At 48.8% G+C, this 283,571-nt stretch overlaps 7 protein-coding genes and 2 long non-coding RNA genes across 16 annotated transcripts; 5 read left to right on the forward strand and 4 right to left on the reverse strand.

Moving 5' to 3' along the window:
* Nucleotides 1–1,387: 1,387 nt before the first annotated feature.
* On the reverse strand, nucleotides 1,388–16,908 carry MDH2 (malate dehydrogenase 2). Its single transcript, XM_060649229.3, has 9 exons — nucleotides 16,728–16,908; nucleotides 11,940–12,108; nucleotides 10,072–10,155; nucleotides 9,456–9,565; nucleotides 7,821–7,946; nucleotides 5,090–5,167; nucleotides 3,884–3,983; nucleotides 3,375–3,526; nucleotides 1,388–1,703 (listed from the first exon to the last, which is right to left on the reverse strand). The coding sequence occupies exons 1-9, from the start codon at nucleotides 16,791–16,793 to the stop codon at nucleotides 1,572–1,574; spliced, it is 1,017 nt and encodes a 338-aa protein (XP_060505212.1). The 5' UTR covers nucleotides 16,794–16,908; the 3' UTR covers nucleotides 1,388–1,571.
* Nucleotides 16,909–16,976: 68 nt separating this feature from the next.
* STYXL1 (serine/threonine/tyrosine interacting like 1) lies at nucleotides 16,977–89,082 on the forward strand. 6 transcript variants are annotated; one of them, XM_081791696.1, is made up of 10 exons: nucleotides 16,977–17,167; nucleotides 28,569–28,675; nucleotides 45,117–45,178; nucleotides 48,662–48,797; nucleotides 53,935–54,080; nucleotides 62,922–63,067; nucleotides 70,246–70,320; nucleotides 71,396–71,493; nucleotides 73,175–73,302; nucleotides 88,831–89,082. In XM_081791696.1, the coding sequence occupies exons 2-10, from the start codon at nucleotides 28,573–28,575 to the stop codon at nucleotides 88,960–88,962; spliced, it is 1,026 nt and encodes a 341-aa protein (XP_081647822.1). In that variant the 5' UTR covers nucleotides 16,977–17,167; nucleotides 28,569–28,572; the 3' UTR covers nucleotides 88,963–89,082. The 6 variants fall into 6 exon arrangements, with proteins under 6 accessions (XP_081647822.1, XP_081647821.1, XP_078296572.1 ...); XM_081791695.1 differs by having other exon boundaries at nucleotides 16,978–17,167; nucleotides 28,572–28,675; XM_081791697.1 differs by having other exon boundaries at nucleotides 16,981–17,167; nucleotides 28,572–28,675; nucleotides 73,175–73,287.
* Nucleotides 89,083–90,482: 1,400 nt separating this feature from the next.
* Nucleotides 90,483–96,438, forward strand: TMEM120A (transmembrane protein 120A). Its single transcript, XM_060649228.3, has 12 exons — nucleotides 90,483–90,687; nucleotides 92,360–92,478; nucleotides 92,712–92,828; nucleotides 94,459–94,518; nucleotides 94,759–94,854; nucleotides 94,928–95,017; nucleotides 95,203–95,268; nucleotides 95,380–95,441; nucleotides 95,543–95,635; nucleotides 95,757–95,821; nucleotides 95,928–95,996; nucleotides 96,081–96,438. Exons 1-12 carry the CDS (start codon nucleotides 90,607–90,609, stop codon nucleotides 96,192–96,194), a joined length of 1,032 nt encoding a protein of 343 aa, XP_060505211.1. The 5' UTR covers nucleotides 90,483–90,606; the 3' UTR covers nucleotides 96,195–96,438.
* A 148-nt stretch (nucleotides 96,439–96,586) lies between these two features.
* POR (cytochrome p450 oxidoreductase) lies at nucleotides 96,587–160,627 on the reverse strand. 2 transcript variants are annotated; one of them, XM_060649225.3, is made up of 16 exons: nucleotides 160,503–160,627; nucleotides 126,060–126,250; nucleotides 107,906–107,954; nucleotides 102,924–103,052; nucleotides 101,438–101,587; nucleotides 100,796–100,920; nucleotides 100,412–100,501; nucleotides 100,044–100,142; nucleotides 98,989–99,105; nucleotides 98,767–98,885; nucleotides 98,366–98,547; nucleotides 98,104–98,253; nucleotides 97,569–97,839; nucleotides 97,344–97,489; nucleotides 97,169–97,254; nucleotides 96,587–97,072 (listed from the first exon to the last, which is right to left on the reverse strand). In XM_060649225.3, the coding sequence occupies exons 2-16, from the start codon at nucleotides 126,236–126,238 to the stop codon at nucleotides 96,928–96,930; spliced, it is 2,037 nt and encodes a 678-aa protein (XP_060505208.1). In that variant the 5' UTR covers nucleotides 126,239–126,250; nucleotides 160,503–160,627; the 3' UTR covers nucleotides 96,587–96,927. The 2 variants fall into 2 exon arrangements, with proteins under 2 accessions (XP_060505208.1, XP_060505207.1); XM_060649224.3 differs by lacking the exon at nucleotides 160,503–160,627 and adding an exon at nucleotides 130,837–130,992.
* Nucleotides 160,628–167,094: 6,467 nt separating this feature from the next.
* LOC132689463 (uncharacterized) lies at nucleotides 167,095–174,167 on the forward strand. Its single transcript, XR_014136335.1, has 2 exons — nucleotides 167,095–168,399; nucleotides 173,345–174,167. It is a non-coding gene; the product is annotated as an uncharacterized LOC132689463 (long non-coding RNA).
* Nucleotides 174,168–185,487: 11,320 nt separating this feature from the next.
* RHBDD2 (rhomboid domain containing 2) lies at nucleotides 185,488–196,744 on the reverse strand. Its single transcript, XM_060649227.3, has 4 exons — nucleotides 196,482–196,744; nucleotides 194,054–194,461; nucleotides 189,233–189,383; nucleotides 185,488–186,481 (listed from the first exon to the last, which is right to left on the reverse strand). Exons 1-4 carry the CDS (start codon nucleotides 196,666–196,668, stop codon nucleotides 186,124–186,126), a joined length of 1,104 nt encoding a protein of 367 aa, XP_060505210.2. The 5' UTR covers nucleotides 196,669–196,744; the 3' UTR covers nucleotides 185,488–186,123.
* Nucleotides 196,745–205,664: 8,920 nt separating this feature from the next.
* On the reverse strand, nucleotides 205,665–207,675 carry LOC132689802 (uncharacterized). 2 transcript variants are annotated; one of them, XR_009615152.3, is made up of 3 exons: nucleotides 207,039–207,675; nucleotides 206,646–206,817; nucleotides 205,665–206,561 (listed from the first exon to the last, which is right to left on the reverse strand). It is a non-coding gene; the product is annotated as an uncharacterized LOC132689802 (long non-coding RNA). The 2 variants fall into 2 exon arrangements; XR_009615151.3 differs by having other exon boundaries at nucleotides 207,025–207,675.
* A 41,578-nt stretch (nucleotides 207,676–249,253) lies between these two features.
* Nucleotides 249,254–251,565, forward strand: CCL24 (C-C motif chemokine ligand 24). Its single transcript, XM_060649223.3, has 3 exons — nucleotides 249,254–249,435; nucleotides 249,636–249,753; nucleotides 250,570–251,565. Exons 1-3 carry the CDS (start codon nucleotides 249,363–249,365, stop codon nucleotides 250,736–250,738), a joined length of 360 nt encoding a protein of 119 aa, XP_060505206.2. The 5' UTR covers nucleotides 249,254–249,362; the 3' UTR covers nucleotides 250,739–251,565.
* A 10,269-nt stretch (nucleotides 251,566–261,834) lies between these two features.
* CCL26 (C-C motif chemokine ligand 26) lies at nucleotides 261,835–264,686 on the forward strand. The gene is made up of 3 exons (XM_060649756.2): nucleotides 261,835–262,057; nucleotides 262,146–262,260; nucleotides 264,482–264,686. The coding sequence occupies exons 1-3, from the start codon at nucleotides 261,985–261,987 to the stop codon at nucleotides 264,576–264,578; spliced, it is 285 nt and encodes a 94-aa protein (XP_060505739.1). The 5' UTR covers nucleotides 261,835–261,984; the 3' UTR covers nucleotides 264,579–264,686.
* Nucleotides 264,687–283,571: the final 18,885 nt, after the last annotated feature.

Here is a 283,571-nt window from a genome sequence, read left to right on the forward strand (position 1 = left end):
AGTCACGTGTGGTCGCTCATCTAAGTGGGCCCCTGAAGAGCCAGGCCCGCCTGCCCTGCCCTGCCCAGTCCGCTCCCACCACACGCTGGGGCCTGCCGGGGGACCTGCTTTAAGCACGAGGATGTGGCAGAAGTGATGCCGGGCCGGTTCTGAGCCCATCCTGATGCCTGGCAGTTTCTGCTTTTGCCCTTTTGGGAACCCTGAGCTGTCAAGGAAGAAGTCTGCCCACTCTGCACAGAGGCCCCGTGGAGAGTGACAAGCCTGGCTGCCCCAGGGTCCCCCCAACACCAGCCATGGCGAGCTATAGTCTCCAGTGGGCCAGACTGGCCAGTTCCTGCACCTGGTGGGGTGGGGACCACCCAGCAGAACCTTGTCCACATGCAGAAAGGGGGGGAGGTGCATAAAGTGGCTCTCGAGCAACTAGACTGGGGGGGGGCGGTTGTTTTACAGTAAGAGAACCGGAAGCGTGGGCTGCATGCAAACTGGCACACGAAGTGTTAACTTAACGAAATAAGCAAGAGGACAGATTCCATTACCAGCGATTATTTTCCTGCTTTATTTTTTGGCTGCTGTTTTAGGTTTTAAGCAGCAGACACATATTGAGGACTCGTAACAAAACAACGATGTCACAATGATAACGTCCGTCCGTTTTAAAGAGAAGCTGCTGTAGACACATGGGTGTTGGGCGCTGGGCTCAGCTCCGCCCCCACCTGCCCTTTTGCCCTTCACTTAAGTTCATCCAGTTGCCGCCACCATGTTCCTTCTCAGGCACGGACAATGGGAATAGGTCCCCCCCCCGTTTACGCTAAGGCCAGAGAATACAACCAAGTTCCTTTTTAGGCCTCTGATGAAGACACGGAGCCAGCCTTCTTGTGTCCCCAGCGCAGCCACGGCAGCTGGCGTTTTGGTTTTTTCTGCTCCTGCCCCGACTTTCCTCACAACTCTGCCTGGGGCAGTCCCCGTCTCTGAACACCCGGGCCTGGTGAGGGGAGGATGGGGTTGAGAGAGAGACGGAAGTCAGCCAAGGCAGCTCCAGCGTAGACGATGGAGCGGTCTGCTTAGGCAGAAACCACCATGTGGGAAGAACTGGGGATGGAAAAGGGCAGCTGGGCAAGTGCCACCAGCTGTCACCCCGCCACAGCTGCGTTCCAAGGACTCAGGAATCGGAGCCGAGCCCTCCTCAGTTTGCACAGCTAAGGGACACACTGTTGCAGGGCAGGGTTGGGGGGGGAGGGGGGGGGGACAGCCACTGATAAAGATTCTAGATGTTCTCGAAGCTACTGATGAAACCATCATGCGTCAGTCTAATATGTAAATAACATCTTCCGATTCGTGATGCCAGGCCCTTTGAAGCAGGGGGAAGAAAGCACGTTTACGGAGACCTTGATAAAGAAATTCAGAGCCTGCTTTTATTGAGGCACCCACAGACAGACCCACGATTTGGAAGGGGCGGCAACGTTAACACAACACTCGTGGGTAACGCGACTGCAACACGAAGGGGTGTGAGACGGCTTTACAGGGACATGATGCCTTCATAAGTTAGGGACGCGGACCGCTCACCAACTGCCCTCTCATTTCATGTTCTTCACGAACTCTTCTCCTTTCTTGATGGAGGCCTTCAGCTCAGGGAGGGCTTCGGCGATCATCTTCTCTTCGAAAGGAGAGATCTTGCCGATGCCTAGGTTCTTCTCGATGCCCTTTTTCTGGAGGAGAGAGGAGGTGGTAAAAACGGACAATTCTGAAATTAACAACAACCGCTAAAAATACTGTAAATTTTACAGCCGGTTTCTGTGGACGAGGCTGTTGAGCAAAACCCGCCATGTAACTTCACGGCTCTGCCCCGAGCCCGGGCTTCAGGCAGACGATCCTCGGCTGGGATCTGGACTCGGTCACTCACACCATGTGCACTTTGGCCAAGGCGGTTTCCTCATCTAGAAAACGGGCATACTCTCCACCTCAAAGGAGGCGGTGAGAACACACGCGGGCGACTTGGCACCCAGGGTGCTTGGTCATTAGCAGCGCCGAATGTTTTTCTTACCAACACAGAGCATACTTTTGGGTTCTAGTCTTTTCCCCGAGTTGGTAATAGCCACCCGGGTCCGATGTGACATCAGGAAAACAACAGGTGTCTGTCACCGTGTCACCTCCACGGTTGAGCTGGTGTCTGTGTGAGCAGGGGAGGCTTCCAGGCCATCTCCCTGGAGAGCCCTCCCTGACTCCAGGGCCTGCAGGGCCTGCCCCACCACACTGGTCACGGCATTAGTCTGTTTAGTGGGTCTCTCCACCACACGGAGTCCCCGAGGCCCGGGGCCATTGTCTCCGGGATCTTTGGACACCAAGGCATCTGTGGGAAGGGCCCCTGGGTGGCTTGGCATGTCACCACACAGTTCCTTTCTGGGGAGAAGATGAAGGCAACCACACATCTGCCTGACGTCAGCAGCCACCCGCACGTCAGAAACAGAGTGAGACTTAGGGGTTTCTGCTCCCTGAAGGCTTGGGGAGGGTCATCAGACCGGACAGCTGCCTCCAAAACAGCCTGACTGAAGCCAAGCACTGGGGCCAGAGGGGCTCTATCCCAGACACCACGGTTCCAAGGGGGTCTGCAACACATTCCAGGAAGAAAACCGGTAGGGGCGAGAGCAAGGGAGCAGGGGCACCTGAGCTGGAAAATATCACAGCTCTGCCAGCTCTCCAGGCCTCCCCGGAAGAGGGACGGGGCTCGGCGCGCCCCGAGGTCAGAGCAAGAACGAACAAGCATGAGCCACGGGGCGACGTCACACAGGACGGGAAAGGGAAGCCTTTTCCTCCAGAAGTGCCCACGGCCACCTGGAGACAGAACACGTGTCTCATCAAGAAACACAGCGAGGGGCGCCTGGGTGGCTCAGTCAGTTGAGCGTCCGACTTCAGCTCAGGTCATGATCTCAAAGCTTGTGGGTTCGAGCCCCGCATTGGGCTATGTACTGACAGCTCAGAGCCTGGAGCCTGCTTCGGATTCTGTGTCTCATTCTCGCTCTGCCCCTCCCCAGCTCGTGCTCTGTCTCTGTTCTTCTCAAGAAGAAACATTAAAAAAAAATTAAAACAAAAAAGAAAGAAACACACTGAGACAGCTGCGCTGACCAGCCGGCAGAGCCACAGGGAAGGGATTCACGTGCCAGCGGGTTCCTACGCAGCCCCCCTCAGCCTGAGGTTTCTCCCTGCTCTTAATTCTACGATGTGCGTCCACCCTCCAAACCCCAGCGCAGGCCAGGCACCGGGATACAGTTACCGCACAACGGGAAACCAAATTACGGAGCAAACAGCCAGGGCTCCCGACCTTAAGCATAGACAATGAGCCTCCTTCCGCGAGCCCAAGACACAGCCTCCAGGATACGTACCCCCAGCAGTAAAGGTGTGGAGAAATAGGGACAGTCTGTTTCTTGGGATTTAACGAAGGAACATTCGACAACTCCTTCCTTTCCGTTGATGGCATCCACGAGGGAGAAGACAAACCGGGCTCCGGCGTATGCCATAGACAGGGTGGCAGAGCCTAGGAGGGCACGGGCAGGTTAGCCAAGCCAGCACCGGGACGGTAAAGCCCAGGAGAGGCCGCCCTGTCAGCTAAGTAACATCTTCCACATCTTCCCCTTTAGCGGTGAAGAATTCAGTCAGCGTCTCTTCATTTTACAAACTCACGAATGGCACACAACCGGCTTCGCCAAGCTCAGACACCCTTCCATGCCACACAGCCGAGCTGCCCTCTGCTGCGGGACGGGCCCACCCAGTGAACACGTCTGAAGCTAAGAGAAGGGTTCGCTGCCTGCCCGGGCCCTTCCGGTCTTCAGCCGTGAGCTGGAGGGCCTCTGGCATCAGCACCCCACACGGGGGTCGTCCCCCAAGAATCTACCTGCTCCAGCTTTGGCCTTCACCACCTCCGTGCCGGCCTCCTGGATCCGCCCAGTGACGGCTGTCAGCTGGTCCTGGGGTAGGTCCACCTTGGGAGCACACTGCAGGCCAAAGTCACAGGGAGCACGTGAGCAGGGGCTGCTGCCACTCCCAGACCCCGTGTTCCCTCCCCCTGTCATGGCAGGACCCCCCCGCCGCCACTGCACGGGATACCAAGACCACCTTTGCTTTAAAGTACGTCACCTTTTTGGGAGGTGTAGTGCGGTCCCTACTCATTTTTTTTTTTTTAAGTGGGTTCCACACCCAACCTGGGGCTTGAACTCACGACCCCGAGATTAAGAGTCATAGGCTCCAGCGACTGAGCCAGCCAGGCGCTCCCGGTTCCTACTCATTTTTAAAGAACTTTTAGTATTTTGGACTAATTTTAGATTTAGCGAAGAGTCGTAAAAACGGCACAAAGATTTCCCTCACCCAGCCTACCCTAACGTTAGCATCTCACGTAACCATGGGGCAATTCTAAGGAACAGAAAATCTTCATCGATATGTTGACTACGGGCCCCACCCAGAGGTCACCCACTTCCCCACTGCTGTCCCTTTCCTGATCCAGGACCCCAGCGGATGGTTATCCCAGCTCAGTCTACTCCTTAGTGGTCCCGTCTTCCGGGACACTTGTCAAGAGCACCGACTGCTCATTTTGTAGAATGTCTCTCAATTTAGATTTACGGGAGATTTCCCTCATGCTTTTCTTACAACGTTATGCACTTCTGGTGAGGACACCACAAATATTTTGAGTCCTTCCGTGTGCATTAAACTCGGGGATCAGGACACTGGTTTCATTTTCCTCATTCGCGGTGGCGTTCACCTGGTCTCTACTCGTTTTTAAACACAACAGCTTTGCCTGCTCTGACCTACCCGGGAATTCAGCGGTCCCCACGGCAGTCTCGCCGTGTTGGGAGCAGGCCGCCGCGAGCACCTTCTGACCGCGCTCACTCCCGCAGGTGTGGACCCCGAGTTGCCGGAGCCCAACCGCAGCCCCACAGGCCACTCGAGAGCCCCCCAGACAATGGGCGGGCCGTAACCACAGCAGGAATCCTCTCGAAATACAAAGATGCTGAGTTCTTTGTCAGTCTGTCTTTAGTGCCTCAAAGCGGAACCCCTGAAAGGCGTTCGTGATCCTAAGGCTTCCTGGCAAAGGTGACGCACTTACCTGAGAGATAAGGGGGATGATGGTCTTCCCAGCATGGCCACCAATGACAGGAACATTGACTCGAGCTGGATCCAAACCCTGGCCACCAGAGTATGAAGCTTTGTTAATTTTTAAAGCTCTTTGAGTATAAAATGTCATATCCACCTAAAGCACCGATCCTGGAAAAACCCACGGAACTCAGAACAAAGAAACCACAAAAGACTGAGTCCAGCTGTATTTAGAGTCCCTCCCCCGGCCCCACCACATGGTGGAGCAGCAGTGTGAACAGGGCAGCGCGGAGTGACGCGTCATCTGGGAAGGTCACTACGAGGGTCTTCCTTTACAGTGAGCAGAAAACGGCCTCCATGTAGGGTCCCCCCCGGTGATCCTCGTCAGTCTGGTATCTTCTCAGAACCTGAGGATGACCGTCGTCTTCCCCAGAGCTAATGTCATTCTCCTAGCACAAGCCCAGACTCATGTCCCTACACTGTGTCAGAGACAACAAGTCAAATTCCCTTGCCTTCATTCTAGAGCAAAATTCAAAAACAATTCTAGGAAACCCGGGGGTGAGAACTCTGTCAGCTCAATCTGTGATCAGGACAGAATAAAACTGAGTTGTAAGGGGTCAAAACCCCATGGTTCTTTGTGGGGGCCTGCCAGAAGAGGCTGATTCGTTTGTTAAACCGGAGGCACAACGCCCCCACAAATCTGTGGACCAGGTATTTCTTAAGACGGTCAAAAAAAGGAATCTGGTGGGAGTTATGGGAGGGAAGTGAGCAGTCCCCAAATGATGCCACTTTTCTCAAATGCCGTGGCTGTTAAAGAGAGCAGCCCTCAGTTAGGAACCAGCCTTGCCCGGGAAGGGGGACACAGCCGGATCAAGTTCACGGAGCAGGGGGCTCACGTGGAGGTACCTCTGTGCCAAGGCAGTGTGCTGGTCACCAGGGACACAGGCGTGGACAGACAGAGCCCCGTTTTTGAGACACTCACTGTTGATTATAAGACAGACACAAATGACGTCCCACTGTCATGTGCTAAGACAGCCGCATGGGGCGGCCTCGGAAGGGTAGCACTTCCTTAGCCTGGGAGAGCCTTCTTGGGAGAGACTTAACTTCATCTGGGAAGCAGCAGGAGGACTTTGCCAAAGGAAGCGTTTTCTAGGCTAAATGAGCAGAGGCCTAGGGTACAAGAAATACCTACAACATCAGCAGAAATGCAAAGAGAAGGTGGCAAAGGGGGCAAGAGATGGCCGAGGGACTGAGGAGGGTCCAGACGCTGGAGGTTTAAGGGCCAACATTCATTCCTGATACAATTCAGGGTTTTCTCAGAACGCCAGAGACCTGAGGTAAAGGGCAATTCACTGAACTGAAGCCTGACAAGCATTAGAGTCTCTGCCAGGGGCCAAGACCCCCCCCCCCCCCCCCACCTTCCTCCACCTCAAACAGAACTTCTCTGGCTACGATAGCACCGTCCAGAACTTTCTGTGAGAACACAGAAGCCACATCTGAAATGTGGCCAGTGCAACGAGGACACGGATTTCTAGTTTTATGTAATTCTAAGTAACCAAACCAGCCCCATGTAGCCGGTGTGTTGCCGCAGGTCTGGGGCCTGGGGGAGATGGTGTGCTTCGGCCAAGAGCTGGTAGCACCACGAGAGCCCAAAGGGAATGAGCACTGTGGCTTCCATGAAACTGGGCTGGGAGCCTCAGGAAGCCCGAACCCCACCCTCTCGGCCCGTTCTCGGTCAGACTCAGCTGAGCACAAGCTCACCCAGAAAGCTGGTCCTGACTCAGACAACTGCCCTACACGCCCGCGCCGAACCGGTTACTCGATAATATTGTCTCTTGAATCCCAAGGGCTCCCCTATCTTCTGGATCTCTGGGACACCCGCGCCTAGCGCAGAAGCTGGGGACGCACCGCAGCACGAGCTGAAGCAGGGTGTCACGCCTCAGAGGCAAACCTGCCAGGCGCACAGGGAGCAGGGGGTACAACGAAGGTCAACGGTGTCGTGTGTGCCCTCCTTGCTTGGCCGTGCGCATGACCCCTGTTCCTACTTTAGAGTCCCCCTCATCTGCAAAGTCAGAAAAAAACGGCCTGAAGCTCAGGAAGGGCACTTCTTTAGGTCAGAGGAAGTGGTTCTGCTGGATCCACACCCCAAGACTCGGAAGCGACCAACGAGAGGCACCGAGGACGCCAGAGCTGGTGCCCGTGTCGAACCCACCCCAGAACGGGCCTGGCAGCTCAGTCGGCAGCCCAAGGAGCCGCAGGCAACTGGCCAGATGCGAACTCGCTGAGGCAACCCAAGAAGGGAGCCAGAACTATCGATCAGCAACGAAAGTCCTGACACCTCAGGCCTTCCGGAACCTTCCTTAGTTCTTTGTGTTTGCCAACTTTACCATTTGTCTAACAATCAGGTAAATCCTGTTAGTTCTAATTTTCAGAGGCAATGAACTTGGAGAGTACAACCCAGCTGAGCCAGCGAGAAACCCAGGAAAAGCCTGGACCCATAAGGCACCAGGGAGGACAGACAGAATCGAGTCAAGACTGAAGCTGGCCATGGTTCAAACCTGCATGGGCCTGTGTGGATTGCCCAAGAAAGCGTGAGGGCAACTCTCCCCAACAGGGGCAAGCCCCAAGAACACTGATGACTCTGGAGTCCCAAGTGATGTGTTAAGTGCCTGGTCTCCTATGCCCATAGGTCAGCCAAGGACAGCCAGGAACATAACTTGAAAAATATCCGGCGCAGCTCTTACCTTCAGTTCTGCAATAAAAGTGTTGGCTCTGACAATGTCCAGGGTTGTCACCCCGAAGATTTTATTGGGGTTGTATACGCCATGCTTCTTGAAAACTTCCGCCGTGATCGGGATGGTGGAGTTAACCTAGTAGATCGAGAGTGGCGTAACTTGCCCTGCATTCTGAGAGAAGAGGCATGCGACCGAAGGACAAGTCTCTTCCCCAGACCATTAATAAGTCCTAAGGTGCCAAACCGCTCCGCTGTTTACAAGCAAGTCATCCTCAAGACAGAACAGGTCACCGTGGGCCAACTTCCTCTTTTCCCCCTGACGTGAACAAAGAGCCCTTCGTCTTGGCAGGTGCTGTTTACCCCTAGTGGCTTCTGGGCCCACAGCTCCAATGGGCACGTGCCTTGCCAGCTATCGACCTAAATGGTGAGGACGGCTCCACCGGACACCGTCCTCCCCAGCTGGGGCTGACACCTGAACGGCCATTCCTAAAACAGGACGGCATCGCACACGGCCAGAGACCGAGGGCTCGGGGTCAAGTCCCAGCTCTGCTGCGCTGCGAGGCAACCCTGGGCAAGCTTCCTCAACTCCTAGGACTTGGTTCCTCACCGTAACACAGAGGAGACAACTACCCCACGAGGCTGTGAGGGTTACAGGACTTAATATACAGCAAGTGCGGACACGTTGCCGGGTGCATAGAAAACATGTAATAAAAACGAAAGAAAACGGCAGGACTTCTATCAGGCACCAGGTTAGCTTCCCAGCAGCAGCTGCTTTCCATGGCTGACTGGATGCCCCGAGGAGGGCGAGCCAGGTGGAGATCTGCTTCTCAGAGGCACCGGGCACAGCCTCTCGTGGGGCACAATCTCGTGGATTGGCAGGCACATCCCCAGTCAACACCACTGTGGCTGCACTTCTATCCAGAACCCGATCCTCAGAGACCAGATTCACCCAGGAGGGAGGCACGGAGAGGGCTGTGGTTAAATGCAACCTGGGCTGCTGGGGAGGCTTGGGGGCCACGCCGTCTTCTCGGGGAGGAGACAGCACGTGTGCTTTCAGGTTTGGAGGATAAGCTCCCTACAAAAACCCACGAGCAGGGCCTGGGGTGGCTGTGCAAGCGTGACAGGGAACCAGGAAGGGCAAACCCCGAGTAGAATACAGTAAAAGAAGTCAACAGGCCACAACCACCAGGGTTGAATGGAGCCTAAAGAATGGACTTTTCCAGGGCGCCTGGGTGGCTCGGTCGGTTGAGCATCCAACTCTTGATTTCAGCTCAGGTCATGATCTCAGGGTTGTGGGATCGAGCCCCGCATCTGTGTGGACAGCGGAGCCTGTCTGGGATTCTCTCTCTCTCTGTCCCTCTCCCTCTTGCACACGTGCACGTGCTCTCTCAAAATAAATAAATAAACATTAAAACAACAATGACGGACTTTTCAGGTGGAGAAACTAAGACAAAGAGAGGGGAAGTGATTTGCCCAAAGGCACACAAATGGTGGAAAACCCAGGCTGAAATTCCCAGTTACTTCATCCAATCTGTCCCCTGCAGCACCTTAACTGGATATTTATCCCTGTAAGCATATCTGCACACTTTTGCTAATTTTGAGCTTTCGGCACAGTATTCACGGCCTACCTGCCAGAGGCACTTACCGGGTTTGAAATGATGCAGATCATGGCCTCGGGGCAATGCTGGGCGCAGGCAGCGGTCAGGGTGGCCACGATGGAGGCATTGGTGTTGAACAGATCATCCCGTGTCATGCCTGAGAACGACCCAATTCAACATGCTCACAGAGCACGGAAGGACTTGCCAAAGGTGTAACAAGTGCTCTGTTACGGTTGTTAGATACCCTGGGTGAGACAGGGTCCCCCTTCCAAGGAAATCTATCTTGTAGGAGAAACAACCTAGTGTGACACGTGCCCAAACAGAGGCTGGTGGAGGGGGTGGAGTGTGGGGAGGAACCAGGGAGGGAGGGATCTGAGGAGGATCATCCAGGATCAGTGAGAATTCCCGAGGGGCGGGTGAAGGAAAGGGCACTCCACGCGGACAGCGGGCACAGAAGCACCAGACTGAGCAGGGGACAGACACAGCAGACGTGTGTAAGTCTTTTGCCAGGCCAAGGAGGAGATTTCCCTCTATCCCGCAGGTACTGGGGAGCCTTTGGAATTTTTCTCTGCCATGGAAACAATGACTTGATCCAGTTTAAAGGAAAACCACTTCCTCACCTGACCCGCAGGGAGACACTAGGCAGGGCTTTCAAACACACACCTGGTTTTCTTGGGACTCCTGCGGGAATAACCACCACATCACAACCTTTCAGGCAGTCTGGCAGCTGCTCAGGTCCGAGGTAGCCTAGAAAATACCATCCACCCAGGAAAGAGCAAGTTCACCGTTTCTGATCTGGGCAGGCGAGCACATCTTTGGGGACAGAGCTGGGGAAGATGGCCAGCCCCACCCGGGTCCGACGCCAACTGAAGGCCTCAGGTGCAAGGCCCACCTGTGAAGTGCTTCCTGGCCACTAATGCCCATGAGTTTGACAATCCCGGCACTCTCTCATGCTACTTTCCTCCAGCCGCCAACTGCCCAGCCCCCGACCCATTCAGAATGGACCAACCCTAGAGGTTTTCCCCAAACCAAACCAAGTCCGCTGTTTGCCTTCACCTGACCCGCTAGCTCCTGAAAGGCCTTCTCAGCCCCCAGGTCAAAGAGCTGCTTATCTCCCTCCTCAATCATCCTGACGAAAGCTCCATCTCGGGGTCAGATCAGAAGGCACACTGAGCGCCATGAAAGAAAGTCACAGAGCTGACAAAGCAGGACTCTAAGCGTTTGAATCTAGTTTGCTTGCTCGTAGGGGAAAAGGTCCATTTTCAAAGATTTCAAGGGAAATTTGCTCCAGTGACCAAAATCTGGTTTGATTTGAACTTTTTCCTTATTGCAGGACCTTCCAGAAGACCTGAAAGAGGACGAGCAAACCAACTGAGGCTATGGAAGGCACAAAAACGTAAGTTCTGACAGTTGACCTCTTGAGCTGTTTGCACCAGCGGAGGATGCGTGTAAACACCACCACACAGGGCACTTCCATACACCGTCAGCAGAGACGGATCACTGCCACCGCGATGCACCGCCACTTGGTGTATAATACGGTATAATCTTTGACATAGTCACACCTCCTGATTCCACTTTTGGAATCCTAAGAAACAAGATGTGAAGGTGAAGATGTTCATCACAGCTTGTGTTTGTGTCTCCAGTGGAGAAACACAGGAAATAGCCCAAAGGCCAACAGGACAGGCATAATAAATCAGTGACCAACTACAGAACTGCCTTAAAAATGATTTAACCAAGGGGCGCCTGGGTGGCTCAGTCGATTGAGGATCCGACTCTTGATTTCGGCTCAGGTCATGACTTCAGGGTTGTGGGATTGAGCCCCATGTTGGGTTCTGCACGGAGTGTGGAGGCTGCTTGGGAGTCTCTCTCTGCCCATCCCCCACTCGTGCATGTGTATGCGTGTGTGTGTGTGTGTGTGTGTGTGTGTGTGTGTACACATATTCTCGCTCTAAGAATAAACTTAAAAAAAAAATGGTTTAACCAATTTGGTAACACGGATAAATACTGCTACAAAGTAAAGGTAAGGGGCGCCTGGGTGGCTCAGTCAGTTGAACTTCTGACTTCGGCTCAGGCCATGATCTCATGGTTTTCTGAGTTCAAGCCCCATATCGGGCTCTCTGCTGTCAGCACAGAGCCTGCTTTGGATCCTCTGTCCCGCTGTCTCTCTGCCTCTGCCCCGCTCGCATGCTCTCTCTCTCTTAAAAGTAAACTTTAAAAAAAAAAAAAAGTTAAAATAACCAGGATATATAAGTCCCCCCAAATTCCCCTTCCTGATCCTATTGTCTTTTCAAATTAGAAAAAATTAAAAATGGGAAGATTAGACCACCTTTGTTTTCTTCTGAAAGATATTGCTATATAATTTTTACAGGCTCAAGTCCAGAAAGACATTAATTACTTGTGAAATTCAGTTCTACGATGAACATGGAAACCCTGGCTCTGATGTAGTTTCGTCGAAGAATTCTATTCTACGGCTTGGATCCCGGTCTACCGGGGAGAAGAGAAGCAGAGTCTAGGGTCAGCGTGCCCAGTACCTTTCACAGCTGCTCTGGTCTCGATGTGGCTCAGATCTGCAGCCACTCCGGGTGTGTGAGCAATGTCGTAGAGGGTCAGGCGGCTCACCAAGGGGCTGTTCTTGAGGAGAAGCGAAAGGGGCTGCCCAATTCCTCCAGAAGCCCCTAACACGGCTACTTTAGCATTGTTCTGTAAAGGGGCACAGAGAAAGGACTCTTAATATAGAATCGGCATTAAAAGTATTCACATGACAGCCTGTAAAATACCACACTGGGCCTCCTTTATGGCCATGGTGCCAAAGAAGACACAATTGTATTTCGACCAGTCCAAAGGTCCAGTTTTCTTTTGAAACACAGAAGCTTATCTCAGGAAAATGAGGAACTTAGGTCTACAGATGTTGTCACGGTCCGGGTCGTACTGCACACACCCTCCGCAAGGGGAACAAGCCTCACTCAGGCTGCCTTCCCTGCAGCCTGTAGTTTTAAAAACTATACACACACGCATGCAAGCACCTACCAGCAGGCTGTCACGGTACTTGGGGATGTGGACTTCCTACCTGCCACACGCTAGAATGACTTGCAAACTACAACAAGGCCTGCGAGCTGAAAGACGTGCAGACGGGGTAAGGGGCATCTAGTGTGACAAGCGCCACACAGGTAGATGCCGGGAAAGGCAGCGGTACAAAGAGAACGAGCTGTTTGGGGGGGATTTTGAAGGATGAGTAGGAGTTTACCAGATGGATGCCAGGGAGAGGAGTATGGAATATGGCCTACTGAAGGGAAACAGTCCTCTATGGCTCGAGCATTGCTGGACACACGTGGAGGAAGGAAGAAGGTAGGGCCAAAGCTAAGGGCCTAGCAGAGTGCATCGAGTTCTTTTGGGCAAAGGAGGACCACTGAAAGGCCTTAAAAGCTGGGAAAAGCATGTCCAGAACTGTGTTTTACAAAGTTATGAGGCAGAATGGAAGACAGACTGTAGATCTTCAAGAATGGAGGCAGGGAGACTACTGCAATAGTCCAAGCATGATTCAAGGGTGGGATAAAGGCAAGCATGAAGGATGGGTGAGCTACAAGTGATTCAGTTACTCCCTCCCCTCTCCCTCTATCCAGATGGTGAGCAGAGGGACAAATCTGGGATGACAGCTTCCTGGCTTAAGTAGACAACGTTGCCTTTAAGCTTGGTCTGGAGGTCCTATCCATCTGCACTGGGATTAATGGTAGCCACGGACAAGGCACAAAAGAGAACACAGAGTGACAGGAGCACTAGAGACAGAGCCCCATGAATACCAGCATAAAGGAGGAAGAGGAGTCTGTGAAGGATGATGACCAGGTGAGACTTAAATTAAGGCCACCCTCACCCCAGCCATCCTGAATAACTAATTCAATGACTGCCTCCTGGTAACCTTTCCTATGAAAGGAATTGATGAAGTGGGATACAAGCCAAACACAGGCAATTTGATTCTTCAATTTGGGAAGGAAGGAAAGAAAGAAAGAGAGAGAAAGAAAAGAAGAAAAACTAAGTCTTAGAAGAACAGATCTATTCTAAGCAGTGCTCTGAAGCTCGCTCTTATTATACACAAGGTACCCTTCCCCATAAGGCTCACTCAAGGCCTAACCAAAATTCCTCGGTGAGCTGGTTTCTGCTGTAACCCAACAAATGAGAAGGGGGATTATTCCTGGCAGGCAGGCAGGCAGGCAGGCAGGCAGCCGCCAGGGAAGGAGACAAACTGAGAAAACAGAGACAAAAATCCAAAGCACTGCATGTGGCCATCTAGGGTCCTTATACTATCAACACAGATCTCTACGGCAACGGATGCTGGTAATTATGGACTTTGGTTATCAAAACCTGAAATTAAACCCCAAACCAAGCCCAACCAACCGCCCATCATGTGCCATCTGCTTAAGAAACGTAAACCCTAAAAGCATACACAACTAAAATTCAAACTCAGTTTTGTTTTGTTTTTTAAATTGGTACTGTAAAGGGGGACCCCTGACTTCCCAGAAGACTTCAGTAGCCACATCAACCAGAACCCAAGGCCTGGCAATGTCATCCACTTCCAGACCTTCAGTTATCACTCTCACGTCTTGTCTCTAATCCTGGGAACTCTCAAATTCCAACTCCCACATTCCCAGCTCTGTCAGACATTCCAACTGTCTAAATAAGTTTATGCTATCTCTCCTACCCTGTTCCCAAATAGTACCTGTGTTCTCCCAAATCCAAACCCTTAGAAGCATTTCCTGCCTCTTCTCTTATCCTGCCTTCCCTTCCGCCAGTTAAGACAGGAAGGACTTGGCATCTCAAACACCTTCCCAACCTGTCCCTGACTTCTGTTCCTGTTCCATTGTCTATCTTTGGCCCCTCACCACCACCTTCAACCATTCTTCAGAAAATTAAACTTTTGAGGGGTACCTGGGTGGCTTAGTCAGTAAAGCATCTGACTTCGGCTCAGGTCATGATCTCACGGCTTGTGGGTTCGAGCCCTGCATGGGGCTCTGTGCTGACAGCTGGGAGTCTGGAGCCTGTTTTGGATTGTCTCCCTCTCTCTCTCTGCCCCTCCCCCGCTCACACTCTGTCTCTGTCTCTCTCTCAAAATAAACATAATAAAAAATTTCATTAAAAAAAAGAAAATTAAACTTTTGGGCATTTCACTTCTTTGCTCAAAAATCTCCTTGAAGTTCCTCATGCCCAGATTGCTCAGCCCGGCTTCCAAGGCTGACCAGGGCAGTGGATCCACCATGGAGCCCCATGGAGATTACTCAAAAATAAAATAAAAAAGAAACAGACTGACCTGATGCCCTCACCAGGGTCCTTAAGTGAATCGGTCCCTTATGATACATAAGATAATCTCCTCCCTTATGATACATAAGATGACCTCCTCGCTCTTTCTTTTACTTTCAATGTTGAGGTGATGTCATTGTTTGTCTATTACAAGGTTTCGTTAATTTAGTTAACATGTATAAAAACACAGTCCTTCAGTGGCGGAATCTTTACAATGTGATGAGAATCTGTGGTACTGCAGAGATTAACTGGTGATCTCTTCCTAAAAGACCAGTCTCCAAACTTGCTGACCTTTTCTGCGCTGAGGAGTGGTGGTCAACAGCACACTGCTCAGTGTGCTTTATGATATAAGTTTACTATAGTTTCTTTTTAAAGTTCTATTTTCTTGTGTTGTAACACATATATGAGTACACACATGGAGAAATAAATATATTGAGGCTGTGCACTTGATTCACTTTTACTGTTAAGGACAGAGGATCCAAAGTCTCTAGACCAATGTTACCTACTTTGCTCAAGCTCATCTTTCTGACTTACTCTAATGCCTTCATCAATACTGCCACTTCTATGTCCATATGCATTTTATTTTAATTTTTTAGAGAGAAAGAGTGCAAGTGGGGGAGGAGGCAGAGGGAGAGACATGTTCAGCACGGAGCCTGATGCGGGGCTCAATCCCATGACTCTGGGACCATGACCTGGGCCAAAATCAAGAGTCGATGCTCAACCAGCTGAGCTACCCAGGTGCCCCTCCAATACGCATTTTAAACTCAACACTTCAAACTGAGCTCCTGATAGCCTCCCCCTGTCCAAATCCACTCTCTGCCAGCAGTCTTTCCCATCTCAGCAATCAGCAATGTCAAAGCCTGAAGTCTTGGTGTCCTCCGTCTGGAACCCTTTATCAGACCATCTGTCGGCAAATCCCACGGTGTTACCTGTGATCAGTTCCCTTCCCCCCACTCCTCAGCATCAATCTTCAGCATCTGTCCTAAGTTTACTCCTTTTGAGCCTATCTCAAGTGCCACTTCTTAGACATCTTATCTCCTGCAGCACCCAGCACAGATCTTGGCAAGCATGGATACTCAATGCTATTATTGTGTACTTATTTTCAAATGAACTGAATACACAAGAAACTGACCTGAAGGACAGAAGCTAAAGCAGAAATTTGGAATCTCCTTTACTAATCACCTCCCTTTTGGATGCAGTGCTTAAGAGCCAATGTGGGCATCTCCTGGGTTCTCAAACTTTGGTTATATTGGAATCACCTGGGACACCTGATAAACATACAAAGGTGTAGGCACTACCCTCCCTTCAATGAACCTGGGTCTGGTCTGCATTAGCTTTCAGGTGATTCTGACACACACCAGTTTGAGAACCACCATCCTAGAAGATGCCTAAAAATAGCTTAGGTTAAGTACTCCCAGGCCAAGTGTTGCACGGTCACCACACCTGGGGTCAGGCCCAGTCCGCCCACAGCAGGAAGGATCCTTCAAAAGAGTCCTTAAGAGGAAGCAGCGTGTTTAGGTTCTCAAAAGGAAGCTTGGTAGTTCAAAAGCCACTGACGGTGAGCGGAAGAGCTGCTTTTAATCCTCTGGCTAAATGACTGTGTAACAACCTTGGACCAGTTCCCTACCCTCGGTATCTCATTTTGTACTATGGAGTTAATAATTACACGTTATGTGTACGGATGCTACAGAAAGAACAAGGTTAGTACTATAGAAAGTTGCATACAAGCATAAATTACTTGCGGCCCTGCAGCCCGGGCTTCTCAACCCTGAAGGAATGCAGGGCAAGAACAGGTCCTCTTGGGGTCCGGAGGACGAGCTGGGGGACTCCCCCCACCACTTTCTCCCGGGCTTTCTTTTGGCACTTCCCGCACAGTAACCGGGCCGGCCCAGGGCGCCACAGCCGCGGGTCGGTACCGGGCCGCCCTGCGATCTAGGGCGGCCCCGGGGATCAGGGCTGCTCGCGAGCCCAGAACCCACGTGGCCCAGGCAGGGGACCCCCGCCTGCAGGCAGCCCCTCATCGGGCCTACCTGGGCTGAGGTGCTGAAGCTGCGGCGGAGAGCGGCGCCGGCAGGGCGGGCGAGGGCGGACAGCATGGCTGTTGCAGGAGGGGCGCGGACCGGCAGGCAAAGGAACTGGCGGAGGCAAGTGACACCAACGACCTCCACGGTGTACAGGCCCTGCCGGCTCCGCTCCGCCCGGCCTCGCGAGAATGGCCCGGCTTCCGGCCCCGCCCTCCGCCCCCCAAATCTCGCGGTGTCACGTCCATCTCTGGGTTGTGGTGGAGAAGGACTGCGGGGGCTCGATTTCTGCGCGCAGGAAGCGCGGTCGGGGCAGGGTCGTAGCGCGTGAAGCGTTCCTTGCGGCCGGTGGTGGAGCCGCGGTCGCGAGTGGGAGGGAGAGTTCTCACCAGAGCGGTGGAAGAGATCGAGATTTAGACTGGAAGAGCCTTAGAGGAGCCATTTTACAGGTGGGGCTCCAGACAAAGGCCCTGACAGGGAGACAGGTCGAGGTCGCGCTGCAGGCCCGGCGGAGGGGGTGCGGTCCGGGCCCTAGACCTCAGCCCAGACCACCCAGCCTGCTCCGGGAGGCCTCAGGGCCTCCGAGCTCTGGAAAGCTCTGGAAGAGAAAAGGGGAGAGGAGGTTGAGCCCTGGGGGTGGGGTGGGAGAATGGGGTCCCCTCTCATCAGTCACTTCGATGCACCCCTCCTTCCCCCGGGTCACGTACACGTACCGCCCACCCACCAGTACCCTAGTCCTTGGAGGTGCACAGGACCCTCTGTTAGGGTTCAGAGAGCTTTACAAACACCACCACTGAGAATGGCGGACACAGCACTGCTGGGCGAGGCACCGTTACAGTTTCAGGAAAGCAGCCCCGTGTTGCAGAGGAGGAAACTGGTATCTAGGTGGTAACTTGCATGGTCACCCGATCCCTACTCCTCAGGTCTACCCAGCCATGCTGTGAACACGGCCACATTGTTTCTGCTTTAGGTACAGAGAAACTGTCGCTTGACACCCAGCTATAAGGGGATTTGTTTGGAGTTTATCCAGACAGGAAGTAAAGCTGTGGTTCTTGCTCACAAGGAACTTATCACTTACATTTATAAGCTGAATTATAGAAGCATCCTTTCCCCCCAACTGTTTCCTGGGTACACAGAGAGTTCCTTGCCCTCAGCCAAGGGGTGGGGGTGGGGGGCAGATAGAGGTGCAGCAGGTTGTTGGTTTAACAAGATCCGCCCATTTTCTTGCGTTCAGGGAGCTGAGTCTAGCGGGAGAGAGGGGCAAATTGCAGGCAGCATGATATGGGCCACACTAGGAGAGTTACGAGGTGCGATGAGAACAGGAGGTGCATCCAACCCTGCAACAAGCTGAGACATTCCGGAGGGAGTTACTCAGTGGGACCATTCGACTCCAGAGAAGAGAGAGAGCCCTGCCTGGCTGTGGGGGTGCAAGTGTTTGAGTTGAGGAGGAAGAGTCCAAAGTAAAACCTGGAGCTAGGAAAGCCCAAGTCTACAGATGGTGAATAGATCCTCTCTGTTGGAGTGGGGACCTGCAGACGAGCAGTGTATCTTACCACCAACTGTTCTCTGGTTAATTATTTACCCCTCTATTTTACCACTAGAACCGAGACTACCTTGTGGTCAGGTACATCTCTCATCCCTGAGCCTTTACTGTCCAGCAGACTGAGCATAGATCTCTGAATTTTGGAAGAGTTGAATAGCTTTAGATAAGGCTGAGAAAAGCGGGTTGCAAAACAAATGAACAAACATTGTGCAGGAGCAACGAATGTTAGCTGAGAAGTTTATATTTTATTCCTTAGGCAGCAAGTGTTTATGATGATGCCACTGGCACTATGGGGGAAGATTGGACTGACCTTAACATGCCAAGGATTCGGATGGCAAGATCTGGAGGGCAGGGAAATTGTTTGGGAGGCTATCCTAGGAGATGTTAAAGATCTGAGTTACGGTGGCCATAGACATGGAGGGAGTGGGGCCAATGAGGGAGAAGTCTCCAGGGAAAAATTGATTAGTTTGCGGGTTTAAGAAATGAAAGATGGGGGCACCTGGGTGGTTCAGTCAGTTAAGCATCCAACTCTTCACTTGATCTTAGCCAAAAGGCCGAGAAGCGATAAGCATCCAACTCTTGATTTTTGGCTCAGGCCATGATCTCATGGTTCGTGGGATCGAGCCCCACTTCGGGCTCTGCACTGATAGCATGGAGCCCCTTTGGGATTCTCTCTGCCCCTCCCAGTGCATGTGCACCTTCTCGCTCCCTCTCTCCCTTTATATATATATACATATATATATATGTATATATGTATATATATAATTATATATACATATACATTTATATATATATAATATATATAATTTTTTTTAAAAAAGGAATGAAAGAAATGTGGAAGATCAGACTGAGAAGTATATAAGTACAGAAATGGGATTTGGGGGTTATGTGGAAGGAGAGCTGGCTAGAGAGGCAAAAAATAGCTCCATTTTAGTTGGGTTGAATTAGAAGTGATGGTGATTTGTCCACATAGAAATATCGGTGGACAGGTTGGGAGTTACTCCAACATGAAATGTGGGATTGAAACCCATGAGCGAGGCCAGGGCCAAAGGCATCCCTGTAGAGGGGAGAGAGAGGTGAGGCCCTGAGAAAAATGTGAATCATGGAGTCTCACACTCCTACAACTGGGCTACACCCTCCCTCTCCTTGCCAAGTTGTCTACTCGGGCCATCCCAAGCAACTTGACTGTTAGAAAAGCCAGCCTCGCATTCAGTTCATAGCTGCTTCCCTTCAAATCCCAAGATTGCTCATAACAGCATTAACAGCTGCTGTATTAAACGGCGTGTCTCTGCTGTCCTTTGCATGTGTGACTGTTACACTGAACATGCAGGGCCTCGTCCAGAAAGCCTACTGCAGTCCTGAAACAGCTTTGTTGTCGTCCCCATGCTTGCTTTATTTCTTTGCTTGCTCTCGGATCACCCCAGTCATCGAAACAGACTTCGCGCAATAGCCATAATGTCCCGTTTACATTAGTAGTCAAATCAAGCGAATTCAGTGTCCAAGCCTCTCCTCTTCCTCTCTTAAGCTTGCTTTAGGCTCCCACCCTTGGAGGGGAGAGTGCTTGACTTCTCCCATTTCTCCCATCTTGCTTCCTCACACCCCCACCTCCCCTGAAAGACTGTGGCTTCAGACTGCAGTTGTAGGAGTAGAGGTAGGGGCAGGAAAGGTCCCTGTGTCATCTGGTATTAGTATTCTCTGAGCTTGACAGGAGTTTGTAGCTGATTATCTTCCATGTGGTGCTTGTGTGGGCCTCTAGCTGCAGTTCCTTTGACCTAAGTGGTTATGCCTCAGTCTTGCTTTCAGTTGTTCTTCAGCCCCTGGTTTCTGGAATTCCCTACTACCTGCAGTTGGCCCATTGTGCCTCCAAGTGGTCATCTTGGTCAAAGTCCCTTTATGATGGCTTCTAGCTGGCCTTCTCTCTTGCCCACATTTTATCTATAGGAAACACACATCCTTTGCCCCAAAAAATCCTGGAGTGGAAGTTGGGTGAGCTCAAGGCATTTCAAATGCATCTGACTCTCCTTGCTTTGCTAACAGCTAGCCAACCTCAGACTTTTCCGGGCTGGGGCCCGGCACCTGCCTCTCTGCCTGCACTAGCTTCAAAGGGCATAGGCCAAGCTATTCTAGGGATTTTCTTTCTGGCTTTATGAATTGTTTCAAGAAAGCTCAGGCTTGTGAATTTTGGAATTCAGAAAGATGCTAATGGAGGAGGGGGGAGAACTCTGAGATCCTGAAAGGAGAGAAAGATTAAGTGGGAGAGGATAAAGTCAGAGGATTCCAGGAGAAAGCATGTAGCTTCCCCCCCCCCCCCCCTGCCCCCAACGGAGATTGGCGGGGGGGGGGGGTGCAGCTGGCTGAGAAGGGCTGTTCACACCTAGTAGCCTTAACTTTCCCAGGCAAGAAATAGGAAATGAGAGAATATGCTCCATGGGGACCCCAGGAGGGTTGAGGAGGTTTGGATAACAGTTATAGCAACTGGGAAAATTCTGGGCAAATGAATAGTGAGAAAGGGATTAGTTGACAGCTGTGGAGGCCAAGCTGAATTCTGCAGTGTGTACTTCTGTGTGTCCAAGTCCACATGGTTTCCACAGCCCAGACCCTAGACCAAGGTTACCAATGTACAAGTGGGGCTGCATACACTCCTATCCACACATACACACCTGCGTATTCATATCTTTGAACACACAAACATGAATCTACAAGGGGGATTTATTTTTATTGTTGTATGGTTTGTATATGATACAGATCTTAAGTGTTCAGTTGACTGTTTTTTACTATTTACACCCTTAATCGCCACCCCCAACACAATCTATAAAACATTTTCACTATTCCAGAAAGTTCCTTCATGCTCCTTTACATCAGTCCCCCCAAGACTGTTGCTTCTGTCACCATGGTTTCATTTTGTTTGTTTTTCATTGTATGTTTTTATATATGATATGCGAATATATTCACCCCCCCCCCCCGCCCTACCCCTCACGTACACAAGCCATCCACATCCACATATACTGACCGTTTTGTGCCTTACAATAGGCTTAGACCATGGTCATGGGCTATCCTGTCTCTGCTATTAGCTGCTATATATGCTAACCTATATATATGTTGGATACATATCCCATATGAATATATATATGTGCAGTATATGTGCTAACCTATCTTCAACCCTAAAATCATACCTCAAGTGAAGTATTTTTTTTTCAAAAATTTTTAAGTTTATTTATTTATTTATTTTGAGAGAGTGAGCAGGGGAGGGGCGGAGAGAGAGAATCTCAAGCAGACTCTGCACCACCAGCACAGAGCCATATGCAGGGCTAGAACTCCTGAACCGTGAGATCATGACCTGAGCAGAAACCAAGAGTCGGACGCTTAACCCACTGAGCCACCCAGGCTCCCCTCAAGAGAAGTATTTTCAATCTCTCCTTTCAGATTCTTGGAGCTAAAAGAAAAAGTTAGAAAGGTGGTAATCATTCCACCTTGCATGGGAGTTTATTTTTCTCTAGGTGCTCTTGGATGTTTTAAAACAGAACTGTATCGGGATAAATAGCTTTAACTTAGCTGTGGCTCACGTCTGCCAGAAGTCAAAGGACTTGGCTTCCAAGACCTGTTCCGGCCGAACACGTAGGAGGTGGTGGGCCAGCAGCACGGCAGCAAGAAGCACCGGCAAGGAGCTCCCAAGAGCTGAGTCGCCAACGGTGGCCGATCTGAGTCAGGAGCAGAGCCTTCCATCTCCCAGGTCAGCCAGAGGTCAGGGAAGTAGGAGCAGTGCCCAGTCCAGAGCCTGGTCAGGGCCGAGGACCCGTGCCAGAGGAGCAGAAAGGGAGGCCTAAGCCTGATCAAGGAGCAGAGGAGAGGCAAGTGCTGGTGGCCGAGTGGGAGGAGAAGAGACCAGATGTCATGGTCACGGCCTTTGGGACCTGACCCAAACTGGTTGCAGTTCACCAGCCCCTACCTCTGACGGGTGAATTGCCTGCAAGACCTGTCACTCTCAGGACTAGTAGGGTACCTCTCAGGTGTGTAGTGTACCTAGGTGTGGGGACATGGGAGTGAAGGCAAGGTTGAAGGCAAGGGATGGGGATGTGTGCGGCTGGGTCTAGGCCCCTGGCCCATACCTGTTGCTTCCAAAATACAGAGATTCTGGCCATCGCTAACAGTAGGACCTGGTGTGCCTCTGATTTCGAGACCACTCGGGTAGCCTCCACAACCCCGTGGTGCTACAGCCTGGTGCTATGTGCTCTAGTTTTGTCAAGGGGCAGGCTGTGATTGAGGAAAGGCTATACCAGATCCTTGGGGATATTGACTCTACAGCAACACCGAAGGCTCCCTCTACTTACAAACTTGGCTAGCTCCTGCTTCACTCCTTGGCCCGAGATTCTCTGAATGGTGCTCTGTGTCTACTGGATTTGGAGCTGTCAGAGGCTCCTAGGTGAAATTGAAAGGAGAGAGAGGGTAGGAGTGAAGGAACTTCTGTTTCCTAAGCTCCTGCTCCACACCAGGGCCAGTGCTGGGCAATTTATGTCTGTCGTTTCAACGTCACATTCCTATAGCCTTTCCAGTGTAATCCTGTGTAAACTGCTTCAGTTTATAGGTGATAGTTATAGTGTTAAAGCCTGTTCCTGTATTTAAGCCTTGGTCATCCTGGCACAGCCTCTGCTTCACACAGAGAACCAGAGCATAGTGGGGTTAGCTGTGGACCCTGAGTCCTATCTGTGCAGTCCTCTGGTTCCTGCTTAGCCCGAGCCAGGAACCCACAGTAAAGCTTATGGGCTGGCTTCTCCAGGAGCATGGAGCATTGCCTCTTCTCCACTGGAAGCCCATCAGTTGTGTCCACCCAGACTGTGTGAGGCCAAGAGTTGACCAAACTCTGTCCTGAAGGTCCTTTGAGAAGCCTGACGTGAGGCCCAGCCTCTGTCTGCGATGCCATCAGCCAGAATGGAAGTCCTTGTGTACCCAAAGGATCTGGTACGGCCTTTCCTCAAGCACAGGGAGGCAAGAAGGGCTGGGTCTGGCTAGTTTCCAGCTTCATCTCAGGCTGTGTCAACCCCTAATGAAACATCCCTTCCTAACTGGCAGTTTTCCCCGAATATAGACCTTGTGTCCTCACTGGAGTGGAGTTTACCAGCCCAATTGCGTCCAGACAGCTCTGGGCCGACAGAGCTGCACACACGCCTGGTTCGGAGAGAGGCCAGGCCTTTACAGTGAAGGGTGAAGAACTTCCCTACTGGTGGGTGTGTAATGTGCAAGTGTTTTGGGGTGGCTCTGCTTGCCACCCACAAAGCCATGTGGGTTTCCCAAACTGGTCAATTCACAGGAAGATTGGTCTCTCTGACCCCCTGAAGCCAGCTTCCTCTGGCCACTCTTCCCATCTGCCTGCCCCATTCCCCTGCAAAACCCATCACACTGACCCCCACCCCCAAAGTCTCAAAAGGAGCCTATCTCTATCTCTGCTGAAAGAGTCCACAGGGGGATGTCCTAAACTTGCCATTTTGGCACTAGTGTTTTGAACAGGCCATTAGGAAAAGGATGCTTGATAGAAATAATCATAGTCAATGCTGCTAGGATAAACATCTGACTGAGGGATCAAACCCTTATTGTAAAAATCACACAGAAAAAAAAGGCTTGATCTTGGGGAAACTAATTTTGGCTAAACAAAATTGCAAAAAATCAGAATTAGTTAACGATGAAATGAAATCAAGGAATTCAGTCCGCTTTAGTGGAACTCACAAAGGAAAATACTTTTGGCAAAAACTTGCCAACATTAGTTTAACGGTCTGTGTAAAAGCTCAAAATGTCAAAATATTCTCAGGGCCCAACAGCCGAGCCAAGAGCATTGTCAACCTTGTAGAGGTGGGAGCAGCACTAAAAGAAGTGGAAAGCCTTCCACCTGCCCGGGCTAGCAGTGCCCGTGATCTTAGCTCACAGGGCTGCATCCTCTTTCAGAACTGTGCCGTTTAGGGGCAGGGGTGATAGTGGCAGTTGGTTAAGCGTTCGACTTCAGCTCAGGTCACAATCTCCTGGTTCGTGAGTTTGAGTTCTACATCTGGCTCTCTGCTGTCAGCACAGAGCCCTCTTTGGACCCTCTCTCCCCCCTGTCTCTCTCTGCCCCTCCTCTGCTCATGCTCTCCTCTCTCAAAAATAAACATTAAAAAACCCCACAAAACTGTGCTGTTAGGTTCAGGAGCTGTTCTTATCCCTCTCATACTTTATCAGCAGATGAGGGCAGTTCTCGCTTGACCAGGGAGAGTTCTCCCTTGGGGAAGGAGAGAACTCTGGAGGAGTTGATCCCTGGGGCTGGGTTTTCACCTGGATGCCACTAGTGAACCCGGGCTTTCAGAGGCAGAGGATCTGGGATGTGACTGGGGGTGGGAGTGGGGAGGTCCTTAGGCGCGTCTGTGTGGCCTCAAGTCAAGATGGCCCCATTGACGAAGGCAGGAATGGTGACTATTCATCCAACGTGTGCTTATTGAGCACCATTCACCAAAAATCGTGGGCACTGGGTGAGGATACAGTGAACAAAAGGGCAAGGTCCCTGCCCTTTGTTGTATGTATGCCCCACACATTCCCAGAGGATAAGATTGGTGGTAAAGCAAGCAAACCGATGAGTGCGTTGTGTCGAATGGTGGCAGTGAGGTGAAGACGAAGACACCCATAGTTTGAAAAGATCGCCCTGAGTGCCATGTAAAGATGAGATCATAGGGAGAAAGCAAGAAGCCAGAAGCTCAGTTGGGAAGTATGGCATCACCAGGAGAGAGATGATAGTGTAGAAGGTTAGCTCTGGAGCTGGAGCAAAGTGGATGGGTTTGAAGTATGTTTAGTACTAGAGCTGATAGATTGGATGTGAGGGGCCGGGGGAAAGAGGGATTCAGGGTATGGACTTGAATAGCTAGGTGGATAATGGTGCTGTCTTTTCAGGCTGAGGAAACTAAAAGAGAGGTATTGGAGGTAGGGGCACGTGTGAATTAAAAGTTGTTTTGAAAAAAAAAAAAAAAAAAAAAAAAAAGTTGTTTTGGCCATGTTATGTTTGAGAGGCCCAATGAGGCATCCAGGTAGGTCGAGCTCAATGGAGAGGTCAAGCAGGACTACGATTTGGGACTCATTGGTTTATAAATGGTATTCACATCACTTAGACTCTAGATCTTTTTTTTTTCTTTAGTTGCTTTTTTAACATTTATTTTATTTATTTATTTATTTTTTTAAATTTTTTTTAATGTTTATTTATTTTTTTGAGACAGAGAGAGACAGAGCATGAACAGGGGAGGGTCAGAGAGAGGGAGACACAGAATCTGAAACAGGCTCCAGGCTCTGAGCGGTCAGCACAGAGCCCGACGCGGGGCTCGAACTCACGGACCGCGAGATCATGACCTGAGCCGAAGTCGGCCGCTTAACCGACTGAGCCACCCAGGCGCCCCTTAACATTTATTTTAAAGAGACAGAGAGAGACAGCATGAGTGGGGGAGGGGCAGAGAGAGGGAGACACATAATCCAAAACAGGCTCCAGGCTCTGAGCTGTCAACACAGAGCCCGACATGGGACTCAAACCCATGGACCTTGACATCATGACCTGAGCCAATGTCAGACACTTAACCGACTGAACCCCCAGGCACCCCTAGGCTCTAGATCTTCTAGTAGTGGTTCTCAAGTAGCAGTGACTTGCCCTCTTCTTTCAGGGGACATTTGGCAACATCCAGAAACAGTTTGGGTTGTTTACAACTGGGTGGGGAGGGCTTTGCTACTGACATCTACGGGGTGGAGGCCAGGGATGCTGCTAAACATCCTGCAATGCACAGGTCAGCCCCCCACAGCACAGAATTATCTGGCCTCGAATGTCAATGTCAATGTCAATGGTGCTGAGGTTGAGAGCCCTGTCCTACAGAGAGAGTGTAGACAGAGAAGGAAAGAGATGACTGCCTAAGGACTTTTTTTTTTAAAATATATCTTAAAAAAAATTTTTTTTAATGTTTTGAGAGAGAGAGACAGAGCGTGAGCCAGGGAGGTCAGAGAAGGAGGGAGACACAGAATCCAAAGCAGGCTCCAGGATATAAGCTGTCAGCACAGAGCCTGACACAGGGCTCCAGCTTGTGAACTGTGAGATCATGACCGGATGTATCTAAATATCTTTTTATTTTCATTTTGTTTCTCCCCTACTTGTGCTCTCTCTCTTAAAATAAACAGAGAGAGAGGGAGAGAGAGAGAGAGAGAGAGAGAATCCCAAGCAGGCTCCTCAGTGTCAAGTGCAGAGCCCAATGAGGGGTTCCAGCTCCTGAAGTGTGAGATCATGGTGACCTGAGCGGAAACCAGGAGTTGAAAACTTAACTGACTGAGCCACCCAGGAGCCCCGTGGACTTTCTTAACATGAGGAGGTAGAGCCTCCCACCCAGAAGACCAAGTAGCAACAAACAGTGGGAGAAGAGAAGCCTGGGGAGTGGAGTGTTCTGAGAGTAGAGAGTATTGGGAGGGAGGGATGCTGAACTGGGTTAAGTGCTAAGAGGCTCCATCCTTTGAGCCCAGGGAGAAGTGATTAATGGCTGAGGCAAGGTGGACATTGTTGATGGCCTTGATAAGAACAATTCCTACGGTTCGATGGGCTCCAGGGGAGAAGATTGCATTTCTTCCCTGTTCAGAATGTCTCACGTGTAATTTCATTAATCCACACACAATAGGGAGGTGCTATTATCTTGGTTTTTACAGAAGTGGCAATATTACTAATAGCCCTGTTTTATAGAGGTAGAAACTGAGGCGCAGAGAGACTAATTACTCCCCCCTGATCAGGCAGCCGACAGTAAGCGGCACAGCCAGGATTTGGACCTAGAGAGTCTGGAAGCGAGGAAGTGGAGGGAGTGAGACGTCTCTCTGTAGAGAACAGAGATGGGTACCGAGGATGTTTGCCTGCTGATAGGAATGATCCATGTGGAGGCTGAAATTGGTGATGTTGGAGGGGAGGCTGAGGACCAAAGTCTGACTTAGTGGGAAGGATCCAGGGCCCATGGTGAGGGGGGTGGCCTTTCCCAAGAGCATTCTACTGGTTACTCTGAAGTGGGTCCTAACTGTCCTGAGCAAGATTATCCCTAGACTCAACTTCTCTCCCACATGCCCCCTGCTGGCCGCCAGAGGCCTGCTGGCTAACTCTTTGTAGCCCCACCCCTGCTAAAAGGTAGCCTCCCTGTACAAGTGGCTGCACAGGCCCAACCTTTCCCCCTCCATGTTCTTGGGGCAAAAGAGCCCAGCCCAGCCCGGGCGGGCAGTTCTGTCAGTACACATCAGCGATTCTCCACCCAACTTTGGCCTCCGTGATCTTTGTCCTAAGCCTACAAGGCCCCTCCGCAGGGTCGTGGCTTATCTCTCTCTACCTGCTGTCACACCAGCCTCCTTTGGACTCTGTCAAGTACTGAATGTTCTTCCCTTCCTCACCCTCTCTCCCTTCTCTGCCTGGCTAAGTCTTGCATAGCCACCTGGTTCAGCCTAGCAGTCACATCTCAGCCCTTTCTGTCTGCTCCAGCCAGATGAGGCCCTCCTGTTAGCTTGTCCTCCAACACTGGATGCTGACTCTTGTAATGCTTTTCCTGTTTATAATGTGGTTTTTGGCTCAATGTCTGTATTCCATGCTAGGCTGTAACCTTCATTAGGGTAGTCTGTTTCACCAGTTATTTCCAGTGCCTGGTATACAGTAGGTGCTCAGTAGTGAAATGAAAGAAGAAAGGAATCGGTGACTGTATTACAGCCTACTGTGTATTTCTCTGGCTCAGATACGCTGTGTACAATACTTGATTTTCTGTGATGCACGTTACTACAAATTTTTGAAGCTTTCCGGATCACCTTCATGATTATTTTCATCTTTGTTTGAAGGTGTGTTAAAGAGTTTAATCCAGTATCTTTGGGCATTCATTTAAAATAGAAAGAAGGGGGCGCCTGGGTGGCGCAGTCGGTTAAGCGTCAGGCTTTGGCTCAGGTCATGATCTCGCAGTTCGTGAGTTCGAGCCCCACCTTGGGCTCTGTGCTGACAGCTCAGAGCCTGGAGCCTGCTTTCGTTTCTGTGTCTCCCTCTCTCTGCCCCTCCCCAGCTTGCACTCTCTCTCTTAAAAATAAACATTAAAAATTAAAATATTTATATAAAAAATAAAATGGAAAGAGGCACTAGTCCACTAGGCTCCATGCTGAGCACTGATCCTGCTTAAGGTTCTGTCTTCCCCTCCCTCCCCCCCTCTTTCTCCCTCCCTCTCCCTCTCTCCCCCGCTCGCTCTTGCGCTTTTTCTCACTCTAAAGTAAATAAATAAAATAAAGAGGTACTAAGCTTATACATTATTGATTCTTCCCAGTAGGATGGCTGGTTTGGTTTTGTGTGAACCAACAGAGCTTTACAACATCTTGAATCAGGTCACAAAACTGTCGCGACTGACTGAACCCAACTATCTCTGCCTATTGGGTAAGTGCTTTAAAAATATGATTTTTGGTGAATCAACAAATCTATGGGGATGAGGGAATAAATGACTTTAGAAAACCTTTAGATTCCTTCGACATAGCTTAAAATGATGCTACTAATTGTCACATGACTTGGAAATCATTCCAGCTTAGGTCTAGAAGTTCTTGGAAGACCTGTGTTCTTGTCAAGTGAAACATTTCAAACATCCAGCAAATACGTAGTGATGCTGACAAATGCCCATGTACCCACCACTCAGATTCAGCGTACATAACGTTAACATAGATGTACCCCTCTATCGTACCCCATCCTGATCCCATTGCTTCTCCTCCCCAAAGATGATCGGTTCTGTATTTTTACATTTTTACTATATATGCAGACATCCTGAAATAGTGTGTGGCTTGATCATTTATACAAACTGTACCGTAATGTACAGTCATTCTGCAGCTTGCTTTTTCTTAGAATTTTTGAGATCTGCCCCCCTCCACCCCTGCCCCATGTCTAAATGTGAAGATCTGTTTTAACTGTCAGGGTAGCACCCATTGCTAATCAGTCGTGATGTGTTGCTTGCGTTGTTTCTATTGATGAACAGTGCCTTGTGCAACTCTTATTCACGGGCAAGAATTTCTTCAGGGTATCTAACTAGAAATGGTATTGACAAGTTGCAGATTCCGCTTTCACTACATTATTGTCAAATTGCCTCCAAAAAGATGATCATTTTGCATTCCCATCATCAGTGTAAGACCCATACCTACCGACACCCGGTTTTGTCAGCCTGGAAAATTTTTGCATTCTGATTGGTGTGAACTTGTGATTTTTTTTTTCTCCCCCAATTAAAAAAATCACAATAAAATACACATAACATAAAATGCACTGTTTTGGCCACTTTTAATTGTACAGTTCAGTGTATCAAATACGTTCATAATGTTGCACTGTATTATGCACACCACCATCCATCTCCATAACTCCTCATCCTGTAAACTCTAAAACTTATACCCATTGAACACTAACTCCCCATCCCTCCCATCCCTAATCCCCTGGAAATCCCCATTCTCCTTTCTGCCTCTGTGATTTTTAAAAAAATTTTTTTTAACGTTTTATTTATTTTTGAGACAGGGAGAGACAGAGCATGAATGGGGGAGGGTCAGAGAGAGAGGGAGACACAGAATCTGAAACAGGCTCCAGGCTCTGAGCAGTCAGCACAGAGCCCGACGCAGGGCTCGAACTCACGGACAGTGAGATCGTGACCTGAGCCGAAGTCGGACGCTTAACCAACTGAGCCACCCAGGCGCCCCTCTGTGATTTTTAAAAAAATTTTTGAATGTTTTTTTAAATTTATTTTTGAAGGAGAGAGAGAGACAGAGCATGAGTAGGGGAAGAACAGAGAGAGAGGGAGACACAGAATCCGAAGCCAGGCTCCAGGCTCTGAGCTGTCAGCACAGAGCCCAATGCAGGGCTTGAACCCACAAACTGTGAGATCATGACCTGAGCCGAAGTCAGATGCTTAACCGACTGAGCCACCCAGGCGCCCCATCTGCCTCTATGATTTTTGACCATTGCAGGTCATGTAAGTGGAACCATACAGTATTTGTGTTTTGCAACCGGCTTATTTCACTGAGCATCATCACATCATCCAGGTTCTTCATGTTGTAGCATATTGCAGAATTTTCCTAAGGCTGAATAATATTCCGTTGTATGTATATACCACATTTTGCTTATCCATTTATTTGTCAACAGACATTTGGGTTGCCTGCATGTTTTAGCTATCGTGAATGATGATGATCATGGGTGTACAAATATTTCTGAGCCCCTGCTTTTATTTCTTTTGGGTATATAAGCCAGAAATGGAATTGTTGCATCATGTGGTGATTCTATTTTTAATTTTTTGAGAAATTGCCCCATTGTTTTCCACAGCAGCTGTGCCATTTTACATGAACACAAGGGTTTACAAATCTTTAATTCCTCCACGTTATTGTCAACACTTGTTATTTTCTGGTTTTTTTTGGGGGGGGTAGTAATCATTCTAAGAGGAGGGAGGTAGTATCTCCATATAATTCTGATTTGCATTTCCCTAATGATTAGTGATGTTGAGCATCTTTTCCATGTACTTATTGGCTATTTGTATATCTTCTTTGGAGAAATATGGGATCGAGTCCTTTGCCCATTTTTGAATCAGTTTTTTTTTTTTTTTTTTTACTTTTGAGTTTTATCAGTTATATACATATTCTGGATATTAATACCTTATCAAATTTAACAGTCATGAAGTTCAGTTTGCCTATTTCTTTTTCATTTGTTGCCCATGCCTTTGGTGTCCTATCCAGGAAATCATTGCCAAATCCAATGTCATGAAGATTTGCCCTATGTTTTCTTCTTCAAGTTTATACTTTTAGGTCTTACATTTAGGTCTTTGATCCATTTTGAGTTAATTTGTGTATGTAGTGTTAGATAAAGGTCCAACTTCATTCTTTTGCATGAGGATATCCAATTTTCCCAGCACCATTTGTTGAAAAGACTGTCCCATTCTTAATCTCTTGAGATTCTGTATGAATTTTAGGATGTGTCTTCCTTCCTTCTTTCCTTCCTTCCTTCCTTCCTTCCTTCCTTCCTTCCTTCCATGTTTGTTTATTTTGGGGGGGGCGGGTAGGGGGTGGGGAAGATATAGTGCAGAGCCCGATGTGGGGCTTGATCTCATGAATCCTGAGACCATGACCTGAGCCAAAATCAGTCACCCACTTAACTAACTGAGCCACGCAGGCACCCTGGGTTTTTCTCTTTCTATAAAAAAAATCATTGGGAGTTTGATAGATAGTGAATTGAATCTATAGATTGTTTTGTATAGTATTGACATCTTAACAACATTGTTTCCCAGTTTATGAACATGGAGTGTTTTTCCACTAATTTGTCCTTTAATTTCTTTCAGCAACATTTTGTAGTTTTCCACGTACAAGTCTTTTGCCTCTTTGGTTAAATTAGTTCTTAAGTATTTTATTCCTTTTGACATAATTGAAAATGGAATTATTAATTTCTTTGTCAGGTCGTTTATTGTGAGTGTATAGAAATACGACTGATTTTAGTGTGTTAACTTTATATCCTGAAGCTGTGATGAATTCATTTGTTGGTTCTAACAGGGTTTTTTTTGTTTGTTTGTTTTGTTTTTTTTGGTCAGATCTTCAGGGTTTTTCAAATCTCATTGACTTTACGGTACAAAGAATATATTTTAATGTATGGAATTTTTAGAAGTTTATTTTTTTAGTAATTTCCGCAGTCACCACGGGTCTCAAATTGATGAACCCCAGATCAAGAGTCACTTCCTCCTCCAACTGAGTCAGAGAGGGAGACACAGAATCCGAAGCCAGGCTCCAGGCTCCAGGCTCCAGGTGCCCTTTAGGGTTTTTTTTGTTTTGTTTTGCTTTTTTTTTTTTTTTTTTTGGTTTACACATATGAGATGATCTCATCTGCAAACTGAGTTGATTTTGCTTCTTCCTTTACAATTTAGATGCCCTCTATTTCCTTTTATTGCCTAATTGCTCTGGCTAGGGCTTCTAGTACTTTGTTGAATAAAAGTGGTGAAAGTCCACATCCTTGTGTTTTTCCTGACCTAGAGGAAATGTCTGTAGTCTTTCACCATCGAATATGACATTTGCTCCATTTTTTTTTTTTTTTAACATGTGGTTTTAGTATGTCGAGGTAGTTTCTTTTTATTCCTGGTTTGTTGCATGTCTTTCTTATGAGAGTGTACCACATTTTGTCAAATGCTTTTTCTCATCGGTTGGAATGATCATGTGGTTTCTTTCTTTCATTCTGTAGATGTGGTATATTACATTGACATTTTGGTATGTTGAACCATCCTTACATTCCAGAAATAAATCTCACTTGTTTACGGTATGTAATCCTTTTAATATGCGGCTAATATTTTTTTGGAGAATTTTTGCATCAGTGTTCATACTGGCCTGTAGGTTTTTTGTTTCTCTGTTTTTCTTGTAGTTTCTTTTGCTTTGGTATCAGGGTAACGTTGGCTTCATAGAATGACTTAGGAAGTGTTCTTTCCTCTTCAATTTTTTTGAAAAGTGAGAAGTATTGGGATTAGTTCTTCTTTACATATTCACCAGTGAATGCATCAGGTCCAGGGCTGATTTTTCTTTATTAAATAAATTATATTAAAAAATTTTTTTTTAGTTTATTTATTTTTCAGAGAGAGAGAGAGAGAGAGCATGCAAGCACAGGTGAGGGAGGGACAGAGAGAAGAGAAGGAGAGACAGAATCTCAAGCAGGCTCCATGCCATCAACACAGAGCCCAATGTGAGGCTCGTACTCACAAACCATGAGACCATGACCTGAGCTGAAACCAAGAGTTGGACGCTCAACTATCTACACCACCCGGGCACTCTAAATCAATATTTTAATAAACACATGAAATTCTTCTCTATGGGGATGAATAGATCTCTAGGTCAGGGATTTCAAAAGGTTTATCATCATCTTTTGAGACAATACACTGAATTCTGAAGTGTTAGATTGGTGAGAAGCGATGGATGAGATCTTTTCTGGGATCTGCTTTTGGTCAGAAATGGGAAAGACCCTTCAGAGTAGTGGACTTGGGGAGAGTACAGACCAGGGAAAAGCCTCAGTGCATGTACTGTACCTGGCTTATAATTCTGCTTTGGGTCAACTCTACCAGTATAAGAATATACATGTGGAATATAATAATATTGAATATAGTTTAAACTCTCCTCTATGAATATATGTCCTGTATAGATCCAGCCTGATAATTAGAGTGGTTGAGTGGTCTATGCAACGCTTCTTCTTCTTCTTTTTTTTTTTTTTTTTTGGTCAGGAGAGTTTTAAATTTTTTTTTAGAGAGCACAAGCAGGGAATAAGGAAAGGGGGAAATGGAGCCTAAACTGAGCATGGAACCTGTTGCCAGACTTGATCCCACGACCCTGGCATCATGACCTGAGCGGAAATCAAGAGTCTGATGCTTGAGTGCCTGGGTTGGTCAAGCATCCAACTTTGGCTCAGGTCATGATCTCATGGTTTGTGAGTTTGAGACCCACATTGGGCTCTCTGTTGTCAGCACAGAGACCGCTTTGATCCTCTGTCTCCCCCCACCCCCCCATCCCTCCCCCTCTGGTTTTCTGTCTCTCTCCCCCACCCCGATCCCTCCCCCTCTGATTTTTTGTCTCTCTCAAAAAGACCCTTCCCCCCCACCCCCATCAAAATAAATAAACTTAAAAACAAAAAAAAAGAGAGAGAGAGATGCTCAACCGAATGAGCCACCCAGGAGATTTTTGATCATTGATTCAATCTCCTTACTGGTTATAGGTCTACTCAGATTTTTTCCTTCTTTGTGATTTGGTCTTGGTAGGTTTGTGTTTCTAGGCATCTGTCAATTTCATTTAGGTTTTTTAATTTTTTGGCATATAATTGTTGATAGTACTCTTTTACAGTCTTCTTTATTTCTGTGGAATTGGTAGTAATGTCTCTACCTTGATTTTTGACTTTAGTAATTTGGATCTTCTCTCTTTTTCTTCTTCTTAGTCCATCTAGCTAAAGGTTTGTTGATTTTATTTTTCAAAGAGCCAACTCTTGGCTTCATGGATTTTTTTTTTTTAAGTCAGTGTCATCTGGGGCACATGTGATGAGGTCTATGCTGATTTAAATTTGTATCTGCACATATATGCACAATAGTTCCCAAAGCTAAAGACCACATGATTGTAGAAATTAAAAAAAATAAAATGGCCCTTCTTGGAAGATTAGAGCAACACATCCAATCCTCTTGTTTGTTTGTTCATTTTTAATTTTTTAAATGTTTGTTTATTTGGGGGGGGGGGAAACAGAACGAGTAGGGGAGGGCAGAGAGAGAGGAGAGAGAGAATCCCAGGCAGGTTCCATGCTGTCAGCACAGAGCCCGATGTGGGGCTCGAACTCACGAAACCATGAGATCATGACCTGAGCTGAGATCAAGATCTGCTTAACCAACTGAGCCCCCCAGGTGTCTCCCAGTCCTCTTGTTAAGAAGCTATAACTGAACCCAGTTTGTCTGCCCGCCATGGCACAGCAAAGCCAATCCTACAGCAAGGAGAGGGTTTGAGAACAGCCAAATGACAGGAGGGCGAGCCTCAAATCTGCCTTCCTGAAGGGGAAGAGAACAAGTGTTTGATAATCCTAGGGGTTGGGATTTCATATGTATTGATGAAAAGGATGGGGAAACTTAAGACTGTTTATGAGGAAAGGTGGAGCATTCATATCACACAAATGTATGTTAACATATATCTCATGTTCACTTTACAGTGGACACAGCATTAAAATGAGGCAAAATTCAGGAGGTCGTCTTAGGGCAAAGAGAAGGGGCTCTGTGCATGCTCTGAGAGCGGGATGGGGTTTGGGGCTCTTATTTCCAGTCAGGAATGCAGGGCTTTGTATGTTCATCGGCTGGAACCCTATCAGTGACCTTGAGTCTAGGCTTCTGCAGAGACAGTAGTGGATTTGTTAGTGAGATCTGGAAAAAAAAGCCATAGCTGATTAGGGAGAAACGGGTCTCTGAAAAACAAGCTTTAAATTTCCTGTTAGTTTCAGGGTGCCTGGGTGGCTCAATTGGTTAAGCGACCAACTTTGGCTCAGGTCAGGATCTCACAGTTCGTGGGTCCAAGCCCCGCATCGGGCTCTGCGCTGACAGCTTGGAGCCTGAAGCCTACTTCCTTTCTCTCTGCCCTTCCCTCTGCTTGCAGTCTGCCTCTCTCTCTCAAAAATTGATAAACATTAAAAAAAATTTTTTTTTTTAATTTCCTGTTTCAACCTCATTAACCCTATGGAGCATGGTTTCTTATCAAAAAACTGTAGCTTTGGGGTGCCTAACTGGTTCAGTTGGAACAGCATGCAGCTCTTGATCTCGGGGTCCTGAGTTCAAGCCCCACATAGGGTGTAGAGAACACATAAATGAATAAATGAATAAATACTTTAAATGTCTTTCTTTTTTTCCCCGAGAGAATGTGTGAGCAGAGGAGAGGGACAGAGGGGGAGAGAGAGAATCTTAAACAGGCTCCGTGCTCAGTGCAGAGCCCAATGCAGGGTTCAATCCCAAGAACCTGAGATCATAATCTGAGTTGATATCAAGAGCCAGATGTTCACTTGACTGAGCCACCCAGGTACCCCACAAATATTTTTTTTCAGAGCTACTTTTTCCTTTGTTTAAGATTATTTACTTTATTTTTTATTTTTTATTTTATTTTATTTTTAATTTTTTTAAATGTTTTATTTATTTTTGAGACAGGGAGAGACAGAGCATGAACAGGGGAGGGTCAGAGAGAGGGAGACACAGAATCCGAAACAGGCTCCAGGGTCTGAGCTGTCAGCACAGAGCCCGACGCGGGGCTCGAACTCACAGACCGCGAGATCATGACCTGAGCCGAAGTCGGACGCTCAACCGACTGAGCCACCCAGGCGCCCCAAGATTATTTACTTTTTGAGAGAGTCAGCATGTGAGTGGGGGAGGGTCAGAGAGCAAGGTTGAGAGAGAAACCCAAGCAGGCTTTGCATTATCAGCGCAGAGTCCAACACAGGGCTCGAACCCATGAACTGTGAGATCATGACCGGAGCCAAAATGAAGATTTGGACACCTAACTGACTGAGCTACCCAGGAGCACCTCTTTTTTTTTTTTTTTTTTTTTTAGGTGTGGTTCACAAGAAGCTACATTTTTTTTTTTTTTTTAAGTTTTTTTATTTGGGTGCTTGGATGGCTCAGTCGAGCATCTGATTCTTGATTTCAGCTTGGGTCATGATCCCAGGGTCGTGGGATCGAGCCCCCATGGCACTAAGTGTGGAGCCTGCTTAACATTCTCTCTTCCTCTGCCCCTCTCCCCCACTAGTGCACTTGCTCTCTGTTTCTCTTTCTCTCTCTAAAATTGAAAAAAATTACATGTTAAAACATCTTGAGCGGTGCTTGGGTGGTTCAGTAGGTTAGGCTTCCAACTTCGGCTCAGGTTATGATCTCATGGTTCATGGGTTCCAGCCCCGCATCGGGCTCTGTGCTGACAGCTCAGAGCCTGGAGCCTGCTTCAGATTCTGTGTCTCCCTCTATCTCTGCTCCTCCCCAGTTCGTGCTCTGTCTCTCTCTCTAAAAAATGACTAAACATTTAAAAAAAATTAAAAAATAATCTTGAAACTGTCTTTTGAATTTATATTTACATTAGTTAAAAGAGATCCATTCATAAGACTACCTAGAATTAGGCTTATAATATATTCTAGTATTTCAAGTTTATGACTAGTTACTAAACATCAGTTTACAAATAACGTGTTCAGTTTTTCAAATCTTTTTTTCCCCACTTTTCTTGAGAAATAATCAACATATATCACTGTGGGAGTTTAAGGCATACAGCATGATGGTTTGATTTGCATATATTGTGAAATTGTGATAGGTTTAGTTAACATCCATCATCTCTTATAAATACAATAAAAAGAATAGAGCATTTCTCCTTACAATGGGAACTCTTAGGATTCACTCTTAAGAACTTTCCCACAGGGGTGTCTGGCCAGTTCAGATGGGAGATCACATGACTCTTGATTTTGGGGTCGTGAATTTGAGCCCCATGTTGGGTGTAGAGATTACTTTAAAAAAATTCTTAAAAGAAAATAAAAGTTTCCCACATATCCTACAGTAGTGTTAGCTACAGTCCTCATGTTGTACATCATAACATGTTCATTTTTTTGTGTTCCTTTTATCGAAAGGGAAAATTCTAGCTTCAGTCCTATCCAGTCAGGGAAAAACTGAGAAAATAAAAGATCCCAGCAGTTCCACATAAATATTACATTTGTCAAATGGGAGAACTCCCAACTGAACCAGATGTTCATATTATTAAGATACTTTCATTGACATAATTTTTTTAAATGTTTATTTTTGAGAGCGAGCGCAAGTGGGGGAGGGGCAGAGAGAGAGGGAGGGAGACAGAGGATCCGATTCTGGCTCCGTGCTGACAGCAGTGAGCCCAACGTAGGACTTGAACTCATGAACCATGAGATCATGACCTAAGCTGAACTCAGATGCTCAACTGACTGAGCCACCTAGGCGCCCCTTGTCCTTAAAAAAAAAAAAAAATTTTTTTTTTAAATCTGTATTTATTTATTTATTTATTTATTTTATTATTATTTTTTTTATCTTTATGTTTAACTTTCCTTTAATTTTTTTTTTTTAATATATGAAATTTACTGTCAAATTGGTTTCCATACAACACCCAGTGCTCATCCCAAAAGGTGCCCTCCTCAATACCCATCACCCACCCTGCCCTCCCTCCCACCCTGCCCTCCCTCCCACCCCCCATCAACCCTCAGTTTGTTCTCAGTTTTTAACAGTCTCTTATGCTTTGGCTCTCTCCCACTCTAACCTCTTTTTTTTTTTTTTTTTTTTTTTTTCCTTCCCCTCCCCCATGGGTTTCTGTTATGTTTCTCAGGATCCACATAAGAGTGAAACCATATGGTATCTGTCTTTCTCTGTATGGCTTATTTCACTTAGCATCACACTCTCCAGTTCCATCCATGTTGCTACAAAAGGCCATATTTCATTTTTTCTCATTGCCACGTAGTATTCCATTGTGTATATAAACCACAATTTCTTTATCCATTCATCAGTTGATGGACATTTAGGCTCTTTCCATAATAATCTGTATTTATTTTTGAGAGGGAGAGAGAGAGAGAGAGATAGAGTGCAAGTGGGGGAGGAACACAGAGAGAGGGAGACACAGAATCCGAAGCAGGCTCCAGGCTCCGAGCTGTCAGCACAGAGCCTGACGTGGGGCTCGAACCCATGAACTGTGAGATCATGATCTGAGCCGAAGTCGGATGCTTAACTGACTGAGCCACCCAGGCGCCCCTCCCCTTGTCTTTTAAAAAAAAATGTTTATTTTTGAGAGTGAGTGAGCACATGTGCATGAATGGGGGAGGGGCAGAGAGAGGGAGAGAAAGAGAATCCCAAGCAGGCTCCATGCTCAGTGAGGAGCCTGACGTGGGGTTTGATCCCATGACCCCGAGATCATGACCTGGGCCAAAATCAAGAGTCTGACACTTAACCCTCTGAGCCACCAAGGCGCCCTTCCTTTTGCCCTTTTTGATCTTTTTTAACCATGGGCATGATTTTTTTTGTTTCCTGAAAAGATCCCTCCAAAGGAATAATCAAATCATGTTTCTAGTAGAGAAAAATTTATCTAACTTTTCACAGTGATGGCATCTAGGACTTCTCCATGCCCTCTAGAAATGTCATATGTTTAAGGGGAAGAAAAACCTGGAAAGAAGAGAAGACCTGTTTCCCACTTGTGGGAATAGCTGCTTGTGTTCCCAGCATGCATCTGTTGTTTGGGTTTGCAGGACGAGAGCCTGACGTTTGGCCTCTGCAGAGAGCAGACCGTCTCCCTTCCTCACTGCTCCTGGTGACCACGATTGTAGATGCAAACACAGGCAGAAAGCCTCTTGGATCTCCAAGTGCGGGGATCTTAATTGCCTCATGGGCCCCGACGCTTTGCTTCAAATGCAGTGCTGCATTCTTCCCAAGGGCACACTTCCCACATTGGCTGTTTTGAAAGGGAGACAGACAGACAGTGTGAGTGGGGGAGGGGCAGAGAGAGAGGGAGACAGAATATGAAGGCTCAGGCTCTAGGCTCTGAGCTGTCAGCACAGAGCCCATCGCGGGAGATCATGACCTGAGCCGAAGGCAGACGTTTAACCGACTGAGCCCCCCAGGCGCCCCTGCACATCCGTTTCTTTAGTCTCTGTTACTGATTTGTGAGTTCTGGTAGACCCTTGGATCATTAGGTATTTCCACAAGTCTTTTCTCTTTTGAAATGTTATCCACCACCACCCCGACCCCGGCTTTTACAGCCCATTGTTTTATATATATGCATGTGTGCGTCTATGTCGTATCTAGCAATCTTGATGTGCTATCCTGTTAATCCTAATTATTTGCGGTTCTGTTAGATTTTCTTTCTTTTTAAGTTTATTTTGAGAGAGCGAGAAAGAGGAGGGGCAGAGAGGGAGAGAGAGAGAATCCTAAGCAGGCTCCACGCTGTCAGTGCAGAACCTGACATGGGGCTTGAACTTAAATTCCAAGACCGTGACCTGAGCCGAAACCAAGAGTCAGAGGCTTAGCCGACTGAGCCACCCAGGCGCCCCTGTGTTGGATTTTCTATGTAGACCACCATATTTATCTATGTATAATGGCAGTTTGATTTCTTCCTTTTAAGTTCTTATACATTTTACTTTTTTTTTCCCCCCTTATCTCACTGCATTGCTGTGCCCTTGGCTCTCCCGTTTGGTGTTACAATGGACCGTGACTGAGCGTTTTGTCTTTTTTCTGCCTTTACCAATTTGCTATGATATTTGCTGTAGCTATTTAGTAATTTTCCCCAACAGGTTAAAGAAGTTCTTACTACAGACTTTTTTCATGACATGAATTGAAACTTTTGTTGCCAAAGGTTCCAAACAGCCAAAGCAAAACCAGTGAATCACTGAAGTAATAACGAGTAAACATTTATTGTATACACACAGAAAAGACAGTTTGCAAACTGGAAACATTGAAACCAGACTGTGGGATAAGGCTCAGGGGTATGTTTGTTATAAAGCTGCATAGTGGGAAAATAGCATTTATTTTTCCACAGTGATTGGTCACAATATTACAATATTTTTTCAATTAAAATATTAAAACAATATTTATTTATTTTTGAGAGAGAGAGAGAGAGAGAGAGACAGAGTGTGAGCAGCCAAGGGGCAGAGAGAGAGAGGGAGACACAGAATCTGAAGCAGGCTCTAGGCTCTGAGCTGTCAGCACAGAGCCCAACGCGGGGCTGGGACCCACGAACCGCGAGATCATGACCCGAGCTAAAGTCAGACGCTTCACTGACTGAACCACCCAGGCGCCCCTTTAATACCTTAATGTGATTTTCTAGTATTACATAGTTCCTACTCCATCATCACATAGTGTGTGCACACTGTTAGATTTGGCTTATTATGATTTCTGATTTTCACATCTATATTAATGAGTGAAATGAGCTTACAGTTTACTCTGCTTAGTTTTGCTTGTTTTTAAACCATACAGACTGTGTATCTGACTTCTTTTGCTCAAGTTTCTATTGTTAAGATTCACTCCTGGGACGCCTGTGTGGCTCAGTCTTTTGAGTGTCCAACTCTTGATTTGGGCTCAGGTCGTGATCTCACAGTCTTGGGATCAAGCCCCGCGGTGGGCTCCGCACTGGATGTGGAGCCTGCTTAAGATTTTCTCTTTCCCTCTGCTCCTCTTTCCCGCTCGCGTGCATTCTCTCTAAAAAAAAACAAAACACAAAATTCCCTAGTGATGTTACATTAGCTACATGTACTTGATTCATTTTTGTTGCTTGCACAGCACCACAGGTAAACAAAGCCAGACCCTAGTTAAAGAGGCAAGGGCAGATTTTAATCAATAATATACTGTTGCAATAGGAAGGAGTCCAGTGTGAACTGAACTCTGCTTTGGATTGCACAGAGGTCGCTGGGTGATTTAAGGGAGTGAGGGAGGCGGGTGGAGAGGGAGAGGGAATGTGGGGCTCAGGGGACTGGGGAAAGTGAAAAATTACAAGAAGCGGAGGGGGTGTGATCCCTGTGAAATCCATCTGGGTTTGCTGACTGGAGCTTATCAAAGTTAGATTCCTACCCTTCCGCAGAGGCTGGGAGACAGGGGCCCTACCTTCAGGTGTTGGCTGGGCAAACAGCAAGTTCTTTTGGTAACTTTGAGTTTTCTCAGGAAGGTGCTTTAAGGGAGGCTAGGGTCAGCCTAGGGATGTGGCCTTTTTTAAAAATAAAGATATGGTCACATGTCTGAGATGTTTTGTCTTATGGACTCCCAAGCTCTTTATAAACTCTGGCTACAAGTCTTTTGTTATTTGTATCACAGATCTTTTTTCTCACTCTGTGGCTTGCCCTTTCACCTTCTTAATGTTGTATTTTGATGAAAAAAGATAGAGGTTCTTAATTTTAATACAATTAGGTTTACCTGTATTTTTTGGTTTGTGCTTTCTTACGTCCTTTTTTTTTTTTTTTAATTTTAGAGCGGGCGCGCACAAGGTGGGGAGAGGGGCAGAGGGAGAGCCAGAGAATCCCAAGCAGGCTCCAGGCTCGGCTCAGCTCGGAGCCCAACACGGGGCTCGAACCCACAACCCTGGGATCGTGACTGGAGACAAAATCCAAGAGTCAGACGCTCAACCGACTGAGTCATCCAGAAACCTCCCCCTCTGATGTCTTTTTAAAGAAATACTTTTAGAGTAATTTTAAGTTCATAGCAAAATTGGGCAGAAAGTAGAGATTTCTTGGGGCGCCTGTGGGGCTCAGTCAGTTAAGCGTCCAACTCCTGACCGCAGCTCAGGTGCTGATCTCACAGTTTGTGGGATCGCACCCAGTAGGGCTGTGCGCTGGCAGGGCGGAGCCTGCTTCAGATTCTTTCTCTCCCTCTCTCTTTGCCTCTCATGTGCATGTGCTCTCTCGAACATTTTATTTTATTTTTAAGGTCTTGCAAACCTTTTTATATATATATATATTTATATATATATAAATGTATATATATATATTTAATCTTTATTTTTGAGAGAGAGAGAGACAGAGCATGAGCAGGGGAGGGGCAGAGAGAGAGGCAGACACAGAATCTGAAGCAGGCTCCAGGCTCTGAGCTGTCAGCACAGAGCCCGACGCGGGGCTTGAACTGATGAGCCATTAGATCTAGACCTGAGCTGAAGTCAGACTCCCAATCGACTGAGCCACCCAGGCGCGCCTCAAGTAAACATTTTAAAAAGTAGAGATTTCCTAAATTCCCCGTCCCCCACCTAAACACAGCCTCTCCAACTGTCCTCATCCCCCACCAGAGTGGTGTGTGTGTTATTACTGATGAACCTACATTGATATTCTGTTATCACCTAAAGCCCAGAGTTTACATTTAGTGTCGTACATTCTCTGGGTTTTGGCAAATGTAGGACATATGTGCATCATTACAGGGTCCTGGATTTCACTGCCCTAGAAATCCTGAGTGCTCTGTGTATTCATCCCTCCCTCCCCACTGACCCCTGGCAACCACCAATCTTTTTATGGTCTACACAGTTGTGTGTTTTCAGGGATGTCCTATACTTGGAACCATACAATATATAGCCTTTTCGGACTGGCTTCTTTCACCTCTGCATGCATTTAACTTTCCTCCATGTCTCTTCCAGATTTGATAGCTCTCTCTCTGTGTGTGTGTGTGTGTGTGTGTGTGTGTGTGTGTGTACATACATGCAGGCACGCATGCTCAATAGTGTTCCATTGTCTGGATATACCCCTATATCCATTCACCTATTTAAGGAAATATTTGCTTTCAACTTCTGGCAGTTATGAAAAAGCTGCTATAAACATTTGTGGTTATAAACTTTTAACTAATTTGGGTAAATACCAAGGAGCACCATTAGCTGGTGAGAGTATGTTTAGTTTTGTTAGAAACTGCAAACTGTCTTCCAAAGTGAAGGACTGTTCTGGTTTCCACCAGCATTTGGTGCTGTCTGTGTTTTGGATTTTTTTTTAATGTTTATTTTTGAGAGAGAGAGAGAGAGAGAGAGAGAGAAAGAAACAGAGAGAAACAGAGCACAAGTTGGGGAGGGGCAGAGAGAGAGGGAGACACAGAATCTGAAGCAGGCTCCAGGCTCTGAGCTGTCAGCACAGAGCCCAACACGGGGCTTGAACTCACAAGCCGTGAGATTATGACCTGAGCCAAAGTCGGACGCTTAATCAGCTGAACCACCCAGGCGCCCCAGGTTTTTGACATTCAAATAGACAAATAGGCGTGTAAGGGTATCTCACTGTTTCAATTTGCATTCCTTTGACATGATGTGGAGCATCTTTTTCTATGTTTATTTGCCACCTGCACATCTTCTTTGGTGTGCTGTGTCTGTTCATATCTTTTGCCCATTTTTAAATTGGGTTGTTTGTTGCTGAATTTAAGAATCATGTTTTGGGGGTTCCTGGCTGTCTCAGTCAGTAGAGCAAACGACTCATGATCTTGGGTTTGTGAGTTTGAGCCCCACGTTGGATGTAGAGATTACTTAAAGGATATTTTAGGGGCACCTGGGTGGCTCAGTCGGTTAGGCAGCTGACTCTTGATTTTGGCTCAGGTCATGATCTTACGTCATGAGTTTGAGCCCTGTGTCAGGCTCTGCACTGACAGTGCAGAGCCTGCTTAGATTCTCTTTCTGTCTCTGTCTCTCTCTGTCTCTCTCCCCCTCTCCTGCTCATGTGTGTTCTCTCTCTCAAAATACATAAACTTAAAAAAATAATATCTTAAAAAATGATGTTTTGGATAACAGTCCTTCTTAGAATTTATACATAAGACTTCGTTCCTGTTCCACATTCCTCCCAACTTTGAGGGCATCAGTGTCATACCTTCTGCAGGGACATTTAGAACCTCAGTTCGTAGGTTTTAGAGTCTGAATTTGGGTCTCAAATTCCATGGAGCATTTGGGATGAGCTCACTCTGGCTTTGATTTTCCCCCTTCCCACTTTTTTGGACCTCAGAGAAAACTTCCCCTAAATCAAAGATACCAAGGCTCATTGCTTAAGGGGCTATGTGGTTGTGGGTCTGATGGGGCAGGAGAGGCATGCAGGCAGCCTGGAATAAAGGAACTACAATTCCTGTCACCTCACTGTCCAAACAAACACACGTTGCAGATGGTGCAAGTACTCTAAGTAGTTTGGTCATATGCAAATACAGTTATTAAAAAACACTTTTCCTGGGGCCCCTTGGTGGTTCGGTCGGTTAAGCGTCCGACTTCGGCTCAGATCATGATCTCACTGCTTGTGTTCGAGCCCCGCGTTGGGCTCTGTGCTGACACACAGCTCCACAGCGTAGAGCCTGCTTTGGATTCTGTCTTTGTCTCTCTGCCCCTCCCCGGCTCAAGCTCTGTCTGTCTGTCTCTCTCAAATATAAATAAACATTTAAAGAGAATACTTTTCATGGGGTGCCTGGGTGGCTTAGTCGGTTGAACATCTGACCCTTGATTTTGGCTCAGGTCATGATCTCATGATTTGTGAGTTCGTGTCTGGCATCACGCTCTGCACTGACAGTGTAGAGACTGCTTAAGATTCTCTCTCTCTCTCTCTCTCTCTCTCTCTCTCTCTCTGCTCCTCCCCTGCTTGTGCATGCACACTGTCTCTCTCAAAAATAAATAAATGTTTAAAAAAAAAAAAAAAATTTTTTCCCCTCCGGGCACCTGGGTGGCTCAGTTGGTTAAGTGTCCGACTTCAGCTCAGGTCATGATCTCACGCTTTGTGGGTGTGAGCCCGGCATCGGGCTCCCTGCCGACAGTGTAGAGCCTGCTTCAGATCCTCTGTCCCCCTCTCCCTCTGCCACTCTCCTTCCCCTGCACGTGTGTGCTCTCTCTCAAAAACAAACTTTAAAAAAAAAAATACTTTTCCTTTCCAGATGTGCGTTCCAAATGGGAGTATGACGAGAGCCATGTGATTACAGCCCGTCGAGTGGAGAAGGTATAACCGGCAGAGTCAGAATGTGGGGCGGGCCTTCACTCAGGATCCGTCTCTGTCCTCCGTCATCCCGACCACATCCTCCACCCTTGACTTCCAAGTTCGTTCCTTCTTTCCCTGGTGTCTCCTCTGTCTGCCTGGTTCAGTTTCATTTTCGCCAGCTGCTGTGTGAAGACAACCCCTGGTTTGTCCTGGGTCTGCTTCAGATCTGTCCGTCTACCTTCTCGTTCAGAGATCTCACCCAGGCTTCCAGTTTCGACTACCCATCCGCGATTACCTGGGCTGTCAGTTTTACCTGTAAAATTTTGTCTGGAGAAACTGTCCCCTCCCCTTCCCACTGCCGCCCTGCGGGTGTATACTCCGTCTCTGGCCCTGTGCCCTGTACCTTGCCAGAGTGGGCTCTGCCTCGGGCATTTTTCCGGGTTAAGCTCACTGCTTGGGAGTGTAGCTCAGCAGTAGAGTATTTGACTGCAGGGTAAGCTTGCGACCTAACACCCTCCTCTCCCCACCCCTACCCATCAGTATCTGCTTTTTTTTTTCCTCCTGGGGTTGTCACTTCTCTGGCTCCATACTCTAGCTCTTAGTCCCCATTTCAGAATATTCTCTGCCTTCTGCAGCCTGTCCAGAGCTCCTTCGGGATGATGTATGGCTCCACTCTCAGATTTGCATATTCTTTTGATTCTGGCAGCTCCCTGGGTCTGAAAGAGACCTCCTCTGGGCCTCAGCCAGGCTGACGCCTCTCGGCTCCCCTCCCCAACTTTCTAACCAGCAGCCCCAGCAGGACACACGGCCCCCAATTCGATGCTCATGGCCTCCCCCTCCAGCCCCCTCGCTGGGCACACAGGCTTCTACTCTCACCCGGTCTCCCAATGACCTTGCCCTCCCGCGTTTCCTTGGTTCTCAGACGCACATAAGTCCCCCATATTTTAACACTGCCGAAATTGGAACGTGTCCTACAGTGGATTTCCACTTTAATGTGGCAGTATCTTTTCCCCCGAAAAGTGGATGTGGTGGATATCTGTTCCTTTTCTGTTGCAGCACCCCCACCCTTTTTTGAGGGGAACTCTTCCTGCCCAAATCACGGGTGTCTGGTGATAGGCCCTAAACTAGTATTCAGATCCAGGCCTCAGTGATTGGCCATGGGCCTAGGATGAAAAGAGCAAAACGGAGTTGTGATCGGAGAAGCAGGCTCCTCCTCTATTGAGCAGTTGAGTTTTGGGGGGTGGGCGTCTGGGCGTCACTGGTGGCTGTGTCACAGGCCTCAGGAGCACGTTGTCTGAGAAGGTGTGGTCTGTGTGCAGGGGGAGTGGAGAGGAGCACCTGAGGGGGAGGTCTGGGCTTCAGAGCCCTGGTTCAGGTTTTCCTGGGGATCAGTTGCTCCCCACCCCTGCTGGATGTGTTAGATGCCAGTAAATCCTTCCTTGGATGTTCACTCCTGACGGCAATGGTGATCAAATTAGTGGTGTTGACAACCAACAGTGTCTTTTTTTAAAATTTTTATTATTTAAAAATTTTTAAAAAAGTTTTTTTCATTAAAAAAATATTTTTAACATTTATTCATTTTTAAGAGCTGGAGAGAGACAGAGCATGAGTTGGGGAGGGGCAGAGAGATACACAGAATTGGAAGCAGGCTCCAGGCTCCGAGCTGTCAGCACAGAGTCCGACGTGGGGCTCGAACTCACAAACCGTGAGATTGTGACCTGAGCTGAAGTCAGATGCTTAACCAACTGAGCCATCCAGGCACCCCAGAAACTTTTTTTTTTAATGCTTATTTATTTTTGAGAGAGAGACAGAGACAGAGTGTGAGTGAGGGAGGAGCAGAGAGAGAGGGAGACACAGAATCTGAAGCAGGCTCCAGGCTCTGAGTGGTCACCACAGAGTCTGACGTGGGGTTCGAACTGACAAGCCGTGAGATCATGACCTGAGCCGAAGAGGGACACTTAACGGACTGAGCCACCAGGTGCCCATAACCAACAGTCTCTTAATCTAGGAAATCCAGTTCTCATGGCCCCCTGAGCACACTGCTTCCAGAACTTTTGCTGGGAGCACAGGGATGTATGTGCCAGCTTTGCTAATCACTGTGTCCCAGATGCTCAGCCTGGTCCCTGGCATCTGGGATGAACTCAACACTTGTTTGTTGACTAAAATGAACACCTGGAAGTGTGCCTTCTGCCTGGAACATCCCCCCCCACCCTTGTCCATCTGGCAAATTTCCCCTCGCCCTTGCGGTCCCATCGCCAAACCTCCCTGCCCTCCACGGCCTTTCTGAGTCTTTCAGGCTGGCACGGCTGTTTCCCTTTGCCTTTTTGAACCTCTGTATTCCAGAACCTCACACCGGGTACGTGCAGAGTGCATCCTCAGTGAATACTTAAGTGAAAGGGCACATGAACGTGCAGCCACATCTCTCCTGCTCTCCCGCCTGCTCCAGCCTCCGTGGGCTCTCCTCTCCTTCCTCTTTACTCGTGTCTTCTCCATCTCCGGAAACCCCCTCCCCTCATTAGCTGTCCAAACCCTGCTGGTCCCCTGAGCACTCGCTCGCTCTCCTGGTGCCTCCAGACAAATGTGATTCCTCCCCTCTCAGTCCCAGACAACTTCCTGGTCTGTCCCTCCACGGGCCTTGCCTGACTGCCTTCAGGTAGAGTCGACGTACACTCGCCCTGTTCCACCGGCAGGTCCTCGTCTGGCCATCTTTGTCAGTCAGACCAGGTCCCAAGGGACAGAGGCAGGCTCGGGATCCCTTAAGCAGTGGGGGCCTTGGGGGAGCACTACGAACGAGTGAAGACTAACTTCTCAGCCGGTGCCCAGCCAGGCCTCCTCGAGCTCTGGAACACCCTTTGGCATCCTGGGCATTGTTCCTGTGTCCGTTGTCCACCACCCTGGCGACTCAGCGGCCCCCGACTACTCATGACATCCTGGTTCCTGTTTGCCCTTTCCTCTCTCTGACTGGATTTATAGCCACAGGCCGGGCACTCTTCTAGAGTCAGGGTACATCTGCAACCACAAAAAGGCAGAAGTTCCCACTCTCAGAGAGCCTACACTCGAGCATACAGTTGGCCCCGTTATAGCACTTGCTCTTGACCTGCTTATCCAAGCTCTCTGCTTACTGCCCTTTCTATGGCAGATTTTGGATTTGGCCACCACTGCCAGTGACCGTCCCCCATAGAGGGTGTCATCAGCCTGGCCAGGGTCGCTTCGATGGCAAGCGTGCCAGGCCGCCTAGCGGGCTGCGGGGCCGGTCAGTGGACCAGCACTTCTCCGGTCGGGCGCTGTCTCTGGTCCGCTCAGCTGTGGTCAGCTATTCACAGCAGCGCACGTGGATGCGGAAGGCGCTTGGAGCTCTGCAAACTCTCCGGTCCCTTCTCGGTGCTTCCGTGCCTGTGGGTGTAGTCAGGGGAACGGCACGGTCTGACCTCCGGTGCTGGTGTGCAGGGGGCGTTTGCTCAACTGAACCCACCTGCCCACACACCTGTCTTGTGGTTTCTGTAGAAGGCGAGCAAGTATCTTCTCCCGGAGTCTGTGGATCTGGAGTGCGTGAGATACTGTGTGGTGTATGACCACAACACCAGCACCCTGGAGATCGTCTTAAAAGAGGAGGAAGGTGACAACGGTGACGACGGGCCGGGTAGGTCTTGACAGGGAAGAACTTCTGCCGCGTACTGGGAACCATACCAAAGGCTCTCCCCGGGTCGACGCCTGCAATCCGCAGAACATCCCTGTGAGAAATGGGCACGTCAAGAACGGGGGTGGGTCTGGCTCAGGTTTTCCCTTCCTCACAAGACGATAGGCGAGGCTGCCACAGTGTCACAGATGCTGGCAGAAGACCCGAGGCTCCTGAGTCCGAGTCGACGGACTTCATGACTCAGAGCAGTGAAAGTGACCAGAATGTCCCCATTCTCTACGCTGGTGCCCAAGCCCCGACTCTCACAGGGTGGCAGGAAGGAGGGCCGGGTAATAGCCACCTACACGGTGGCTTGTGTTCCAGGAGAACTCTGAGCTCAGGGGCCTGAATCTTTGATAATGGGCAGAAAGCCTGCCCGCCCCTGACTCTGGAGGGAGAAGCCATCTGTCTTCCAAAGCCGTTTGATATACGGATGTTCTTGAAAAGCCAGTACCTTTGCTCAAAGGACACGTAGAAACGTGAGAAGCTACAGAGAATGGTTTCCTAATAGGTAACATCCCCCATTTTATAGAAGGGGAAATTGAGGCCCAGAAAGTTACGTGCAGTAACTCACTCAGGGTCCCACACATGTTGAGTTATTTATTCCCACATAACGAGTTAGCCCCCAATTTGGTAGCTTAATGCAGCAAAGGTTAATTAATTAACCAGTACCAGGTTCCGGCACAGGTCTCTCCCGAGATCGCAGTCGAGATGCTGGCCAGGGTCGCTGTCATCTGAAGGTGTCACTGGGCCAGGACGATGTGCATCTGAGGTGTCTCACACAGGTAGGGCCAGGAGGCCTTCGTTCTGCGCCACCTAGACCTCTCCATAGGACCGCTTGCGTGGCCTTGCGACATGGCAGCTGGTTTCCCCCAGAGTGGGCCATCCAAGAAGGAGAGAGAGCAAAGGAAAGGCACATGCCTTTTATAACTGACTCCTGAGACTTCCAAGGTCACTTCTGCCACATTCTGTTCATTAGAAGGAAGTCACTAAGTGCAGCTTACTCTGAAGGGATGGAGAATCAGACTCAACCTTTATTTTTTTTAAATTTATTTTAAAGTTCATTTTTTATTTATTTTGAGAGAGAGATAGAGAGCAAGCAGGGGAGGGGCAGAGGGAGAGAGAATCCCAAGCAGGCTCTGTGCTGCCAGTGCAGAGCCCTATGCGGGGCTTGAACTCACAAACCGTGAGATCATGGCCTGACCGAAATCAAGAGTCAGATGCTCAACAGACTGAGCCACCCAGGTGCCCCTCAACCTTTATTTTTTTTTAATGTTTATTTATTTTGAGAGAGAGAGAGAGAGCACGTGTGAGCAGGGAAGGGCAGAGAGTGAGGGATGGGGCACAGAGGCTCTGTTTCTTCTGGCTCAGCTGCGAATAGGTGTGGGTGTTTCCATGGCCCCGGGGCATTCACACCACAGTGGTCACTAGGTGGCGCCAGGCTTCCACCTTTAATAAAACCAGTCTTCTGGAGGTCCTTAGTCAGGAAATTGTGCCCTGTTCCCCCAAGCTTATCTTGTTGGGTTCCAGTCTGCAATCCTAAGATTGCGGGCTGGACCCTAAAGCCATAGGAAATGGTTGTCAATAAAGATAACCCCCTCTACGTTGTATAGCTGACCTCACCTTGCCACGGGACCCCCATTCTCATTCCTTAGGAAACCACAACCACAAAACAACACAGCAAGACCTCAAACCACACACACACACGTATATCTACACCTTGCCCAGTCAAGGCTCTTTTCTCCTTTAAAATGGCATCTTTCAGGTAAACGCAGTCTTTGGGGTAAAAGACCATTTTGAGGTTTCTCTCAAGATCCCTTTCCCCTTCCTACTGTTAAGCACGCACCTCCCCACCCCCTCCAAGGAAATCTGTTTGTGGGTGGAGCCTCCATCACACATCCTAGAAGCAGGGGTCCATCTCTCCTGCCCTCCTGGTGAGGTGTAGCTCACCTGTGTGGCCTGTGGCCACGGGCCTCTGTCCTTGCTGTGTCTGTGGCTGACATGTCCCCATCTAGTGTGAGTCATGAGCAGTTCCCTACCCCCAGCTCTGTGCCCTCCTTCTCAGGCTTTCCATGAGTGCTGCTGGTCCCTGGGCTGTTGCTACTTTTCTCCTATCCAGCGTTAGGTTAACCACCCTCCTGTCCTGCTGTAGCAGAAATGGGGCACAGGTGGTTTTTAGGACCCCCCAGTTCCTGCAGATGAGGTGTTTTCACTTTCTCAGCTGGATCTCTTCTTAGGAACCGAGAGTACCTTTCCTTGTCTTGGCCTCTGCGGTGGGTTCGTTCTTTCTTTCTTTCTTTCTTTCTTTCTTTCTTTCTTAATATTTGTTTTTATTTTGAGAGAAAGTGAGTGGGGAGAGAGGCAGAGAGAGAGAGAGAGAGAGAGAGAGACAGAAAGAATCCCAAGCAGGCTCCACACTCAGCATGAAACCCGACATGGAGCTCAATCTCACGAACCATGAGATCATGACCTGAGTCGAAATCAAGAGTTGGGTGTTGAACCCACGGAGCCACCCATGTTGCCCTGGGGCTCTTTCTCTAAACTCCTTTTACCAGGCCAAGGGCAGCCCCCTTCTTGTAGGAGAGACATTTCCCTTATGTTAAACCATCCTTCCTTCCTTGTAACATGTGGATTACAGACACTCCCCACCCTTGCCCAAATTGGGCTCTTGATATGTGTGGGTAGAGTTCCCTGGGCTGGGGCATTCACAACAACCATGGGGGGAAGCTTTGGGAATTTTTTTTTTTCTTCCTCTCTCAACACAGCCTGACTTTCAAGCCAATTGTCCTCGTGCTGAGGACCAAAAATAATTGAACTTAAAGCTCCCTGCTGAATGGAAAGCCCCTTAGCCTGGAAGTCGTCCCAGCGTTTTGAAGCAGTGGGTGCCCAGTTCAACATGTATGAAGCCTCGTGTCCATGGAGAACTGAAGGTTAATGGGATTAAAAATGAATTTAAGGTTTTAAAAATATTAACCCCATGGTATCCATGGCTGGGTAGCCTGGGCCCCTGGCTATTCTCATGGCTCTCCCCTGGAATCTCTAATTATTCTCCTGGAAACTGGCCTTCTTCCATTGACCCCATGGCACCCCAATGGATAGGCCTCCAGCCAGTCATGTGACATTGGCGGGGGAGCAGCTGTCTGGTTTAAAGGCAACAGCAGTGTGTCTGGGGACTCCCCTCTCCTAGGCCCTCTGACCCTTTAGCCATTATTCAGCCTCTCGCTCAAGAGGGAGATGGTGTTGAGACACCCAGCATTCTGGTTTCCAAGCCCAGCCTTCTAGGATAGGGTTTGGCCCCTGTCTTGCCAGCTACAGGTTCTTTAGATACAGTCTCTCCCGACAGGTCTGGAGGCCATTGTTGGGCTCAGCAGCCCCTGCTGGAATTGGCTTTCTCTCTTTGGACAAAGGTTTGATATAGAAGCCCGAGTCTGTGCCCTTCCCTTTCTCCTTTAGCTGGCTCTCCAGAGTCTGCTGCATGGTATTTCTCTTTAAGGCTCAGATCCTGGCCTTGGGATATCTTGGCTCAGCCTTAATTATGTAAACTTCCTGCCATACCTATATCTATATCTATATCTATATCTATATCTATATCTATATCTATATCTATAGCTATAGCTATATCTATAGCTATATCTATAGCTATATCTATATCCATGCATATGGTCTCCTGGTGATTCTGTGGATCAGCGAGGGCATTTAAGATGAACACATTGTCAAAACCACAGTGAGCTATCACTTCACACCCACTAGAATGGCCACGATCCAAAAGACGGATGCTAAGGAGCATCAGTGAGGGTGTGGAAAAATTGGAGCACTCCTGCTTCGCTGGTCTGAGTGTAAGGTGGTGCAGGTGCTGTGAAACAGTTTGGTATTTCCTTCCAAAAGTTCATTGTAGGGGCGTCTGGGTGGCTCAGTCAGTTAAGCGTCTGACTTTGGCTCAGGTCACGATCTCATGATTCATGAGTTTGAGATTCATGATTCATTGAACCCCGCATCGGGCTCTGTGCAGACAGAGCCTGGAGCCTGCTTTGGATTCTGTATCTCCCTCTCCCTCTGCCCTCTCCAGTTCATGCTCTGTCTCTCTCTCTCAAAAATAAACATTAAAAAAATTTTTTTTAAAGTTCAATGTAGAGTTACTGTATGGTTCAGTTCTGCTTCTCGGTACGTACGTGAAAACGTGCCCACAGAATCTTGCGTGCCAGTGTTCACAGCAGCACCATCCGCAATAGCCAAGATGTGGACATGGCCCTATGTGCATTGGCAGATGAATGGATAAACCAAAAGGCGGTAGAGTCACATGATGAAATAGCATTCAGCCCTAAAAAAGAACAGAGTACTGGCCCACGCTACAACATGGATGAAATTTGAAGATCTTATGCGGGGCGAAAGAAGCCAGACCCAAAGCACCATTTGCATGATTCCCTTTACACAAAACGTCCAGAATGGGCAAATCTGTAGAGAGAAATTAGATCAGTGGTTGCCTCGTGCTGGGTGTTTGAAGGGAAATAAGGAGCAAAACCTAACTGGTGCAGGAGTGCCTTTTGGGGGGTGATGGTTGCACAACTCTGTGAATACCCTAAGAACCATTACCTTATACACTTTAACTAGGTGAATTGTCTGGTATACGATATGTGTTGTGTGTATATATTAGAGAGATTTCTCTGTTAAATCATCTTTCCTTGCAATAACGTGGGGATCTATACAATTTAAGAGTTTACAGAAAAGAAGCATCAACTTAATTAGTAGCAAGTGGCTTTTTAAATTTTATTTTTTAATGTTTGTTTTTGTGAGAGAGCGAGTGAGCAGGGACAGAGAGAAAGAGAGAGACAGAATCCGAAGCAGGCTCCAGGCTGTCAGCACAGAGCCCGACGCAGGGCTCAAACGCACTAACCACAAGATCATGACCTGAGCCGAAGTTGGACACCCAACCGACTGAGCCACCCAGGCGGGCCCCTTAAATTTTAGTTATTAACACTCCTCTCCATTTATATTTGCTCAGTTTCCTAGACCGCTGCTTTTCCAGACAGGTGACCATCTACTGGAGCTCAGGGTGAATGGTGCGCACACAGGGGACATTCACCTCTTTGGTCTCCGCTCTTAGGACTGGTGCCTGGCGCTGCCGTCGAGTGTGGCAGAGCCCTGGCCAACCTCACCCGCCACCCCATCTGCATCCTGAGAGGAGGCTATCAGGGCTTCTCGGCCATATACCACTTCTTCCGGACGCAGAAGATCATCTGGATGCCACAGGTAAGGCAGGGTATCCAGCACAGGCAGGCTCAGGTGGGAGCCCGGTCTTCCCCAGGGGACGGAGGGGTAGGGAGCTGGGGTAGAGGAAAGAGGAGGCCGGTGACAGGGAGACGTAGAAGGGATGTAGGAGCCTGTGCTTGGGAAATGAACTTGGGGCAGCAGGAGGTCCAGGCCCCTGTGATGGGGCAGCAGGAGGTCCAGGCCACTGTGACGAATTTATCATTGCCAGGTTCAAGCCAGAGTTAGCGTGGTGTGTAAGAGGTGGGGCCCGTCCAGAGTGGAGGGATTCCTGAGGGGAGGGGGCTCCAGGTGGTGGGCCATCACCAAAGACCAGCAGGGGCACCATGATTTGAGGCTGCCTCTCCATTGGCAGCTGTCTGGACCCACAAGGCCTGACTGGTCCAGAGGACCCAAGAAAGGGTGAGCTAGCATCCCTACCTATGAGGAGTTCTTGGCTAGCGGGGGAGACCAGGGGCACCCTAGGTATCTGGAGCCTCCAGAGGCACCTCCTAGAGCCAAACCGGAAGGAGGAGGAGCTGGTGAGCGGGAGAAGTGGATGCAGGGGTGGCCTTGACCTGCAGGCCGGGGGAGGGGGGGGGCTGGTCCCTGGAGGGCAGTGTCAAGCTTATTGGAGGGTCTGAAGACAGTGGAATGTAAACATTCCGGGGGGTGGTTTCCTTCTTTCCGATAATTGCCTTTAGCTTTTTGCCCTTAGTGTCTTAGGCTGATTCATAAATTCTGGCCACTTCCAATCTAATCCTAAAATGAGTGGGGAAGTGTGCATGTAAACTGGATTTTTTTAGAGATACATGGTGAAATATTTATGGGTAAAACAATATAACGTCTGGAACTTCCTTCAGAATAATCCAGGGTGGGTTGGGAAGTTGGTGAGGGAATAGAGAAAACAAAATTGGCCACTAGTTGGTCATGTTTGCAAATGAGTGATCTTCACAGGGGTTTATGATGTGCGTCTCTGCTCTTGTATATTTTTGAAATAATTTTTAAAAGTTTAATGTTTATTTTTGAGAGAAAGACCGTGGGGGAGGGGCAGAGAGACAGGGAGACAAAGAATCCAAAGCAGGCTCCAGGCTCTGAGCTGTTAGCACAGAGCCCGATGCAGGGCTGGAACCCACGAACCATGAGATCATGACTTGAGCCGAAATCAAGAGTCGGACACTCAACCGACTGAGCCACCTAAGGACCCCTCAAATAATTAAAAAAAAAATTTTTTTTAATGTTTTATTTTGTTTTTTGAGACAGAGAGAGACAGAACGTGAGCAGCCGTCGAGGAGGGCAGAGACAGAGAGGGACACACAGAATTGGAAGCAGGCTCCAGGCTCTGAGCTATCAGCACAGAGCCAACATGGGTCTCGAACTCACAAGCCTTCGAGCTGTGAGATCATGACCTGAGCTGAAGTCAGCTGCTCAACTGACTGAGCCACCCAGGCGCCCGTGAAATAATTTTTTTGAAGGAGAGTAAAAAGATTCAGTCCAGTGCAAGCTAGGCTCGTGTACCATTCCAATCTCAGATCTGGATCAAATCTCAGTTCTTCCATCCCACAGAGCTGGAAGACAGTCTTCGGTTTGTGGGGGTGGGAGTCGCAAGGGGGGTGGGTTAGCTATAGGGACCTCTGTTCTCTGCCCGGCTCCTGGGCCTGTGACTGTGGTGCTGGGGGTCCAGAGTGGGACCCGTCTTGTCGGACTGGCTGCCCTCAGTGGTGGGGAAATGCCTCCTCACTCTGGCCCAGCCTTGTTCTGTCCGTTGCCGGTGGCCTTAGCTGCTGGTTTTCCTGGGACCTGGTTCAGGGGGCCCATTTATTACTAAGGATCTTTCAGAGAAACCCCGCTGAGACCTCCTGCCAGAAGCACCCCCAATTCCTTGTTTTTCTCTGGCAGTCCGTGACCCCTGACCATGTCCACACTCCTTCACCTGAATCCCTGAAGGAGCCACAAGGGAGTGATGGTAAGGAAAGAGACCCAGGCCGACCTTGCTGCAGCTGCTCCTTATCTGGACTCAGCTGCCCCAGCCAGCCTGGGCACAAAGGCAGAGACTCCTGTCTGAGGTTGTATGTGTTCCCATATCCAGGCTATTCATGTCTACCTGCCCTCCTTCGTCTGACGTAACCATGGTTTGATTTTCAGCTTACCAGGTGTATAGCCGTCTCCCCATCCTGCCAGACACTCCTTGCTCCGAGAGGAGCCCCCCATTACTGGCCTTTTAGTGTGTGAAATAAGCATTTCTCTGCAAACATCACACTGCTGATAACTTACCCCCTGCCTTTTTTAAAAAAAAGCTTTAGTAAAGTATAACGGACATAGGATGAACTGCACATATTTAAATGTACATTTGGGGGGCGCCTGGGTGGCTCAGTCGGTTGAGCGTCCGACTTCAGCTCAGGTCACGATCTTGCGGTCCGTGAGTTCGAGCCCCACATCAGGCTCCAGGCCGATGGCCCAGAGCCTGGAGCCTGCTTCCGATTCTGTGTCTCCCTCTCTCTCTGCCCCTCCCCCGTTCATGCTCTGTCTCTCTCTGTCTCAAAAATAAATAAACGTTAAAAAAAAAATTAAAAAAAAAATGTACATTTGGGTCAGCGTTGACATGTGTATACACCTGTGACTTGCCCTTGGCCCCAGTCTTAGCATAGATTGGGAAAAGGGGTGGCTGGTGGTGGTAGCTAGCAGTGCCTGCAGGGGTGAGTTCTGCCCCGGGATCTGTGGCCCTCTATAGAATGTAGGCACCTAGTATTTGTCCCTGTTTGGGACCTTCGTTAGTAATTCCTGGGCGAGGATGAAAGCCCCACTCACCTCCTGCTTTGTGCTTTGATGTGCTATAAAGCAGGGGTGTCCCTGCTGCTCCCCAAGGAACTCCCAGGAGGGGTGATGGGGGCACTGAACCCCACTTCAGATGCAGCCACTGGCAACTTCCTCTATTTTACACGTGGCCTCCCTTAAATAAAGTTTTCGCTCAGAGCAAAAGCTTCTGGGACTAAAATGTGAAGACCACACTAGAGAGAGATGGTGGTGAGCCCGGGGGGGCTGGTGCCGTCAGATCGCACTTGAGAAAGATGGTGATTGCGGTGCAGAAAGCAGACCCGTGGGGGGCAGGTGGGTCTGGGAATGGCGAGGAGAGGGCAGCTTTAAGAAGCACTTAGGGGGCGCCTGGGTGGCTTGGTTGGTTAAGCAGCCGACTTCGGCTCAGGTCACGATTTCGCGGTCCGTGTGTTCGAGCCCCGTGTCGGGCTCTGTGCTGACAGCTCAGAGCCTGGAGCCTGTTTCAGATTCTGTGTCTCCCTCTCTCTGACCCTCCCCCGTTCATGCTCTGTCTCTCTCTGTCTCAAAAATAAATAAACGTTAAAAAAAAAAAAAAAAAAAGAAGCACTTAGGCAGTGGCACTGATTAGACTTGGGGAGGGAGGAGGCGGGGGCAGGACATGGTGGGGGAGGGAGGAGCCTGGAATAGTGCCCTGGTTCCCGGTATAGGTGACAGGTGGGGGGACACGGGAGGAGGCGGCAGCGTGGGGCAAGGGCAGTGGGCTTCATTTGGACATCTTTGTCGACATAGGTATCAAAACCATGTCCTCTAGAATTAACATGCCCTTGCCCTTTACAGCACAGCGTGTTTTCTCCCTGCCACACGGCCACAGGAAAGGAAGCTGGTTTGAAAGCAGCGGGAATAGCAGACAGATCTGTGTCGGGTGTTCAATGAGATTTTCCGGATGAAACTAGGAGGGTTTCCTTTGGCTCCAGCAAGCTGAGCATCCTGGGTGGTGTCAGCCCGGGCTCTGGGGAAGCCTTGGGTCAGTAGCAGGCCTGCCTGCAGGTGGAAGGGTCACTCGTCCCTTTCACATGCTTGAGAATTGGCTCGGCTTGGTGTCTGCTCTTGGAGAAAGGTTTTTTGAGGCTGACAGCTTGGGAAGAATGTGGGTTTGCAGTGGGCTCACTGGGAGAGCCCATGTGCTGAGGCCAGAAGGCTCTGAAGCCTCTGAAGTGAACAGCCAAATAGCCTGCGGGACTTAATGATAAACTTTTTGGGTGATGGTGGGGTTCGGAGCTGACGGCCAAGAAAGAATTCTTGAAGGCGTCTTTGGTGCAAAAAGGTGATTTTATGAAAGCACAGGGACAGAACCCGTGGGCAGGAAGAGCTGCACTGGGGCTGTGCAGAGTGACTGCCTGTATCCTGTGGAGGTGGGGGAGGTAAAGTCCAGAGGAAGTGTCTTAAAGGGATTTCCATATGCCAAAGAGGATTTACAGATTACTGGAGCCCTAGCTATTGTCCAGCTAAGGTTGTTTTTCCCTCTAGGAAAGCATTATCATTAAGATAGCAGGGAGTTCTTGGGGATTAGGCGATTCATGAGATATTTGTAAACTGATGGAGATGCTATCAGTTTAACCATTTGTTTCCTGTCCTTTCTTTTGTCCTTGGGCAGCCGGGAGTGCCTCAGGAATGTCACACATATCCCACCTGGAGGGTGGGGAGGTTGTGCTAGCTCAAGCTTGGTGCTTGGTCGGCGGCTTGCCTTATGGTCCCTCATCACTTAATGTTATTTCTTTCTCTTTTTAAAAAACGTTTGTTTATTTATTTTGAGAGAGAGAGTGAGCATGCCTGCAAATGGGGGAGGGCCAGAGAGAGAGGGAGAGAGAATCTCAAGCAGGCTCCATGCTATCAGGTCAGAGCCCGACATGGGGCTCGATCTCAATGAACCATGAGATTAAGACCTGAGCCGAAATCAAGACTCTTAACTGACTGAGCCACCCAGGCACCCCAGATGTTATTTCTGAGTCCATCTCGGGGCCAGAGGCATTTTAGAGCTAGGTTTGACCTTTGAAATTACATAGATCAGCATTTCCCGTGAAACACTCATGGAAAAAAGGGACCTCTAAACAGATCATATTGGAAACAATAGTGTATACAATGTTAGTGGGTTTTGTTTGTTTGTTTTCTTGACATTATGCCTGGGTTTTATTTTACTAAATATCACAAGTAGATTTTCAAACCATACCAACAATAAATATGTAGCTACTGTATTATTACAAGCATCTGAGCTACAAAAACTCAGCCCAGGGAACCACTGGGAAGATTTTCAACAGTTCCCTGGAGGCACATTTTGAGAGCAGTCTTAGACTGGCATGCTTTATTGGCTGTTTTCCAACTAGTTTATAAATTAGCATTTGATGACAATTTTTTTTCTAACCACTTTCTAACACTCTCGTCCTCTTTCCTTGAAACAGATTTTGTAATTTTTTTTCAGTCAGTTTTATTGTGATATAATGGACACAGAGACTGTGTCAAGTTTAAAGGGTACAGGGTGTTAATTCGACACACGTGTATATTGTGAAGTGGTCACCAAGTGGGGTTAATCATTACCTCAAAAGTAATTACCATTTTTTGATGTGGTGGTGAGAACACTTAAGATCTACTCTCCCAGCAACTTTCAAGTACGATACAGTATTGTTTTTTTTTAAAATTATTTTTTAATGTTTATTTTTGAGAGACAGAGAGACAGAGCCCAAGTAGGGGAGGGACAGAGAGAGAGAGAGAGGGAGGGAGACACAGAATCCTAAGCAGGCTCCAGGCTCTAAGAAGTTAGCACAGAGCCCGGTGCGGGACTTGAACCCACAAACCATGAGATCATGACCTGAGCCAAAGTGGGACACTTAACCGACTGCGCCACCCAGGTGCCCCTGTATTACAGTATTGTTAACTAAAGTTCCCATGTTGTACATTAGATCCGCAGAATTTGTGCCTCTTATATCTGGAAGTTTGTACCCTTTTGACCAACATCTCCCATTTCCCTACCCCCCAGCCCCCTGCAACCACCATTCCACTCTCTGTTTCTATGAATTTGGCCATTTTAGATTCCTCCTCATATAAGTGAGATCAGGCAGTATTGGTCTTTCTCTATCTGACTTACATGCATACCTTGGAAATACTGTGGATTTGGTTCCAGACCACTACAATAAAGCAAATAGTGCAATAAAGCCAATCAGATGACTTTTTTTTGGTGTATATAAAAGTTCTGTTTAGACGATACTGTAGTCTATTAAATGCATGATAGCATTACATCTAAAAAAAAAAAAAACCAATGAATGTACCTTAATTAAAAATACTTTATTACTGGGGAGCCTGGGTGGCTCAGTTGGTTGAACATCTGACTTTGGCTTAGGTCATTCATGGTTCATGGGTTCAAGCCCTGAATCGGGCTGTCTGCTCTCAGCACAGAGCCTGCCTTGGATCCTCTGTACCCCTAGCTCTCTGCCCCTCCCCCACTTGTGTGCTCTTTCTTTCTCTCAAAAATAAACATCAAAAAAATTTTTTTGAAGTACTTTATTACTTAGCAATGCTAGCCATCATCTGAGCTTTCAGTGAGTCATAATCACTGATCAGAGATCACCATAATACATAGAATAATAATGAAAAGGTTAGAAATTTTGTGAGAGTTACCAAAATGTGATCGAGAGAAGTGATCAGATGCTGTTGGAAAAATGCCACTGATAGACTTGCCCGATGCAGCGTTGCCACAAATGTTGTTTGTAAAAAAAAGAAAAAGAAAAAGGCAGTATCTTTGAAGTAAAATAAAGTGAAGCATAATAAAAGGAGGTATTCCTGTGTTTCACTTAGCATAATGCCCTCAGGGTCCACCCATGTTGTCACAAATGGCAAGATGTCCTTCTTTCTCGTAACTGAGTAATACTCCGTTCTGTATACATACCACGTTTCTTTACCCATTCATCTGTCGATGGACACGTAGGTTGTTTCTGTGTCTTGGCTACTATGGGTAATGTTGCAAGGAACATGGGAGATATTCCTTTCTCAAAACAGTGATTTCATTTCTTTTGGGTATATACCAAGAAGTGGGATGGCTGGATCATATGGTAGTTCTATTTTTAAGTTTTTTAAAAAAACTCCATACTGTTTTCTATAGTGACTGTAATGAGCGGATTTTTTTTTTTTTTTAATCACAGGACTTTCTTGAACCTTTACTTGTTAATGTACACTGTCGATTTCTTTTTTTTTTTTAATTTTTATCTTTAACATCTATTTATTATTGAGAGACAGAGCATGAGCATGGGAGGGGCAGAGAGAGGAGGAGACACAGACTATGAAGCAGGCTCCAGGCTCTGAGCTGTCAGCACAGACCTGACACGGGCTCAAACTCACAAACCGCGAGATCATGACCCGAGTCGAAGTCGGACACTTAACCGACTGAGCCTCTCCCTCTTTTTTGTTTTCTTTTTCTTTTTTCTTTTTTTTTTAGCGTTTATTCATTTTTTGAGAGAGAGAGAGGGAGAGGGGGAGAGAGAGAGAAAAAGAGAGGTGGGGGGAGGGGCAGAGAAAGAGGGAGACAGAATTTGAAGCAGGCTCCAGGCTTCCAGCTGTCAGCACAGAGCCCGACAAAAGACTCGAACTCATAAACCATGAGATCATGACCTGGCCAAAGTCGGATGCTTAACCGACTAAGCCACCTAGGCACCCCTGTACATTGTCAATTTCTGAGATGGGGATGTCAGGTACAGCTTCCCATATGTACTTGATTCTCTGAAGCTTTTTTCATAGTGCATTGCGAAGGGACCACTGTTTCCTAGAACGTGCTTTGGGAAATGTAGGATCTTTGTTTTTCAAAGAAACCCCAATTTTTCATATCATAACTTTGGACCTGGAATGCAGTGAGTCTCCATTTAAGTGGTGTCCTGTTCTCCCTACCTGTCTACATCAGAACTCCTCAGAATTTACTTCCTGATGACAAATAGGCTCCGTGTGGGTAGTTTCATTCTTTTTTTAAAGAAGGTATTAAAAGTTTGGTGGCCTCCAAAAATAATAGGATATAATTATAATATACAGTTATATAATTAAAAGGCTATCCTTTCAGTAATTATATAATTATGATATATCATAATATAAGGCTGTCCCCTCTCCCTATCCTACTGGGCACACCCTGGATTTCCACAGTTCTGCATCAAGGGGGATTAGACACCAATTTTCGTGCACCCAGAAAAGTGCACACAGGTGCTGTGGGGGTAAGTGGGATGTTGGTGTTCAGATGCAGTGTGCCGTACAACGATTCAGTGGCTCCGCCCGTCTCTTACTACCAGCCTTCTAACTTCTTATTCAAGTTCTTACTTGTCAGTCTCTCTGAATGCCCACATGTCTGTCTCATTCACTGTTCTGGATTATCTTTTTTTTTTAAGTTTATTTAATTTTTTTTAATTTTTTTTAACGTTTATTTATTTTTGAGACAGAGAGAGACAGAGCATGAATGGGGGAGGGTCAGAGAGAGGGAGACACAGAATCTGAAACAGGCTCCAGGCTCTGAGCTGTCAGCACAGAGCCCGACGCGGGGCTCGAACTCACGGACAGCGAGATCATGACCTGGCCGAAGTCGGCCACTTAACCGACTGAGCCACCCAGGTGCCCCTTTTTTTAAGTTTATTTACTTTGAGAGAGAGAGATAGTGAGCAAGCTGGGGAGGGGCAGAGAGAGAGAGAGAGAGAGAGAGAGGGAGGGGGGGAGGGAGAGAGAGAGAGAGAGAGAGAGAGAGAGAGAGAGAATCCCAAGCAGGCTCCACGCTGCCAGCACAGAGCCCAGTGTGGGGCTCAAACCCACAAACCATGAGATCATGACCCAAGCTGAAATCTAGAGTTGGACACCTAACTGACTGAGTCACCCAGACGCCCCTCTGGAGTATCTTTTTAAGTTTGTTTGCTAAGCCACATTTTGAGAGACAAAAAACAAAAACAAAAAAACAAAAAAAATAAAAAAAATTTTCTTCCCTAGGGAAAGAAAATACTACTATATTATTATATACCATACATATTCTCTATAGTACTTTCTCCTTCCTTTCAGGAACTGGATGCATTTCAGCCCTACCCTGTTGAAATAATTCCAGGTAGAATCTACCTGGGCAATTTCAGGCAAGCCTGCGACCCGAAAATTCAGAAAGATTTGAAAATCAAAGCACATGTCAACGTCTCCATGGAGGCAGGGCCATTGTAAGTAGAAATACTATTGATTTTTAAAAATTAAGTATGTATGTAAGATCCCTGGTGCTGTGCATTTATAGAGCTGAAGGCTCTGTACTTACTTACCATCATCTGTTCCTGGTTTAGAGTCTATTTCCTGGCTTGGCCATGGCACCCTCTGCCTCTAACTGAGACTCAGTACTTGCCCTTTAAATCTCACCACAGTCAGGGGCACCTGGGTGGCTCAGTCAGTTAAGCGTCTGACTTTGGCTCAGGTCGTGATCTCACAGTTCATGGGTTCAAGCCCTGCATCAGGCTCTGTGCTGACAGCTCAGAGCCTGGAGCCTGCTTTGGACTCTGTCTCCTTCTCTCTCTGCCCCTCCCTCACACGTACTCTGTCTCTCTCTCAAAAATAGACCATAAAAAAAAATTAAAATGAGGGGCGCCTGGGTGGCGCAGTCGGTTAAGCGTCCGACTTCAGCCAGGTCACGATCTCGCGGTCCATGAGTTCGAGCCCCGCGTCAGGCTCTGGGCTGATGGCTCAGAGCCTGGAGCCTGTTTCTGATTCTGTCTGTGTCTCCCTCTCTCTCTGCCCCTCCCCCGTTCATGCTCTGTCTCTCTCTGTCCCAAAAATAAATAAAAAACGTTGAAAAAAAAAAAAAATTAAAATGAATGTACTCATAAAAAAAAAAACAAAAACTCACCACAATTAATGCTTTCCTGGCATTTAGCATTATGGAGCAAAGTATCCTGTGTTGCCCTGCTTTGCTTATCTCAGGCCCTCTGAGAAATGACCCCCGTCTTAGTCCTTTGGGACTGCTATGGCAGAATACCATAGACTGATGGTTCTGGTGATTCATAAAACAAATTTACTTTCTCACCGTGTGGAGGCTGGGGAAATTCAAGATCCAGTCGATTTCATTCCTGGAGACAGCCTGCTTCCTGACTCATAGATACCCCTATTTTTACTGTGTTCTCACATGGTGGAAGGGGCAAGGGGGTGATCTGGGGCCTTTTGTACAAGGGTGTTAATCCCATCCATGAGGGCTCCACCTTCATGACTGATTTATAGTCTCACTTTTGTTTTAAATTTTATTTTTTTAATTAACATACAAATTAGCGTATAATGTAACAATGATTTCAGGAGTAGATTCCTTAATGACCCTTACCCATTTAGCTCATGCCCCCTCCCATACCCCCTCCAGTAAGCCTCTGTTTGTCATCCATATTTAGGAGTCTCTTATGCTTTGTCTCCTTTCCTGTTTTTATATTATTTTGTTTCCCTTCCCTTATGTTCATCTATTTTATCTCTTAAATTCCTCATAGGAGTGAAGTCATATGATAGTTGTCTTTCTCTAATTTCACTTAGCATTAATACCTTCTAGTTCCATCCACATAGTTGCAAATGGCAAGATTTCATTCTTTTTGATAGCCGAGTAATACTCCATTGTATATATAGACCACATCTTCTTTATCCATTCATCCATCGATGGACATTTGGGCTCTTTCCATCCTTTGGCTATTGTTGATAGTGCTGCTATAAACATTGGGGTTCATGTGCCCCTTCGAAACAGCACACATGTATCCCTTGGATAAATACCTAGTAGTGCAATTGCTGGGTCGTAAGGTAGTTCTATTTTTAGTTTTTTGAGGAACCTCCATACTCTTTTCCAGAGTGGCTGCACCAGTTTGCATTCCCATTTACAGTCTCACTTTAAACAACCCCCAAATCCCAGACAAAACGTGAAAGTGAGGGCTTTCAGACAATGGCCAGCAGACAGCACAGGAGATTGATTCCTCAGACAAGGGGGGAAAAAAAAAAAACCCTGATGAGCCCCTCAGTTGATCCAGTGTATTGGTAGGAGACTGTTCGCAAGTCACAGTACAGGAAGGGGGCCAAGACAGATTGCGTCATTCTTTCTGAGTTGAGGGTATGAAGTTGAGAATTCAGAGAGGTCAAGCTGGCTAGAATTTGCGGGAGAGAACTGCATGGAGAATAGAGAGCTGAATATAAAGAAAAGGTCTTGGGGCAGCTGGGTGGCTCACTCGGTTAAGTGTCTGAGTCTTGATTTCAGCTTAGGTCATGATCTCATGGTTCCTGAGTTCAAGCCCCACATCGGGCTCTGCACTGACAGTGTGGAGCCTGCTTGGGATTCTCTCTTTCTGCCCCTCCTGTGCATGCACTCCCTGTCTCTCTCAAAATAAATAAGATAAACTGAAAAGAAAAAACTCTTGAATTCCCCCGAGTTTTTAGCTGGATACTGCTAAACACGTGAATGTGAGGAAAACTACTCAAGGCTGGGAGAAAAACCAATAGAAATGAGCTAACAGTACAGTCTCCAGTACTGATCTCCAGGCCAGAGTAGTATGCGTTTCCAATCAGAGGAGACAAAACTGACAATATATTGGGCATCAAATAGAGCACTCAGGGAAGTATTGCCTCGGGGCGCCTGGCTAGCTCAGTTGGTAGAGCATGCAACTCTTGATCTCAGGGTTGTGAGTTCAAGCCCCACGTTGGGTGTGGAAATTACTTAAAAATAAATGGTTGTTAAAAAGAAAAAAGTATTGCCTCAGTTGTGAGGCCTAGATTAGAGATGAAAAAGAAAATGTCTGAGATGAAAAATACACTGACTGGAATTAATGGCAGATAAGACACTGCAGAAGAAAATATTGGTGAATTGGAAGACATACTAGTAGAAAGTGTCCAAAATAAAACCTAGAGAAGAAAAAGCAAAAAAGAAAAACTAGAACAGAACTTCAGTGAGATTAAGAAAATTCAAGAGGCCAAACATATGTGTAAATTGGAATCTACAAAGGAGAGGAAAATGAGGAGACAGAACACATATTTAAAGAAATAATGGCCAAAATTTTTTCAAATTTGATAAACCATAAATAAAATTTACCACTAGAAATAATAATTATGTGGATACATATAAAATACTTTACCCATCACTTTTAAATCTCTTCAAAACATAATTGACCACAGAAAAAATAGTAACAATGTATTTTGGGATTATAACATATGTAGAGGTAATATGGCCCACAGTTTACTAAAGCAGGAAGAGGAAAAATAGAAGTATACACCTGGAAGATTCTTACCCTATTTACATGAAGTGGTACAATGTAATAAAAAGTTGAAGATGTGTTCTAGAAACTCTAAAGCAGTGACCAAAAGATAGAACAAAAAATAAAGAATTATAATGAATAAGACAAAGATACAAAGGAATCATAAAAAAATCAATCCAGGGGCACCTGGATGGCTCAGTTGGTTAAGCGTCCAACTTCCGCTCAGGTCATGATTTCACAGTTTGTGAGTTCGAGCCCCACGTCAGGCTCTGTGCTGACAGCTCGGAGCCTGGAGCCTGCTTCGGATTCTATGTCTCCCTCTCTCTCTGCTCCTTCCCTGCTCACATACTGTCTCTCTCTCAAAAATAAATAAAGATTTAAAAAAATTAAAAAAACATCAATCCAAAGAAGGCAGGATGAGGGGAACAGAGAAGAGATGAGACCAATAGAAAACAAATAGCAAGATGATCATGTCAATAATGACACTAAATGCACATGGTCTAAATACCCCAATTATAAGGCAGAGGTTGTAGGCTGCTTGTAAGAAACGTACTCTTTTTGTAAAGTTTAAGTAACTTCTACACCCAACATGGGGCTCGAACCCATGACCCCAAGATCAAGAGTTGCATGCTCTTCTGACAGAGCCAGCCAGGTGCCCCAGAAACATACTTTAAATACAAAACAAAGAGAGGTTAAAAATAAAAGTATGGGAAAAGACAATTTAGGCTAAGATTAATTAAAAAAAAAAACACACACAACTTTTGGAGTGACTCCATTATTAGATAAATTGACCTTCACAACAAAGAATACTACCACATAAAAATTCCCCTCATTTCATTAAGGGAAGGTAGTCAGTTAATCTAGGTGCTAGATTCTAGAGAATCTACAATTATTTTTTAAAATTTTTAATGTTTATTTATTTTTGAGAGAGTGAGAGAGACAGAGCGTGAGCAGGGGAGGGATAGAGAGAGAGAGACACAGAATCCGAAGCAGGCTCCAGGCTCTGAGCTGTCAGCACAGAGTCTGACATGGGGCTCAAACTCACAAACTGCGAGATCATGACCTGAGATGAAGTTGGATGCTCAACCGACTTGAGTCACCCAGGTGCCCCAGGAATCCACAATTATTATCAGAGACTTCAACATCTCTCTTGACAGACAGACAATAGGTTATAATTTTAAAGATTAGAAATGCACTACCATCCACATTTACCTAGTTGACAATTATAAGGCACTCTACCCAATAAAAGTAGTGTTCTTCTGGTCTTTGAATGTGTTCTATAGTACACATTCTTTTCAAGGGAACATGGAACATTTTTGCCAAGATAGAATATTCTGGGCATTAAAACAAGTGTCAAAAGACAAATAATTTGTTATAAAAATTATGTTTTTATGTTCTGACTACAGTGGAATTAAGTCAGAAACCAATAACAAGATATCTCGGAAAAATTCCAAATGTTTGGAAACTAAGTTACACACTTCTAAGTAGCCTATGGGTCAAAAAGAAACCAAAAGGGAAGTTAGAAAGTATTTTGAACGGAATGAAAATAAAAACACCACATGTCAAAATTTGTGGATGCAGCTACAGCAGTGCATAGAGGGAAATTTATAGCCTAAATGCCTATATTCGAAGAGTTTCAAATCAAGGACCTAAACTTCCACTTAAAAAAAAAAAATTAGAAAAAGTAAGCAGGAGGAAGGAAATGATTAAGAGCAGAAATAAGTGAAATAGAAAACAAAATTCCAGAAACTCAGTGAAACCAAAAGCTGGCTCTCTGAAAAGAGCGATAATATTGCCAAACCCATCCCACACTGATCAAAAAAGAAGAGAGAGAAGACAAAAATCATCAATCTTAGGTACAGAGGAAGGAAAATTTTCATTCTAGATGCTACAAATGTTAAAAAGCATTCTGTGGGCATTTATCCCACAGAGGTGAAAACTTATAATTACACAAACCTGTGTGTGAATGTCCACAGTGGCTATTTAGCGGATGAATGGTTGGACAGACTGTGGCGTACACATACCATGGAATCCTGCTCAGTAATAAACAGAATGAACTCCTGATATGTGCAACAACTTGGGTAAATATCCAGGGAATTAACACCAAGCTGATGATGATAATGATGATAATAATAATGATAATAATAAGGCAATCCCAAAAGGTTACCTGTTGTTCCATTTGTATAGCATTTTTGGTATCACAAAATTTTAGAAATAAAGGACAGATTAGTGGTTATCAGAAATTAGGGAAGTTTGAGTTTGGGGCACGGGGTGGGGCAGGTATGGTTACAAAAGGGCAAACGTGAGGAATCCTTAGTGTTAGAGCTGTTCAGTATTTTTGTTTTTTAAGTTTATTTTGAGGGAGAGAATGCATGTGCAAGCAGGGGAGGGGCAGAGAGAGAGGGAGACAGAAAATCCAAAGCAGGCTCCGTGCTGATAGCACAGGGATCAATCCCATAAGCCTGTGAGATCATGACCTGAGCTGAAATCAAGTCAGACGCTTAACCAACCGAGCCACTGAGGTGCCCGAGAACCGTTCAGTATTTTGGCTAGTATCTCCTGGATACGTAAATCCGCACAGGTGATAAATCTGTATAGAACTTATTACATGCATGTGCACATGCATGTGCACATGCACGCGCACACACACAATACAAGCAAAACTGGGGAAGTCTGAATACAGTTGGTAGATTGCATCAGCATCAATATCCTGGGCTATTATAATACAGTTTTGCAAAATGTTATCATTGGGGAAACTAGGCAAAGCATACGGTGAATCTCTCTGTGTTATTTCTTATAACTGCGGGTGAATCTAGAGTGACCTCAGTAAAAGTTTTAATTAAAAATTTAAAAATAATTAGGAAATATTACGAGTAATTTTATGCCAACACATTTGAAATTTCAATTAAATGAACCCGTTCCTTGAAAGACTCAAGCTATCTAATCACCTGGTAACAAATAGATCATCTCTGGGTGCCTGGGTGGCTCAGTTGGTTAAGCATCTGATTCTTCATTTCGGCTCAGGTTATTGATCTCATGGTTTATCTCTTCCGGGTGTGGGGCTTGATCCTACGACCCTGAGATCATGACCTGAGCCAAAATCAAGAGTCAGATGCTCAACCAACTGAATCACCCAGAAGTCCATGATCCACTTTGAAATAATTCTTGCATATGGTGCCAAATGTAGAACTAAGTTCATAGTTTTTGGGTTTTTTTGTTTTGTTTTGTTTTGCTTTTCAGTAGGGTCTGTGCCCAATATGGGGCTTGAACTCATGACCCCGAGATCAAGAGTCACATGTTCTACCAACTGAGCCAGCCAGGGGCCCCCATTATTTGTTGAAAGAAAAATGATCCTTCTCCTGTTGGACTGATTAGATACCTTTGTTGAAAATCCATTGACCATGTGTGTGTGGGATTATATCTGGATTCTTTTTTTTTTTTTTTCTGGATTCTTTATTCTTTTTCACTGGCCTGTATTTTTATACCAGTTCTGCACTCTTGACTATTGTAGCTTTTTCAAAGTTGTCTCCTTTGCATTTCCACATACATTTTAATTTTTTTTTAATGTTCACTCATTTTTGAGAGAGACAGACAGATAGACAGAGACAGAGCTCGAGCAAGGGAGGGGCAGAGAGAGAGGGATACACAGAATCCGAAGCACGCTCCAGGCTCTGAGCTGTCAGCACAGAGCCTGATGCAGGGCTTGAACTCACGAACTGCAAGATCATGACCTGAGTCCAAGTTGCACGCCCAACCAACTGAGCCACACAGGTGCTCCTCTGTATATATTTTAGAAGAGCTTGCCAGTTTCTACAAAAAGCCTGCTGGAATTTTGATTGGGTTTGAATTGTATCCATAGGTCAGTTTGGGGAGAATCTTACCAACATTGAGTCTCCTGATCCATGAGCATAGTCTATCTCTCCATTTACTTAGCTCTTTCATTTCTCTAAAAAATGTTTTATAATTTCCCAGTGTACATGTTTTACACACTTTGTGTCAGATTTCTTCCTAAGTATTTGATATTTTTGATGTGGTTATAAATGGTATTTTTAAAATGTCAATTTCTGATTGTTCATTGCTAGTATATAGAAATGCAGTTGATTTTTATAGTAAGCTTGTACCCTTCTACCTTCTCCATCTAGATGCCTCCTACACTGTGAAGCTTTCCCCAGCTCCCTCAACTTCTCTCTGCTCTTCTTCTCCAGTATCACGTGCAGGTCTTTATCCCCAAACCTAGCCAGTTGGATTGGGACCATTTGTTTCTGTGTCTGCCTCCCCCATCAGACCGGGAGCTCCTTGACGTTGGGAGAGGCCAGCTCCTATTTGGTTCATCTTGTGCCCACTAGGGTCCAGCCCACGGTCTGGCGCACAATAAATAGTCATTGAGTGCGTGTCTGAGGAAAGAATGAATAGATGGGTGTGGATGGATAGATGGAGGAGGGAGGGGGGAGGGAGGGATAGATGGAGGAGGAAAGGATGGATCGATGGATGGATGGATGGGAATTGTATTTGCTAAACCAGGCTATTTTTGTTTCTGAATCTGCTGCAACTTCCTGCGTGCCACAGTGGTCTGCATACTGCTGAATGTCACCAGTAGACCGCAGTCTTCATAAATAACATTGACCAAATACTTACGGCATGCTGGACATTCTGCAAGCTCCCTGCAGGCATCTTCTTGTTAAACGTGTCACACACCTCCTCTCCTCCTCTCTCTCCTGTGTTCATAAAGTTCTAGCCACTCTGATTTCTCTGTTGGTTCTCAAATCCATCAAACACACTCCATCTCTGCACCTTTGCCCTGTTCTCCTCTGCTCAGGGCCCTCTTTCCTCAGATGACTGCTTGGCTTGTTCCATCACCTCTTTTAAGCCTGTGCTCAAATGTTACCTCCTCAGTGAAGCTTTCCCTGACCGCTAAAACAGCCACCCTACCACTCTCCATCTCCTATCTGGGGCTTTCTCCGTTTAACATGACAGGTGCATTCTCCCAGCTCATTACCTATTCCTTCCCATCCTCATTTTACTTTCTGCACCATATTCTAGGAAAGTACCACGTTTGGTTAATAATAATAATGATGTCCTGTTTCTTGAGCGTTTATTCAAAAGTGTGCCAAGCAGACTGCCAAATGCTTTACATAGATGAACGGACTTCACCCACATGACACACCTATGGGGTAGGGGCTTTTTTTTTTTTTTCTGCGAGAGGTCCAGTTATTTGCCTGCTGCTGTGGATGAGGACCGCTCCAGCGAGCCTGTGTGTGAGGCTGCCTGATTGCCTGCTTTCCTTCTGTTTAGTTTTGTAGATGACGCTGACAGCCTCCTGCACATCAAGATAGAAGATTCCCCGGAAGCCGACCTTTCCCCCTTTTTAAGGCACCTCTGTCACTTTCTCGGTAAGGGGCAATCTCCAACCAGGAAGCCACTGGTCTGTGCCCAGGGGCCAGAAGGGCTGTGGTACCTTGTCCACGCTTCTGCTTCTGATTGTGACTGTCAGCACTGAGGAAAGAAAGGGTGGGGCCAAGCACAAGCCCGGCTAGGTGTGGCCAAGCCCCAGGACAAACTGTCCCTCAGGAGCCCTTGACAATGAGGGCAGCCACATGTTTACCTTGGGGGTAGTGGGGCCAGATAAGACCACCGGATTGCAGATTGAGCGCCCTGCATTCTGACCCTGGCTGGACCAGTAGGCCCTTTTGGGTCCACTTAACCCTTGGTCCCGGCCTCACTGCACCTGTTGGGAAATGAGAGTGTTGCCCGCCTCCCTCCCCCCACCACCTGCTGTGGGTGCATATGGTCAGAGCAGCCTGCTCTGGGCTCTGGGAACCCAGAGGTGAATCAAACTCCATCCCTGCCCGCCTGTCCTGTCAATGGGTGGAATGGATGGAAAATTCCAGAACCCTCCCAGCTCTGACTTCCAGGATCCCCAGTGTGTGTGTGCCCAGTGTCCCTTTGGTTCTCCCATCACACATGGCAGTGCCCACCAATCACTTACCTCATTGAGGGTGCAGTTTTCAGTCACCCCAGGGCTCACGATTGCCCAAGGAGAGCAAGATGGCTGGAGAGATTGAGGTTGAGTCCAGTCAGGGGCCCTACCCCAGGGCTGCCTGCTGGGTACCACTTTAGCCCCCAGCCCACATGGCCGCACCAGGGGCCAGAGAATGGCTTTTTGGCCCAAACATCCTTATTTGCCTGGGAGGTTGCAACATTCACTTGACCAGTATCTAGGCTGTGACTTGCCCTGTGTCCCACCTTGGGATGGCAGAGTCCTGTGCCATAGAGGCCCCCTCTCCAGCCCTACCTTGCTGGGTGGGACTTGCTGGGCCAGTCCTTAACTGCTCTGTCTCTGATTCCTTGTCCATATGATGAGGCACTTGGCCTTAACCATCTCCTCCAGTGCTGACAGTCTGCAATTTCGCATGTGGTATGTTTGTCTCCAGTTCTCAGAGGTTACCCGATCAGCCCAGGATGCCAGCTTAGATTTCCTCCCCACCCCTCACTGGGCGAGCCTCAGCCTCAGGGGCGTTATTAAGTGTGATCGTAGCTGACCTCTCCGTGTCAGGCATGGGGCTAAGCACAGGACAAAACCTTTTGAGGTAGGTAGTATACTGTAACCCCATTTTCTGGAGGATAAAACTGTGCCTTAGAGTAACATGCTCGGGCCATACAGCCAGTGAGTGGCCGAGCCAGGATTCATACCCAGGCCGTACTGCCTCTGTCAGCACCCCCATGTCCTGGGGGGACCATCTTCTCATCCCACTCAGGAGGCCAGCTGGTAACTGAGCTTCTTGGGCTAGAAACCTGGAGAGCCAAAAAAAAAAAAAAAAAAAAAAAGACCTTTGCATGATAATGCTGAACACCCAGTGTGATTCTCTTGAACTGCCAGTGAGGTCTGAGGACCTCCATGTGCCAGGTGATGAAACAGTGTCCCAGAGATGTTGCGTGACTAGCCTATGCCATGGTGTGCTGGGTCTGAACTCACTCTTAGACCATGGGCCCCTGAAGCCAGTCAGCTTACGGCAACTAAGGTCCACAGGGAACGAGGCCATGCAGGTCCCCCGCCTTTCCTTCCTCTTGCAGAACTTCACCTCCAGCTTGGCTCTGTCATCCTGGTCTTTTCCACCCTGGGCATCAGTCGCAGCTGTGCGGCCATCTTGGCCTTCCTCATGCACTGGAATGGGCAGACCTTGAAGGTACGCACTCCCCAGGCGAGGATCAGACTGCAGCTACCTCCAGCAGGCAGCGTCAGAGCTGGACCTGGGAGGAAGGGGGCCCAGGCACTACCTTGGGGCCCTAACTGGGGGGCGGGAGGGAGAGGGGTCAGGGAAGGGAGCTCCAAGTCTAGGGCTCTATCCAGCATACACACCCAGGGGCAAGGTCCCAGAGGTCTGGGCCAGAGGCTGAGGCTGTGACATTAGAGACCTGAGGCTTGGCGTGTGGGGCAAGCCCAGAGACTCAGGCTGGGCAAGGCCATGGCCAGCCACACCCTCATCATGTCCCTCCTCAATCTGACTACTGGCATTTGTTCAGGCTTCTCCCAGGGAGGTAAGTTTTGGCTATTGCTTGGAGCCAGAGACTTGCAGCGCCCCCAGGCGCTGGGCACCTACCCTGACAGTCTTTACCCAGATTGGAGAAGGGGGCAGAGACCTATCTCCACAAACCCTGTGGAACCAGGGCTCCTGGTGCCGAGGGCAGTGTGTTTTGAGTGCGCTGGGAAATGGCAGATCTGCCCTGAGGGGAGGAACAGCTTGTGCGTGATTTCCAAGGACTTGGGTAGGACCCACACAGCTCCCATATATGCCCGGGGCTGTGCTTGGAGGAAGGGGAGCATCGAAGAATGACCATGGTCAGGGCCTACTGCTGGTGGTTTTAGATATTGACCCCACGTGCTCTGTGGGGGTGAAATTGCAAGCTAGAAGGAGTCTTAGACGGCCAAGAATTCGACCTGTGGGTACGTACCTGGCAGAAGTGAAAGCAAAGACTCCGAAGTTTGTAGAACCATGTTCTTGGTTCTACACTTGGTTCAGCACTGACGGTAGCCGGGAGGGGGGAGTGACCCAAGTGTCCATCGACAGATGGGAAAATAAGTGGGTAGTGTATCCAAATAATGGAATACTACTCAGCCTTAAAAAGGGGAGACATTTTGACACCTGCTGCAACATGGATGAACCTGGAGGACATTGTGCGGAGTAGAATAAGCCAGTCACAAAAGGACAAATACCATATGATTTCGCTTATGAGGTACCCGGAGTCGTCAAAATCACAGACATTGGAGGTAGAATGGTGGGTGCCGAGGGCAGGGGGCAGCGGGAACGGGGAGCTGTTTAATGGACATGAAGCTTTGGTTTGGGAAGATGGAAAAGTTCTGGAGATGGATGGTGGTGCTGGTTGTGTGATGCGGCAAATGCACTTAATGCCACTGAACTGTACGTCCAAACCCGGTTACGGTGGTAAGTTTTCTGTATGCGTATTTTACCACAATTGACACCATTGAAAAAGAAAAGCATCTGGATGCAGAATCGCAGGCCTGGAGCGAGAGAACCAGACCCCTGTTCTCACCCCGTGCAAGGTGAATTGTCGGAGGTCATTGCCTGCTTGAGTGTTTTGGTGTGTGCTGCAGGGAAGGGTGTGACGTTGCTGATAAATCTGGGGAGGGAGGCCTGTGCCGTTGCTCCTGTAGAGATGCCTCTCCAGCCACCTCCCCAGGAATGGGCGCTGGCCTGCAAGGGGCCCCTTCTCTGCTGCCTTGTTGAGCTGGAATGTGGAGAAGACTGGAGCTGGCAGAAGGTGTGGAGAGCTCACTGCTTGCAGGGGGTGTTCCAGGATGGGAGCTCCCCAGGAGTTCGAATGGGGCCAATGGGAGCCCTGGCCTGCTGGGGTCCCTGATTTCCTTACGGCTCATGGTGAAGTTTGTGTACAAAAAGGTCGAGCGAGAGCCTTGTAGCTCTGATATTTAGTGATGTTTCCCAGCCCTGACAAGCACATCACAGTCCTCTCTCTGCTCCCAGGCTTCCAGAGCTGGCTGGGGTGAGTGCAAGAGGGAGGGTTCACCCACCTGGCTCCTCTGAGTTCTCTAGCAGTGAAGGCCAGGCCCCCTCGGCTATGTGGTGGCACCCATGGGCCCACCCACGGGTCCCCAAAGAACTCCAGCAGTGAATTCGAGGGCCATCTGGGTGTGGCTGTCCTGCTCAGTGGGAGGACAGGTGCTTGGGTCCTTGAAGGACCCAAGTCCTCCTCTCAGGAGGAACCTGGGATTAGTAATCTGTGTTGTGTGCAGGGATGTCCTGTTGCTGGGGGCTCTGCCCTGAGATGCCATCTAGATAACTTGACAAAAAATGCTATGCAACCAGAGCTGTGGACAGCAAGAACTGCCACTGTGACCTTGCTGGGTCTTTTCCAGACTGAGTTAGTCGTGTGTGGTGGTTAGGTTTTCCTAACCATTACCAAGCAATGCCCTGCATTACTGACAGAGGTTGACCTGGGCTCAGCTCTGCTGCTGCCTGGGGTCCAGAAAGACATTCCCTCCTCCTGTTGTCTGTGTGGTCCTGGGGTCCTCCTCTGTGCACTGGGGAAGCCATGTCCCTGGCTGTTGTCAGCTCAGTTGAGATGGTCAGAGCCCATGGGCTTGGCAAAAAAAAAAAAAAAAAAAAAAAAAAAGTGCGGGCCACACTGGGGCAATATACTGCTTCCTGGGCGTATGGTCCCAGCTGAGCTCACTGAGGCACCAAGACCAGAAGTGGGAAGTTAAGGGGTGAACCCTGAGCCACCCTGCTTGTCCTGGGCTTTCAAGGCTTTGGCACAAGGTTGTGTGGGATCCCAGAGCCAGCAAGTCCTTAAGAAATCTATTTCAGTTCCTTTAAACTGCTGACAGTAACTTTGTCCCTTAAAAGATCTTCAGAGAAAAACAAAACAAAACAAAATCCAACTCCTGAGGCACCATAATGGCTACTATTGGCAGAGTGCCAGGTCATTGTGAATACTTCTTGCATAATGAAACCACAAGGACCCCGCAGATTGTTATTATCCCTGTTTTGCAGGAGGCTTCTAGAGGCTGAGTAATTTGCCCAAGGCCCCATAGCTGTAAGTGGCAAAGCTGGAATCCAAAACCACCACACGGCACAGTTTGAGAATCTGGGCTTTACACAGAGCCCAAGGTGGTGGGAAGAGCATTGGCCTTGCACCCTGAAGAATGGGGCTGTGGGCTGGCTGCTGCCTCTTACCAAGAGTGACCTGGCCACATACCTTCATCCTTCGATCTCACTGGTGTTTTCTGTGAGTCCAAGCAGATGCTTTGTGGGCTGAAAGGGGTTGTGAGCAGTGAGTGTGGGGGACTGTGATTATAGTTTGTCCTCAGGGGCCCCATCTGACCTGATCAGGACTTAGTAAACTTTACAACTGCATAGCTCTGCCCCAGGTACCACTGTTGTTGTTATTGTTGTTTTAAATGGCAAAGTACAGATAACATGAAATTTACCATTCTGTCATTTGTAAGCATGCAGTTCAGCAGCATTAAGTACATTCACATTATTGTGCAGCCGATCTCCAGAACTCTTTTCATCTTGCAAAACTAAAGCTCTATACCCGTTAAGTAGCAATTCCACATTCTCCTCTCCGCCCAGCCTCTGGCAACCACCATTCTCCTTTCTGTGTCTATGAATTTGACTCCTTCAGGTACCTCATATAAGTGGAATCATACAGTATTTGTCCTTTTGTGAGTGGCTTATTTCACTTCACATAATATCCTTAAGGTTCATCTATGTTGTAGCATGTGCCAGAATTTCCTTGCTTTTTAAGGCTGAATGATATTCTGTTGTATGTAGTATTCACCAGTGAGCCCATCAGGGCCTGGTGCTTTCTGTTTTGGAAGATAAGTTTTTAATCCAATTTCTTTAATAGATAAAGGCCTATTCAGATTGTGTGATTTTGTGTGAGTCTTGGCAGATTGTGTCTTTCAAGGAATTGGTCTGTTTTATCTAGATGCTATGTGGACATGATGTTGTTCATAGTATTCCTTTAGTCTCCTTTTAATGTCCATGGGCTCTGTAGTGATGTCCCTTTTTCATTTCTGATATTAATGAATTGTATCTTCCCTCCTTTTCTTAGTCTTGCTAGAAGCTGATCAATTTTGCTGATTTTTTTCCCCCAAAGAACCAGCTTTTGATTTCATTGATTTTTTTTTTCTGTTGATTTTCTGTTTTCAATTTCATTGATTTTGGCTTTAATTTTTATTTTTTTCTACTTACTTTGGGTTTAATTTACTCTTCTTAGTTTCCTAAGAAGGAAAACTTAGAGGATTGATTTAGATGAACATTCATCTTGTGAATGTTCCATTTGATCTTGAGAAGAATGTATATGCTGTTGTTGGATGGAATATTCTATAGGTGTCAGTTATATCTAGTTAATTAATGGTGCTGTTGAGTTCAACTATGACCTTATTGATTTTCTGCCTGCCATATCTGTCCATTACTGATAGAAAAGTGAGGAAGTCTCTAGAACAGTGGATTCATCTATTTCTCCTTGCCTCACATATATTGATGTTGTTAGGTACATGCCGTTGTATGTATGTATATACGTATTTTGTTTATCCCTTCATCTGTTGATGGATCTTTGGGTTACTTCTACCTTTTGTTTATTTTTTGAATAATGCTACTGTGACTGTGGGTGTGTGAATATCTTTGAGATCCTGCTTTCAGTTCTTTTTTTCCTGTTTTATTCTTTGTTAAGATATAATTAATATATAACATCAGTTTCAGGTATATAACAATTGTTCAGTGTTATGTACATACTACAAAATGATCACAATAAGTCTTGTTAACATCCATCACCACATATAGGTACAAATTTTTTTCTTGTATGAGAACTTTTAAGATCTACTCTCTTAGTAACTGTAAATTATACAGTATAGCATTAACTATAGTTACCATACTGTGTATATCCCTATGACTTATTTTGTAACTGGAAGTTTGTACCTTTTGACCACTTTCCCCATTTTGCTCACCTCTGGCCCCTACCTCTGGCAACCCTCAGTCTATTCCCTGTGTCTGAGTTCAGCTTTTGTGTGTTTTTGTTTTGTTTTTTAGGTTCCATATAAGTGAGATCATATGGTATTTGTCTTTCTTTGTCTGACTTCACTTAGCATAATGCCTTCAAGGTCCATCCATGTTGTTGCAGATAGCTGGATTCCTTCCTTTTTAATGGTTGAATAATATTCCATTGTGTGTTCCATTCTGTTCCATGTTGTCTTTATCCATTCAGCCATCAGTGGCCACTATGGTTGTTTCATGTCTTGGCTATTGTAAATAATGCTGCAGTGAAGATGAGGTACAGATACCTTTTTGGGCTAGTGTTTGTATTTCCTTTTTTTTTTAATGTTTATTTTTATTCTTGAGAGAGTGCACATGTGCAAGCAGGGGAGAGGCAGAGAGAGAGGGGGACAGAGGATCCAAAGCGGGCTTCATGCTGACAGCAGAGAGCCCTATGTGGGGCTCAAACTCACAAACTGAGATCATGACCTGAGCTGAAGTCAGATGCTTAATTGACTGAGCCACCTAGGCGCGCTGTGTTTTTGTTTCCTTTCTATAAATACTCAGAAATGGAATTTCTGGATCATATGGTAATTCTTTTCATTTTATTGTTGTTTTTTTTATTTTAGAGAGAGAGAGTGCTTGTGAGTAGGGGAGACAGGCAGAGGGAGAGGGAGAGAGAGAATCTCAAGCAGGCTCCATTCCATGCTCAGTGTGGAGCCTAGGATTGTGACCAGAGCTGAAATCAAGAGTTGGATGCTCAATGGACTGAACCACCCAGGTGCCCCATATTCCTAATTTTTTATGAATCTCCATATTATTTCCATAGTGACTGTACCAATTTACAGTTCTATTAGTGCATCGAGGTTCCCTTTTCTCCACATCCTTGTTTGCACTTGTTATTTCTTACATTTTTTTGGTAATAGCCATATTGTGATTTGTTACCTCATTGTGATTTTGATTTGCACTTCCCTGATGATTAGTGATGTTGAGCATCTTCTCCTGTACCCATTGGCCATCTGTATGTCTTCTTGGGGAAAAGACATCCAGATCTTCTGCTCTTTTTAAAATCAGATTTTTTTCTATTACATTGCAAGAGTTATTTATATATTTTGGATATTAACCTCTTATTAGATATATGATTTACAGATCTCTTCTCCCATTCAGTAGGTTGCCTTTTCATTTGGTTGATGGTTTCCTTTGTTGTGCAAAAGCTTTTTAGTTTGATGCAGTTGTTTGTTTTTGTTTTTGTTGCCTTTGCTTTTGGTATCAAATCCAAAATATCATCACCAGGACTGATGTCAGGGAGCTTACCAGATATGTTTTCTTCTAGGATCATTATGATTTGGGGTCTTACATTCAAGCCTTTAATTTTTTTTGAGTTGATTTTTGTGTATGGAGGAAGACATGTTCCAGTTTCACTATTTTGCATGTGGCTGTCTAGCTTTCCAATGCCATTTATTGAAGATTGTCCTTTACCCATTGTATATTCTTGTCTCCTTTGTCATAAATTAATTGAAGATTTATACATGTCGGTTTATTTCTGGACTATTTTGTTCCATTGACTTATGTGTGTATTTTTATGTCCATGCCATACTGCCTTGACTATGATAGCTTTGTAATATAGTTTGAAATCAGGATGTCATGCCTCCTGCTTTGTTCTTCTTTCTTCAGATTGCTTTAGCTATCTGAGGGTCTGTTAATGATTCCATACAAATTTTAAGATTGTTTGTTCTATTTCTGTGAAAAATTCCATTGGAATTTTGTCAGGGATTGTGTTGAATCTGTAGATTGCTTTGGGTACTTGGGATGTTTTAACAATGTTAATTCTTCCAATCCATGAGCCTGGAATATCTATTTATTTGTATCCTCTTCAGTTTCTTTTATTCATGTCTTACAGTTTTCAGTGTATACGTTTTTAGCTCCTTGGTTAAATTTATCCCTAGGGATTTTATTCTTTTTGCTGTAATTATAAATGGGATTGTTCTCTTAATTTCTCTTTCTGATAGATAGTTCATTATTAGTGCACGTGATTTTTGTGTATTGATTTTGTATCCTGCAACTTTACCAAATTTATTATTCCTAATGTTTTTTTGATGGATACTTTAGGGCTTTCCAAATATAATACCATTTGTAAAGAGTTTTACTTCCTTTCCAATTTGGATGCCTTTTATTTCTTGCCTAATTGCTCCTGCTTGCAATACTATGTTGAATAAATGTGGCAAGAGTGGGCATCCTTCTCTTATTCCTGATCTTAAAGGAGAAGCTATTCAGCTTTTCACCATTGAGTATGATGATGGGCTTGTCATATATTGCTTTCATTACGTTGCAGTGTATTGTATTCCCTCTATACCCACGTTTTGGAGAATTTTTATAACTGGATGTTGATTTTTGCTAAATTCTTTTTCTGCCTCTGTTGAGATAATCATACAATTTTTATCCTTCATTTTGTTATGATGGTATATTACATTGACTGGTTTGCAAAGGTTAAACCATCCTTGCATCCGTGAAGTCAATCCCGCTTGATCCTGGTATATAATTCTTTTAATGTATTGATGAATTTGGCTTGCTAAGATCTTGTTCAGGATTTTTGCATCTATGCTAATCAGGGATATTGGCCTGTAATTTTCTTTTCTTGTTGTGTCTTTGTCTGGTTTGGCATCAGGGTAATGCTGGCCTTGTAGAATGAATTTGGGAGTGTTCCTCCTCTTCTGTTTTTGGGAAGTGTTTAATAAGGAAGTGTTTAATAATGTTCGGTCCAATTCATCAGTGAAGTTATCTGATCCTGTACTTTTGTTTCTTGGGGGGTTTTGATTATGGATTCAATCTCGTTACTAATAATTGGTCTGTTCAGATTTTCTATTTCTCCATAACTCAGTCTTGGTAGGTTGTAAATTCCAGGAATCTATCCATTTTTTCCATTTTGTTCAATATGTTGGTGTATAATTGTTCACAGTAATCTCTTATCCTTTGCATTTCTTTGGTATCAGTTGTAACATTTCCACTTTCATTTCTGATATTATTTGAGCCCTTTATTTTCTTGGTGAGTCTAGCTAAAAGCTTGTCTATTTTGTTTATCTTTAAAAAAAACCCATCTCTTAGTTTCATTGATCTTTTCTGTTGTCTTTTTAGTCTCTATTTCCACTTTGGTCTTGGTTATTTCCCACTTCCTAGTAATTTGGGGCTTAGTTTGTTGTTCTTCTAGTTTCATGAGGTGTTTTTGTTTCTTAATGTAGGCATTTATTGCTATGAACGTCCTTCTTAGAACTGCTTTCACTGCAGCCCATAAATGTTGATATGTTGTATTTTCATTTTCATTTGTTTCAAGACATTTTTTAAAGATTTTATTTTTAAGCAGTCTCTACACCCAATGTGGGGCTTGAACCCACAACCCTGAGATTGTCACATTCTCCACTGACTGAACCGGCCAGGTGCCCTCAGTATATTTTTGATATTTCTTTTGATTTCTTCATTGATCCATTGTTTGTTTAGTAACATGTTGCTTAATCTCCATGTATATGTGTACTTTCCAGTTTTCTTGTAATTGATTTCTAGTTTCATACCACTGTGGTCATAAAAGATGCTTGATAATATCTCAGTCTTCTTAAATTTATTATTTATTTTGTGGCATAACATGTGATCTGTCCTGGAGGATGTTTCATGTGCACTTGAGAAGAATGTGTTCACTTTGAGAGGGAATGTTCTGTAAATGTCTGTTAGGTCCATCTGGCTTAATGTGTACTTCAAGTCCAATGTTTTATTATTGATTTTATGTCTGGATGACCTGTTAATGCAAGTGGGGGTATTAAAGTCCCCTACTATTGTTATATTGCTGTCTATATCTCTCTTTAGGTCTGTTAATATTTGCTTTATATATTTAGGTTCTTCTATGTTGGGTGCATAAATATGGACAAATTTTACATCCTCTTGTTGGATTGAGCCTTTTATCATTATATAGTGACCTTTGTTTCTTATCATAGTCTTTGTCTTAAGGTCTATTTTGTCTGATATAGCAGCTTCAGCTTTCTTCTGGTTTCCATTTGCCTGGAGTATCTCTTGCCTCCCTTCACTTTGTGCGTGTGTGTGTGTGTGTGTGCGTGTGCGTGTGTGTGCGTGTGTGTGTGTGTGTGTGTGTGTGTCTCCTTAACATCTGAAGTGAGTGTCTTAGGCAGCATATAGATGAGTCTTCTCTTTTTTTTTAATCCATTTTGCCACTCTGTGTCTTTCGATGGGAGAAGTTAGTCTATTTACATTTAAGGTAATTATTGATAGGTTTGGAATTACTGCCATTTTAACTGTTTTTTTGGGGGGCTGTTTTATAATTCCTTTTTTCCTTTTCTTGCTCTCTTTGTGATTTATGATTTTCTGTAGTGGTTTGCTTATTCCTTTCTCTTTCTCTTTTGTGTATCTATTACAGATTTTTGCTTTGTGGTTACCATCAGACTTACATAAAACAACTTATAACAGCCTGTTTTCAGTTGATAACAACTTAAGTTTGAACGCAGTCTAAAACTCTACATTTTTACTACCCCTCCCAATGTTTCATGTTTTTGATATCCTAATTTACATATTTTTGTCTTAGTTATTTGTAGTATTTTTGTCTTTTAACCTTCACACCAGATTTATAAGTGAACCTACCACCTTTACATTAGATTATTTTGAATTTTACTCTACCAGTGATTCTTATACTTGCCTTTTTTCCTAACACTAATTAGTGCCATTTCATTTCAGCTTTAAGTCCCTGTAACACTTCTTGTAAAACTGGTCTGGAGGTGATGAACTCCTTCAACTCTTGATTGCCTGGAAAACTCTTTATTTCTCCTTCAATTCTAAAGGACAGCTATGCTGTGTAGAGTAGTCTTGGTTGGCAGTTTTTTCTTTCAGCTTTGAATATATCATGTCACTTCTTTCTGGCTTGCAACATTTCTGCTGGAAAACTGCTGAGAGTCTAATGGGGCTTCCTTGTGTGTACCAAGTTGTTTTTCCTTTGCTGCTTTTAAGATTCCCTCGTTGTCTTTAACTTTTGATTAATTAGTTGTGATATATCTTGGTGTGGATCTTTGGGTTCCTCTTTTTTAGAATTCTCTGGGCTCTGGGTATCTGTTTCCTTTTCCAGGTTAGAGAAGTTTTCGGTGTTATTTCCTCAAATAAGTTTTCTGTCCCTTTCTCTTTCTTCTCCTTCTGCGACTCCTGTACTGAGAACACTGATCTTCTTGATATTGCCCATAAGTCCCTTAAGGTATTCTTGTTTTTCTTTTCTTCTCCTCCTCCCCTTCCTTCTCCTCTTCCTCTTTCTCCTCCTCTTCCTTCCCCTCCTCCTCCTCCTCCTCCTCCTCCTCCTCCTCCTCCTCCTCCTCCTTCTCCTCCTCCTCCTCCTCCTCCTCTTCTGCCTTCTTCTTTTCTATCTCCTCCTTCTTCTCCTTCCCCTCCTCTTCCTCCTTCTCCTCTTCTTCCTCCTCCTCTTCTTCCTCCCCCTTCTCTTTCTCCTCCTCCTTCTTTTCCTTCTCCCCTCCTCCTCCTCCTCCTCCCCCTCCCCCACTTCTTCCTCCTCCTTGTCGTCCTCCTCCTCCTCCTTCTTCTCCTCCTCCTCCTCCTTCTTCTCCTCCTCCTCCTCCTTCTTCTCCTCCTCCTCCTCCTTCTTCTCCTCCTCCTCCTTCTTCTCCTCCTTCTTCTCCTCCTCCTTCTCCTTCTCCTCCTCCTTCTCCTTCTCCTCCTCCTCCTTCTCCTCCTCCTCCTCCTCCTCCTCCTTCTCCTTCTCCTCCTCCTCCTTCTCCTTCTCCTCCTCCTCCTCCTTCTCCTCTTCCTCCTCCTCCTCCTCCTCCTCCTCCTCCTTCTCCTCCTCCTCCTCCTTCTCCTCCTCCTTCTCCTCCTCCTCCTTCTCCTCCTCCTCCTTCTCCTCCTCCTCCTCCTCCTTCTCCTCCTTCTCCTCCTCCTCCTCCTCCTCCTCCTCCTCCTCCTCCTCCTCCTCCTTCTTCTTCTTCTTCTTCTCCTGTTGCTGCTTTGATTGGATGCACTCCACTGCACTGTCTTTGAGTCCACAGATCCTTTCTTCCACTTCATGTAGTCTGCAGTTGAATACTTTAGTTGTACTTTTTCAGTTTAGTTATTGTCTCCCGCAGCTCTGTGATTTCTGTTTGGTACTTTCTTATGTTTTCTGTCTCTTACCTGGAATTGCCACCAAGGGGGTTCAGGAGAACCTCGGTGAGCATCTTTATGACATCAACTCTTTATCAGGTAAATCACTTATCCCCATTTCATGAGGATGTTTTTGTGAGGTTTTATCTTGTTTTGTGAGATTTATCTTGTGAGCAAATATTTTCATGTGCTTATTGACAAATCATGTATCTTCTTTGGGAAAACGTCTGTTCAAGTTTTTTTGCTTATGTTTCAATTGGGGTGTTTGGTTTTTTTTGTTGATTTTTAGGGGCTCTTTCTATATTCTTCATATTAGCACCTGGATATCAGTCATTTGGAATGTATTCCTCTGTTTGTTTTTTTTTTTTCATTTTCCTTGACTCTGTTGGTTTCTATGCAGTGGGGAAAACAGCCACCTCTTCCAGTCTTGAAGGAATGGCCTGGTGTAGGAAATGAACCTTATTGTTCAACCCTTCCCTATTTCTTGGTTGTCTCTCACACCTTTTTGATTGTCAAAGCAGCTTGCTTTGTTCTTAGTGGCTCCCCATAGCTGAGGGTGTGCCAAGACCTGTCAGGGGTCCAGGGGAGGATCTAAGTCTGCATCTAGATTCGGGCTGATTGGAAGCCTGACCTTCAGGCAGCAGCTTAAACAGTATGCAAATATACCCGTTTCAGGGGAAGAGGGGAACATAGGCATTTCTGTCTGCTCCTTTTACACTGAGCCACTGGGATGATAGCCAGTTAAGAACTATTTCTTTGTTTGCTACTGTCCTGTTGAACCCATAAACACAAGCCCCACTGGCCACCTGCTTTTGGTTATTTTGGGTGTACACCCAGAGTGGAATGGCTGGATCGTATGGTAATTCTATTTTTACTTTCTTGAGTAATCACTGTACTGTTTTCCACAGCGGCTGCGCCATTTTACATTCCCACCGACGGTGTGCCAGGTTTCCAGATTCTCCACATCCTCACTAACACTTCTTATTTTCTGTTGTTGTTGTTGTTGTTGTTGTTTAAATAGTAGCCATCCTAATGGGTGTAAGGTGATATCTCGTTGCAGTTTTTTTTCTTTTTATTGTGTTAAAATACACATAATGTAACACTTATCATCTCAACCATTTATTTACTTATGTGCATCTTAACCATTTTGAAAAAGTATACAGTCCAGTGGTATTAAATACTTTCTAGGGGCATCTGGGTGGCTTTGTCAGTTGAGTGTCCAACTCTTGATTTTGGCTCAGGTCATGATCCCAGGGTCATGGGATTGAGCCCTGTGTTGGGCTCTGTGCTAAGGGTGGAGGCTACTTATGATGCTCTCTCCCTCTGCCCCTCTTCCCCACCTGGGCACGCTCTCTCTCTCTCTCTCTCTCTCTCAAATAAATTTTTTTTAAATCTTTAAATACTTTCTAGTGTTGTACAGCCATTACCATCATCCATCCCCCCCATAACTGTTTTTATCTTGTAAAGCTGAAACTCTTTTAAGCTCTATTAGACAGTAATTCCCCATTCTCCCCTCCCCCCAAGCCCGGCAACCATCATTCTATTTCCTGTCTCTATGATTTTAACTCTGCTAGTTACCTCATATCAGTAGATCACACAGTATTTTTTCTTTTGTTGACTGGCTTATTTTACTTCTCACGATGTCCTCAAGGTTCATCCATGTTGTAGCGTGTGTCAGAATTTCCTTCTTTAAAAACATTGTTTTTAAATGTTTATTTGTTTCGAGAGAGAGAGGCAGAGAATGAGCAGGGAAGGGACAGAGAGAGAAGGGGACACAGACACAGAATCTGAAGCAGGCTCCAGGCTCTGAGCTGTCAGCACAGAGCCTGACGCAGGGCTCAAACCCACAAACTGCGAGATCATGACCTGAGCCGAAGTCGGACGCCCAACCGACTGAGCCACCGAGGTGCCCCAAGAATTTCCTTCTTTTTAAAGATAGAATAACATTCCATTGTGTGTATATGCCACATTTTGTTTTTCCATTCATCCGTTGATGGACACTTGGGTTGCCTCCGTGTTTGAGGTATTGTGAATAATGATGCTACGAATATGGGTGTACAAATATCTCTTTCAAGACCCTGTTTTCAATTCTTTGGGGTGTATACCTGGATCATATGGTATCTCTGTTTTTAATTTTTTGAGGAATCTCCATACTGTTTTTCCACCATGGCTGTACCATTTTACATTCCCACCAACAGTACATGAGGATTCCCTTTTCTCCACATCCTCACCAATGCTTGTTGTTGTTTTTTGTTGTTTTTCTTTTAATATTATAACCATCTTAATAGGAGTGAGGCATTATCTTACTATAGTTTTGGTTTGCATTTCCCTAATGATTGGTGATGTCGAGCAAGTATTTTCGTGTACTTATTGACCATTCATGTATCTTCTTTGGAAGATGTCTATTCAAGTTTTTTGCTTACGTTTCAATTGGGCTGTTTGGTTTTTTGTTGAGTTTTAGGAGTTCTTTCTATATTCTTCATATTAGCACCTGGATATCAATCAGATATATCACTTGAAAATGTTCCCTCCCAAACTGTGGCTTGCCTTTTCACTCTGCTGATTGTGTCTTTTGATGCACGGAAGTTTGTTTTGTTTGTTTGTTTGTTTGTTTTTGATTTGTCCAATTTGTCCATTTTTAATCCCCTGTACTTTTGGTATCCTATCCAAGAAATCATTGCCAAATCCAGTGTTATGAAGTTTTTCTGTTTTCTTCTAAGATTTTTGTAGTTTAAGCTCTAACACTTAGGTCTTCAATCGTTTTTGAGTTAATTTTTGTATATGATGTAAGGTTAAGTGTTCAACTTGACTCTTTTGCATGCGGGTATCCAGTTTTCCCAGCACCACTTGGGCTTTCTCCATTGAATGGTTTTGGCACCCTCCTTGAAACCATTTGGCCACATATACAAGGGCTTATTTCTGGACTGTCTATCCTATTCCTTTGGCTTAAATGTCTATCTTTATCCCATTACTACACTGTTTTTGATTACTATAGTTTTGTAATAGCTTCAGAGATTTGAAATCAGGGAATATGAGAATTCCAGTGCTGTTCTCTTTTTTTCAAGACTGTTTTGGCTATGTGGGGGTCCCTTGAGATTCTATAAGAATTATAGGATGGGCTTTTCAATTTCTGCATGAAATGCTGTTGGGATTTGGTAGAGATTGTATTAAATCTATACATCACTTTGGGTAGTACTGACATCTTAACAGTATCAAGGCTTCCTGTCCATGTGAATGGGCTGTCTTTCCATTTATTTGTGTCTTTTTCATTTTTTTAAATGTTCATTTATTTTTTAGAGAGAGAGAGAGAGAGAGACTGACGCCGAGCATGAGCGGGGGAGGGGCAGAGAGCGAGGAGACAGAATTGGAAGCAGGCTCCAGGCTCTGAGCTGTCAGCACAGAGCCCGATGCAGGGCCTGAACCCACAAACTGCGAGATCATGACCTGAACCAAAGTCTGACGCCTAACCAACTGAGCCACCCAGGCGCTCCTATCTGTGTCTTTTAAAATACCTTAGAGCATGTTTTATTATTTTTAGGTTACAGGTCTTTCACCCCCTTGGTTAATTTTATTCCTAAGTATTTATTCCTTTTGATGCCACTGTAAATGGAATTTTGTTTTTAGTTTACTTTTGAGATCATTTGTTGTTAGTGCATAGATATACAACTAATTTTGAGTGTTGGTTTTGTAATTTTGCAACTTTGCTAAATTCATTTATTCTAACAGATTTTTTGGTGTAATCTTTAAGGTTTTCTACACATAAAATCATGTCACCTGCAAACAGAGGTAATTTTACTTCTTCCTTTCCAATTTGGGTGTCCCTTCCTTCCTTCTTTCCTCCCTCCCTCCCTTCCTGTCTCTGGTTAGGACCTCTAGTACAATGTGGAATAGAGGTGGTGCAAGCTGGCATCCTTGTCTTGTTCCTGATCTTAGAGGAAAAGCTTTCGGTCTTTCACCGTTGAGTATGGTATTACCCGTGGGCTTGTCCTATATGGCCTTTATTATGTTGAGGTATGTTTTTTCGGTTCCTAGTTTGCTGAGGCCCATTTTTCCTTTTTCCTCTGTCCTCAACCCAGATAGAGACCAGTTTGTCCTCTTCCTTCAGGTAATGACCCTTCCTTCATTTTAAGGTGGACACCTGAAGGAAAGCAGTTGCGAGTTCCCTTCTTCAGAGAATTTCCCCACAGTTCCCTTCCCCTTTCCATTCATTTAGCCGTTCACAATGCCCACCTTTGCTGGGGCTGCACTGTGTGCCGGGCATGGGCATGGTACTCTCCTGCCCACAGAAGCTTTCACCATGTTGTCTCAGCCTTCACAGGAGCCGTCTGAACTAAGAATGATCTCTGCCCCCATATCCAGCAGCAGATGCGCAGAGGTGCCTGCTCAAAGCAGAGCCAGCTCCTATGACTCCTTGCCCTGATGTATTAACTCCAGGCTGCTGCTGCTTCTGTGTCCAGCCATTAAGCTGTGTTGCTGGCCCACAGCAGGTGCCTCCTGTCCCTCCTGAGCTGGCTGTGATAGAGGTGGAAGGGCTCAGGTCCAGTCCCTGAGGTCTGCTGTCTCTCCTTGCATTGACAGAAGTCCTGGGCCTACGTCAAGAAGTGTAAAACCAACATGCGTCCAAACCGGGGCTTGGTGGCTCAGCTGTCAGAGTGGGAGAAGGTCGTCCTCGGAGACCGTGTCACAGACACCTTGGATCCACTCTACTGATCTTTTTGTGGCCCAGCTATGGGTCCCGAAGAACCTCGCTTGGGGGCTTCTTGTGGGTACTGGGCCAGGCTGTGTAACCAGGTTGGTGTGGAAAGAGAAGGCCTTTGCTGTCTGAAGTCATGTAGCAGCCTCCTGTAGTGGTTCTTCTCCGGCTCCTCGTTCATGCCACAGAGCAGGCAAGACTCAGCAGGAATCCCCCCATCCCTGGGTCATCCTGGACACCCTTCCTGCACTCCTGAGGCTGCCTCTGGAAAAGCATTTGGCTGTCTGAACAGCTATCCCACATGCCCCGGTGACTTGGACCCTTTGGAGGCTATCTGGGAGGAGTTCCAGGGGAACTGCCTTATGTTGGTCCACAGGGGTGTCACAGTGCCCACCTATGGGCAGAGATCCCCCCCCCCCCCCCCCCCCGCCCAGCTCCAGAGATGCCAGGCCCAGCCTTAGCCCAGGTGTCAGTCTCCACAGTTCTAACAGGTTTCTGGCACGGGGCACACCGTTGCCTCATCCCTGGTCCTATAACTCCCCAGCCAGTCCGATGGCTTCTTCAGAGTTCCTTTCCTTCTCCCCCACTCATTTCCTCCTGGCTGGCTTCCCCAAGAAGAGATTTCCACCCCTCCTATCTCCCACACCCATGCTTCTGGAAATTCCTCAGGTCTTAGGGGGATTTTCTTCGGAATGTGCTTCCAAGCTCTGGAAGCACCCACAGCACAAGTCAGGAGATGGCACAGACGATGGGACTGACAGGGAATTTGGGATGTCTGCCCCTGTTCAGTCACCAAACATTCTCTGCCACCCACGTGCGGCTGGGGAGGGACCTAGAGGTGAAGGCCATCTCACCTTCCAGGACTCTTTGCAGAAGGGTGAAATTGTCCTGCTCCCCAACGGAAGCCCAAGCCCTCAAGGAGTGGGGTTTTGCCCGACGGATAGGGCTTTCCAGCCAGCTCAGGCCTGAAATCCGTTGGGCTAGGAACAGGAACAGAGTTTGGGAAGGCTGCAAACAATGGCTCTGTGGGTTAGGGACCTCCTGGTAGGAAGGGCAGAGCCGCTGGCACGTTTTCTTTGGGGACCTGGTGGGGATTAGCCTTGTGTGTTAGGACGGGCAGTCTGGTGGCTCCTGCGAGGACAGTAGCGGTGAGTCTGGAGGCTGGGAGACCGTAAGGCTGCCGCTGTAAAAATCCAAGCCAGAAAAGAGGCTTGGAATCCTCTTCCTGCAGAGGTGCTGCTTTCCCAAGGACGAAAGTGTTTGAGGCAGGGGTCACCCCCGTGGGCTTCAGTTTACTGTCAGCGTGACCGGGCGGAGCTCTGCGGGGCGTAGCACGTGGCTGGCACGATCCCGTGGAGCCTGAGCTGGAGCCGGCGACCCCGGCGCGCGCCAGCCCCAGGATGGGCTGTGAGCTGCGAGCGGCGGGGAGAGCGCCCCAGCACACGTGGCCCCGCCCCCGCCCCGCCCAGGGCTCGGATTGGCTCAGGCAGGGGGCGGGGCTAGCGCTCTGGTAGCTTCAGGCCTTTTCCCATTGGTGGTCTTGGCGGCGCGAGCCCGGAAGCGGACGGGGGCGGCGGCGGAGGCGGCTGAGGCGCCTCGGGCGGGCCGGGGTTGCGGCGAGGTCCCAAGACTCGGCTTGTCCGGCGTGTGGCCCGGCAGCCATGCACCCCCCGGCCCCGGGCCCGTTAGGCGACTGCCTGCGGGACTGGGAGGAGCTGCAGCAGGACTTCCAGAGCCTCCAGGTGAGTGCCAGTGCGGGCGTCCATTGGCCCAGAGCCACGTCCCTCTGGCTCGAGGTCAAGGGTCGGGCAGCCCTGGGTCAGGCAGTGGGGGCTCAGGGCCAAGGGTCGAGGACGCTGGCGTGGCACCGGAGGGCGAGGAGGCCCTGGGTGCTGGTGGCCCTAGCTGGACCCTCCTCTCGGCCTCAAATGAGTGTCCGGCGGCAGCCCCCATCGCCGGCACTGCCGCTGCGACCCTGGTGGGGACCCGCTGCACCTAGCGGACCTGGGGCCTTGTGCGGGCGCCTCGGAAAGAGGTCCCTGCCCCGTCCTCTCCTAGGAGAGCGGCCTCCTGAGTCAAAGCCGGCCAGGCCCAGTCTTGGGTCGGTCACCTCGCAAACGTGCCGTGCCTCGGGCGCCGGGCGCCGGCACGGCTGGAGCCAGAGCAGCGCCAGCAGCGCGGTCCCCGCCCTAGGACAGCGCTGGGAGGTCTGGGCTCCCCCGGGAGGCAGGGTAGTGGTGTGTAGGTGAAGTGCCTGGATGGGGGCGGGGCCCATCCAGGGTGAAGGACAGCAGCCACGGAGGCAGGACTATGTGGCTACTGTAAAGAGAGTGAGGGGAGAAGTGGGTGGGCCAGACCCTGCAGGGACCTCATGGACGGGATTGGAATCTTTCTGATACCAGTAGGGAGCCATGGGAGGAAGTGTCTGGATCTGACTTGTATGCACCCTGTGCTGTTCTGTGGGGAGCCCCGAGGGGAGGGGTGAAGGCTGCTGGTCTCCTCTGGACAGGAGAAACTGGTTGGTAGGGGTGGCAGATGCAGCACATGTTGGGTTCTGAGGGGGGTGTGGTGGCCCCTTTGGGCCATGGGAAACAAAAGAAGACCTAGAAAGGGTAGAGTACCTAGGCCGGCTGGGTACTTGGTCATGGCTTTATCTCTCCTGAACTGGTTCCAGCTCCTTCCTGTCTGCACTGAAGCCTTGTAGCCCAGCCTGGGCCTGGCCAAGGCTACTGTCACTAGAGTTTCTCCTGGAGTCCTGGGCAGAGCAGACTTAGTCTCCCAGCCTGGCCACCCCTGCCTGACCTTCCTCACACTTCCTATGGTTGTCTCCAGGCTTCTCCTCTGGAAACTCACCCACCAGGGCAAAGTGCTCTGGGAAGCTTTGGGCCAAAGGTGCTGGGGGAGGGGTAGAAGGACTGATCTTACAGCTGGAGGTCTAAGGGCTGGAGCCTGATGATCTTTAACCTGGGAAGCAGATGCGGGGAGTGCCAGAGCAGCAGGCGTCTTGGACAACCTCAGCTCCCCTGTACTAGCAGGCCGGGTAGGCAGGAGGATCCGAGAGGACCAGGGTGGCTTCAGGCAGCCTGATTGGTCCAGAAGGTAGACCTTGGGCCTAGAATCCGAACTCGAGGTGGGAACAACTAGTAGGTGGGCTGAGACCAAGAAACTTTCAGAAACTAGTCTGTTTCTGGGACAAGGGGGTCGTGATGGCCTCTGGGCTTTGAGGAGGAGCCCCATCCCCTTGCCTGCCTTGGGGAGAGGGCAACCTCAGGGAGGTCCTTGGGCCGGCTGTCTCCTTTCTTTCTCAGACCCTCCAGAGGAGCCCCTGGGGCGTCTCTGCCCCACGCCCTGTCCAGCAGGCGCTGGCTCAGGGGCCTTCTAACCAGCCTGAGCCTTCCCCCGCCTGCTCCCCAGGAGACCCACCGGCTGTACCGCCTGAAGCTGGAGGAGCTGATCAAGCTGCAGAACAGTTGTACCAGCTCTATCACTCGGCAGAAGAAGCGGCTCCAGGAGCTGGCTCTTGTCCTGAAGAAGTTAGGACCCTCCCCCGCTGCTTCCACAGTCCCCCATGCCTCCCGTACCACCCTGGCCTAGGGCTGGGGAGTGGGCGTCGGATCTGGGTTGGGGGAGAGCTGGCACGGACTCCCGAGTGTCCCGGGCGTGGCGTCTCCCCTCGCTGGGTCCTGTTGACCCTCCCGCCCCACGGGTGTCGGCTGGGGATACCTGGGGGCCCCCTGCCCTGACTCTGGCTTCTGTCCACCTGCAGATGCAAACCCTCCCTTCAGTCGGAGGCTGAGGAGGCTGCACGGGAACTGGAGAACCAGATCAAGGAGCGCCAAGGCCTCTTCTTCGATATGGAGGCCTATTTGCCCAAGAAGAATGGGTGAGACCCCCCTCCCCCAAGCTCCGTTCAAGATGCTCCTGGGCGGCGGCCTGAAGAGCAGTTTCCTTTGGTTGCTTGGCTGGCAAATGTTCCCTCGACCTACTCTGGGCCGAACAGTCAGGCCCAGCCCTGTGTCCGGGAGATGGCACGAGTGACAGTGACAGTTCACGGAGATGGGTGCTTTGGGGAGGAAGGACAAGAACTAGAGGAGCACAGTGAGGGGTGCCTCACCCAACCTGAAGGTCAGGGAAAGCGTGGAGCACGAAGGAGTGAGCCTGGCGGGCATGGGAGGGTGGAAACCGCAGGTCTGGCCAGAGCTCAGGGAGGTGGTGGGCGACCAGAGGGGAAACCAGGCCTCGGAGTTTGCTTTGGCCCCGGTAGGCCGGGCAGAGGGACCTTTAGATCAGCCACCGTCACTGAGGAGAGTGGCAGGGGACAGTGTACAACCCTTCGCCGAGTAAAAGAGACCGCAGGCAGCAAGACAGCTGAGAAAGAGCATGTTCCAGAAGGAGGGGACAGCAGCCTCAGATCAGATGGCCCGGGGGGTCAGAGGCCATACGGAAGGGAAATGTTTCCTGGAAGTCAGGGCGGCCTTGGAGAGAACCACTCCACAGGATGGTGGAGGTGGAAGTTGGTAAGCGGGTGACCAAGAGCTGGGGGACGGGCACATTTAGGCAGCTCTTCCCAAGCTTGGCTTTGAGTGGAAGGGGAAACCAGCAACTGGAACTTGGCCTAGGGGTGGGGGTGGGGGAGTGCTTTTGCTGCGCCCTCGTTTGTGTGTGTGTGTGTGTGTGAGTGTGTTACTTTGTACCTGGGGAAGACCTGGGCACATGTACCTTCGGGGAGGTGGGACCCCCGGAGTGAGAGACCCAGTAAAGGGAAATCACTGGGGAGGTGGGAAGTGCTGGGCGTGGGCCCTTCTCATTTGTGAGGGGAGGGCGAGCAGAGAGGGTGAGGAGGGAGGCCCAGGAGAGGTCAGCCGCCTGGAGGGAGGGTTTGACGAGGCCACTGCAGGGATGGCGTAGGGAGCTGGGGGTTATGGGGTCGACAAAGTGGCTGACGTGCAAGGGGGGCTCGAAACCTCAGCTGGCTTGGGAAAGGAGCCTGGGGTTGGGGGGCCTGGAAGCCTCAGAGAGGGCCAGGGTCCACATGGGGCAACCCACCTGGGAGGCTCAGGGTCAGAGCACAGGCTGAATTTCGGAGGGAGCCCTTCTGGGCCGGGAGGGCCCTGGCGGGGCGGACTGGGGGCTGAAGGCTGTCAGGTAGTAGGAATGGGGGAGGTGATGGCGGGTGTGTGCGCTCACAGGCACCGAGCCCTGCCCCGGGCTCGCAGGGGCCATCTGAGATGTGGGCACGGCTGCCGGAGGGTGGGAGAGCCAGGCCGCCCTGGAGGCCCTGGGGAGAGACCAGGGAGGGGACGCTGCTGGTTTACCCTGGAGCGGGACTGGGGAGCAGGCAGAGAGGCTGGGCCTTGGCGTCTCCCTCCCCTCGAGTGGGGCCGCAGCACCCCCAAGGTCGGAACCCTAGGCCAAGGCCACGGGAAGTCCGGGTAGGGATGGCGGCCCCAGCTCTGCGCCTTTGGCTGCCCTCCCCGTCGGAGCCTCTCCTCACCTGGTGACCCCTCTCCTAGGTTGTACCTGAGCCTGGTTCTGGGCAATGTCAACGTGACACTCCTGAGCAAGCAGGCTAAGTAATTTGTTGTCGTGGGCTGGGTCCCCACCCTGCTCGCCACCCTCCCGGGTCCTTTCCATCCCGCCCCAGCTGCCCCGGCTAAGCCTCAGGGCGCAGCGGTCAGCGCCGGGGTCGCTGTCCCGGGCCAGCCCGTGCCTCCTGCGGAAGTGTGTCTGGAACAGGAGCCTCCCTTCCGGGTGGAGGCGAGGGTGGGCCCTGCCGGCACCCCGGCCTGTCCCACGAGTGTGTGCCCACCCAGGTTTGCCTACAAGGACGAGTACGAGAAGTTCAAGCTCTACCTCACCATCATCCTCATCGTCATCTCCTTCACCTGCCGCTTCCTCCTCAACTCCAGGTGGGTGCGCTGCTCAGGACTAGGCCCCCGCCCCCCTCCAGGCTCTGGCACCAACCCTGTGTCCCCTCCTCAGGGTGACAGACGCCGCCTTCAACTTCCTGCTGGTCTGGTATTACTGCACGCTGACCATCCGAGAGAGCATCCTCATCAACAACGGCTCCCGGTGGGCGAGGGGGCGAGGCGGGCGCTGGAGCTCCCCAGGGAGGGGGTGCGTGCCCCGGGCCCCCGAGAAGCAGGCACCGGACCGGGGTGCTGCTTTCTTCCCGCCTTGGCCTTGCTCCCTGTCCCTGAGCACCAGTCCTGGGGGTTGAGGGGACAGGAGTGACACTGGCTTCCCTATGTATGCAGGATCAAAGGCTGGTGGGTTTTCCATCATTACGTGTCCACCTTCCTGTCGGGAGTCATGCTGACGTGGTGAGTGGCAGGGCTTGGCTCCCGGGCCCTGGGGGGGTCGAGGGGGCGAGTGCGGGCCAGAAAGGTGGTGCCCCCCGAGCTCCTTACCCTTCCCACCGCTTTCTCCCTCAGGCCCGACGGCCTCATGTACCAGAAGTTCCGGAACCAATTCCTGTCTTTCTCCATGTACCAGAGTGAGTATCTCAGAGGGCCCCGCTCGGCTCAGGAATCCCCCACGGGGAGGGGCGGGCCGAGGACGTGGGGCCCCAGCCTGGTTCTGATGCCCCCGCCCCAGGCTTTGTGCAGTTCCTGCAGTATTACTACCAGAGCGGCTGCCTGTACCGCCTGCGGGCCCTGGGCGAGAGGCACACTATGGACCTCACTGTGGGTGAGTCGGGCGTGGCCGCCCTGCTTGGGAGCCCTGACAGGGGGGCCGGAAAGGGGAGTCCTCTCCTGTCCACGTGGGTCTGAGAGACCGTGCCCATCTCCGTCCTCTTTCCTCCCCGCAGAGGGCTTCCAGTCCTGGATGTGGCGGGGCCTCACCTTCCTGCTGCCCTTTCTTTTCTTTGGACACGTAAGTCGTCTCTGCCCCTGCGCGTCTGGCTGGGCATCCCCGTGTTCTGGCTTTGGGCCCGAGTGGGGACTGGGATCTGCTGCTTGAAACCTCCCATTCCTCCCAGTTCTGGCAGCTTTTTAACGCGCTGACGTTGTTCAACCTGGCCCGGGATCCTGAGTGCAAGGAGTGGCAGGTGAGCGGGGGCGGGGGGGCCCCCGGAGAGGCATGCCGGGAGGGCCGGCGCCCGGCCCCGTCCTGACCCCGCTTCCTCCCCCAGGTGCTCATGTGCGGCTTCCCCTTCCTCCTACTCTTCCTTGGCAACTTCTTCACCACCCTGCGGGTTGTGCACCAGAAATTCCACAGTCAGAGGCGTGGGAGCAAGAAAGAATGAGCCTGGGCCTTCCCCCGCCCGCCCGGCTCCCTACGACACCCCTGGCCTGGAAGCGGGTTCTGGCCCCTGTGTTGAGGGGGTAGGGGGCTCCCCTCAACCGGGAGGGTCTCTCCTGCTCTCCCTGGGGTGTTGTGGGCTCTGTGGGCCCCAAAGGCTGTGCTGGAGAGGAGGGGCCTGGGCCTATGGCCCAGGCCTGCGGGGAGCTGGGGGCCGGCAGCCTCAATAAAGGAAGAGCGGCACAGAGGTGGCTTGAGGCGTGTGCTCTCCGAAGGGTGAGGCAGGGCCTCCGCGCCACCACAACATGGGTTCTCGGGGCTCCTGAGCTGCTCTCTGGGGGTCTGAGTAGACCCAGGGGGGAGGCCCCGGATCTGCTCAAGCAATACCAGTCAAAATACAGAAAACAGAACTTTATTCCAAGGACCAGAGATTATTTAAAATTATTTACAGTCATTGAAAATAATGCGGAGGGGCTGGGCCCCAGCTCAGCTGAGAAGAGCCCCTTCTGTACAGCCACCAAGGGCCGGAGATGTTCACAAAACACAGGCCCTGGTCTCCCCTGACCACATGCCCTGGGGCCGGGGTGCGCCAGAGGGTGCATCTGGGGCCTGGACCGGTCCCTCGGCCCACCTCCCGCGGCAAGAAACCAGCCAGGAGACTGGCAGAAGGGAGCGAGGAAGGTGATTACAGGGAAAAAGCAAGTCTGTGGGGCTTGAGGGGCAGGGCCGGGCCGCCCCTAGCTCCACACGTCCAGGGAGTAGCGGCCCTTGGTCATCAGCTTCTTGATGTAGTCCACGGCCTGGGCGTGCTCCATGGCCCCCACCTCGGCCACGATGTCGTAGAAGGTGTTCTGCACATCCCTTGCCATGTTCCGAGCATCCCTGGGGCAGGATGGAGGTGGCACTGGGCAAGGGGCCCCCCCCAACCCCGGGCAGGCAAGCCCCACCCCGCCCCTCCCCTCCTCTGCCCCCACTCACCCGCAGACGTAGATGTGGGCACCCCCCTCGTGGATCAGCTTCCACAGGTGCTCCTTGTCCCTCTTCAGTAAGTGCTGCACGTAGACCTGGGGCGGGGGGGACAGAGGTGGCACAGTGACGAGGCGGGTCCCGCGGCCCTGAGGCCCAGCCCAGAGGGGCCCCCCCGAGGCCTCACCTTGTGGGGCTGCTCCCGAGAGAAGGCCACGTTGAGCTGGGTGAGGGAGCCGTCCTTGTGGAACTGAGTCAGCTCTTCGCGGTACAGATAGTCCTCGTCAGACCGGCGGCAGCCATAGTAGAGCAGCGTCTCCCCCACATCCTTGCCTGGGGCGGCGGGCAGGGGTGAGAAGGTACCCAGGCACACGGAGCCCCACAGAACCCCACCCCGTGCCCACACACTTACCCTGCTGCCGCAGCCAGGCCCGCTCCTGGATGAAGCCTATGAAGGGTGCCACCCCTGTGCCAGGGCCCACCATGATGACAGGGGTGGTGGCCTTGAAGGGCAGGCGGAACTGGGACTTGCGCACAAACATGGGCACCAGGGCCCGGCGGCCGTTCTCCCCTGCAGGCTCCTTGGCCCGTAGCCAGCTGGTGGCCACCCCCTTGTTGATGCGGCCAGACTTGGTCTCGTACTCCACCGCCACGGCACAGATGTGCACGGAGTTGGGGTGGACCTGGTGGGAGTGGGGCAGGGGTGAAGACACCTGAGGCCCTTCTCTCCTGCCCCCCCTGGCCCTGTCACCCCAGCCTCCTCAGCACGGGGGCTCTTCTCACCCTTCCTGGTGCCCAAACCTCAAAAGCCCCTTTCCAGCAGCTGTCCTGGCTGGCTCTCAACACCAGTAGAGAGCCGTTTGCAGTCAGGCGCTTGGGGCAGAGCTGGGGCCACAGCTCAGGGCACCCATCGGCTGTGTCCTCCCTACGTGGGCTGGTCCTCGCACCTTGGAGGATGAGGCGATGGAGTAGTAGCGGGCCTGGAGACGAGGCAGCAGCTCACACAGGTGGTCGATGGGGGGCCGCAGGGACGGGTAGTCCTGCAGGATGGCCAGGATGTGCCGCCGAGCCTCCACCACCCAGCTCAGGTACAGCTCCTGGGGAAGGCCAAATGCGGGGTGAGACCTGGAGGGGAGTGAGGGGAGGCGCCGTGGCCCAGGTGACAGGGCTGAGGTGGTGGCTCCCCGGGTGCGGTGGCAGCAGGCCTACCTTGCCCTCGCCCGAGGAGGACGCCATCTTGCGCAAGTGCTCCTGCTCAGAGGGCTCCGAGGCGTACTGTGCCAGCTCATAGAGCACATTGGTGCGTGGCGGGTTGGTGATGTCCAGGTAGTAGGTGAGGGCCGTGCGGTACGAGGTGGGGCAGGGGAAGGGGTGCTTCTTGTTGGACTCCTCTGCAGGGAGAGGGGAAAAGCATTTGGGGTTAGTGGCCGCTGCCCAGCTAATCTGTTCCAGAACGTGGAATCGTGGGGTCTTGTGTCTGAGGGCCACGAGGGCACCAGGGCTTTGGGCTTAAGCAGCTCAACCTATCTACGGCGTTGCCAGGGGCCCATTCCTGCCGGCTGCCTCGGGTCCCGGGCTGGAGGGCAGGCAGCCTCGATTCCAGGACTCACCGTCCAGATTGTTCAGGGACATGATGACGTCCAGGTCAGCACCCAAGATCTTGCCGAGCTGGCTGACCAGGGCAGAGTCATTGGCTGGGTAAACGGCCACATGGTCCCCAGATTCATACCTAGGGTTGGTGGGGGGGTGGATTCGAGGCTCAGGAGGGGGTGGAAGGCAGGGCCCGGAAGCTCTGAGAGGGGTGGGTTGGGGGAGGGGGTGGCTGCCAGCACCTGAGTTTGGAGTCTGAGATGTCTAATTCCAGGTGCATGAGGTGTCGCTCAGTTCCCTGGTTCAGCTTCCGGTTGGTGGTGACCTCAGCCAAGAACGGATTCTTGGCATCAAAGGGGCTGGGTGGGAAAGAGAGCAGCTCAGTGATTGGCCAGGCCCTCAATCTGAATCTTCCTGCCCCCAAGGGACCCTTCTGGTTTCACAGAACACAGGGAACCTTAGAGCCAGCCTCCCAGGGCCCCAGGAAACCTCTCCAATTATGTAAAAGGTTCTCCCAACCAGATTCAAGGCAGTGCCCCCAGTGACCCCCAGAAGCGGGCAGAGCTAGGTTATCAGTGTCTCCATTTACAGATAAGGAAACTGAAGCCGGTTCCTAAATGTGGGGGAGACCCTTCACCCACTACCTGTTTGTGGGCCGAGTGCATAGGAGGACCAGGCCCCTTGTAGGTGGCTCCCTATGACAGAAGGTGCCTGGGTCCTGCCTGCACAGTCACTGAAATGTTGGGTTTCCTGTTAAAGCAGGGCCACTGGTCTTAAATCCTCAGGGTGTTAGGGGGACTTTTTCCTGGGCGGCTCCAGGAATCTGGGCACCGCCCCGGGGTAAGGCAAGTCAGGGGCCCAAGAGAGGAATGCTGTTTTTGGATAAAAAGTCCAAATACTGAGGCAGGTTTTAAGAAAGTGAGTCCTTCCTGCCAGGGTTCAACCTGGACCCACAGCCATACTCCGGATGTCCTGCTCCAGGCACTGGTAGGGGCCTCCCCACCCCCGGATACTTAGAGCAAAATGTCACATTAAGTACAAACTGAGCAAGTGTCTGTCTCCTGGTGGCCGTGCCCTGGCCTGAGGGACCCCTGGGAAGAGCCAGGGGGCAGGGCCGAGGTGCGGGTCTGCCTCTGTTCCTCTGCTCCGGGCCTTACGCCCTCCCGTGTGGTGGAGGTGAAGTCATGGGTGCTCCCACCCACGCCCACTCGCGGGCAAGGGCCTGCAGGGACACACGGGACTGCCAGCCATCGGGGGCACCCACGGCCACGGGCCCCCAACCGTGCTCTCTACTCACGGTTTCTGGTTCTCGTAGCTCTTCAGTCGGCCCATCTCCCCCGTGTACACCTTGGCCACGTCTATGTCTGTGTGGACCACGAGCTCGTACTGGCGAATGCTGGCGAGGGGAGACAGGGTGAGGTGGGGAGGGTCCGGAGGATGGTGGGAGGGCTGGGGAGCCTGGGGTGCTGCAGGCTCCGAGGCGATTCTGGGAGAAGGTGAGGAAAGCCCCCCCAGTGCCCGTCCCTTCCAGGCAAAGCCCAAGTGCCTTAAGGTGGGGCCCAGGACCCCCTGGTCCAGTGACTGAGCATCTGCCAGCTTCTCCTGGCGTCCCCGCCAGAACCCAGCGGGCCAGGTGTCCCACCCCGTGTGCGGACGCACACTCACCTGGACTCCTCTCCGGTGGCTTCCACCCCAAAGTGTTCGCACACGGCCGGCCAGAACTGCTCTCGCCACGTGATGAAGTCCTCCTCCAGGCTGGCGGAAGGAGGGAATGAGGCCGGCCCCAGGGAGCCCCTCTCCCCGCCCGGCCCGAGGAGCCCCCTGGGATGGGGCCCGAGCCACCAGGTGGCGGTTGGGGCGTCTGTGCCAAGCAGGGGCGCTGGGAGCCCAGAGGACGTAGAAAAGTGAGGGGGGGGATGGCACCGGCCTTCCCTTGCCCTCGGTGACGCCTGTACACGTGGCTTTGCGCTCCCCTCACGTGCCAGGGTCGGCCCTGACCCTGTGGGTTCCCCAGACGTGCCGGCCGGGGTCGGGGCTCCGGGCACTCACTTCCCGTCGTCATCGCCCATCCCCAGCTCGAAGATCCGCTGGGCGCCGAGCTGCTCCAGCCGCTTGTCCACATACTTGCCCATGGCATTGAAGTGCTCATAGGTCTTGTTCCCGAGACCAAACACCTGTGTGGACCCAGGGACGGGCCTGAGGCCTGGTCAGCGGTCAGGGGTGGGTCCCCCCCGTGCCGCCCAAGGGTACGCCGCACCCGTGGGCCTCTACATCCTCCAGACAGCTTGCACTGTGAGGCGGGCCACCTCTGGCCCCCGGAAGTGGCTTTGTTTCAGTGGCATGCGGCCCCTAGGCCTCCCTCAACCCTGGGCGGCCAGCAGGGTCAATTCACCCTCCCCGCCCGGTGTTCCCGGCCCGGCCTACGGCGGTCAGCCTGCTTTGGTCTACCGCAAATAGTGCCCCCGGAGCAAAGCAGGGCTGGGGACCCGGGGGGAGCAGGGACTGTCAGCACTGGGGCCCAGGGCAGAAGAGAGGCCTGACCCGTGAGCAGCCCTTCCCGCCGGGTCCCCCGCTCTAAGCCTCTGTTCTGACACCTTGGCCTGCCCTGGCTCATCAGGACGAGGTGGGAACTGAGGGTCCAGAGGCACCGTAAGGTGCAGAAGCCATGGGAGAGAAGATGGGGAGGCTCACCGCATACTTGACTCCGGAGAGGTCCATATCCGTCTCCTGGAGCCAGTCGTAGAAGTCCTGTGCGTTGTCTGTGGGGTCCCCCTCGCCATAGGTGGCCATGCAGAACACCGCCAGGGAGTTCTCGATCTCCGGCAGGCTGCCCAGGTCGGCCTGGAGAGACGAGAGCAGGGCCCGGGCCCAGCGACCGTGACTGAGCCTGTGTCAGGGGTGTGCCTGATGGGATGCAGACAGGAGAGCCTAGGCCCTGCCCAGGGCGGCTGCTGTGGGATGGGAGGGAATGATTCCATTGGGAAGGGGCACGAGCAGTCGGAGAAGGCTGCATGGAGGGGGCTGACATTTGAACCAGTGCCTTTCCAAAGGAAAGGGAACAGCAGGCACAAAAGAACATGTGTAAGGGCCTGGGTGTTGACAGGCAGAAGCAGGCTGGGTTCTGGGCACAGAACCACAGAAGGTGGTTCTGTGCACCGGGCCCTGGGGGAGAACCTCATGGTCCCACCACGTCCTGGGACCACAGCAGGGCCCGGGCTCTCGCAAATTCCTAACCAGCTGCTGGCTAACTTAAAACCCAGGTCTGTGGACGGACGGGCGGCGGTGCCGGTCCCCAAGACCCAAGGGTGGGGGTAGAGCGGGTGGGGGACGGTTGGGTTTGGGAGACAGAAGAGCTCGTGTGGTGAACTCAGGAGAGACTGGTTTTGGGGGAAAGTACATCTGGCAGCAGCCCCATCAGGGGAGGAGAAAGATGGCAACTAGGACCTCTTGCCCGTCAGCCTCTTCCCTTACTGTCCACCGTGTCTATGTGGGGCTGGTGGCCTGGCTGTCATTAGCTCCCTGACCCAGAAAGAGGCAAGCAGACGGCTAGAAGTTTCTTGGGCTTTTGAGAGCTGCTTCCATGTTAGGGGAAGGGCAGAGAGCCGATCCCTTGAGGACAGTGAGCAAGGTGAGCCTGTCCCTCGGCGCCATGCTGGGGGCAGAGCACCTGGAAGGGACACTGAGTCCTTCAGACTGAGTCCAGTGGTAGCCCGAGGGAGCGACAGGTCCACGGCAAATGGGGGCCTCTACCCCCAAACCTCAGGCTCCCCGGGCCCCTCCCCAAGTGGCCAGACACACCAGTTAATGCAGCCTCATTTCAAAGCCCAGTGAAGGGCTCCCTGAGATGGCTGCAGGGGGGCGGAGGGAGAAGCGGAGGCCCCTCCTCCCCAGACTGCTGAGACCCCTTCATTAACAGGCCACGCCCCCCGCCCCCCCCTCTTGCATCCCCTCGCCCCGCCCCGCCCCGCCCAGAGCTGAGCTGGGAAGGCTGAGCGTGGGCGGTGCCAGGCGCCCATGCGCATGCATGGGGCCGGCTGGCTGCCTGGACAAACGACAGGAGAGGCCCGTCCGTCCCTGTGGCTGACTCGCCCTTTACACACGTCCACGATCCGGATGCCCTCCCTGGTCAGTGCTACTGAGGGAGCCAGGAGAAGGGTCGGGAGTGGGGACTACTCACCAAGTCATACTCCTCGGGGTCTGCAGCCATGCCCCGCATCCCGTAGCGGTGCGCGTCCTTGGACAAGCGGTTGGCAAACTCTTCCGCCGTCCCCGTCTGGGAGCCGTAGAACACGATGATGTTCCTGCCCTAGGGAAGGCCAGGCACGTGGGGTCAGTGAGGGACCAAGAGCCCAGAGGCTTCTCCAGAGACTCTAGGTGGCCATAGGGTGGGCTAGGCAGGTGAGGTCTGTCCAAGGCATCCTCTTCCTTCCTGCCCCAAGTCTTCCTAAGTCACTCCGGGGCTATCGTCCCACTGCCCCAGCTACTGTGGAGGACAGTGACAAAGGCCACCCAGACATGCAGCTGCTTAAGATCACACTTTGGACAGATTTTTAAAGGACACGTTAAAAAGCACAATGTAATGTTCGGTAAAAAAAAGATGACCATGGGGCGCCTGGGTGGCTCAGTCGGTTAAGCGTCCGACTTCAGCTCAGGTCACGATCTCGCGGTCTGTGAGTTCGAGCCCCGCGTCGGGCTCTGGGCTGATGGCTCAGAGCCCGGAGCCTGTTTCTGATTCTGTGTCTCCCTCTCTCTCTGCCCCTCCCCCGTTCATGCTCTGTCTCTCTCTGTCTCAAAAATAAACGTTAAAAAAAAAATTAAAAAAAAAAAAAAAAAAAAGATGACCAAACAGTATTCTAGCGCAATCCAATTTTGTTCTCTATGCACAATGGTGTCCATATATACATTTATACACACGCACGCACAAGGGAAAAAAAATCTAGCAAGAAGTATACCAAGAGTCTCCAAATGGAGAATCATGGGTAAGTTTTTCCGAATACCTATTCTTTATAAAAATCTAGACAAAAGGAAAGGTGCCCAATGGGCCGGCTCCCACATTCTTCATTCCACCCTCCTCCTCCTGTGGCCTCTACAGCTGGAACTCTGCTCCCCAGACTCTCAAGGTGGGGCAGCAAATTTGGCCCAGCCAATCAACGTGCTTGATGAGGTCTGGAAGGTGGAAGTGAGGTACTGGCCACCTTCTGGTCCCTTTATGTAGCCATGAGGTTTCTCAGCAGTAGGATTTCAGTGCCCTGACCCCTAGAGGGGTCTCTGGTTTTTGCATGGAGCCCTACATATAGGTACAAAGGAAGAAAAAAAAAAAAATGTATGGATTATAATTGCTTTAAAATGTCTGCATACCTTTTACATTTCCTGAATTTTCTACCAATCATTTAAAAAGGTATTTTACTTTATTAAAAAAATTTTTTTCTAATGTTTATTTTTGAGACAGAGCGTGAGCTGGGGAGGGGCAGAGAGAGAGGGAGACACAGAATCCAAAGCAGGCTCCAGGCTCTGAGCTGTCAGCACGGAGCCCGACGCCATGAACCGCAAGATCATGACCTGAGCCGAAGTCGGACACTTAATGGACTGAGCCACTCAGGCACCCCTAAAAAGTTATTTTAAAATAATAACTTACAAAAACTACTTTATAAAAAAGAAAGGCTTATAGAATATCAGGCTAAGGGGACAAAACAGGATATAAAATAGCAGCTAAATGTTTACAGCAGCATCAAAACATATGAAGAACTTCAAAATAAGCCTTAAAAGGAGCGCCGGGTAGTTCAGCCGGTTAAACGTCCGACTCTTGGTTTTGCCTCCAGTCACGATCTCAAGGTTTGTGGGTTCAAGTCCCATGCGGGCTCCACACCAGCAGTGCGGACGCTGCTTGTGATTTTCCTCTCGCACTCTCTCTCTGCCCCTCCCCTACTCTTTCTCTCTCAAGATAAACTTAAAAAAAAAATTAAGCCTTAGGAGGAACCTGCAAGAAGTTACGGATTAAGGGTTCAACCACAGGGAAAGGCCCTGGGTTTGCAGGGGAAGTCTCAACACAGAAGAGGTCCAGTTCTCCGTTATCGATCCAGAAATGCAACGCGAGCTGGCGAAAAATCTGAACAGCTCTTTTTACTTCCTCAAAGTGATATCAAAAAATAAATATAGGGGCGCCTGGGTGGCGCAGTCGGTTAAGCGTCCGACTTCAGCCAGGTCACGATCTCGCGGTCCGTGAGTTCGAGCCCCGCGTCAGGCTCTGGGCTGATGGCTTGGAGCCTGGAGCCTGTTTCCGATTCTGTGTCTCCCTCTCTCTCTGCCCCTCCCCCGTTCATGCTCTCTCTCTGTCCCAAAAATAAATAAAAAATGTTGAAAAAAAAAAAAAAAATAAATAAATATAAATTCATCCGCTGGAACAGGACTGAGCAGCGAAAAGGAACGAAGTGCTGATGTGCGACACAGACCGGACAACCCTTGAAGACGTGATACTAAGTGAATGATTCCACTTATACGGAATGTCCCAAACCGGCAACTCTATAAGGGATGCAGGCAATTAGTAAAGTGGACGAGCGGTTGCTCTGGGCTGTGGGTGGGGGTAGGAATTAGTGGGAAGTGGCTGCTAATGGCTATGGGGTGGCCATTTGGGGTGCTGAAGAGGTTCTAAAGCAGTGGTGATGGTTTGCATAAATCTGGGAAAACGTTAAAAAACACTGAAGGATATGCTTTTTTTTTTTTTTTTTTTTTTTATCTGAGAGAGCGAGTGCAGTGGAGAGGGGCAGAGGGAGACAGAGAATCCCACGCAGGCTTCTCGCTCAGCACAGAGCCCAACGTGGGGCTCGATCTCATGAACCACGAGACCATGACCTGAGCCGAAATCAAGAATCAGACGCTTGGGGCGCCTGGGTGGCGCAGTCGGTTAAGCGTCCGACTTCAGCCAGGTCACGATCTCGCGGTCCGTGAGTTCGAGCCCCGCGTCAGGCTCTGGGCTGATGGCTCGGAGCCTGGAGCCTGTTTCCGATTCTGTGTCTCCCTCTCTCTCTGCCCCTCCCCCGTTCATGCTCTGTCTCTCTCTCTGTCCCAAAAATAAATAAAAAAAACGTTGAAAAAAAAAAAAAAAAAAAAAAAAAGAATCAGACGCTTGACTGACTGAGCCCCCCAGGCGCCCTGAAGTGTATACTTACTTTAAAAGGGTGACCTGTGTGGAATGCACACTGTCTCATTAAAGCTGTTACCCCAAATGCATACATATGAAATAATGGCCAGGAAAAGGGGAAGAGTTGTGGGGCTGGGGCAGAGCCTAGCAGTAAGGATTATCAAAATAAGCTTTCTAAAACCTCAGTAACTGAAACTGTAGGATACTGAACACAGAAAGCCAGATCACAGCACTGGGACAGGAAAATCTAGAAAAAGGTCCAAATACATACGGGAATTATGTACTTGATAAAAGCAGTGGAGAAAAGGCGGATGCTGTTACACGGAACTGAGCGGTGTACAAAAAGGAGCCGGACCCATGCTGCGCGGCTGACGCCGGGATAAACTCCCGGCAGACCGAACGTTAATTATGAACAAGGAAAAAGTACTAGGAAGCACCAGAAGAAAACGTGCGAGAATTCTTTCATCTCCTTAGAGTCAATGACTCCAAGTCCAGGAGTCACAGGAAGAACAATAAAGTGCACTGTGTAACTTGTACACACACACACACACACACACACACACACACACACACACAATGCCAGGTGAAAACACAAACTACTAACTGGGGAAAATATCTTTAACTCGTGTCACAAACAAGGGGTTAATCTCCCTAATAATGTTAAGGAATTCCTCGAGAAGGCTCAATCCCAACAGAAAAGTGGGCAAAAGAGTTGACCAGAGAGGGGGCGCCTGGGTGGCTCAGTCAGTGAAGCATCTGACGCTTGGATATGGTCATGATCTCACGGTTTGTGAGATCGAACCCCAAGTTGGGCTCTGCGTTGACATTGTGGAGCCTGCTTGGGATTCTCTCGGCCCCTCCCCTGCTCTTGCTCTCTCTCTAAAATAAATAAACTTAAAACAAAAAAGATTTGAACAGAGAATCCATAAAGAAAGAAATGCCATCATCAGCTACAAAAATCTGCTGAAATGCATTCATAAGGAAAATGCAAATTAGAAGTGCACAGGGATACCTGCTTTTAACCTAGAAAACTGGCACTCCCCCCCCCCCCCCCGACTTACATACGCTCTACTGGCAAGGCTTTGGGGCAACGGGTTTTCTCACACACGGCTAACGAGAGTGCCCTGGTGTGAGCCGGGGTCGGGGGAGGGACAATCTGGCAGCTTCTATCACACTACAAATGCACACACCTCTGGGTCCAACGATTCTACTTCTGGGATTTTATCGTATTAGCAGATGTGGAAATTGGCCTAGAGTCAGAGCAGCATCGTTTGTAAGAGGTGAAAGTTAGGAACGGTCCGAGTGCCCACTGGCAGGGCAGTGTCCAAACAAATTCTAGGATTCACGGTCACATGATGAAATCACTACGCAGCTACAGTAAGGAACGAGGGCGGGGTCTCTGAATCGCTAGGGAAGAAACGCCAACATAGATCAGCCAAAAAAAAAAAAAAAAAAAAAAAAAAAAAAAAGAAAGCATGGTTTATAACCGTGTACGTAATAGGCCACGTTTTGTGTTTTAAAAAGATGTAAAATGAGAATCTGGGTTTTTCCCCCCTGCGTGTGCATCAAGAAGCTCTAGAAAGATCCATGAAATACTAACAACGATGATGAGTGGCAGGAGAGAGGCTTTCCCCTGAATAGTTTGGGATTCCGACCATGCGCGTGAGGTACTTTCTCGTAACATGTAACAAAACCGGATCAGGCTGTAGCTGTGCTCCGGCCACAGCTATGTGAGGTTTCCGTCTGCTCGTGGGCAGAGCCTGGACCGGGAGGGAGGACGAGGGACAGTCCCCAGAGTCAGAGTGAGGGGAGACCCTTACAGTCTGGTTTGTTCACCAGGTAAACATCGGAGGGTAAGGTGTCCCAGGAAAGCAGAGCACCTTTGACGCTTTGGTTAGATGAGAATGTTCTAGCCCGCTCCTCCCTCCGCTCCAGGGAAGCTGGCCTTCTGCTGGACCTCCCTCCCCCGGCTGCCAGGGCCGCGACCCCCCGCCAAGAGCACAGACACACAGAAAACTCACCGTCTTCTTCATCTTTTCCACAAAGCTGCTGTCTTTGACAGAGGGGGTCCTGAAAAACAGAAGTAGCCGATGGGCAGGGGGCACATGTGGCAGCACGGAGGGGAGCCCCAGCTCCGGCCCGAGCCGTGCCTCCAGCTGGGGGACAGGACCCTGGGCGGGGCCTCCCCGTGTCCTCTACGGCAGGCCCGAAGCCTCTGGAGACACCACCACCTTCAGAGCCAGGACCTGCGGCCCCAGACAGAGGAGAACGAGGGTGGAGGGCTTGACTCCCATCCCGCGCCATCCAGCCAACAGTTCCGATGGCCCGGTCACCCCTCTGATCCCCACAGGCTCCCAGGGCCACAGACCGGGGCAGGCAAGTCCCTTCAGAAGCTGTCCCAGCCTCGCCTGACATTCTGCTCTACACTCGGATGCACCGATTTATATGCCACTCCCTCGTGATGGCCCTCAGCATTCTGTCCCACCGCGGCCTCCAGCCACTTCCTCTGCTGACAGACCCCTGCTCCACCCCTGAACCCCCTTTCCGTCCCCCACACTGGGCCACATTACCTGTTCCCTCCTCTGTGACCACGGCACCTTCTAGAGCCCCGGACCTCGTCCTCTCCAGAGAGGAGCCCGTCTACTCTCCACTCCCTGCTGCTGGCCTCGTGCCCACTCCCTCCCATTTCCTATCCTGTCCCTTCTCTCTCCCTGCCCCAGGCCTGCAGGGCCAGGTAAAGATGCCCAGTGAGCCGTGCCAGGGACTCTCAGGCCTACACCAGCAAGGTGCAAAAACATACCTTTCTCTGAACGGCAAATCTTTAGATTGTGTGAAATACAGCCCGTCTAAAATATGGCTGTCTCCATTCAAAACAAAATGAGTAACGGGGCGCCTGGGTGGCTCAGTCGGTTAAGTGTCCGACTTTGGCTCAGGTCATGATCTCACAATCCGTGAGTTTGAGCCCCACGTCAGGCTCTGTGCTGATGGCTCAGAGCCCAGAGCCTGCTTTGGATTCTGTGTCTTCCTCTCTCTCTCTGCCCCTCCTCCGCTCTCTCTCTCTCAAATATGAACAAACACTAAAAAAATAAAAATGAAAAAAACCCACGACACGATTAAGGAAATGAAAGGCAAGCCACAGCATGGGACAAGATGTTTGCAACTTATGTCTATCTGACAAAGGACTTGAGCTGAGAATCTCAGGAATCCCTACACATCAATTAGGGAAAGATGAATAATCCAACGGAAAAACTGTGAAAAGACTTGAACAAGCACTTTCCTTTTTATTTATCTTTTTTAAGATTTTAAGTAATCTCTACACCCAGTGTGGGGCTCGAACCCACAACCCCGAGATTGAAAGTCATGTGTTATTCCAACTGAGCCAGCCAGGCGCCCCTTGAACAGGCGCTTTCTTAAAGACAGTCTCTAAATGGCCAAAGGACATATGGGAAGGTGCTGGACGTTAGTAGTAACCAGAGAAACGGAAAACAAAACCCCAGTGAGCTCTGCACACGCACCAGAATGGCTACCACGGGAGAGACTGAGCGCATCACACGCAGGCAGAGCTCTGGCGGGGAGCACAGCACGGCCCAGCTGCCCTGGAACACCGTTCGGCAGTATCTCCTTAAACCTACAACCTGGCAGTTCAGTCCCTGGTAGACAGCAGGCAGAGCACATTGGTGCCTGTGCACCAAAAGCTGTGCATAGAAGGTTCCAGCAGCGTTAGACACGCGGGTGCCAAACTGGAAACAACCCTAATGATGTCCATCCGCAGGAGGACAAACAAACAGTGGCACATTTACACAATGGAATATTCTCCACCGCAGCAGTGAAAACCCACAAACGATCGGTACACACACGGGGAGGAGGGAGCCTCAGGGCGTAATGCTGAGTTCGAGGAGCCGGATGCAAGAGAAGGCACCCGTACGACTTTGTTATGCAAAGTCCCCACGCAGGAACAGGAGGCAGGACCCCGGAGGGACAGCAGGGGCGCCCGGGGTGCTCGAACAATCTGTGCCTTGATCCGGGTGGTGGTTACCCACCCCCGCTCACGTGGCGAGGTCACCCTGTGTGTACCTTTCTGCAGATACTGTATCTCAAGAACACTCGCGCTTACACAATTTGCTCCCAAAATCCACTTTTTCCGGCAACCAAGACCCTCCGGGAGGCAGGGGTGGCAACGAGGTGGAGGGCCGAGCAGCGGCTCTGGAGCCGTGCGATTCCCAGCCTGCCACTTTGCAGCTGAGTGAACTTGAACCTCAGCCAGAACACGGGACCAACAAATACCGCTTCGGAGGCTTCTCCAAATGTCAAACGAAGAAAAAGCACAACGAGCACGCGGCACGCAGTCCGGCAAGCACGGGCTCTCGGCGGGACCCGCCGCCCACTTTACAGGAAGGCTGCCGGAGGCCTGACTCGCGGTCTGACTCCAAGGTCTTTGCTCTTTCCACTACATCCTGTGGCTTCCTGCGCGCGGGAAAGTGCAATAAAGCGAAAGCGGAGTCAGCACACACCCGCACGTGCGTGCTCACACACGTGTACACAACCTACAACCGCATAAACGTGGTATCTGCTGGGGCCAGAGGCCTGGAGTCTGTGGAAAGACCTCAGTGAAGGCTGCTTCTAAGGACGCCTCTGCCAAGCTGCTTAGACACGTGATTTTGCAGACATAAAGATAACAGACTTGCTTACTCCCCTGGGTTTCTCACTACATTGGCAGCTCCAGGACCAGAGCCACTTTTAGGGCCCCAGAGGGAAATAACATCACCTGTGGGGCCCCAGGGGCGGCAAGGCCTGGCGCCCGCCTTGGCCACTCCAGCTTCTTCCCTCCACCCCAGAGGTGCCCCGACAGGCAGCTGGGGGCCGGCTGCCCAGACCTCCCACCCGGAGATGGCCCAGCTGCCCAGCAACCCCGAGCAGGCCCTCCCTGACTCCCCGTTACCCCACCCAGCACCCCCTGGGGAAGGCCCACCCCTAATGGCGGCAGGGCCAGGGCAAGAGCAAGAATGGAGGCCCTCAGGCCGGGCCCCCCCACCCCCCACTCCGACCCATACTCCAGAAGAATCTGGTGTCTGTCTGGACATCTCGGATCGCGTGTCCGACTTCTGTCCCTGCCCTGCCACGAGCAGCCACGTCTTCCCTGCCCTTCCGGTTTACGCTCCGCCTAAACCAGAGCGCTTGCCACCTGTGCCCACCTGTGCCCACCTGTGCGCTCACACGCATGCTCTCCCAGGACCCCGTCAGGTGAATACAGCAAGGCACACAGGGTTGGGACTCCCACCGCGGCTCACCGTCTGAGTTCTGAGCTAGGAAAACAGACTGCCTGCATTTCAACATAAATCAAACTCAAATCCAAACTGATGCTTACGTATCAGCCAGCTAGGTGAGCGTTTTTGATTAGATACTCTAAGAAAAGAGCAGGCACAGAACCACATGCAATTTCCATTCATACTGTGCTGTGGGTGTTCAAGACCCACTGATCGTACGTTTTAAAAAATGGTCAGAAAGATGAAGTTTAAGAGGTGTGAATTTCTCCCCAACTGAAAAGTGGAACAAACTAAATGCATTTAGTTGACACCTAAAAAGCGCGAGGCTTGGGGGCGCCTGGGTGACTCAGTCCATTGAGCGTCCAACTTTGGCTCAGCTCACGATCTCACGGTTCACGGGTTCAAGCCCTGTGTCGGGCTCTCTGCTGACAACTCAGAGCCTGGAGCCTGCTTCGGATTCTGTGTCTCCCTCTCTGTCCCTACCCCACTGTGCTCTCTCTCTCTCGCTCTGTCTCAAATATAAACATTAAAAAAAATTTTTTAATACATTTTATAGTTATAAAACTGGGGGCAACTCCAATGTCTAAAAATCAGGGACAAGCTGAACAGGTTACGCAGCACAATATGACACTGTTCACTACTGAACAGGGAAGCGTGGCTTGCCTCTATGGGCGTGGAAGGATGTTCGTGATTCACTAAGTGGAAAAAAGCAGGTTATAGGATAATGCAGGCGACACGACCCCGTTTTGTTTAGAAGGGAAGGTACAGAAGCGCACATGTGATGGACGCCCGGGTGGCTCAGTCAGCTGAGCATCCGACTCTTGATTTCAGCTCAGGTCATGATCCCAGGGTGCTGGGATCGAGCCCTGGGTCAGGCTACGTGCTAAGTGTGGAGTCTGCTTTAGATTTTCTTTCTCCCTCTGCCCCTCTCACATGGTCTCTGAAATAAAATTAAATGCATAAACAGTTTTAATAAAAAAAGGGCACGCGTGAGCACGTTAAGGATTGTTCTCTCCCAGTGTTAAGCGCCCGGGAGTCTCTTTTGTTTCCTTCTACGGCTGATGTCTACTCCTAACCCCCTCACCCCTGTTCTTCCTACAGTGAACACGTAGTGCTTCTGTAATAAGAAAATAAGAATTACATTCTAGGTTTAGAAACGTGCGTGGATATGGACAGATTTGGGAGGTTCCGTCCGATAAGGACAATTGGAATGGCTAAGCCCCGAGTAGAGACGACATCAGAGATGCAGGGCTGAGGAACACAGAGGCCTCTGATGCAGAGCGCGTCTCCACCCTGCAGATCCCCTGGGCCTCACCGACCTCCTGCTCACCGTTGCCCTGGGTCGCCCTCCGTCTCTGCCCACAATGCCCTTTCTCTAACTTTGTCCCACGAGCTCCTATGTACCCCATCTCTGAAGACACAACATACACTTTCTTCTTCAGAGCACCCTGTTTGTCACCACCTTCAACAGGGCACAGGCCTCGGTTCAGGCCCTCGACTCCATGTTCGCGACTCATCGCTCCATCTGAGGCCTGGGGGGAGCTGTCGGGGCCTCGGCACTGGGCACCATGCCTGGCACGGGGCGCGGCCTCTGGGGCGTCAGGCCTGAGAGGCTGTTGGAGGGGTCAGGGTCTGCCATCAGCAGAAAAGCAAACTCTTGTCTCTTCTCAAGGACTGAGGTTTCCATAGAAGCCACATCTGAAGAAGGGGGGCTTGAAGACACGAGGGGTGCCCTGCCGCCCTGAGTGCCTGCGCCAGCCTCCGCCTTCCGACGGCCTCCCACCAGCTAGGGGAGAGACAGGCTCCGAGGGCCATCATGGAGGAGGGAAGGGCCCAGCCCTCCGAAGGGGAGGAGGCTCCGGTTTGAATCCTGGATCCGCCACCAACTGGGCCTGTGGTGGCATCGCAAGGCCTTGGACTTCTCTTACTGAAAACATTGAATCTTGGCTTCTGCAACGTCCCCTCCCTGTTCCTCGTACAGCATTGGGAGTGTGGTTAACTCTCAGGGATAAAGAGGGTGTTCCCTAGAAGAGAGCCACCTGGGTCACTCTGTAATTTCAAAAACGCCCAGTGGCACAAAGTGGCATGTGCTAAGACCAAAAGGGGGGACCAGACAGTCCACCCACAGGGCATCTGCCGAAACCGGGAAAGGCCTCCCAGAAGGGCTGGGCTCTATTCTCAGACAGAAAACAGATCCCAAGGGAAAGCCACGGAAACCGGGCAGCTGACAGGCTCTTGGATGAGGCCCGTGCAGCCAGTGGGGAGCTCAGCTCTGGCGGCCCAGGGGTGCGTGGCCTCTGACCCAGACGCATGGGGCCGGAATGCCAGGCTGGCGGCTCCGGGAGCCGGGGGACCCTCCAGGTCTGGCTGAGAATGTTCGAGGCGGGGAGAGATGGGCTAGCCCTCCTGCCCCTAGAGGAAGTTCTCCAAAGAAGCCTTAGCACCTCTGTGCTTCAGCCCCTGGGAAAGGAGGAATGCTCCCATCTTTTCCCCTTGGCTCCAGGGCTGGCTTCCAGAGATCGGGGGCAGATCGCACCCCATGGCGGGAAGGGAAAGCCGAGGACACTAAGGAAGACCCCTTGCCTCCAGTCATTGGCCCGACATGACACGGTACAGTTTCCTACTGGTCACACGTGGCCTCGAGGAACAGCAGAATCCACCCTTCCACCACCGCCCCCCCCCCCCCCTGCTTCCCACAAAGCCCTGATGCCAGGCTCAAGGTGGCAGAATTCACCTGCTTGGCCTGTGCAGGTCCACACCTGAGCGCCCTCAAAAGGTCTAACCCAACCTGACAGCTTCATCCTGGGATGTGCACGTGGAACCTGATCTTCCCCAGGTGGAAGACTCGGTGACCGGGGCCTTCCTGGTTTCCAGTCCAAATCCCTTCCTTTGGAAGTGGGGAAATGCAGCCTGCAAGCCAGGACCAAAGGGGCTGATGGTCCTATGCCCTGCTGAGCCCCCCAGGGGACTGCTCCAACTCTGCTGGTCAACTCCACAGGGCACCCTCCTCATGCATCTGGGGCGTCCCTGTCCAGGAAGGGGCCCCCTCCCGAGGGGCATCAGCGTGGTCTGCAGCAGAGACACGTCTGGAACTGACCTTCTCAAGGTTGGCTCGTCCCGCGGAGAGGAGTACGTGCACCCCATGGTTTCTCTCCCGACCCCGACTTAAGGGAAGAGGCAGCTTCTGGCTGTCTCCGGGAAACAGGCAGGGAGCCCGCGGCTAGGAAGTCGGGCTCTGTCCATCTCTCCGCAGTGCTGGCGGGGCCGGCAGACTGGCCCGGGACTCTAAAAGTTCTCCCCAGCCCTCTCGAAGTGTCTGCTGAGCCTCTGCCTACGTCTGTCCCCACGGGCACAGGCAGGACTTGGGACTCCAGCCTGAGACCTCCCGTGATGCCCTGCGTTTGGGCGTACACCCCTCCTCCTTCTGTATGGACCGAGGGAAGGAGAAAACCTTTCCAACCCCGACTCGGGTCTCCTTGGTAACTGTTTATATCGGAGTCCTTTCTCCCTACTTCCTCCCCCTTTCCCAATTAAAAAAAAAAAAAAAAAGGGAAGTCTTGAGGCTGAATAGAGCTCTTCTAGACACTAGAAGGCAGCTGTGCAGGTTGCTATGGCTGGGCTGTCTCTCCACAAAGGAAGCGGCATTGATCCCGCTGCCAGGGCGCCTCAGGATCATATTAAATTAGTTCTGGTTCCTGTCTTCCTCCCCACAAAAGAACTATGGGCAGCAGAGCCCAAGACGCGGGGCCCAGGTCACCTGGGAGCAGCATGTATGCAGAGGGCAGGCCTGCCCCCCACAAGGTGGACCCCACATTCGCTAAGGAGACATTTCCTCCCGGCGGCGGGGGGCAGCCCATCAGTGGCCCCCCAGGACAAAAAGCCAGCAGAGGAGATGGCAGCTGGGTCGGGCTTGGAGCCCAGAGACCACGCGGGTCCAATTAGAATTTTCTACTCCCAAATTGGGAGCAGGAGTCTCTCCATCCAAGCTTCAGAAGTCAACTGCGGGATGCACGAAAGGGAGGGCGGATGAAAGCACTGAGTCACTCGCATGAAGATGAACCAAGATGTCCCCGGGGTGATTCATTTCCTTTCCAGTCCCGGCAACACGCAGAGGAGTTTGGAAAACTCCGACTCGAGTGTCCTTTTCTACAGCACAGATCTCTCCTGAGACTCTCCCCTGCCCTTGGCGACACACGAGGCAGCCAGGCAGCCGCTGTGGGAAAGCTGCCTTCTGGGGCCGGTGTGGTGGCCGGTTCTCCACCCCCAGGGGCAAGGAGCCTGCCACCAGAGAGGGGTGAGCCGAGGCAGGCCAGCCAGGGCTGTGGCTGAAAGCAAACGGTGTGCAAGAGCCACCTTTTGTGAATACAAAGTGATTCCCCGGAGCTTAAATAAGAACCAGCAGGTGAACAAGGGCAGATCAGCAGGGGGCACCCCAGGAGGACACTGCCACCAGCAGTGGCTGCCCTCTGGCAGGTGGGAGGTCATGAGTCAAAGCCAAAGCAGGGAATGGGAAGTATAACTTATTGAGTGCCTACTGTATGACAGTTAGTATTCAAGGAACTCTATACTGTATTTCATTTAATCTTCCTCACCCTGCCAGATCGGCTCTTGGATTTCACAGCCAAGGGCAGCGAGGCTCCGGGGACAGTGGGAAGCCAACTCTGGGCCTGTGGAAGCCCAGAGCCACAGCAGTGCACGGCCGCGCCCATGAGCAGAGCAGACTGTGTGCCCCCATCCCACCCCGTGGGGCCAACCACCGCTGACAGGAGTCACCAGGCACACTCAGAGAGCACACTTCCCGGCCCCTCCCGGGGATCCTCGGCCCTTGTCATTTGGCATGTTCGGAGGCTCGAGGGGACTGCCGTTTCCTTCAGGCACATCCTACCATACAGCCTTCAACGCGTATCTACCAACACGCACATCAGGCCTCCACACCTGCCGTGTGTGGCCCAGGTGGCCTGCCTTCCCAACACCGCAGGGCAGAATGCTGGCCTCTCCCTTCCAGCCCTACAGACCCCCGGGGCGGTGCCTCTGGAAGACTGGGTGCGGGCAGGGTCAGCGCTCTTGTGCAGGAGAGCGAGAGAGATACTGAGGTCCACGGCCCTGCTCAGGGTTATTCGCCAGTGACAGTGACAGAGAGAAGTCATCCTCTGCTCAGATGCCTTGTCTCTTGTCTCCATCGGCTTTGCCATTTGCAAATGGAGATGAGAGCCCTGTTTTACAAAAGCCCCAGCCCAGAACCCTTTCTCCGCAGCGCTGACACCTTCTGCTCTGCGTGCGCTGTTCTCCTCGGAACCTCAGGCCCCTTGCCAGTGCCCGCCGGTCAATGCCAGTGCCACTGGGTGACCTTCCTCCAAGCCACTCCAGCTGCTCTCAGGACTCTGCCCCGGTTCAGTCCTTCCCTTGGGTCCCCTTTAGTGTCAGATAAAACCCACCCCGAGGAAGGCCCGAGGCCCTGTAACATTTACCCCCAGCCTTTTCTCTCCTGTCTCAGCTCCGTGACCCCTGACCCCCACTGTGACTCCCAACCCACTAGTAACCCTGATGCTCTCCATGACCCGACCCCCTCCATCAACCTTATTCCCCTCCACGAGCCCCAATGCCTCTGTGACCCCCAACTCCCTTGCTGACCCCCGACTCCTTCATGATTCCCAATTCCGTCAGCGACCCTCGACTCCCTTCATGACACCTAACTCCCTCGGGGACCTCTACCTGGGCTCTGGCAGACACACCATTGCCAGCGGAGCCCTGGCTTCTGCACACGTCTCTGCTCTGTGAGCCCTGCTCTGTCTGTGCCACGGACCCTCGCCGATGTCCGCCTGTCTATGCCAACGCCAGCTTTCTACTTAGCCTCCCAGACTCAGTTTGGGGGCACCTCAATCCTGACGTGCCCACCCACGGAGGGCTGACCCTCTTCTGCATTCCCACCGCCTCTGGCAACACTCCTCTCTCCCACATGCACGAGAGCCCCCAAGGACACTGCTTACCCCTGCGCCCTGGTGCCTGGCACAGAGAGGGAACCACGGGCAGTGAGCACCGGGTGCTACTCAGCGAGGTCGAGAGGTCCACGCCTTCCCGGACAGGCCACCTTTGGAGTTGTAGGCACAAGGCAGAATGGCAAAGCCACTCCGGTCTCATCAGGGGACAGGGAGGAAGGAAAGGCAGTGAAGCCGCTCACGGTCAGGGGGGCAGTGGAAAACCCAGGCCTGCGCTTGCGGGGGCGGCGTGAATACCCCAGAGCCCCTCTTCTCGCCACTTCCCGATGGCGGGAGGCTTCAGGCACTGCCCACCCTCCGCGTCCACAGAAGCCTATCCTACACACTCTCCTCTTTGCACAACTCCTGTGTTTCTATTTTCACCTTCGGCAGAGCCAAGGACGTCTCTCTAGCAAGAGTGACCCTGAACTGGATGCGGACGAAGCCCGGCTCATTCTCCATCTGTCGGCACCCGCCAGACGCAGGCGGATGGAAACGAAGTTGGCGGCCTCGGCTCCTGGATTTCCTGGCCCTTCTGTCGAGAGCAAGCCCCCAGATAAAGATCACATAGGAAAATGAGCTCCTCTGTGGCTTTTCAGAAGCAAGCCCCAGTGGGATGGAATGGGCAAAATCCAGACTGTGGGAAACTGAAACAAACGATCTGGTTCTGGAACAAAAACGCTGCAGGGAAAAACCAGGGATGGAGGGGAAGCCTGTTCAGTGAGAGACTTCCTGTCATGTTGAGGAGAAGCCAGGCCCCGAAGGCTGTAGCCACATAATTCCGTTCACATGACATTTGGGAAAAGGCAAAAGTACAGGGACACAAATAAGATCATGGTCACTAGAGGTGGGGGTGGGTGGGTGTTAACTGCAAAGGGACACGGGGTGGGGGGAGGGGGTCACAGGGATTTTGAGTAAAAGGAATTTATTCAAAGTCCCTCCCCCTCCCCCCCCAATCAACACTTAAAGACAAAACTCACAGGTGTTCTGCACTTGGCCCTAACTGTTTTTCTAGGTCAAGGTGCCCTACATTCTCAGAAAACAGACCCCAACTACAAAATGTATTCTCCTCTAGCCTAACCACAATCTGCATCCCAGATGAGCCCCCTCCAAAACCCTGCCACTTTCTGTTCTGCCTGGCCAAGAAGCAAGCCCCTCCCCATAACCTCCCCCCCCCTCCCCCCGGGGCACAGCTGTGACCCTTATCACATCCTTAAAACAAAAAACAAAAAACGATTACAAGGTCCAGCCCGACCGGGGGTGACACCTCTCTTGATGTCTGGCCGTCCTCCCTTGGCAAGTGAATAAACTCTGTCCTGCTTGTTGCCCCACTCTTTGTGCAATTCTTTGCCGCCCACCATCACCGGCCACCCTAACACGTGCAGTGTTCTAGATCTTGATCGTAACACTGGCTGCACAACCGCATACCTCTGTTAGGACTCATCTGCACATAAATTATACCTCCACATACCTGGCCCTCCGAGGGAGGGAGACTTTTAAGATTTATTTATCAACGGCAGTGCAGCTGCAATCTTGTTTAGATCCTGAGTTTTTGAAGAAGTGTGAAAAAAATAGATACGGATCGGTCAATCAGGGAACGACAAACAAACGCTCCTGGGTGCCTGAGAGTCCCGAAGCTTGCCGCTGGCTCTCAGGGGTGTGAGGACAATGGCACAGAGTTGTGTTCAAAAAGGAGAGGAGAAGACCGAACTATTTTCACATTTCACATGAAGTGTTTCCAGTTTGCTAAGAAATCCTCATTCCTTTATTCAGGATCCACATATGACTGATTACGAAATAGGACTGCTTTAAGATAAGCCAGGAGCAGCAGGGACGGGAGGAAACGAGCCTCCACGGTGGGTGGGGGGCTGTGTTCACATCTTCTGGGCTCTGTCCTTTGGCGTTTGTTTGAAACATTCCGCAATAAAAAGCTTTGTTTTTCTTTAAGGCACTCTCAGGCGCCAGACGTGAGGCCAGAGGTATGTGCGGAGGCCACTTGGGTGCTTCTTGCCTCCAGCAGAGCAGAGGAGGAGCCCAGCGGCCCGGGCTGGCCACCTGCTCAGCTTTACCACCACTGGCGGGCATCACCGTGGGGCCAGAGCCTCGGATTCTTTTTCAAGAGAAGCTGAAAGTCTGGGTTTGATGTGCCACCCTTTTCATCGTTCTAATTTCAAATAATGTCGTAATTTAAAAATGTAAAACTCCCTTGGGGCGCCTGGGCGGCTCAGGCCTCTGGAGCCTGCTTCCGATTCTGTGTCTCCCTCTCTCTCTGTCCCTACCCCGCTCACAGTTCTCTTTCTCTCAAAAATAAACATTAAAAAAAAAAATTTTTTTTTAATTAAAAAATAAATAAATGAAATAAAATAAATAAAAAAATGTAAAACTCCCGTGTAAGCCAAGGTCAGCCCGTGGGCCACTTTGCCCAAGAGGCAGCCACAGGTACATGTTAGTGCTAGTCCAACAGTGGACCCGGACTGGAATGGGACGCTGTCTCTGCATCATGGCAGGCAGAAATACAAATGGCCATGCGACAAGAGGGGTGCTCCACGCAGGGCGCTGTGTTACGTGTGCGAGCAAAGTGGGGGCTCCGGGGGGGTCCTGGAGCTTCAGACTCCCGTGGGAACCATCACACCCCGGGCGCCCTGCGACTAAGAGCTGCCCTAGCGTGGAATGCTCTGTCCAGAGGCACAAGCTGAGTGAAGGCTGAGGACTAAGTGTGAGTGGATGGCAAGGAGCCACTTTCGGGATTATTACCACCATCACTAAGAGAACGTGCTGCTCTCTTGAACAAGCCTTTAATTGCTATTAATATAACTCAGAAGACCTCCCTGGGGTAAACAACTATGTTTGTGGATTAAAAGGTTCAATACTGAAGGGCACCTGGGTGGTTCAGTTGTTTGAGCGTCCGACTTTGGCTCAGGTCATGATCTCACGGTTCGTGAGTTTGAGTCCCACATCAGGTTTGCTGCTGTCAGCACAGAGCCCTCTTCGGATCCTCTGTCCCCCTCGCTCTGCCCCTACCCCACTTGCACATGTGCGTGCGCTCTCTCTCTCTCTCTCAAAAATAATAAATATTAAAAAAATAAAAAAATAAAAGGCTCAATACTGTAAAGTGCCAATTAATTCATAGATTTGATCCAATACCAACTAAAACCCCAGCAGGGTTTGTTTTCTCCCCGCTTTGGTTTTGGTGGACATTGACATTCTGGTCTAAAAGTTACATGGAATGTCAAGGGCCTGAAGAAGACAAAAGAATCTTAGAAGAGAACAAAGCTGGGGGACTTGGCCTACAGATTATCAAGTCCAGAGTGACTATGGGATCACAGAAAATGGAACAGTGTGGTCCCGATGAAGCAACAGAAAACAGATCCATAGGACAGAACAGTCTAGAAACTGACCCGCATACAGACAGTTACCTGATTTATATCACCAGTGACACTGAAGGGCAGTGGGAAGAGAATGGCCTTTATAACACCTCGTGCTGTGTCCAGTGGATGGATGTCCGACGGGGGAAAAATGAACCTCGAAGCACCACACACAACTTGCCAAAGCCAAGTCAACGTCAGCTGCATGGAGGTCTAAGTTTACAGGCTACACAAAGGAAGCTTTCAGAAGGAAACATAAAGAGAACGGTTTTTAGGACCATGGGATAAGTTACGATTTCTTAAACTGGACACAGAACCATCAACCGTCAAGGTTTAAAGTCAACCAAAAGGTTGAGGAATTGGGCTAAGTGTAAGTCAATTGGGCTAAGTGTAAGTGAGGAATTGGGCTAAGTGTAAGTAATTGATGAGTGCCGCTCATCAAAAGGCACCAGTAAGAGAGTAAGGAGCAAGTCACAGAAGCGAGATCGTATCTGCAGTGCATTTATCTAACAAAGGCCTCATATCTAGACTATAAAGAACCCTGGCAAATGAACAGGGCCACCAACCCAGTGGAAGAAACGGGCAAAGTCTTGAGCAAACAGATGTTCACAAAGGTATCTAAATGGCCAATAAACATTATGACAGACAAGGTCGTAGGTCTTCAGGGAAACACAAATCACGACGGGATGCTACTGCACGCCTGTTTGAGTGGCTACGATAAAAAAGGTGATAAAAGTAAGCGTGAGGAGGGGACGTGCCCGTGACCTGCCAGTGCCACGTCACAGCACACACGGAACAGAGACACGGCCTTATGGGGACTAAAACACACCTACCAGAATGTTCACGGTAGCACTGTTTGCAACTGTTCTCCCGACCGGGAACCGTCGAAATGTCCGTCATCATCAGAAAGAATAAATCACAGATTATTCACAGAATGGAATACCAAATGCGACCAAAGAACTCCACGTAAACCTCAGAGTGCATGCTCCGTGACACAGACAACATGGGGCCATTTTGGTTACACACGTCCTTCAAACCGTGCACTACGACCCGTGTCCTTCTGTTTGCGTGTTATATACACTGCAGCAAAAAGGTGACGAACAAAACAAAACAGTCCTTCCAGAACTGACCTTCCCTCTGACCCTCCCTGGTCTCTTGCTCCTCGCCTCCCCTCGTCGGCCACGGGGACCAGAGAGACAGAGGAGTGGCGAGTGGCCTCACCCTGCTACCCACAGCTCATGCTCAGCCTTAACATGAGAAACAAAAGCCTAAGAGAAAAAGCCAGCATCTTCCTTCTAGCAGCCTGGCCTCTCTTCTCTAGTCACCCCATCCCCTGCTGCTTGCAAAGGGTCCAAATCTCTACACTTTGGGTTTTGCTCTGCTCCCTTGCTCTGCCTACGCCCAGAGGCATCCTGTCTCCCCGTTTCCCAAACCTGCTCTGAGCAGTTGCCTGGTGCAGACTCTTCACACCCAGCCAGGCCCGCGTGTCCCATCAACTGTGCCCTCACTGTGCAAGCCCCGGGACTCCCTTTCCTGGCCTCCCCATCTCTCTCGGGCCCACGTCCTGTAGTGCCCCCCACCACCTGCCTCCCGACGACCCTCCATCCACCCCCCACGCAGTCCACGAGAGGCCCTGCTGAAATCAGGCAGCGTGGCGAAGGGGGAAGTGTGGCTTGTGGAGTCTGCAGGTGTGGCTTGATAAGCTGGCTCTGCGACTTGTAAGTGACGTGACTTGGGCAAACTCCGCGGCTACTTGCGTCTCAGCTACCTCATCGGCAAAGTGGGGTAATAAAGCCTTCCTTGTAGGGCTCTTGTGAGACAGGATGTGATATTAATAGTAAGGATAAAAGCAATAATACGTGCCATTCAAGGGCAAGGCCATGACCAAGAGCACCAGGACCTGGGCAAAGCGCTCACTGATGATGTCATTTCAGTGTCAGCCCCATGAGATAAGGACGCTTATCGTTTCCAGAGCACAGACATAAAAAAGATTAAGTCACGGCCAACGTCTTCACGTGCCTTCTAGGTGATGGAGGCAGGACTAGAACCTTTGTCACCCAAGTCTGGGCCCTAGAACATACCCCCTGCACTATGAAGAGGTCCCCTGCGGAGGGTACACATGACCCGGCCCCAGCAGGCTTCCACATGGTATATCGAGGGACAAGAGGCCCTGTGGAGCGAGCAGACACTGAAACAGGAAGGCTGAAACTTCAGGATTACGAAGAGGGAAGGGCAGTTTTAGCATCCCCGCAAAGAGACAGAATCTACAAACTTTAGGCTTTTGTTTTTATTTCAGGTCCATCTCATGAGGCTGGAGAGGTGACGGGGAGGACGGTGGCTCCATGTGCTCCTATGGCACGCCCACGTCCTCTCTTGGAGTGCGGTGGGACATCTCCGCTTTACAGACAAGGAAACTCAGGGCCACTGGAAACTGGGACCCGGACACTGATCCCTTATCTTGAGTACCACATTCCCCACCCCCCCAAATACTTTCCACCCCAGGAAGGCACCTGGCTGGACCAGCCCCGGATGCAAGAGGCCAGATTCCTGCTCGCCTGCCGGTCCCTTCCGCTGGCCCTCTGCGGGCAAAGCCCTCTGAGCCTCGGGATGTGGCAGCACCTTCTAGGACCTGCTCAACACCACCTCCCTCAGCACACCCTCCTGCCCCCTCTTTCTCAGAGTTCCTGGAGCCTGTGTCTCCTGGCCTGGCCCCGAGACTTCCCAGCCACGCCCTGCCCAGCGTGCCGGGCTGTCGCAGAGGCCATGCTTAGGCGATGCACACAAAAGCATTTCATAAAGCATTTCTACAAGTACCTCTGAACGTCCTGACGGCTCAGTTTTGTTAATGTAAACACCACCTTTGTCTTCTTGACACGAAATACACTCTGACAGACTCAGCAGCCACCAGCACCAGGAACGTACTAGGTGCCGTCACCTCCAGCACCTCACTTAAGGCTCACACGAGCCCCAGGAGGTGGGGTCATTCCCCTCCAGAGGGGAAAACTGAGGCAAGGTGAAGGGAGGACCTCACCCAGGATGTGAGCTCGAACACAGGGACTTCCTCTATTTTATCTGTGGCTACCTGGGGCAGAGCGGGGCCTCAGTGGATATCTGCTGAGCTTTCGGCAAACAGGAAACTAATGTCCTGTCAGTGGTACAAGAACTGAGTCCTTTGAATATCTCCTGTGATGCTTGAAGACCGTAACTTTTCCAGGGGAGACAATGGTTACCAAAACTGGGAGAGGGAATTAGGAGGGGATGTGACCCCGAGCGCCCAGCCTGCCCAGCCTGGGGAATCCTGGCCCCGAGTGTGTGAAACCACGGCCTGCCCCTGAGACCCACTCCCGGCAGGACTCAGGGAGCCCCCAAGGGCAGGGCTGGGCCCCAGGGCTCCCTCCGCCCAGGGCCTCACTCAAAGCTGCCTGCAGGTGTCCAGGGTTGGAGTTTGGGTAGAACATAGCCAACAGCGAATGTGAAGAAGTGACCTGATTGCAGGAAGGATTTGGAACTCAGTCTTGGGGGGACAGTGGTTTCGTCACCATATCACTCCTTCACTGTCCTGTTTTTATAGCTAACAACCATCTGCACTCTTAATATTTTCATTAAGCTAATTTACCTTTGTACTTAAACTTCTTACAAGAAGGCTTTCTGGAAGGTTGAAAAACATCAGTAAAGTAAAAAGAATATGGGGGCACCTGGGCAGCTTAGTTGGTTAAGGGTCCGACTCTTGGTTTTGGCTCAGGTTTATGAGATCGATCCCCATGTCAGGCTCTGCGCTGACAGTGAGGAGGCTGCTTGGGATTCTCTCCTTTTCTCTCTGTCCCTCCCCTGCTTATGCTCTCTCAAAATAAACTTAGGGAAAAAAAAAAAAAAACATTAAAAAACAAACAGTGCCATTAGTAAACTCAAGCCGGAGACTGTGTGTGATACTGTGACTTATAATAAATACGAATTTGGGTTTTGTACTGTTTCTGGCACAGAGCTCCTAAAACCCTTGGCATTTCCTAAGTGATAAAAACAATAAAGGTGTCTTCCTTTCCTCATAACCAGCCCCTTTCAGCCACTCTGGAGTTTATGTGAATAAAGCAATTTCTGGAAAGCCCTGAAGGATGGGGATGGTTGCCAGGGGGAACCAACCATGTGGTCAGAGGGTGTGAATTTCCAGGCCTGCTGCTGACCTCCGGGGATGGGGGGACTGGTGGGTGAATGAACCCCCAGCGGCAGATGGTTTAATCAGTTGCATCTGCACCTACATTAAAACCCAAGAGCACAGGGTTTGGAGAACTTCAAGTGTCAGGCTGCTGAACACTTCCTTGGAGGTGCTGGGAGGGTGGCGCCCCCACCGAGGGTGTAAAACTCCGCAGCTTTCCCCATACCTTGCCCTCTGCATCTCTTCCATCTGGCTGTTAAGGACTTCTTTCTTTCTTTCTTTAATGTTTATTTTTGAGAGAGAGAGACAGAGCAGGAGCTGGAGGAGGGACAGATGTCACCATAAAGCCTGACGTGCAGCTTGAACCCATGAACCGTGAGACCATGACCTGAGCCAGAGTCGGACGCTTAACCAACTGAGCCACCTAGGCGCCCCTGGCTGTTACTGTCTTCTATCCTTTAAAATAAACTGGTAACCTTGTAATAAGGAAACTGCTTTCCTGAGCTCTGTGAGCCACAGCAGCCAATGAATCAAACCTGAGGAGGCTGGTTTCTAGCTCTGGTTTCTAGCTGATAAGTACAGGTGATGCTGGGACTTGAGACTCGTGTCTGAAGCTGGGGGCAGTCTTGTGGGACCGGGACCCCCACCCGGAGGACCCGAGGCTAACTCCAGGCAGACGGTATCACACCTGGAGGCATCCCAAGGGTGTGCAAGAACTCCCCATACATCTGGTCACAGAACTATTCAGTGCGGGTCTCGAGGAGAAGAGAAAACCAGTTTTCCTCCTCTGCTGTCGCCCCCAAAGCTCTAAGCTTGAGGCTGCTCTCTTCAATTGAAAAGGGAAATTGGCAAGCGTTAGGTGGTAAAAATGCTTCAGCACCAAACTGCAACCCTGTCCGTGTCAGTGATGCCACAGGACGGAAAGACAGTGAGCTGCACCTCCCGACGTGGTCCTTTGCCAACAGCTCCGCTACAACCCATCTGTTCACAAAACTGTCACAGACAGAAAGATCACGGGCCTGGGGTCAAACATGAACCGGGTGCCGGCTGCAGCTCTGCCCTGTGCTAATGACCTCGGGCAGTACTTGTAGTGCCCCTGAACCTCAGCTTATCTACCTGTGAAATGGCACCTTGTACTCTGGTCCCTGTGAGGTGCCAACGAGAGATTCGAACAAGCGGACAGACGTAAAAGAACCTCGTAAACTCTAACGCGCTGTGGAAACACGAGGGGTTAGGCTAAGGTAGCTCTGAGGCACAGGCCACCGATAAGGCGATGTCCCCGATTGAGCCCCAAATGCTGCAAGGCCACCTGCACCTCTGTCGCCTGGCTCTCTCCTGACCGAGGTCTGAGGACAGGGCACCGCTGGGACTGATGGACGGGCTCTGGAACGCAGAGAGGGATCTGGAGCACAGTCACTTACACTGGCTGAATTCTGGTGAACTCGGGGATTTCGTCTTTTTTCTTTCTGAAGAGGAACCAGTAGGTCAGGAGGCCCATGATGAGTGAAAACAGAATCATGTCCGTCATGCTGAAAAGAGACACTTCTTCAGCCACTGTCTCAGACACGGTGGCGCTGGCATCCACGTTGGAATCCCCCATGGCGAGAGGAATCTGCAGGGAGAGAAAGGGACACGTATGAGCAGGGAGAAGTGGGGTCTGCCTGAGGCCCACGGGGGCGCACCCCCACCCCTCAAAGCTTCAGCCTGGGTCTCAGGGCCCCAAGGGCTGCAGCAGCAGGCAAGGCACCGGGGCAGGAGCTGCTGGCCCCTCCAAGACACAGGTGCAGCCTTGGGTGGAAACTAAAATATTAAATGGCCCTGTGGAGTCCAAGGACGTCCTACAGATGGAGCTGGGACTGGGCCCCCTGCAAATAGAGAACAGAAGCCACAGGCTCTCAGGGACACCGAGCCTCCTCCAGCCCCACATGGGCTTGGTTCCACATGAGAACAGGGACCATTTCGGGGCAAATCTTTTCCCCAACTGTGTAACAGGCCTGGGTGGCCCTAAACCCTGTACATTCCAAAGGCCTCCAGGGCTGGCCCTTGGACGGCTGCTGGGAAATCACTTCTGAGCCCTGGGAAGACGCCGCCTGATGAGCGTGGGCCTTACAGATGGTTTACTGAGACACTGGGCCAGGCTCAGATGGTTTACGTTAACCATGCCATTCAGGATGAATGGCTGGGGTTCTGGATCGCATCGTCTGGGTTTGACGTCCGGGATGTGGGAGACAGGGTAGATGAGGTTAGCGATGCGGCACTCCACGCCTGCTAGGCTGACTCCCATACAAACCCCACACATGAAGGCGCCGATGAGCTCCCCTGGTTGGTAACACTTTATACGTGTCGCCACGTGTCGTTGCTGGGAGTGTTAAGCCCTGGCTGCTGACTCCAGCGGGCAAGGCCAACTGGAAGCTCGTGCCTGGTTTCTGCCGGACTCAGCCTATGGAGCCTTCTCCTTTGCTGGTTTCTGTCTGTGCCATAATATCCTTCTACCATAATAAACTGCAACAGGGGGTGAGAGAGCTTTTCTGAGCTCTGCGAGTCCTGGCGAATCACGGAGCCTGACAGTGGTCCCAGGGACCCTCAGCACACCAACCTCATTTGTTCCCTGGAAAGATGCCCCCCCTGGTCCTGCCACCACTGAAACCCGGCAGAGAGGCAGGTCCGAGTCCACAAAGGGCAATGCGGGGAACCTGAAAGCCCGGCAGGACGCTTCTGCCACTTATCGAGGCTGAGCTCACCTCTGCAACCTCGTCACTCGATTTAGCAATTGCCGCTGTTAACCAAGTGGGCAGCTCTCACCACTACCAGGCTTCCCAGCCTCAGCGGGGAAAGCCTTCGTCACATCTCGGCAGCTCAGGCACACGAGATTGCCTCACATCTGCCTTCCGCTCGCTGTCCCGGCCGCTGGGAAACTCCAGGGTTGGCCCCCGCAGCCGCTCTGGCATCCGAGGGCCCCAGCACCAGCTCTGCCCTTCTGGGGCCTGTCGGGCACGGGCCACTCAGAGCAGACTCTTGGGCTCAGCTGTCTGCTTTCTCGTTCATCTGAGGTGCTTTTCTAATGACTCAGTTCCCGCGATAATCATATTTGATATATTTCATATTCAAGGATGAACTCATGCACGTTGAAGATTTATTCAATGTTCGTTCTGCACATTCTCCTGGCCAACCCTGCCAGTGTGGTCTGGCACACCCACAAGTCTTCTGTCTGCCAAGCTCTCACAGAACCATGGAGGGAGAGGATCTGTCCCACAGGGTCATGCCGTGCAGACCCTCGGAGCCCGGCTGACACAGGAAAGCCCCCCTGTCCCCCACCGGCTCACAGAACAGCAAACGTCAGCTCCCTGTCCCATGGCCTTTTCTCCCCCTGACTCAGGTCACCCAGCCCCCCTTACTGCGGGGAGACTCCTGGCCATGAAGGAAAATGACCAATGATCGTTTCCTGACACCTATGTGAGCTGCCCACGCCATCTAGAAAGCTCATTCTGCAGGGGGCTCCCGCAGGGATGGTGTGCCGGAGGGCAGTGGATTCACAGTCCCACATTTGGTTCCAGCTGCCCAGGCCACTGCCACAGACCTCTAAGGGGCCTGCTCCATACAGAAGCCAGAGAGAGCCTTTTAAAAAGTAAGCCAGATCATGTCACCTCCCTAACCCAAATCCTCAAATGGCTTCATGTCCTACTGAGCACAAAATCTAAAAGCTCTGCCCCCTCCACCTTTCTTACCGCTCTCACCTCTCCTCACCAGTCACACTGGCCTCCCTGCTACCCCTCAAGCCTCCAGGTCTGCTCCTGCCTCAGGGCCTTTGCACACGTTAATGCTGCTGCCTGGACTCCATTCCTCTAGTTATCTGTAGGGTTCTCTCCCTCACTTCGTTCAGATCTCTGCTCAGATGTCACCATCTCAGAGAGACTCTGCCTCAGTATAGTTTCTGGTCGTTCTCCCTCCCCATACTCCCTTCTCAGCACCGATCACTACCTGGCATTATGTTATACGTTCCTTCCACTGACTGCAGGGTCAGCCCACAAGAGCAGGACTTCATTTTGTTCACAGCCTGACATACAGATTACCGGGTGGCTTTATAATCTGCAAAGCATCACACAGATAACACATCATTACCTCAGTTTGTGAGGCTACGTGCACTTTCCTTCCCTCTGGCTCTGATACCTGACCATACTGCCTCCTTCGGCATCCGGGCCACTCCCCTCAAGTTCAGAGGAAGAACCCCATACATTCTTGCACCCCAGGGAGACGACCAGGCACTGCCCGCCGGGATGCTGACTCCCTGCAGCAAGCCAGGGTGGGGCTCAGGCCCTGAGGCCTGACCGGGACGGGGGACAAGGCCAGCACTCAGGGGTCTCAAAAGCACTGAGAGCAGCTTTGACTGCAAGGTGTAAAACTTCAGACAAGAGCGGCAGAGGAGCAGTAGAAAAGACCCGGAGATCATGATCATTTTATCCGAGGCCTCCTTCTACTCTGGGGAAGTGAAGGACTTCCCACAAGTCTTCTCACAAGGACTGCTGAAACCAAGAAAGGGGCCCCAGCTTCCCAGGGGAGGGCTGTGTTCAGGACCCATCTAGGCAGGATGACCTAAGAGACACGAGCCTTTCCCCTGCTCTGCTGTGAGCTCCCGAACGAGGAATAGTATTGGAAGTACCTCTGTATCTGGCACAGAGTGGAAAGGAAGGACTGGCAGACTGGCAAGAAGGAAGCCACGCTGAGAGGAAAGCCCTTTACCCCTATGCTTCCCATTCGAGGACAGCAGCAGTGTGACTGGGGCTGAAGCCATGAACAGCTGCTAAACCATTATTTTCACACCGAGTCACTGTTTTCACACTGAAGCACACACACAAGACACCCACCTATATCCCCAGCCTAAGTCTCTGCACCCCTGCCCCAGTGCCTTTACACATGCCTGAGACGCTTTTCCTCCAGTTGCTTCCTGACAATCTCAGCTCGACTGTCACTCCCAAGCACTGTGCCAGGGTCATACTTTCCTGGCACAGTGCCTGGCACACAATCTAATGCAGAATAACTACCCGTGGAATGGATGGAAGGTGTCAGTGAATATATTATGACACGTGAAATATAAAATTTGCATGAACCGATAATACATAACAAGCAGATTTAAAAGGCATCTGGTGTTGGCGGTGTGCCCAAGTGGTGATCTGCTAGGACAGAGGTTCCCAAACTTTCTCTGCTCACGGAGCCCCTGGTAGCTTAGTAAAATTTCCACGGTCTCCCCAGGCCCGTGGCTACTTTGTTTATGAAGCAGTCAGGTCCAAACAGCCCCTGAAAACCCAGCCTGGCAAAGACACAAGTCGGCCAAAGAAAGGCAGCGTGAGCTAAGGTTCAAAACTAGCAACCCAAGCTGGTATACTTCACACAGAGTTTGACAGATGTCACTTGCACCGCGCTGGTAGATTAGGTGCCTCTGGGAGTGTGCCCTGAGCCACCTCCACACGATCTGGTATAAAACCACTCTCCTCTGATGGCTGAAAGATTGTGATGAGAAAATCTTGGACGTCCTGCTTTACAAGAATGTTCCCCACTTCAAGTATGGCAGGGTGACTGACTGCAGGACAGTCCGTCAGAGACCCTCCAAGGAGACTCTGGGAGCCCTGTGCACTCTTTCTGCCCTGGAACAGTCTCTAATCCGTAGGCCGTTTCTTCTTTCCACATTTAGTGAAATGGAGGAACGCTGGGAAGTGCAGAGCTCTTGGGGTCAAAGGCAACACTTGTCCGCAGCAGAAACAAAAAAACAAAACCAAAAAGGAAAATGTACATGAGAAAACAGAGCAACTTCTTAACCGGAGCAGGCTCTCGGCCACAGGGCTGCGGCTTGAATGTTCTCCTCTGGAAAATTGGGCACGGAAAAAAGGGCACATCAGATCTGATCTTTTACTACAAGTTAGGTCTGTACATAGAGCTTTTGTTTTTATCATAAAAGAACATTACACGGGCCGCCTGGGTGGCTCGGTCGGTTGGGCGTCCAACTTCGGCTCAGGTCATGGTCTTGCGGCTCTGGAGTTCGAGGCCCGCTGTCAGGCTCTGTGCTGGCAGCTCGGAGCCTGGAGCCTGCTTCGGATTCTGTGTCTCCCTCTCTCTCTGCTTCAACCCCAGTTACACTGTCTGTCTGTCTGTCTGTCTCTCTCAAAAATAAATAAACGTTAAAAAAAAAAGAAGACAATTACATACAGAAAAGGACATATGTAGGTAGGCAGACAGATACGAGAGAAACCATTCCTCCTGAATTTCAACAGGTGATGCCGCAGGCCAAGGGTGACTCGTCCTGGCACGTCTGAAAAGGCAAACGAGGCAGAAGGGCCCTTTCTCCATCTGACTCTTCACAACACCGCAGCGTAAAATCATCCTCAAGGAAGTACTTACGGCTTTGCGTTTACTGTATGCAATTTCTGGTCAGTAAACAAGACTGATTGAGCAACCCGGCACCGACACCGGGGTGAGCCGGTCTCCTAAAGCAGCAACGAGGAGGGAAGAAGCCTGAGCAAGCGATTTAGTTTGTCCCTCAGGCGTGCACATCACCCAGCGGCAGTCACCGGCACCTTACGGCGTCCACCCTCAGCTGCGGTGGGAATAGCATCTGCTCAAGTTCACAAATCTCTGCCAATGAGTAGTGGTTTCAAGATGAGGGGAGACCGGGGCTCCTGGGTGGCTCAGGTGGTTACACGTCCGACTCTGGCTCAGGTCATGATCTCACGATCTCAAGAGTTCTAGCCCTGTGTCGGGTTCTGCACCGACACTGTGGAGCCTGCTTGGGATTCTCTCTCCTCTCTCTGCCTCTCCTCCACTTGCGCTCTCTCTCTCTCTCAAATAAATAAACTTAAAAAAAAAAAAAGGTGAGGAAAAACCCTCAAGGGAGCCAAGCCTGCTCCCGCCTAATAGCTTATCCTCCAGAGATGGGGGGGGGGGGGGTGCTCAGGGGAAGGGCCCTCCCCAAGGCGGCCTCTAAAAAGCAGGGCTCAAGAAAGCAGCAGATTCCTCTCTAGCAACTTGCCCACCAAGTTGATCCTGCAAACCGAGACACGGCCGGTGTGGATTTCTCTGGAGTTACCATTTTTAGGGTTCACTTGGTTTCTTGAATCTGTAGGTTTGAGGACTTCCAGCCATTATTTCTTTGACTATCTTTCCAGCTCCCCACCCCCCTTTCTCTACTGCCAGGATGATGATGATGTAAACGTGTTTTGTGACGGGTCCTCCAAGTCCCTGAGGCTCCATTCACTTTTTTCCGCCTCATGTCTCTCCGTTGCTCCCCGCTGACTAGATAATTCCATCAAGCACTCTACCTTCAAGTTCCCCTGTCTTCACCATTCTACTATGGCACCATCCATGGAGCTCTCGCCATGGTATTTTTCAGTTCTAAGATGATTGTCTGGCTCTCCTTTATATCTTGTAGGACTCCAACATCGATGTCACTTTGATCAGTTGTTTTTTTCTCATTCAAGTTGAAATTTTCCTAGTGTTCAGTACGGGAGTGATTTGTGATTGTGTCCTGGGCATTCTGGGAATAGCGTTGTTACACTCTGAGTCTTATTTATATGCTCTCTTTCATCGGATCTTCTCTGCCACCATGAGGGTTGGGGGATGGAAGGCGCCAACTCATTGCTGTCATTCATAAGCATGTCCCAGCCGGTACAACGCCATGGGGGAATAAATTGAGCTCTGAGGAAGGTGAAGGTAAGATCATCTGAGACAATCAAAGAAGGGACACCCAGGGACTAGCATCATGAAAAAATGACCCAGGCCCAGCAGCCAGATAAGGAAGATAAGAGGGTTTAGACAGGGGAAGTGCATACCAAGGCTCGAACCGTAGAAGAGCAGTAACTACAGAATCCGGAGCGACTCAAGTGTGCTACGATGGGATGTGTTTGTATGTGTGGGTGCACAGGTGGTCAGAAAGAGACAAGCTTTTGGAAATAGGCCGAGACCAGTGTGCAAAGGGGCCAGGAGCCCTCTATATGTGTCTGGGGTCTTTGGGCCCTGGGCAGCCAGGGATAACCGGGCAGGGGTGTGGCATGATTACACCTATGCCCATTGGTAGGAACCTGGACAATGGTGCCTCCACCCACCATGTCAGTACAATCACGAGGCCTTGACCAAGGCATCCTGATCTGGAAAGTGCTCAGGCCAACATTCCACAGCACGCCCTAAATGCCCCCAGCTGATGACCCCCCCCCCCCCACACACACACAAAATGGGACTTGTGGGTGTGATCTGGAGACACATGACTGGGCCTGTATCTGATGCAATGATGTAAAAGAGGAAGGAAGCCAGGAGAACTGGATGTGTCAGAGCATGACTTGGCAAGAAGGAAGCAAGACAGCCAGCATTACTCAGCACAAATTGAGCTGACAAAGCCTAGAGGAGCAGACCACTGGGACTGAAGCTGCCATAGGGGACCACACCGGCTTGCTCCTACCACCTCCTCTGGGGCCACGGCCACCTGGCCTGAACTCCAAGTTCACAGCTCTCCTACACTCTTGGCAAATACTCCAGGGCATTTGGTGGGGATACTTAGTAACACCATTAAAAGTTAGCACAGGGCGGGGCGCCTGAGTGGCTCAGTCCGTTGAGCATCCGACTTTGACTCAGGGATCTGTGATCTCTCGGTCTGTGAGTTCGAGCCCCGCATCGGGCTCTGTGCTGACAGCTCAGAGTCTGGAGCCTGCTTTGGATTCTGTGTTTCCCTCTCTCTCTGCCCCTCCTCCACTCATGCTCTCTCAAAAATAAACATGAAAAAAAAAAAAAAGGAAAATGTTTTAAAAGTTAGCACAGGGCAACTGATGGGCACAACATACTTCACAGGAGCTCTATGAGATACTAGAAAATATATATATCAGTCTCTGCCTCCAGTTCCTGGGACAGAGCTCCTAAAACCCTTGTAATTGCCTAAGCGATAAAAGCACAAAGAGCATCTCTCGTTCTAATGAGACTCTGGGTGGGCTCCTGGAGGGGAGATGGTCACCAGAGAGACAAGGCATGACTGGCAGCTTGGAAATTTCAGCCCTGCCTGTCCCCTTCCCCAGAGAGGGAGTTAATGACTAAGCATGCCACCCGAGGAAGCGGGAGCACCAAGATCCCAACAGTACACGGTTCAGAGGGTGTCCACATACCAGCATGGTGATGCACCCCGACTCCTGCACTTGGGGCCCCTCCCAGACCCCACCCTGCGTATCTCTTCACCTTGTTGTTCACCGGTATCCTTTATCATGTCCTTTAATAACTGTAAGTGTTTTCCTGCGTGGCGTGAACTGCTCTAGCAAGTAAACTGAACTTGAGGAGAGGGTTGTAGGACCCCCCCCTTTTACTGCTGATTAGTCATACGCACAGGTGACAACCTGGATTTGCAATTGGCATCTGAAGTCGGGGGGGGGGGGGGAGCAGCCCTGTGGGACTGAGCCCTTCACGTGCGGGATCTGACATCAGCCCCAGGTAGATGGAGTCAGAGTTGAGTTCAACTGTAAGGGTACCCAGTTCCTGTCACAGAATTGCTTGTTGTGGGGGACCCCCACCCCCACATCTGGGGTCAGAAGTGCTGTGAGTGTGGGCTTTTCTCATATAAGGTCATACCAGTTCATCCCGCTGTCTAGACCTTTGCCTCAATTAATTCTTAATACAAATGAGGAAACGAGAAACACAGGAAGCTGGAGGACATGCCTTAGTTTGCTCAAGTTCTGGGCAGACCAGTTCTGAAGTCTGCTCTGCCTCTAGAGCATCAGCAGGAATAGGAGCGACAGGCTTTTGAGAAGCCCCAACAACAGTCAGAACCCTCCCCGCAGGGCAGCTTATGGTTCACACGACACATCCACGCAGGAGGCCTCAGCACGGACCACAGTACTCTGCTATGCTTGACAGAAGTGGGACCGGGGGGCCCTGGGTGGCTCGGTTGGTTTAGCGTCCGCCTCTTGATTTTTGCTCAGGTCATGATCCCAGGGTCGTGAGATCAAGCCCCGCGTCAGCTCTGCAATGAGTGTGGAGCCTGCTTAAGATATTTTCTCTCTCTCTCCCCTCCCTCCCTCTGCCCCTCCACTGCTCATCCTTGCTCTTGAGCTCTTTCTCTATAATAAAAAAAATAATGAGGGGCACCTGGGTGGCTCAGCTGGTTAAGCATCTGACTCTTGGTTTCAGCTCAGGTCATGATCTCATGGTTTGGGGGTTTGAGCCCCGTGTCAGGCTCTATGCTTACAGCTCAGAGCCTGGAGCCTGCGTCAGATTCTGTGTCTCCCTCGCTCTCTGCCCCTCCCCTGCTCAGGCTCTGTCTCTGTCTCTCTAAAATGAATAAACGTTAAAAAAAAATTTCTTAAAAAAAAAAAAAAAAAGAGAGAGAGGGATAGTTACAGAAGGGCTCCACATTTAGCATCAAAGACAAATTGAAACACAATCAGAAAGAGTCCCCAGGATGGGAAGTCCCCTGGGGCGCCCGGGTGGCCCAGTCAGGTAGGGGTCCAACCCTTGATTTAGGCTCAGGTCATGATTTCAGTGTTCTTGAGTTCGAGCCCCGCATCAGGCTTTGTGCTGACAGTGCAGAGCCTGCTTGGGATTCTCTCTGCCCCTTCCTTGCTTGTTCTCTATCTCTCTCAAAACAAATAAATGTTAAAAATAATTAAAAAAAAAAAAAAAAAAAAAAGAGTCCCAGGATGGAGCGGTCCTCAAAACATGCCACATGAGAAACAATACAGGAAGGTTTACCGTAAAGAGGATTCAGAGGCAGCGGGACCATCTGCTCTTTGGGTAATCAGAGAACAGAGGAGGGAGAAGCCTCCTGAGGGCAGAAGTGAGCCCTGGTAATGGGGGACAGAGATTTATACGCTGTTCAAGGAGAACTTTCTAATAAAGGAGTCTGAAGGGAGAATGAGCAGCTGTGAAGCAGGGCCCCCATCATAAGAGATGTGTCAACAGAAGGCTGGGTAACTCAATGACAGAGAGAGTGCCTGCCATCCCCGGAGCCTGGGAATAGACCAGCCAAGTGTATGCTCATTAACCTGGACTGGTTGAGGTTGGTGATTAAGGCCAGAGGGGCAAACTCCAAGTCTCTGACCTGAGTTAATACTGAAATATGGGTTCCTAGATCTCTTTCACGGAACCCTTTGAGACAGACAGACACACACAGTTCTAGTTCATAGTCAACAAGAGCCATGGAAAGCAAAGGCAGATGATGACACAGTGATGGGAGATCACACAGCACAGCCTAAGGACTCAGAAAAGAGGAAGAAAAACAGGGAGGCTGAGAACAGAGCTCTGAAAAAGGAAGGAGGACGTACTGACTCTCTGGATTAAGACACCAGTCCCAAGAACACTGGGGCCTCACACAGAGTGGGGCTTTCAGCTTTAATGAGGAGCCCCTTTGGGGCTTCTGCCTTCCCAGGGACGCATCATCACGTCTACACTGCGTCTTTACCCACCCACCTCGGTCTGCACAGACTCAAGATGTTACTGTTAGCAGTCCTGAAGAAGAGAGCAACAAGAGAAAGTATCGATCCCTGCAGCTATGAAAAAGGAGCGCACTACCCCCACCCACGGGAACAGGGCTGAATCTCACAGACACGATGCTGAACAAGAGAAGTCAAATATGTAAGAGCACCAACCGCTTATGGATGAACTTCAAGAAATAGACAGAAGTAATCTACAGGGACAGGCATCAGACTCGTGGTTACCTCTGGGGCCCGGGTCACGAGCGGGAGACACCAGGGACGCTCCTGGCACACTGGGCGATGCGCACTATCTTGCTCTGGGGTGGCAGCAGCAGGGAGTCTGCCCACGTAAAACTCCCGCGAGTGGCGCACTCACGGTCTGTGCCCTTGGCCGCGTGTGAGTCACACCGCAGCGCAAGTGTATGTCCACAACACAAAGGCACGTGTGCTTGGTCTCAGTGATGGAAAAGCATGTACATGTACACATAAAGTGACACGTTAGAGGATCGCCCCAAAAACAGTGCCTCAGGGATGAGGTTTTAATTTTTTTCTCACTTCCTTTTTAACGTATTATTTGTTTGCATTTTATTTTATTTTTATTTATTTATTTATTTTTTAAAAACGTTTTATTTATTTTTGAGACAGAGAGAGACAGAGCATGAACGGGGGCAGGGGCAGAGAGAGAGAGAGAGACACAGAATCGGAAGCAGGCTCCAGGCTCCGAGCCATCAGCCCAGAGCCCGACGCGGGGCTCGAACCCACGGACCGTGAGATCGTGACCTGAGCCGAAGTCGGACGCTTAACCGACTCAGCCACCCAGGCGCCCCTGTTTGCATTTTAAATAATGAGTGTGCGTTACTTACTGGACCAGAATATTTGAAAGCTGTTTTCTCATGGGAAAAAAAAAAACCAAAAACGTCCAGGCCTCTGGGTCTAGGGAGCCCTTTCTCGAGCTACGCCTCTCACTAGGACTGACAGCGTGCTCACTGCAGCTTCGAAGAACCCCAAGCTGGACGCTCAGGTGTCCAAGACACACAATGGGGGCTCTAAGCAGGGAGAACTATAGGCCTCTCACTGGAAGGCAGCCAAAACCTACTGAACATGAAAAGTTATATTCCTCTCGTGGAACCACTAACGAAACAGAAAAATTATGTATTTCTCCAGAAAAATGATCCAGAGGGATTTCCTCTAGGGAATGTCTACACTATGACCAGAGAGGTAAGTGTCTAAAGAGCTCTTTGCTTTGTCTTTTTTTTTTTTTTTTTTTTTTTTGAGAGAGAGAGAGTGCGCACACCTGTGCAAATGGTGGGGGAGGGACAGGAGAGAGAATCCTAAGCAGGCTCTGTGCTCCACATGGAGCCAGATGTGGGGCTCGATCCCACGACCCTGGGATCACGACCTGAGCCGAAACCAAGAGGCGGATGCTCAAGAGACTAAGACACCCAGGTGTCCCTGTCTGTCCGCTTTAATGAGATGGCTGGCATTCGTGACATTCACATGTTACATCGGAAATTAAAAATAAATACACGGCAGCTGGGTTTCTTACTGCTGTAGAAGGGAGCTACAAATGCAGACAGAAACGGGATGCCAGCTGCATTGTTGCACTGGAACTGGAGGGTGTGTGTGTGCATGGAAACGTGTGTGTGCGGGGGGTATTTCTTAGTTTTGTCTGCGGAGAGGGCCGAGTGAGGATACCCCAGGACCAAGGACCCATCCAACCCCCCCAGATCCTGGTTTCTAAACAGTGTTCCCCATCAGAAGGAACCAGGGCTCCCTGCAGAAATGGCCGACTCCAGAACTGGGACAGGAAAATAATGACTGGGTCTGGGTCACCTTGCAGTGCAGAAAAGTAATGAAGGGCTTAAAGAATGAGGGGGATGCGTCAAAAGGACGTAGGGTCCTGGAAAGGGTTCCCGCTGGCCAAATCTGGGACAATTTGAACACCTAAATAAATACCAGAGCGACAGATTAGAACCCATTGGACAAAAGAACAGGACACAAGTCAATACTGATATAAATAACTTGCAAGTCAAAGTTTGATGAGAAGGGAGGACAGCCTGGCTGATACCACCATAACCAAGTGATCCAAGGGAATGGCTCCAGGGGTGCCTGGACGGCTCAGTTGGTTAAGTGTCTGACTTTGGCTCAGGTCATGATCTCACGGCTTGTGAGTTCAAGCCCTGCATTGGGCTCTGTGCTGACAGCTCAGAGCCTGGAGCCTCTTCAGATTCTGTGTCTTTCTCTCTCTGCCCCTCCCTCACTCACTGTCTGTCTGTCTCTCTCTCAAAAATAAACAAACATTAAAAAATTAAAATAAAAAACAGTAATGGCTCCAATACTGGGACAAAGTGACACTGCCCACCACCTTTCATGGTGCTCTAAAGGACACAATGCCATTTCTGTGATACTCTGCCAAAAATACATAATCTGAATCTTATCATTGTCAGATCCACCCTGAGGGACATACTACAAAGTATGGCCTTTTTGGAAAATGTCAAGGGCAAATATTATAAGGAAATAATGAACTGCTTTAAGGCATAGAAGAGTGGTTACAGTCAAATGCAATCTTGGGCCAGGAAAAGAAAAAGAAACTAGTTTCTTTTGCTATAAGAGAGGTGAATGGCAAAATATGAATAAACTCCACATTCAGAAAAACTATGGTTATGTAAAAAAAAAAAAAAATCCTTGAATTTTAGAAAATAAACACTGAATTACTTATGGATACATGAGCACCCTATCTGTAACTTATTCTCAAGTACATCAGGGGAAAAAATGTTTAAAAAATATACACATATATGTGGGGAGGAAGAGAGAATGATAAAGCAAACATGGTAAAATTTAGCAAACATGGTTAATATTTGGGGGAAACTGAGTAAAAAGTAATCAAGAATTCACCATTTTTGCAACTTTCCTATAAATAAAACTACTTCAAAATAAAACAAGTTAAAAGTATATATGATTGGGGCGCCTGGGTGACTCAGTCGGTTAAGCATCTGACTTCAGCTCAGGTCATGATCTCACAGCTTGTGAGTTCAAGACCCGCGTTGGGCTCTGTGCGGACAGTTCAGAGCCTGGAGCCTGCTTCGGATTCTGTGTCTCCCCCTCTCTCTGGCCCTCCCCCACACTTGTGCACTCTCTCTCTCTCTCTCTCTCTCTCTCAAAAATAAACATTAAAAAAAATTTTTTTTAATATATATGACCATTGAAAAAAATATACTAAATTTAAACACATGAAGTTAAAGAATGCAACCCACACATGTACTTGTTGTTCTTGTTCTAACAGGCTTTTTTTTTTTTTTTTAAGATTTTATTCTTAAGTAATCTCTACACCCCACAGAGGGCTCGAACATTCAACCCCCGAGATCCAGAGTCCCATGCTCCACTGACTGAGCCAGCCGGGCGCCCCTGGTTCACCAATTTGTTTATGTGTATATTATAAATTCGTTTTTATCATTATTGGTTTTATACCATATATAATTTGGTCCCACTTTTTTTTAATGTATTAAGTTGTGAACATTATAAATTCTCAAATGTTATTCTAGCCTATGAACGTAAGAGTCACTTGCTGGATATTTTCACTATTATAAACAATGCCGTGATAATCATGATGAGTGATAGCTTTTCAGGATGAATCTGCACGTGCCTCTGATTACTTCCTGTGAATGGAATTTCTGAATATGTCTTAGAAATATTTCTGAGTCAAAAGGAATAAGTATTTTTAGTTCTTTTAAGTAATCTCTACACCCAACGTGCGGCTCAAATTCACAACCCGAGATCAAGAGTCACATACTCTACTGATTGAGCCAGCCAGGCGCCCCAAAAGGAATAAATATTTTTAAGGTAAGTCAGGAGACTTACCGACAAATTATTTTCCAAAGAGTAATTTACAACATTTCTCTGCAGCTTTCCCTCTGCAGGACACCTGCTGACCTGGAGAGAAGGGAACGACTTTACAAAGCACCGTGCTCACAGAAGCCCGGGAGGAAAGCAAGTGAAAACCAAACCCGAAATCCAAGAATCAGTAAGCACTCCAGGGAGGCCATGACACGTGTGCCCCAGAAGGGCAAAAAGAGAGAGGAGACCGGGAACATGGATGTGCAGACCAGACGGGCCTTCTCAATGATGGAAATCATTCCCAGGAAATAAGACCCCTCTGGTATAAAGTGGGAAAGGTGTGTGTGGGGAGGTGCTGGCCCAGGGTCATGACCACACGCCAACCCAAGGATCACAGCTTGGGGACACACAAGTTCCACCGCTTAGCCCTCCACTTGCTGTGAGGCACTCATTACCTGCTGCTCCTCTGTCCCCTGAGCCCTTCCCGGTGGGAGACTGTCAAGGCAGGGCAGTGGGTGACATGGAAAGGAAGAACCCGGGTCCTGGGGAAGCACATTTCAATAATCATTTACACTACCTATGCCTGGAAACAGGTATGTTTAAACTCCTTACGTCATGACAACATCACACACACACGAATCTCAAAACCTCTCTGAGCCTCAGTTTCTTCCTTTATAAAATCGGGCTGTTACTACCTACCTCACAGGGGCTGTTGGTGGTATCATACAAGACCAAGGTGTGTGCAAGGCAAATAGTGAAGAAAAGAACCTCTGCTGTTTGCTTCTGTGCCTCAAACCATGAGAATACTTGTAGATAAATGGTGGAATACGTCAGCTCTACCCCCTGGAAGCCAGTCTGGGTGACTTCTAGAAGCTCCTGTATTTCCTTAAGTTTAGAGAAACAGGATCTGGAGAAACCCAAAATGCTCTGGAGAAAGCCAACCTTTCTTTACTGAAGGGAAAGTAAGGATTGGGTTCTGAGGTCTAGAACTCCCAGAATCCGTCCAATTCTGGCTTTCATCTACCAGGACTTGCCCAGAGATCTGCCTCCAGCTGAATTGGACCTGGAGGGACCAGCTCCCTTCCCTCAACCATTGCCACCCACCCCCACCCCACAGCCCACAGGAGCAGGGTGAGTTCGCACGCATCGTCTTTCAACAGTCCTTGATCAACTCACCTTGACTTCCAACAGGAAAGCCGTAGATATGTCTAAGCCCAGTCACTTGATACAGTACAAATCCTTCTAGCTAAAGGGGCGGGGGGCAGGGAGTGAACAACGGCTACTGTGAGGGGGACAGAAGACAACGCCTGGCAAAGGGCAGGTACAGAAGAGAGCCCAGAAGGTCTAAAGTCCCTCTAAAAGGGACTGTAACAGCCCTTCCGGCCTCATAGGTTAGGATTCTGAAATCCTGTCAAGCCTGTGTCTACCATCAGCAGACGAGGCTAGTCTTTTGCAAACCTCAGTCTCTGTGAATTCCCACTAGCCAGAATGGAAAAGTGATGGCACCTTTAGCCCACTTCACGTGTTTTCTGGCATGAAAGGTAGCCTCTGCTTGTTCAGACCATTTCAGCAGGTACACAGAAGAAAACAAAAACCTACCTACCTTTTACATATTCCTCCACAGCGATAGTACTATATTAAATTTTCAAATGCCCCCATTCCAGTAGCCCCTAAGGAAAGGGAGTAACTACTTACTTCTATGTCATCTATTGACCCTGGAATTCCCCTAGATTTTAGGCACAGCAAAGGAAATCAAGGTTACTTTCCAAAAGTAGTATTTGAGGGGCACCTGGGTGGCTCAGTCGGTTAAGCATCCGACTTCGGCTCAGGTCACGATCTCACAGTTCGTGAGTTTGAGCCCCACATCCGGCTCTGTGCTGACAGCTTAGAGCCTGGAGCTTGCTTCAGATTCTGTGTCTCCCTCTCTCTGCTCCTCCCCTGCTCATGCTCTGTCTCTCTCTCCTTCAAAAATAAGTAAAAACACTAAAAAAATTTTTTTCAAAAGTAGTATTTGAGCTTCAACTAAAATATGACTGGGGCAAACAGCTCCAGTTTTTTTTCCTTGATTTCTCTCTAGTCCACTGGATTATAAAATAGTATTAGTAGTAAAGCAGACAGAAGGTCATAGTGAAAAGGGTCGAGTTCAAAAAATCACATTTGGGTATTGGCTTTACCATAATCTTAGCAAATCACTTCTCCTCGTCAAGGTTTAGCCAATGAGATGGACTATGAATCCTTGTCTGGCTTTGGTACAAATGAGGCATGTGAAAGCATTCTGTGAAGTGTCACAGAAACACTGAGGACGATGGTCAAAGGTAAGACTGCCTTGAGGTGAAACACTACACTCATACTAGACAGTGGCTCTTTCACACCCGTCAAGTGCTCAACACCATGCCAGCTGGACAAGGGAAGACAAACTAAGTCAGGGAATGTTCTCTGCCCTTCTGCTGAAAAGAGACAAGTGGCAGTGACTTCCTTGCCAAAGTGAATGGCACAGGAGGCCAGTGCCAGTTCACAGTTGGGTGAGGCTGGTGTGAGCCGAAGTGGCTAGGGAGGGCTTCCTGACGAAGGAGGCACAAAATGAGAAAGGTTGGGGGAGGAGTGTCCAGAAGGGTCTGAAGGGCAAGTGGGGGGAGCGGGGGTGTCGCAGCTTTAGAAAAAAATAAAAGCCAGTTCAAAATTGCTTCTGCCACCAAATAGTTCCAGGACGCTGGACAAATCTCAACTCCCTCGGCCACTTTTTCTAAAATGGAGAGTCATCACCATGGAGAACTCTACCAGGGCTATGGGCGAGTCACAGGGGGGAAACTGCACAGGGCACGTGGCAGACGCTCAAAGAACGTTGGGTTACTGGCCCTCCCATTCCTATTCTTTGGGGCAAAGCAGAGTGAAAATCAGCAGTGTCACCAAGCACCCACATCTTGGTTTCTAAAGACCATTCTCCAATAAAAAGAACCAGGGCTCCTTAAAGAAAGAGTTGGTTCTGGGGCACCTGGGTGGCTCAGTCGGTTAAGCGTCCAACTTCGGCTCAGGTCATGATATCACTGTTCGTGAGTTTGAGCCCCGCGTCAGGCTCTGTGCTGGCAGCTCAGAGCCTGGAGCCTGCTTCGGATTCTGTGTCTCCCTCTCTCTCTGTCCTTTCCCCACTCATACTGTCTCTTTCTGCCTCTCAAAAAATGAATAAATGCTAAAAAAAAAAAAAAAAAAAAATTTTTTTAAAGAAAGAGCTGGTTCCAGGGCTGGAGCATGGAAAACAAAAAAACAAGCATGGAACATCAGCATAGTGCCAGAAATTAAGGAAAAGCTCAAGAAAACCTGAGGCTATCGAAAGAACCAGAAGACCTCCCAAAGGAGGTCCCAAACGGCTAAAGCTAGAACAATTTAAGCACCCAAATAAATAATATTATTGGATCAGGGAGGTGTAATTCATCTCTAAGGTTATTTTTTTTTATTGTGGCAAAATACATGTGAAATTTGCCATCTTAAATTTGCAGTACAGTGGAATTAAGTACATGCAAAATATTGTGCAACCATCACCTTTATCTAGTTATGGAAGGTTTTCATCACCCCAAAGGAAACACTGTGTCCAGGAAGCAATCAATCCCCATTGCCCAGCCCCTGGCAACCTCTCCTCTACATTCCGTCTGTCAATTTGCTTATTATGAACATCTCGAACATCTCGCATAAAGGGAAGCACACATTCAGCAGTCCTTTGTGACTGGCTTCTTTCACTTGGCTGAATGTGTCCAAGGTTCATTCATGTTGTAGCAGGTGTCAGCCACTCATTCCTGTTCATGGCCGCATAATATTCCATCATATGGATCTACTACACTTTACTTATACATTCATTAGGTGATAGAATCTGAGCTGTTTTCGCTTTTTGGCTATCGTAAAAAATGCTGCTATATTCACGTCCAAGTATAGTTTGAGTGCCTGTTCTCAATTCTCAGGGTATATGAGTACAAGTGGAATTGCTGGGTCATGTGGTAACGCTATGCTTCACGCCCTGAGGAACGGCCAGACCGTTTTCCACAACGAACGCACCACTTTACGTTCCCATCAGCAGCATACGAGGGGTCCGATTTCTCCATGTTCCCACCAACATCAGTGATTTGCTGGGTCTGTTTTTGTGGTTAACAGCCATGCTGGTGGAGCGTGAAGTGGTAGCTCCTGGCGCTTTAGATCTGCATTTCCCTAACGACGAATGATGTTGAGAATCTTTTCATGTGCTTGTGGTCATCTGTGTATCTTCTTGGGAAGAATATTCAGGTCCTTTGCTCATTTTTCAGTTGGGTTGTTTTCACGTTGTTGTTGAGTTATGAGTGTTCTTTACATATGCTAGATACTTGACCTCTATCAGATACAGAATCTGCAAATACTCCTCCCCATTATGTGAGTTGTCTTTTCACTTTCTTGATAGCATTGATGCGCCAAAGTTTTTACTTTTTATGAAGTCCATGTCTTAGCTCAAGCCGCTGTAACAAATATCCTAGAGGAGGCAGTTAAACAAGAAACCTTTATTTTTCACAGTTCTGGAGACTGGGAAGTCCAGATCAAGGCATCTGCAGACCCAGTGTCTGGTGAGAGCCTGCTGTCCAGTTGGTTGACAGCTGCTTTCTTGCAGCCTCCTTAGGCGAAGAGGAAACAAGCCCTCCTGTCACTTCTTATAAGGGCACTAATCCCATTCACTAGGGTTCCACCCTCATGAACTAATTCCCTCCCCAAAGCCCCACCTAATTCCATCACATTAGGGATGACGATTTCAACATATGCCAATTAGGGGCACAGAAACACTCAGTTAATAACAGCCCAATTTATCTGCTTTTTCTTTTGTTGCTTATGATTCTGACATCCTAAGAAACTACTGCCAAGTCCAAGGTTGTTAAGATTTACCTCTATGGGGCGCCTGGGTGGCTCAGTCGGTTAAGCATCGGACTTCGGCTCAGGTCATGATCTCATGGTTCATGGGTTCGAGCCCCATATCAGGCTCTGCGCTGGCAGCTCAGAGCCTGGGGCCTGCTTCGAGTTCTGTGTCTCCCTCTCTCTCTCTGCCCCTCCCCCACTCATGTTCTGTCTGTCTCTCTCGCTCTCTCTCTCTTTCAAAAATAAACAAACATTAAAAATTTAAAAAAAAAAAAAAAAGATTTACCTCTATGTTTTTTCCGGGCGTTTTACAGTTTTATCTTGGACATGTGTGTAGGTCTTTGATCCACCATGAGTTGGTTTTTGTATATGGTGTAAAGTAAGGTAAGGGGTCCAGCTTTATTTCTTCTGCATGTGGATATCCAGTTGTCCCAGCACCATTTGTTGGAAAGACTTTCCCCCTATTGAATGGCCTTGGTACCCTTGTCAAAAATCGACTGGGGCGCCTGGGTGGCGCAGTCGGTTAAGCGTCCGACTTCAGCCAGGTCACGATCTCGCGGTCCGTGAGTTCGAGCCCCGCGTCAGGCTCTGGGCTGATGGCTCGGAGCCTGGAGCCTGTTTCCGATTCTGTGTCTCCCTCTCTCTCTGCCCCTCCCCCGTTCATGCTCTGTCTCTCTCTGTCCCAAAAATAAATAAAAAACGTTGAAAAAAAAAAAAATCGACTGACCACATCCACATGAATTAAGTTCTAGATTTCAATTCTATTCCATTGACCTATAGGTCTATCTTTATAATGGCACCATACTGCCTTAATGACTATAGCTTTGTGGTGAGTTTTAAAATCAGGAGGTAGGAATCCTCCCACTTTGTTCTTCATTTTCAAGACGGTTTGGCTATGTGAAGTTCTCTGCAATGCCACAGGAATTTTAGGATCAGCTTTTCCATTTCTGCATAAAAAGCCACTGGGATTTTGATAGACCGCACTGAACCTGTGTGCTGTTTTGGGGGTGAGGCTACGTTAACAATATGAAGACTTCCAGTCCATGAACACAAAATGTCTTCCCACTGTCTTCATTTTCTTCCAGCAACATTCTGTAGTTTCCAGTGGAAAACCCTTCCACCTCCTTGTTTAAATTCATCTCTAAGTAGTTTATTCTTTTTGATGCTGTTGTAAATGGAGTTGTTTTCTCAATTTCTTCTTTGGATTGTTAACAGCTAGAGGAGTACTGGGTTTTTAACAGTAGAATAAATAAATATCCATGAGTCTATCCTGATATAAATAATCCAATAGTCAAATAAACAAATAAATAAACGGACACAGCGCCTCCTCACAGAATTCCAACTACTAAATGTAGGAGGGAAGAGGGAAACAGAAAATCAGCATCAGATCCACAGTAAGTACTACTGCAGATAAGACCTACCACTGGATGTGCTAAAATTAGTGGGCAAAAGTCCCTGGAGAAGCAGGATTTGCACAGTCTCAAAGTTACCACTCCCCAGATACTCATTAACTACAAAGGGTAAGGTAGAAACTTTACGGAGGAGAAGCCCTGGAGAGACGAACCCAACCAGGAGATCAAGGCACAGGTCACTAGTAATGAACCCCTTTCAACAGTGTACTCAGAAGGGCACACACCACCTTTGTGGTATTCTTGCCTCCCTCCCTCCGAGCGTGAGAAACCACTGGTCAAACCTAAAGTGGGGTGTGTTCTAGAAGATAATGGACTGGTACTCTCTCAAAATAGTGAGGTTAGGGGGCGCCTGGGTGGCTTGGTCAGTTAAGCTTCCGACTTCGGCTCAGGTCATGATCTCACGGTCCGAGATCGAGCCCCGCGTCAGGCTCTGTGCTGACAGCTCGGAGCCTGGAGCCTGTTTCAGATTCTGTGTCTCCCTCTCTCTCTCTGCCCCTCCCCTGTTCATGCTCTGTCTCTCTCTGCCTCAAAAATACATAAACGTTAAAAAAATTAAAAAAAAAAATAGTGAGGTTAGAACAGGTGAAGGGACTATCCCAGATGGGAAGGGGTGAAGGAGACATGACAACTAAGTGCCAGGCAGGATGTCAGACAGGATCCTAGAACAGAGGGAGGACTTTGGTGGAAAAACTGATCGATTTCAAATAAGGAATGTTGTGTAGTCCGGGGCTGGCAAATCACAGTCAAGCACTGGCCCCGCTGGCTGACTCCTTTTGAAAATCAGGTTTCATGGCACAAGAACAGACACTCAGATCAATGGATCTGAGAATGGATCAATAGAATCAATTCTATTCTCAGAATAGAGAACCCAGAAATGGACCCACAAACGTATGGCCAACTAATCTTTGACAAAGCAGGAAAGAATATCCAATGGAAGACAGACAGTCTCTTCTGCAAGTGGTGCTGGGAAAACTGGACAGCGACATGCAGAAGAATGAACCTGGGCCACTTTCTTACACCATACACAAAAATAAACTCAAAATGGATGAAAGACCTCAATGTAAGACAGGAAGCCATCAAAATCCTTAAGGAGAAAGCAGGCAAAACCCTCTTTGATCTTAGCCACAGCAACTTCTTACTCAACACGTCTCTGGAGGCAAGGGAAACAAAAGCAAAAATGAACTACTGAGACCTTATCAAAATAAAAAGCTTCTGCACAGCGAAGGAAACAATCAGCAAAACTAAAAGGCAACCGACAGAATGGGAGAAGATATTTGCAAATGACATATCAGATAAAGGGTTAGTATCCAAAATCTATAAAGAACTTCTCAAACTCAACACCCAAAAAACACATAATTCAGTGAAGAAATGGGCAAAAGACATGAGTAGACACTTCTCCAAAGAAGACATCCAGATGCCCAACCGACACATGAAAAAAATGCTCCACATCACTCATCATCAGGGAAATACAAATCAAAACCACAACGAGATACCACCTCACACTTGTCAGAATGGCTAACATGAACAACTCAGGCAACAACAGATGTTGGCGAGGATGCGGAGAAAGAGGGTCTCTTTTGCATTGTTGGTGGGAATGCAAACTGGTGCAGCCACGCTGGAAAACAGCATGGAGGTTCCTCAAAAAACTAAAAATAGAACTACCCTATGACCCAACAATTGCACTACTAGGCATTTATCACAGGATACAGGTGTGCTGTTTCGGGACACAGGCACCCCCATGTTTATAGCAGCACTATCAACAATAGCCAAAGTATGGAAAGAGTCCAAATGTCCATCGACGGATTAATGGATAAAGATGTGGTCTATATATACAATAGAGTATTACTCGGCAATCAAAAAGAATGAAATCTTGCCATTTGCAACTACGTGGATGGAACTGGACGGTATTATGCTAAGTGAAATTAGTCAGAAAGACAAAAATCATATGACTTCACTCATATGAGGACTTTAAGAGGCAAAACAGATGAACATAAGGGAAGGGAAACAAAAATAATATAAAAACAGGGAGGGGGACAAAACAGAAGAGACTCATAAATATGGAGAACAAACTGAGGGTTACTGGAGGGGTTGTGGGAGGGGGGATGGGCTAAATGGGGAAGGGGCACTAAGGAATCTACTCCTGAAATCACTGTTGCACTGTATGCTAATTTGGATGTAAACTAAAAAAAAAATAAAAGACACAAAAATAAATTAATTTAAAAAAAAAAAGAAAATCAAGTGTTATTCGAACACAGTCATGCTCATTCATACCCAGATGACCTACTACAGCTTGCTAAAACACCAGAGTCGGGGAGTTGTGATGGAGACCTTACAACCCACAAAGCCTAAAGTATTTCCTTTCTGGCCCCAAACTTTCAGGAAAAGTTTGCCAGCCTTCCGTTAATAGTTAACGATACTGTACCAATGTTAATTTCTTATTCTCGGTAACTGTATTATAATTTCATAAGATGTTAGCGTCAGGGGAACCTGGGTGAGAAATAAAAGGAATCTTGTTTTGTACTGTTTTTGTAACTTTTCGGTAAGTCCAAAATTGGTGGGAAATAAAAAGTTTAAAAGAAATAATCCAGTGGCATCCTTATTCCAAGGTCTTCCCATCAGCTTCCCAATATCTTACACACTGTTTGCTGCCTCTTTTTGCTTCACTGTTCTCCCTACTAAGAATGTTCTTCCCTCTCTGTCTGCGACTATCAAAGCTGTGTCTTCAAGGATGAACTCAAGCGCCACTTCCTCCATAAAATCTGCCCTCCTTCCTACCCATGCTCAGTGACGCCATGAAGCCGCACCTTGTAAGACAGTTCCTTACTTCCACATCTACGTCTCCTACCTGGTCATGAACAACTTAGGGTCAAGAATTATGGCTTATTCATCTCTGTAGTCCTCCAGCCAAGTGCTGAATCAATGTCTGATGACCTGGATTCCTCATGAACCCCAAGAGACAAGGGTTGGTGCCCTTGGGTCTCAAAAAACAAATCGTCAGAATTGCAGGAGAGAGAAAGGCCCGTGGAGTCCTACTGAGTGCCAAGTGCAGGGCCCGCGCACTAAGCAGGAGGCAGGCAATGGGAACTCGCACTGACTCAACACCTACTATGTGCCAAACACAAGGTCGGGCACTTCATAAGAGCTCTTCTTCCTTTAAATTCTTATCATAAACCTGTTTCACCCATTTTACAGACACAGATTCAAAGACCCAAGGGCCGAGCAAATTACTGACGGTCCCACAGCCAGCAATCCAGAGGGACAGTGAAGGGCCTGAGACCTTCTCTGTCACTGCTTGTTACAACCCTCGCTATGCAACCCACAGACAAGAACAGACGAGAACCACGTTCTCCTAGAGACTAGGAAAACAAAGTCCTTTGGGGCCGTGCTGTCACTTGGGGTACCGGGTTGCATGAGAGGCTCCTGAGGCTGACGGTTTCATGCTCCCTCTGACAGATGCTTCCAGGAGAGCTGCCGCGTACTTGGCCACAGCAAGCTGCGGGGACACACCTGGGTTATGAATGCCACTGCTTCACTGCATCTGCAGCGGCTTCCTGCTAGAGAAGATGTGCACCACATCACACGGCGCACCTGGACGAGGGCAATGAGGACATTTCTCCAGGCCACCCTACTAGGAAAAGGTGTCCTCCTCTGACACCGACATACCCCCAGGCGGCTTAACGCCTACCGTTACGCAATGTCTAGTGGAAGCAAGCTAGGTGACCACTAGGTTCTTGGTCTCCATAAGGGGACTCAGTAGTTCAAGCAGCTTTTTCCTTGTGACTCCACGACCTCGCCATATAAATTCCATGTTGCTGTGGTGGGGAGAAGACTGTGCGAGGGGTCAGCCCCAGCTCTTAAATGCTTCCGGCTGGAAGTGACACACATCACCGGCCCTCAAGGGAGCTAAGAAACGTGGGGAAGCACAGAAATACACAGCGAGCAGTGAATGTGTGTGCCGCAGGTGTATGGAACCTGCTAGAGGGCACGGGCGGCCAGTGGCAGAGCCAGAGGGAGTCCAGCTACTCAAGGACTCATGGCCTCTTAATTTTAAAATGGAGCTCTCAGGGCGCCTGGGTGGCTCGGCTGGTTAAGCATCCGACTCTTGATTTCAGCTCACGTCATGATCTTGCAGTTCGTGGGTTCGAGCCCTGCGCTGGGCTCTGCACTTACATCACAGAGCCTGCTTGGGCTTCTGTCTCTCCCTCTCTCTCTCTCTCTCAAAATAAATAAATATACTTTAAAAAATGGAGATCTAATTCACATATCATAAAATGCATCGTTTCAAAGTATGCAACTCAGTGGTTTTCGGAATATTCACCCACTGTGCAGTCACCACTGCTGCTTAATTCACAAGCATTTCCATCACCCCCAAAAGAAGTCTTCTACCCATCAGTAGTCACTCCCCATTCCTGATTTGTCTCCCCCCCCCCCCTTTCTCTGGACATCAGGGAACTCTGGACAAACTCAAAGAGCCTCTAGCAGTCACACACACCATCCTTAATCCTGGGTCCCCCCACTGCCATCATTTTGTTTTCCTCATCTATTTTTTTTTTCCTAAACAAATACTGATTGCAAAAATTAACATGTATTAAGCACCTGTAAGATGCCATTCTATTATTTCATTTCATCCTTACGATAACCCTCTGAGGCACAGGAGCAGTAGTTACCACACAGGCTAAAGTACCTCGTCCAAAGGCAGGGAAAGGATAAGTGGTAGGACCAGGATTCAAACCCAGACCAGCTGGCATCACAGCCACCCTCTCCATTTACTTGCCTTTCAAAACCTTCTCAGAGCAGGGCAGAGTTATTGATGCTTCCATCAATGCTTCACTGAATGAGAGTTCATTGTGCAGTTAACATCCTGGCTGTACTGACAGGTGAAAGCATTGCTCAAAACTAAACCATCCCTGGAGACACACAGAGGCTGGTGTCTGGCTGGAGCTACCTCGCATCTCTGTACCCCCAGTGCTCAGGAGGCCTGGCATAACGTGAGGCTCAGAATACGCTGCTACACGACTGAAGCAACAAAATCTCCTGGGCCAGACTCGCCACTCCACACCCGATGGCCCGGCCTGCTGGCCCTTCAGCCAGGAGCACTGGAACGGAATCAGGACTGCTTTCTGACAAATCTCAGCTCTGCCCATGGTCACTCAGGGGGCACGAAGCCAAGCCAGGCCTTTCAATTTCCACAGCAGCGTGGCAGGACACTGCACGTGGGAGGTGCCAAGACCCTCAGGGCCTCCACTTTGGCCTGCCTGCCTCCTGCTTCTGGCAAAGGGACTCTCCACACTCACTGTCCCGGATTCTACTGCTTTCCCCATGACGCCGAGCCTTCTCTTGCTCCCACCCCCCAAAGGTCTGCCCTTGCAGGAGTATAACGGAGACTGAAGTTCTCTGCCTTTACCCAAGCGGGTCCCAGGAAGGGCTCCCTGTGGGCCATGCTCCTCTGTTCTATGGAACGCTCCCTCTGCCCAGGCCTGAGCCGCCCTCATCCCGTCGGTCGTGTCCACACATGGGCGCAGTCCCAGCACCTCTAACAGGGCCTGGTACTCACAAGTGCCCTACCAACACCTGCTGGATACGGGACCCGCTCCGCTGCCTTCTTCAGTGAGCCTCAGATGAAGGCCCAGGGAAAGGGCTTCTTGTATTAAACTGGCCCACTTCCTTTTTTCAGTAATGCTTGCTGTTCGTTCCCATCCTTCTCTGGCTTGCCTTCTAGGAAGTGCTGAGCTGAGTGTTTCTGTGCTTAACCCAATAGCTTCCCTTGACCGCCTTTTGGTGCAATTACCTGCCTCCCAGTGTACTTCTCTCAATGACTAGACTCTCGGCTTTTAGTTGGCTCCTTGGTTTGGGGTTTGGCTGAGGAGAGGATTGGCCTTGGAACTCAACTAACTTAAAACCCAGCTGAGACATGAAAGAACATGGGCCTTGTAGGCAGACAGACCGTGGTTCAGATACGCCACCTACACACGGTGGGACCCTAGGCACTCTTGTCACTCAGCCTCAGTCCCCTCACTGACCATCCTCACGGTGTTAGGATGATTACCTGAGATATAAAATACCCAGCACAGGACCTGACATGCAACAGACACTCAAAGGTTACACCATACTTGATCTTAGCCAAAAGGCCGAGAAGCAATCAAAGGTTACACTGGAACCCTCTTTTCACTTCAGAATTTTTTAAATAAACACATTTATTCATGTTTTTGACACGCATATCAAATCCAGAAATATCTAGGAAGACCTAGAATATTACAGGGAAGGTACCCAAGTTCCTTCTCTTTTTCAATTATAAAATGATTAATTATTAAAAAATTTTTTTTTAATGTTTATTTCTGAGACAGAGAGAGACAGAGCATGAGTGGGGTAGGGGCAGAGAGAGAGGGAGACACAGAATCCGAAGCAGGCTCCGGGCTCTGAGCTGTCAGCACAAAGCCCAACGCAGGGCCCGAACTCCCAAACCGCAAGATCACGACCTGAGCTGAAGTCGGTCACTCAACCGACTGAGCCACCCAGGCGCCCCTAAAATGATTAATCATTGAATTACTGAATAAACGACTAATTGCAGGAGGAACTTGAAACATTTAAATCTTCATACCTAGACGGGAAACTAAAATCCTCCAAAAGGTTCATATTGCATCTCAGAATAATCTCAAAAAATACAGATCAGACCCAACATTGGCATCTGGGCTCAATCAAAATGTAGGAGGAAGCTTAGCAGGAAAATAGGGAGAAAGGGGCCATAATCATTCATTCACCCATTCATTCCTCTTCAGTTGGTATTCAGCAAGAGTGCCTGCCTTACATGGCACTGTACCACGCACTGGCTGACTCTCATGCCAATGATGGGGAGGTTCCCTGTTCTTACTGAATTCACGTTCTAGTCCAACCACACTGCCATTAGGGAGAGAGAGAGAAGTAGGCTCTCCTTTTATTACAAGCCACTTCCATATCCTTTACAGGGGTAGATGGAGGAAAAAGGAAAAAACACCAAACAATTATATCAGTGAGAGCGACTATGAGTTTTTGAGCAAAGGGGGGGTGATAAAAGGGGGGCTTGGAGGGAGTGCCTGGGTGGCTCAGTCAGTTAAGCATCCGACTCTTGATTTCGGCTCCCGTCGTGATCTCACGGTTCTCGAGATCGAGCCCTGTGTCGGGCTCTGTAGTGACAGTGCGGAGCCTGCTTGGGAGGCTCTCCCTTTCTCTCTGCCCAGCTTGCACACATGCACTTTCTCTCTCTCAAAATAAATAAATAAATAAACAAACAAACAAACAAACAGTTAAAAAAAAAAAAAAAGCAGGGCTTGGAGATCAACCAGCATGGATAGATCTTGAGAAGTGCTAGAGAGGAGTGGGAAGGAATTATGGATTCAGGGGGGCCAATTAGGGGCCACTGCAGCAGGAAATGAAGGGGTTGCGATAAGACCACAGCAGGGGAGAGAGAGTCAAAGACTAAAAACAGACAGGACTGCATGGTGGTAGAAACCGAGAATGAAGAGGAAGGCAGAGGTCAACCGGTCTTTTGCCTTTAGAGCTTCAGGGACCAGGAACTGGGTGAGGTCACTAACAGGGAGAGAGACCTTGCTGGTGGGGTTTCAGGCAGGTGGAGCGAGCTTTTCCATCTCTGTTGCCATGCTACACGACCTTTTAGAGTTTGCAAATCACATTACATAAAGGACGGCGCTCAACCTATCCACATGACACTGTGTGGTTTCTTAAACAATCACAAAGGTTCTGAAACCCTTAACTGAAACCAACGATGCTCTTCACAAGACTACAAATCCCAGCCAGGAAACCTGCTGATGTCTGGAATGAGTCCCAACCCAAACCCCACCCACAGAAGCAGCTGAGCCCAATTGGCTAACACATTCCATCCCTGTTTGCAGTGTTGAAAACCGACCCCAAGTGACCTACAGATACAGTCAACACCTCTGGATTCGGAGGTGAGCATAAGTTCATGTGTTCCAACACCGCCCTCAAACCTTTGTACAGACTCAGCCTACCCAATGCAGTGAGGTGGTATGCCAGTGAGGATCAAAGTATCACAAGGTCACAGTGCTGTTACGTGAGCACCAAAGGAACAGATCATATGGAAGGGAGGCAGGGGGTGGGAGGGCACCGGAAAAGGCACTGAAGATTAAATGAGGGGAGATTAAAAAAAAAATGACTAAACATAATTCATAAATTTCACCTAGAAGCAAATTATGTAAATCCCACATCAGAGGGCACCTCAGAGCCTGGAGCCTGCTTTGGATTCTGTGTCTCCCTCTCTCTCTGACCCTCCCCTGATCATTCTCTCTCTCCCTCTCTCTCTCTCAAAAACACATAAAGATGAAAGAATCCAATTCCCTGAGAAACAGTCCATGGCTGATGATACCACCATTTGGCCCATCGTTATATTCTAGTTTAGCCTTGAAACAGATTAGTTTCAGGACGCCTGGGTGGCTCAGTCAGTTAAGTGGCCGACTTCAGCTCAGGTCATGATATCGCAGTCCATGAGTTCGAGCCCCGCATCGGGCTCTGTGCTGACAGCTCAGAGCCTGGAGCCTGTTTCAGATTCTGTGTCTCCCTCTCTCTGACCCTCCCCCGTTCATGCCCTGTCTCTCTCTGTCTCAAAAATAAATAAACATTAAAAAAAAAAATTAAAAAAAAAAAAAAGAAACTGATTAGTTTCTGGGAGGTGCGTGTCCAGTCCTCTGAGCCATGTGCAGGTGCTGTGCAAAGATCAGAATCCCTCCCCCTCCAGCACCCCAATCAAAGGAGATTTCCCCCCTCCACAGTCACCTTTTTACAAGTGAAAGAAAGCCCCCACATCAGCAGTTTTCTCCACAAGACACCCATAAGGACCAGGTCCCCGAGATGCTTTGTTCACAATATACTCCAGCGTCAACCGAGTGGCCACACCAACCAGCATCAGGCATAACAGGCTGATGACTTTGGTGCCAGTGGACCCGACCCACAGGAGCCACCAGCCTTCTAAGAGCCAGTCTGCCTCATGGGACTCCTCCACCACCTTCTCTCTCTCTCTCACACACACACACACACACACACACACACACCCTGACAGGTACACGACTAATGTGAACACCTCACCCAGGGAGGGGGTTGGGAAAGGAACAACGCTTTCAGGATGTAAAAGACTAAAACAGTAGGGTACAGATTTAAGCGGCGTAAGATTCCCAAATGAGCAATTCACCCAGAAGGGAGGATATTGGCAGTGAGAGGGTCTGAAAACCCACTACAAGAATACGCTGCTCTGTCCTAGTCACATCATCCACCTAGTTCAAAGCCTTCCCATCACTTAGCATGGATCACAAGACCCCTTCAGATAAGCCCCAGATTGCTTCCAAGCCCCAGGCAACCTCTACCCTACACCCCCTGGGGGAAGTGTGCCTTGGTGGGTTCAGTGAAATCCCACCTACCCTCCAAGACCCAAATCAAATGTCACCTCTTCTGTGGAGCCTTGCATGACCCCTATATAAAAGCAGCTCACCCTGAGTGTTCCCCAGCACATGCTGGGCTCAGCACCAAGGATAAGCATCTCACACGCTCTATCTCCAGAACGAACTCAACACATTCTGCCATAATTGCTTGCTTTATGTTTGCTCTCCTCCCTGACAGAATTCTCAAGCGCCTGCACCAGGCTCTAAACAGACTCTTAGAACCTGAGGGCCAAATACGTGGTTTTTAAGCATCATTCCACAGGGATGGAAACACTGACAAGAATGGGGAGAATTAACCGCTGGAAAATAAACACCTTTTGAACTGTTCCAGGAGGCAGGTGGAGTGTGGATTCTTTCTCCCACTTCATGGCTGAACCAAATAAGGCCTGGAGCAAGCCAACACCTGTATAAGCTGGTATGCTACCTCTGACCCAGGAGCTTCTCCCACCTGCCAAGGGGAGTCTAAATCTCTATCGAATGCCAGACAACAGAACTACACAGAAAAAGAAGCTTTGTTCTGTAGCCTATATGATGATGATGATGATGATGATAATAATGGACTGGCATTGTCTCTCTCTATATAAGATACTCATTTCATTTATGTTTCTTACACTATAACATACAGTGAGACGTATTAAGACATACTGAGGGGCACCTGGCTGGCTCAGTAGAAAGGACGTGTAACTCTTGATCTCAACGGGTGTGAGTTTCAGCCACGTCAGGGGTAGAATTTACTTACAAAAATAAATAAATATATATATTTTTTAATTAAAAAAGAAAAGACAGACATACTTACCGGTGTTTTGGTATTGGAAGTGGGGAGGAACAATCATATTATTGAGCAACTACATGGATTATGTGATTTCCCTTCCACCCAAAAAAAAAAAAAAAAAAAAAAAAAAAAAAATCCTGTACAGTCAGAAAATGAGATAACACAGCACAAAAGGAGAGCGAAGGTTCTGGAGGCAGAGGGGCCCTGGTGAGGCCTCAGCTTCACCCTCAGCCTTGAGCAAATGACTGCATCTCTGAGATGGCCTCCCCCGCTGTGAGGTGGTCATGAAAACACTAGCCTTTTGGGGTCATCGGAAGAACTTAAAAATACACACACACGCACACAATATTGGGTGTGTGCATGCACACACGTGTGCATACATAATACAAACTTAACACAGAGTCTGGCATACATTCTCCTGAAATAAAAACACTCTTTGCCATTAGCATTGCATGGTCACAACTGACCTGAGAATTCTGAATTTAAAAATGCTGAGTCTCTGCCGGTGGGAACATAATAAGGTACTGTTTTTGGAGGGGAGTTTAATACCAATTGACATTTAAAGTCACACCATTTCTATAAACACACACACACACACACACACACTCCTTTGTATTATTTTTCTCGATAAAGAAAATGTCGCAGTGGAAGGCTATGAAGGACATTCACAGTCTATATTGCATATTTCTGTAATAGTCTTTTTTAAATAAAAAAGCACTTCCTTTTTTGGTAAGCAGAAAAAATACATTTTTTATAAAAAGTCATTTCTCCATTTCACTTTTTTTCTGATTTTCATTTTTAAGTGAATCTGCTATGCAATAAAAAGTTAAATCCCAAATTAGGTATCATTTGATAAACCATCATGCTGTTTGCCCCCCATAAGAGGTCAGACTCATGGGGGGTTTGTCTGTTTTGTCATAGCCAAACCTTCGATACCTAAGTAGTGCCTGGTATATGGTATTCAGTATCTGTTAAATAATACATTTAAAAGCTCATAAACATTGTTCCAGCTCTTCTAATTCTAAGAATTCATACTACAAGAATAGTTGCCCAATGGCACAAAGATAAAGAACAAAGGCTGCCGCAGAATTCATAATAGCAAAAAGCTGCAAAAAATACATTTTTTCCCAATAATTCTGGTTACTGGAATATTCTGTCATTTTAAAAAAGAATGAGGTAGATCTTTACAAAGTGATAGAGACATCATGGTAAGGAGTAAAAAGCAAGCCTCAAAACAGTATGACTGTTTAACAGTATGACTCTGTATTTAAAATTTAAATAATAAGGGGTTCCTGAGTGGCTCAGTCGGTTAAGTGTGTGACTTCGGCTCAGGTCATGATCTCACAGCTTGTGAGTTCGAGCCCCGTGTCAGGCTCTGTGCTGACAGCTCAGAGCCTGGAGCCTGCTTCAGATTCTGTGTCTCCCCCTCTCTCTGCCCCTCCTCCACTTGTGTTCTCTCTTTCTCTCTCTCTCTCAAAAATAAACAATCATTTAAAAAAATTTTAAATAGTAAAAATAAATAGTAAAAGATTTCTGTCGTTTTAAGTAAAACAAAGTTAGATAATAAGTGCCCTTATATGTGAAGGAAAATATCTGGAAACACGTATTATACCACCAGTGGTGATTTTTTGTCTCAGTGTAAGGCTATGAGGGATGTTCACTGGATACACTGTGTATTTCTATAATTTTAATAATGAGCACTTAATAGTTTTGTAAACAGAAAAAAATACATTTTTATAAAAACAGCCATTTCTCCATCTCATTTTTTTCTGATTTTAATTTTTTTTTAAGTTTATTTATTTATTTTGAGAGAAAGAGAGTGCAAGCATGAGCAGGGAAGGGGCAGAGGGGGAGGGGGTGGGAGAGAGAGAATCCTAAGCAGTCTCTGCGCTTGGGCTCAAACCCACAAACCGCAAGATCATGACCTGAGCCAAAATCCAGTCAGATGCATAACCAACTGAGCCACCCAGGCACCCCTCTGATTTTAATTTTCAAATGAATCCGACATAGAAGTTAAATCCCAAAGCATTACATTGAGGGCCCACAGGCCCGATGTGGTTTGCCAAAAGGCACACGGTGCTAGTGTCATAGCTGGAAGTCACGTTCCGTGACCCCCAGCCCTGTGCTTTGCTCCTTCCTAAGGCACAAGGAAGCAGAGATGTTGCAGGGGCAGCTGGGGTCTCTGGAACCACAGAAGGTCATACAGCTACAGAAGCTTCCATCAGGGGGAAATTTTTTTGTTTAAAAGCTAAACTCTTCTTAACCTGAAACGCTCCATAGGTTTAGCAAATAAATGTTCTAGATTTGCCAAGCAGTCCCGATTCCAAATACTCTCCTGAGCACAGGTGGACTTCTGTAACTCAGATCCTGACTTTCAAGGGTTAAGGAAGAGCCAACTCAGAGACACTGGCAGGTCCCAAAATGTTAGGTTTGTCAGGCAACCAACCAAACCCGTGGCCTTTCACAAACTCATACCACCCAGAAGTATTCACCTGCCTTACATCGGCTTCAGTCAATGCTCTTCCCAGGTGCTGGGGCACATCCTTGGGGTTCTCTCTGTCTCAAACCTACTTGCTGTTTTCCCCCAAGTGCCAGACACAAAGAATCTGGGACAGTTAAGACCCCTCTGCAGTTTTCAACACCCCAACACAACTGAAGGCTAATATGCCATTCTCTGAAATGCAGCCCTGTTTTTTGGACACTCGAGACAATGATGAAGCTATCTGCCCGATGAAACAGTTTCTCATCTCAGCTGGTACACAAACCAGGAGAAACACAAGGACTGTCCATTCTCTCAAAAAAGAAAAGAAGACCTCCGCAGAGGGCCACCGAGAAAAGAACGCGTTCCCTTCTGGGTTCACTGCTCTACCAACTACGACTCACAACCACCCAAAGGGGAGCCATCTGCATGGGCAGAACTTGCGAGGAGTTGGAACCAATGTCTCCTCCCCAAACGAGAGGGCCCGAGGAGTAACAGCGCAGTAAGGACACTGGATCCCAGAGGGTTAGTTAACTGATCTGCTCACACGGAAGGTCACCGTTCTCAGTGGCACCCTCCAAGCCTCTTTTGATGCTCAGAACCTCAACCCTGTGTGGGTGGCAGACGGGGCTGTATCAGTAGCTGCACTCCCGAGGAGGCAACAAAGGCTCCAAGAAGTTAAGGGTCCTGCCAAGGTGCCAAGATTCAAATCCAGAACTGCCCACTCCAGCCCCATCTCCCTGGATGCTAGAGCTCTAGAATCCCAGCCCAGCCAAATTCAGAGGAAAGGCTGTGTTTTGTGGGTCTGAGAGAAGGGGCGGCCACCTTCACTGAAAGGGACCCAAACTCTTCCGTACTGGTCATCAGCTTACACAACGGGCTTGAGAAATGTAAGCAAAATGTCGAGGTCAAGTTCCCTGCAGCCCCCTCATCTCCCAGGAGACCTTGACCTCTTACCCAATTCCTCCCACGAGCTAAGGGGGTCACGACTAATCAGCAGACCCCGGCAACGTGTCGCAGCGGCCGCCAAGGCACCTGCCCTGGAGGGGGCACTGCCCCCCAGGGATGCCCTTGCCCGCACCCCGTAAGATTCTCAGGAGAAGAAGGGCTGGCAGGCTCCCCTGAGCCCTCGACTGAGTCCACCTGATGCTGCAGGGTCGGATTCGGGTTCCAGTCGCATTCACAGAGCATCTCCTACGTGAGTTACCGCAATAACTTGGCCTTCTCCTGAGGCCCATTGTACAGATGGGGAAACTGAGCCTCAGAGGGGAAAAGCGGCTTGGCCGAGGGTGGCGGAGCGGAGATTGCAGCTCGAGCCCTCTGACACCGAGGCTCGGCCCTCGGCGGAAGGGCCCGTCGGGCGCCCTCGGCCGTGAAAACCACGACCCTCAAGCCTCCGCGAGAGGTCAGCGCGAGGGGAAAGGCCGCCCCTGGAACAGCCAGGGTGGGAGCCGCGCTTTCCGTGAGAGCGCCAGTTGAGACACGCAGCGACCCGGCCCGAGAGCCCGCCCCAGCGCCGAGGGCTCGGGCGGCTGAAGCGGCCGAAAGCCGTCCGGCCCAGGAGCGCCGACACCCAGAGCCCCGGCGCCCTGACCTCTCAACCCCGCACCCACGAAAGCACGCACTCACCGCGGGCGGCCCGGCAACACTGTGGCCACCTGAGCAGGACGCAGGCCCGCACCACTGAGGCGCTACCACAGCCCGCGCCGGCCGCGGGGGTGGAGGCGTGGCCTTCGGGACTCCGCCCCGCCCCACCGAGCCGCGCGCGCGCTGTCAGGGCCGGGCTCCTCGGCCCCGCGCCCCCCCCCGCAAATCTGAGCTGTTGGTACGGTCCGGCCCGGCCGCGCCCCCTTAGCGGCCCCGCCCCGCCGCCGGGCCAGAGAGCCTGGCGCGGGGCTCTGGCCCGGCGGCGGGCGTCTCAGTGCTCGTTACGCTGCCGGTACCCGGGCGAGCTGCCCCGCTTCGTGGGTCACCGCGGGGCCGTGGCTGTGCGCCGAGATTGTCTGGCCTGCTGCTGCCGGCTGCCGCTTGCGTGTGTTCGCGCTTCCTCTCCTCCGCGGCCCAGTTCCCTAACCCAGTTCGCGGAGGGCCGGGACGGAAATGCGGGCCTGCTTGGGGTAGGGGACGGGAGGTGATCAGGCTGGGGGCGAGCACTGGACCTCGGAGGCGGAGAGGGGGCAGAGGGCGCCTCTGGCTGGAAAGGTCTGGCCGCTTTGGTCGTGGTTAAGAACCCCACCTCTGGGGGCGCCTGGGTGGCTCTGTCGGTTAAGCGTCCTACTCCTGATTTCGGCTCAGGTCATAATTTCACGGTTTTGTGAGTTTGAGCTCCGCATCAGGCTCTGTGCGCTGACCTCTGGGAGCCTGTTACTGGTTTTGGAGGACTAGGCGATATAACTTGTGTTTCTAAAAGATTTAACTCAGTGCAGTAGTAAGTGGTCTAGAAATGGAAGTCGTTGCCAGTAGTGGTAGTCGTCACAGCGGTAGTAGTGGAGGCTCTGTTGCAAATTCCTTTTGGAACAGTGGGCAACTCACTTCTTTCAGAGCCCATTCTCCATCTTTAAAGACGGGACCAGCCAACCAACAACAATACTTTGAGAGAGATTATTCCTGTGGCCCCAGTTCTAGGCTTCTGGAGCCAGTCTGTCAAGAACCAGTCTGATCCATACCATTGAACCAGTCCCTCCAACAGATGCGATAAATGTAATAGCCCTCAGGGTGAGGTGCACCCTGTCCAACCAAGCAAGGAAAGGTGTAACTCTTTCACTTGGCCCTCAAGAGAGGGGTGGGGAAATTCCTCTTCCAGATCTCTGCTACTCCCTCCCACCTTCCCAGTATCTTGTTGAACATCTTCCCTGCGTGTCCCTGGGAGGCTTCAGCCTTTGACTCTGAATCCTTGTACCCTGCTTCCGTGAAGCCACAAATTACGACACTGATCGCTAATCATAGATCACTGAGGCAGGAACAGACACCTTCTTTTGCTTTTCCCCATTGAACCAGTAACCGAGTCCTATGGATTCTATACCCAGGACCCTCCCTCCCCCTTCTCACCTTATCTGCTGCCTCTGCCCTAGTTCAGGCTTCCCTGGGTTCAACTCTCACCTGGATGATGTCAGCGGTTCCTGAAGACTGTGCGTGTCACTCCGGTTTCTTCTACACCCACTTCCAGGGAAGGTTCTTCACGTACCTCTCTGCTCACTGCCCTGCCTTCCTGTCCCTGTCTCGTCCTCCCCAGGACACACTCTTGCTGGCCCGCTGAAAAAAAAAGTAGGTTGGGTGCACACTTCACACTCCACACCAATATACATTCCTGATGGAAAAAAAATTTAAAGGATGTAAAAAAGAAGAAAAAGGCAAAGTCCTACAAGGAAACATTGGAGAATTTCCCGTTAATCTCCAAAAGGGAGTTCTGAGTTATGACAAACTCCAAAAGACATAAATGAAAGGTTGGGAAATCTGCCTACATAAAAATAAAAACTTGTGTGCCAAAGACCTGCAGACGGGAGGCACCTGGGTGGCTCGGTTGGTTAAGCATCCAATTTTGGTTCAGGTTATGATCTCTGAATTCATGAGTTCAAGCCCCCTATCGGGCTCTCTGCTCCTGATCCTTTGTCCCCACCCCCGTCTCCCTCTGTCACTCCCTTGCTTTCGTACTCTCTCTCTGTCTCAAAAATAAACATAAAAAGAAAAAAAAAAAAAAGACCTACAGGCAAAGTCAAAAGACAAATGAAAAATATTTGCTATTATTAAGAATCAAAGGACTAGTTTCCCTCATAAAGAGCTGCACTAATTAATGAGAAAAGACGAATTAATATAAGTGGACAAAAGATATGAATCATCAGTTCACAGAAAAAAAGAAATACAAATGGCCTTTCACCATTGGAAGAGTTTTTCAACCCCACATGTAAAAGAAATGCAAATCAAAACTCAGTTGGGATAACGGTTTTTTTTTTCCTTAGGAGTTTTATTTTTTTATTTTTTATTTTTTTCAATATATGAAATTTATTGTCAAAATGGTTTCCATACAACACCCAGTGTGGGATAACCTTTTTAATCTATGCTGATGACAAACCCCAAAAACTTGATGAGACACTGTGGGCGGAGCCATGGGGAAATAGACACTGTCATTTATTGTTGCTACATCAGTACATGAATATCACCCAGCTATAAAAAGGACAAATGAGGAAGTTCACTGCTGACATAGAACAATCGTGAATAAATTGATTTTAAAAAATGAAAGTGATAGCAGTTGTAGAGACCTACTGTTTGTGTTTTTAGAGAAAGTTGCTGCGGTGCCTGGGTGGCTCAGTCGGTTGAGCGTCCGACTTCAGCTCAGGTCACGATCTCGCGGGTTCGTGAGTTGGAGCCCCACATTGTCCCGATCTGTGCTGACAGCTCAGAGCCAGGAGCCTGCTTCCGATTCTGTGTCTCCCGCTCTCTCTGCCCTTCCCCCATTCCTACTCTGTGTCTCACTCTCTCTCAAAAATAAACATTTAAAACATTTAAAAAAGAATTAAAAAAGAAGAAAACGAAAACACTATTTACTTACCCTAAGTTGAATGCATACACACTTTTTAAAAATACCCAAACAACCTTGTCTCTGGCCAAAGAACCAATTCTTTTACTGGTTCCCAGTCCCTAAAGATTAGTAACTACACACTTGATTTTTCTGAAATCAAAATCAGACACATGTGGGTTTCGGACAAGAGTTTCCTGCCAATTCTCCTCCTTTTCCCCTTTATCTTCACTGCCCAGAAAGAATCACCTCTTAACTTGTTTAGCACTTTATTCTGGTCCTTATTTCCATGCTGGTAAATAAATGTCTTTGTGGCTGACTGTTGTCCCATATTTGAGGTGTTACCTCTTCAGTCCTGCTAACGGTCATTAAAACCACAACCTGACTCCCTTGCCCGCGCATTTCAACATAATTACTTATAACTTACTTTGCTTCCTCTACTAGTCATCTTTATAATTGAAGCAGCAGCCTTGGACCTTTCTCCCTCTGTCCACTGCAGGCATATCTCTTCATACTCCATGATGACGTTATCATGATGTATCCTTGTCCTTGTTGCTCTGTGCCCCCACCTCTGCTTCCCACGTTCAGCCGTCTGCCCCTCGACATTTTCACGAATGAGCTTGATAATGTTTACATTGTATACGTGTTTTTGGCTTTGCCTCACGTGGGAAGTCCAGGCAACAAGCGGCATTGACACTGCTGTAACATTGGGCAGAGTGTGCACAGATGAGCCAATCAGCCCTGTGACTTCAGGGCTCTTCCTGTGCAGCTGCCCTCTTTCCAAAGGTTGGAAATCAGTCCTCATAGCAGGTGCACAAAGTGTGTGGAAATGCAAGGGTGTTCAAAAGCCAGCCTTATCTTTCCAGTTTGGTCTTTATGACTTTCCTCCACAAACTCTATACTCCAGCAAAATTGAACAAATCCTGGTATGCGCTGTGCATTTTTACTCCTCTGAGCCATCAGGAATGTCATTCTTGTTTCACGTTTCTATGTCTGTGTCCCACCAATGTGCCCACCTCCGAAAAGCTGCCCTTAGCCCTCCTGGAGTGATGGCTTCTCACTACTGTCCAGCCCTCCAAGGCCCCAACGATTTCCTACTTTAAGTCACATCTCCAGAATATTGGTCTCCTTTTGATCTGGAGTCCTTCCAGGTCATGTCTGTGTCTGGGGTCTCCTCTGTCTGTCTCTCTGCCCCCCAAGTCTTGCCAAATACAGGCAACAGGAGGCATGTGTTAGATGAGCCACAGAGGATTCGGGAAAGGTGGGCTGGAGTTACAGAGACTAGACTGGGGTCGGTGGGAGCTAGGGACTGGACTGTGGTCATTGCAGGACAAGGACTTGGTGGCCTGTCCAGGGCCCTGTTTTATTGGGTTTTGGAGCGGGGGAGCCATCGCCACTGAACAGGTGCAGGTGTGACCGCATTAACAGTTCATCGTGAATGTGTGATCTTTTAAGGGAGTGATGGGGGGGTGGGCACCACGGCTATTATCTGCTGCAGGCAGTCCAGTCCCACACATTTCCCCCATAAGTTTCTCCAGAACATGAACAATGTGAAAACTCATTGCACCTGCAACAAAGTGTCTTTCCCTGGGAGCAGCCTTTAAACTGTAGCATCCTCCAAAGCTAATCTTACCTTGTATCACTTTTGATCACCATGATCCCTTGGAACCTTCTCTTGTTCTATAGAACCAAATGCTTATTGAGCACTTGTAATGGGCTCCCACTTGCTATTGGATAGAGGGGACTAACTACCATTTATTGAGTACCAAATAGATCCCAAGCTCTGGGCGCTTCACTCTCTACATGTTACTGCAAATCTTCTCTCAGAAGTATACATGGGACGCCTGGGTGGCTCAGTCAGTTAGGCAGTTAGGGGTCCGACTTCAGGGGAGGTCATGATCTCACTGCATTGGGCTCCGTGCTAACAGCTCAGAGCCTGGAGCCTGCTTCGGATTCTGTGTCTCCCTCTCTCTGCCCCTCCCCTGCTTGCGTGCTCTCTCTTGCTCTCTCTTAAAAATAAATAAACATTAAAAAAAAAGTATACACTTTTATCCCCACTTGACAGATGAGTAAACAAAGGTTCAGAGAGTGAAGGGATTTGTCCCAAGTTCCCCAAGATCCTACAACTAGTAAGGGTGAACTATGACAAACCTGGTGCCCATGTGAGCTTGTCAAGTTTGTTCAAACCCTTCCCACCTCACCCCATCCCTGGGAGTGTCAGGCTGGGTCTTCCCCTACCCCCCTTCCCCCCAACCCTACCCTGGGACACCCACTCAGCTCCTGAGGTCTCTGTTCAGCTCTTACTTTGGAGTGGTACCATTCCCCAGGTTGGTATGGACTCCCCACACTTGTGCCCAGGCAGCCCCCTCTGCTGAGGGCTCTGGCCTTAGCCTCTCGGGGCCCCTGTTCCAGGGGCCTGACTCTTCTCTACTCCTTCTGACTCAGGCTTCCTCTTTCATGAGCACGCAGATTCTTTTTTTTTTTTTTTTAATGTTTATTTTTGAGAGAGAGAGAAACAGAGAGAGCACAAATGGGGAGGGGCAGAGAGAGAGGGAGACACAGAATCCGAAGCAGGCTCCAGGCTCTGAGCTGTCAGCACAGAGCCTGACACCGGGCTCGAACTCACGAGCTGTGAGATCATGACTTGAGCTGAAGTTTGACACTTAACCCACCGAGCCACCCAGGTGCCCCATGACCTTGGAGTTTCTTTAAGAGTCTTCATGCCCAGGGCGCCTGGGTGGTTAAGTCGGTTGAGCGTGGAACTTCAGCTCAGGTCATGATCTCACGGTTTGTGGGTTCGGGCCCCCACCGTCCGGCTCTGTGCTGACAGCAAAGTGGGTCGTAGGTCAGCTGGGCGCTCAGAGAAGTTGGGTCGACACCGCCCACAGATGCAGAGGGGTGCGGCGGGTAAACTGAAGGCAGCCTCCTCACTGCTCAAAAATGCTAAGTGTCACACCAGCTCTCTGACGTGGTGTCTGAAATGCCACCAGGGCCCTCCAAGTCTGTCAAATTAAGCATCGCCCTGGCCCTCTTCCCTCGGGAGGTTTCCATAAGCATGCAGGGGAAATGATTTTGCAGATTTCCCGATGCCACAGGCAGATTTCCTGATACCTGCAGGGCCAGGGATGAGGCAGTCACCCAAGCGCAGAAGCACAGAACCTCCATCAGAAGGTCAAGGGCCAAATTCTGCTTTGACTGCTAACCAGATGCGTGGTTAGTCTCTTTATTTCCCTTCCTGGATAAGAAATCAGTTTCCTTATCCGCAACATGGGGAGTGGGGGCGGGGGCAGGTATCCTGTGCCTGCCTTTGCCACTTCTCACAGGCATCCTGAGGCTTGTGATCATGAGCAAAAGGATGGATGTGTGACAGTGGGGTAGAAGGCCAGTACACAGGTGAGCCTCACTATCAAAGAGGAGAGGAGGGTAGAGCCTGAAGACGCACCTCCCTGACCTCTAAGCCCACGGCCAAACCTCATGCCTAGGACCCTGGACTTCCTGAAGCTCTTCGATGAGCCCTTGGTCTTGTCCCCACTCTTACAGGGGAGGAAACTGAGGCAGGGAACTAGAGCAGCAGCCCCTTCTGGCTGGGGCACCCCAAAGTCAGTTCTTTCTCCACAGATGGGATGCTTCTCTGCCCAAATCCCTTTTCCAAAGGGCTCAAGACATCACAGTTCCTTTCTGATGTCAGGGACAGCTGGCTTGGCCTGCGCAGACCCTCCCAGTTCAGGCCTCTGGTCGTGAGCCAGGTCCTTATGAAACAGAGCAGAGGGGCGGACTGCTGGGCTTAATGAGCCAGGTGTATGTGGCCGAGCTGGCTGCAGGGTGTGCTGGCCAGCTGGGGACAGCTGTGGCTCTCCTGTGTGTACACAGTGCTGTGGGGGCTGGATAAATTGTTCCCAGGGAACAGCAGAGAGGAGAGGGCAGAAGCGGCTGGGGCACTAGAATAAGAAGGCCCTGAAACCTGGGGGCTTCCAGAAGGCACCTGGAACATACGGGGGAAGGCAGAGGCTCTGGATGTCTCAAAGGGCAGGCAATGGGCTGCCTCCAACAGAGTCATCACGGGGCCTGTTAAATGCCAATTCCTAGGGCACCCCTACCCCCAGCCACTGGGTCAGGATCTCTGCAGGCAAGACAGAAATTGAAACTTTAAATCAATCAGCACATGGGAATACAAGAACCACTGCCTTACTGGGTTAACTTGGCCAGAACTGGGGGTGGGGGTGCGTCATCCAAAGTCTGGCTCAGATGGATCCAAACATGAAAGCGAATAAAGAGGAGGGGGCGGTTGCTACGAAGGGCGAAGTCCAGAATACAACCAACCTACTGGCCTGGCTCCCGGAGGTGTTGAAAACACTTCTCCCCAAGCCTTCCTCACCGCCTCCCTGCTACTCCCACACCCCCGGGTCCCTCTAACCATGTCCAAAGTTCGACAGTTTCAAAGAGGCAGCCCCGAAGTGAAGGAACAAACATGGCCTTTGGCAACAGCAGACTGGGTTTCCAATCTGGACTGCCAAGGCCCTGCGAGCTGTGTGGCCTTGGAAGGGTCCCCGGAGGGCCCTTGTGACGTGGCCCCTTAGCGCCTGGGTGAGGATAACACAGGTCTATGTGTGTCAAGGCCAAGCGCATAGTGGTTCTCAGGAATAAGGGTTCCTTCCTCTTTCCCACTCCCTACCTAGCCACACATCCACCCTTCCCTTTGTTCCTTTCTCTGTTATGCAACCAAAGTTTAAATCCTTCGTAGGTTCACTGCCAGCAAACAGCAAAACAGTGGCCTGGCAAAGGGAGGTTTTGAAAGCCACATTGCCCACGTTCTTGTCCACGTGCTCTAGGACAGGACCTCTGCGCTCTTTCCCCAATATCGCAAAGAGCCCCGTGGTTATGTTCTCCAAATCGCCGAGCTGCGGCCAGCTGTTGCTATGGTGACCGGAACCCGCTGACAACCATCTCCAAGGGCCTCTGAGGAGGAGACTGCTTGGCTTCCATTCAAGCGCAGTTCAAACGGCTCGCGCACAGGTACTGACAGCACCCGCCGTGCGCTCGCCCTGAGCGGCCACCTCGCAGAAACAGAAGTAGGGTAGAGCTGATCCCTGGCCCGGAGGGGCTGGTGGTCTCCTGGACACCGGTGTAGTTCAGTGATTCTCGAAGTGTGGTCCCCAAACCAGCATCACACCTGGGACTTGGCTAGAAATGCCACCTATCAGACCTCTTCCCAAGTCCACTGAATCAGCAACTCTGGGGGAGAGGGGATCCCCAAATCTGTGTGTCAATGAAAGCCCCCCTCTCAAGGGATGCTGTTGGAGGCTGAGGTTTGAGAACCACAGATCTCACTAAAACCTCACACGATCTCAAAAGGTGTGTACTAATGTTCCCATAATACAGATGAGGACACTGAGGCTCTGACCTGGTCTGGTGTGTGACGTGCTGTAGGTAAGGCTCTCGGGTCCCTCTGAGTTGTCAGGTTCTACCTCTGTAGCACCTGTGTGAAGGTAACGAGCAGATCTTCTTCCGGGGTCCCACCTGGAGAAGCCTACCCCCATGGAGGTATCATACACTGCATCCAGCAGGGGCAGGGGCTGAGCTGGCCCGAGCATCCTGGTGCAGACACAGGCTCTCAGAAAGCAAGAACCTCGGGGCGCCTGGGTGGCTCAGTCAGTTAAGTGTCTGACTCTTGGTTTTCAGCTCAGGGCATGATCTTGTGGTTCATGAGATCGAGCCCCACATCGGGTTCCGTGCCAACAATGCAGAAGCTGTTTGGGATTCTCTCTCTCTGCTTCTCTCTGCCCTTCCCCACCTCTCTCTCTCTCTCTCTCTCTCTCTCTCTCTCTCTCTCTGTGTGTCTCTCTCAAAATAAATAAATAAACTTAAAGAAATAGCTTAAAACAAAAAAACAAGAGCCTCACAACAGGGCAGAGAACAGCTGGGAGGAATGTCAGGAGAGCCACCCTGGTGACAACCACTTGCCCCAAATGTGGCAACGCTGAGCTGACAGAGTGTTCATCCAGCCAAGGCCACCCTCATTTCCAAGCCTCTTCCTGCCCAAACCCAGCCCTGAGACCTTTTGTTGTGTGCTCACTCACCTATATCCTGCATTGGTCTCTTTCCATGCACCCGCCCTCACAGACTCGCAGGGTCCCGGAGGTGTTGAAAACCTTACACGCCACCCCTCCCCAAATTTGGAATCTACTTTTTCAGTAACTAGTGGCTTCCAGCCATTTTTTGCATACACCCCCTGACGAGACACTCCCTGCCTTTTCAGGCAACCCATCCATCTGTGAAATCTCTGGCTGGCTCAAGTTCCCTTTGAATGAGCTGACATACATCCCCGTGTCTTTTCCACCTTTACAATATGAGTTAATCCAATCCCTTTTAACAGAGATTATAGACTTATTTTCCAAGTACCATATGAAGTAAGAATATCTATGCCAATCAGTTCTCATGAACCCACCACCCACCTCTGCAGAGAAACAGAGCAGGCGAAACATACCAACCCATCATCTTGAGGACAGTGGGAACGCGATCAGGGTAGGGGTAGGGAGGGCCAGGAGGAAGGACAGGAGGAGGTAGAAGGAAAGCTCCAAGCTGCCTTGGAGCCATCCTGCTTGGAGTCCCCTGAGGGACCCTGGCAGGACTGGAGCAGGTTTCCCAAGGACCGATGCACACTGGGGCCCCCTTTAAGAAAAAAGGCTGTAAGGGGCGCCTGGGTGGCTCAGTCGATTAAGCGTCCCACTTCGGCTCAGGTCATGATCTCATGGCTCGTTGAAGCCCCACGTTGGGCACTGTGCCGACAGCTCAGAGCCTGGAGCCTGCTTCGGATTCTGTCTCAGTCTCTCTCTGCACCTCCTTTGCTCGTGCTCTTTCCCGCTCTCTCAAAAATAAATAAACATTAAAAAAAATTTTTTTAAATAAGAAAAAAGGATAGAATATTACAAATACCATGAACCAGATTTTGTTCCATTTTGAGAAATAAAGTCACAGATGGATGTTTTATAATGACAGAAAAGTTAAAGCTCACTCACGGTGTTTTTAGCCATAATTTTCAGGTTTCTTTTTTTTTTTTCTTTTTTTTTTTTTTTTTTTACAGCAAACGGGGGTCTTGCAGCTTCAGGGAAATGTGCCTCTGACCCTGGGTGTGTTGTCCCCATTTCCCGGCCTCAGTTTCTTGTCTGCAAAACAGGGGAGATCCTACCCACTTTCCTTTTTTTAAATTTTTAAAAATTTTTTGAATGTTTATTTATTTTTGAGAGAGAGAGAGAGTATGAGCAGGGGAGGGGCAGAGAGAGAGGGAGACACAGAATCCGAAGCAGGCTCCAGGTTCTGAGCTGTCAGCACAGAGCCTGACACGGGGCTCAAACTCACAACTGTGAGATCATGACCTGAGCCAAAGTCAGATGCCCAACCGACTGAGCCACCCAGGCACCCCTAGCCTACCCACTTTCCAAAGCTGGTTTGAGTAACAAGCTGAATGAAGGGGAAAATATCTGCTGGGATGTTCTCCGATTTCTAAAGATGACTGCTGGGAGCCCGCATGGCTGGGGAAACCAGTAGATGGCTCCTAAGGCGAGCAGAGGGACAGAAGGGTGCCCGGGTTCAGCGCTTTGCATGCAGGAAGCCCAGGCAAAATCTCCCTGGGAAAACCAGTGACCTCAGAGGACTAGCCCTCTAGTAAAAGACACTGATCAACCCCTCATTACCAATCACTTTGGGTTTTCAGGATTACTTTTCACAAAATTCTTTCCCAAGCGGCCCTCAGTGCATTTCTGAGAAATGGCTTTGCACGCATGTGGTCTCAGAGACCCTGTTCACCCCAGAGGCAGCTTCCCAGGGCCTTTGAGAAACCCTTTGGCTTTGGGGCGGAGGGCGGGTGGGTCATGCCCCACAAGGAAGGAAACCCGATCAGGCCCCTCACGGAGATCCACAGGGACGATAACAGGATTAGTTTAATCCTTTTGGCAACATTGGCTCTGCCAAGCTGGCCAAGAAGAAAAGATGACCCTGTTGTTCAGGAAAGAGAAAACAGCTACGGCCTTGTTGCCCTGAATGTGTTTTGCAAGAATGCCTTATAAACTCCCTCCTAGCTCCTGGCCCAAGCCAGGTGTCTTCGGGTGCCCAATTCGAGACAGCAGCCACTACGAGTCCGGCCTCCCAGGCAGGCTGCAGGCGGCACCCCCATGCAGGGCTGAGGCCTGCTTGCAGAGAGGCCTCACCCCATCCCCCCTTTCCCAAGTCATCCAGACCAGCGGCTACAAACCTCAGGAGGCAGAACAATCCCCATGCACCATTCCAGGGACCCCATTCAGGAGGCCAGGGGCCAGGAATCTGTATACATTTTCATCCCGTGGATGGTCCAGAAAGCGCAGAGCTAGAGAAATAAGGGGTCTTTCTCCAGGGACTCAGTCTGACACCCCGCAGCTGGGCCAGCACTCCCCTGCGTCCCCCACTGCCCACCCAGGCCTGCTAGACATGTGTAGTAAGCACTGCCCTTGACAGGCCAGCCCTGGGCCTCCCAGGCCGTGTGGCCTTGGGCACTCTGCTCTGCTTCTCTAAGCCAAAAATGCCTGCCCAGCCAGCCTCCAGGAAAGACAGAGGTTGACCGTGAAGATCTGTGCACTGCAAGGCTCTGGAAAATTCCCCCGAAGTCACTGGTCTTTGGCTTGGGGGCTCAGGGCTGGAAATTGGAAATGGCCAAAGGATTGGGACAGGGTGGGAGCCGGTGAGGTGGAAGAGAATGGAAGAGGGTAGCACGTCACTTGGTCCTTCCACAAACTTAAAAACAGTCAGCACAGACAAAACTTCCAGATCATCACATGCAACCTCCTCATCTAGAGATGTGAAAACTCAGCCCAGAGAGGCTGAAGCTCCTGCCCAAGGTCACACAGTAAATGGGTTGGCAGGACTGGGACTAGAGCCCTCGGTTCAGCATCCCTATCCAGGACTTGTCCCATGACACCACCAGGCCTGGTGCAGGTCGGGGACAGGCACCACACCAGCTCCTTCCTCCCCTCAACCCCCCGCAGGCTGGGGTGGACAGAGAGCATGCCAGAGCCCCACCAGCTACCTGCCTCCTCACCGAGCCTTTTCCAAGCCGTTCTGCCCATCCCCAGCTCCTCTCAGGTCTCAATCCCACCGTCCTGCCAGGTACGGACAGCCTGCTCTCTGCCCTCCTTGCCTTGGACCAGGCTTCCCTCAGAGGGGCAAGGGGGGGGGGGCAGTCCTGCCACCTCCTAGTGCTCAGTCTCCAGCCTCCTAACCCCTGCACCTGCCCTGTCCCCATGTTGAGGATGCACCCACCTGGGCAGCCGGGGGTGTAGATGCCCTAGGCAGGGCCAATCAGCAGGGGCAGTTCCTGTGTTGGGCACCGTCCTGCCTTCCCAGGACTCGAGCCCCATAGTGGCCTTTTATGGGGCAGAGGGGCATGGTGTGATGGCTTAGTTTAGGGTATCTGTATCTGAGAAACGCCTCCACCCTGAGTGGCCCTGCCAGGCACCGAAAACGGCGAGGTCAGGCTGGAGCTGGTTCCGGAACAGCCTGTGCCCTGGCCAAGGCCTTCACCCCTCACAAAACAGCCACGATGCCCCACTCAGCCAAGCCCAGGCTTCTTGTGCGTTTATGAGTAGGGCCCAGGGGAGGGAGGCCTCTTTGGGACATATGACATCCTTAGCACCCCATAGTCCATGCTTGGAAGCTTCAGACCCTGGCATCAGGAGCCAGATATGACTATTCCCACCTACTCTGGGAACTTGAACAGGTTATGCCACCTCCAAGCCTCAGTTTCTTCATCTCTAAGATGGAAATAATTATAACACTCACTTCATAGGATTGACATAGGACCTAGCAGGTAGGTACTCAGTCACTATTTGAATGAATGAATGAATGAATGAATGACCAGAAAGATGATGAGGACAGTGAGGGATCTGGAAACTAGTCCAAATATATCTTAACGATCCTATTTTCTCAATAGGTCACGCTGCCTGGGACAGATGCCTAAGGCCTCTCCCATTGCCTACCAGCTCAGGCTGGGGAGGTGGAGGAGGCCAGTCACAGGGGCTGAGGGGCTCACCTGGGAGTCGGTCTATGCTGGGGAGCCAACAAAGGTTGCATGCGGCATGTGCACTTTGGATCAGAAGAGCCTGGGTGCTCAGGAGAGAAGTCACGAGGATCTTCACTGGGTAGGGCCAGTAGGGAGGAACTGAGGACCTGGCCAAAGAGGCATTGTAGAGGCCCTACGATGGGCCTTTAGTGACAGAAGAGAGAGTGAGGGTGAAGGAGGAAGGGAAGGTTCTGGCATATGAAGTGACTGTGTAAGTCCTGGAGCAGGGGACATTGGCCACCATTCTCCAGAGTGGCCCTCAGTGATCTCACCTCCTGATATCCCCCACTCTATCAGGACTGGCCTATGTGACCACGAGCCACACAGGAAGGAGGATGACATATGACCCAAAGCTAGGCCATCAAAGACATTGCAACTTTTCTGCCTTACTTCCTTTTCTCTGATCAGCTCTGGGGAAAAGCCAGCTGCTACACTGTGGGAATACATAGCCTCAAGAAGAGGTCCTCACGGCAGAGGACTGGGGCCTTCTGCCAAAACCCAGTGAGATGCTGGGCTCTCCCACCAATGGCTGTGCGAGTGAGCGGGAAACAGACCCTCCGGCCCCAGTCGGCTTCAGATGCTGGCAGCCCCACCTGTAACCTCAAGGCAGGCCTTGAGCCAAACCATCCAGCTAAGCTGCTCCAAATTTTCTGACCCACAACAACTGTGAGATAATAAATGTTTGCTATTCCAAGCTGCTGGATCTGGGAATCATTTGTTATGCAGCAATAGCCAACTAATACAGGGACCTAGAGCACCATGATCTTACTCTCCTGCCGTCCTTCCTAGAGGAAGGGAAGATTATTATTACCACTGTGTGGGGTTGGGGCTGGGTGTCCCCCAGCCACGTGGCCCATGGCTTTACCCACCTCCCTTTACAGCTTACAGAGCATTTTCACATAAGCCAACTTTTCATTGTTGCAACGAGCTGCAGGAGGTGATTATAATCCCTGTCTCTGAGGGGGAAACTGAGGCTCAGAGAGCTGGGCTTGACTTGCTCAAGATCATACTTGTCAGTGGCAGGGCCTGGTCCAAAACCAGGATGAGCACACGGTGGGCCCTTGGCACAGCCTGGGGCCCGACTGGCTCATTGCGAAGGCTGGTGAGCACAGCCACAGGCAGGAACCTATGCTAACTGGACACCAGCAGACGGCAGCCTGCTGAGCAGGACAGGGGGTGCTGGGGCTGGCTCTGTGGGAAGGCTTCCTATGTAAGAAGTCAGCTGAGGGTAGGCAGGTGCTATAAGGAATAAAGCAGGGACGGGGGGTGAGAAAGCTCAGAGTGCTGTTTTAGACATGGGGCATCTCTGATGAGTGCACAAGTAGGGTGAGACCTGGAAGAAGTCAGGGAGTAAGCCATGCATACATCTGGGGGAGAAGCCTCCAGGCAACCAGAGCAGCAGGTGCAAAGGCCCCGGGAGGCGGGGAGAGCATGCTCCACACTCAGCCCTGGACTCAAGTGCTCAGCACAAAATGGGCTGCTTTGAAAGCCAGGGGCTCACTGTCTCCCCTAACCAATGAGCCTGGGCTGGAGGGAGCGTCAGCTGAAGCACAGAGGAAAGATCCAGACTTCACCTGGCCGTGTGTCCCAGCTGTACGACCTTGGACAGGGCTCTTCTTCCATCTGTGCCCCTAGGTCAGGTGCAGGGGCCCAGTGACTGTAGAGATTGGCCAGATGTCCCCAGATCTTCTGGCACTCAGTAGACAGTCAGTATCGAGTTTTCTCGGAAGACCGAGCTGCAAAACAAAGAAACCGGAGGGGTGCTGGGGAGGGACTAGGTCCCATTAGCAGCTACAAGATTTGGGTGCCCCCCAAACCCCATCAGGGCAGCTACTTGGTGTCTTTCTCCCAGGCCAGAGGCCAAGAGCACTGAAGAGCTGTTCTCTAGAGACAGAACCACTAGTCCCCCTATCCCGCTCCCAGCCTCCTGGACCACCAGGGTAGGAGTGAGAAGTGAAGGCCAAAGGCAGGGATTTCCAAGTGACCCTCAAGAGTTAAATGACAGAGGGGCGCCTGGGTGTCTCAGTTGATTAGGCGTCCAACTTCGGCTCAGGTCCTGATCTCATGGTTTGTGAGTTTGAGCCCCACATAGGGCTCTGTGCTGACAGCTTGGAGCCTGGAGCCTGCTTCGGAGTCTGTGTGTGACAGCTTGGAGCCTGGAGCCTGCTTCGGAGTCTGTGTGTGTGTCTCTCTCTCTGCACCCCCCACCCCACTTGTGCTCTGTCTCTCAAAAATAAATAAATGTAAAAAAAAAAAAAGTTAAATGGCAGCTTTGCTTATGGTGGGGAGGGGGCTGGGTGAGAGGAGGGGGTCCTGAGGGGTCAGAAGGAAGGGGAGCTCCCTTTGAAGGGAGGGGAGACAGGGTGCCATGGGGGCAAGGACATGGGGTCAAGACAAAGACGAAGGCACTCAGTCCCCCCGCCCCCACACATGCACACACAGGCACATAGATATGTGAACAAGTATGCACGTACATACACATAGAAACACGTGCGTGCACACACAATACACGTATCCACATAGGCGCACATGCATGCACACAGGAAACGTGCATGCACACATGTTCACACACGCACACACACATGCACAGAGCTCGGAGAAGACCCGTGTTGGTTAAGCCATGTTCAGCAGAGACGTTTTGGCTCTCGGCCCGGCAAGCCCCCCTCCCTGGTTGTGGGGCAGTCTGAACAGTAGGAAGAGCAGGGCAGGACCAGCGAGCTGAAGACCTAAGTGTCCATCAAGACTCTGCCTTTACCGAACACGTCACTTCCTTCCCTGAGCCTCAATATGCTCATCCATAAAATGGTAGTAAGAGTCGTGCCTCCCAGGGTTGGGTGACAGGCTCAGGACCCCCGAAGGCCCACTGGAGAGAATGAAGCCAGATCTCAGGACTTAGCTCAGGATTTTTGCCTTTCAGGACCGGTGATGGGGGTTGGGGCCAGGCTCCCTAAAGCTGGAGAGGGCTGGAACTGTTACCTAACACCACCCAGAGCCTCCCAGGGCCAGCAGCAACCTAAGCTCCAGCTCCCTTCTCCCTGTGGCCCAATGTAACAGGACTCCCAGCCGGAGCCTGGGTCTCAGGAAAGCTTAACCTCTCCCAGGTGCAGAAACCACCAGAAGCTCAGGGGCGGGAGGGGCCCAGGGCCTGCAGGGAGGCCCAGGCTTCTTGCATTAGGACTGGGATTGCAGCGTGAGGGGTTGGGGCTGACACATCCACCCCAAACACTCCAGAGAGCTTGCTAACACTAAGGGGTACTGAGCCACATTGGCTCAAGAGGCCCGGGCAGAAGCTGACACAGGGCCAGCATGGGACGGGGCTGTCCTCATCCAGAGAAGGCAGTCTCTAGAAGCGATGGGACGCTCCATGCAGCTTCAGGACAGGATTCTTTCCTCTCAGGACCAGAGGCGATCAAAAGGCCTTTCCCGCACAGTCAGCACTGTCCCTGAGATGAACCAGCCGGCACAAGGACCTTTCCCACTGGAGAATGGGTGAATCACTACACCGTGTCCCCTCCACCTTCAAACGTTTCCACTAGCTCCCATGTTGAACACACACACACACACACACACACACACACACACACACACACAGATGCAACCACCCTGGTGCCTCACTCACATGCTCACTCCTCCCCAGTCCATTATGGGGTTCCCCGAGGCAAGAAAGACTGATGGGATGCAGGTATTGGGAGCCACCACCCACCCCAGACCCCAGGAGAGGCTCCCTCTCTGCATCCCAGGTAAGAAGAAGAGAAATCAGATTAGTGGAATTTGACACCTGTGGTTCAGGCCAGCTGTCCTCCTTTACAGGACAGGGAGGGATTCGGGCTCCCTGCTCTCCAGCATTCACGGCCAAGGCGACAGCTTTCCTCCAGATGGCAGGGCCCTGGGGATCTCTCTGGGATGGCAGGGAGGGGAAGAGTTCAGGGCAGGTGGGAGCTGGGGAGTGGGACACTCGCACGCCACCTTTCCATCCGGGGCATCTGGTTATGCCCAACCTCACCTCTAAGGCCAGGTGATCTTTCTGCACACCTGGAGCCCCGAGAGCCAAAGAGGGACCACACCTGGGAGTGGAGACCAACAAAGAACAAACATGAGGCTCAAGGGTTTTAGATTCCTTCTCTGCCAACCACAGGAACGCCCCTGGGCGGCCCAACATACGAGAGATCCAGAGAGAGAGCTGGCTCGCCCTTTGGCAGAGATTTCAGGCCTGTAGAAAGATCTGGTCTGCAGGTCCCTAAACGCCCTCCCTCCTCAAGCCCCCTGAGCCCCGGGCGCACAGTGGCCCCAGAAGCAGGCCTGTTTCAGCCTGCTTCATCGTTGGGTGATTTGTGCGGCTCCCCTCAGACTTGGGCACAAACAAGCAGAGAAGGCTCCCAGTGGTCTCCACTACCGGCAGGATTAAGTCCAAACCCCTTAGGCTGAGCCTCAGAGCCCCTCCCACCTGGCCCCTATGGTCTCTCCACATCCATGTTTCCCCGTGGACGCTTCCTCACCTCACTTTCTGGTCTAGCAGGCTAAACACATCCATCTTGGCACATACTCTCCTCCCAGAGGACCCTTCTCATTCCATCCTGGAGAGGCCTGCTCGGCCCTCCGGGCCAGGTTCGGGGATCACCTCCTCTGGGACGCCTCTCCTGGGTCCCGAAGTGCTGGCTGATCGCTTCTCTGTGCTCTGCAGGAAGTGAGCAGATGCCTCTCCTGGAGCCTCCCGGGACTAGTGTGGGTTCTGTCTCCCTTACCAGAACACAATGGGGACCAAGCCTTGCAGCCTTTGTGTGCCCAGCCCATGATGAGGCCCAGGAGGTAGCAGGTACTCAGTAACTATTTGATGAGAGAATGAATGAGTGAAGAGCGAATGAGTGAATGAGCAAAAGGGTGAGGGTGGCTGTTGCCAGGGCTCAGGTTCCCAGGATCCATCATCCTGGACCAGGTGGGCTCAGAGGACAAGTGTGGCCTCCCAAGCCATGTGCAGATTCCCAGGGCTTATTAAGCACTTATTAAGCACTTACTGTGTGCATCACCCCCCAGCCACTCAGTTCTGTTCTGAGAACATGCCTGGCCCTCTGCTCTTGTTCCTCTGTCTACCTGGAAAGGTCTTCACCCTGATCCTCTCATGGCTGCTCCTTGGATTCCTTCAGGTCTCAGTAGCAATGTGGCCTCCTCCAGGTGGCCTTCCCTGATCTAAAGTTGCCGCTCTCTGTGTCTCATCAAGCGGCTTTCCTGCCCTGTGTTGTGCTCTCGTTAATTCATGGCTTTGTTTGTCTGTTGGCTAATTGTCTTTCCCTCCCTCCCCCCCAGACACACACACACACACACACACACATGCACGCACAGATCACTAAGCTCTTGGAAGGCAGGCATTGGCCACCTTGTTCACCGCTGTGCCCCCTGAACCCAGCATAAGTGCCTGGCACACGGTAGGTATTCCATAGATGTACAGTGAATGAACACAAGCTTTGCCAGGTGGTTCCTGCCCTCCAGTGGACAGACACCTGCCGAAGAAGGCCACCTTGCACAGTTTGTCACTGATAAGCTGACAGAGCCTTTCCAGCCCCCAAGGGAGCCGCACTTGTTGGATGCACAGCACCTCAGGCCCCTCTATGCAGGCCCCTCTTGCTGGCAGCCTCCCTAAAGGCCAGGGTTCCTCTTTGTATTCTGCAGGGGAGGGGTGGAAGGTCTGCAAGGAGCGGCACCTTGCACACAAGTCAAACTCTAGAAAGAAGCATTTTTTACCCTCTCCCTCTCTGTTGTGTCTATAATCTCCCTCTACGGGGCAGGTGCAATTATCTCTTTCCAGACCAGGACCTGAGGCTCCGGGAAGCCAGGTGACTTGCCCTCATGGCCAGGGAGAGGAGCTGGAGACTCAGAAGCTCCCCTCTGCCTTCTGACCAGAGAGCCTCCCTGGGCCCTCAACCAATTCTGTGCTGCGCAACACCCCCCTGCACCGCCCCAACCTCAGTCCTGCGCAGAGACCTGGGGGCAGGGTAGGGAGCTGAAGGTCCTTGTTTATATTCACCTGGGGCTGGGTCCTAGCTCGAGTTCCTTCCCGGTGCCTCTGGCCATCTCTGCCTGCACACCCTGGTGACCTCATAGTCAAACTGCCCTAAATGGCATCCCCCCTCCCCCCCCCGCCATGCCCCTGCCTGCAGACCACTTCCCTCTTCTGGCCCTCCTATTTGCAGCAGGACACCAGTCACCCATGTTCAAATTTCACTCCTTTCCCCCTTCCCACCCTCCTCTCCCTCCCATCGCACGAGAGCAGAATGCTCTGGAGTCAACAGGTTGCAAGTGGGGAGGTGGCGAGGGGTGGGGTGGGGGCCTTGGGCAGACTCGTGCCCTGCTCTACCTGCAGCTGGTGGGGGGGCCCCTGGGGGCTCCGAGCAGGACGGTGATGTGCCAAATGGAGGCTTCTGGGGAGAGGAACCTGCCTGTATCTGCCTCCTGGAGCTGGTGGAACAAATCACCACAACTGGGTGGCTTCAGACAACAATTTTTTTCTCAGTCCTGAAGTCCAGAAGTCCAAAATCGAGGCATCGACAGGGCCATGCTTCCTCAGAAAGCTCTACGAAGGAATCTTTCCCTTGCTTCTTCCTAGCTTCTGGTAGATTCTAGAGATTGTTGGTGTTCCTTGGCTTATAGACTCATCCTCCAGTGTCTGCCTTGTCTTCACACGGCTGCCCTCTCCCTGGCCCTGTATTTTCACGGGGCTTCTCTTTTTTTTTTAAATTTTTTTAACTTTTTTATTTTTTTTAAATTTACATCCAAATTAGTTAGCATCTAGTGCAACAATAATTTCAGGAGTAGATTCCTTAGTGCCCCTTACCCATTTAGTCCATCCCCCCTCCCACAACCCCCCCAGTAACCCTCAGTTTGTTCTCCATATTTGAGTCTCTTCTGTTTTGTCCCCCTCCCTGTTTTTATATTATTTTTGTTTCCCTTCCCTTACGTTCATCTGTTTTGTCTCTTAAAGTCCTCATATGAGTGAAGTCATATGATATTTGTCTTTCTCTGACTGATTTCACTTAGCATAATACCCTCTAGTTCCATCCACATAGTTGCAAATGGCAAGATTTCATTCTTTTTGATCCCTGAGTAATACTCCATTGTATATATAGACCACATCTTCTTTATCCATTCATCCATCGATGGGCATTTGGGCTCTTTCCATACTTTGGCTATTGTCGATAGTGCTGCTATAAACATGGGGGTGCATGCGTCCCTTCGAAAGAGCACACCTGAATCCCGTGGATAAATGCCTAGTAGTGCAATTGCTGGGTCGTAGGGTAGTTCTATTTTTAGTTTTCTGAGGAAGCTCCCTACTGTTTTCCAGAGTGGCTGCACCAGCTTGCATTCCCATTCACGGGGCTTCTCTTAAAAGGACACCAGGTGTTGGATATAGGACCCACCTTATTCCAGTAGGACCTCATCTTAACTGGATGACATCTATAAGGACATTATTTCCAAATAAGGTCACGTTCACAGGGACGGGGGTTAGGATTTTGACATATCTTTTTGGGGAACACGGTTCAACAACCCATAGCACTGACCAAAGGGTGCCGGGTATTGGGCATGATTGAAGCTGGGCCCGGAGGCTGTTGCGCTGACGGGTGGGGGCTGAAACTTGGGTCCCTGGGGAGAGGGGGACAGTCGCCCTGGCAGTGGGTGGGCTGCTGAGGGCCCGTGTGCAGGTGCCGTGTGAGGCCACCCTGCGGCTGCCACTGGTGTCTCTCATCACCCTGGTCTGCTTCTTGCTGGGTGATGCCTGGACTCTGCCAAGGGTACAGGGGGTGTGGCCTTGCACGGGGCAAGGGGCAAGGCCAGGGTTTGGGGGAGAGAACACTTCTCTTGTGCCCTTATAGCCTCTGCTGAAATCTCTCTTCAGGAGTGGGGGTGGGGTTGGTCCCCGCAAGGGGAGGGCGATGGGATTACGGGTGGGGTGGAGGTCAGTCCCATCCAGTCTCAGGAGGGGCCCTTCTCTGCTCGCTGCTCCCCAGGGAGATCCCCGACTGCACTTTGGAATGGGTACATCTAGGCATGTCCTGGCTCCAGGGCCCGGCTCTGCCTGATGAAAGAAGGGGTCTCTCCCCAGAACCCCCAGCCATCCTGGAAGGGTGTGGAGTGCTCCCACACACCAATGCCACCACCCTCCACAGGAGAGTCTGATGGAAGAGAATCTCGGGGCGCCCTGTGAGCACCAGTGCCCCAGACTCTGTGCCTGGGCTCCTGGAGTCGGCGCATTCAAGGGGGCTCAGCTGGGCCACATGAGAGTCCTCACCTGTTCTCCCGGCTGTCCCCTAGCCCACTCTACCCAGCGACCAGAACAGTGGAGCAAAGACAAGAGTCAGAAGCCCCGGGTTCTGTGCTGGCCCCATCACCGGAGTCCCTGTGTGTCCTTAGCCGGATAAATTCCCCTCTCTGGGCCTCACATTCCTGCGTGCAGCGTGAGGGCTGGGCTCACGGTCTTCTCCAGTGTTCCCTCAGTGATGAACCTTGATGAGCCTAATTCACAGGAATGGATGGTAGGCAGGGACAGCACATGGCAGGGGAGGTTTGGGCCAGAGGGCTTCCTGTTACCTGCTATCACAAGCCGTTTTCTGAAGATTCTTGCTCAATTTAAGTTAAGACGCTTCCTGTCAGCTGTCTTGATCAATTCAGGCAGCAGGCAGTGTGTGGGCAAAGGCAGGGAGGTGGTGGGAGAGAAGATTGGAGTGGTAGGCTGGGGTCAGATTGGGCAAGGTGCAGGGGAGAGGGAGAGGATTAGGCGGCCCCCACCTGCGAAGGAACACGTATGTGTGCGTGTATATACGGCACGTACCCGTGCACAGGTCAGCTTGTACATGAATCTGTGCACGGACAGGTATGAATACATGTAGGTGTGTGCCTTAACCACATATGGGTTTTTGCAGGTGGGTACCTACCGGTTTGAACTCGATGTGTGGTGAGAGCCCAGATATGTGAGTTCAAAATGTCACATCTGTGTTTACGTGTTCCTGTGTAGGAGCCGTGTGTGTGTGTGCGCGCGCACACACGGGCCAACTGCCCTGTGCACCACGGAGGCCTGAACTGTCCCAGTGCCACCTCTGTGGGTAGCCCGCCTGGCCATTGGCTCCCGGCGGGGCTGTAGCTAGGCCCCCAGGAGAAGTGGTTCCATTAAGGAGGCAGCCTCAGGATGTGACCTGACCGTGGTTCAAGGGCAGGGTTGCACAGGCACGCCTTTGGAGATATTTCTTGGAGGAGGGGCTCTAGGCTCAAAACAGGACCCTGGAGCAAGGTCTCAGGTGGCCCAAGCTCTGGAGATGGCACGGACATCCTTGAGGTTCTAGGCTTCAGGTCGGGGCTGGGGTATCGCTCTCAGAGCTGGCAGCTGTCCAGGCATGGACCAGCAGGTCAGACTCAGGAAGCATCCTGGGATGCACTTCTGGGTGGTGCCCCTGTGGGTCTCAAGAGTCCGAAGTCCAGCACCCAACTCTGAGGCCAGCTCTCCCTCCCCCGCTCTCCCCCCACATTCCATGCTTGGGGGAACCTCATCCTCTAGGATTGTCCTGCTTCCAACCCTACTATGGGCCGCTCCCCACCCTGCTCACTGGGAGTGAACAGGTACCTTCGGGCAGGGCAGGAGCACCAGGCCTCAAGTGGGAAAGCTGTGTAACCCCAGAAAGATGCTGTGTGTGCTAGGCTGCGTTTCTCCCTCGGGCCGCTCTCACCACTTCTAGCTTGGGCTGCTGCAGCCATCTTCTTTCCCATGCACCCTCCCGGCCCCCATACTCACATGCCTCCCCTCTCCCGGCTCCTGGACTCTCCCCTTCCGGTCTTTGTTCAGGCTGTCCGCCCTCTATCCACCTGGCCCCTGCCCTTGGGCAGGTCTCCTTTAACCAACTGTGAGCGCATCGAAGGCAGGACTGGTCCTCTTCCATCTTCGTGTCCCCAGAGCCTAGCACAGGCCTGGAACTCAGCGGTTGCTCTCAGCGTTCACTACACAGAAGAACTAAGGAAAGAACAGGTGTGTGACAGAAGGAAGCCTCGCAAGGTGGGGCGTACCTGTGAATCTGATTCCCTCATAGGATAGGAGCCAGTCTTTCCCTTCTGGACCCCCAGCCTGGGGAGCCCAGCCCAGGGGATGTTTGTAGAGGCCTCCTCCCCCTGCCGACAAAGCAGGGCAACTAGACAACATCTAGAAGCTTCTCTGGCAGCAGTGAGTCCTGCCTTGCCTGGGGAGACAAGAGCAGTCTCTAACGAGCACGGAATAATGGCTTTCTCTGAAGCTGAATGCGACAGCCGTGGTTAACGCCTCTCTCCTTCCCTCTCTCTCTATGGAAGGGTGTGTGCCTGGCATCCAACCGGTCTCCAGCTCTCCAGGCTGGTCAGGAGGCCTCCCAACGAGTGCGTGAAAAGCATTGCTGAATTTCAATTCCGTATTTGGCCATCCCTCCCACCCCCGAGCTTCCAAAGGGCAGGGATCACCTGCTCACCTATCTAGATATTCAGCAAATATTTATTGAGCGCCAGCCCCATGCGTCCTGTGGACTCGCCTTTATCTCAGTCTCTCGTCCCAGCCAGAGACTTAGCACACACTCAGTGTTCATGGACAGGGGACACACTAGTGGCAGCTTCAACAGGTACATGGGGAGGGGGCTTGGGATCCCCGCCAGGCCCTAGAAAATGAGCTGCAGCCAGACCAACGGAAGCCCAGGGATCACACAGACTTGGCAGAATCTGTCTCAGAGCAGTGGTTGTTACAGGGGCCCGGGTTGGGGGCTGCTGCTGGCTGTCCTGCTGGACCCACGCTGCCTCCTGGCAAAAGTAGCAGTGGAAGAGGTGATGGGACGGAATGACCTCTGAGTCCCCTCCAGCCGTGCTACTCAGGGACCTGTGACAGGGCCCGTCAGCCTGATCATCCCCACAGCCCCCACAGCGATGACCAGCCAGTCCACGTAGTAAGCCGGACACAAGGGATGTGGCCCTGTCACACCGGGAACACGTGGTCCTCGTACCTGCTTCTGGACAGAGGCCTGGAACTGGAGTGTCGGGGAAACGTTTGCAGAGACACACAGAAGACTGCACTCACTGACACCGTGGGACCGGTGCCCCAGGTGCTTGAACAGAGGCCCCAGGCCGGGCCCTGCCAGACTCGCTCTATGCTTGCAGACAACTCTCAGCTGTGGCCTAGACACCCAACTGCTCAGCCAGTGAAACCTTCTTCACAGTCTGTCCCCTGTGTGTGGGTGTCCCCACACACCCAGGGTGTGCCTGTCACTGCCCGGCCCCCACGGCTGGGCGGACTTGTGGTGTGCCTTATCCACTTCTCATACCCAGGACCCATTAAAAAGCCGGCACAGAGCAGGCCATTCAGCTCCTGGAATAAATGAAGGCCATGCGTTGTAAAATCTATGAACACACCTGCCAGTTGGCGTGCTTTCTTGACCACCGGGAGGAGCTCCAGCCATGGATCAGAAGCCACGGCCCTCAGGTTGGGCAGGCGCCTCCGGGCTCAGGCACAGCCCTGTCCTTGTCCTGCCTTCCATGAGAGGGACTGACCCCTGCAAACTCCATTTCCTGGGCTTGCTCGCCGGTGGGTTCTGGCTAATCTAGTCCGTGGGAAGCCCTGACGGTACATGAGACAATGGGCAGAGGAGCTGGCCTCTTCTCAGGCCTCTGGCTTCGCATGCCAGTGCAGCCAGTGCCCGCCTCACCCCTAGGAGGAGGTCCTGCCAGGCAGCCCTCCTTGTTGGTCCCAGCCTGCAGCTGCTCCCTAGGGGCACGGTGGCTTCCTGCCATTGCCAAGCTCGCGGTTGTCCGAGCTGCCCGATTCCGCCTCCGGCTACCCCACCACCTTTGCTGCCCCTCCCCTGCTCCCCACACCCCGGCCACGTCGGGTCCCCACCACGTGTAGGTCGTCTGCCCCACTCAACCCAGATCCACCTCTCCCCTTCACCGTCACACCCCCCTCCTCCGCTGCCCAGCTCTGCTCTCTCCGGCCCCGGCCAGACCATGAAGAGACCACACACCACCGGCAGGTTGGAGGTTGTTTCTTTATACAAAGGTAATCAACACTATGGATCCATCAGCATTCTGCTGTGGCTCACGCGGCCCACCTCACCGCCCCTGGGCACAAGGTTGGGGCGGGGGCTGGGCCACTGCAGGGGAGAAATACTACACGGGCCTGGGGACTGCCCGGCAGGGCAGCTGGGAGCTCCCGAAGAGTAGACACAGACAAGCGGGCACTGGAACCAAGAGCACCACACACACAGGGAGGAAACGCAGAGTTAGGATTGGCCGCTGGCAGTCGCTGCCGACCCTCACCTCCCAGGCCTTCTCTGGGAGGCAGGGAGGCAGGGCGGCAGGTGGGAGGGGCCCCGGCCCGGAGCCCAGAAGCCTGGACGTGCCGCTACGAAAACTACGTGACTTCATGTGGCTGCAGAGCATCTCGCCCTCCAGGTCTGTAAACTGGTGACGCTAAATCGCACTTCACAAAGTTGTCGTGAGGATGAACGGGGTTGAAATAGGATATATATCAAAATACTCGACACAGAGCCTGGCACATAGAGGTGTTTGATAAATAATTTTTTGTCAAGAAAATCTTAGCTCAGCTCGGAGAGGACCTTCTTCAGAAAGCCAAGATGGGAGAGAACTTCCCTAGAGATTCTCTATCAGGGGATCAGGACCCTTGAGCACTCCTTGGAGCCCGCAGCCGCTGGAGCGGCCAGGGCCCCAGAATACACAGTGCCAGGGCAGTTGAGAGGGGTGGGGGGCTGGACCCCCAGGGAGGCACCCGCGGTAGCCGGGTAGACACCGGAGGAGTTAGGGGTTGTGCCAAAATGGTTCTGTACGTAACACAGGCCGGAGGCCGGCTGGTATGGAGGCAGGCTGGGCATGTGCCCAGGAGCGCAGGCTGGCCAGGGGGCTAGTTTCTGGCCACTGGCATGCTGCATCTGGGCGACAGGGTGGCTCGGGGACAGGTGAGGGTGGCCACTCTGCGTGGGGTAGGAGCCGGGCACAGGGTTCAGCCTGGAAAGGAACAAGAGAGAAAATGGTCATTCCCATGGTGATGCCAAGGCCCCCCAGCTATCATCGTACATGAGAAAAGCTTGGGATCACCGTACCACTTTATAGGACAACATGCTTTGGCCATTTTCTATAACTAGCTCTGAGCACCAAGTGGGGAGGAAGGTTAATCTCAGCCGGCCAGGAAATGCCCTGAGAGGGAAGCGCCCATTCACAGGCCTGCAGTGAGCCTGTAGGATGAAGGGACGCTGAGCTCCTAAGGCCACCTGAGGTGGAACCGCTCACAGACTATGCCACCCAGATGAGATGAAGGTGGGACCGGATCACGGTCATCAGTGTGCCTGTGGCCGGCTCAGCAATTGCACCCAAAGAGAACAGACCAACCTCTAAGGGAGGAAGGGCAGAAGGGCTCTAATGGGTAACACAGGGCTTGGGCCCAGGCCCTGTCTGCTGTGAGGTTTTCCACCTGTGGCTTCAGGAATGAAGACTCATAGCTCAAAGTCCCGGCCGGCAGGAACCATCGAGCCAGATGTCTGGAGCTGCCCATGCAGAGATTAAAGACCCCACCACAGACCATGTGGCTGGGACCACGAATGGAGACACAGCCTGAACTTCGGCGCAGTTCCAAATATGGACAATGATTGCCAATACCACTGATGTTTGTGGTGGATGATTGCACTGAATCTGTAGATATTTCAGTTAGAACTTGATTTTACGGGGTGCCTGGATGGCCCAATCAGTTAAGTACGTGACTTTGGCTCAGGTCATGATCTCATGGTTTGTAAGTTCGAGCCCTGCATCAGACTCTGTGCTGACGGCTGGGGCCTAGAGCCTGCTTCGGATTCTGTCTGTCTCCCTCTCTGCTCCTACACTGCTTGCACACACTCTCTCTCTCTCAAAAATAAACATCAAAAAAATTTTTAAAAAGAACCTGATTTTACAAATCAGCGGTTTAAGTATAGGAACAAAGCACTTAATGGCACTTCTGGGATTCTTAAGAATATAGAAGATTTGGGGGGGCGCCTGGGTGGCTCAGTCGGTTAAGCGGCCGACTTCAGCTCAGGTCATGATCTCTCGGTCCGTGAGTTCGAGCCCCGCGTTGGGCCCTGTGCTGACAGCTCAGAGCCTGGAGCCTGTTTCGGATTCTGTGTCTCCCTCTCTCTGACCCTCCCCTGTTCATGCTCTGTCTCTCCCTGTCTCGAAAATAAATAAAACGTTAAAAAAAAAAAAAAAAAAGAACAGAGGATTTGGGCCACCAGAAGTTCTGCAAGAGCCTCCAAGGACGCAAAGTTGTCCAGACCGCGTAACTGCCAAGACAAACACACATGTTGTCATGCCAGTGTCCCCGTCAGGCCATCTGAAACATCACTTTCTGTCCCGGGTGCCTGTACCAGGCCAGGATAACGAGGAACCGTATGCCATGCCATGTGAGGAACGCGGAAAGAACTGGGGGATCATCACCTCCCTGACCCGGATCTGTCTGCCGTGATGAAACAGAATCAGATGTACCACCCAAGTGTCCCAGTTACAGAGAGGCAGCTGCGCTTCAGCATGGGAGAACTTTCTCATTCATGATGAGCTCCCAGCCGGGAGGGGGGTGTAAGTTCATGCCGGGTGACCGCCCTCAGCTGTCTGAAAGGAGGGTTCCCTCACAGGGTGCAAGTCTGCACCCAAAGGCCCCTTAAGTCCCCTCTCGAGTTTATGAGAACAACAATGAAAAGCCTACAAGCCACAATACACCTAAATTTCAACACTCTCCCCCACATTTAGACCCCAGGGATCACCTGCCTGAAGCAAACTGGGTGCATGCGCATTTCTAGTTTTCCCAGTACTCCCCAGCAGTGCCCTCCCCTGCCAATGTCCCCTTTTTTAGGAAATGGCCAAAGGGCCCTGAGCTGGTGAAGGCCAGGGGCATCCACCTCCTGAAATCAGCTACAAAGAGCAGCTTCCAAGTCAACCGAAACCCTGCATGTAGGTCGGGCCAGAGCACACAATCTATTCCACAGCTGGTTGAAGGTAGAAAAGGGCCATTGGCAAAACATCTGAACTTCACAGTGAGTCGTTTCCTTTGGGGAGACCACTGAAGGAAAGAAAACTTCCTACATGGTAAAGTCTAAGCATGGAGGCAGCCACAGGCCAGAAGTGGGGAACAGTGGAAAGGGGATGAATTGGGCCTGGAAGAAGCGACCTTAGCTCGAGACTGGGCTCTCCTATCCCCCTGACACCTAGAGACTCTCGAACTCCTTGGTCCTCTTCTCTGGTAGGAAGGAGTGAGACTACATGGGCCTGGGCGGCTTGCCTGGCACCTTCCGTGGAGTGAGCCTGGACCAGAAGACTGGAAACCTCACCTCCTGCCCGGTGGCCAAGAAAACTCTGCCTCTCAGGCCCTGGGCTGTTTCACGTCCAAGCCACCTCATCAGCTGTGTGTGGACTGTCTGCTTCTTACCAGGGCTCCCTGCCAGGGCCCGGCTGGACCTGTGCAGGGTGCTCATCAGTGCGGAAGGCTGGTGACAACGCTAGATGGGGCCACTCCCTCCCACAGTCTGTCACAAGTCAGTCGGGATGACGTATGAAGGCTTTTCCCATTCCGGCTGGCCAGAGTCCCGAGTGCTCAGACGACATTTGTGCACGCGTGTTCTGGGCCCGGACCTGCCCACACCCTGGCCCTTTCTCCCATGATACTGAGCCAGCCACACTCTCTCCACAAGCCCTGGAATTGCTTCAAGAATAAGCTCCAAGAATTCTGCAACTTACTTCCGGTTGTGGGCTGCCCTTCTTTCGGCTGAAGAGCCCGAGATGTACTTGAACACCGAAATCCTCCTCATCAGGCTGAAGGGGAACTTCTGGTCGAGCTTCAGGGCCACTCGCTCTGAGAGGTCGATGGAGTAGCAGTAGGTGAGGCCATCTGAGGTCGACATATTAAGTGAAAGTGGAGGCAGCTCGAGGGAGGCGGGCCGGACACTCCTCACAGAGTACAGGTTCCCACGTTTATTCTGCAGGGGGATTAGCGCTCATTCTGCCACCAGCCTGAGCTCCGGGGGGACCAAGAGTTGAGTTTCTATTCCCTGCACCTCAGAGGGAACATGAACCAACCGTCGGGGGAGGCAGGGGGTGGGGGTGGGGGGGCAGATCGGTGCCGACACCTCACCCAGCCCATCCCTTGAGCCCTGTCTTTCCTGCAACCCGTCAAGCTGGCACACGCCTCTGTCCCTGCAGTTGGATGAGGCAGGAGGCTGTCCCAGCACCCTCTGGGAGGACTGACATCTTGTACTTTGTCCCCAAACAGAAGGCACCTTGCCTCAACGTGACCAAGTGAGCTTCACGTGGGCCTCTTCGGCAGCAATTTCCCCCACACTGTCACCGCCCCAAACAAGTGGTGTGACGGCACTCTGGCCGTCTGGCCCGTGTCAACCCACCACTGCCTAGGCAGTCATAAAGATTCAGCTTTTGTCCGTCTGTCCACCCATCCATCTTTTTGGCAAATGTTTACTGAACGTCTGTTACTTCCAGGAACTAAGAAATGAGGAGTGCCAGGCAAGGGGTAAGTCACTAGGGTAGGGTCAGTAGGGATAAGAAAGGGATTATCCGGAAGACCAGGCTGGGGACCCTAAGCTAGTCTAGGGAGATCAAGACGACTTTCTCTAGGAAGTGACATGCATGCTGAACCCTAAGTGGGGAGCAGCAGTAGCTGGGAGGGGGTGGGGATGGAGGGAAGCCTGTTAAGGAAGCACCGAGAACGTTCCTCAAGCCAGCGCTCCTCGCCGGAATGTGAGCAAGACAGTTCTTTGTGGGGCTCGACTGTTTCCCTCGGCAGCTCCGGCCACCGGCGACTAAGGGGCAGTAGCACCTAGTCTTTGTGACAACCAAAAATGCCCCCTGCGTGTTACTAAATTCTTTCAGGGAGGAGTACATCTCCAAATGCTGAGTTCCAGCATTAAGCGATGCTGTGAAGGAGTTCAAAGTCGTCGCGGCTGATGACTTCAGAACGACCTCAAAGGTCTGTTCTGCCTCTGACTCTGCGGAAGTCCCAATGCCAGACTGGTCCTCCCACCATAGATAACTGTGAGCCAGGATACAACATTTTACACACTTGCCTTCAGACTTTGAGCGGCAAACACTGCCAGACTGTGATACCTACGAAAAGGGAAACAATTAAGTGAGCCTCAAGATGGAACTGGCTTTCAGCCTGGAGGCACTTTCCAAACTACAGCATCCGAAGGGGAATCCAAGCAGAGAAGAGCATTTTTTTTTTTTTTTTCTGAATTGAAGAGATAGATAAAGAATTCAGAGAGGAAAAAGGGCCTGGGATTTCCAGATCAGAGTAATGGAGAGAAGGGAGGTGCTCTGGGAAGGAGCTCCAGAAACATGCATGGGGTTCCCCGAGTCTTTAGCTGAATGCCAATGTGCACACCCACAGGCCAAGACGCCTCAAGCCAGGCGAAGAACAGCTACTGAGCTACTGAGGGAACAACTCTCCGGGAGCTGTTCGCTTAACAACAGGGAGCTCACAGGGGGCAGGGACATGCTCGAGTTCTAACCACACAGGGGAAAGAGACCTCGCTGACACCAGGGCATTCAGACGAGACTCCCAGAAAGGTAATGCCTTGCCAAATAAATGAACTGCCTATCAGGAAAAAAATCAACACTTGTTAAAAAAAAGAAAAAAAACCCACAACTCGGCCCTGGATACCACAGCATTCGCAGTGTCCAGTATAAACTAAAAGATTACGAGACGCGTGAAGAAGCAAGAAAGTGGGTCCATTATCAGCAGGAAAATCTGTCAAAAACAGATCCAGAAATGATAGACATGATGGTGTTAACAGACAAAATGTTTTAAAATAGCTACTATAAATAGCTATTTTACAAACAGCCACTATACGGAAGTATATGAAGGGTTTAAAGGAAAACACAATGAAGGAACAGATGAAGAATCCCAATATGGAAATGAAAACTATATATATATATAAAAAAAAGAACCTCCTGAGCTGAAATATACAACATGAGGGGGAAAAAACCCAAGCAGATGGGTTTAACAGCTGGGCACACACTGAAGAAAAAGAGATCACCCAGCTGGAAGGCAATGGAATAGAAAATATCCAAACTGAAATGGAGAGGGGGAAGAAAGCTAAAAAAAAATACAAAATAAACAGAGCCTCAGGGACCCACTGAACAATACCAAGTAGTCTAACATATGTTTAATTGGCACTCTGGAAGAAGTGGGGAAAGTAGAAGAGAAAAAAATACTTGGAGACATAACGAGGATAATTTTTTTAGACTTGTATGAAAACCGTAAACTCACAGATCCAAGATCCAATGACCAACTACAAGCAAGGAAAACAAAGAAAATCACTCCAAAGGTACATGAAAATTAAACAGCTGAAAACCAATGATAAAAAACTGTGAAAGAAGCCAGAGGAAAACAACGAATTATATAGGGAAAACAATAAAAATGATTACTGCCTCCTCATGATAAAAGAATATTAACCAGGAGTAATGCAATGACATCTTTAAAAGTGAAAGAAGATCAGAGAAGGACAGAATTCTGTATGTGGTGAAATAAAGGCATTTTCAGAGCACTGAAAGCTGAGAGAATTTGTCACCAGTGTACCTACTGGGGGGTATGGGTATGAAGGGAGGTTCTTCAGGCAAAAGAAAAATGATACCAGATGGAAACTTGGATCCACACAAAAGAATGAAGAAAATTAGAAATGGCAAGTATGTGGGTAAACGCTGCTTTTTTAAATTAAAAAATATATAACTGACTGTTTGAAACAAAAGTAATAGCAATGTAGGGGTATCTGGGTGGCTCAGTTGGTTAAGCGTCCAACTTTAGCTCAGGTCCTGATCTCATGGTTCATGAGTTCGAGCCCTATGTCAGGCTCTGTGCTGACAGCTTAGAGCCTGGAGCCTGCTTTGGATCCTGTGTCTCCCTCTCTCTCTGCCCCTCCCCTGCTTGCATTCTCTCTCTCTCTCAAAAATAAATAAACATTAAAAACATTTTTTTAATAAAAAAAGGTTCAAAATAAATGAATTAAATTTTTAAAATAAGATAAATAAGAACTATGTGATCAATGTATATTTACCTACCCTAATAGCTTATAGAATCACACATTGAAAGAGATTTTAGAGGGTGCCTGGGTGGCTTAGGGGGTTAAGCAAACCACCCTTGATTTTGGCTCAGGTCATGATCTCACGGTTCATGAGTTTGAGCCCCGTGTCAGGCTCTGTGCTGCTTGGGATTCTCTCTCCCTCTCTCTCTGTCCCTCCCCTGCTCAAGCACTCTCTTGCTCTTAAATAAACTGAAAGAAAAGAAAAATATCTTAAGAATGTACCTTATTCAACCTCCAACACTAACCATTTCTAATGTTGAAGAAAGTAACCCACATGGAGGCACCTGGCACCTCAGCTGGTAGAGCATGAGACTCTTGATCTCGGGACTGTGAGTTCAAGCCTCATGTTGGGCATAGAGATCACTTAAAAAAATGTTTGGTTTTGTTTAATTTTTTTTTAACGTTTGTTTATTTTTGAGACAGAGAGAGACAGAGCATGAACAGGGGAGGGTCAGAGAGAGGGAGACACAGAATCCGAAACAGGCTCCAGGCTCTGAGCAGTCAGCACAGAGCCCGACGCGGGGCTCGAACTCACGGACCGCGAGATCGTGACCTGAGCCGAAGTCGGACGCTTAACCGACCGAGCCACCCAGGCGCCCCAAAAAATGTTTTTTTAAACAATAAAGAAAGGTAACCCACATTGTATTTTAGAATGCCCCTCCCCCCCCCACCCCTGCAACGGCCAGAATATTTATACAAGGGTTGTAAGGCTTATCCTAAGTTTTTAACCACCCATAGGACCCTGCCTGTCTTTAAAAAATTTTCTACTGGGGGCGCCTGGATGGCTCAGTCAGTTACGCGTCCGACTTTGGCTCAGGTCATGATCTCATGGTTCACGAGTTCGAGCCCCGTGTCAAACTCTGCACTGACAGCTTGGAGCCTGGAGCCTGCTTTGGATTCTGTGTGTGTGTGTGTGTGTGTGTGTGTGTGTGTGTGTCTTTCTCTCTGCCCCTCCCTGACATGCATGCAGAGAGAAAGAGCTCTCTCCCTCTCAAAAATGAACATTAAAAATAAATTTTAAATATTGTTTCTTCTGACAAAAAGACTAAACCCAACTCAACCCAACCCAAACAAACCTATTTCCTATTCCTTTCATGGAACATCTCCAGCTCATGGGCATCTCAGATTCTTCCCATGAAAACTCATGTCATAACTAGCCAAACGTAGGGTTTATGCCTCCATTTACGAGGAAGAAAAAACCTCAAGTCAGAATATTTCACTAACTGGCAGTGCTACGCTGGCACGAAAAGAAAGCTAGCTATGTTGACACTTTCCAGGCGGCAAAATTCTGGCCCAGAGAAGGGAAGTGACCGGCCCAAGACCACATGGGTTTCAAAGCTGAAGTTCAAACCTGGATTACCTACACCGGAGCCCGCGGCTCTACCTCCGCCCTCCGCCCAGACCCTCCACCGTGGTTCACCACTTGCCGTGTCACCACCCTACAGTTCCCTTCCGCGAAGGATACAGGTCAGCCCAATCCCAAGTCCGCAGACATTACTGAGGAAGGAGGTCTGGGGAATGAGCCAGGAGGCACAGAGCAGGAGCCACGGCACCAGCATCGAGGGCACAACCATGCCGAAGACCAGGGCCCTCCTCATGCGAGAGCGGACAGAGTTGACGCCCAGCATGGCAAAAGCCACTGGGGTGAAGCCTCTGGCATCCTCCACCTCCCCCAGCTTCGAAAGCGATGACACGGCTTCAAACGACAGGAAGATGATAGCAGAGAAGATGGCGAAGATCACGGTGAAGAAGCAATGGCGGACGGTGCCCACGGTTCTCTCGAAATTGCCAGCAAAGCGCCAGATGATGACAGCACCGCAGAGCAGGGAGATTGGATTCTCGTAGACAAAGATGTACGTCACCAGCCTGTAAACTGCAGAGGGGACGGACAGGGTTAGAGGCTTGACCGCGAGGGGCTCTACCGGAGGGAAAGCCAGGCTACAACCCACCGCGGGAAGGGGGAGTGGCAGGCTGTCAGCACCAGAGCAAATCAGCCAGGAGCCATGAAAGGCAGTGGGAGACAGCACTGAAGGACCCAAGACTCAAAGCAGAAGTGTGGCATCCAGTCCTCGCTCTCTTCCCCAGACCTGGAGCGAGTCTGTGACTGGCTTCCAAGTGGGGGGGAAAAAAAATGACACTTTTTAGCACGGGATGGTCTGGGAATTTGTTAACGTGCTTCATAATCCTTTTTAATTTTTTATTTTAGGTTTTAATACTGACCTATCTCACCGGGCAGTTTGAGGGTTAATTAATTGTAACAGCTTCAGGGTGGATTTGAGTGGGTATCACTTAACACTCTGTGTGCCAGTCTCCTCGGCTGTAATCCTGACCTCTCCTTCCATAGTGGCTGTTCAGAGAAGAAAAAAGGGACCGTGAATTATTTTGCACCTGCAACGATTATAAAACTATCACTAATAAAATATAGAACTCAGACATCTTTCTTCAAAGTGCGTACCCAACCTTACAGGTAGAGCAATGCTTTATGGCAGTAGGACAGCAAAGAATACTACTCCTATTTTTCTAAAAGCAGTCACTTCTTATGTACTTTTATGTCCCCCCAGGCCAAAACACTAAAGTGAAGGAGGGGACTGGTGAGGTAGTAGTAATACTGAACCTTGGAGGCCTAAAGGCTTGAAGTGGAATCTTGGCTCGGTCATGTCCAGGCTGGCTGAAGCTCAGTCAAGTCATGGGCCCTGCGAGCTTCGGTTTCTTCATTTAAAATGATAGCATTACATCTGAGGACTTCAAAGGTCTCTTATCTGTCAGATACTCACATGCCCAGGAACCCCACACTCAGAGAAGCTGTGAGCTAAAGGGAAAAAGGGGGAGCTCGGTTTACCCTGACATCTTAAATATCTCTGAGGATGCGCTCTGTGTATCCAGGGTGGTGGTGGGAGGCAACCATATACCTCAGGCCATCTCTATAAAATTTCATGATCTGATGAGTACTTTATGATTTGTTGAAACCATTCCAAGTATAAACTGAAATTCCAAGTATAAATGTGAAGATTCTACAAGTTACTCTATATGATTTGGGTATCATAATACACCCTCAAGGCTCCAGTTCCCAAACATCATACAATAATAAACCCGTGTTCCTGTCTCAATTGCAAGACTTAATAGCTCTGCGGTTCCCTATTGACGCCTGTTTCACCTAAATAATGGGGAATAACAAAGCCTACGTCACAGGATGGAGATTAAAGCTCATGAGTGTGTGCTTTGCAAAACAACAAAAGCTATACAAATTTCCCATTTTCCTCCCCAGAAAAGAACGGGGAAGAGACAAAGACTACGAATGTCTCTCATGAGCGGATGTTTATATTCAATCACCTAGAGAAAACAAACACCTTTCCCAAGGCACAAGATGCCTCCCCCCTCCCATGAGCTGGGAGTAGGGAGTCAGGATTAAGATACACGCAAGTAAGCAGAAGACGTTCTAAACCCCAAAGAGGCCAGGACGCTTATAGAGGGTGGCCACAGAGGATGCTTAAGTGTCCTGATGAAGGCGAGAGAGACATTTTTTTGCCAGTGGGGAGGTTAGGAGGTGTGTATGCGACGGGACAGGGAGAGGAAACAATCCTTCTCCTCGGAGAGCGAGCAATGGGTGAACGAAGCCGGTTTGCTAGGGAACGGGTGTGGGGCCTTAACCAGGCCAGTGGCGCCAGGGCAGGGTACAAATTCGGGTAGGTTAGGACTACAGATGGAGTAATGGGAAGATGGGACTCTGGAGGGACAACGACGCGGGAAACGGGACTGGTTCACAGGATGGGGAGAATGACGCTGCGGATGGAGTGGCCGGAGGCGTAGCCCGCGGCTCGGGCACTGGGAGCGCCGGGAGAGGTGGGAGGAAGAGGGCTGGCCCCCGCGGCCCGGCCCCGCCCCTGCTTGCTCACCTTGCCAGTTGCGCAGGGCCTCGGACCGCAGCGAGAGGCCCGAGGGCGCCAGGGGCGGCTGCAGCAGGAACAGGCGGGGCCCGGACACCAGCAGCGAGAGCAGCGCGGTGAAGAAGGTGGCGGATGGCACCTCGGGACACAAGGACCAGCTCCGAGACCCGGGCTCCGAGACCACCATGGCCGCCATCGTGCCTGCGCCACGCCTCGGCGCCGGCTGGTCCCGGGCTCCTTCCGCCTCCCTGCGGCTGTCTCCCCTGGCAACAGCGGCGGCGGTGGCCGGAAGCCCCGCCTCCTCACGGCCCCGCCCCGCGTCGAGCTGTCCAATCCGCTCGCGCCGCCAGCCTCCCGCGCGCGCTGGCCGCCGAGAGTCGGAGCAGCGCCCTCTGGCGTGCAACCCTGGGGCCCGCGCAGGTGCACTGCCGGGACCAATTGGGGGACGCGGGTTTGAATTCCATCGCCTCGTCTCCAGAGACTTAATGATTACAGTGTCTTGCGGTTTACAGAGCTCTTTCACTCACACGCACACGCGCACACACATGCACCTGCCTTATCTGTGCTTATCCTCATTATACCGATGAGGAAACTGAGGTCTAAGGAGGGCCCTGAGCAATTCAGTTGAGTAGCCGACAGAATTCGAACTCAGATCCTCCCACTACTAGGCCCATAATTGGCTGGGAGTACAGCCGGGGCGGCTTTCAGTGGCTGGATTGGAGAGGAAGGGGCAGGAGATGACGTTGGAAGCGTTAGAATGTAATATAAACACCTTAACCTTCAGGTCTATTTCAACTCTTCAAATCTGACAAGCGGCTTCTCCAGAGTACAGCTATTTTAGGTAGACAACTAGAATGTGTTTCCCTGATTCCAGATGCCCAAGAAGGTGAGGCAACCTGCCCGAGGTCACAAGCAGGAAGTGGTAGGATTCGGATTTGACTCTGGTTTACCAAGCTCCAATTTTCTGCCCTTTTCATTATTACCCCCTCCTATCCCGCCTACTGCTACCTGTATGTAAATTTGACTCGAAGCCACACGGGCTACTGAAAAAGAAACAATGCTTCGCTCTTTGTGCAGAACATTCATGTCCATTCTCTGGCCCTACTCTGCCCGCTCTGTAGTTCTGGCCCTGTCTGTGTTCCCATGGGCCTCAGGAAGAGAACCTGAGATTGTTTTTGTCCTTTGTGTTCAGTACTAAAATATAACCGTATAATTTTCCAGAGATTTTCTATATATACATATATATGTATATATGTGTGTGTGTGTATATATATATGTATACACACACATGTATACACACACATGTATATATGTGTGTGTGTATATATATATATACACACACACACACACACACACACACACATAGCAATGGGACACATTTAAATTTTTTTAAATGTTTATTTTTGAGAGAGAGAGTGAGATAAAGCATGAGTGGGGGAGAGGCAGAGAGAGAGAGAGGGAGACACAGAATCCGAAGCAGGCTCCAGACTCTGAGCTGTTAGTACAGAGCCCGACGCGGGGCTCGGACTCACAAGCTATGAGATCATGACCTGAGCCGAAGTCAGACGCTTAACTGACCGACTCACCCAGGCACCCCATCAATGGGACACATTTAAATGAACACTGGGTATATTTAACTCATGCTTCTCATGGTGCAGCAGTGGGCATAAAAATTAAGGTTTACTCAACAGGAAGCGAAATATGAATCAGGAGTGTGGGAACTTGGGCTGCTAGAATCAGGTCCAGGCCCTGAGAAGAGGAAGGGGGTGGTGGTCCCAGCTCCTCTGTGCCAGTCAGGCAGCCCTCGGAGTCCTGAGTCTACTTCTAGACACCGACCCTGAAAGAGAATGTAGGAAATTAGAGCTTGTCTAACCCAAAGGGACCAGGATTAGGAAGGAAGCAGGAGGGGTGGGCGGACTTCAAATCATATCTGACAAGGAACAATGAAAGGAACCAGAGAGATTTCTCTGGAAAAGCGTCAGGGGTCCTGACCACTGGCTTAACTATCTGGAGCTTTTTCCTGAAGGTGAGGGAGTAGGTTTATCCTGTGTCACTCCAGAGGGAAGGATTGAGAGAGAAAGGTGGAAATGACAGCGAGACCACGGGACACAAGGGAAACCTTTCTGACGGTTTGGGTTGTCCACCCATGAAATGAACTGCCTTGATCAGTAGTGAGCTCCCCGTCACTAGTAGTGTGCAAGCAGAGGCCATGTGGTGACTTGATGAGAATATTGAAGATATTCAAGCATCCACTTGGAAGTAGAAGTCGATGGCTTTTAAAATCCCTTTGGATACTCCCGTTCTGAGTCTCCACAAACACAAACACATATGGAGGGTTGATGCATTTACCACTTAGCGGGGGGTCCACGATAAGTGCATTTGGTCTCCTGGCAGAACGAGAGCTGTAGTGATGTCACATATCTTACAGTCAAGGGAGCCTCCAACAGTCTCCTGTCTCTCTGACTCTGCCTCCTCCTCATTTTCTCCCAATTATGCCTCCAGAAGACCCCAAGACCTTCTCTTAAGCTCAGGGGGTAGAGAACTGGCATGAGCCAAGAAGAGCTATCGTCAGCCTTGAGGATGGGGCCCGACTATGAATCATTTTTGTTCTACCCACTTTGCCCTTGGTCTACAGAGAGACTTCCGGGCCTCAAGTGTGCTCCCCAGGGACGCCTCTGTTCTACCAGGCATTCTCTTCCTGCTTGGAGAGTGTCTGGTTCTCCAGGTGCCAGACTTTGAGGCTGAGAGACAGAAAACACACACACACACACACACACACACACACACACACACACACGGAGTTTCTAGATCAAATCCATGAGCAAGTGCGATTGGGTGGTTTTTTACAAAAGTAAATCAGAAGGTGTTGCTGCTATGCTACAACTCATAAGAGCCTAGGTGCATCTGTGTCCTATTCCCTGCGAATCTTTCTCAGCTTATCTTTCTGCCAGTTTATATACCCTGGGGGAGCCAGAATAATGGCCCCCAAGGGTGTCTGTGTCCTAACCTCTGGATATCCATATCCTATCGATACGCTATCTCATGCAGCAAAAGCTAGTTTGCAGACGTGATGAAGTTAGGAGTCGAGGTTATCCTGAGCCCATGGAATCAGGAGGGTCCTTTTCAGGAGGCAGGAGGGCAAGAGGAAGAGAGGGTAAGGAGACAGAAGCAGGGGTCAAAGCTATGGGCTTTGAAGGTTGAGGCAGGGGCTGCCGGCCAAGGAATGAGTCAATCTCTAGAAGCTGGAAAAAGCAAGGAAACTGATTCTCCCCAAGAGTCTCCAGAAGGAACACAGGTCCGCCCACACCCTGCTTTTAGTCCTGTAAAGTCCATTTCGAACTCTGAACCCCAGAACTGTCAAGACTATAAATCTGTGGGGTTTCACTCCAGTCTTAAAATTGTGGTAAAATACGCTTAACCCTTACCATCCCGGCCATTTTTAAGTGCACAGTTTGGAGGGTGTTAAAAACATTCACACTGTTGTGCAGCCCTCACCACCATCCGTCTCCAGACCTGAAACTCTGTATTCAATGGAGCACTAAGCCCCGGTTCCCCGGCTCCATGCAGCCCCCGATAACCACCCTCTACCTTCTGTCTCCATGATTTTGACTACTCTAGGGACCTCATAGAAGTGGAATCATACAGTGTGTGTGTGTTTTGTGATTTGCTTATTTCACTGAGCCTCATGTCCTCGAGGCCCATCCATGTTGTAGCAGGTGTTAGAATGTCCTTCCTTTTTTAAGGGTACATGATATTCCATTCTCTGTATATACGAAATTTTCTCCGGGTCCAAGAGGACGGACACTTGGGTTTGCTTCCACCTTGTGGCTATCGTGAGTAATGCAGCTAAGAACCGGGGCGTACACATCCCTCTTTGAGACTTAGCTTTTAATTCTTTCGCATAGATACCTGGAAGTAAAACTGCTAGATCACATAGCAGTTCTCTTCTTAATTTTTTGAGGAACTGCCATATTGTTTTCTGTGGCAAAAGCACCAGTTTACATGCCGACTAACGAAGAGCAGGGGCTGGTTCCACTTTCTCTGCATCCTCATCAATGCTTGCTATTTTCTGGGGTTTTTTTGGTGTTTTGTTTTGTTTTGCTTTGTTTGTTTTGTTTTGTTTTGATAGTAGCCATCCTAAGGGGTGTGATGTGGTCATTTGTGTTGCTTTTAAGACCCTGAGTTTGTAGTAATTCAGTAATGTAGCAATTAACTCTTATAGCGGCAACAGGAAATGAATGCATTCCCTCACTCACTACACTGGTTTTCCTTCTGTTTTTCAAAGAGGCCAAGGCCTTTCTCGCCTCAGGGCCTTTGCACCTGCTCTTCCACTGCTGAAACGTTCTTCTCCTGGCTCCTAGTATGGTGGTTTCCTTGCTAGCCGTCAAGTCTCCAGCTCGGATGCTCCTTCGGAAGGGCCTTCCCCAGGTCCCAGATTCTCCCGGTTACTTCTTTGTTTGGTGTGCTTGCTGCTGTCCCAAACTATCTTGCCTATTCTCATCTTTCCTCCTCTGTCACTGTCACTAGACTGTGAGGTCCCTGAAGGCAGAGACCTGCTCTATGGCCTGGTACCTGGAGTAGATCCTGGGACATAGTGGGTGCTCAGACACACTTTTTAGTCCCTCCTCTGCACAGCTGGTGTCCTTGGGTGGGGAAGAAATGGTTGTTTGAGGAGCTGAGAAACAAGGACCAGATGCCTCACTTTGCACAGCTGAGACAGCTCTGGGACCAGGGCTAACCACCCATCTTGGCGGGTTGGGGTGTCCTGGATTTGCCGCCCCCCATCCCAGGGCACGTCTGCAAAAGGCACAGAATGATTTGCAGGGCTCCCTAGGGCTGGGGGCGGGGCGGGAGGCTGGGGAGCTGCACCAGGGGCGCGGGACATCAGGTCCCTGGGGGGACCTCCCAAGGCGTCCCAGCCTCTCAGCCCGAGCGCACTGAGTAGCGCAGCTCCTTGTTGCCCCGCACTTGCCTCTCTTGCCTCGTCAGTTGCTGGAGGATGGCGGAAGGGCAGAACGACGTGGGTGGCCAGTTCCCGACTTGAGCTTGGTTTCACCGCCCTGGGGCCTCCGAGCCACGTCCTTACTGCCCTCTGGTGGACAGCTCCGTGCAGGGCTCCTCTAGGATGGAGAAAAGGCCCGGTCCCAAAGCAGAATGCTGCCACCTGCTGGCTGTCCCGGGAAGCGGCCCTCATCCAGACAGTTTAATCCCGTAACAGTTGAGTAGTCCTGTTTAGGTCCCAAATCTTGGACGGCAACACCCCAAGGTAAGGTAACTGCAGCCTGCCGTGGCACTCATTTGCCACACCATCTCTCCCCAGTTCTCTTGTTCCACATTCACAGGTTGGGGGCACCCAGCAGCAAGCCTGGTGCCTGAACACACATCTCCCCTCCGCTTCCCCTGCCCCCCCCCCCCCCCCCCCCGACTGAGGACGGAAAGCCAGTTCCCTCCCACCCCCTTCTGCATGGCATCCAGGTTTCTACAGTGATCTTCAGGATCTCCCCCAGCACTGGGCTTCAGTGCGTCATGGAATGTGAGGTGGGCAGGAGCCAAATTGTGGAAGCCCTCCCAGGCTGCGGGGGTGTGTGTGTGTGTGTGTGTGTGTGTGTGTGTGTGTGTGTGTGATGTTATCTCCTGACCGCTGCAGTTTACAGGGGTTAAGCTGGGGCAGTCATGACCCATTCATGCTTTAGAAAGGTTGGGGAAATGAGCACTGTTCACATTGCTGAGAGGATTGAAAATTGGTACAATTTCTGGGGAAGGAAATTTCACAACATTTTGCAAAATGACGAACGGGCATATCTTTGAAGCGGCAATTCCACCTCTAGTATTTTGAGCGACAGATGTAAAGTGGAAAATGTCTTATGCGTTGTGGTGTTGGCTGCAATGACAAAATGGAGACATCCTGATGTACACTGCCATAGGAATTATTAATAAATGACGGTCTGGGGGCTCCTGGGTGGCTCAGTCGGTTGAGCTTCCAACGACTTTGGCTCAGGTCATGATCTCACGGTCTGTGGGTTCGAGCCCCGCATCGGGCTCTGTGCTGACAGCTCAGAGCCTGGAGCCTGCTTCGGATTCTGTGTCTCCCTCTCTCTCTGCCCCTCCCCCACTTGCGCTCTGTTTCTCTCTCTCAAAAATAAATAAAAACAAAACACTTAATTTTTTAAAAATGTTATCAGTGATTTTTTTTAATTAAAAAAAAATTTTTTTGGGGGGGGCACCTGGGTGTCTCAAGTCGGTTGAGTGTCGGACTTCAGCTCAGGTCATGATCTCACACTCTGTGGGTTCGAGCCCTGCGTCGGGCCCTGTGCTGACAGCTCCGCTTTGGATTCTATATCTCCCTCTCTCTCTGCCCCTCCCCTGTTCATGCTGTCTCTCTCTGTCTCAAAAATAAATAAACATTAAAAAAATAAATAAATTACGGTCTGGCCCTTCAAAGGAATACTCTATACGGTCCTAAAAACAAAATGTAACAAAAAACCGAGGAAGCTATATATCAATATGGAATGATATCTAAAATATTTTGCAGTGTGGGAGGAGCAAGGTTAATGATTGGAAATAGTGTGCTACCATAAAGATGCTAGGGGATAAAAATTCATTTTTTTCAATGCTAAATCATCACGGTGGTTTCAAACTCCCCAGGGTTGGCTGAGGCCCCCACTGAGACAGCATGGCACACTAGTTTTCCTCCACAATCGTGCTTCCTTCCTTTCCCTAAGTGCTGATCCCCAGAGCACTCTGCCAATAAATATTAATCTTTATCTCAGAATGTGCTTCCTGGAGAGCCCAAACCTGTAACAGCACCACTTGAATGTTACTGGAGGTCACCAGTTTTCCAACGTGGCTCTCTTATTTGATACTCCTGCCAGCGGTAACTAAGAGTTCCAACTGCTTCCCGTCTTTGTCAACGTGGGTGTGCATTCATTTTAGTGTTAATTATCTCTCCACGATGACTAGGGGCAGTGAGCATCTTCTCAAGAGCTTGTTGGCCATTCTGTGGAATGCTTGAATACAAATAAAATATTTAAAATGGGAGGGGGGAGGGACTCCTGGGTGGCTTGAGTGGGTTGAGTGTCCAACTTGTGATCTTGACTCAGGTCATGATCTGGTGGTTCGTGAGTTTGAGCCCCACATCAGTCTCTGCGCTGACAGTGTGGAGCCTGCTTGGAATTCTCTCTCTCCCCCAAAGCAAGGAAACTTAAAACAATAAAAACGGGAAAAAAGGAGGTGACTTTGGTTACTGTGTGGCAGGGACAAGAGTAAAAATAGGGGGTCCCATCAGTAGGTAGCGCAGTGTCCTAGAGAAAGATGACAATGGTCAGACATATGGTAGCAGTGGGGACGGAGAGAGGAGGATGGGTTTGGAGTATAGTGTGGAGGCAGAGCCCATGAGATGGTTGACAGAGTGGGTTTGCAGAGTGAGAGAAAGGGAGAGATCAAGGGGGAGAATCCTTCAAGGCGCCCCTTGAAGATCTGGGGACAAGGAGGGGGAGAGCAACATTAGGGGAGTGGTAGAAATCATTCTGGAGGAGAGGAAGGATCGGGAGACCCTGAAAGGGCAGGGAAGGCGTTGGGGGCAAGGGGGCAGGATGGATGAAGAACGAGTCTGGACAAAGTTATAGTAATCGAAATGGTGTGGTACTGGCCTAAGGACAGGCATGGGGACAATGGAATAGAATAGAGAGCCCAGAAATAAACCCTCACATACGTGGCCAGTGGATTTTCAACAAGGGTGCCAAGACCCACGGGCAACTTTCCCTGATGGAAGGATAATCTTTTTGACAAACGGTGCCGGGAAAACTGGATACCCACACGCAGAAGAGTGACGTCAGATCCTCATCTTGTACAAAAAGAAAAAAAAAAAAAAAAGATACACAAAAATGAACTCAAAATGGATCAAAACCCTAAAACTATAAAACTCTTAGAAGAAAACATGGCAGGGGGGGAATCTTTATGACTTTGAATTTGGCAATGATTTCTTGGATGTGACACCAAAGGCACAGGCAATAAAATAAAAAAGAGATACACTGAACTTCATCAAAATGAAAAACTTGTGCATCAAAGGACCCTACGAAGAGGATGGAACGGGAGAAAACTCTCTGAAGAAAATACACGTGTAAATCTTTGTGACTTTTGATTAGATATGGGTTTCTTAGTTTTGACACCAAAAGTACAAACAACCAAAGAAAAATATAGACAAGGCGAACATCACTGAAATTAAGAACATTTGTGTGTCAGAGGACATCATCCAGAAAGTGAAATGATACAATGGTAGAAATGTTTGTAAGTCACAAATCTGGTAAGGGTCTAGGATCCAGAATATATAAAGAACTGTCATAATTCAACAACAAAAGGGCAACCCAACTGAAAAATTGGGCAAGGGATTTGACTGAACACTTCTCCAGAATAAACGCAGGCTCAACATTATTAATCATTTAGGAAATGCAAATCAAAACTGTAGTGAGATACCTCTTCATACTCAGTAGGATTTCTAAATTGAAAGGAGGCGGGGAGGGGGAGAGGAAGGGAAGAAGGGAGGAAGGAAGGAAGGAAAAAATGACAGAGTTAGTGAGGGTGTGAAGAAGCTAGAACCCTCATACACTGCCGTGGAGAATGTAAAATGGTGACATTACTATAAAACAATGGCAGTTTTTCAAGAAGTTATTCATAGAGTTATCAGATGGTTCAGCAATTCGAATCCTATGAATATACCCAAGGGAAGAGAAGGCAGCTATTCAAACAAAAATGTGCACAGGAATGTGCATAGCAATATTATTCATAATTAGCCCCCAAGGGGAAACAACCCAAATATCCATCAACTGATGAATGGACAGATAAAATGTGGCATGTACATACAGAGAAATATTTGTCTGTAAAAAAGAATGATGTGCTGGGCCACTTGGGTGACTCAGTTGGTTAAGTGACCGACTTCCGGCATCGGGCTCTGTGCTGACAGCTCAGAGCCTGCTTCAGATTCTATGTCTCACTCTCTCTCTGCCACTGCTCGCGCTCTGTCTCTCTCTCTCTCTCGAAAACAGGTAGACATTAAAAAAAAAAAAAAAGAACGATGGACTGACACATGCTACAACACAGACGAACCTCGAAAACATGTGCACTGAAAGAAACCAGTCCAACAGGAGCACAGATCACATGGTTCTATTTGTATGAAACGCCCAGTGTAAGCAAATCCGTAGAGATAGAAAATACATTAGTGGCCACCAAGTAGTGGGGGGAAAGGGGAATGGGGAAGGAGTGCTGATGGGTATGTGTCTTTTTGGGGGGTGGTAAAAACGTTCTAGGGGCGCCTGCATGGCTCTGTTGCCTGAGGTCCGACTTTGGCTCAGGTTATGATCTCATGGTTCATGAATTCAAGCCCCACATCGGGCTCTTTGCTGACAGCTCAAAACCTGGAACCTGCTTCAGATTCTGTGTCTCCCTCTCTCTCTCTGGCCCTCCCACACTTGCGCTCTGTCTCTCAAAAAAATGAATAAATATTAAAAAAAAAATAGAAAGAAAGAAAGGCCAGATGACAGCAGCTGTCTGGTAGAGGAGTCCCGGGTAGAGAGGACCAGGGAGACTCCTTTCTTTTTTTCATTTTTTCTTAATGTTCATTTATTTTTTGAGGGAGAGAGACAGAGCGTGAGCAGGGAAGGGGCAGAAAGAGGGAGACACAGAATCCGAAGCAGGCTTCAGGCTCCGAGCTGTCAGCACGGAGACCAATGTGGGGTCAAACCCATGAAGGGTGAGATCATGACCTGAGCCCAAGTCGGACACCTAACCTACTCAGCCACCCAGGCGCCCTGACCAGAGAGACTCCTGATTCAGTGCATAAAGGTCAGCGTACTCCACGGAGAATGATGGAGAAGGGTGGAGGGTGTGTCTGGAGGACGGAAAAGATCCCACCTACTCTGTTATAGCCACCACTGTTTTTACCCTAAATTACACCACCGCTAACAGTCAGACGTCCTTCATAGGAGTTTATTCCTAGAGTTTGTGATGGGGCAGTGGGGGAGGGGGGGTGGGGTGCATCAGCTTTTGAATCAGAATACCTGAATTCAAGGGGATAATGAGATTCACCTCCCAAATCTGTGAAGAGGAACAAACAAGTTAATATTTGTGGAAGTTGTATAAAGTAGTATACAAAAATAATTGACCTTAATTACTTCCTACCTCTGTGTGTCCCTCCTCAGGACCACGAGCCATCCCAGACTCTGCATTCCCTGGGCTTCTCTCTGCCTCTTCCTGGCATCCCCGCCCCAGCAATTCCCACTGAGTTGTCTTCATTTGGGCCACCGTTATCTCTAGGGGCTTCCCAAGTGGCCTCCCTGCCTTTGGCTGTTTCCTGGAAGGGAACAGGAAGGACACAGGCATTGGAGCCAAGCCCATGATGGCTTGAATCCACAGCTGGGGATTTGACTTAATCCTTTTAGCTTTAATGTTCTCAGCTGTAGAATGTGCACAGTAAGGCTTCCCTCAAAACATTACAAGCAATGTATGTAAGACACCTGGCAAGACAAGTGAGCGATAAATTATAGCTATTATTACTGACCCCACCCCACGCACCCCACCGGTGCCAGATCAATCTCTCCAAAAAACAGGTTGGGCTCAGAATCCAGCTGTGGCCGCTCATCGGCAGGAAAGGGAAGTACAAACTCCTCGCTTGGGAAGTGTGGACCTAAAGGAGAAATCGAGAGACTGCCTATCACACCGGCCAAGGCATCAAGACTGGCTGGAGGCATCCGGGATGTGAGTAAGCCCGGGGAAATGACAGAGGTCAACCTGATCGCGTAGGGAGAGATTCAGACCTTGGAGAAACAAGCAAACTAAGGAGAGAAGAGGAAGCAGAACGATGACGTGGTGTGTGCATTCTTCTGGCAACTAGAGTGAGGAAAGCCGAGCACACAGAGCGAACCGGGGGAAAAAAAGGAAAGATGGACCCAGGGCCCGCCACCGCGGGTTGCCCTGGCAACAGACTCCGCCCCCACCGCGCGCCACCAGAGTCCTAGGGGATCAACACTGGGGCGCCTTCCCCTTTTCTCCCGCTTCCCTAAGGATTTGCGGGGGAGGGGGGTGCGGGGGAAGAACTGGGGGAAGGGTTTGTGCTGCAGACCCGCCTCCAGGCTACGCAGCTGGCCTAAAATCCTGGAATTGCACGTCGGTGACGTCGGCCTCTTCTGTCTTTTGGCTTTGCTACCAGGAAGGAATCACATTCCTGTGAAAGGCAAAGCAGGGAACGGGGGAGCGGGGAGGGGCGGGGGAGGGGCTGAGTGGACCCCCCCCCCCCCCCCCCCCCCCGGGGGCACTGCCCCGGGATCCTGCAATCTCATGGGCCTGGGCTGCCACCTCCCTGGGGAGTGGGAATAGGGGCAAGGGTCCATGGCAGTAACAAAGAGAAGACTTCTATGAAGTCAGCAGCTACAAATGTGAGTACATAGAGGCACATAGAAAATACTCCTCCGGTCTTAAGCTTTTCGCCCAAATCACAAATTCTTCTTCCCGAAGCACCCCGTAATGTCTCTTAAGTGAAATCTATCCCCCCTTCCCTGGACTTGGGGAGCATTCGGCTGCCCACTTGGGACTTGGACGAGTGACTGGTCTTCACTGGGCTCAGTTTCCTCATCTGAAAGATACCTACTCCCCAAGGGTTTTTTTCCCCACTGCTCTTGTTTCTTTCCAAGTGGCGGGAGCTTTTTAGCATGGCCCTCCTGACTTTCCTCTGTCTGTTCACTTAATTCTGGTTCAGGGAAGTTGGAATAACTTATTTGCCTGGAAAGTTTGTGAGGTTTCTCCCCCGCCCCCTTTGCCTTTGCTTGAGAACCTGTTTCTTCCCTTGGAGCGTGTTCTCCGCTCCCCCATGAGCAGGGTCGCCCCTACAGGCCTGCCTCTTCCAGCAAAGCAACGGCTGGGCAGTAAGGTTTCCAAGTCTGGCCTTTTCTGTCCACAGTCCCTTGTCGGCTCTCATGCCAAGCTGCGGTCCTCAATCTAGCCTATATTGGTAACAAAGGAATCATTTTGATTGTCTATGTGTTGGCTCAGCTGTCCCGTGCCCTAGTTCAGAACTCAGGGGAGAAAGAGGGTTCTGTTTATTGGCCTTGTGGTAGATTGTGTTATTGTTCCAAATATTCAGTTCTTCCCTGTGAGAAGATGATTCCCTCCACCGCCAACAAAGCCTGCCTTGATTATTTATTTATTTATCTAATTTTGTTAATGTTTATTTTTTGAAAGAGAGAGAGAGAGAGCACAAGCAGAGGAGAGGCAGAGAGAGGGAGACACAGAATCCGAGCTGTCAGCACAGAGCCCGAGGTAGGGCCCGAACTCATGAACCGTGAGATCATGACCTGAGCTGAAGTCAGAGGCTTAAACGACTGAGCCACCCAGGCGCCCCTTGGTCATTTATTTAATATGGCTAACAAACCATGTGAGTAGGAGTCACATGGGCCACTTCCCAGAAGAAGTCCTAAGAGCCGGTGCTCTTGCACCATTGTTCTCTGTCCTCCTTCTCTGTCTTGAGCCTTGTTTGTTGTCCCAGATACGAGCTGCTCTGCCAGCCTGGGACATGTGAGCACAGCTGGGACTGATGCTAGAATACATGTAAAGTGAGCAAGAAATCAACCTTTACCTTCTTCTGTAGGCTGCTGAGATTGAGGGGCGGCCGTGGTAACATAGTAGTGAATACTGACCTACACAAAAATCGGTGCCTGAAGTAAGTACAAAAATCTAAAAATAAGAGGCATTGGCATGGTCCGGATGGAGGACCGCGAGGGCGCTGTCATTCACGATTGGGAAAGTGGCAGTCCTGTTGTGCAATGGCAAAACCTTCGTTAAAAGTCTCATCTGAGACAACTTGGTAGGGAGATAATCCGGCTAGTAAGGTTTGGGCTTTCGATACAGAAATGGGAAAACAGAGTTTTGGTAGCATGGGGTGCTGGTGGTTGGTTGCCCTTGAAAAAAAAATCATGAAGCCAACTAAATATTTTTGCAAGCCATGGCGCCAAAAGAACCATTAATCTGAACTAAAAGAGACAGCGACTGGTTCAACACTTGAAATTACTTTTGGGTCTCCCAACGTTTTACAGGCAGGGAGCTAGATGAGAAAGCAGCTCAGCCTTCATGGGGAACACACAGTCCGTTGTCTGTTTCAGATACGGCCATTGGGTGTAATGGTTTAGAGTGGACCCACACGCCACCGGGAATCGCTGGGGCGAGCTAAGTAATTTCCCCCAATCCCGGGTAGGCAGCCTTTCATCTTTCCCCTACCTGAGACCGTTGGATGTGGTTAACCTTTTCCGGTTCTCCTATTGTGTGTGGGTAAATATCGGGGAGGGGGCGGGTGTCTGGAAGTCGAAGCATTTCCCCCACTCCCTGGTAGAGACCTTTTGCAAGGTATCCCCGGGGGAGGGCGGGGTTTAGAAGCACTTATTAAAAGACGTGATCATTAAATTAAACGTCACCTTCTTTAGCATTACATCAGCAACGTTAGCAACTTGAGGGCAAGTTCCATCCCATTCTTATGGCCCAGTGCTGGCAAGAGTTCCGTGTTTCTCAATGATTGACAGGTCTTCAAGCAACACATATCTACCTCCACGGTCACTTTCTGAGATGTTGCCAATTGCTCTCTGGGTCAATGTGTTATTGACCCAGATACCAATAACACATGACCCAATAACACATGACTTCCAGAGAAACAAAAATCCTTCAGTACTGACTGGCCCCCAACCGCAACTTCTTCTGCACATTTGGACCCAACTTCCTCTGCCCCCTTCCCAGCTGCAGCCAAATTTCTCAACACACCCGTATAAACACAGATGCCCTCACCTCAATCCCTTCACAGCACCCCAGACCAAAATGTTCTCTTCTTGCGGGAGGTCAGCTCAGTGGTAAACCTCAACTCTGCTGACAGCATAAGCTTAGATCAATCTCTTTTTTGCTAAAGATTTGACAATTATTTTTCCTGGCTAGAACCCATCTTTATTTCACAGGAAGTATGGAGTCTCACTCTGACTCACAAGTAGACGTACAAAAATAAGAAAAGGCTGTCCTCTCTATACAGAAAGGCTGGGAGAAAATGCGCAACCCCAACAGAGGGCAGAGCTTGGCCAACAGAGGGCAGAGTCTGTTCTTTGGAACCCTATCAAATTGGTCTCTTCCCTTTCAAAGGATGGCCACCCGGGTATTTACGGACGACAATGACGACTCCCCTAAGTCTCCTCTTTTTCAGGTTAAATATCCCCATGGGTTTCATGTATCTTTTTTTGTTTAAGTTTATTTATTTTGAGAGAGGGAGGGAGAGAGAGAGAGAATCCCAAGCAGGCTGGGCGCTGACAGACAATGTGGGGCTCGATCTCACAAATCGTGAGATCATGACATGAGCTGAAGTGAAGGGTCAGACGCTTAACTGACTGAGCCACCCAGGCGCCCCTGATGTATCTTTAAAAGAGAGAAAGAGGTAAGCATTTGATCAGATGGAAAGTGCCACACGCGTACATGCACACACACACACACACACACACACACACACACAAGTTATTGCATTGTGTGGATTCAAAATTCAATCTCCATCCTGGACACTCTGCTCTGAACACATCCACGTCCATTTTACACAGAAGACAACCCCAAATATAGGCGAGGCTTCACACACTGCATTATTCATCACAGCATTGTTTGTAATGGCAGAAAGAATCACAAAATTGTCTCCAGTGTTAGTAAAATGGGTGTGTGTTTACAGCCCAGGATGATATAACTGCACACAGTATTATGCTGCAGTTTAAATTTGTGTTTGGGGTGCCTGGGTGGCTCAGTCGTTGGGCATCTGACTCTTGATTTTGGCTCAGGTCGTGATCTCGTGGTCGGAGGATCGAGCCCCGCGTTGGGCTCTGTACTGAGTGTGGAGCCTGCTTGGGATTCTCTTCCTTTCTCTGCCTCTGCCTTGTGCTGTCTCTCTCTCTCTCTCTCTCTCTTTGAGTTAGAGCTCATTCATTCCGTTAACTATGTTCACTGAATAATTTTCAGTGTGAGAAAGTGTTCGTGTCACAATGATAGATGAAATTAGCAAGATGTGAAACTTTATATAGAGCATTAGTTCATATACAAACACACACACGTACATACACACGTCTAAAAGAAGCAGTGACATTGCAAACGGTTTTTACATGTGGTTTAAACTTGGGAAACACATCCTTTCAATCGGGAGGCCTCTAAGCTAGACATTACTGCAGGGGCGGCCAGAGTGGACCGTGGCTAAAGCCCAACCAGCCTCGGAGCTTCGGCCATCACAGCTGTGGGAGGTGCCTCGTTGTATCATCGCATCCCCTTGTCTAGCATCAGCTGGAGTCCTGAGTTGTCTCACAAGGGCTGCCATTTAGCCATGATTTCTGAATAGTCTATTGGGTTGATGGGCTTGGGTTTGGGTGTTTGCAAGCCTCCTTGTTAAAAGTTACCTTAGCTCTTCTGTTCCACTGTTTTAACTGCTGAGATACCGTGTGGATCCAGATTCCACTGTTCCGTACCGCTGCTCACCTGGCAGAGTGCTGTCCTCTCTCTCTTTTTTTAATACGTATTTATTTTTGAGAGAGAGAGAGAGAGAGAGAGACAGCATGAGCAGAGGAGGAGCAGAGAGAGAGGGAGACACAGAATCTAAAGCAGGCTCCAGGCTCTGAGCTGTCAGTACAGAGCCCTACGTGGGGCTCAAACTCATGAACCGCGAGATCATGACCTGAGCTGAAGGCAGACGCTTGACCGACTGAGCCACCCAGGCGCCCCGCCCCTTTTAATGTTTATTATTGAGAGAGAGACAGAGACCGAGTGCACAGTACTGTTCTTTTCAGGCTGGTCAGTGGATCACTCAAAAGTCCACTCCAAAATGGCCAGCTGTCAGCACTGGCCTTGGTGCTGGCCTTGGCCCTGGCTGTGAAGGTGACTAGAACAAGGTTCTGCCCCTCCAAGGAGCTCACAGTCAGAAGCCCGTGTGGTGCATTCTGACAATGTGTGGTCTTCTTGGGCTACAACCTGCCTCATGTCTGTCTGCCTCTTCCAGGCCAGGGCTGGTGTATCCCTCCACCTCCCGAACCATTCCCGGCTTCTCCGTATTTGGACTGGCTCTCTGTCCTGAGAGACAGGAAACGTTTTCCCCTTCCTTCCCATTCTCTGCAGTTCTACCTGGGAAAGATGGCAAACGCTTCCCAGAAGAGATGGCCTGTAAACAGCGTCTCCTCAAGGTCGCCTCAGGAGGAAAGGCAACCCAGGCAGAGGGAATGCTTGGCCAAAGTCATGGCAGCTGGCACATTTGGGGAATGGAAGCCGTTCAGGGTGGCCCTCACGGTATTCCCATCATTACTCTTGCTCTCCTCTTTATTTCGGGGTCTGCATGTCTCCCAACCTCTTGTCTTCTCCATTCTTTGCCAGCCTTGCCCTGTGAATTTGGTAACCAACTGCAGCTTCCCTGGCTTGACCTTTGGTGTCCTGTAAGGACCTGGCTCCTACTTTCTCTTTGGCTCATCCTCATCCTGGACGCTTTGGATAACCTCCCTGACAAACTATCTTTGCCCCTTGGGACCACAAGCCCAGTCCCCTAACAGAGACAACCAGACGGATGGTAACTGGGACATCTAGGGATGGGCTGTAGAGTTCTGTCCTCCTGTCCAAGGCTGTCGCTGGTGTCTTAAATGAAGATGGAGAGGCCCTTGGGGTGCCTAGGTGGCTCAGTAGGTTGAATGTCCGACTTCGCCTCAGGTCATGATCTCACGGTTTGTGGGTTCAAGCCCCGCGTCGGGCTCTGTGCTGACAGCTCAGAGACTGGAGCCTGCTTCAGATTCTGTCTCTGGCTCTCTCTGCCCCGCTCCCACTCGTGCTCTGTCTCTAAAATAAATAAACATTAAAAAAATTTTTTTAAATGAATAAACATTAAGAAAAAAAAAGATGGAGAAACCCTGATTTTCAAGTGCGTGTGCCCAAATCTGGGAGTAAGGGTAGAGACAATGTGGCAGGAGGCATTCAGCATCCTGATAGGCTGGAACAAAGGACCAAATCTAAGGAGATGAAATATCTGGACCTCGATCTATAGATATATAGATAAATGTAGATATATATAGGTATCTATAGGTAGATAGATAGATAGATAGATAGATATTGGCTTACAGAAGGGTTGCAAAAAAAAAATACAGAAAATTCCCATATACCCTTCACCCAGCTTCCCTTTATGGTAACATCTGACATAATCACATCCCAAAGAGCAAAACTAAGAAATTAACACTGGTACATGGGGCACCTAGGTGGTTCCTTGGTTAAGCATCCGACTTTGGCTCAGGTCATGAGCTCATAGTTTGTAGGTTCGAGCCCCGCATTGGGCTCTGTGCAGACAGCTCAGAGCCTGGAGCCTGCTTCGGATTCTGTGTCTCCCCTGCTCTCTGCCCCTCCCCTGCTCACACTCTGCTCTGTCTCTCTCTGTCTCAAAAATAAAATAAACATTAAAAAATTTAAAAAGAAATTAACACAGGTACAATACTATTAACTGGGTGACAGACCTTATTTAAATTTAATCTGTTCCTCTACTCTTGCCTTTTCTTTTCTTTTCTTTTCAAGATTTATTTATTTAGAGAGAGGGAGAGAACGTGAGCGGGGAAGGGCCAGAGAAGGAGAGAGAGAGAATCCCCAGCAGGCTCCCTGCTGTCAGTGCAGAGCCCGACTTGGGGCTTGAACCCATGAACTGTGAGATCATGACCTGAGCCAAAATCAAGGGCCAGACGCTTAACCGACTGAGCCACCCAGGTGCCCAAGGAGTGGCTTTTGTTCTGATGAGGTGACTGTAGATGGGCTCCTGGATGGGGGCTGGTCACCAGAAAAAGACCAAGCCATGATTAGAAGCGTGGAATTTTCAGCCCCACCTTCCATTCATTCTCCAGAATAAGAAGAGGGACTGAAAATGGAGTTAACAATTGTGACTACGTGATGGCCTTTAATAAACTGGTAAATGTCAGCAGGTGTCTCCCTGAGTTATGTGAGCAGCTCCGGCAAATTAATTGAATCCAGAGCAGGAGTCGGTCATGGGAACCTCCAATTTGGAGCCAAGTTGGACAGAAGTTGTGGGTAACCTGGGGACCTACTACTTGGTGACTGGCGTCTGAAGTGAGGACGAGTCTCGTGGGATCCAACGCTAATTCCAGATAGAATTGAGTTAAATTGTAGGACACCCAGCTGGTGTCACACAGAATTTCTTGGTGGGGATAAACCTCACACATTTGATGACCAGAAGGGTCAAAAGTGGAGCGTTCTGGGGCACCTGGCTGGGTCAGTCGGTAAAGCATGTGACTCTTGAACTTGGGGTCATGAGTTGAAGCTCCCCATTGGGCGTGGAACTTACTTAAGGAAAAAAGTGAAGTGTTCTGTGTGAAAGTATAGGAGACTCACAGGAGGAAAAGCTACTTTTTTTTTTTTTTCCCCTGATAAAATCTTATTTCTGGCGATATTCACCTTGATCTTTTGGTTACAAAGGTGTCTTCTGGGATTCTGCACTGAAGAGTTACTACTTTTCCCTCTATTCTTTCTCTTCATGTTTATTTCTTTATTTTGAGAGAGGGAGGGAGAATAAGTGGGAGGAGGGGCAGAGGGAGAGGGAGGGAGAGAATTGCACTGTCAGTGCAGAGCCCCATTCGGGGCTCGATCTCACATCTCGCGAGATCACGACCTGAGCTGAACTCGAGAGCCGGTCGCTCAACTCACCAAGCCACCCAGGCACCCCTCCCTTTATTCTTAACAGAATCTTGAAGGCTATACTTTGGGACAATGCAAATATCCTGTTTCTCCTCAGGATAACTTTCTCAGGTGGCAATATTTATTGAAGCTCCCTGCATGATTCCGGGGAGTGGCCACCACTGAGAATCACTGAATTTTGTGGGTTTGGGGGGGAGCTGACAAGGTGGGTGGGAAAGGGGCTTGGGGAGAGGTGACATGAGGCATGGCTGAAGTCCTGGAGAAGATGCAAAGACTAGTTCTAAAAAAAATTTTTTTTAATGTTTATTTTTGAGAGGGACAGAGCTTGAGGGGGGGAGGGTCAGAGAGAGAGGGAGACACAGAATTCAAAGCAGTTTCCAGACTCTGAGCTGTCAGCACAGAGCCGGACATGGGGCTTGAACTCATGAGCCACGAAATCGTGACCTGAACTGAAGTTGGATGCTTAGCCACTGAGTCACCCAGACGTCCCAGAATTCAATTCCTATTACTACTAGGGAGGTGTCCTTTATCATTGGGGGTGGGCATGTGATTTCCCCAGAAAAGAGTAGACATTTCATTGTCTGCTGTCCAGCAACAAGGCTAGTCCTTGGACATAAATCGAGTGTAGGGAGGCGGGCCTCCGGCTGGAGAGAGAGAGAGTGCTTCCTCTCTTTCCTGGCCCGAGGCCGACTGAACCCGAATTCTGAGACACAGGCCACGGGATGGTTGATTCCGTGGCAACTTGGCCAGGCTCGGGCGCCTGTTGTTTGCTGAACACCAAGGTAGATGTTGCTGTGGACATTTAAAAGTAAATATTGTTAAAGTAAAGCAGATTACTCTTTATAATGTGGATAAGCTCCATTCCATTGGTCGAAGGCCGAATGAGCAAAGATGGAGAGTTTCCTTTTTTTTTTTTTTAATGTTCGTTTATTTATTTTGCTAGAGGGAGAGAAAGAGCAAGTGGGAGGGACAGAGATAGAGAGAGAGAGAGAGAGAGAGAGAGAGAGTCCCAAGCAGGCTCCATGCTGTCAGCACAGAGCCCGATGCGAGGCTTGAACTCACGAACCGCGAGCTCATGACCTGAGCCGAAGTTGGACGCTTAACCGACTGAGCCACCCAGGTGCCCCAAGACTAGTTCTGATGAAACATTTGGAGCATTGTCAAGAGAGAATGTTCTAGTTTGCTGGTCTGGAATAAGTTGAATCTGGAAGAACGAGTCCTTTCAAGCTGCCAGCAGCCACCTGGACTGGAGAGTAGGCTTTGCTTCAGCTATGGGATAACTATTGTCTTGTCCTGGGGCATCATCAAGTGACTGCATCCAGGACAGATCAGTACCTACTCACGGTCCCTTTGGAAATTAGTGAATTTCCCCTCTCCCTGGGGGAATGTTGAATAAGAGGTACAGTTCTGTTTGCAACTGTAAATTGTTCGGAAATGTCAATTACCTCCCTCTCAACCCCGTGAGAGGGGTACTTCCTGCCCCTGTGCTGGCCCCTGGGACACTCCCATGAATGGTGACATGGGGACTGTGGCATCTTTCTTGCAGATGGGCTGTTTTGAAGGTTAGATAAATGTCTTACAATGTCTGGCATGTGGTAGACACTCATCTGTGGTAAGTGCTCATTACTGGGCAGGGAGACTAACTTTCAGCTCTGGGTCTAAGTTGCCAACACCTGAATACCGCTCTTCGCCAAAACGTGGACACTGTGACATAAAGCTTGGGAAGAGGGGGCGAGAGTGGCAGGGAGGGCCGGTCTGGGGAGATAAAGCTATTTTCTGATAAGGCTTCCTAAAGCGAAGGTGACCTAACAAGTATCTGTTTAACACCTACTTTGTTCTACAGGGTTCTTCTGTGTTTGGGGTCCAGAGCTCAACAGGAGGCCCAGAGATGATGAAAAAGCAGGCCCGACAGCAGGTGAGCAGCAGAGCTAAAGCCAGAATTCAATTCCTTTTTTTGTTTGTTTATTTTGTTTTTGACAGAGACACAGAGCAAGCAGGGGACGGGCCGAGAGAGGGGGAGACACAGAATCTGAAGCAGTTTCCAGGCTCTGAGCTGTCAGCACAGAGCCGGACATGGGGCTTGAACTCATGAGCCACGAAATCATGACCTGAACTGAAGTTGGATGCTTAGCCACTGAGTCACCCAGACGTCCCAGAATTCAATTCCTATCAGTACTAGGGAGGTGTCCTTTATCACTGGGGGGTGGGCATGTGATTTCCCCAGAAAAGAGTAGACATTTCATTGTCTGCTGTCCGGCAACAAGGCTAATCCTTGGACATAAATCGAGTGTAGGGAGGCGGGCCTCCGGCTGGAGAGAGAGAGAGTGCTTCCTCTCTTTCCTGGCCCGAGGCCGACTGAACCCGAATTCTGAGACACAGGCCACGGGATGGTTGATTCCGTGGCAACTTGGCCAGGCTCAGGCGCCTGTTGTTTGCTGAACACCAAGATAGATGTTGCTGTGGACATTTAAAAGTAAATGTTGTCAAAGTAAAGCAGATTACTCTTTATAATGTAGATAAGCTGCATTCCATTGGTCGAAGGCCATATGAGCAAAGATGGAGAGTTTCCTTCTTTTTTTTTTTTAATGTTCGTTTATTTATTTTGCTAGAGGGAGAGAAAGAGCAAGTGGGAGGGACAGAGAGAGAGAGAGAGAGAGTCCCAAGCAGGCTCCATGCTGTCAGCACAGAGCCCGATGCGAGGCTTGAACTCATGAGCTGTGAGATCATGACACTTAATCGACTGAGCCACCCAGGCGCCTGAGGGTTTCTGATGAGGGTTTCTGGAACTGGAGCTCTCCTCCCTGAGTTTCTAGTCTGCTGCCCTGTGGAATTTGGACTCAACACTGTGACATCAGCCTGAATTTCTGCTCCCCTGGCCTGGTGGCCTCCTGGCCACCACAGTCATGTGAGCCAATTCCTTAAAGGAAATCTCTATCTCTATTTGTATTGCTGTATCTTTATACTTTCTTGGGTGTATTTCTCTGAAAACCCTGACTAAATACCAGCAGTTTCTCTAGAAACTGCCCTCCACTGCAAGGGCCGACCCTTGGAAATTGGGTAAGAACAGTGTTGTGAGTGATCCTGGGGATGAGCTAACACCCGTGGACTCTGATTGCAGCCCCTTCTAAGACTCAGCTGGAACCATCAGAGGAGGGTCTGGCCTGCGAGCCAAAGCCGCCCCCAGCCCGTTGCGTCCAGTTCACACAGTTAAGAGTGGTTTGGGGGGGCGCCTGGGTGGTTCAGTCGGTTAAGAGTCAGACTTCGGCTCAGGTCATGATCTGGCAGTTCGCGGGATCCAGCCCCACCTCGGTCTCCACGCTGACGGTGCGGAGCCTGCTTGCGATTCTCTCTCTCTCCCTCTCTCTCTGCCCGCCCCCCCCCCCCACACATTCTCTCCGTCTTTCTCTTTCAAAAATAAATAAATTAACTTTAAAAAAAGAGAGTGGTTCTTGTATGTCTAAAAGGTTGTCAAACAAACAAACAAATTAGACTATGTGACAGAAACTGTGTGTGGCCCACAACACCTAAAATATTTATGATTTGGCCCTTCACAGAAACAAGTGCGCCAACCTGGCAATAGACCAGTATCCCTTAATATTCGGTCTACTCTTACCAGATGTTAAATCCTGGTCTCAGCTGCTCTGTGGGAAATTAAGGGATGTAGGATGTCAAAGGAAGGTCGATGGCTTCTCCAAGAGTCGGAGAGGTGGGGGCAGTGGAGACCACCGTGAGAGAAGGTGTGTGCCCAGGGCATGAGGACATGGTCATATCATAAAAGGTAGGTGTGGCCAGAGGTCAGAGGGGAAAAAACCCTACTGGAGATTCTCTTTGTGTCCATGAGAAGCAGTACTTTGAGGGATATGCGGAAATCAGAGGTGGATAATGTGAGGGGACCTGGGTCTCAATATAGGCAAAGCAGGCTCTGAGTCAATCTCATTTGAGGGTTTAGTGAAAATAATGTGACCTTATTTAGAAAGGTCTCGACTCTCCCTTTTTGTGGACAGAAGATGAGAATCATTCAACATGGAAACCGAGTTGGTGAAGTGGGGTGGTGGGTGGGCAAGGACTCGGATCATAAAGTGATTAGTCTCTTGAAGTGCTGAGAGTCGCCGGGCTCTGCTAAGGGGTGGGGACGTGGCCCTGCTCCATGAATGAAGATGGCTTAAAAAAATTTTTTTTTAATGTTTATTTATTTTTAAGAGAGAGAGACAGAGCATGAGCAGGGGAGGGTCAGAGAGAGAGGGAGACACAGAATCCCAAGCAGGCTCCAGGCTCTGAGCTATTAGCACAGAACCCGAGGCGGGGCTCGAACTCACAAGCTGTGACATCATGACCTGAGCCGAAGTCGGATGCTTAACTGACTGAGCCACCCAGGTGCCCCTATTGTTGTTTTATTTAAATCTTCCCCTGAATCTTTGACACTAGTGTATTATCACTGGAACCCTCCTCTTAAACACACACACACACACACACATACACACACACACACACACAAATGTTAGAGTGGTGCAGCTGCTGTGAAAAATATGAGTGGGGGAGAGGCAGGGAGAGAGAAATCCCAAGCAGGCTCCCCCGCTGACAACACAGAGCTGGACAAGGGCCTTGAACTCACAAACCCATGAGACAGTGACCAGAGCTGAAACCAAGAGCCAGACGCTCAACTAACTGAGCCACCCAGGTTCCCCTCTTATGGCATATTTTAAATATATATACAAGTCGAGAGAATAGTATAGTGAAACCCAAGTACCCATCACCAGCTTCAATAATTATCAATGGGGCGCCTGGGTGGCTCAGTTGATTAAGCGACCAACTTCCGCTCAGGTCATGATCTCACAGTCCGTGAGCTCGAACCCTGGGTCAAGCTCCATGCTGACAGCTCAGAGCCTGGAGCCTGCTTCTTCGGATGCTGTGCCTCCCTCTCTCTCTGCTCCTCCTCCGTTCACACCCTGTCTCTCTGTGTCTAATAAATGTTAAAAAATAATAATAATAATTACCAATGCCTGGCCAATCTTATTTCCTTTATGCCCACTCATTTAGTCTATCCCATATTTTTTTTTCTTTTCTCCTTTAAAATTGAGCTAAAAGTCACATAATGTAAAATTCACCACTTTGAAATGTACCACTCATTGGCATTTAGTACATTCACAATGATGTACACCTACCAGCCCTATGTCATTCCAAAATATTTCATCACCTCCCAAAGAAACCATAAATCCGTTAAGCTCCCTTGGGCTCAAGACTCCCTCCCTTGAGCCTCTGGCAGCCACTAATCTGCTTTCTGTCCCTACAGATTTACCTGTTTAAGTCACTTCATACAATTGGATGAGTAGGACACAGGACCTTTTGTATCTGGCTTCTTTTGCTTAGCATAATGTTTTCAAACTTCATCTGCGTTGTAGCATGGATCAGTATTTTATCCCTTTTTATGGCTAAATGATATTCCATTTCATATACATACCACAATTTTTTTATTCCTCCCTTGATGGACATTTGGGATTGTTTCCACCTTTTGGCCGTTGTAAATAATGCTGCCGGGAACGTTGATGTACAAGTATTAGTTTGAGTGTCTGCTTTCCATTCTTTGGGGTACATACCTAGAAGTGGAATTTCCGGGTATTTCTGGAATTTGTTTGTTTGTTTGTTTATTTATTTATTTATTTATTTAATTGTTTTAGAGAGAGAGCACGCATGTGCTCAAGCAGGGGAGGGGGAGAGGGAGGGAGAGAGAGAATCGCAAGCAGGTTCCATGCCCAGTGCGGAGCCTGATGCGGGGCTCGATCTCAAGACCGTGAGATCATGACCTGAACGGAGCTGAAATCAAGAGCCGGACGCTTAACCAACAGAGCCATACAGTATGGTAAGACATGCGTGCATGGAGATCACTGTGGTGAAGGAGGAAGTTTATAGGAACAGACCCCTAGGAACAGGAGGCACCCCACACCACACAGGGCCACTGGAAGAAGCACCAAAGTCATGCGGGAGGCAGACGGAAGGGGCGAGATGTGGCCAAGAGCCTTTACTGCGGTTTCTGTGAGAAGGAACAGGCCAGGCTGCATGAAACAGGGTTAGGATTGATTCGTTTTAACAATTTCAGCAGGCTCTAGGTCATGGGGTACCCGGCCGTGGGATGACTAGGGCAGGGGGATAGTGGCCCCGAGTGTGAGAGCCCCGTAGATGAGGTGGTTAAGGGTGTGGGCCCTGGAAGGGGTGGTTTGCATGCAAAAGGTCCACTCACAGGCCACTCACAGGTGTTTGTTATCTCTAGGAATTAGCTAACCGAGGGAGGGGCGGTCTCCAACAATGCCCGGATGTCAAAGCATCCAAATACAGAAAATAAAAAGATAAGCTTAACCTACTGACTCATACGGGTAATTCTGTTTTCAACACTTGGCGGAAATTGTACTATTTTTCACAGCGGCTGCACTGTTCTAACACTCCCACCAGCGACGTCTTGGCACCAGTGATCAGGGGCGCCTGGGTGGCTCAGTTGTTTAAGCATCTGACTTTGGCTGAGGTCATGATCTCCCGGTTTGTGGGTTCAAGTCCTGGGTCGGGCTCAGTGCTGACAGCTCAGAGCCTGGAGCCTGCTTCAGATTCTGTGTCTCCCTCTCTCTCTCTGCCCCTCCCTGCTGCTCCCCTCCTCTCTCTAAAAAAAAAAAAAAAAAAAAAAACCAACCAAAAACAAACATTAAAAAAAAAAAGAACCCGCCATCAGGATTCCCATTTCCCCACATCATCACCAATACTTGTTATCCCCCCCCAACTTTTTTTAAAAAATAGACTCTCATAATATGTTGAAGTACATTTCAGGCATCAGATAATTACATGTGTAAACATGTTCCAGAATCCCCTGTTCAGTCAGCTCATCACTTTCCAGAACATCACATTTTCACTCTCTGCCTCCCCTGTGGCATCCAGGCCCAGGAAGACTGAGGAGGGCGTCTGAGGCCAGCTGCACCCTAGACATCATGGCAAAGATGTTTTTGCTCCACGTGGGGAGGGGTAGTGGGCCAGATTCAGGTTTGGCCTTTATTTATTTATTTGGAGACAGACAACGAGCAGGGGAGAGGCAGAGAGAGGGAGGAGAATCCCAAGAAGGTTCCACACTGTTAGTGGTGAGTCTGACGTGGGGCTCGAACCCACAAACTGTGAGATCATGACCCGAGTGGAAATCAAGAGTCAGACACTCAACCTACTGAGCCACCCAGGTGCCCCTTATCTTATTTATTTTTTAACTTTATTTTGAGAGAGAGAGTGTATGCGCACACATGCGCCCAAGATGGGGAGGGGCAGAGAGAGAGGGAGAGAGAGAGAATCCCAAGCAGGCTCTGCACTGTCAGCACAGAGGCCCATGCGAGGCTCAATCTTACTGAGATCAAGAGTCTGATGCTTAACGGACTGAGCCACCGAAAGGGTGCCTCTTTGGTATTATTTTAAAGTAAATCCCAGGCCACATATCATTTTATCCAGTTTAGTTTGTCTCTAAATAAATAAAGATTTTTTGGGAGGGGGTAATATGTTCATAATGCCATTATGACATCCTTCAGAATGGGCAGTAATTTCTTGGAATCACGTGATACCCAGTCTGTATTTAGTTTCCCCAGGTGTGTCAAAAATGTCTTTTTTAGGGGGCGCCTGGGTGGCTCAGTTGGTTGACCATCCGACTTCGGTTCAGGTCATGATCTCGAGGTTCTGTGCTGACAGCCCGGAGCCTGAAGCCTGCTTCTGATTCTGTGTCTCCCTCTCTCTCTGCTCCTCCCCTGCTCGTGCTCTGTCTCTCTCAAAAATAAATAAACGTTAAAAAAAATGTTTTTAAATGTCTTTTTGTGGTTGGTTTAAGCCACACTGCATTCAGCTGTAATGTTGAAGTCTCTTTCTTCTTTATAATATCCAATTTTCACATAGTTGCACATATTATAGGGAATAATAGCCTGATTCCTGTTCTCACATTTCATGCAACTACTTTATTCCAACGCATGTACACCCAGAGAAACATTTGGATCACTCAGGAAAGTGTCCTGAGCATGGTGTCCGTAAGTTGTCTCAGGTTTTAAATAGAGCACTTTGCATAATGTCATTGTTTTCAGGCCTTTTCAGTGGATGGGGCTAGAAAATACGTATTTCTTTTTCTTTTTTCTTTATTAAAGAATAAAATATTTACGAGCATTATGGTATTTCTTGGGCCGGTGGTATTGCTTGGGCCTAATACTTATTTCAAAAAATATATACAAACCACTGTGATTGTTGTAAAGTACATGTTACCTATTTTCTTTTCAATGCATCAAGTGTTTTTTTTTATTTTTCCCTTCTCCTTCTCAGTAAATGCTGTGACACTCTTCCATTAGCTCTAATCAAAACTGCCTAGATTTTATTTTTTTAATGTTATTTATTTATTTTGAGAGAGAGAGAGAGGGAGGGAGGGCAGAGAGAGAGAGAGAGAGAGAGAGGTGGGGGGGATCCCAAGCAGGCTCCATGCTTCAGTGCAGAGCCGAATGTGGGGCCTGATCTCATGAATCTTGAGATCATGACTTGAGCTGAAATCAAGAGTCGGATGCTCAGTTGGCTGGGCCACCCAGGCACCCCTTTAGATTTTATTTTTAAATATGAAAGACTTTTTTGTTTTGAGAGAGAGAGAGAAAGAGAGCAGGGAAGGGGCAGAGAGAGGGGGACAGAGAATCTGGAGCTCTTGGCACAGAGCCCAATGTGGGCTTGAACCCATGAACTGTGAGACCATGACCTGAGCCAAAGTCAGACACTCAACTGACTGAGCCACCCAGGCGCCCCCTACCTGAAAGATTTTTTAAAGCTAAAATGATTTTTAAAATATTGTACAGTTATTTTTCTTATTTAAATTTTGGTGCAAGGGGGAATATGGAGAATCTTAACACCCCACAATTACAAATTTGTGAGTCTTTGAAAGAGTGGAGAATGGGTAAACTGGCTGGCACAGGTAGTCACACACACACACACACACACACACCCTTTATCCCTGTCATCAATGTGACATATGCATTGAAAGCAGCACTATTTCTTAAAATTGGTTGGTCCACCAAAAGTGAACTCAAATGCTGGGGTGCCTGGCTGGCTTAATTGGTAGAGCATGTGACTCTTGATCTCAGGGCGTAGGTTCAAGCATCATGTTGGGCCTAGAGCTTATTTAACAAAGAGAAGAGGGGCGCCTGGGTGGTTCAGTCAGTTAAGTGTCCGACTTTGGCTCAGGTCATGATCTCACCGTTCGTGCGTTCAAGTCCCATGTCGGCCTCTGTGCTGACAGCTCAGAGCCTGGAGCCTGCTTCAGATTCTGTGTTTCCGCCCCTCTCCTGCTCATACTCTGTGTCTCCCTCTCTCAAAAATAAAGAAATGTGAAAAAAAGAAAAAAAAAAAGGGAACCCTAATGTAAACTGAGGACTCGGGGTGACAATGACGTGTCCATGTATACTCATCGATTGTAACAAACGTACCCCTCTGTTGGGGGGTGTTGATAACAGGGGATGTTATGCATGTGTGAGGACAGAGGGTACACGGGAAATCTCTGTCTCTTCTCAATTTTGCTACGCACCTAAAACTGCTCTAAAAGAGAAAGCCTAGTTAGAAACAAAAGTCGATTGGTCCAGAATTCAGACTTTTTGCTGGGATGGTTTGACCTTTACCACGTTCTCGTAGGTTATAAAGTCTGACGATAATTGTGTTTTGCATGTGGGAGAGACGAGAAGCAGCCAGTGAGTGGACCAGGGTGGAGTGCTACTTTGGGAATAAACTGTGTCTTTTGGTATTCACACCCTTGCATTTACACTTCCACGTCGATGCTGGCTTTAGCCACGTGACTGTCTTTGGCCAATGGGACATGAGCAGGTGTGATGCACGCAGATGCTTGATAAGTACATGCACATTGGGCTTCGTCCTCTTGTAATGCTCATGCTGGGCAAAGCCTATAAAACTGAATTATGTTGAGACCACAACGCAGTAACAGGTTCCATGGAACCTCTTGGAGGAGAACAGAGGACTCTGGCTGAGTGAGCTCCCAGCCAACAGCTCTGAGAGAGGCCATCTTAGAAGTAGATCCCCTGGTCCTAGTCAAACGGGATCACTGATTTAAAAGCCCAGCTGGTGCCATGAGGCGCAGAGATGAGCTTTCCCTCTAAGCCCTGCCCAAATTGCAGCACTGTGAGCAAATAAATAATTTTTGTCGTTTTTAAGTCACTGGGGTTTGGGTTATCTTGTTATATATCGATTGCTAACCAAAACCACAACCCACGGACATGCATATACATTTCTGGGGACTCTATTCTGTTCCTTTGATATGATTATCCTTATTTTTTTAATGTTTACTTATTTATTTTGAGAGACAGAGCATGAGCAGGGGAGGGGCAAAGAGAGAGGGCGAGAAAGAATCCCAAGCAGGCTCTGTGCTGACAGCCCACGCGGGGCTCAATCTCATGAACTGTGAGATCATGACCTGAGCCAAAATTGAATCAGACACTTAACCAACTGAAGCACCCAGGTGCCCCAGTATGATTATCCTTATATCACTCTGCCTTGTTTACAGTAATTTTGTAGTAAACTTTGAAGTCAAGGAGTATACATTTTTTTTTTAATTTTTAATGTTTATTTTGTTTTTGAGAGAAAAAGGGACAGAGAGCTAGTGGGGGAGGAGCAGAGAGAGAGGGAGACACAGAATCTGAAGCAGGCTCCAGGTTCTGAGCTGTCAGCACAGAGACTGACATGGGCCTCGAACCCACGAACCGTGAGATCATGACCTGAGTTGAATTCGGGCATGTAACTGACTGAGCCACCCAGTGGCCCATATAAATCCTTTTAATTTTGTTCTTTTTCAAGATTGTTTTGCTCTTCTAAGTCTTTTGCATTTCCATATCAATTTTAGAATCAACTTGTTAGTTTCTCCAAAATTATTCTGGATTTATTGCTGGGATTGCACTGAATCCTTAGATCAATTTGGGAAGATTTAACTATTTAGAAATATTGAGTCTTTCACTGATTTAAGTTTTCTATGATTTCATTTAGCAACGTTTTATAGTTTTCACATTCAGCTCTTATGTATCTGTGACCAAATTTATCCCTAACGATTTTATTTTGACACTATTGGAGGAATTGAATTTTTATTTTATTTTATTTTTTTAATGTTTTATTTATTTTTAAAAATTTATTTTGAGAGGGCGGAGGGACAGAGAGAGTGGGAGAACAGGAAACCCAAGCAGGCTCCACGCTCAGTGGAGAGCCCAACGCAGGGCTCAATCTCAAGAACAGCGAGATTATGACCTGAGCTGAAATCAAAAGTTGGACACTTAAACAACTGAGCCACCCAGGTGCCCCAAGGAATTGAATTTTTTCTTATTAAAATTTTTTAAAAGTTTATTTATTTATTTTGAGAGAGAGAGAGAGAGAAAGAGAGAAGGAGGGGAGACAGAGAAAGAGAATCCTCAGGAGGCTCCGAACCACCAGTGCAGAGCCCGATGCAGGGCTCGAACTCACCAACTGTGAGATCATGACCTGAGCCGAAGTCAGAGGCTTGTCTGGCACCCAGCCGCCACCCCCTCCCCCATACTTTAAATCCCTGTGACTTATTTTATAACTGGAAGGTTGTATTTCTTAATCTCTTTCACCTATTTCACCCATCCCCCATCCACCCTCCCCTCTGGCAACACCTGTTTATTCTCTGTATTTATGAGTCTGTTTTTTTGTTTGTTCATTTGTTTCATTTTGTTTTTCAGACTCTAATATAAGTGAAATCATACAGTATTTGTCTTTTTCTGTCTGACTTATTTCACTTAGCATAATACCCTCCAGGTCTGTCCATGTTGCAAATGGCAAAATTTCTTTTCTTTTTTTTTTTTATGGCTGGGTAATATTCCATTGTATATATATCACATCTTCTTTATCTGTTTATCTATTGATAGACACTTAGATTGCTTCCATATCTTGGCTATTGTAGTAATGCTGAAATGAACATCAGAGGGCATATATCTTGTTGAATTAGTGTTTTTATTTTCTTTGGGCAAATACCCAGAAGTGGAATTGTTGAGTCATAAAGTATTTCTATTTTTAATTTTGGGGGGAAACTTCATACTATTTTTTCTAGTGGCTGCATCAATTTACATTCCCATCAACAGTGCACAAGGGTTCCCCTTTCTCCACATCCTCTCCAACATTTGTTATTTCTTATATTTTTTTATTCTAGCCATTCCGACTGGTGTGAGATGATATCTCATTGTGGTTTTGATATGCATTTTTCTGGTAGTGAAGTTGAACATCTTCTCAAATGTTTGTTGGCCATCTGCATGACTTCTTTGGGAAAAAAATGTCTATTCTTTTAGTCCTCTGCTCATTTTTTAAATTGGATTATTTGGGGGCGCCTTGGTGGCTCAGTCGGTTAAGTGTCCCTCTTTGGCTCAGGTCACAACCTCATGGTTTGTGAGTTTGAGCTCCACATCGGGCTCTCTGCTGTTAGCACGGAGCCTGCTTCGGATCCTCTGTCCCCTTCTCTCTCTGCCCCTACCCTGCTTGCTCGCACACGCTCTGTCTCTATGGGGTGATTACGCGGTCAGGTTTAATTCTTTTGCATGTAACTGTCCAGTTCCCCCCAACATCATTTATTGAAGAGACATGGAAAGGATTTTGACAATGAAATCAATCTACTTAAGAGTTATAAAGAGAATCAGATTTTCTGACACATCTTTGGCAAGTTTTATATTTCAAGAAATTTGTTCATTTCATCTAACTTGCTGAATTTTCTCATCAAAATTGCTTATAATATTCCCTTATTTTTTTATAGCAGCTTTATTGAGATTTATTTCCATAGCATAGAATTCATCCACTTGAAAGGCCTGATTCATTGGTTTTTAGCATATTCACAAAGTTGTGTAACCAACACTATGAACAATTTTATTTTATTATTTAAAAAAATTTTTTAACGTTCATTTATTTTTGAGAGAGAGGGAGACACAGAGTGTGAGCGGGGGAGGGGTAGAGAAAGAGGGAGACAAAGAATCCGAAACAGGCTCCAGGCTCTGCGCTGTCAGCACAGAGACCAATGAGGGGCTGGAACCCACCAACCATGAAGTCATGACCTGAGCTGAAGTCAGACGCTTAACCGACTGAGCCACCCAGGCGCCCCCACTATGAACAACTTTAGAACACTCTCATTTCCCACTCCTCCAAAAATCCTGTATTCATTAGCTGTCACTCCTCTTTTCCCCTCTCTTCCTCTTCACCTGCCCCCAAACCTATGTAACCACTGATACACTTTCTGTCTCTATAGATTTGTTCATTTATGACATTTCATTTAAATAAAATCACACAATATGTGATCTTTTGTGGCTTATTTAGCATATTTGCTAAAGATTCATCACGTAGCACATGTCAGTATTTCCTTTCTTTTTATTGCTCAATAACAGTCCATTGTATGGATATATTTCCTTTTATTTATCCATTCATCAGTTGATGGATATTTGGGTTGTTTCTACCTTTTGGCCATTATGAACGATGTTTCTATGAACATTTACATAACAAACTTTTGCGTGGACATGTGTCTTAATTTCTCTTGGTTCTATGTCCTAGAGCAGAATTGTAAGGCCGTATGATTAACCTTTTGAGGACCTACCAGACTATCTTCCAAAACAGCCACATCATTTTACGTTTTACCAGCACTGCATGAGAGTTCCAATTTTTCCACATCCTCACAATACGTATTATAACGAGTCTTTTTAGTGTCCTTTTAATTGTAGCCTTTATAGTGGGTATAAAGTACTATCGCTGTGATTTTGAATGCATTTCCCATTGATATTGAGCATCTTTTCACATGCCTAATGGTCATTTGAGCATCTTCTTTGGAGATTTGGAGAAATTCAGATTCTTTGCCTATTAGAATTAGGTTGTCCTTTTATTATTGAGTTGTAAAAGTTCTTTACATATTTGAGATACAAGTCCCTTATCAAATATATAAATTGCAACTATTTTATCCTTTTCTGTGTCTTTTCCCTTTCTTGATGACATTCTTTGTTAAATGTTAAATGTTAATGTTAAATGTTAATGAGTTCAGTCTACCTGTTTTCTCTTTGGTCGTTTTTGCTTTTGGTGCCACATCTAAAAATCCATTGCTAAATCCAAGGTTAGGAAGATATACTCCTAGGTTTCCTTCTCCAATTTTATGGTTTTAGCTTTTACATTTAGGTCTCAGATCCATTTTGAGTTAATTTTTGCATATGGTGCGAGGTAGGGGTTTGATTTCTTTCTTTTGCATGTAAGTATCTGTTGAAAAGACTATTCTTTCCCATTGAATGGCCTTGGCACCCTTGTCAAAATCAATTGACTATAAATGTGAGGGTTTACTTCTGGACTCTCAGTTCTATTCTGTTGATCCATATGTCTCTCCTATGCCAGGACCACACTTCCTTGATTAGTTTGTAGTAAGTTGTGAAATTGGGAAGTGTTTGTCCTTCAACTTTGTTCTTCTTTTTCAAGATTATTTTGGCTCTTCTGCGTCCTTTGAATGTCCATATAAATTTTAGAGTCAGCTCATCAATTTCTGCAAAAAAGCTAGCTGGTATTCTGCTAGGGATTGCATTGAATCTGTTGATCAAGTTGGGGAAGATTGCTGTCTTAACAATATTGAGTTTTTTAACCCGAACAGTATTGAGTTTTTTAACTCAACAATATTGAGTTTTTCTATTTTTTTAGGGCTTCTTTTTTCCAAAAATGTTTTATAGTTTTCAGTATATAATGTTTTCACCTGCTTGATTAAATTTATTCTTGGCTATTTTATTTATTATTATTTTATTCTCTTTTATTCTTTTTTGGTGCTACTGTAAATGGAATTGTTTTCTTAATTTATTTTCTGATTGTATATTCCTAGTATGTAGAAATACAACTGTTTGTTTTTATTTTTTTTTAACGTTTATTCATGTTTTGAGAGACAGAGTGTGAGTGGGAGAGGAGCAGAGATGGAGACACAGAATCTGAAGCAGGTTCCAGGCTCTGAACTGACAGCACAGATCCCGACTGGGGGCTCGAACTCACAAACCATGAGATCATGACCTGAGCTGAAGTCAGATGCTTAACCAACTGAGCCACCCAGGCGCCCTACAACTGTTTCTTGTTTTTTATTTTATTATTTTTTTTTAAATTTTTTCTTTAACGTTTATTTATTTTTGAGACAGCGAGAGACAGAGCATGAATGGGGGAGGGTCAGAGAGAGGGAGACACAGAATCTGAAACAGGCTTCAGGCTCTGAGCTGTCAGCACAGAGCCCGACGCGGGGCTTGAACTCACGGACCGTGAGATCATGACCTGAGCCGAAGTTGGCCGCCCAACCGACTGAGCCACCCAGGCGCCCCATGTTTTTTATTTTATTTTTAAAGTAGGCTCCGCACCCAGCATGAAACCCAACATGGAGCTTGAACGCACAACACTGAGATCAAGACCTCAAGACCTGAGCTGAGGGGTGCGTGGGTGGCTCAGATCATAATCTCATGGTTCGTGAATTTGAGCCCCACATTGGGGGGAACCCCACTTCGGGTTCTCTGTCTCTCTCTCTGCCCCTCCCCTGCTCATGCACTCTCTCCCTCTCTCAAAAATAATAAAAACATTAAAAAAAAAGACATGAGCTGAGATCAGAGTTGGACACTTAACTGACTGAGCTACCCAGGTGCCCCTACAACTGTTGTGTTTTTTTTAAGTCTATTTTATTTTCAGAGAGAGAGAGAGAGAGAGAGAGAGAGAGAGGCAGAGAGAGAACCCTAAGCAGGCTCTGCACTATCAGAGTGGAGCCTGATGCAGAAGCCAAACCCACAAACTGTGAGATCATGACCTGAGCTGAAACTCAGTCAGACGCTTAACCTACTGAGCCACCAGCCACCCCCCTACAACCATTTTTTTATGTTGTTCTCTATCCTACAACCTTGCTGAACTCATTTATTAGCCCTAGTGTATGTGTGTGTGTGTGTGTGTGTGTGTGTGTGTGTGTGTGTGTGTGTGTTATTTAGGATTTTCTATAAATAATATCATGTATTCAGCAAATAGAGATAGTTTTATTTCTTCCTTTCCAATCTGGATGCCTTTTATTTCTTTTTCTTGCCTAACTATCCTGGCTAGAACCTCCAGTAAAATGTTGAGTAAAAGTAATGCGAATAGACATCATTGTCTTGTTCCTGACCTTAGGGAGAAAGCGTTCAGTCTTTCACTATTAAGTGAAAAAAATTTTTTAACGTTCATTTATTTTTGAGAGAGAGGGAGACACAGAGTGTGAGTGGGGGAGGGGTAGAGAAAGAGGGAGACACAGAATCCAAAGCAGGCTCCAGGCTCTGCTCTGTCAGCACAGAGACCAATGAGGGGCTGGAACCCACCAACCACGAGTTATTTGTGGGTTATTTGTAGATGCCCTTTATTGGGGTGAGTACTATATGCCTACTGCTGAATTTTGTCAAATGCTTTTTATGCACCTACTGAGGTGATTATATGTTTTTTCCCCCTTTATTCTATTCTCTTCTATTCTATTGATATTGATTGGCTTTTGTATATTAAACCAACCTTGGATTCTTGGGATAAATCCCACTTGGTCATGGTGTGTAATAACTGTTATATGCTGCTAGATTCAGTTTGCTACTATTTGGCTGAGAATTTTTGTGGCTATATTTATAAGAGATATTGGTATGTAGTTTTCATGTGATGTTTTTATCTGGCTTTGGCATCAGAGGAATGCTGATCTCATAGAATGACTTGGAAAACATTCCCCCCTCTTCTATTTTTTGGAAGAGTTTGTCTGTGAAGAGTTAGATGTTAGTTTTCTTTGAATGTTTGGCAGAATTCACCAGAGAAGCCATCTGAGCCTGGACTTGTCTTTGGGTGTGGGTTTTTTAAAATTATTATTATGAATTCAATCTCTTTACTTATTATATGTCTATTAAGAGTTTTGAGTTACTCTTGAGTCAATTTTGATAGTTTGTGCCCTACTAGGAATCTATTCCATCCTAGTTATCTGTTTTGTTGGTATATACAGTTATTTATAGTATTCCCTCATGATCCTTTGTATTTCTATAAGGATGGTAGTAGTGTCTCCTCTTTCATTCCCAATTTTACTGATCCTTTTTTTCCGGGCCAGTCTTGCTAAAAGTTGGTTAGTTTTGTTGATATTTTCAAAGAACCAACTTTGGGTTTCATCAATTTTTTTTCTATTCTCTTTTTTGTTACGTATAGGCATGTACAGATATACATGCCCCTGGAAATACTGCTGCATCCCATCGTGTATTGGGTCTTCATTTTTGTTAATCTCGGAATGTTTTCTAATGTTCCTTGTGATTTCTTCTCTGATCTACTGGTTGTTTCTCTTATCTTGTTAATGTCTATAGAATCTGTAGTGACAATCCTCTTTTTTTTCTTTATCCATCTAGCTAGGATCTTATCAATTTTGTTAATCTTTCAAGCAATCAACTTTTGGCTTTGTTAATTTGCTCTGTGTTGTTACTCATTTGATTGATTTTTGCTCTTATTTTTTATTATTTCCCTCTTTTTGCTTACTTTGGGTTGACCTTGGTGGTTTTTTTTTAAATTTATTTTGTTTCATTTTAAGTAGGCTCCACACCCAATTGAACTCACAACCCTGAGATCAAGAGTCACATGTTCTACCAAGTGAGCCAGCCAGGTGCCCCTGATCTTGGTGTTCTTTATCTAGTTTCTAAAGATGAAGACTTAAAAAATAAATAAAAATAAAAATAAATAAAGATGAAGACTTGGGTCACTGATTTAGAACTTTCTCTTTTCATTCTCTTTCTTAATAATATAAGCATTAAGCACTGTAAATATCCAACTAGCACTGCTTTAACTGCATCCCACAACTTTTCATATGTTGCATTTTCATTATTATTTAATTAAAAAGCTTTTATAATTTCCTTTGATCCATGAATTATTTAGGAATGTTTGGTTTAATTTTTAAATATGTTTTCCTAGGTACATTATTGTTATGAGTTTTAACTTAATTCCATTATAGTTAGAAAACACATTCTTTAACATTTCAATTCTTACAATGTATTGAACCACTGGCCAAGCATATAGTGTATCTCAGTGGCCATATTATGTGTGTTTGGGGGGAAAATGTGTATTCTGCATTTATTGGATGCAGTGTTCTGTGTCAGTTAAGTCATGGTGCTTCAGGTCTTCTATGTACATGCTGATTTTGATCTACTTGCTCTATCAATTACTGGGAAGGCTGTGTTATTAGAATCTCAAACTATGATTGTGGACCTGTTTCTCTCTTTAATTATGGCAAAATTACCTTTATGTATTTTTAACTCATAATTATGTATACACACACAGTTGTACTGTCTTCCTGGTGAGTTACTGTGAAATGTCTATCCTTCTATTTACATAGTACATCTTTTCCCATCAATTTATTTTCATCCTATCTGTGTCTTTATATTTAAAATGCAATTTTGGGGGGCACCTGGGTGGCTCAGTCGGTTGAGCATCCGACTTCGGCTCAGGTCATGATCTCACAGTTCGTGAGTTCGAGCTCTGCGTCGGGCTCTGTGCTGCCAGCTCGGAGCCTGAAGCCTGCTTCAGATTCTGTGTCTCCCTCTCTCTCTGCTCCTCCTCCACTCATGCTCTTTCTCTCTCTCTCCTTCAAAAATAAATTTAAAAAACATTAAAAATTAAAAAAAATAATAAAATGCAATTTTTGTAGACAGCAGGTAGTGGATCTTGCTCTTTTATCCAGTTGGACAATCTCTTTTAACTGGAGTGTTTAGTCCTGTGCAGAAAAGAGTTAATGTAGCATAGCTGAAACTTAGCCTTAGAAAGTCTTGCTTGCAAGTTTGGCCTTCTTTTTTTTAAGTGTATTTATTTATTTATATTGAGAGAGAGAGAGAGAGAGAGAGAGAGAGAGAGAGCAGGGGAGGGACAGAGAGAGAGAGAGAGAGAGAGAGAGAGAGGATGAGCAGGGGAGGGACAGAGAGAGAGAGAGAGAGAGAGGATGAGCAGGGGAGGGACAGAGAGAGAGAGAGAAAGAGAGAGAGAGAGAATCACAAGCAGTCCCCATGCTGTCAACACAGTCTGACGCAGGGCTCCAACCCATGAATCGTGCACCAAAACCAAGAGTCAGATGTTTAGTCGACTGAGCCACCCAGGCATCCTGCAAATTTGGCTTTTGGTTGGCTTCTGGGAATTTGGCTCTTGGAATATTCCTAGTCAATAGTTAACTAATAAAAATGATTCACTGTACCCTGAGCATCTGTTTTCCTTTAGGGAGTCTGAAATTTAAAAAAAAATTTTTTTAATGTTTATTTATTTTTGACAGAGAGAGAGAGACAAAGCATGAGCAGGGGGAGGGGCAGAGAGAGAGGGAGACACAGAACCCGAAGCAGGCTCCAGGCTGTCAGCACAGAGCCTGACGCAGGGCTCGAACTCACAGACCGTGAGATCATGACCAGAGGCGAAGTCAGAAGCTCAACCGACCGAGCCACCCAGGCGCCCCTAGGGAGTCTGAAATTTTGACAGAGGTCAGACAGAGGCCAGCCTGGCCAGCCCCTAATAAAAATCTCGAGTACTGAGTCTCTAATGGGTTTCTGTGTGCAGGAACACACATGTGTTGCTGCATTTTCATGGCTTATGGAAAAGTGTGCTCTATGTGATCTCTCATGGGAGGGAGCCAGAAGAAGGATGCCTGCGTATGGATTCCTCCAGACCCCACCTGAGTCTTTTTTCCTTATAATCCCAGCTGTGCATCCTTAATACATCAGTGCAACCACACAACTGCATGCTGAGTCTTGAGTTCTTCTAGTAAGTCTTGGAATGTAAAGCTGGTGTTGGAGGCCCAACACAGGTCCGTTTACATTTAATGTAATGATTTAGGGTTGAAGTCTACCATTTTATTTGGCTTGTGCTCATTCTACCCTTTGTTTTTGTTTTTGTTTTATGTTCCTCTGTTCCTACTTTCCTATCTTCTTTGGGGTTCGTTGCATATTTATTTTAGAATTTCTTTTTCATTTATCTGTTGGCTTTTTTTGCAATATCTCTTTGCATGACCTTGATGGTTAAAGAATACAATATGCATCATTAACTTTTCACAGTCTACTTTTCACAGTCTAGAGCTAATATTGTACCATTTGACAGAAATTCTAAGAACTTTGCAACCACGTAGATCCATTTCTTCTCATCCTTCATGTAGTTATCATATGTCTTGCACCCACATATGTAATAAACCCCACAATAAAATGTTTTTACTTTTGCTATAAAGAGTCTATGTATTTTATATGAATTAAAAGAAAAAAGATTGCTTTTTGGTTTTGCCCACATATTTATCATTTCTGGTATTCTTCATTCCTTTCTAAGGATCCAGGTCTATGGTCCAGCCAAATTAGCACTTACCAGTCTTCATACCTGAATGGGGAGCTCCCAACTCACACCCACTAACTCAGCTAAGTTCTTGACATCGCTTTCAGGTTGGCACACAGGGTGGGGATCACTCTACCCATCTTACAGGTAGGAAAACTGAGGCTTAGAGAGAGTCTGTACCTTGCCCACTGAGCTAGTAAGTTAGAGCTGGAATTTGAATCTAGGTCTATCAACTCTCGATCCAGTGTCTTCCCTTGTTTCTCAAAGATTGCGAAGTCATCCGAACTACCATCGTATCAGTGGCTACTCCTCTTGGAGTCATTATATTCTGGCAGACTGTGTACATAAAGAGATCATTCCTTGTAAGGAGACATTCTTTAGGAGTATTGTCCATAGTGGCAGACACCAGGGAGAGGATGAACAAAATTGGCTTTCTCATGTGCCTTGTCTCCCTGCAAGGCACCTGAAGACAGAGATGGTTCACAGACACAGCGTGAGGGTTGGTGTTGAGCTAATGTGCAGGAGCCTTTCCCCAGGAATCTTGGGTGGACGAGGCATCACTCTCATCCCATTGCTCACTTCTGCTCAAGGCTTTGCAGTTTGCAAAGTGCTTTTGTGACTCTCTCATGAGTGCATGGAGGAAGAGCCTGTAGTCCAATTTCACATCCCCCCTACAGGGCAGAATCAGGGCGCTGGCTCCAGCTCTCCAGGGTAGAGAGCTTCCCTGCCACACACTGTCTCTTGGAACCCAGAGAGCAAGATTCCCAACTATTCCAACGGACCCCATGAGTCTTGGGAGTCAAGTACGTGAGAAGCATATGTCTGACTCCAGACCCAGAACTTCAATAGCCTTGGGCAGCCCAGAGAAGGACCTAGGGTTCTGTGACTTTAGCCTCAGGTTTTTCTGTATTAGGGAAGAAATCCAGCTGGGTCAGTCGTCAGGAGGAATGGTCTTTCAGTTCTTCATTTAGTGAGCTCTTCAGCTACCAGATACCGTGGATCAGCAGAATCTGATCCTTCCCTGGCTTCTGTATAAGAGCTATTTCTATCAGGAGAAGGATGGGGCCTAACCTCAGGCAAGACAGGAAAACTGGGTGGTTAGGGCTTTCTGTCTCCATCTGCTCTGGGACTCGTTGCCTTCTTGGCCTCAGCTGTGGCCCACCTGAAGTATCCTTGGGCACATACTCAGAGGACTTTCCTCCTCCTGCACCCACTTGGATTTCAGTGAGCTTCAGGTTAGTAAATATCTTCCAACCTCCCTTTCCACACCACTTTCTCCCTCCTTGCATCTCCCAGAACTTAAGAACCCTCTTAGAGGGCTTCTCCTGGGCCCCACCCACTGGTACACAAAGCAGGCTCATGTCTACTTGGGAGAGCATCTCTTCCCAGCTCCGGTTTCAGTGACGTCAGGTTGAAAGCTTGAAATCAGCCGTGTTAGGGGTGTTGCACCATAGGAGTCAGCAAATGCTACAAATCAGAGTTCCCCCCACAGGGCCAGTTGTTAAACATTTACCAGCACATCACTGGCCCCACCTTACCTGTCCGTCAACCAAGATCTGCCACGGTGTTTGCTGAGAATCACTGGTGTTGGTATCAGCCACTTCCCTGTGGAGTTCTTGAGCCTTCCTCTCCAATAGGTCAGCCTGGGCCCAGGGGGCAGGCCAGCCAGGTGGTGGCAGGCAGAAATCAAGCCAGCATTCCCTGAATTAGCAAGAACAAGGGGATATGGGCAGAACATGGATAAGTTTCTGCTACAGACTGAAACACACACACACACACACACACATTTGAGAGACAGAGAGAGAGAGAGAGTCGGGGGGATGGGCATGGCATCCTTAAGCATGCTCCATGCTGCCAGCACAGAGCCCAATGTGGTGCTTGATCCTACAAACCTTGAGGTCATGACCTGAGCCGAAATCAAGAGTTCAACACTTAACCGACTGAGCCACCCACGCACCCACACCTGGTTAACTTTAATACTTTTGGGTTTATTTCAATGTGTATTGGGGGAAATAGAGCCAGTATACTAAACCTATAATTTCATGGATTTTTTTTTTAATTTTTTTTTAACGTTTATTTATTTTTGAGACAGAGAGAGACAAAGCATGAACGGGGGAGGGTCAGAGAGAGGGAGACACAGAATCTGAAACAGGCTCCAGGCTCTGAGCTGTCAGCACAGAGCCCGACGCGGGGCTCGAACTCACGGACCGCGAGATCATGGCCTGAGCCGAAGTCGGATGCTTAACCAACTGAGCCACCCAGGCGCCCCTTCATGGATATTTTTGAATGAAGTCAATTTTTTAAAGCCATTAAGTATATGACAGATTAAGTGGTGGACAGAGATGGTAAAAATTATGGAGATGAGAGAATGGATGAAGTTGGTTTTTGGTGATGAGAAACTAGCGAAGCGTCTTAGGCAGGGGAGTGACCAGGGTTGGTTTGCATCTTAGGGTGGGGCTTTCTTGCATCCATGCGCAGAATAGCTTGGAGGAAGGCAAGCTGGTAGGTAGCAGAATGGGTCTGAGGAGCAATGGAGAAGTCCAGGAGTTGTTAAATGGGTAGAATCAAGAACAGCAGAGACATTATCAGATACAGGGAGGGAGGACAACAGTGCCTTCTTTGGACAGTGAGGAATGATACACCAGTTGCATCTGGGGCAGGACAGATGAGATGCCATGTGCTATCCCAGCCCCTGCCCCCTACCTCCCAATCTCACGTCTTCCTAGCATCTTCCAGAACTCAGCATATTCCACTGCTCATCCGGTTTCTCTCTGCCCATGCTCTTCCCCTTAAGCCTGGAATGCTCTTGACCCCTTGTCCCTCTGGAGCTCCTGCTCGTCCTCCTCCGAAGCTTCCCTGATCCCCAGCACAGAGCTGCATCTTCCCAGAGCCCTTTGCAGTCAGGTGCCTCTCACTGGCAATGACTTCCCCTTGTTAACATTTATTGCAGGTGAGGTACCATGCCAGGAACATTATGTGCAGTGGTTCACTCTGTCTCCCCACAGTACCCTGGGAAGCAGAAGGTTTTATCTCCACTTCACAGATGACAAAACAGAGGCTAGAAAAGCCAGGATCTGAGCCCAGGCCTAATTGCCTCTACAGCCCACACTCTTAACCTCTCTGCTCCCTATGCCTTCTCACACTATACTGTGATTATGTGTTTATGTATTTCTCTTTCAGTGGACTCTGAGTTCTAATGGCATTGAGTCTAAAATGAGTCTTTCCCTCCATCCCAGAGCCCCAGAGCTGGATGGAGCTTCTTTATCTGAAGCCTGAATTTCCTACTCGGAGCTCTGCCAAAAGATGCTTGCACGACCCCCCCCCCCCCCCCCCCCCGCCTTGGTGGGAACCTCATTATCATCCAAGGCAGTCAGATCTGTTTCTGGATGGCTTTGCCCACCACAAGATGTCTTCCTCCTTTGAGCTTTACCGCTTAACTCTGCTTCTGTTTCCCTTAACCTCCAAAGTATAGGAGGCAGCAATGACACTGAGACATACAAGGGGATCCCTGAGGCCCCTTGCTGTTCCAGTGCACTATGCAGACTGGGCCAGCTGGTTAGCAGCGTTCTCGGGTTTAGCTGCTATCTGTCCCCTCCGGTTCCTATTAAGTTGAGCTCTTTCAAGCCTTACCATGAGGAGACGAAAGGGCAAGTTGCTCCATAGCTGCCACCCATCTCCCCTCAGGGACACACTCCTTCCAGGACCAGGCTCGGGGTGGGGGAGAAGTCGGTTTTAACAGTGGACTCACTGCTCTCCTGGTGGGGACGTCCCCCCACCCCTGCATCTGCACCTGTCGATGTCTGTGTATTGCCACGAAGCCAACTTCTCAAAAGTCCTTGTGGAAACTTGGGCTCCTGAATTTCCAAGACAATTGAAGGTAACATGGTAAAGGCACCTGCATGGCTTGGTTTGTTAAGCGTTCAACTCTTGATTTCAGCTCAGGCCATGATCTCAAGGTTCATGAGATCGAGCCCCGTGTCAGGATCTGAGCTAGGCACGGAGCCTGCTCAAGATTCTCTCCCCTCTCTTCCTCTACCTCCCTCCCCCTCTCACACACTCTCCCTCTCTTTCAAATTAAAAAAAAAAAAAAAGGTAAGATGTGCAGGCGGCTCCTCTCCTTGCCCGGGGATCAGGGGGGGCACTCTCCCCTTCTCCCACCCACTCTCCCTGCCACCCCAGATCTACTAAATGAGAGGAAATGCTTCTGCACTTGGTGCTGAGGCTGTCCCTTTGTTATCTCCAGGTAAGTGGTTCCCAGGAACACACTGTTTCCAGTGGGACTGTGTGTGTGTGTGTGTGTGTGTGTGTGTGTGTGCGTTTGGTGGGGAGGGGGGGAGGGGAACACAGGTAGCAACAACACCCCCAGCCTGCTTTCCTGAATCCCCTGTGCTCCCCACCCCTGTGCCCATCTGACCACCTGGCACCCTCCTGTCACTTCCCATTGCTTCAAACCCCCGACACTCTGTCCATCTTCAGCCACCTTCGGTTAGGAGGTTGGGACAGAAATCCAGGAGGGAGCTGACGGAGCCTGAGGAAACGGGGTGGCAGTGAGGGTCAACTGAGGAAGAGGACTCTGCCTGTCGGAATTGGCACTGGGCAGCAGCCTGGGTCCGCCTGGCACCGTGGCAAGGGTACAGGTTCTTTATTAGGAAGGCGTAGGACCAGCTGGGCTGCATTATGGCTTCGGGCTCTTGAGCAAAGTCACGCAGCCTCTCTGAGGCTCCGCTTCTTCCCTACAGAATGGAGACCATAAGAGAGTCAGGTGAGAGTTCGAAGGAGCCAAGTGGGTCTTTAAGGAAATAGCCTAAGGGATGCAGGTCTAGTCTGGCGGTGACTTGCCAAGTCCTAGAGTGCAGGCCTGGGATAGAGTCCCTCGCTGAGGCTCAGGACCCCTCACCGTCCTGGCAGGTGCGCCCTCATATTCCCATTTTACTGCAAATGGGCCAGGCTTCCAAGATGTTCAACGCCTTGCCCGGGGCCACCAAGAGAGTAAGTAGGAGCAGGGAACAAACCCAGGAAAGTCTGCTTGTAGGGGGTGCACCATTTTCATGGCATTCTACTGTCCATGCCTGGGGATTGAGCCGGGTGGGGGCATCTGACCGTGCAGTCTCTCTGGGCCTGCTACATCCTCAAAGGCTCTACTAGGACCACCACAACTCTGAACCCCACAGCCCCAAATAGCTTCCACACAGACCTGCTTTCCCTGATGGATTCTACTCTTCCTTGAATGGCCCCATCCCCACCATGCACCCGAGTTTGAAGCCTGAATGGTATCCTGGCCGCTCCTGCTCCTTCCTCAATCACCAAAGCACCAAATCTTGTCAAATCCGCTTTCTGAGTAGTTCTCAAAAACATCCCCTTCTTTCCACCCCTCACTGCCTCCTACTGTCCCCGCCCCCTGCATCCCTCCCATAGCCTACCTGCAGCCAGAGTGGTCTCTGTAAAACTCTATAGACTTGGACCAAGTCACCTCTCTTCTTTGACCTTGTACCTGTGGCCTCCAGGGTCTGGAACACACCTCTCAGGTCTCCACAGCTGCCCTCCCAGGCCTTCCCACCTCAATCAGCCTTACTCAGCTCAGGAGGTACGTCTTCCAGAACGTGTTCTCTGTCCTCATCCACTCTTCAGTGTGGCCAGGTGTACTTCCTCCCCCTCTAATTGTGATTGCTTTTGTCTCTCACAGCCCCGGGTGAGGACCCCGAGGGCAATACACCCTCAGGTGCTTCTGGTGAACAAGAAGCTGGCACACATGAGTGTTCAATGAGTGGATGGATGGTTGGATGACTGGTTTCAGTTTTATTAGTGGGTGTGTGTGAGGGACTTGTTATCCCTGCCAAGAGACATATTTGCATTTTAACAAAGGAGGCATTATTCAGAGGGTAGCTCCATGGTCCATATCATGAAGAGGGAGAAATTTTCTCCACCCCTCAAAGCACATCCTGAAATAGCTGTCACCCAGGCCCAGGTCTTAAGAAAAACACAACCCCAATAGTGTGGGACATACATTCCTAGTCATTTTTCTTCATCATTAAAGTCCATTCAAGAGACAGCAGAGCCAGAATGCCTTGAAATCCAATTTTAGGGGCCCAGAAAGGCCCGCTGACCCCAAATATTTATTCGCTTCTGTGCTGTCCAAGGAAGGGGCTCAATTTGTCAGCTTGTCTATTTCCCACGGATGGTGAAGATTTGTAGGTGTGCCGTGCTTCGAAGTTTACCCAAAGCTCTCACATCCATAATTTCTTTGGATTCTCAGGACCACATGAGTCTACACCCCACCCCACCCCATTTCAGAGGTGAGGAAATCCAAGCTTGGGAGAAGTGAATGATTTGCCCAAGTTCATGTTGCTGTTTTTTTAGCAGGTCCGGGACTAGAATGTTCCAACATACCATAGCTGTTCCTCTCCTTGACCCTCAGTCCAGTTTCAAACCTTATTAGGAAGACTCGAATTTGTTTTTATTCGCTTGTTTTAATGTCCTCCCGGCGAGTTACTGATTTTCTGTTCGTAATTAGCTAGAATGTGTGGGGAGACACAATGAGACAATGGACATACCCCATTTCCCATCACACTGTCACCTTAGAGCTTTAGTGTCCATGAGTGATTTTCTAGTTCTAGCATTTTCTCTGTTTATTAGTTGGCATCCCACTGCAAGGTAGAGCTTTGTCTCCTCCCCCTGTGTTAATCTTCGAGGGCTGCTGTGATGAAGTACCACCAACTTGGGGCAGGGCAGGGACCTTAAACAACAGGAATGCATGGTCTCAAAGTCTGGAGCCTGGAAGTCCCAGGTCAAGGTGTCCATAGGGATGGTTCCCATTCAGGGCTGTGAGGGAAGGCTCTGCTCCAGGCCTCTCTCCTTGGTTTGTGAATGGTCACCTTCTCCCCGTGTGTCTTCATAAGGTCTTCCCTCTATGCATGTCTATAACTGGGTCCAAATTTCCCTTTTTTAGTAAGATACCCATCATCATGGGTTAGGGTCCACCCTCATGACCCCATTTTAACTTGGTTATCTCTACAAAGACCCTGTCTCCAAATAAGATCACATTTGGGGTGCCTGGGTGGCTCAGTTAGTTAAGCGTCTGACTTCAGCTCAGGTCATGATCTCATGGTTTGTGGGTTCATGCCCTGCATGGGGCGCTGTGCTGACAGCTCAGAGCCTGGAGCCTGCTTCGGATTCTGTGTCTCCCTCTTTCTCTGCCCCTCCCCTGCTCATGCTCTGTCTCTGTCTCTCTCAAAAATAAAACATAAACAAATAAGATCACATTCTAGAATGTGGTTATGACTCCCAATATACATGCTTTTTGGTGGAGATGGGGACTCAATTCAACCCAAAACATATTTATGGATTCTTTTTCATGTTTCTCAGTCCATCATTATCACTATTACTGGTCAAATTGTCCAAGATTTGGCCTGTGTGAGCTCCTACAACCTGCCTTCCATGTCCTTTTGACGTATTCCCATGGTTCTTTGAGCACTTTACTACTTTCTGGCCCAAAAAGATGTTCCAGGCCCTACCTTCTCTGCTCCAGGACTAGATTCAGCTGTTTTTCCAAGAAGTAATGTTTTTACTAGGTATGTTCGTCGCCACTGGTATGTCATCGTTTCTAAATGTTTGCTTACGTATACTCACTGATACCTCTGCTTTCATTCCAACAGCCTTCCTTCCCCCCCTCCATGTTCAATGGGCTTCTCCAGTAGGGAGAAGCCTGGCTCCCATTGTCTTCATTTGCAGAGGCCTCGAATCCAAGAAGCCTCTTATAGTTAAACTGTTGTCAGTCACTTATCTGTGGAGTGAATGCTTTTTTTTAAATTTTTTTTAAATGTTTATTTATTTTTGAGAAAGACAGAGACAGAGACTGAGCGTGAGTGGGGGAGGGGCAGAGAGAGAGAGGGAGACACAGAATCCGAAGCAGGCTCCAGGCTCTGCGCTGTCAGCACAGAGCCTGATGCGGGGCTCGAACTCACTAACTGCAGGATCATGACCTCAGCTGAAGTTGGATGCTTAACCGACGGAGCCACCCAAGGCACCCCTGGAGCAAATACCTTTTTATTGCCTTTCTATAAAATAGTAGTTTCTATAACAAGGGATGAAGGCAGTAAGGAGGTGCTGGGCCCTGAGGAGGGTTATCAGGGAAGAAAAAGAAGAGAGTCAGGGGGATCTGAAACCTCCACTCTATGAAGATGGCCATGAAACCGATCAAAAGAAGACTCCTTTTCTGCCTGCTTGCCAGAAAGTATGTGCAGGGTCAAGGAAGGACCAGGGAAAAACCCACTGCTCCCACCCACCCCTACCCTCCTATGTTCAGTTTGATAAGTCAGACTTTTGGATCAAATTCAGCCACGGGAGAGAGGATTTGAGAATGGGTGCGACCTCAATAAACTCATGCAGGCCACACCATTTGGGCAAATATTTTGAAACTTCCCTCACCTTCTGCGTGCTCTTTTTTTTTTTTTTTTTTTTTCTTTAGCTTTTCATTGAGATAAAATCCACATAACACAAAATTCATCATATTAATGCCTTTAAAGTGTACAGTTGAGTAGCATATCCATAGTTGGTACAACCTTCACCACTATTTAATTCTAGAACTTTTTTTTTAATGTTTATTTATTTTTGAGAGAGAGAGAGAAAGAGAGAGAGAGAGAGAACAGGCAGGGGAGAGGTAGAGAGAGGAGAGAGTGAATCCCAAGCAGGGTCTGCCCTACCAAGAGCAGAGCCCAAACTCACAAACCTGTGAGATCATGACCTGAGCTGAAATCAAGAGTCAGTTGCTTAACCGACTGAGCCTCCTAGGTGCCCCAATTCCAGAACATTTCTGTCACCCGAAAGAAGAAATCCCATCCCTCTCGACTCCCTCTTTCTCCCAGCCCCTGACAGCCACTAATCTACTTTAAGTCTCTGTGGATTTGTCCATTCTAAACAAATGGGATCTTCTTCTAAATGGGATCATACACTATATGACGTTTGGGGTCTGACTTCTGTCACAATAAATGTATCGGTACTTTCTTTTTACAGCTAAATAAAATTCCACCATATAGATATATCATCATTGTTTATAAATTCACCATCTGATGAGCATTAGCTGGTTTCCATTTTTTGACTAATGTGAATAATATTGCTGTGGACATTCACTGGCAGAACATGAGCATGTTTTCTCTTCTCTAGAGTCTAGAGTATGTACCTTGGAGTTGAACTATTGCACCATGCTGTAACCCCATGTTTGACTTTTTGAGGAACTGCCAAACTTTTTCACAGTGGTTACACAATCTTACATTCCCAGGAACAAGGTATGAGAGTTTCCATTTCTTCCCCTGCCAATGCTTATTTTCTTTTTTTTTTTTCCATAGCCATCGATCCAAAGTGGTATCTCATTGTGGTTTTGATTTGTATGTCCCCAATGACTAATGATTTGAGTATCTCTTTGTGTGTTTATTGGCCATGCGTATGTCTTCTTTGGAAAAATGTCTTGTCAGATTCTTCATTTATTAAAAAAATTTTTTTTGTCTTTATTATGGAGCTGTAAGAGCTTTCTGAAGAATCTATCTGGATACTGGAATTACCCAATGATTTCCAAATATTTCCCCCATTATGTGAGTTGACTTTTCATCTTTTAGATGGTATCCTTGGATTTGCAAAGTTTTTAAAAATTTTTTAAAAATTTTTATTTATTTTTGAGAGAGAGATAGAGTGCAAGTAGGAGAGGGGCAGAGAGAGAGGGAGACACAGAATCTGAAACAGGCTCCAGGCCCTGAGCTGTCAGCGCAGAGCCTGACATGGGGCTCGAACTCACAAATCGCAAGATCATGACCTGAGCTGAAGTCAGACGCTCAACTGACTGAGCCATTCAAGCACCCCTGATTTGCAGTTTTTAATTTTAGTGAAGTCCAATGATTTTTTTTCTGTGCTTGCTTGTGCCCTTGGTGTTGCATCAAAGAAACTATTACTTAATTCAAATCCATGAAGATTTACACCTATGTTTCCTTCTAAGAATTCAATAGTTTTAACTCAACTTTATGTTGAGTTAATTTTCATATATGGTGTGAGGTAGGGGGTCCAACTTCGTTCTTTTGCATGTGGATATCCAGTTGTCCCAGCACCATTTGTTGAAAAGACTATCCTTTCCCATGAATGGCCTTGGTACCCCTGTCAAAAATCAATTGACTGGAGGCACCTGAGTGACTCAGTGGGTTAAGTGACCAACTTCTGCTCAAGTCATGACCTCATGGCTCCTGGAAGTAATTTCTTGTCCAAGCTAGCAGCCCACTTCTAGTTCTTTCTCACTGGGATGTGTCTTAGAGTGTCCCCTCACCCCCTTGGCTCATGTCCATTGGCCCCCATCACGCAGCTTTGGGTTTGGTGCGACATCATTGCCCTTGGGGTGGCTCACGTAGGAGAGGCAACCAGGACAGCCACCCTCACTGCCATTCTGCAAGGGTGGGACCACTGCTCCCTGCTCCCTGCCAGGCACGGCTCCATTTTCCTCACCTGCTCCTCCCCTCCCAGGTGCCCACCTGGCCTCCAACCTCTTCCTCCCTCCTCTCCGGCGCCTGTCGCCTAGGTGCACGTGGGATGGGAGAGGCCCTCAGGGGGCATCTTGGCCCCGTCTCTCAGGCTTCAGCTATTCCTGGGTCATTGTCACAATTTTTGTCACATGTGCATGCTATTTGTCCTGTTACCTACTTTATTTATATATTTATTTATTTATTTCTCATATATATATCTTTTGCTTTGTATCACGTGGTAATGTGGCTGCCACACTTGGGGAAACACAGCTCTGACCACCTGCCACCTCTCAGATGGAGAAGCCACAGGAGGTGAGGGAGGGGCAGGGTCTGAGCTGGAGCTCAGCTGGGGTCGGGACATTTCACAGGGCCCCTCTTCCTTCCCTTTCCTGTCCACCTCCTTTCCTCAAGTCTACTGGGTCTGTACATGCTGTCTTGCCCTCCTCTTTCCCTCCCCTCCCCCTTTCCCTCTTCCCTCCTTCCTTCCCCTTATCCCCCTTCCTCCCCCTTTCTATTTGTGTCCTCCCTTTCTATTGCAGAATAGAAGCTCCTTCTTTTGCTCTAACTTTAAATTTTTTTTTAAACTTTTTTTTTAACGTTTATTAATTTTTTTGAGACAGAGAGAGACAGAGCATGAACGCGGGAGGGTCAGAGAGAGAGGGAGACACAGAATCGGAAACAGGCTCCGGGCTCTGAGCTGTCAGCACAGAGCCCGACGCGGGGCTCGAACTCACGGACCGCGAGATCGTGACCTGAGCCGAAGTCAGACGCTTAACCGACAGAGCCACCCAGGCGCCCCTAACTTTAAATTTAACGATCACTCTGTCTGTTGGACTCCACCCCTTCAAGCTGGAAGGGTGCATGTTCCCATTTTGGGAGCCAGGATAGGTGGTTCTGTGATGTTGTCTAGTTAGTTACCCTTTGTAGATTTCCATTTTGCCCTTGTAAAATGGGGTTGGTGATCCCTGCCTTGCCTACTTCCCCAGTCAGAGCATCAAGATTTGGCGTTTTCTTTTTTTTTTTTTTTTTAAGAGCCTTGGAAAAGCCTCTGAAGGATGTTCCCAATCAGGGCGAAGCACCCTACCCCAAACCCTCTCACCCAATGACCCTGCCATACAGACTCACTTGGGTTGCAACACACAGACAGCAAGGGCTTCCTGCCCTGTTCAGCTCTGTCCTCATTCTTCTCCTGCTTGCTGTTTCTGCCTGGTCTCTTCCTTCTCCAGCCCTCTCCCCCTTGGTCATAAAGTCCCCCCTACACTGTGGAGAAGCAAATATTAGAATGCATGTCATAAGATGGAATCAAAAGCCCCTGCATGTGTAAAAGGCATCTCATTTAATGCTCCCCATACTCTGTCAGGTGAGGATTGTCACTGCTGGCTGGTGACGGGAAGTGTGAGGCTAGTGAGGAGCTGAGTGGGGCACTCGGCATTTTTCACTCCGTAAAGAAGGGCAGTGGCGGGGGGCGCCTGGGTGGCGCAGTCGGTTAAGCATCCGACTTCAGCCAGGTCACGATCTCGCGGTCTGTGAGTTCGAGCCCCGCGTCAGGCTCTGGGCTGATGGCTCGGAGCCTGGAGCCTGTTTCCGATTCTGTGTCTCCCTCTCTCTCTGCCCCTCCCCTGTTCATGCTCTGTCTCTCTCTGTCCCAAAAATAAATAAAAAACGTTGAAAAAAAAATTTAAAAAAAAAAAAAAAAAAAAAAAAGAAGGGCAGTGGCGAGATCAGGTGCTGCTGGTCTTGGTCCCATTGGAGGACTTGCCTACCGACTTGTCCACCTGCATGGTGACCCCCGGTCATGCAGGGCAGAGACCACGTGGGAGTCCCTGGTCCAGTGGAGAGCAACTCAGAATTGATCCATTGTATATTCATTCTGCAAACACTGGCCATGGGATAGGTGATCTGCTCGGGAATTGGTGGGTGTGGAAATTGGACATCGATCTTGGTGTTCATGGGCACGTGGGAGACACAGACTCACAACTGGCCATCATCTGAGTGACCAGTGTGTGGCTGGGTGCCTTGGATGGCCAGAGAAAGCCGAATGTTTCCATGAGAAGTGGAAAGGAAAGAATTGGGGGAGGGGGTTGGCCATGGAAGCAGCAGTGACAAGAGTCTAAATATGGGGTCCCACCCTGGGGTCCTGGAATGGGGGGCAGACTGAAGCGAGTGCCACACTTCCCTCTGTCCGACAAGGTCACTTCCATCTCTAAGAACAGAACGGCTCATCATGATCTACAAAGCCCCCCACCCATGGTTACCATTTTCTTCCATTCTCCATATCTCAGCCCAGCTGTCAATTCCAAGTGCATCCCCCACTTTCCTTCCAGCACAACTGGCCATGGCCAGTTCCTTCTATGTTCCCTACCCTTTGTCTCAGATTGGGGTCCTCATAACAGACCCTAAAAGGAGGATTCATTGGCAAGTAATTCATTAGGCAAGGCCTCCAGGGGAAACCAACTCTGACCACATCTCACTTCTGGAATGCAGGGAGAAGCAGATCCGGAAGGGAAGGGGCTCAGCAGAGCCCTACCACACAGAGGGAAGCTGGCCTGACTCCGCCAGGACTTCAGGAAGTGGGACAGGTCATGCCACATCTGGAGTGTGTAACCCTCCAACAGATGTTGGTCAAGGTCTGCCCAGAGGATGTAAGTTTCTGGGTCCTTACCCCCTTCTTAGAGCCTGCCAGTGAGGTGGCTTTGGCAGCTTGGGCACTGGAAATGCAAGGCCACCCAAAGCCAGTGTGTGTGAATGAGGTAAAGGACTCCAAGGGCACGTGGACAATGAGAGTATCTGCTCTGCCCAGGCCTACTTGGTCAGCACCTGTAACCGCGTATTGCACACACTTGCAAATGTCTCCCCACTGGACGCCTGGCACATAGCACATGCCGAATACAAGTTGGCAAATGAACGAATGAATGAATGAGTGGGAGGAGATAGGATGGCTTTACCCATTTTCCACGGAAGAAACTAGGCTCAGAAAGGTGAGGGACTTCTCCAGGATCCCACAGGAATGAACAGCTAGCACCCCAAGGGTCCTCATCAGCCTTCTAACTATGCCCCCAAAACTTCTGCACTCCACTTAGATTGGGTGATCCTCTCCTCCCCCAGCCCTTTCTTAGAATACGCCAAATAACCCCTGACTCAGCTACACAAGAACTTCCCCTTGGCAGGATTCGTGGGCCTTGAGGACTTTCAGAGAAGCCTGGAAGGGGTGAGGGGAGGTTCTATCAGTGGGTGTTTCCTCCCAGCTGCCCTTATAAAAGGCAGAGGGAGGTCAGGGTGATCTGAAAGGAACGTGGCCCTCTCCTCCTGCACCCCAGCTTTAGGTCCTGAACTCCCTCTCCCACACATGGCAGGCCTTGCAACCATGGTGGCCAGCCTCCTGCTGCTGGCCCTGTGTGCCCACCGCATTGCCCCTGCAGGTAAGAGCTCCAGCCTCAGCCCGGGGCTGTCAGGCAGGACAGTGTGGCTGGGACAGCACCGTGGAGGGTGGAGGACTGACTGGGCTGGGTCTGGAGCGGAACGTTGAGGAGCGGTGGCCCCAGGGCTGGGAGGTGTTGGGCTCGGGCTCGGCAGCCCAGAGTCTCAGGCAGCCCGGGCTCTTCTCTCTCCCATCCTCTAGGCTCTGTGACCATCCCCTCTTCCTGCTGTATGTCCTTCATTTCCAAGAAAGTTCCAGAGAGCCGAGTGGTTAGCTACCAGCTGTCCAGTGGGAGCCTCTGCCCCAAGGCAGGAGTGATGTAAGTAACCTCCTCTCCCGGACCCCCGGCGCGAGAGGGGCAGGGGAGATGACCGTCCATTCAGAGTCACTGGGGAGTAAAGTTGGGAGGGCCTGGCTCTCTGATCCTGGGGAAGCCACCTCACCTCCCTGAGCCTCAGCTTTCTCCCCCAAGAGATTAGGAAGAGGACTCTGAGACAACAATCATTTCTTGAGCACCAGATATATATAAATATATACATATACTAGGCACTATTTGGGGGCATATCCCATTACCTTAACTAACCCCTGGAGGTTTTCTTCCTTTCTTGTCTTTCTTTCTTTCTTTCTTTCTTTCTTTCTTTCTTTCTTTCTTTCTTTCTTTCAAGTTTATTTATTTACTTTGAGGAGACAAAGAGAGAGTACAAGTGGGGGAGTGGCAGAGAGATGGGGACAGAGGATCATCCCTCTGTGGGGCTCAAACTCACGAACCGAGAGATCATGACCTGAGCCAAAGTCAGATGCTCAACCTACTGAGCCACCCAGGTGCCACTCCCTGGAGGTTTTCAGTGCATTTTCTCCTTTCCTCTCCTCCCTGTGGGGAGACATTGTGTCTCTCTCTTCAGATCCAACATTAACTAAAGGCAGGGCTGGGCCTCCCCCCATCTGACAGGGAGCTTGAGAACAGGTGATGCAAAGAGATGCTGACACCCAGAGAGAAGACACCGTGTCAGGAACTGCTAGGGGGGCCCCGGGCAGCAGCTTGCCCTCTGTGGGCCTCCACACCCACGTCCTCATCAAGTCAAGAGGTCCAAGGTCATGGCCAGGTCTCAAGTGTGCCCTGTCACTCTTCCTGCAGCTTCACCACCCGGAAGGGCCAGAAGTTCTGTGGCGACCCTGAGCAGCGCTGGGTCCAGACGTACATGAAGAACCTGGATGCCAAGCGGAAGAAGGCGGCCACGGGGCTCAGGGCGATGGGTGTCAAAGCCCTCCAGCAGAGGCCCCCTGCCAGTAGCACTGCCATCTAACCACCGCCCGGCCCTCAGCTTGGGGCCTGTGCACCAGTGATGAGAGGGGGAGAGCTCATGCACCCTGGGCCCCTTGCCTTCCCTGAGCTGGTGGAGAAGGTTCTGGAAGGAAGATGGTGGCAGCCGTCCGCCCTCCTCCGGAGCTTATGCTGGCCCTTCCCTGCCTTCCAGGCACCCAGAGCCCAGGTGCATCGGGCCCCACCTGCAGACAGGCACTGCTTGTGTCTCAAAGCTTAGCCTAGAGCTGGCTTCTTGGGTCCTCGGGTCTTGCAGTGGGATCTGTCTGTCTGTCTGGGTACGGGTGACCTGTCAACAGCTGTGGCTCTTCATCACTCTACAGAAGCCCTGAGCCTGCCCCACTTCCAGAATCCCGGGTGTATAAAAACCCAACAAAATCTAGGGCTCCTTTGCGGCACGCGTTGCCAGATCCCCAGCCTTCCTCGCACACAGCTCATGGGATGTAATTAATGACGTTTTCAGGGACTCTTTGGTTTTTGTGATGAAATGGACCTGTAGGGTGAGGATGAGGGGCCAGCCTGGGTTGTTAAATTCCTTTGGGAAGAAAGGGTTTGGGGGAGGCGTTCCGCTTTATGGACTGGCTTGCCCTGTGCTTCTCTGGGGACAAAGACCAGCTCTGCCTTTAAGGCCGGTTCTTTTCCCTACATTTTTGGAATGTGAGGATGGCGTCGGGGCTCTGGTAGGAGAAGGATTCCAGGGTCCCCCCCCCCCAACCCATGTATGAGATATTGTGTGATTTGTATGTCAAAAGTGTAGACACAATTGCTCTTCTCAAATAACAGTTCAAATAAAATTGATTTCTCCTTCTCAGGTAATTGTGTCTTGCCTGCTCTCTTCCTGTGGGGACAGGGTTGGGGTCTGAACAATGGGAGTGTGTGCCCCAAAGATGATCCGGAGTTGCCCATCGGAGGGGATAAAGGCAGCCTGAGCCCCGGGCATCCCAGGAGTGGTCTTAGCCTGTTCCTGGGAGTCCTGTCATGAACTTTGTAAAAACATTCACGCACAGCAGGATTCTATTAGATTTTTTAAAAAGTTCAACAGAACACATCATTGCACAAGGGACTGTTGCAGGCACGACAAGGCTGTAAAATGACAAAGAGGGGCTCCGGCTTCAGAGAATCAGGGAGAAAAATAACACACACTCACACACACACACACTCACACTCACACACACTCACAAATCAAGAGCAGTGTGGGTTTAGTACCAATCCTACTTTGTAAGCTGCATGACCTTGAAACATGTCACGGTCTCTGCGCCTCGGTTTTCCTCAGCTGTAAAATGGGAATAATAAGCCCTTTTAAACCTTGGGTTTTCCCCAGAATCAGACCCTGAAACAAAGATCCGAGCGCAATGATTATTGCACAGGGAGGAAGGTGGCCAGGAACGGAGGGTCACCAGGCCGAGCTCAGTCAGAGCTGGGAAGTGGGTGAGACCCACCCGTCATCACAGCCCTGCTGCGTCAGTCATTGCCAGCTGTGCGCAGGGGTGCTCTTTCTGCAGGTGGGAGTAGAGCAACCTCCCTCGGTTGCAAACAAGCCTTCGGGCGTGGAGAGTCACAGAAGGTGTGAGAAGGCGGGAGGCCTTCTGGGTGCAGCTGCTGTTGAGGCTCTTGCAACTCGACCACAAAGCAGAATAAAGAGTAACGCTAACAGTACAAACGAGGGACGTTATGGGTGTGCGTTGAGGGGATCCTGCAGACATCCTCAGCACGAGGTTGGCATCTGAATGGTGACTGAGATTTCCCTTGGCAAGAAGAGCGTTATTTCTGGGGATGGATGAAATCTGGAGCATTCAGGGATGGGAGACAGGAAGGCGAGGGACAGGGGCCAGACCATAGATGACAACAGAAGTCTGACCCACGGGCTCTGCAGCAACTGGCCAGGAACCATCACAACTCGGTCAGAGACTGCCAGCTTCCTAGTCCCACCCCACCCCCCAGCCCTTTTCCAACTCAGGACCAGCCAGAGGGAGCCAGCTATATATTCCCAAGTCGATCACAGAAGCTGTTCGCTTCTCCAGGCCAACCACCTCCCACCGAAGCACCCCTGTGCATCCCCGTTTGTCCACTCTGAGCCCCCTACCCCACCCCCCCACACCCCACCCCCGTTCCCTGGCCTGCCTTTGAGTCTCTGCAGACACCAGTGAGAGCGGCTGACCGTCTTGCTGTAGCAAGCTCTGAATGAATAACGTGTTTGTCTTCATCTGGGTGGTCTTTGTTAATTTCCACAAGGTAGGCGTGTAGTCTGGCCTCACTTCCCACATCTATAAAATGGGCATAATAGAACTATCTATTTGATGAGTTGACTGTGAGGACTAAATAAGGCATTAATGCACGGGAAGCACTTAGCTCAGTGCCTGGCACATAGTAGAGGCTCAATAAATGTTAGCTGAGGGCATGACCCAGCCCAGCTGGGAGGCGGAGAAGCTGAAGCTGGTCTTGCAGGGGCCAGGGCATCTGGCTGACAGTTTCTTTTCTTTAATTGAAACGTAAATGACATTCAATAATATACCGTTAGTTTCAGGTGTACATCAGAGTGATATGATAGGTTTCTACATTTCGATATGGTCCCCACAGTAAGCGTAGTTACTATCTGTCACCATACAAGGTATGACAGTATTACTGACTGTAGGGGCGCCCAGGTGGCTCAGCGTTTAAGCACCCGACTTCGACTCCCGTCACGATCTCGTACTTCATGGGTTTGAGCCCTGCGTAGGGCTCTGCACTGACAGTGAGGAGCCTGCTTCAGATTCTCTGTTCCCCTCTGTCTCTGCCCCTCCCCCCTCAAAATAAATAAACATTCAAAAAATGTATTATTGATTATATTCCCTGGGCTGTATGTTGCATCCTCAAGACTTACTTTGTAACCGCGAATTTGTACCTCTTAACCCCCTTCACCCCCGGCTGACACTTCTGTGTCCATTCTGGCAGGCTCTGTGCCCCTGCTCCCTCCTGTCTCATTTCTCTGGTGGCCTTTAAATGTGTCTGGGGAAAGAAGGCACCGGTGGGGAGCATGGGAACTGTCCACCAGATGCCCTGCTCTGCCTTTGTCAGGCCTTGCTCTAGAATGTGAGCCATGGACCTGGATGGCCGCTCTGCGTATGGTGAGGTGACACCCTCCTATCCTACTTCTGAACAGGCCACCAGCACAATGACACATGCACTGAGTCACCCACACTCTTTCTCAGGCTCCCTTGGGAAGGACATATTCTGGAGATGGACGGGGTGCCAGGGGCTGGTCAGGGAGGGACTGGGTTCAGTTTGTGGCCATGTTAGGGCAAAGTTGACCTGTGTTTGGGAGAGCTCTCCACCACCAGCAAAACCTGTCAGAGGACTCTTTAAAAGTGAATTAAAAGTTCTCGGGGGCACCTGGGTTGCAATCTTTTAAAAAGTTTCCCAGGGGCACCCGGGTGGCTCAGTCAGTTGGGCATCCGACTTCAGCTCAGGATCTCATGATCCGTGAGTTCGAGCCCTGTGTCGGGTTCTGTGCTGACAGCTCAGAGCCTGGAGCCTGGCTTCGGATTCTGTGTCTCCCTCTCTTTCTGCACTTCCCCTGCTCACACTCTGTCGCTCTCCCTCTCTCTCTCAAAAATAAACATTAAAAAAAATTTTTTTTTCAGTTGCCCAAATTGGTGCAGCCACGGTGGAAAACAGTATGAGGTACCCCAAAGAATAAAAATGGAACTATTAATTCAGCAATTCCACTCCTGGGTATTTCTCCAAAGGAAAGAAAAATACTAACTTTTTGTTTTCATTAACTCTCAAGTAAACATTTTATTAGATTCGATCTCAAATTTTTAATATATATGTATTATTTTATTATAATAAGAATAGAAGGTCAAAACAGGGCATAGATACTACATACACATATAGAAAATTAGTTGTTGATAGAAAATGTTTACATTGGAATAACAATCAAAACGAAAATTTCGTTTTTCCTGTTTTCCATTTATTAAAAAGGACTTCATGTTGTGAAAATAGTTCCAACTTCTTTTCTAAACTTCTAGTCTAGCACCAAAATCAGTATATGTCTCCTATTGGCAAAAAATAAAATATTTGACACATCAGATAACATACAATGACTACAACAGTAATTTTACCATATAAGGATTTACCTCACTCTGAGGCACTTCACGCACGAAAACTATTCATTTCTGTTTCTTTTTTTTTTAACTTTCTTTTTTCTTTTTTAAAATTTACATCCAAATTAGTTAGCATCTAGTGCAACAATGATTTCAGGAGTAGATTCCTTAGTGCCCCTTACCCATTTAGCCCATCCCCCCTCCCACAACCCCTCCAGTAACCCTCAGTTTGTTCTCCATATTTATGAGTCTCTTCTGTTTTGTCCCCCTCCCTGTTTTTATATTATTTTTGTTTCCCTTCCCTTATGTTCATCTGTTTTGCCTCTTAAAGTCCTCATATGAGTGAAGTCATATGATTTTTGTCTTCCTCTGACTGATTTCACTTAGCATAATACCCTCTAGTTCCATCCACATAGTTGCAAATGGCAAGATTTCATTCTTTTTGATCCCCGAGTAATACTCCATTGTATATATAGACCACATCTTCTTTATCCATTCATCCATCGATGGGCATTTGGGCTCTTTCCATACTTTGGCTATTGTCAATAGTGCTGCTATAAACATGGGGGTGCATGTGTCCCTTCAAAACAGCGTATCTGTATCCCTTGGATAAATACCTAGTAGTGCAATTTCTTGGTCGTAGGGTAGTTCGATTTTTAGCTTTTTGGGGAACCTCCATACTGTTTTCCAGAGTGGCTGCACCAGCTTGCATTCCCAAGGAAAATACCAAATTGAAAAGATATGTGTGCCCTCATGTTCACTGCAGCATAATTTACAAAGTCCAAGATATGGAAGCAACCTAAGTGTCTATCAGTGGATGCATGGATAAGGAAAAGGTGATGTATATATATGCAGCGGAAAATAATTCAGCCATAAACAATCCTGCCATTAACAGGGGCGGACCTTGAGGGCATTATGCAAAGCGGAGTCAATTAAACAAGAAAAGACAAATACTGTATGATCTCATTTATACGTGGAATCTTTTTTTTTTTTTTTTTTATAAACGGACTCACAGATACAGAGAACAGATTGGTGGTTGCCAGAGGCGGGTGGGGTGGGGTGTGAAATGAGCATAGCAGGGTCAAAAGGTACCAGCTCCGGGTAGAAGATGAGTAAGTCCTGGGGGTGTCCCATGTAGCACCGGGACTAGAGTTAACAATACCGTATTGTACATATGAAAGTCACTAAGTGAGTAGGTCTTAAAAGTTCTTCCTGCATGAAAAAGTTGTAACTGTGTGTGGGGACAGATGTTAACTTACTGCGGTGACCATTTCTCAATATATACGTGTCCGATCATTATGTTGTACCCCTGACACTAATACAATGTTCTATGGTCTCGGCTCCTTCTGCTTTCAGATGGCGGCTGCAGCGGTAAAATAAAGGTGGCGACGTCATAAAGTCTCATATTTGTTCAAAGCCTTTGAACTTTTCAAGCTTCACCCTTTCCCTCTGTCCGCCCCCTGCCCCCCACCCCCGCCCCGCCTGATTATTCTTCTCTCCCCAAAAAGCCAGCCTACCTACTGGGCTCAGCAAGGCTCCATCCATCTGCTGAGAGGGCAGTGCTTCTGGACAGCCATGTGATGATGGCAGTCCCTGCTCGGCTGTCCCCCCGAGCGGATCAGTTCTTCCAGAGAGACAGCTTCTCTTCTTCCCCATCCCCATTTCCATTTTGGAAGCAGACCTGCCTGGAGAGGCTCATCTGGCCGAGGGAGATGTTTGGCCATCAGAAGTACTTGAATCCTCTATGAGATCTTGCAGATCCATTTGTTCTGCCGAATTCCACAGCCTTGTTTCTCTGGATTGAATCTCTATTAAGAGTTATCTAACTTCCCAGAATTATAGTTCTGTCAGTTTCCAGAAAACACCTTCAGGACACTTAAAGATTTCTTCCCCCTGAAGCTGTGGGACGGACTCACAGGCCTCGAATGCTCGGCCCAAACCAGACAGCAAGAGGACCCCTTGAATGCTCAGCCCACCCACCACACTCCCAACTCCCTCTCTTCCTTGGCTCCCACCCAATCCCATCTGCGGTCATGCAGTCGCTTTTTGGCCTCTGCGTTTTCTGATTCCAGGAAAAGACACCCTGTTACTGGCTTTCCCTAGAAACGTCACCATCCTTCTGGCGTTCTAACTTCCGCGTAGTGACAAGCTCTATGGAACGGGCGCTTCTTGCCAGGACGCCGTGGGTATGGCCCGGTCACAATAGTGCCGGGTGATGCTTTCCGGGGATTACTAGGAGAAACTTCTCATGGGACTCAGAATCGGGAAGAGCTGTATTCTCCCAAGCAACGAGCGGTTGGTTTTTATGTTCTGGACATTGTGAATCCTGGGACTGAGTGCACCTCCCTTTCTGTGTCAGCTCTTTGAAACTTTACCAGCTCTTGCAGCCCGAACAGGTGCAACACCTTATCTGTACCTGTCATTATTTGCCCTTTCCTTTGATATCCTCACTTAACTGCAGGTTAGTTTTGGATCCAGGACAGAACCCGGAGCAAGCCAACCTTGAGGCCCTTTCTCAGGGGAGGGGATCAGGGGACAGGGGACGCTCAAGAGGCAGGAGAGGGCACACACTTGAGACACACCTGGCTTTGAACCTTGGCTCTGCTGCCTGAGAGCTGTGTGACCTTGAACAAATTCTCTCCCCTCTTGGAACCTCAGTTTCCTTGGCGGGAGATGGTTGGCCCACTAAAACCTCCTTCACAGGACTGCTTTGGGGATTAAGTGGAGTAACTGGGAACATGCAAATGGGAAAAAGGTTTGTCTTTTCTGACTCCAGGGAATATGTTTTTCTTGGCTTGACTCCACCCTGCTTCTATCAGACCCAAACTAGGAAGGAGCCTACCTCTTGTGGGGGCTGCCCAGCTCTGGGGAGACCCTCCTAACACACTGGGCCCCCTTCTGCTCTCTCCCCGATGTCCAGATCTCACTGGGGACAGTAGACAGAGGATCCATTTCCATTCACTCGACTCTGGTCTTGTCCACCGTGTACTCCCAGGGCCTGCAGCAGTGCCTGGGTGCCTTGTGAGAACCCAGCAAACGTGTGTTACATAAATGGATTCCAGACTCTGTGCTGAAGGCTTATGAAAACCAACAAGAAGCCTTCTTCCCGGTTCCTTGATGATGAATTGCAGGGGCAGGGTGAGGGTACAAATGGGGAATAACCAGTACGTTGTCCTTCAAGGCTAAATGCAAAGATCACTTTCTTTAATGGAAGACTCTTCTGGCACCCTAGCCTCCTTCAGATTCCCTCGATGTACATTTCTGAAGCTCCCTAAGCTTCTGCATCAAAGTACATGCCCCAGGGGTAATTGATAAGGTATTGGGTAATTGTTTTCTGCTCGATGTCTATTCCCTCCACGAGAACGTCCTCAGCAGAGACCACATCTGTCTTGTTTATCTCTGGATCTCAGCATCTCACACGGTGTGGAGAATGACAACAATAAAATCATTTGTTGCATGAATGAGTCAGTGAAGAAATGAACGGGAAGAGCTCACCGTCCAAGAAGGAAGGCAGACGGGTAAGCCGATGTGTGTGGAGAGCGGCATCTGCAATTCAGCTCTGTATAATGTGGAGCTGGAGGATGGCCACGGGATCCAGCTGGGAACGATGGAGGAAAGGCTTCCCCCAACAGATGACATGGGTTGTAGGCTGGGAGGGTGGAGTCTTTGCAGACACAGAACGGAGTGTTCTGCCCCCAGCAGAAGGATATTCCGTTGCAAAATATCCTCCAAAATATTTTGTTTATGCTCAAATCCTTGCCTAAGGATCTGCTTCTGGGAGAACCCAGTCAGCTCGGGCTGCCATAAATGACAGATATTTATTTCTGGAGCACGGAGTCCTGAAGGCTGCAAGTCAAAGGTCAAGGTGTCAGCAGACTTGGTTTCTCCTGGGGCCTCTCTCCTGGGTGTGCCGGTGGCCACCTCTTCACTGTGCCTTCAAACGACCTTTGCTCTGTGTGCACACATCTTGATGTCTCTTCCACTTCTTATAAGGATTCCAGTCCTATCAGATCAGGGCCCCACCCTTGGCCTTAATTACCTCTTTTTTTTTTTTTTTAATGTTTCTTTATTCTTGAGAGAGAAGAAACAGTGCAAGTGGGGAAGGGGCAGAGAGAGGCGGAGACACAGGATCCTAAGCAAGTTCCAGGTTCTGAGCCATCAGCACAGAGCCCAACGCGGGCTTGAACCCACAAACCATGAGATCATGACCTGAGCCGAAGTCGGACACTCAGCCGACTGAGCCACCAACCTTAATTACCTCTATAAAGCTCTTATCTCCAAATACAGTCACACTGGGGATTAGTGAACACAATTCAGTCTATAGTGAGGCAAATCAGCTAAAAGGAAGGGGGGGAGGGCCCAGAGAGGTGAGCCAGGAGAGGCCCGATTCTGGGAGAATCAGAGTAGTGGGGAATGCAGATTATAGTCCAGACCTCGGGAGCCATATGGGATTGAGGGTTCTGAGATATCCATCCATACATGAGGTGGGAAGGCCGACTAGCAGGCTGGAGGGTAGGAGTCATGGGCTTCAACCACAGGGAAGAGGACGGGGGCAAGAGAGCAGGATCCAGGATTCAGTAATTTATCTGCCATATCATTTCCTCCTCCTTCACCAAGGTATTGAAATATACATAGACACTTTTCCAAAGAAGATGTCCAGATGGCCAATGGACACATGAATAGACGCTCAGCGTGGCTCATCATCAGGGAAATACAAATCAAAACCACACTGAGATACTACTACCTCACACTGGTCAGAGTGGCTAAAATTCACAACTCAGGAAACAAGAGATGCTGGCGAGGAACCCTCTTTCACTGTTGGTGGGAAAGCAAACTGGTGCAGCCGCTCTGGAAAATAGTGTGGAGGTTCCTCAAAAAATTAAAAATAGAACTACCCTGCGACCTAGCAATAGCCCTACTGGGAATTTATCCAAAGGATATGGGAGTGCTGATTCATAGGGGCACCTGTACCCCGCAGCACTATCAACAATAGCCAATGCTGTTGGAGAACGCTGTGGTTAGAGTTCATTGTGCCCCATGTACGAAACCTTTGGGTGCCCAGCACACTGTAGCTGCTGGAGCAGAAACTGGGGCATGAAGGTGGCCAGTAGGAAGGTGGCCGATTTGCGGGGCAAACTGAAGGCATGGGGGTGGGGGTGGGGGCTCAGCCTGAAAAAGAGAACGTTCGGGGACAAACATGATAATGATCGTAGCAGGTGCTATTGGGGCCCCATGCATATCCCCTTATATTTCACTTCTGTGAGCCAAAGGCTGCTTATTGAGGACACCTGCCCATGCCTCAGAGCCCTTCCCCTGATCCCAAGCACGCTTGGCCCGCTCCTAGGACAAGACAGGGATGATGGGGCGCAGCCTTCAGTCACTGACAAGCAGAGAGGTGGAGAGTTAGTATCCCCACTTCTTCACCCCACAGTCGGGCCAACTCAGGCTTGTTCTGCACCGGTGCCCCGAGCCCCTCAGAGCCACCCCCACGCCGTGGCTGCTCCTGGCAGTAACCTGCGTGATCACCCGCCTCCATGTTGGTGTCCTCCTGTCCCCCACCTCCCGTCCCCTCTCCTCGACTGGTGTCTTCTGGGATCACGAATTGCTTGCACTGGGGTCCTCGTCTCCTCTCCTGCTTGAGGGGAACCCAAACTAAAACAATGGTCTTCAAATCGGCCAAAACCCCAATTTCTTCCTCTTCTAACAGAAGCTAAGAGAAATTAGGCATTTTTAAACAGATCTGGTGAATTGGTGGAAGCAATGAAAATATAGATTTCAGCCAAATTTTTTTTGAGAGAGAGAGAGAGAGAGAGAGTGTGTGTGTGTGTGTGTGAAGAGGAGAGGGGCAGAAGGAAAGAGAGAGAGAATCCCAAGCACGTTCCAAGCTCAGTGCAGAGCCCGTAGTGGGGCTCAATCCCACGACCCTGGGATCATGGCCTGAGCCAAAATGAAGAGTCGGACGCTCAGCCAACTGAGCCACCCAGACACCCCAGATTTCAGCCAAATTTTAAAAAGAACCTAAAAAGACTTTGTCAAAGTCTGAGCTGTCTTAGCTTGTGACAAGGTCAGCAGTGAGTTCAGAACTGTAGTCAGAACAGTCTGGGTGACTTGGGTGGGTGGTTGGGGGCGGGTGTTGTTTTAAAGGGTCTCAGACAGCTCTGAAAAATTCTATGGTTCTAGATGGCTAGTGGATTTTTTTCTTTTACCTTAAACTCAAAATTTTAAAGCCCCAGGGGGCATCATCACCTAAGGACGGGGGTGGACATGACTGAACACAGTGTTATGAAACACAGATGTGAAAGTCCCTCTCTACCTGCCCCCCAGACTCTCCTGGGGAAATTCACTGCCCCATTCTAGAATTCACTTTCCCCATTTTGGCCAAATCTGGCTAATATATAGATTCCTGGATACCCCTCCCAAAAAGCCTGATCCAGGAGGTACAAAGCAGGAACAGGGAATATAGTTGTGTGTGTGTGTGTGTGTGTGTGTGTGTGTGTGTGTTCAGGCTCCAGGCAATTGTGATGTTCTGTCTGGTTTGGAGCTCTCTAACCCTGAAGAGGTAGCTTGAAGTGCCCCCAAGCAGCTCTGACCCTGTGTGTCAGGTGATGTGTGGCGCTGAGAAGACGGGACGGGCACACGCCCGAGCATTGTTCTTCAGCATTCATTATCATGGCTGGGCTGCTCTGTGCTCCTGTCCTGAGACTGTCTGTACTTCACCAAGAGATAAGCAGTGTTTAGGAAGCAAAGAAAGCTAGGGTCAAGAGCTAGAGATCAGTCCAGAACAACATCAATTGTGTTCTAAGGTGATTTAAGTCAGTTCTCAAGATTTATTATTTCATTCCCTCTGCTTTTGCTTTTCAAACAGGAAAGCATTGATTCAGAAAAAGCAGGGGATGGGAGGGGCAGGCAGAAACTCCCAGTGGGGTGCTGGCTCCTCCCCTTCCCTCAGAGGACTTTCCCTTTCTTTCCAGTCTTCTTCCTTGGGTAACAGGTTGTTCTTACCTGACAGGGTCAAAAGAGCTGTTTTTGCCTCAACCACAAAATTCTCTGGATTCTCTTCAGGGACGACTCAACCCTATAAAAGGGAGTCCAGTGGAGTGAGGAGGAACTTGGGAGGACACTGTGAAGGGCCCCCGCCTGTGGCACCATGAAGAGCCTTCCTGTTGGCTTTCTTGTTCTCCTGATCTTCATCCTGAGTGTCCACCTCGGAGTTGCCACACGTATGGGGCTGTCCCACTCCCTTCTCAGGCAGGCTGGGAGGAGAAGCAAAGGGCCACCTCCAGGCTCCTTCCTTTCCCTGTTTTTTAGGTGGCAGCAATGTGGCCAAGTTCTGCTGCTTCCAATATAGCCACAAGATCCTTCCTTGGAAGTGGGTGCATTCCTATAAATTCACCAGGAACAGCTGCTCCCAGCGGGCTGTGATGTGAGTATTTCTTGTCTGGGCTTTCAGGGTTCCTACTGGCCATGTGATTGCATGGGTGCTGGGCACACCCCCACAGTGCCAGGATGAGTTCAGGATGGGAGCCTGGTAACTTAGGTCATCATCATCACCCTGCCTCTGCCACTAACAAGTGTGACCCTTAGCCTTGGTTTCCTAACTTTCAAACCATGTGCCAGGCAATGTGCTAAGTGCTGGGTATAAAAGAGAGAATAGGGGCGCCTGGGTGGCTCAGCTGGTTAAGCGTCTGACTCTTGGTTTCGGCTCAGGTCATGATCTCACGGTTTGTGAGTTGGAGCCTTACATCGGGTTCTGTGCTGACAGTGTGGAGCCTGCTTGGGATTCATTCTTTCTCTCTCTCTCTCTCTCTCTCTCTCTCTCTCTCTCTCCCTCTGCCCCTTCCCTGCTCACTCTCTCTGTCTCTGTCACTCTCTCCAAAATAAATAAATACAATTAATAAAAAAATAATTTTTTAAAAAAGAGGGGGGCACCTGGGTGGCTCAGTCAATTGTGTCCAACTTTGGCTCAGGTCATGATCTCATGGTTTGTGAGTTTGAGCCCCACATTGAGCTCTGTGCTGATAGCTCAGAGCCTGGAGCCTGCTTCAGATTCTGTGTCTCCCTCTCTCTGCCCCTCCCCCACTCATGCTCTCTCTCTCTCTCTCTCTCTCTCTCTGTCTCTGTCTCTCTCCAAACTAAATAAAAACTAGAAAGAAAAAAAGAAAAAAAAAAAACAAGGTGGTTCTAAGCTCCAGCATAAGTGCCCCCGTGAACCTGGCAGAAACTCCATAACCTTCTATGGCTTTGTCTGTGAGGTCACACACCATCACTTCTGCCACAATCTGCCACCGGTCAACCAGTCCCTAAGGCTGGCCTATATTTCTTTCAATGGGAGTGATGTCAGAGACATTCCCAGCTATGCTTTCAAAAATTTTTTTTTAACGTTTATTTATTTTTGAGACAGAGAGAGACAGAGCATGAACGGGGGAGGGGCAGAGAGAGGGAGGCATAGAATCGGAAGCAGGCTCCAGGCTCTGAGCCATTGGCCCAGAGCCCGACGCGGGGCTTGAACTCACGGAGTGTGAGATCGTGACCTGAGCTGAAGTCGGACGCTTAACCGACTGAGCCACCCAGGCACTCCCCAGCTATGCTTTTAAATGTTCACAAAACTCTGCCTCTCCCTTATTCACCCCTCCCCACTTTGGGCTGTTTTTCTCTGCCTGTGCTGGGACCCGCCTGAGAGCCCCGTAAATACTACTGTACCCTGCAAGTTGTTCCAGGCTAAAGTGCCCCGGACCTAGGTTCTCATCACCCTCAGGAGTGGTCTCAGGGGACAGAAGGCTGGAGGACATTCAGGGATATCAACCATGACCCCCCACTCTCCATGAGTGCACAGCATCGTGAGAGTGCAGGAATCCCGTATAAGCGGCCACCGCAAACAGCCCAGGATAATGTGGTTAAGAATTAAACAGCATGACGGGCTTTTATCGCCTGTTTTTGCTTAAAGATTTCACGTGCTATAATTCCACCAATTAAAAATAACGACAAAAAAAAAGAAGAATTAAGCAGCATGATGCATATGAGGTTCCTTTTGGGAGGTTGAGGCAAAGATTCTAAACTGGGTGGTAGTAATGTTTGCATCATCCGTGGATCTACTAAAAAGCAGTGAATTATAATTATAGGCTTTATTTTTAGTTTTTTTAATGTTTTATTTTATTTTTGAGAGAGAGAGAGCAAGGGAGACACAGAATCTGAAGCGGGCTCCAGGCTCTGCGCTGTCAGCACAGAGCCCGACGCAGGGCTCAAACTCACAAACCATGAGATCATGACCTGAGCTGAAGTCGGGAACTTAACCGACTGAGCCACGCAGGTGCTCTTAATTATGCACTTTAAAGAGTAAATTGCATGGTGCGTGAATTATGTCTCAATAAAGCTTTTCCATTAAAACAAAAGAATTAAGAGGCATGGTACAGGTTACATGCTTCGGACTAGAGCTGTTGGAAATGATTTCCTGGGGGAGGTGGGCCTGGAAGCATGGTCTCCAGTAGAAAACAGGGCCAAGGGGAAAGAAGGATCAGAAGACGGAACAGAAACTGTGTAACAGGTGCAGCAAGGCCAGAGAGTCCGTCAAGTGGCTGACCCTCCCTTTCCATCTCTTCAGGAGGCAAAAGTTCTCAGTACTGACTGTCAGCTTCTCTTTTCTGTAGATTCGTTACCAAAAAAGGCCATAAAGTCTGTGCACAGCCAAAGGAAAAATGGGTGCAAAGATACATTTCTTTACTCAGAGCACAGCAGCAAATGTGACCTGTTGAACCTTCAGCCTCAGGGTACCTGGACCCTGCTCTTGAGATTGCTATCCTTGGTGGAGCCTGGAGATTTTCTTCAGCAGGAGGCCCCATGGGCTGGAGGAGGAGGAGGAGGAGGAGGAGGAGGAGGGGGAGAGGGGAGGAGGAGGAGGAAAGGTTTTAATAAAGATTTCTCCATTAAGATTTGATGTACTCCTAAATATCCTTATTCAGTAAAACCTGAATCTTCTCCAAAGAAAAGAAACTGAGTCAGTATTTTTTTTTTTATTTTTTTTTTAACGTTTATTTATTTTTGAGACAGAGAGAGACAGAGCGTGAACAGGGGAGGGGCAGAGAGAGAGGGAGACAGAGAATCCGAAACAGGCTCCAGGCTCTGAGCTGTCAGCACAGAGCCCGACGCGGGGCTTGAACTCACGGACCGTGAGATCATGACCTGAGCCGAAGTCGGACGCTCAACCGACCGAGCCACCCAGGCGCCCCCTGAGTCAGTATTTTTGACTGATTGCCTGGCTTGTCCCCCCATTCCCTGCACTGACACTGGTATGGAATTCTTCCTCATGTTTCTGTGCAACAAAACAGAACAAAACAAAGCAACAAGGGGAAGTTTAATGTGTTTGGACATGCCAATTAAATGTTTTCACGTTAGAGAGGTAAGTTTATGTTGTTTGGAAAATTAAGTTCTGTGCAACCCCTCTGTTGGTTTCGGCTCAGGTCATGATCCCAGGGTCATATGATTGAGACCTATGTCAGGGGCTCAGTGTAGAGGCTGCTTAAGATTTTAAGATTCTCTCTCTCTCTCTCTGGACACCTGGGTGGCTCAGTCAGTTGCACATCAAACTTTGGTTCAGGTAATGATTTTGTGGTTCGAGCGTTCAAGCCCTGCATCAGGCTCTCCGCTTTTAGCAAAGAGCCCACTTCGTATCTTCTGTCCCCCTGCCCCCTCTCTGCCCCTCCCTCGCTCGCACTCTCTCTCTCTCTCAAAAGTAAAATAAAACATTAAAAAAAAAAAAAAGATTCTCTCTCCCTCTGCCCCCCTCTCCTGCTGGCATGCACTCTGTCTCTCAAAATAAAAATTAAAAAAAATTAAGCAACAAAGTTTATGGAGCATCAATTGAGTTGATTCTGAAATAGCAGAGAAATTGCAAACTAGGGGGAACCATGGGCAAGTCTGGAGAACAAAGGAAGAGCTCAACCTTCTACAGAGGAAAGGAGGAAGTTTCCAGGGATTGTTTGGCACAAAAGCTCGTTGGAGGAAAAGGAGAGCTAGAACTGGGCTGCTAGCTTCTTATTGGCTGAAGCTTCTCATTGGCTGCAGCTTCTCATTGGCTGCAGGTGAGGGCAGTGTGCAGTTGCTGGGCAGATTGGAAATCTCCCTTCTTCCTGCTGCTCTGTGTGAGTGGTGGTGCCTCAGTCCTCTCCCTTTGTGGCTCCCCACTCTTTTTTTTTTTTTATAAGTAGGCTCCACGCCCAACATGGGGTTTGAACTCATGACCCTGAGTTGAAGAGTCACATGCTATACCGACCAAGACAGCCAGATGTCCCAGCTCCATTTTTGAATGAGATTTTCTTTATTCATTTTCACATTCCCTGCCCGCCCCCCTTTTGATCAAGATCTTTCCTCGAAATCATCACTGTTCCAGAGTCAGGCTTTCCATATCTAGTGGTTTTGTCCCGCACCTTTCCTGATCATCATGTTGCATGTCAAAGGGAAAAGTGCAGAGCAAATGGAGGCCATTGAAGACCACGTTTGAGTAACAAGGAAAGGTAAGAGAAATAACTCTTGGATGTTCGTCATTTAAAGTCCGTATCTTATCAAGGTTGTAATCACTAGAGGTCATCTTGAAACTTTGAGCCAGCATCACCCATGGGGTCCATCATTTCTACAAAGGGTTTGATGGGCCACAGGTACAAGGCTAAAAAATGACTGTACAAAACAAACGAGGGGCAGCATAATAAACCCAATGGTCCTAGATCGGGAACTGAAACCTGAAGGTAACCAGCTAAAGAGATCAAAAGACCAGGGGTCAGTTAGGCCAGGTTTCCTCGTAGCCCAAAATGAAAAACTGTTCTAAGTTCCAGAGATTATCCCCTTCAGCAATGACCTGGGAGATACCGATGATGGTGTTATCTTTCCAGGCTAATACCAGAGTTAAGGAATGAATGGGAAGAAGAAAGAGTTTCAGGTTCAAATGATCTTGGGTGGAAGCAGTCTACATCCATATCAGCTGCTTCTCCTTCTAGTCCTTTGATGCAGAGGGTCTCCAGTGTTCATATAAGACCAGCTGTCAGGGGGCACCTGGATGGCTCAGTCGGTTAAGCGTTCGACTCTTGATTTCAGGTCATAATCTCTCGGTTTGTGAGTTCGAGCCCTGCAAGGGGGTCTGCACTGAGGCATCTGCTTGGGATTCTCTCTTTCCCCTCTCTCTTTGCCTCTACCCTTACCCTGCTCCCTCTCTCTCCTCTCCAAGTAAATTAATAAACTTAAGGGGAAAAAAAGACCAGCTGTCAGATGGAGGGCTTCTTTAGCTGAAAGATCTGTCCCCAAGCTTCAGGTCCCTGGGGTCTGGCTACCATCTAAGCAGTGAGGAGGACCTGGCATAGTCTTTTTCAAGGAGGCTCAAGGGCAGTCTTTGTTCCTAGTGATTCCACATCAGAAGGGTGGGATAAAATTGGAAATGTTATTTGGGAGAGTCATAGCCAGATATATATTTTTTAAATTTATTTTTTTTAAATTTACATCCATGTTAGCTAGCATCTAGTGTAACAATGATTTCAGGAGTAGATTCCTTAGTGCCCCTTACCCATTTAGCCCATCCCCCCTCCCACAACCCCTCCAGTAACCCTCTGTTTGTTCTCCATATTAATGAGTCTCTTCTGTTTTGTCCCCCTCCCTGTTTTTATATTATTTTTATTTCCCTTCCCTTATGTTCATCTGTTTTGTCTCTTAAAGTCCTCATATGAGTGAAGTCATATGATCTTTGTCTTTCTCTGACTGACTGATTTCACTTAGCATAATACCATCCAGTTCCATCCACGTAGTTGCAAATGGCAAGATTTCATTCTTTTTGATTGCCGAGTAATACTCCATTGTGTATATAGACCACATCTTCTTTATCCATTCATCCATCAATGGACATTTGGGTTCTTCCCATACTTTGGCTATTGTTGATATTGCTGCTATAGACATGGAGGTGCATGTCCCCCTTCGAAACAGCGTATCTGTATCCCTTGTATAAATACCTAGTAGTGCAATTGCTGGGTCATAGGGTAGTTCTATTTTTAATTTTTTGAGGAAACTTCATACTGTTTTCCAGAGAGGCTGCACCAGTTTGCATTCCCACCAGCAATGCAAACGAGATCCTCTTTCTCCGCATCCTCGCCAACATCTGTTGTTGCCTGAGTTGTTCATGTTAACCATTCTGACAAGTATGAGGTGGTATCTCGTTGTGGTTTTGATTTGTATTTCCCTGATGATGAGTGATGTTGAGCATTTTTTCATGTGTCGATTGGCCATCTGGATGTCTTCTTTGGAGAAGTGTCTACTCATGTCTTTTGCCCATTTCTTCACTGGATTATTTGGTTTTTGGATGTTGAGTTTGATAAGTTCTCTATAGATTTTGGATACTAACCCTTTATGTGCTATGTCATTTGCAAATATCTTCTCCCATTCTGTCGGTTGCCTTTTAGTTTTGCTAATGGTTTCCTTTGCTGTGCAGAAGCTTTTTATTTTGATGAGGTCCCAATAGTTCATTTTTGCTTTTGTTGCCCTTGCCTCTGGGGACGTGTTGAGTAAGAAGTTGCTGTGGCCAAGGTCAAACAGGTTTTTGCCTGCATTCTCCTCAAGGAGTTTGATGGCTTCCTGTCTTACATTGACATCTTTCATCCATTTTGAGTTTTTGTGTGTGGTGTAAGAAAGTGGTCCAGGTTCATTCTTCTGCATGTCGCTGTCCAGTTTTCCCAGCACCACTTGCTGAAGAGGCTGTCTTTCTTCCATTGGATATTCTTTCCTGCTTTGTCAAGGACTAGTTGGCCATACGTTTGTGGGTCCATTTCTGGGTTCTCTATTCTGTTCCATTGATCTGAGTGTCTGTTTTTGTGCCAGAGAGAGAATCATTTTTAAAAAATTTTTTTTCTTTTTTTAATGTTTATTTATTTTTGAGAGAGAGAGAATGAATGGGGGAGGGACAGAGGGAGAGGGGACACAGAATCCGAAGCAGGCTCCAGGCTCTGAGCTGTTGGCACAGAGCTCAACACGGGGCTCAAACCCATGAACAATGAGATCATGACGTGAGCATAAGTCAGATGCTTAACTGACTGAGCCACCCAGGCACCCTGAGAGAGAGAGAGAGAGAGAGAGAGAGAGAGAGAGAGAGAGAGAGATCTTAATCAGGCTCCAGACTCAGAGCAGAGCCCAACGTGGAGCTTAATCCCACAACCCTGGACTATTGACCTGAGCTGAAATCAAGAGTCGGACACTTACCCGACTGAGTCACCCAAGCACCCCAATATCTCCATTTTTATAAGGAGTAGAACAGATCCTTTGAGATGTTCCAGAGACCCTCTGGAAAAACTCAAAGTTAACTCAAGGTCGAAAAGACTATATTTAGAATTTGATTTGGGGAAATTTGTCAAAATATCAAAAGGTTTTAGGGGCACCTGGGTGGCTCGGTCGGTTGAGTGTCCAACTTCGGCTCAGGTCATGATCTCACGGTCCGTGGGTTCGAGCCCCGCATCGGGCTCTGTGCTGACAGCTCAGAGCCTGGAGCCTGTTTCGGATTCTGTGTCTCCCTCTCTCTCTGCTCCTCACCTGTTCATGCTCTGTCTCTCTCTGTCTCAAAAATAAAAAAAATAAATAAAAATAAAATTAAAAAAGGTTTTAAAACACAAGGTCAATAGAATCATAGGTCACTATAAAACAACACTTAGTTATCCATTTAACTATGGTGACAATAGATGTTAAAAGCAAATTTAGAAAGTCACATAGTGCTGAGCAAAAACTTAGATCTTTTAATACCTAGAACACTCAGTTTACTTAAGTAATCAAGAACTAGATAAAGACAGCAAACAGGACATTATTTTGATGAACCCCCCCCCCTTTTTCTTTTGAGGCAGGTTACTTCAAAAGGTAAAGAAAAGCTCTTTACAATATCTTATCAAAAGCAGACCAATAATCTGAGAAAACTTTGTCCTTTCAGAAGATTAAAAAAAAATTAAGGTTTACTTTTATATATGTACACTATTGATATTAAAGCTTATTTTTAAAACCCTTATTACAAAGTTATTTAACCTTATCTAACTGGATCATAATGAAAGTCTTTTCCTGAGATTCCTTTTCCACAAATCTTCTACAACTTGCTATGTTTATTTTAGTTTGTCTCTTTTCTCTTTCCCTGAGAAATTGCCACCTCTACTTTAAGACAAAATCACTTTTATTTCCCTCAACACAAATGCATCTCCATACCTCATACCTTTTATAACAACAGCAAAAATGCTTACTTTCCTGGCCTACTGAATTCTTTCCCTTATTATTTCTAGGTAATGAATTAGAATTAGAATTAGAATTAGAATTAGAATTAGAATTAGAATTAGAATTATTAGAGTTAGAATTATTAACTCTTAGAATTAGGGTTAATTAGAATTCTTAACCTTTAGGAACCTGAATTTCTAGTGAACAATTAAATAAATAATTGTGAACTATCTGTTACATCAGCATATTTTAGGTTGGCACTTTTACAAATACATTTCATAACATCTAGAACACATACTTCCTCATACTATAAGTTTTCAATCTGGCATGAAACATATTTACTGATAGATCCAAATATCTTGAGTTTCTCTATAATGATAAGCAAGAAGTGGATAAAGTTATGTGCAGTAATTAATGTTTTATCATTCTATACTATTTGGAAATGATATGGATATTCAATGAATTTAACTCAACTCATCATTTCATTCAATGTACCAAAACTTTAAGATTTCAAGTTACTAAATCGGTTTGGAAAAACTATTTTAAAAGTTTACCCAAAAACATTTTACCCTATGCATGTCTTTTTGTTTTTAATTATTGAAGTATAATTGACATACAGTGATCTATCAGTTTCAGGTATATTACTCATTGCCACAATATGTGTAACTACTATCTGTCACCATACAACATTATGACAATATTATTGACTATATTCCCTATGCTGCACTTTTCATCCACGTGACTTATTTGCTTTACAACTGGAAGTTTGTACCTCTTAATCCCCTTCACCTATTTCTCCCATTTCCTTACTCCCTCCCATCTGGAAACCACCAGTTTGTTCTCTGTATTTATGAGTCTGTTTCTGGTTTTGTTGGTTGATTGGCTGGTTTTGTCTTTTAGATTCCACATGTAAGTGAAGTCATATATTTGTCCTTCTCTGTCTGACTTCTTTCACTTAGCATTATACCCTCCAGTTCCGTCCACGTTGTTGCAAATGGAAAGATTTCGTTCTTTTTTATGGCTCAGTAATATTCCATTGTGTATATATACCACATCTTTATCCATTCATTTATCAATGAACATTTAAGTTGTTTCTGTATCTTGGCTATTGTAGATAATGTTGCAATAAATACAGGGATGCATACATCTTTTCAAACTTAGTTTTCCTTGGGTAGGTATCCAGAAGTGGAATTCCTGGATCATATGGTACTTCTATTTTTAGTTTCTGGAGGAACCTCCATACTGATTTTTATAGTGCCTGCACCAATTTATGGTCCACCAACAGTGCCCGAGGGTTCCCTTTTCTCCACACCCGTCATCAACATTTGTTATTTCCTGTCTTTTTTATCCTAGGCATTCAGACTGGTGTAAGGTGATATCTCATTGTGGTTTTGATTTGCATTTCCCTCATGATTAGTGATGTTTAGCATCTTTTCACATGTCTGTTGGTCATCTGCATGTCTTGTTTAGAAAAATGTGTATTTTAAAAACGTCCTCTGCCCATTTTTTTTAATTTTTTTATTTAAAAAAATTTTGTTAATGTTTATTTATTTTTGAGACAGAGAGAGACAGAGCATGAATGGGGGGAGGTTTAGAGAGAGAGGGAGACACAGAATCGGAAGCAGGCTCCAGGCTCTGAGCTGTCAGCACAGAGCCCGACGCGGGGCTCGAACTCATGAACCACGAGATCATGACCTGAGCTGAAGTCGGACACTTAACCGACTGAGCCACCCAGGCACCCCCCTCTGCCCATTTTTAAATCAGATTGTTTGTATTTTGTGTTGAGTTGTAGTTCTTTTTTTTTTTTTTTTTTTAAGTAGGTTCCACACGCAAGAGATCAAGAGTTGCATGCTCTAACATGCTCTAACAACTGAGCCAACCAGGTGCCCTAAGTTGTGTAAGTTCTTTATATATTTTGGATATTAACCCCTTATAGGATATATCATTTGCAAATATCTTCTCCCATTCATTAGGTTGCTTTCTCATTTTGTTGATGGTTTCTGTTTTTATGCAAAAGCTTTTAGTTTGATATGGTCCTGATTATTTACTTTTGCTTTTGTTGCCTTTGCTTTGATGTCAAATCCAAAAACTCATCTCCAAGACTGATGTCAAGGAACTTACAACTTATGTTTTCTTCTAGGAGTGTCATGCTTTCAGGTCTTATGTTTAAGTCTTTAATTCATTGAGTTTATTTTTGCATATGATGGAAAACAATGGCCCAATTTCATTCTTTGGCATGTGTCTGTCCAGTTTTCCCAACATCATTATTTATTGAAGAGACTGTCCTTTCTCGATTGTATATTCTTGACTCCTTTGTCATAAATTAATTGCCCATATATGTGTGGTTTTATTTCTTGGCTCTCTATTCTGGTTCACTGATCTGTGTGTATATTTTTATGTCAATATCATACTATTTTGGTTACTATGAGTTTGTAATGTAGTTGAAATCAGGGAGCGTGGTGCCTCCAGCTTTGTTCTTTCTTAAGACTGCATTGGCTATTCAGAGTCTTTCATGATTCCATACAAATTTTAGGATTGTTTGTTCTATTTCTGTGAAAAGTGCCATTGGAATTTTGATAGGGATTGCTCTGAACTGTAGATTGCTTTGGGTAGTATGGACATTTTAACAATACTAATTCTGTCAATCCATGAGCATGGAATATCTTCCCATTTATTTATGCCTTCTTCAGTTTTCTTTCATTAACGTCTTATAGTTTTCAAGGTAAAGGTCTTTCACCTCCTTGGTTAAATTTATTTCCAGGTATTTTATTCTTTCAGCTGAAACTGTAAATGGGACTGTTTTCTAATTTCTCTTTCTGAGAATTCATTGTTAGTGGATAGAAATGCAACCGATTTTTGTATTGATTTTGTGTTGATTTTGTATTGATTGTTTATCCTGCAGCTTTACTCAATTCATTTATTAGTTCTAACAGGTTTTTTTTTGGTGTGGTCTTTAGGGTTATCTACATATAATATCACACCATTTGCAAATAGTGACAGTTTTATGTCCTCCTTTTCAATTTGGAAGTCTTTTCTTTCTTTTCCTCTTTTTTTAACTTTTAAAAAATGTTTATTTTTGAGAGAGAGAGAGAGAGAGACAGAGCACAGCAGGGGAGAGGCAGAGAGAGAGGGAGACACAGAATCCAAAGCAGGCTCTGAGCTGTCAGCACAGAGCCCTCCAGGGGCTCGAACCCACGAACTGTGAGATCGTGACCTGAGCCGAAGTCAGACGCTTAATGACTGAGCTACCCAGGCACCCCTTTTATTTCGTTTCCAGCTAGGATTTCCAATACTGTGTTGAATAAAAGTGCAAGAGTGGGCATCCTTGTCTTGTCTCCTGTCTTAGAGGAAAAGCTTTCAGTTTTCACCACTGAATATGATGTTAGCTGTCGGCTTGTCACATATGGCCTTTATTACATTGAAATAGAGTCCCCCCCCCCACCTTTTTTTTTTTTTTCAAACAGAGTAAGAAAGCAAACAGGGGAGAGGGGCAGAGGGAGAGATAGAGACTTAAGCAGGCTCCACACTCAGCGTGGAGCCTGACACAGGGGTTGATCCCACGACTATGAGATCATGACCTTAGGTGAAATGAAGAGTCGGACGCTGAACCAACTCATAGAATTGAGCCACCCAGGCGCCCTTGGTACATTCCCTTTACACCCACTTTGTTGAGAGTTTTTATTTTCTAGTTTTTTTGTGGTCGGAGCTTAGATTATTGATTTGAGACTTCTCCTTTTTCCTGACGTAAGCATTGAATGCTGTCAATTTCCCTCTTGGCACGGCTTTGGCTGTGTCTCACATATTTTAATATGTTGCAATTTCATTTCCACTCAATTCAGTGTATTTATTTCCCTTGAGAGTTTCTATTTGGCCCATGGATTGTTTTAATTCTCTTATTTAGTTACCAAGTGTTTGTCCCAAGTGTCTTTTATCTGTTGTTGATTTGTAGTTTTATACCAGTGTGGTCAGAGAATACATTCTGTATGATTTCAATTCTTTTCTTTTTTTATTAAAAATTTTTTTAAATCTTTATTTATTTTTGACAGAGAGAGAGACAGAGTGCTAGTGGGAAAGGAACAGAGAGAGAGGGAGACACAGAATCTGAAACAGGCTCCAGACTCTGAGCTGTTAGCACAGAGCCTGACATGGGGCTTGAAACTCACAAACTGCAAGTTCATGACCTGAGCTGAAGTCAGAAGTTCAACCAGCTGAGCCACCCAGGTGGCCCTCAATTCTTTTCAATTTGAGGTTTGTTTTATGGCCCATAATATATAGTGTACTTTGGTATGTGCTCCTTGAGCACTTGAAGAGTGTGTACTTTGCTATTCTTAGGTGGAATGTTCTCTGAACATTAGTTAGGTCCTCTTGGTCGATGCTGTTGTTGCGTTCTTCCATTTCTTCGCTGATTGTCTGTAGCAGTCGTTCTGCTACAGTGGTAGGGAAGCAGTGGTAGGGTCCGCTCCCTACGGAGAGGGGAAAAAGAAAAACCTCAAGGCAACCTGGCTATACACATACGTGACACCATCCCTCACGACCTTGTAACATGAGACCACTTAATCAGACTGCACGTTTGTGTGTTACCATGTATGGGAGACAAAAACATAAAAAAAAAAACTATATAAAAAAACCATGCCACATGGTGTTTGGGGCTCAGTTCTTCTGGTACGAACCCAACTGAGTGGTGCCGGCAGGAACAAAGTTCCTGGAAAAAAAAAATGTCTTGGTGTCATAACTCTCTGGGCAAGAATCCTGCTACACTATCAGTTGTTGAAAGAGGGGTTTTGAGGTATAACTGTAGATATGTCTATTCCTCCTTTCACTTCTTTCAATTTTTGCTTTACATATTTTGCAGCTCTGTTGTCGGGTACATACACATTTAGGATTGCTATGTCTTCTTGGTGGATTGACCCCTTTATCTCTTTGTAATGTCTCTCCGTGTCCCTGGTAATTTTCTTTGCTCCAAAGTCCACTTTATCTGATATTAATTTAGCCACTCCTGCTTTCTTTTGATTAATATTTGCATGCTATGTCTTTCTTCCTCCTTCACCTTTTACCTACCTATATTGTTATATTTGAAGGGAGCTTCCTGTAGATAGACAGCATATAGTTGGGTCATTAAAAAAAGATCTGTTCTGCCAATCATTGTCTTTTAACTGGTATATTTAATCCATTTAATTAATAAGACAGGGATGCCTTATTGCTTTTGGATAGAAGTGAAAATCTTGGCTTCCTGTAATAAAAGAAGGGCTACAGGAAGTTCCTTAAACAGAAAGGAAATAAAAGAAGGAAGCTTGGAAATCTGTGGCCAATAGTAGAAGCAAAACAAAAACAAAAACAGAACCCCCAAAACAGCATTGTACTAGGCTTGGGCCAGATCGTCACATGAGGACAGAGATTGGGATATATGCATTCTTGAATTACTGCATAGCAATATGTACCCAGCTATTAAGGCCGTCTGGGAGGGGCGCCTGGGTGGCTCAGTCAGTTAAGCGTCTGACTTCAGTTCAGGTAATGATCTCACGGTTTGTGGGTTCGAGCCCCGTGTCTGGCTCTGTGCTGACAGCTCAGCTTCGGATCCTGGGGCCTGCTTCGGATTCCGTGTCTCCCTCTCACTCCGAAAAATCTCTCAAAAGATTAGTCACTCGCACTCTGTGTCTCTCTCTATAAAAAAAATACACATTAAAAAAAAAAGACTGTCTGGGAGATCCCCCCCCCCCACCCCGCCCCAGCCACAAGAGAGCACATAGGGAGGATGGCAGTGTGTAAGACACTGTCTGGGAATAATGGCTATTATGACTTGGCCTTAAGGTAGCACTTACTACTTGAAGTCTAATCTTCTTTATTTTTTTATTTTATTTTGAGGGAGAGTAAGCAGGATTGGGGCAGAGAGGGGGGTGTGGAGAGAGAATCCCAAGCAGGCTCCACACTGTCAGCACAGAGCCGGATGCGGGGCTTAAACCCATAAACTGTGTGATCATGACCCACGCTGAAATCAGGAGTCAGATGTTTAACTGACTGAGCCACCCAGGTGCCCCATGAAGTCAAATCTTCTTAACTTAGCATCCCAGGGTCTTCTGTGATGCTTTAGATTGAGTTTCCCTGGAAATAGGCCTTGAGATAAGAATTTTAGTGCACATAATACATTTTGGCGGTGATGCCAGGAGGCACCAGTAGGAAATAGGGAAGTGAGACAGGGAAGGAAAGGCAGCCAATAAGAGTGTGCTATCAGGCAAGTTACCACCATAGGCAGCTGAGCTCAATCCTGTAGGGACCTCTGGGAAATGGCGGTCAAACACACGTCTCAGAGTTATCACAACTCAAGGAGCAAGGGAGCAAGGGTATTTATACACCATCTCCAGTCAGTCATTAGCTGATGGTCAGGGGGAGGGGCTAGGGGACTGGTGCACTTTCCACCTGCTGTGTATGAGGGCAGAACAGCCACCGGAGAGGGCCCTCCAAGAGACGCAGATATTGGCAGGCTGGGGTACATGGTAAGGCCTGAGGGCATGAGTGGGGCACTGACAACATCTGTTTCCCTGGACCGGGCCCCAGCCTACTTTTCCAGCTTTTCACCTGCCACTCACCCAACCGAACACACTGGGACACTCTGCTTTCCTGAATCATAACGAGACAAGCCCTCACTCGCTTCAGGCCTTCACGTGGTCATTCCCTTCCATCATTTCCTCCTCTGGAACATTCCTTCTTCGTTCCCAGTCTCTCCCTGACAAAATTCTGTTCGCCAAACTAGACCCAAATAGCAAAATGCCAAATGCCTCTTCCATTTGATGAGAATGTTAAGGTCATATTTTCCATGAGATCTCAGTGATTTCCTCCATGCTCCCAAACGGCAGAAGCCCCTTCTTGCCTCTGAAGGACTCCAGCATATTTTGTTCTCCAACTATGGTAGTACTTGTTTATAGCTGTAAGATAGTTGATAATCTTAGCTCTCTACCTGCATGCAGGCTCCCAGAGGTCAAGGGGTAAGTCTAAATATGTTTGCACAAATGAAGGAATCCGCAGTCATTTGTGGACTATGCCACCAAAGGCAAAATTTTACCAGACACCCTTTGCCCAGGCTCAACTCTGAGTCAGAGCCGTATATATAGAAGAGACGTACAAGCTAACAAGACCAAACCCACGTTGATGGGTCCTATCTGCAAGACCGGCCTTTAACTGTAGTTCCATGAGTCTACCAGCAGATGGCAACAGTCTCCCACCATTTTTTAAAGACTACCTCTCCCTGACAGTTTGGCAGATTTACAAATTCATTCTAACTACCAGTCTTTACTGAGGATCCGCCTGAGATCCAAAGTCCTGTGCAAGCACCAGGAGGAGGGCAGGGGAAAGATGAGGAAAGGAAGACTTAGTTCAGTCTTCAGAGGGTACAGTTTAGGGGTTGGAGGTCCTGGAAGGGAGGAGGGGAGGAATGAAGCACACACAAAGCGATCAAGACCCCAGGAAGATAAGGGGCGTGTGTGAGTTTGACTGGAGACACCATCTACTTGGGCCTCAGTTTCTTCATTCCTAAAACGAGGAACTGGGAATAGATGTTCAGGGTTCCTTAGAACTCCTGAATCCTGTCAATGCATGAAAGCATGATCATGAGCAATCCAAAAGAGAGACCAGTGTGTGCAGATAAGGCTTCATGAGGGAGGTTGGAGGTGGGTCCAGAAAGATTGCCAGGGTTTCGTAAGGCTATTGTAGTAATAAACACCTTTGTCCGGAATGCACCTGGTTCTTCTTCTCATTGATTCTTTTCTTCTTTCCATCCACTGGACAACCATGCATGTCCACCTACTCTGTATAAAAGTGGCAAGGGCTTTGCCTAATCCCTAGGAGTTCACGGTCAAATGGAAAGCTGGCATGCCAACAATAATGGTAGTGCAGCTTGTACAGTCTGATGGAATAACAATTGTCGTATTTCTCAACCCTGTGAGGTCAGTAAGACAGAATGGTTCCCATTTTCAAGGAAACAGAAGGAGAGACGTGAAGCGGTGGGTCTGAGGTCACGCTCCCATGAGTGATGGAACGCAGGCTATACCCAGTCTCTTCACCCACACCCTGTGGTTCTGTCCACCTCCTCATGCTGCCTATTACAACATGACCCCCCAGGGAAGCTACAAAATTGAAAGTCTTGGACCTCAGACCAAAACGGCAGAAAAATGCTTTACTAATTAGGAAACAAACAAATCTCTTGGTGCCTCGTGGGCAGTCCTGAGCTACTTAGCTAGCATACGCTTCCAAAGTGACTTCCGGAAGATGGTGTGCTTGCTCTGTCCCTTGGTTAATGGCTCCCAGGGGCCTCTCAGACTGGTCCCAGGCTGATGGAATCTCAGGAGACACTTGCCCCTCCCCACGGACTCACTGACATCAGTGTGTGATCATTCTGTAGTTCCATCTGGCCAAAAAAGGAGCATCCCCCTGTAGGTCCCCAGAGAGGCATGTGGCTGATGTCTCCAGGGAGACTTCTAGAAGGGCCTCTCAGGGCCTCTTAACCTCTGGACTTCAAGTACTAAAATCTCAAGTTTTAGTTCTGGTTTGAATTCAGGCACTCCAACTTTGGAGGCCATGGTTTCTTTAATTCATAAAAATTCCCCTCACGTTCACATACTTTTAAACGACAAAGTGTTCCCGTAGCCCCTTGATTTTTTTTTTCATTCACTACCACTCCCTTAGGAATTTTCCCCCCTCCAGTTTAGAGATTTAAAAAATCTAAGGTTCCAGGGACACCTGGGTGGCTCAGTTGGTTAAGTGTCTGGCTTCGGCTCAGGTCATGATCTCATGGTCCATGGGTTCAAGCCCCATGTTGGACTCTGTGCTGACAGCTCAGAGCTTGGAGCCTGCTTTGGATATTGTGTCTCCCTCCCTCTTCCCCTCCCCTGCTCTCTCTCTCTCTCTCTCAAAAATAAATAAACATTAAAAAAATTTTAAAAATCTAAGGCTCTAAAAAATTTAAACTTGTTGAAGTCAGTAATACTTGACTTATTTATTCGTAAACATTTGTTACAAATATTGGGTGGTCAGATGCTATTTGAGAATACAAAGGCCAACAACCATGGTCTGTAACCTCGTGGCATTCATGTGCTAGCAAGAAGTATAGACCCAGGAATACAGTATCATGATGCAAGGTAGTAAGTGCTACAGTGCGATGTTAGGAAAGGTAACAACAGTGATGAGGTGACATCTATATGCCAGGCCCCACATAACAAGCTTTTGTCACAACCTCCTTTGAGACGAGTCAGGATAAGTTAAGTTATGCTACAGGACAAATCAGCCCAAATCTCAATTTATGTCCAGTCATCATACCACACGCCCAGCACAGGTGGGCAGGAAGCCTTGGTCATGGAGACACTCAGGGATCCAGGCCAATAGGGATTCCAAGTCAACCATGCCTTCTGGATTGCAGACCCAGGATAAACAGAACTCTGAACCAGCAGCAGAGTGCTGTGACCCATAGGGACACCTGTCGATCCTGCTCACAACCCATTGTACCACAAAGGGGACTGGAAGTTCAGTCTTCCTTGCACCCAGAAAGAAAAGAAAGAATATATTGGTGGGGACTAAAGTCAAGTAGAGAAAGAAATGCATCGTCTAATAGAATAACATTCTGCTTTATCAGATTCTGATTCTATTTTACAACTCTGTAGGTGGAGATAACTGGTAGACATATGGATCCTGCTCCATTCAATAAGGGTTCAATTGAGCACACCCCCTTTCTTTATGGAAGACCCAATTTGTCTCTATTTGCACATTCATTTAAATATTTCTGATCTATAAAGGTGTCCGCTTTTCAAATTCTCTCTTGGGGAGTGCCTGGGTGGCTCTGTTGGTTGAGCATCTGACTTTGGTTCGAGTCCCATGTTGGGCTCTATGCTGACAGCTCAGAGCCTGGAGCCTGGTTAAGATTCTGTGTCTCCCTCTCTCTCTCTGCCCCTCCCTTGCTCATGCTCTGTCTCTCTCTCTCAAAAATAAATAAACATCAAAAATTAAAAAAAAAATTTTTTTTAAATTCTCTTTTGAACCAGATAGAACATCTGCCTTGTTCCCTCATTCTGAGTAAAACAAAGTCTTTAATGTGTTCATTTTTCTACCTGTATGAGAACGATGATTTTGCCTTTTACTTTCTTTTTTTTTTAAGTTTATTTTTATTTATTTTGAGAGACAGAGAAAGAGAGAGTGAGCAGGGGAGGAGCATAGACGGAAAGAGAGAATCCCAAGCAGGCTCAGCGCTGTCAGCACAAATCCCAACACGGGGCTCGATCCCATGAACCGTGAGATCATGACCTGAGCCGACACTAAGAGCTGAACACTCAACTGACTGAGCCACCCAGGCACCCCTTGCCTTTTCCTGAAAAGCATCTTTCAATGATGCATTTTAGAGATGAGGAAAGAGAAACAGAGAGGTTAAGAAACTCACCCGAAGTCGTCCAGCTAACAAGTGGCAGCGGTGGGAATTCTGATTCTTTCTGCCCGGCCTCAGAGCCCATGCTCCCTTACCCCTCCCATCCCAGTAAATGCTGGGATGTGGTGGTGGGTAGAGTTCATTCACTTTCAGGGTCCAAGCAGGCTGGGTGTTTCAGCCAGGTCTCAGAACATGAGTGGTGCTTCTGTGCACAGAGATGAGCATGTGCAGAAACACAGAAAGCCAGGAAGGGCAGGGTGTCCCCCAGAGAACACACAGCATGGCAGGGGCAAGGTAGGAGGGGCTGAACGGTGGGCAGGAACTGTGAAGACGCAAATGGCTGCACCATGGCATCAGGAGTCCACCCTGTGAGCAACAGGGGCTCTTTGTGGATGTTAAGCAAGAAAGTCAATGATCAGGTCTGAGTTTTAGGAAATCATGACTGTTATTTGTGTGGAGAACAGGCTGGGGACACTATCTAAGGGAGGGCTACATCCATGTGCACAGCAACATTATTCACAACCCAAAGGTCCATCGACCAATGAATAACCACACCGCGGGATACACATACAATGGAATGTTACTCGGCCTTGAGTAGGACACATGGCGATACGTGCGGCAACATGGATGAACCCTGAGAACATTATCCCGGATGAAAGAAGCCAGATGCAGAAGACAAGTACTGTATGATTCCACTTGCATGAGGGATCTAGAAAGAGGCAGATTCATGGAGACAGAAAGCAGAATAGAGGTTACCAGGGGCCAGCCGGGAGGTGGGAATGAAGAGTGATTACCTAACGGGTACACAGTTTCTGTTGGGTTTGATGGATAAGTTCTAGAAATGGACAGTGGTGATTGCACAGCACTGTGAATGTACTTCCTGCCACTGAACTGTGTACTTAAAAATGGTTAAAATGGTAAAGTTTTAAATAATTTTTTAAAATATTTATTTGTGGGAGCCTCTGCAATCAGACAACACAAAGAAATAAAAGGCATCCAAATCGGCCAGGACTTTCACTCTTGGCAGATGACATGATACTCTATATGGAAAACCCAAAAGATTCCACCAAAAAAACTTCTATAACTGATTCACGAATTCAGCAAAGTTGCAGGATATGAAATCAATGCACAGAAATCGGTTGCATTCCTATTCACCAGCAATGAAGTGACAGAAACAGAAATCAAAGAATCGATCCCATTTACAATTGCACCAAAAACCATAAAATATCTAGGAATAAACCTAACCAAAGAGGTGAAAGATCTATACACTGAAAACTATAGAAAGCTTATGAAAGAAATTGAAGAAGACACAAAAAAATGGAAAAAGATTCCATGCTCCTGGATAGGAAGAACAAATATTGTTAAAATGCCGATGCTACCCAAAGCAATCTACACATTCAATGCAATCCGTATCAAAATAACACCAACATTCTTCACAGAGCTAGAACAAATAATCCTAAAATTTGTATGGAACCAGAAAAGGCCCCGAATAGCCAAAGCAATCTTGAAAAAGAAAACCAAAGCAGGAGGCATCACAATCCCAGACTTCAAGATATACTACAAAGCTGTAATCATCAAGACAGTAGGGTATTGGCAGAAGAACAGAAACTTAGATCAATGGAACAGAATAGAGAACCCAGAAATGGACCCACAAACGTATGGCCAACTAATCTTTGACAGAGCAGGAAAAAATATCCAATGGAAGAAAGACAATGTCTTCAGCAAGTGGTGCTGGGAAAACTAGACAGCGACATGCAGAATGAACCTGGACCACTTTCTTACACCACACACAAAAATAAACTCAAAATGGATGAAAGACGTCAATGTAAGACAGGAAGCCATCAAAATGCTCAAGGAGAAAGCAGGCAAAAACCTCTCTGATCTTGGCCGCAGCAACTTCGTACTCAACACGTCCCCGGAGGCAAGGGAAACAAAAGCAAAAATGAACTATTGGGACCTCATCAAGATAAAAAGCTTCTGCACAACAAAGGAAACAATCAGCAAAAGTAAAAGGCAACCGATGGAGTGGGAGAAGATATTTGCAAACGACATATCAGATAAAGGGTTAGTATCCAAAATCTATAAAGAACTGATCAAACTCAGCACCCCAAAACCAAATAATCCAGCAAAGAAATGGGCAAAAGACATGAGTAGACACTTCTCCAAAGAAGACATTCAGATGGCCAACCGACACATGAAAAAATGCTCAACATCACTCATCATCAGGGAGATAAATATAAAAACCACAATGAGATACCACCTGACACCTGTCAGAATGGCTAACATTAACAACTCAGGCAACGACACATGTTGGCAAGGATGCGGAGAAAGAAGATCTCTTTTGCACTGCTGGTGGGAATGCAAACTGGTGCAGCCACTCTGGAAAACAGTATGGAGGTTCCCCAAAAAGCTAAAAATCGAACTACCCTACGACCCAACAATTGCACTACTAGGCATTTATCCAAGGGATACAGGTGTGCTGTTTCAAAGGGACACATGCACCCCCATGTTTATAGCAGCACTATCGACAATAGCCAAAGTATGGAAGGAGCCCAAATGTCCATCAATGGATGAATGGAGAAAGAAGATGTGGTGTGTGTATACACACACACACACACACACACACACACACACACGCAATGGAGTATTACTCGGCAATCAAAAAGAATGCAATCTTGCCATTTGCAACTACATGGGTGGAACTGGAGGGTATTATGCTAAGTGAAATTAGTCAGAGAAAGACAAAAATCATATGACTTCACTCATATGAGGACTTTAAGAGACAAAACACATGAACATAAGGGAAGGGAAACAAAAATAATATAAAAACAGAGGGGACAAAACAGAAGAGACTCATAAATATGGAGAACAAACTGAGGGTTACTGGAGGGGTTGTGGGAGGGGGGATGAGCTAAATGGGTAAGGGGCACTAAGGAATCTACTCCTGAAATCATTGTTGCACTAGATGCTAACTAATTTGGGTGTAAATTTTTTAAAAAATTAAATAATAAAATAATAAATAAATAAATAAAATATTTATTTGTGGGATGGGGCACCTGGGTGGCTCATTCGGTTGAGCGTCCGACTTTGGCCAGGTCATGATCTTGTGGTTCGTGAGTTTG

Source organism: Panthera onca, chromosome E3, assembly GCF_046562875.1.
Source record: "Panthera onca isolate mPanOnc1 chromosome E3, mPanOnc1 haplotype 2, whole genome shotgun sequence".
In the NCBI taxonomy this organism is placed as follows: domain Eukaryota; kingdom Metazoa; phylum Chordata; class Mammalia; order Carnivora; family Felidae; genus Panthera; species Panthera onca.

Bases quoted from the DNA above. Each gene is read 5' to 3' on its own strand.
- MDH2 (XM_060649229.3), bottom strand. From the start codon at position 16,793: ATGCTGTCCGCCCTCGCCCGCCCTGCCGGCGCCGCTCTCCGCCGCAGC. The intron at 5,168-7,820 runs GTAAGAGCTGCG...TCTGGTGGCCAG, and splicing joins CTTTTATTGCAGAACTGAAG to GGTTTGGATCCAGCTCGAGT. The intron at 3,527-3,883 runs GTAGATTCTTGG...GTGCCCTCCTAG, and splicing joins GAAGGCCAAAGCTGGAGCAG to GCTCTGCCACCCTGTCTATG.
- STYXL1 (XM_081791696.1), top strand. From the start codon at position 28,573: ATGGCTGGTTTGGTTTTGTGTGAACCAACAGAGCTTTACAACATCTTG. The intron at 28,676-45,116 runs GTAAGTGCTTTA...TTTCCTTTCCAG, and splicing joins CAACTATCTCTGCCTATTGG to ATGTGCGTTCCAAATGGGAG. The intron at 73,303-88,830 runs GCGAGGATCAGA...TTGCATTGACAG, and splicing joins TGAAGGTACGCACTCCCCAG to AAGTCCTGGGCCTACGTCAA.
- TMEM120A (XM_060649228.3), top strand. From the start codon at position 90,607: ATGCACCCCCCGGCCCCGGGCCCGTTAGGCGACTGCCTGCGGGACTGG. The intron at 90,688-92,359 runs GTGAGTGCCAGT...CCTGCTCCCCAG, and splicing joins AGGACTTCCAGAGCCTCCAG to GAGACCCACCGGCTGTACCG. The intron at 95,822-95,927 runs GTAAGTCGTCTC...CATTCCTCCCAG, and splicing joins CCTTTCTTTTCTTTGGACAC to TTCTGGCAGCTTTTTAACGC.
- POR (XM_060649224.3), bottom strand. From the start codon at position 130,977: ATGGAGAAAGGGCCCTTCTGCCTCGTTTGCCTTTTCAGACGTGCCAGG. The intron at 100,921-101,437 runs GTGAGCCTCCCC...GGGTCCACACAG, and splicing joins TCTCCGGAGTCAAGTATGCG to GTGTTTGGTCTCGGGAACAA. The intron at 98,886-98,988 runs GTGCTGGCAGCC...CACCAACCCTAG, and splicing joins ATCTCAGACTCCAAACTCAG to GTATGAATCTGGGGACCATG.
- RHBDD2 (XM_060649227.3), bottom strand. From the start codon at position 196,668: ATGGCGGCCATGGTGGTCTCGGAGCCCGGGTCTCGGAGCTGGTCCTTG. The intron at 189,384-194,053 runs GTATCCTTCGCG...TGTCGACCTCAG, and splicing joins ACTTGGGATTGGGCTGACCT to ATGGCCTCACCTACTGCTAC. The intron at 186,482-189,232 runs GTAAGTTGCAGA...GTTCCTTTCCAG, and splicing joins AGGGCAGCCCACAACCGGAA to GCTGAACCCTGTGCCCGGCT.
- CCL24 (XM_060649223.3), top strand. From the start codon at position 249,363: ATGGCAGGCCTTGCAACCATGGTGGCCAGCCTCCTGCTGCTGGCCCTG. The intron at 249,436-249,635 runs GTAAGAGCTCCA...CCCATCCTCTAG, and splicing joins CCACCGCATTGCCCCTGCAG to GCTCTGTGACCATCCCCTCT. The intron at 249,754-250,569 runs GTAAGTAACCTC...CTCTTCCTGCAG, and splicing joins TGCCCCAAGGCAGGAGTGAT to CTTCACCACCCGGAAGGGCC.
- CCL26 (XM_060649756.2), top strand. From the start codon at position 261,985: ATGAAGAGCCTTCCTGTTGGCTTTCTTGTTCTCCTGATCTTCATCCTG. The intron at 262,058-262,145 runs GTATGGGGCTGT...CCTGTTTTTTAG, and splicing joins CCACCTCGGAGTTGCCACAC to GTGGCAGCAATGTGGCCAAG. The intron at 262,261-264,481 runs GTGAGTATTTCT...TCTTTTCTGTAG, and splicing joins TGCTCCCAGCGGGCTGTGAT to ATTCGTTACCAAAAAAGGCC.